The sequence below is a fragment of the Pelecanus crispus genome, chromosome 8 (genome assembly GCF_030463565.1).
Source record: "Pelecanus crispus isolate bPelCri1 chromosome 8, bPelCri1.pri, whole genome shotgun sequence".
Taxonomy (NCBI): Eukaryota; Metazoa; Chordata; class Aves; order Pelecaniformes; family Pelecanidae; genus Pelecanus; species Pelecanus crispus.
In genome coordinates, this window is record NC_134650.1 from 2,185,884 (window position 1) to 2,472,031 (window position 286,148).

General features: G+C 48.9%; 4 protein-coding genes and 1 long non-coding RNA gene across 9 annotated transcripts; 1 reads left to right on the forward strand and 4 right to left on the reverse strand.

Annotated features, from left to right (window-relative positions):
- Positions 1-14,181: 14,181 nt before the first annotated feature.
- On the reverse strand, positions 14,182-23,459 carry LOC142594150 (uncharacterized). Its single transcript, XR_012831257.1, has 4 exons — positions 23,141-23,459; positions 20,778-21,127; positions 17,381-17,743; positions 14,182-16,068 (listed from the first exon to the last, which is right to left on the reverse strand). It is a non-coding gene; the product is annotated as an uncharacterized LOC142594150 (long non-coding RNA).
- Positions 23,460-51,234: 27,775 nt separating this feature from the next.
- On the reverse strand, positions 51,235-79,071 carry LOC104025805 (organic cation/carnitine transporter 2). Its single transcript, XM_075715182.1, has 10 exons — positions 78,679-79,071; positions 68,547-68,650; positions 65,684-65,838; positions 64,187-64,358; positions 63,065-63,191; positions 58,553-58,653; positions 55,119-55,333; positions 53,462-53,644; positions 52,849-52,984; positions 51,235-52,230 (listed from the first exon to the last, which is right to left on the reverse strand). The coding sequence occupies exons 1-10, from the start codon at positions 79,069-79,071 to the stop codon at positions 52,143-52,145; spliced, it is 1,674 nt and encodes a 557-aa protein (XP_075571297.1). The 3' UTR covers positions 51,235-52,142.
- Positions 79,072-83,513: 4,442 nt separating this feature from the next.
- On the reverse strand, positions 83,514-113,009 carry LOC104029095 (solute carrier family 22 member 4). 2 transcript variants are annotated; one of them, XM_075714870.1, is made up of 10 exons: positions 112,617-113,009; positions 103,149-103,252; positions 101,302-101,456; positions 96,182-96,353; positions 92,650-92,776; positions 90,539-90,633; positions 89,315-89,529; positions 88,478-88,660; positions 85,370-85,505; positions 83,514-84,139 (listed from the first exon to the last, which is right to left on the reverse strand). In XM_075714870.1, exons 1-10 carry the CDS (start codon positions 113,007-113,009, stop codon positions 84,064-84,066), a joined length of 1,656 nt encoding a protein of 551 aa, XP_075570985.1. In that variant the 3' UTR covers positions 83,514-84,063. The 2 variants fall into 2 exon arrangements, with proteins under 2 accessions (XP_075570985.1, XP_075570984.1); XM_075714869.1 differs by having other exon boundaries at positions 90,539-90,639.
- Positions 113,010-126,107: 13,098 nt separating this feature from the next.
- PDLIM4 (PDZ and LIM domain 4) lies at positions 126,108-181,925 on the reverse strand. The gene is made up of 7 exons (XM_075715374.1): positions 181,833-181,925; positions 165,789-165,940; positions 153,729-153,813; positions 135,591-135,769; positions 132,508-132,665; positions 127,275-127,395; positions 126,108-126,312 (listed from the first exon to the last, which is right to left on the reverse strand). The coding sequence occupies exons 1-7, from the start codon at positions 181,923-181,925 to the stop codon at positions 126,108-126,110; spliced, it is 993 nt and encodes a 330-aa protein (XP_075571489.1).
- Positions 181,926-224,487: 42,562 nt separating this feature from the next.
- On the forward strand, positions 224,488-247,463 carry P4HA2 (prolyl 4-hydroxylase subunit alpha 2). Of its 4 annotated transcripts, none has more exons than XM_075715043.1 (14): positions 224,488-224,569; positions 226,319-226,415; positions 228,765-228,916; positions 230,484-230,621; positions 231,874-232,113; positions 234,287-234,498; positions 235,295-235,471; positions 239,369-239,439; positions 239,670-239,769; positions 240,954-241,007; positions 243,432-243,491; positions 245,721-245,789; positions 246,231-246,327; positions 247,074-247,463. In XM_075715043.1, the coding sequence occupies exons 1-14, from the start codon at positions 224,488-224,490 to the stop codon at positions 247,142-247,144; spliced, it is 1,620 nt and encodes a 539-aa protein (XP_075571158.1). In that variant the 3' UTR covers positions 247,145-247,463. The 4 variants fall into 4 exon arrangements, with proteins under 4 accessions (XP_075571158.1, XP_009486584.1, XP_075571159.1 ...); XM_009488309.2 differs by lacking the exon at positions 243,432-243,491 and adding an exon at positions 243,560-243,625; XM_075715044.1 differs by lacking the exons at positions 240,954-241,007; positions 243,432-243,491 and adding an exon at positions 243,560-243,625.
- Positions 247,464-286,148: the final 38,685 nt, after the last annotated feature.

Consider the following 286,148-nt stretch of genomic DNA (forward strand, 5'->3'; position numbering starts at 1 on the left):
CCTCCATCCCCCAGCCTGTGCTGATACCGGGGGTTGCCCCGTCCCAGGTGCAGGACCTTGCCCTTGGCCTTGTTGAACCTCGTGAGGGTCACACAAGCCCACCTCTCCAGCTTGGCCAGGTCCCTCTGGATGACATCTCATCCTCCTGGTGTGTCAACCGCACTGCTCAGCTTGGTGTCATCTGCAAACTTGCTGAGGGTGCACTCGATCCCACTGTCTATGTCGCTGATGAAGATGTTAAACGGCACCGGTCCCAGTACGGACCCCTGACTCCTCTTGTCACCAGTCTCCATGTGGACATCGAGCCATTGACCACGACCCTCTGGATGCGACCATCCAGCCAATTCCTTATCCACCAAACAGTCCACCCATCAAATCCATGTCTCCCCAATTTAGAGAGAAGGATGTTGTGGGGGACTGTGTTGAAGGCTTTACAGAAGTCCAGATAGATGACATCCATTGCTTTTCCCTTGTCCGCTGATGCAGTCACTCCTTCATAGAAAGCCACTGGGTTGGTCAGGCAGGACTTGCCCTTGGTGAATCCGTGCTGGCTGTCTCGAATCACCTCCCCGTCCTCGAGCATAGCTTCTAGGAGGATCTGCTCCATGATCTTCCCAAGCACAGAGGTGAGGCTGACAGGTCAGTAGTTCCCAGGGTCCTCCTTTCTTCCCTTTTTAAATAATGGGCACAACATTCCCCTTCTTCCAGTCACCAGGGACTTCACCTGACTGCCAGGACTTTTCAAGTACTATGGAAAGTGGCGTGGCAACTACATCAGCCAATTCCCTCAGGACTCTGGGATGCATCTCATCAGGTCCCATAGACTTATGTGTGCTCATGTTTCTCAGGTGGTCCTGAACCTGATCTTCCCTTTAGCCCCCTCATCCCCATCTTGCAGTCCATCGACTTGGGAGGGGTGAGGAGAGAGGTTGCCAGTGAAGACCGAGGCAAAAAAATTGTTGAGTACCTCAGCCTTCTCCTCATCTGTTGATAGAAACCAGAAAGTAGGCATCATGTAATCAGTGGTCATTTGGGAAATGAACGGAGATAATGCTGCAGGCTTGGCAGGCTGCTTGAGCAGAGGCTCTCCATCACTTACACCATACTTAAACCATCACCGGCTGCAGCTTACTTGCAAACCTTGAAACCTTTTAAAAAAAACCCAAAAAATCCCAAATTCTCCTTATCTAGTTTTAGAGCTTTAGGATGTCAACAGGACAAAACATCCTGAAAATAACACGACGGTCTCAGAAACAGTCCCACAGCCTGAACCTGGGAAAACCCTACGGCAGCTCAGGCACAGGTTTTGCTGCTGCAGCATCCTGCACCAAGGCAGCAGACCTCGGTTCATGCCAACAGAGATTTTCAGTGCTGCAGAGGCAAGGATATCACACATCTGTTAACTGCAGTTTTTCCTAGCGAAACCCCTTGACTATCAAATAACAAGCTGTTGCTTTTCCCCTGATCTTTGCCCAAACGGCTTGGTAAAAGGCTCTTCTAGAATTAGAGGGGAACATCACTTCCTCCCCTGGGGTTTGCTCAGCACATTGCTCATCATTTAATCGCTCTTTAGGAGCGACCTGTGAGCAGCTCGGCACCACGCTGTCTGAAGGAGCCTTTTGCTCTCAGCTGCCCAGAGCGGTGGCACCTTGCATGAGCTTTGCCCAACGTGCAGCAGAGCCCGCAATTATTGTTTCACCTTTATCTGCCGTGATGATTGAATCCTGATAATTGGACACATTTCCAGGCAGCCACATGATTTACGATATCACACCTATAAAGGATAGCAGTGCTTCAGACCAAAGGTATAAATTTATAACTGTAAAAAATAGTGGAGTATTTGTTTGTGGTGCCAAAGGCAAATTATTGCTTAGATAGCAGTTGAGTGTCTTGGCCTGCACACATCATTTCTCTGCTGTTGTGCTGGGTCATTCCTCCTCTCCGGTTCCCCAAGGGTCCATTTTTCCCCCCCCCATGTTTGTGCACACAACACAAGGAGGACAGAAACTTCTGCAGGACAGAAACCTCTCCCAGAGGCTCATGAGAGCCAACAGAAGAAGCATTGTCTGTAGAAAAGTCAGTTTTAGAGCTCAGGTGAGGAAAAAGCTTCCCTAGAAAGGGAGGAAAGGCACATTTTCACGGACAAATTGTGTCTAAGTTGTATTTTCTCCTACACCAAGTGCTTCAGTCCACTCAATACCCTCTTCCACCACAGCACTGCACTTCGGAGCTCCTTTTCCTCCCATGTTTTTCCATGCCCTTCAGTGTTTCTCTCCCTGTTAAACTCACTCCCGTCCCTCCCCAGCCTTCCCATGCGCAAAAGAAACAAGGCAATAATAAAACTGCACTCGTGCGTGGTGTGCGTAGCTCAAGCTATCTGCATGCTATGTATGTCCCTGCCCTCTAATCCTTGGTCTTATCTGTTCTGATAATGTCAGGATGCAAATTCAGCTGGCATGGTACCCTGCCACGCTGGGCTGTGGGCAGCCACCCCGGCCCCGCAGCTGGGAAGGGTCAGGGAAAGCTTCCCATGGCCCTTCTCTGAGCTCGAACAAGAGCATGGCATGCACTGCCACCCAGCTGAACACCAAAGGCCACATGAACCCAAGCCAGCAGAAGCCATGAAACACCTAAAACCCTAGAAAACCTGTCCGTCCCACTGGCAGACATATTTGGTCACCAGCTGGATGCAAGCAGAGCTGTCAAACCACAGCAGGAAGGATGCAGGGCTGCCAGGCATGCACAATCATATGCTCATTCCACTACCTGCCTTGCTGACCAAGGCGAAGAGCGGAGCCAAACCACAGACAGCACGACAGGAGGAACCAGGAGGATGGGGTAGCCAGGAGGATCTGTAGGCACAGGGCTAGGGGATGATGAGGGCCAGGGAGCGGGCAGATCGCATCACCCACCCATCCAAAACCACTGCGGGTTGGGACCCAGGTGCCAAAAGTTCCCAGGGTCTGCCTCTGCATGAGTACAAAGGCAGTTGATCATCCCTTCTGGTATATAAGGCTGGTAAAGGAAGTCAGGACCAATGCATGGATGGAATAGGCATTGCACACCGGTTATCAGGTTTCCAGGAATAAGGAATCCTATCTGCAGGGAGCAAACAGGACAGCAGACCCAGCCTCTCTCCCTGCCCTCTGACAGCTGACACAAGCGGTCAGGCTGTCTTCAGCCTCTTCATCTTCAGGATGATCCACCCCGTTTGTTTTGCTCACGATTCATACAGAAACTTCACCCTGAAACCTTTGAAGAGCCTGACAGTGGGTACGCAGCTTGCCCGGGCACAGCTGGGTGCAGCTGCGGTCACCTGCCAGCGGAGCTGCCGGCCAGGGACGTCAGGCGGGGTTGGGGTGAGATGCTCACAGCCCACACAGCACAGACCTGCCTCTCGCAGCTCACCGCTGGCTCCTCAGCTGCCAAAAGGCTGCAGGGAGGAGAAGGCTGAGCTGGTGGCATGCCAGGTCACTGGCAGCTCTTCCCGGGCCAGTGGCACCCAGCTCCTGGGCCAGGACAGCAGCAACACGCATGACTTACACAACCCGAGCATCCTGAACAACGGTGACTGCACAACGATGACTGCCGATGCCCGCGCAGAGGATGCTCAGCCATCGCAGACGAACTCGCGACCTATTTCGGTATAGGAAATTTCACACTTCAAACAAGCGCTCCTGCCTGTTGTGCATTGTTCCCCATTGCACGTCTGCGACACGCTACGCTGCAGGCACGTGGTCACAGCATCAAAGCACAGCAACGCCGGGGCAAGCCGAGATGTGTGCAGCAGCTTCTGGGTGCCTTCCAGGGGAATTCAACCTCACCAGCTTCACACGACCGCCTTAGCAGAAACAGCTGCCTCGCCAGCCACTGGCAAAGGGAAGGACTTTGTTTTCTCTGTTTGCATGGAGCAATGGTTAAAAATACAGAAGCAGGGGAGCGGTTGAAAGGCAGGTTTCACTGGGAGGAGGATGGGGTAATGGTCTGAGGAACTCTGGGTAGATGGAGCTCCTTTCAAAGCATGCGGTGGTTTAGCAGTGATAGCGCAGAGGATGAAGCACAGAAAACAGCATAAGGATGCTGGCCCGAGTTCAAAACGCATTCAGCAGAAGCATTACGCGTATTAGCTATTTGTAAGCCAGGCTATTAAATAACAAGACCCAGGCTAGCCACCAGCATAAACACTGACCATGCCCGGTTTTAATATCTGCGTTGTGAGAATACATTTCACTGAGTTTGTTCTGTCAGGAGCTAAATACTATAAAGTTTTCACCAGCAGACCTCATGCAGAAAAAATTAACTGAGAAGCCAAGTCCAGACAGGTACAACTTCGTTTTTACCAACTTTATTGCTGAAGAAAGCAGAGGGAGCAGAGTGCAGACTATGCTGGCCTGTTCCCAGCCTTGTGGCTGGCAAACTGGTTTTTAGGATACGTTTAAAAAATTCTGGAGGGAGATTGCATAGATTACCAGTGGCATTATTTAAAATCAGCAAGTGAACCATGTCAGCACATATACATTTGACACGGAAATAATAATTCAGCGCTATATCCAGCAGCTGCCGTTCCTGCCCAGAGCAATCCTTTGCCACCAGCTTTGGAAGAGCCTCACCGGGGTTTCTCCTGCTCCGCGTGCCGCACCCCACGCTTCTGGAAGCCCACAGACAGACTTTCCTGAGGGCATACCAGGGCGACCTGCCTCCCTGCGAGTGATTCGCGCTGCTGTTTGCTCTGCCCGGCAGCTCCTCACGCCTCCTGCCCTCACCCCACGGCGAGGTCCCAGCTCACCTGGTGCAGGCTGGGGCCGCGGCAAAGCTGTGCTCCATTTGCCTAATGTGCATGTGACGGCTGGTATCGTCTCAGGCTGCGTGCCAAAATCCCCACACAAGCTGCATCACATCAGGAAATCTCATGTAGTTTGTATCTGCTAATGCGTAACATCCATCAAGCTCACACCAACAATCAACTGCATCTGAGCCGTACCAAAAGCATCTTAGTTGTTGCCCACAAAATATTATCGGAACCATGAGGGTTGCAAACATTTTACAACAACCGGCTGCATCAGCAACGTGCTGCTTCCCAGCCGCGGTGCAAAATCCCACCAGGCTAGTCAAGAGGAATGGTAACCAGCACAGCTCACCGATGCTACACGCACTACTTCCACGCACAGGCGATCTGCCTGTCGCATTGACTGGCTTTTTCTCCATGAGGCAGGGAAAGGAAAGCAATCGTCAAGAAGAGGAAGAGGATTTTAAAAAACCCACAGCAATGAGTAGGTATGTACTTGGACCTGTTTTTAGTTTACATCTCATGACTGACCAGATTTCGGATTGGTGGTGTGTTTCATTAAGGCGCTGTTACTGAAACTGCGCTTTCTTAGCTGATTTAATGTTATCTTCCCTTAGAGCTAAAGGCAACAGAAGTTTTTTTTTCCCATTGATTTTAAAAGGCTTGGGCCCACCTAGATTATACCCTTGCCCAGCTGTACGCAGAGCTGACTAGTTTTGGGCCTTAATTCCCAGATCCTGTTTGCCGCCGGGTTCATCCCAACAATTCAGAACCCAACAGCCTCATCCCTGCAGCTGAACGCCTCCCACGCCTCCGCTCCGGGACAGGCAGCGGCACACGAAAGCCACGTGCATATGCTGGCAGCAAAGCCAAGGCAAAGCTTGAACATAATTCCTATCTTCAGGAAAATTCCTCTCCCTCAAAACAGCAATTCCTCATGGAGAGGTGTGGAGAGCTTTGCCGGAAGCACAAGCTGAGCCCCTCATCCCCAACCCTGATGGGCAGTTCAGCAGGAGGAAGACCCCAGCTCACCTTCCTCTGGTATTTTACTTGCGATAAAGAGGTAGCACATCTTCTACCTAATTAGCATCTTGAGAGAAGCAACTCCTTGAGGTGTTCCGATTAGTCTAGTCTACCCTTGATTGGTTTAGTGTGGACTTGGTAGTGGAGGTTAATGGTTGGACTGGATGATCTTAAAGGTCTTTCCAACCTAAATGATTCTATGATTCCAGCGCGTGCAGCTTTATGTAGCCTGAGTGTCCAGGGGTTCGGGAGTGTGCACAGCCCTCGAACTGTGCACGGGCACGAGGAATCCGTGCATAGGCACCAGGAAGCCTTCTTCTACGTTCCAGTCAGGGTGACACCTCCTGCTGCCACGGACGAGCCCAGCCAGGCCGAGCGGGTGGCCTTTCAAGGCAGCGTCCCCAGGATCCGGCGTGACTCTGCTTTTGCCCCTTTTGCAGGGACTACAGACCTCGCAGCAGGAACCCCGCAGCGGGACCCTGCCTGGGTCGGGGGAGCAGCACAAGGCACCCCACGGCTGATGCTCGACTGTTCCCAGTGCCGAGGCCGGAGCGTTGATGCTGTGCCACATAAACACGTTGCACAGTACCTTACAGTCACATCCAAGTAAAGGCAAAACTCCCATATTTCAGGGAAACTGCTAACTGCCCTGGGGAATGTTATTACTGTGAAGAAGAATAACTCACACCCCAAGCCACGTTTAAAGGCTGTGGGGATCATGCTGCAGCAGAGGTGTTTCCCTGCCAACCCCAGGAACTGCTGAGCACCATCCTGTACCCTGCGGCAGAGGCGTGGGTTGGCCATGCTCCACTTTCAGCAACCAGCTCCTTTTCACTGCTTGGCTGCTGCAGGGATTCTGCATCCCTGACCATCTCGAAGGGGCTGGCCAAAAGCTACCTGCGGAGAGCCCAGGCTCGCCTGCAGTGCCCCAGCTCCGCAACTCTCCCAGGGTTATCAGTGGTCGCCAAACCCACGACGACCGCTTTACGAATTAGAAGAAGTGGTGGGAGCAGCCGTGCGGGCAGGCAGCGGGGGGCTGCACTCCAGCCTCCCTGGGGCCCTTGGCTGGAAGGAGCTGCTCCATCATTTCCATGACCTTTTCACATGGCCCTTGTAAAGGTGAGGAGGAAGACGCCGGTCTTCCAGCTTGTTTCTTTTTGCTTTCAGTGCGGGACCTGGCGAGCTGCGAGACAGAAAACCCAAGTGTTGTCCTTACCACGGTTCTCTCCTCGAAGTCAAGAGGACGGTGCAGACAACCCACTGCTGCCCTCCCACCCGCAGGATGGCCACAGCGTCCGCCCAGCACAGCCCTGTGCTCACCTCCTGACTTCTCAGTAAGGGCCTGGAAGGGACCGACTTCACCCCGCTTTACAGAATAACCAAGAACCCTGGGGTGGCTGGAGCCGCTTCGGTGGCACAGTTTCACAATGAACTCGCTGCGGTTCGGCAAACCTCAGGCACCTTGCGTCTGAGGAACAGGAACCTCGGCGACCGAGGTCTGCAGGACGCGAGCCCAGCCCTGCAGGAAAACGAACTCGCTACGGTGTCAAAAACCCAACAAAACACTCGAGAGCTTGGCGCTGGGGACATGTGCCCCGCTGCGGGCACCCCGAGCCTGCGCGCGCTACCTGGGGTACACCTCTGCCCTCCGTGCAGAGCCCAGTACAGCTTTCTGCTCTGGAAAACAAACTCAGCAAATCAAGAAAAACTATGAGAAAGGCTAATGTTATACTCGATAACAACTTGCTGCCTTCTGTACCTCTGCTGAGCAAACCACTATTTCCTGAATTGAGGTGTCAGGCATGAAATATTTCACATGGTGGAGCAACCGTCACCATCTGCTAAGTGACAAACAGAACTTAAGCCTTTCCTGGTATTTGATGCATAAATCAGGGTGCGTCCTGTGTGGCTGTTTGCGATGCCGTAATTGAAAACTCCCTGTCTTGCTCGGGGAGGTGGCGGTAAAAATACTTTATAGCCAGCGTAGATTGAGTCTGAAGCACTTTCTATTGAAGTATTTCTATCGCACGCCTAAGGGAGCGTGCAGTCTAACACCACTGCAGCAGGAGCGTTGCCAGAAGTAAGTGCCTGTGGGCATCAGGTAAGGCCATACCTGAAGAACCAAGAACTTGCTGCCTTGGATATCCTCTTTTCCCCACAGATAATACGGTTTTATCCTTTCCTCCCACTTCACATCTCACCGACTCGGTGAGTAGTAACTCGACCATTACTCATGGCCCCACAGGTCTGGCAGGCTCATCATTGCATAATTATTTTTGCTCTTATCCCTCCAGGCACTCCAGGTTGATTATGCTACCAAGTCCATGCCCACAAGAGACAGCATTGCCTGAGGCCACCAAACCACATGCAGTGAAGATGAGAAGACACACCTCCGTGCTTGGGGAGCGTTGGCTTTGCATGATAACCCCCCTACCCACAGGAGCTCCTGGGAGGTCTCCTGTGCAAAAGCCACACATTATATATTGCCACTTAAAAATATGCTTTGCCAACGTTATTCACAACGCTTGCAAGAAGTGCAGAGGAAAGGGTGATTGCTGGTGTTGGTCATCAGCACAGGAGGGTTAGTGCCCTGGGGCAGCTCCGGCCCTATCTGCTGCAGTAATGGGAACGCTGAATTCAGCGTGTCTGTGATTCATGCCCCAATTCAGCACTTCCCCTGCTCTGCTTTCCATCCACCTCAGAGCACCAGGCCACCTCCTGCTCTTGTCTCCAGTTCACACAGGCTCGCCTATTCAGACCTCCACGTCAACAAACACAAACAGAAGCATACCCAGTAGATCGAAGGAAGGGGTTATCCCCTCCACCCAGCACTCAGTTGATCACACCTGGAACACTGTATCCAGTTTTGAGTCCCCCCAGTACAAGACAGACATGGACAAACTGGAGCAGTAAGCCCCAAAAAGCTTGAAGCTACCAGCACAGCCGGGGCACAGAGCCCTTGCTGTAAGGGGAGGGGGCAAAGGGGGCTTGTTCTGCTGGAGGAGAGGCTTTGGGGGGCTCCTAGCACCCTCCTGCTGGGGGCTTATTGAGAAAGTGGAGCCAGGCTCTTCCAAGGATGCATGGTAGGAGTATAAGAGACAAGGGGGAAATGCTGAAATGACAGCTTCAGCCTGGATATCGGGATGTTTTTTCCCTGCGAGGACAGTCCAGCAGCAGGACAGGTCACCCAGAGAGGTTTCCATCCTTGGAGCTTTCCAAGACCTGACTGGAAACAGCCCTGGGCAACTTGGTTTGACCTTGCAACTCACCCTGCTTGAGCAGGAGGTTGGACTCGAGTCCTCCTGAGGTCCCTTCCTACGTGAATTATGCTACAAGGCTGCTCTGTTCTTCCAACAGCGAGCAGATCATTGCAGGTGGTGCAGTCCAAAAGAACCTCTTTGCTTTCTCCTGCTTAGTGCACTGATTTACCATCTGTTTATCATCTTTCTTTAATCAGCAGCTGGCTTCCAGACAAGCTCTTTTCTTGTTAAGTTTTGATTATGTTTCAGTTAAGCTCTGGTAGTAAGCCTCCTGTTCTTCCACACCCCACAGCCATAGAGACACAGCTCTTGGTGGCCGTTCCCTCACTTGTTGTACCATGGCTCTCTGCTGCACAGAAGTGCAGCAGCATAAAACTCCTCGGTGAAGCCATCTATATCAGCTTGAACAGCAGAGGCGAGGCCCAGCCACACTCTCCATGGCAATTCTACCCGAGTCTTTCACACTAGCTAAGGCATTCCATGCACTGAGGAGCTGCCTCAATATTTGCTTTATCAAACTGCAAAAAAGGGACTCTAAACCTACTATCTGAGGAAAGCTGAATCATCAATATCAAGAAAGCCTCCACCCTGCAACCAAGAAATATCAGACCAAAATGCAGCTGTGCTCACAAGTGCTTTTAATTTCTCAGGAAGCCTCTCAAACAAAATAATCTAGATGCAAAAAAATAAAGCACAAGAGATCCCTTGCCCTCTGTACAATGCGAGAAGCTCCTCCAAAGGCACTTTTAATGCACATAATTACTAGAATAAGCCACAGCAGACTCATTTCTCACTGAAGTATGTAGGAGCGGAGGGCAACTGGCACAGACAGGTTAGGAAGAGGCATTGGGTGCCTTGGAAGTTCTTTCCTCGTTTATGTGATATTCCCACTCACACAGGGGCAGACGCTGCCTGCCCTCAGGCTTGGCCCCCATCCAGAGCATTACAACAGGAGAAACAGGCACAGAAATGTCCTGTAAAGTGGAAACAAAGAACAGGTACAGCAAAAGGAAGAGAGAAAAAAACAGAAGTCTTGAGAAAAAAAAAAACAAACAAAAAAAACAGAAAAGGAAAGCCTAGAGCTAGTAAGAGTTTGACTTCTGTCTATGAATGAAGCGGGGGGGGGGAGGAAGAGAGAGTTTCATTTTGTCTTAAAATGCAACACTCTAACATGCTAGAGACCCATCTGTGCAGGCAGCTCCACCAGCAACGTTTACTTCTTATTCTCAGAACACTCAGTAATGGTCTTCATTCACGTTGACTCATGCCAATAAACGATAGCCCACAGCACCCACTGCATGGAAGTGATTACGTCTATTTACTAATCTTCTGAGGGTAAAATGGAATTAAAGCCAAGAATGACTGCAGCAGTTTTAAGCCACATGTAGTTCAAACAACAAGATGCAAACTTCCTTAGATGTATTTCTACAACAGGCATTAGAAACCCCAGATCAAGAGTTATTAAAAGCCAGACCCTGTAGTTTACCTGCCCTTGTTTCTCAACCCAGTGTAAATTAGCCTGAGGCCTCCTCTCTAACCCCAGGACACCAGCAAACCAGCGCATCCCCACCATCGGGATTGCACTCCCAGTTTTTCTCAACCGCTTCTATCCTTAGGTAACAAGCAATAAAAATTTCAAACGATAGCAGAGTACCTGGTGCCAAAGAGGAGCTGATGTGATGCAGGCTCTCCAGCCTGGCTCCGCTGCACAACCCTGCTCTGCCCGCAGCTGGGGCTTCGTGGAGCTGGCCCCGCTGCCCCGGGAGCCCTGCTTTCAGCTAAATGGACCTACTGGCTCCTTTCCTTCCTCCCTGTGCTAAATAACATCACTGCAAAGCCCCTGCTGACAGCAGGCTGCAGCTACCAAGACATGCCCCTGGCTGAACTGCCCCACGGAAAACCCGAAGCGTGGTAGAGCACTGAGCTCAGATAAAGAGCTGCAGCTGCTGATCGCAACACTCAAATGCAAATGGAAACAAAAAACACTTGCAAGGTAAATGGCAACACACGGGAGCATACCAGAGCCCAGCAGCACGCAAAAATGCAATACAGCTGCTCTACTTCCTATTTCCTTTTCCTTACAGCTCTGCAAAGAATACCTGCGAAGGTCAGGGGCTTTGGGACAGTTGCTCCTCATCAGGCAGCTGAGCCCGTTGCTGCTGCGGGGCCAGCTGAGCACACTCAGGAGCCAGCTCCCAAACCCCCCCGCCCTGTTTCCAGCCTGATCTTTCCTACCGATTTCCTGCCTGCTTTCCCATCAGGGTGCAAAGCAGCGCAGTGCAGAAGCTGGTTTATGAGAGGAGCTGTGGTGACAGCAATACCTGACGGTGGGGCACAGCGATGCCCGGGGTGGGGAGGGACCGGCTTGGTGATGTGGCGTTGGGCTGTCAGAGCCCAAAGGCAGCCTGGGTCTGAATCTGCTCCTTTCTGGTAGTGCCTGATGAAGGGTCTTTTGGAAACAAGCAAATTCTTATTGAATTTTTATGTTGAAGCATATGTGGAAGCGTGTTGCACCCTGAGGAGAAACGCTTTCCTCCCCCTCCCCGCTGTTGTGCACTGTGATCCCCAAATGGCAACACCATCCCCGGTGGAAAATGAGGCCGCTGGGCTCTGTGGTGGAACCAGCACCAATTAAACACCCAAAGAGCTACAGACTTGCAGAGGCAGCAACATAGCCATGAGATGATGGTAGCAGGGCTGCAGGTATTGCTTGGCCAACTCCAGTCTGATTCACTGCAAGTATCCGAGCAATTTTCTAATGGTCTGAGACTCACCAATTTCACAGGGTATTTGAGAGACAAGTTGGTGTCCGTTTTACCTTAATGTTAAAGGACAGGGAAGTGGCACAAGGTTTGATAGAAGAGAAAGCTGGCAGAAAAGTCTAGCTAAAAGGAAGAGTGGGGAAAAGTTGGGTGCAGGCAAGAGGCGAGGAGGACAGAGATTATTTCTATGGCCAGAGCCCTGTGGATAGCATGGTGTAAATATCTTACTCTAGCTTGCATTGCCAGTTGTCATAGAAGAGGGAAAAAAATTATAGAAAGGACGATAAATGCCCATTTGAAGATGAAATGCAATAGCAATAGCAAAGATTTCATTTAAAATAGCTCACGGATGTCTTGGTCCAAGGCTCAGAAATCCTTGGCAAGCAACTGGTGAAAAGGGCCTGAAGCCACTGAAAGAGGCAGTATTAGGAAATGGGAACTGAAGCAGTATCTACTGATGGGAAAAGAGAAGTGGCCAGGATATTTCTCAGCTGGTTTCACGTCCAGGCACCTCCTTTCACACACAATCGCTCCTGCTTTATAACGAGTGGGAAGGCGAGAGGCCCGTGCCAGACCTCGGATTGCCAAGGGTGCCAGGGTGCCGATGGAAAAACACCATCGTGGGGGGACTGATTCACGGGGCACTTCTTATTTCAGATATCGTTCTCCTTCTTGTGCAAAAACTGCAACAGGGAAAGTAATCTCTCCGCTGCGAAGTCTGGTTTACGGATGCCAGACTCAATGCGTTTTCTACCCAGGAGAGAAAATACTAAAACCAAAAGAATCTGTTACTTGTGCTAGGTTTTAAGGACTATCTCGGTTCAGTAAACGACCGCATAACGATAGAAGCGGGATGCAGAGCAAAGAGCGCTGCAGGTCCAGGTGACGCGTTGCAGTTTGGTGCCCGAACGCAGATGGATGCCAGGAAGCGTTACAGAAGCGCCGGTGCGAATTGGCACCGAGCTCCTACCCAGCAGCGTAGCTCCCTGGCTGAAGTACCCAGCATACCCCTAAAGCACCAGGAGTTGCTCTGGGATATGGACGCACATCAGGTTTTGCCGCGGTCTAACCCCTGCTGGCAGCTAAGCACCACCCAGCCGCTCGCTCACAGAACTGGAAGAGGAAAAGTGAGGACACTTATGGGTTGAGATAAGAACAGTTTAATAACTGAAATATAATAATGATAACAACAACAACAATAATAATATTGTAATGAAAAGGAAAATAACAGAGAAATAAAACCCAAGAAAGACAAGTGATGCACAATGCAATTGCTCACCACCCGCCAACCGATGCCCAGCCCGTCCCCGAGCCGCGGCCCACCACTAGCTTTCCCCCAGTTTCTATCCCAAGCCTGTCGCCGTATGGTCTGGAATGTCCCTTGGGGCAGTTGGGGTTGGCCATGCCCCCTCCCAGCTCCTGGTGCACCTCCAGCCCTCTCAGTCGGTAGAGCATGAGAAGCTGAAAAGTCCTTGACCTAGTGTCAGCGCTACTTAGAACGACTAAAACATCAGCGCGTTATCAACATTATTCTCATACTAAACCCAAAACACAGCACTGTGCCAGCTACTAGGAAGGGAATTAACTCCAGCCCAGCCAAAACCAAGACGGGTTTGCACGTGGGGATCACAGGACACCCCCGGAATAACGTAACAGGCTCGCACCCATGGGGACAGCACAAGCCGGCGCAGCAGGGACTCTCCTACTTGTTATGGTCGTAGCATCTGCGTTACCTCCCTCAAAATATGTGGCTGTGTGGGTTTGTATTAGACTAGCCAAGTACACGGGAAGGTTTACGTTTCTGCTTTCTTCTATTTACATACAAATAAAACCCGTTAATACATCCCAGCACCACAACAACCAACCGCATGCAACGAGCCAGCAGACAACAGCCTTGGCTGTGCCCAGAGAGCCTGGGCTTGGCTTAATTTCTAACGTAACTCTGCCAAACCGGGGACTCCCCGCTTCTTCCCGTTGTTAACTCATGGCGATGTACGTTGTTTAAAGACATGTACGGAGACGCTGTTTTATTGCAAGCGTTTCTTCAGCACCAATTTGTAACTCGTATTCTCACCTATCAGCTGCTTCATCTCAATCTGCTTTGGATCTTGGCAATGAAGTTTAATGAGGTTAAAGTAAGATCTCTCAAAGACTGAGAAGGAAAAAGCTCTTTGTATTTTGTGAAGGAAGGGGTTTAAAGAGCGGTTGCACAGTTCAGGGCACAGGCAGTGAGAAAGTGAAGTGCTGTTCTAGGATTTCTTGGTTCGGATCAGTCTCACACCACATTGACACTTGTAGCTGATGGGGTCCTGGGCACTTCTACCTGGAGCAGCTTTTTATCTTCCATCTGGCGTCCCCATGACCACTAGCTAATGCAAACTTTCTAGCGCAAAGGAGGAAACCAGCATGGCTAGAGATGCACGGTTATGCCATTAATTCACAGCAGACTGCAGCAGGTTCGCACCCACCGTGGGCTGAACCGCACCGGCGGGGATGGAGGAGCGCCAGGGAAGGCTGAGCGTGACCTGGACACGCAGCTTGTGTTGCGTCCCCATCTTAAAATGCATAACAAGGATGACGCAATTTACCACAGGTCCATTTTTCATAATCTTTCTTCAGAATCATTTAGAAACACCAGCAGAGACTGGTGAAGCAGCAGTGCGATGACTGAACTTATGCTCACCTCTAAGCAGCCTGAGAAATATTAACCACAAACTTGAAGTGCATATATCCAAAGCCACAGGGTTTTTTCTTTTTTTTTGTTCTTTTCTATTTTTTTTTTAGCTCATCAGTCGTGATACTTTATAAAGGCATTTCTAATACTGCAGAGAAGAAGAACTGAAAATTCCGGAGGTGCATTTTATGCAGTATGAAATATGGTTTCCTCCAGTTTCATATCTTAAATTTGTCCTTTGCTATATTCCAGTACAATATGCAGCTTGAAAGGAGCTGTATAACGGCATATATGAACAAATATGTTACATGTTAATGGTTGGACTTGATGATCTTAAAGGTCTTTTCCAACCTAAATGATTCTATGATTCTATGTACAAAGGAGAAATGAATCCTGCCAACACCTTTGAGGAAATTTAGATTTGAATTCTGAACTAAAATAGGTATCCTCAAAGATTTTTTTCCCCCAAAACCTGTTTTCTTTAAACTCCTATTTAACACCCTTTATTTAATTTTCAGTGCAGCAGATGTTACTTACCAAATACTTTCTAAATAATAGCTGACTATTGCACAGTACTGTATCTTACATTGAGAAATCTATATGGAGTTGCACAGTTAGTTAAGTGAGGACCCAATGCCTGGTGGGAGATAAAACTGGTCCCTGTTTCAAACCTCCTTCAAGAAGTCTGACAACCCCAGAAGACCAGATTATTAAGATACAATATGCACATTTATTCTGCCACGTCCCCACGTGCCTGTGGGAATATGAGGTCTACATTTCTAATCCACTCAAACGCCCAATTCCTAACAAAGCAGGTGGTTCCAGGAAGGAAGAGACCTCCTGAAGAGCGGGATTAAAGTGGGATGAATTAGTTCAGCACAGGTTGGTCTTTATTTTGCATCAGACAGAGGAAGCCCTTGCTGGGGGCCCCTGCTTTTGAGCGTTTGGCCACTGAAATCCAGAGACTCAGAGTCTGAACATCAGTGAAGATAAATCAAGCAGTAACAGACGTGTGAGCAAGGTCAAAAGCTTCGACAGGGAGATGATGTAAGGTCGAAACCATCCTTCATCCACATTACAACACGGCTGAGTGCCAAGGCGGTCGGTTAGTTCCATTGAAATGAATCCAATTCTCTGGAAGTGACCTAAAAATATACACCTGTCACGCCAGAGTTCCCAGGGCTCTTACACAGAGCAGACCCAGGCCACTTTCTGGCTGCAGAATGCACAAGAAATGCCAAAATTAAGATCTTAATCGTCACCGGTTGCAAAGCACATGGCTGTGAACCCGAATTCAGATTCAGGACTAACTTGACCGCCTTTCTTCCACGTTCCCCTGCGGTGTCCCCTTGTCGCGTTAGGCACCCAGCAGCCGCCGGATGGCCAGAGCTTTCCCTTGGCCGTCGCCCAGCCGCCGGTCGGGAGCGCCAGAGCTGCTGGGTGTGCGGACCATCAACCGCTGCTCCACCAGAAACCTCCTCCGCATCCCCACTTCCACGGGGAAAGCTTTCCAGCCTGGGCTTCATCCCATGCCTCTTCTGGGTATAAGCCACGTATCAAGCGCTGTAAGGAAAGGGACAATGTTAATGTATTGAATATTGCTGTATTTCTAGATCAGCTGATGGAAAGTATCCCTTCTCTGCCAACGTGTATTCATTTCTTCACATGCTGATATCCATTCTTCCTGCAAGTGGTGTGTATATATATAAATATATACGTTTTTACAACACTGGCATCAAGACAGCTGACAGCGTGTTACCTTTGGTATATTTTATAAAGCTCTTCTACAAAAACCATCACTGAAGCAGCTGCTGGCAGGTCTGGCTACACCCCGCCAACCACCTCCCATCTCACAACCTTCTCCTGGCCATATTCCCTTCCAGTGGGAAAGCACCGTCACCTTCCTCACGCTAGAAACCATCCCATGCGAGGTGGGCAGCAGGGCCTGCCCCGCAGAACGCTTCAGCATGGCAAGACGTGAGGATGGAGAACTGCCTCTTTCTAACGCTCCTGCTCCGAAGTCATTTCCAAGACAAAAACGCTCTCCTTGCACTCAACTGGAAGATGAACACTTAGATCAGGGAGCCTAAAACTTTTGTAGCCCTCCACCCGCAGCTGCGGGAGCCCTTGGCACAGTCTCTGCTTTATCCATTCCAGCCTCCCCAGCTCACCACGAGAAATAATTTCCCATATTCCTTGCCTCCAGCACTGTCTTAAGGTGCTTTAACTGCCCAAGACCTGCTTTCCCCATGAGCCGGGATAAAGTTTAAAGGCCTGGAGAGGACACGGCTCGCACACCGGCCAGCTTGTAATAAGAACCAGCGGGAGGTGTCCGACCGCGCCGGCACTCGCAGGCTTCCCACCGCCTCGTCCTGTGCAATGGCTTGGAGCATCACGAAGCGACGAACGCAGGGCTTGCTGCTGCCCAGAAACAGAGCGGGGAGGCATCTGAAGCTCTGGAGTTTATGGCTACCTAAGCAATAAAACTCAAGCAAGTTGTGTACAATGAGAAATATGAACCAAGCCGGGGAGTTCTGTGCCGCTGAAGATCTGAAAGATGGCTCTGGCACGGGGATAAGCTCCAGCCTCTGCCTGATTACTTCCCAGATATACTGCTGGACAGGGTGCGGCACCCAGACGCGCTTTTAAATAAAAGTGAGGGCCAGGGTGTCAGGGATGACGGCACAGAGACGATGCCTCCCAAACCCCGGGGCCCCCCCCGGGAGCTGCATCTGCCAGCAGCAACGCGCCCCGGCCCCGTCTGCGCAGCGGCTCCTGCGGTTTCGCGCAGTTCCATCTCAGGAACTCCCCTCCTCAGCTTGCTCGGAGCCTGCGGCAGCTTTTTCGAGGCACCGCTTGTTTCTCCGGTTCGTACCTTTCCCACGAGCTTCTTCCCCTCGCGGGGCACAGCGCGGCACGCCGGGCTCCGCTTCGACGTGCGAATCCACCACCGGAGCTTGAAGTTCCCCTACCAGCACCCTACGAGCAAGGAAGCTGTAATTACCCCGGACGAGGATGGCGAGGTACGGCGATGCAAAGAGCCCGAGTGATTTGCTTGAAAGTCGCACAGGATGTCGGGCTGGGGCAGGAGCGGAGCAGAGGCAGCATCGCCCGACGCTCGGGCTGTGCACCGCGAGTTTCCGCGCTTCACACTTCATCCCCGAGCCGGTCAGGGTCCACGCAGCCAGGAGATGATAAAGGTCCATGGAGAAAACCCTCTGTGCCCAGGAATGCCGATCTACCATGGGAAAACACAAAAGAAGCGGTCCCTCTTGAGCAATCGTTCCCACTTTCTCCCAAAACAAACAGATCTAAGTTATCACTGGAACGATTCTGTCCCCGAACAAGGAGGCACCGTAAAAGGGCTCAGAAAAATGAGGGTGCTTGCGGAGGAAAAATAGCAGATGTGAGAGAAATTTTCACTTTGTCTCCAAAGAAATAAAAAAAAAACCAAACCCCAAACAAATGATACCTGGCTTTCTTCAGCAGAAAACAGAAAAACTTAGTCTGCAAAGTGTAGGAAAAGTTGTTCGGATGAGAAGAGGGAGGAAGCAGTGCAGAGGAGAAAGAAGAGAGCAAAGCAGTTTTCCATAAATCATTAAAAAATGGACAATTTCTGTGGACAGCAGATAATTTATGCAAATCTTTTTGTGTGCTTTCAACCCCCTCTAATCCCTTATATCTTTAAATCAAATGTAAGACAAAAAACTTCACAGGAAGTTTTCTCTGCTCCCGAAAAAAAATCACAAACTAATGATTTTCTCTTTGCTAACAAAGAAGGTTATGAAGTACACTGCATATGAAGATGAACTTTGGAACGATTACAGGGAAATATCAGCCCCTCCATCAGGGCCAGCAGGACAGGCAACACAGCAGCCAAATCGGATATTGTTTTTGGAAAGTTCCATATCACACACGCTATATTTGATTAGAAAAGGAAAGATGGATTAACCAAGAAATTAAATTAAAAAAAAATTAAAAATTAATTAAAATACAAGTAGGAAGTTCTTTGCTTCCAGAAGACAGAATACTTAAGGCTGGAGCATCTCATAATTTTTTTTCCCCCAAGGTGAGTGAAGTGTTTCAGATATCTATGTCTTACTCAGATCAAAAAGCAAATTTCCTTTTACTTGCTTACAGGCTTGAAAAAAAGAGACTTCAGCTCAGAACGGTTAGAAATGCTTCTCCACATTTCCTGGTCTGGGTCAGAATGAGAAATTAGAAATACTACCCCTTCACTTCCGATCTTAGCCAAACCAAACAGCAAGTACTAGAAATCAAGGTGAGATGGGGGAAGGGGATGGGACACAAGGTCCCTGTGTAAAATTTTCTACATTTTTGTAGTTTTTGACACAGCAGAAATGTTCAAAAGACTCAAGTACCTTTCAACCAAGTCAAATACAAAATTTATTACAAAATTACAAAAAGCTCTTCTTGGATGCCTGCTCAGTTCCAGTGGGTCCAAAGTGGCACTGAGGTTTGATTTCAGGCAGCCTCAGGTGTCAGCTAGGTTTGGACACATCTCCTTTGCAAGGAGATACCTCTTGCAGTAACCTCATTTCCCGTAACTCAGATGACACAAGGCCTTGCGCTGTGTAAGACACCTGAGCTCTGCTTTGTCCCTCTTGCTCGTTGCCACATTGAAGGCTTTGCTTAGCAGGTGAAAAGATGGGAAAAGTATTGGAGAAGTCCCCGGTGAAGCAGCATGCCTGCCAGGGTGTCTCCAGGCACCCAGGCTCCCACGCAACAAGACCATTTCGGACCCTTTGGGATATCCACCATTTCGGACACTTACAGAATACCGTCTTAGTGGCTTTGCCCCCCAGTGAATTCATGGCTCCAAACGCCATACTGCCCAGTTTGCAAAGGATGTCATAAAGCGTTTAGGTTGGAAAAGACCTCTAAGATCATCCGGTCCAACCATCAACTGAGTCCAACCATGTCACTGAGGTCTCTGCCACTTCGCCTCCCCTCACTGCTGCGGATGGCTGCGCTGGGCTCCCTTCCCGCAGGCAGGCGCAGACGGCCACGTAGGGCACTCCTGACCTAACTCTTAGTCAAGCTAATGGTGGACTCCAGGATCTTGTTGCCAACCAGCAGAAACCACACATGCCTTAATGCGAAATGAGCCAGAAGCACTTGTGCAGGAAGGGCAGACCTGATCTCTTGGTGGTTCTTCATCTACCACTGGCACTGTCCAAGCTCAGGACCAAATCTGAACTCTCCCCTTTGGGCTCTTGAAGCCTGCAACATCTCCGTGTGTGGAGGCAGGGTAAGGCTGGAGCCATGTCTAGTGTGGGAAGCAGAACTAGAGAAGAGCCTGACATTTAACAGCAGAAGTCACCACCGCCTGCACAGCATCTGCAGAGAGAGGCCTTGGCCTCAAAACAACCCCTCCTAGTGCAATCATCAAACAGCTCTGTGCCACATCAGATGGACTAATCTTCATAACCACAAGATCAGATTAATCAAGTTTATCATACTCTTGCGAAAGAATATAAATCCATATTATTCTGAGACTCCTTGCTGACTGAATAAACTGTTCTATCATTCTGGATAAAAATGAAATGGGCCCAACACTGTCCTATTTTTTCCCTCATGTAAGCGAGAATTAATTTAAGTGGTGTAATTAAGATTACATCAGCGCTGAGTAAAAACTAACATCAGAATCCAAAAGTCTGTCCTTATTTCATAACAAATACTGCAATGATGGATGCCCACATGAAAATAGCCCTTATTTGTGATAAACTTCTGTAGTACAGAGCCAGGAAGTTCAGCACTAGCATGATGGAAAACTCAGACTTTGAAGAACAGCTGTATGAAGTAGACGGAACATGCTATCGAGATACAAATATAAAACTGAACAAATAAATCAACAGACTTAAAATAGAAATCAGATATTACAGCCATAAGTCACCCCAAGTTTCTGTCCCGTTATCTCGCACGTTAAAAAAATGAATACCATTTTTTTTTCTTGCTTGGCAATGTCTGCTGATGCATGACTTTGGAGGGGCAGACTGGAAACGGTCCAAGAGCTGATGTATCTATAGCGTTTCCATGGGGGCCCAATCCAAAACGCAAGGAGACAAAACAGGGGTAACGATGCAGACACTCTCCCCACCACCTCAAAGACAGCTTAATGTTAGTCTCTGAGCATGTGCACGGCTCATCTCCAGTAATCAAGTATTTTTCTTTTTTTTTTTTTTTTAAGCACATGCACAGAACTTGATTGAAAGTGTTTTATTTGATGGAGGAAAAGCCCAGTTTCATACCTCTCCAGCACATGGGACCATCGACGTGATGGGGCAGACGGACCAGGTCCTTATCGACAGACAGACACTATTCAAGATGGTCCGTGAGGCTGTGCGTGCGTCTCCCAAAACTCATTGATTAGAGTCGGATGTCTCGAACCAAAGTCCTGGTGAGCCACCAGACCATGAATGCTTCGGGAATGGGTTCCAGCTTTGGCTGCTCCCTGCGACACCGGCTGAGCGGACGAGCCCCCGGCTTCACCAGTGGTCCCTTCTCACGGCAGATTTCTACAAATTTGAAATTCAATCTGTAAGATCACTGGAAATTGTGCAAAGTAGCTCCTCTCCTTTATTTCTGGCATTTTCACTCTCTGGAAAAGAGAATGTAAATAACACATAGTAAATCAGATTGTTCTGGTCCTCCAGAAACTTTGTATTTAGTATGTATTTCAGATTATTTTCTTTAGTTGATGCGAAGGCACTGCTTAATGGTACCCTGTCAACAGTCAGCTGGACATTCCCCCTCTAATGCAAAACACACCCTTTGAATGATGCAAAATTCCTTGAACAATACTAATAAGCAACAACCATCAGGCAGAATAATGCTGGAAAAATAAAAGAACAAACTCTTGCAAAGCCTCCAGTCAGTGATGATGGGATAATGATTTTGAGGAGTGGCATAAAAAGGCAACCCCTTTCCTAACATCTCTTTTCTTAACAGTATTTCCCACGCAGCTGCAACCAGGTGCATCCGTCACCCTTTTAAACATGGTCTTTAAATCCAAAGTGATGGTACCATTTTCAGGACACTTTCATACCCATCTTCCACGCATGAACACAGAGGTCTGACAGCACACGCATGTTCCTTGGTTTCCTCAGCCCAGCTCCTCTTCCTGTTGTCAGGATTACATCAGAATTACCCATATTCCTAAATTATTTACCTACACAAAATGTTTAGAGATGAAAGCTGGGATGCCTACCATTTAAAGGACAGCCTCCAAGACTTTGAGCTATATTACCCGTAAAGATGGCTCACAACAGCAGATGGACTTTCCTCAGTCACAGGGTAAACAGTTCCAAAGGGTTTTTTTTTTTTTTTTTTTGGCTAGTTGGACTAGTTACTCTGCCAATAACAAAAGGCACAGCCACTAAAGAGAAGGGTGGATATAGCTGATGTAAACTCCAGGACAAGCCCTTGGAGAAGCTTGATCACTCCTCAGCCACCTACGTTCGGTTGGGATTGATTCATGCATCGTCCTGGGAAGCAGCTGCATTTGAACCCTGGATTTACAGGGCTTCAGCCCATGTTTAGGCTGAATTTCCCTGTACAACAGTGGTGGCTGGTGGCAGTCCTACGTGTTCATGTAGCTAATGGAAAGTCATAAAAATGGACATTACTCTCATGGCATCAGTCACCCACACCTCGTACCCAGCCAACACCACTTACTGGCAATAACAAGGATATGGACATACAGGGATCACTCAGTTACAAGTGATCATGAAGTTACAAGTTACACGAAACAAGATGAAATCAAATACTTTAATGTGCAGAGCATCGTTTGTCTCAAATAACTAAAACAAATGTTGAAATCCGAGTTCTTTGGAACTTTCCCATCACAGCGCTTTTGACTCAGAAAACATGATTTAGATCAAAAGGGAATTTCCCACAAGTACATTTGAATTTTGTTTAAATCACCCCATATAAATATAAAATCAAAATAAAATGTTTCAGTTGTGTTTATTTAAAAAAACCCACAAAGAACAGCTGTCTTGTCGCAATGAGTGGAAATATTTAATTTTTGCTCAGTCTGTGACCTGTGTCCACCTGAGCTACCATCAAGCCATGAAGTTTCTAAGTAATTTTTGCACCTCCTGACCCCACTGCTGTGGTCAGAGTCCTTAGCCACACTACATTGCTCACAACAGAATCTATTTAACTTTTAATTACATCTTGGTGCTACCCCATGGACGTTCATGACCATTCCCAGGGGATGAAACCCTGCTTCCCGGTCCACCCTGCCCTGTTTTGGTATTAAGGAGGACCACGGTGGGTGACAGCCCCGGGAGCAGGGCTCAGTGGAGACCCTTCTTATGTTGTATTTGGAAAGGGTGACTGAAAAACCTAAAAATTTGGATTTTCAGCTTCACACCTGACAAATTCTTTCATCTCCATTAACGCCCGGTATCACACTCACAAAAGATAAGAAGAAAACACCGAGACCAACAGTTACATAATGCAGCTACTATTAATATGTTGAGTCACAGTAATTATGTCAAAATTTCCTGTGGAGACTGTGTTTCAATTTGCTTATGTTTTTTTTTCCAAAGTTCATGCAAATCCCCTTTAAGCTCATCAAGAAAGAAGCCAATAAATGCAAGCTGACCTTCAAACGTGCAAGAAGCTAAACCAGGTGAACTCCTCAAGACAGAGTGAGCCCTCGCCACGAGATGTGGCATCATCTTCCTCCTGTCACCCTCTGCTCCTCATGCTTCAGCAGAAGCTGCAGCTCTCTAGAGCGGTGCTCACCATGATGCAGCCCAGTTTTTGCAGCTATTTTTGGCACTCCCACTGTACAGTGGCCAAGTTCACAGACATATTTGTGTGATTTTTCGTAACTTCCTCCAAGTAGGTCTTTCTTTTTTTCTCATACTAAGCCCAATATTTTTACTCTTCCTAGTTCAACAAGAAGGCATCTTGCCTTGGCATCGTGCCTATCTGCCCGGCCCAGTTGCAGCATTTCTTATGAACAGTGCCAGCTCCCAGCATGGGTGGAGCAGGCTGGGTGGGGGGACGACTCGGCTTATTTACTAAGAGCCCATCAAAAACTCTCTCTGTAGAGCAGACTTGGTGCCTTCAGAGCTAAAAGCGCAAGGATTTGGGTGCTTCCCCATGGGAACGCAGTTCCCAGGCAGCTTCCCGCTGGGTACATGCTTTGGGGACTGAAGGCGATGCTGGTTTTCTTCCATTTTTATGACCGTTGTTGAGCCCGTGTTGGGTTCCCCGTGCTGCTGGGGACTTCACTGAGCGCCTGGTATGCGCCAAGGCTCTTGAGCTATTGCCCTACTTGAAAGCAGAGGGGAAGGCAGAGGAAATGACACCGGCGAGGTGTTAGTGCACAAGCACTGCGAGCAGACACACATCCCTGACATCGGACATCCTGCAAAGCGCAGAAAGCCCCAGGTGCCCTACAGATCTCCAGCTCGAACCCATGGTACACAAGGTCCATGCAGGAGCCTTGGATGTACAGGAAATGGCCTCAAGTTGTGCCAGGGGAGGTTTAGATTAGATATTAGGAAAAATTTCTTCACCAAAAGAGTTATCAAGCATTGGAACAGGCTGCCCAGGGAAGTGCTGGAGTCCCCAGCCCTGGGGGTATTTAAAAGACGTGTAGACATGGTGCGGAGGGACAGGGTTTAGTGGTGGACTTGGCAGTATTAGGTTTTATGGTTGGACTTGATGATCTCAAAGGTCTTTTCCAACCTAAATGATTCTATGATCAAGCAAATGCTGATATTACTCTTATACATGCCGGTTTACAACAGCAGAGGATTGACCTCTAATTCACTGCTCTCGTACATTAGTAAAAGGCTAAGCGTAGGTTCGGAGCAGGCTGGAGGTGCCCGGCGCTGCTGGGAGCCCTGTGGCTGAACTCAGGCTCCGAAACCAGCTCCGGGTCCCAATGGCTGTGGACAAGGAGCTGCTCCTGGGGGTTTTTCCCATGTACTAATTCACACCATGGGGTCCAGAGCTGCCCCGAGCTCTGGCCAGGGCTGCAGCTCCCCACCCTGGAGAGCTCACTGTGTAGTTCAAGTTCAGAGGTTATTAATAAAACACACAAGGGGAGAGTGGAGGGTGAGCGTATTTGTGCGATGGAAGCAACCAGGCTGAAGCACTCAAGAGCATCAAACAGGAGCTGACATTTGACATACTCCAGTGTTTTTCTTCCCTTTTTCAATTGCTGCTTTGGTTCTTTGACTTTTTCTTTTTTTGACATGCAAATGTTACTTCAAGCTCTTCCTGTTCTTGCATCAGGTGTATGCAGTGAGCTTTCTCTCAGCAAAATTGCCCCAAAGCTTTAAAACCTAAAAGATGGGGGGAATGGCCAAGGAGGAGAGACTTCAAATGCACCCTCAGCTCTCAGCTCTGGAAAAACCACGCCGGGAGGCTCCCGAACCAGCGTGGCCCAGCCTCCGGCACAGCCAGCAGCGAACAGCCCCGTTCCAGAGACGTGGAGGAGGCATTTGCTTTTGAAGATAGAACGTGAGAGCCTAATTCTCGGCTTCGCTTGCAACACTTGGTTCCTCATCTGTGCTAACCAGTTTGCCGGCTGCAAAAAAAAAAAATAATCTGCTCTTCTTGGACTTACACCACTTGGCCACCAAGCCCCCACAAAAACCAGACCTTTCCAGTTCAGTGACACTGAAACCAGTGCGTAACCCTGGTCTCAGCCCCAGCCCCTCCAGACCGCTGTAACCCCACGCACCCCCCCAGCATGTGCAATCCCACCCGTGCATCCTTCCCACGCAAACAAAACAGCCACGAAATGACGCGGGGACGAACACTACTGTCAGAAATTCACTGCGATGCTATTGGAAATGCAGGGGGGTTACCCTGCTACCAAAAATAAATGACCACAAAAAATCGAAATGCGGATATCGGTGTCAAGGCTTGTGCAGCCCACATTACCCGGGGTGGTTGGTAGATGGATCAAAAAGCTCGAGAATCGCCGGCCTGGTAACAGCGCCGCAGACCTGGATACCCACGCTTTACTTCCAGCTTCCTAAGAGATGCGCTGGGCAAAGCTTTGGCCGTCCCTGGCGATGCCCTTGCAGCTCTAGGTGGCTCAATCTCAATATGCAATTCTATTATGGAATTTTGGCCCCTCAAGCTCCTGGCCCAGGCTCAGCCCTGGGTGAACTCCTGCTGTCCCCAGGCAGCACCCACCAAGGGCAAAAGGCAGAGCAGGGAGGGACGGGGCACAACCAGCACAGCCCCGAGAAAGAGCTGAGTCAGCCTTATGCGTGACAAACCGTCGATTCCTATTTTTTTCAGTTTCTTTTGGTTTTAATCAAAACGCATCCGCTGCAAATTCAGGCGAAGCCACGCTCTCCCACAAAACCCCCCAGATGCATTTTGCATCATTCGGAGTAAACCCCACCCCACTCCCTTATTCCTTAAAATGTTCAGTGCGGCGTTTCCCAATAGCAAATGCAATTCCTAAGGTCGTGTTTTCTAAAAGAGCCCAGCTACCTAGCGAGGATACAGATGTGGATGAGGATGAGCTAAAGCCGCCGCTCCCAGCTCTGGCACACGGAGCGCCCCGCGAGCAGGGAGACCTCAGCCCTGTGGTTCTGCAGGCGCAGAAGCAAGCAAGAGGCAATTCAAAGGCAATTACATGAGAACAATTATTCAGAAATGGGAAGCGGCGCACGTCGAGGGAGTTAACCACAGGAAGATGCCTTCGGCGCTACCTGCCAGGATTGCAAATGCCAGCAGGTGGGTTGGAAAATCGGCGCGTTGCTGGAAGCCTCCACCAGCGTCATGGCATTTGCTCCTTGATCCGTAGTACTTTGCCATATGGACCTGATCCAACATGCACACACACACGTTTTTCCTGCTTCCCTAGCAGGTTCGTTTCTATTTTTCAAGGCTTGCAATCCCTGTGCGTTGCCAACATGGATGAAATGCCCGACTCTGAAGAAACCCCCACCCAGGCGCTCCCCATGCCTCCTCTGACGTGCTCAGCATCAGCTCCTGTCAGAAATTCCCAACAGCTCCCAGACGGGAGTTGCAGTTGCCGCTTCTGCAGGCTACGGGAGATGACGGGCACCAGCTCGTTCTGCGAGGCTGCTTGACGAGCTGTCGGTGCCTATTTGCAGGTGCACGTGTATGTCCGTATGCCCCAAAGCTTCCAACTCCCATTTTTCCCGTGCGACATACCATTTATTTTCAGCCATCTGAGAATTTCTGTAGGAATAATGCTTCATCCCAGGAGCACCTGAATATCTAATTAACACCTTAATCAAGCCTTGGTTCATTCTAGCAATTAAATTGAAACAACAAAGCAAAACCAAGAGTGTGGAAAAGCCTTGGCTGCCTGACTATCTAGCTAAGTAACTCAAATAATTTCATTCATGCGAATCAACAGTATAACGAGGGTCACTGGGAGAACTGCTCTGCATCAACAGGAAGCGCGATACAACGCTTAAAGCAGAAGATTAGGATCAGGAAACCTGCCACTATTTGCTCTTCCTCTCTATTCTGTACTTTCATCATCTATAAAACAGGAATATTGATATTTTTTTCCTAGCCTACAGTTGCACACTAAAACACTCCATTGATGTTTATGTGACAGTTGCAGAGGTTTGGATGAAAAGGGCCAAAGATAGAAAACCACAAAAGGTTGTGAGTGATTCAGAAGAGCCGGTGCCCTGGGAAGCGCCGAGGTGCAGCGCGAGCGTGGGTTGCAGGATTCCTCTGCAGGCAATGCAGGGGTCACGGCGGGTGCAAAGTAAGCCCCAAAGCAGGGGAGGGAAGTGCTCTGGAAACAGATGAGGCAAGGCAAAAAGCTACGGCTAAGTACCTTGGACGGTGTCCCGACCAAATACTCCTTTTCAAATGGATTACGTTGCAACGCTGTTAGAGATCCGTAACGGGAAGGCTTTATTCTCCCCCCTTGCTGCCTAGAAGTCAACTTAACTTGGGCCATTTCTTCCTATTGCTGGAGTCTGGGACAGGAAAAGATGCACCACGTGGAAGCTGGAGGGGTTGTTACAGGGTTAAAATAGCAAGACTAAAATAAAACGAAATTATATAAATAAGTCTAGGAAATATTGGCTGTAACACAACTCCAAAACCAAAGCGCTGGCCAGATTTGTTAAATAGTCATAACTAAATCAAACATATCTCCATTAGCAACTTATTACGCTGTAGAGCAGGATTAATTCAGCAAGATGGTTCAAATTTTTTATGAGCACGTTTTATAATACCTAGACATCGCAGCAGTTTTCTGTGCACACAGTCCAGCAGTCAAAATTACGACTGCTATTAGGCTGCGATTAATTGGGTACAAAGCCCTCTGCCCAATTCATTGCGTAAGCTGGAGGGCGAGCCAAAACTTTTCTGTCAATCTGCTTTTTTTTTTTTTTTTTTGCAGAAAACTGAGTTTTTGACAAAACCCTTTGCTTGCAGCCATTATTTGCTTTCCAAGGAAGTTCCCACAGCAATATTTTTAAGTTTCGGTGGGTTAAATGCTGTTGCAGCTTTCTGTAAGAGAATTAAAATAGTTCTGTTTTGCCCATTTTCTGGCAAAGGGGTACGCACTTGCACCCCACGTTGGGCTTAGTCGCCTTTTTTATCCAGACCAGGCTGGAACAGCCTCCATCAGCCTGTCTGCCGCTCAGCTCTGCGTGCCTCTGCCGCTTCACCCTGATTTACGGGAAGCAATATCTTACATCCTGATGACTCAAGGTTCACGCAGCACGTCAGAACTTATTTATGGCACGGTGACCCTTTACCTTTCTCCAGCGATACACGGCGCTACCCACCCCGGCAGGTTTACAGCGACCGTGGATGCTCCTTGCCACAGTAACCCTGACCATCGCGGCTGGGTCTGTTCCTTCAAACCACATGATTTACGCCCAGGGTGTCTAATTGCTGGTTAATTCAGCTGCTCCCATCCCCGCGGCCAGGCTTCCCCAGCAGAGCTGGTGCGACCGTGGCAGCGGGGGGTTCTGCCGACCCGCCGCGGCACACGCACGCACGAGTCCCTCCGGCCCACCCGCGCGCACCGAGCTATTTCTCATTCACTTATTGCCGCGTTTCTGCGCCTTCCAAGTTGTACTGAAGCTACGCAGGAGTTGATTACGTGCTTCACCAGCGGCAACAACCAGATCATGGGAGCAAGGACCAATGACCAGCGGTAACGCCAGGTCCATCACTTCGCCCGTCTCCTGCCAGCTCTCCTTGCCTTTACATCCAATTTGCTGATCAGCCTCAAACCAACGTTAAAGCCAACACAGAATACTGCTTCATCCTTCCTTTTTCTTTTTTCTTTTTTTTTCTTTCCTTAGCAGGGTGTTTTTTCCAAGATCAGAACAGCAGCAAAGGGGACTTTCTGATGCACTCGGTCATCAGGACTGCCTCTGCGTTGCAACGCGATCTGTTCTCAGAAAGGGCAGCACCAAGAGGAAACCAGACGTTCACAAATGCACGTCCAAATCAAACATGTCAGCATTACAAGCCCTACAAACAAACAGCTCACTTGAAAGCTACGATCCCTCCTATTCGAGGCCGTAACGCAGTCGTGTTCTTGGGCTCACCTTCACGGGGCTGAAAGCACCCCGGAGGTCCCCAGCTGACCGCAGCCACCGCCAGCGCCCAGCCCGCACCGCAGCACCGGCCCGGCTCCCGCCGTGGGGCTCATTGGGAAGGCAAAAACTCATCCCGGGGCGTGCCCAGGGTCAGAAACACGGCTGTAAGGTCTGCAGAGGCAGCCGGCCTCAGTATTTGAGCCAGCAGTGTGCCCAGGTGGCCAAGGAGGCCAACAGCATCCTGGCTTGTGTCAGGAATAGTGTGGCCAGCAGGAGCAGGGAGGTGATTGTGCCCCTGTGCTCGGCGCTGGTGAGGCCGCACCTCGAATACTGTGTCCAGTTTTGGGCCCCTCAGCACAAGAGGGACATTGGGGTGCTGGAGCGTGTCCAGAGACGGGCAACAAAGCTGGTGAAGGGTCTGGAGCACAGGGCTGGTGGGGAGCGGCTGAGGGAGTTGGGGGTGTTCAGCCTGGAGAAGAGGAGGCTGAGGGGAGACCTGATCGCTCTCTACAACTACCTGAAAGGAGGTAGTAGTGAGGTGGGTGTTGGGCTCTTCTCCCAAGTAGCTAGCGATAGGACGAGAGGAAATGGGCTCAAGCTGCGCCAGGGGAGGTTTAGGTTGGAAATTAGGAAAAATTTCTTCACGGAAAGGGTGGTCAAGAATTGGAACAGGCTGCCCAGAGAGGTGGTGGAGTCCCCATCCCTGGGGGTGTTCAAAAAACAGGTAGATGTGGCACTTTGGGACATGGTTTAGTCTAGTCTACCCTTGATTGGTTTAGGTGGGCTTGGTAGTGTAGGTTAATGGTTGGACTGGATGATCTTAAAGGTCTTTTCCAACCTAGATGATTCTATGATTCTATGATTCTATGATTTATAAGGTGGCCTGGCAAGCCTGGCTCTGCTTCTCCAGCTGCATCCCTTCGGATGGAGACCCGGATGCTCCAGTGCAGCCCCAATGCCCTCTAATGGAACGCAGGGCATGAGGAGAAGGGGGACAGGGCACCGTGCACGCCACTGCCTTGACGTGAAGGAGACCCAAGACCAGGATTCCAACAGCCCAGAGCATACAGCGAGCAGCAGCTACAGACACGCCTCCCAATCCGAAACTCCGAAAGCTTATCCATGTTCCAGCTGTACGACTTAAATTAAAAAAAAAAAAAAAAGTGTCAGCCACCAGGGCTATTTCTGTTTTCTTTTTCCCATCATATTTCCAAGGCAAAAGAACAGGCATTATCAAGCAGGTTTGCTGACTGTAATAGAGAAAAGTCGTATTATCGAACACTCACACAGGCTTTTTGTGTCCCTTGTTCTGTGCATGCTCTCGGTTCTAAACAAAGGAGAACAGGCAAGACAAATGAGGGGGAAGACGTACTTCAGCAAATAGATGTACGCTTTTTTTTTTTTTTTTTTTAAAAACTGTCTCGATTCTGTTTATACTGGCTAGGAGACAGCATCCTCCGTTCTTCTCAAACGCACCAAACAAAACCTGAGCTAATGACGCGATTCCCGTAATCAAGGTCACAGGCCTGGTTCTGAAGGAGCAGGCAGCTGAATGTCATACCCAGGGCAGAACTGAAAACTTCATTTAAAACGGGCTAAGTACCAACAACTGAAATAATTTGCTTAACAGGAGGAAAAGCACTTAGGGAATGCTTTTCTCTCAGAAGAACGGAGGAAAGTTGGAACACTCGCGGATCCTCTTGAGCGCTTCATCTAGAGGAAGCTGCAGGGCAAGCTGTGATGCTGCTCAAGTCGAGGGCAAAGCTCCTCTCCGCCTGGGTGAACCCGGCATTTTGCTGCATCTCCTTTGGGCTACGCCCAACTAGGAAGGAGGTTAGTTCAAAGAGAGAAAGGATGTCTCATTGCTCAAACCCATCTACAAAAAAAAAAAAAAAAAAAGAAAAAAAAAAACCAAAAAGTCATTTCTGAGCTGAGAAACTCACCTGGGGCATCAGTACCTTAAAATAGAAGCTGTGACTCTGCCATCGCAAACAGCGGCCGCTCCCTGCGCGCGCTGCACGAGAGGGATGCACGCCACGGCACATGGGCAGTTTCTCTCTAAGCAAGGAAACCAACGTAAGAGGACGACTCGCAGATTGCGTTGTTGACACAAGAAAACCTGCTTTACCTTGTAAGTCAACAATTTGCTTGTTACAGAAGAAAACAAACTGAATTTGAACCGGGCAGCCCTGGCGATAAGGTTCAGCAGCTCCGCCGGGACAGCTCGGGGCGTGGATGGGAGGGGAGCGCGGTGGCTGGGGGTTTGCACCATGGCTACGTGGAAAACATGCAAACACGTGGAAAACACGTAAACACGTGCAAAACACGCAAACATGTGGAAAACAGGCAAACACGCGTCCTGCCAGCCCCACTCCACCGCGCTGCCGGGCGCGGAGAGGGATGCCCGGGGCTGGCAGGAGCTCTCGGGGAGGAGAGAGGGGAACAGCTTTTCGTGGGTGATTCCAGCTGAAAGCGTTTGTGAAACACTCTATCTTGGCACCAGGCAGAGGTGGCTGGTTTTTGTCGAGGTGAGCTTGCATGAATCATACAAGGAAATACAACCGTATGCAAGTGACAAAGCTGAAACTCCTGCAGAGAGGGCAAATGCAAAGATGGGTATGTGTTCTGCTGCTGCCAGACCCACACTCGGGTGTGTGAGCAAGAGCGGCGGAATAGTCCCACGCCGAGCACTCTGCAGAAGACCACGGCAGCACCGGCGAGCTCACTGCCCCTGCCAAGCAAGGCTCAGTTTAGATGCTGAGCATGCCACTGCCGGCTCTCTGCAGAGCAAGAGGCAGAGGACACTCGGTCTGCTCTCCCCAACAGGCTTTGGTCACGAGGAATAACAAGGGAACACAAATGACTTGAGTCATCTCCACTCATCCATCATTCAGGGGAAAAGAAAAAAAAAACCAGCTTGCTTTTCATTGCTGTATGCAGCAGAAAAGATAAGCAGAAGAAAAAGAAAAGCCACAGGGAATCCCACAGAAGTTTCTTATAGTGCGCTGTACTTCATCTATCGGAGCGAACAGAACCAGCTACAGCTGCAGGGTACAGAATCACCCAGCTGGACAGAGCGTAGCACGGCGAGGAAACACCTCACCAGAATCACCCAGCTGGACAGAGCGTAACCCGGCGAGGAAACTCCTCACCAGAATCACCCAGCTGGACAGAGCGTAACCCGGCGAGGAAACTCCTCACCAGAATCACCTAGATGGACCGAGCGTAACCCGGCGAGGAAACACGTCACCAGCACTATTAGAAGCGGCTGGAGCAGCAGTTTGGGGACAGGAATAATTAGGGAGAAGAAAGTATGTGTCCTGCATCCTTTTTTTTTTTTTTTTTTTTAAATAGAATAGGCTGCACTTTACTTTCAGAGCAGCTTCCAGCCCTCCCTATCACCCAGACGGACGTGCAGGAGCATCCCCTAAAGCAGCCTCCGTGCCTGCAACGCTTTCTGCACAGCGCGAGCTAGTTTTCGATGCACTGTATATTTGATATAAATTAAAGCTCTTTTAGAGACAGATCTTCCAGAGCCCCTTCATGTGCTGAGGGACCTCCCATATATATGCTTGTTATCGCCAGCTTGTCACATGCTACTCTTTTATTAACCACAATACTTGTTAGAGGAAGATGATGCAACGGCTGCATGGGAAGTGTCAGCTATTTTGTACAATGCTGTTTATTGTTTCAGAAAAGAGACTTTCAAAATGGAACGGTGGCTGCCGTGTTTACCGACCGCCTGAAGAAGGCTTCTGGCTGCGCCTTTTCTTTCCCGAAAGGGAGGCAAAAATATCAGGATGCAAAAATTAGCGCACGCCGGCGAAGCAGCAAAATCAAGCAGCACGGTGATCAAGCACCCATGATCCTCCTCCTCCTCTGTACCCGCTCTGGCTTCTCCTGGGGGCTGAACTCCAAGGGTTGAGCAGACAAGACAATTCTTTATCTAATCTCTTCTCTGCTGCATTATCTCAGCATGAACACAGGTTGGTTTCTCCACAGCTCGACTAAACTCTCCCGGTAGGAGCAGCAGCCCTGGTGCTGCCCGGGGTGCAAACAGGGCTGGAGGAGCTGGTCCATCCTCCGTCCCACGCTGTTGCCAGGGAGCAGGGCTGCATCGCTCTCCCCAGGAAAGGGGCACGCGGGGGGACTCTGATCCATGCAAATTAACACATGTGGAATTAAAACGTCTGCCTCTTACGTAGCTTGCAGTCACCCTTCTCTCATAAGGGGCACACAATCAGTTCAGCTTCGTCACTTCTGGCCACCTCCATCGTCCCTAACCTCACAGCAGCTTGCTGCGTCCAGGCATATTACACCATACATCGACAAAGGAAGGATTTAAACCGCAACACAATATATTGATAAAAACAGATGGAGGTGATAAACAGTAACTTAGGAATGTGCATTAAAAGCAGGTGGGTAAGACAATAACTAATCAGTAGAAGCAAAATTATTATTATTAAACAAGAAGGCAGGGCTGGACCAGCTGGCTTGCGTAGGCGGTGAGTCGACCTGCTCTGCTCCGCAAAGCCATTTCCTCGGCGGCAGAAAGCGGTACGTTGAGGTGGGCACCGAGCAGAAAGCAGCGGCTGCAGCGGCACGCCGGGGAGAGCACCGCGATGCAAAGGAGCTGGCAGGCACGCTGCCGCTCCGGTGACATGAAATGCTCAGTAAGTTAACCTTTCCACTGTATAGCCTGTTGGGGAGCCATTACCTTTTATTGCCCTCTGGAAATGATTAACCCTACATCCAAAAGTCTATGCAGACAGAAACAGGACAAATAGAGACTGATAAAAATCAATTTTCTCCAGATTAAAACGAAATTCAGTTTTCAGACTTCTAGCATACTCTCACTCTCAAAAGTGAAATTGTGTGGTCGCCCTTCATCCAGCAGCTGCTTAATAATCATAAAATCATTTAGGTTGGAAAAGAGCTTTAAGATCACCCGGTCCAACCATTAACCTAACACTACCAAGTCCACCACTAAACCAGTTAAGGGGAGATTCATAATTAATTTTGTGTTTCCCGGCTTGCTGGCTGGATTATTTTTTAATGAAAGGAAAACCAGGAATCACTAAGGTTGGAAAGGCCCTCTAAGATCATCAGTCCAACCGTCAACCCAACACCCCCATGCCCACTAAACCGTGTCCCAGATAACTCCTACTATATGCAAAAATCACAATTAGCACCTGCAGCCACGGAGACCTGGGTGCAGGTGCAGGTGGCCCCCCACCCCATTTGCCTGCAGGACCTGCTGGCAGCCCCGGCAGGACGTGGCCTCCTGAGGACAAGCATTCCTGCAGCATCTCACGGGCTTTTGGTCCAGACGCGCAAGGATGGCTACAGCCAAATCCATTACGGCACCCGACATCACGTTAAAACCCGTTTCACGCTTCCAGAAAGTACGCCAGGTCAGTCCTTCAGTCAGTCGCTGACTCCACAAGGACGTGAGGGTCATTAGCAGGCTGTCCAAGCCCACGCACCGGTGGCTGGCAGGACCCCGCAGCCCACCTCCCACCCCAGCCTGGGCAGTCCCGCAGCACCGTGGAGGCTCAGCGGGATTCGGGCAGGGTGAAACCCAGGACCTGTGCATCCTTAATTCCCGCACCCACAAGGCTCATAGCCTGCGTTCCCCAGGAAGGAACAAGGCCATTTTTTAAGCTTGCAGAAACGCTGCACACTGCGGGACGTGGAGGATACCGTATTTCAGCAATCCTGCGGGTAAGGGCTTCAGGCGGGCACGCTACAACTACGCTTTTTAACAGGTATTATGGGAAACCCAGAGAAAAGAATCATAGAATCACAGAATCATAGAATTGTTTAGGTTGGAAAAGACCTTTAAGATCATCCAGTCCAACCATTAACCTACACTACCAAGTCTACTCTAAGCCAATCAAGGGCAGACTAGACTAAACCACGTCCCCAAGTGCCACATCTACCCGTTTTTTGAACACATGCAGAGGCTCAAAGTTTGTCACCGCTGGATTTCCCCATTCTGCACCTTCCACCATCAGATGGGGCAAAGGCAAAAGCTGTTTCATCTGTAGAGCCAAGAGCAGATGAAGCTGCCGAGCGGCATCCAGGCGACAGCAGACACCTCCGATTCACACAACACTGCCTTATGAGAATCTCGTACTTACGACCATCCCTTTCCAGTAACAGAGTGGCAGAACTGGTTTTGCAGCCCTTCGGGCACGCTAATTTGCCTGGTGGAAAACAAAGTGCTTGTGAGGGAGAGCAAGCAAGCACTGGCTTTATTCAGCTTAATCACTGGGTACACCAGAGGAACTCTAAGTTGTATAACTAGTGTAAAACCTTAAGTAGGCTTCACTTAAAACAAGAGCCTCTGGCCCGCGGTTGGGGAGAAGGCTATGGTTTCACGGAAGACTGTGGCTCCCAACAGCTAGTGGAGGTAGAGAAGTGTGCCCAGGTGGCCAAGGTGGCCAACAGCATCCTGGCTTGTGTCAGGAATAGTGTGGCCAGCAGGAGCAGGGAGGTGATTGTGCCCCTGTGCTCGGCGCTGGGGAGGCCGCACCTGGAATGCTGTGTCCAGTTTTGGGCCCCTCAGCACAAGAAGGACATTGGGGTGCTGGAGCGTGTCCAGGGAAGGGCAACGGAGCTGGGGAAGGGTCTGGAGCTCAGGGCTGGTGGGGAGCGGCTGGGGGAGCTGGGGGTGTTCAGCCTGGAGAAGAGGAGGCTGAGGGGAGACCTCATCGCTCTCTGCAACTCCCTGAAAGGAGGGTGTACTGAGGTGGGTGTTGGTCTCTTCTCCCAAGTAGCTAGCGATAGGATGAGAGGAAATGGGCTCAAGCTGCGCCAGGGGAGGTTTAGGTTGGAAATTAGGAAAAATTTCTTCACGGAAAGGGTGGTCAAGAATTGGAACAGGCTGCCCAGAGAGGTGGGGGAGTCCCCATCCCTGGAAGTGTTCAACAAACGGGCAGAGGTGGCACTTGGGGACATGGTTTAGTCTAGTCTACCCTTGATTGGCTTAGAGTAGACTTGGTAGTGTAGGTTAATGGTTGGACTGGATGATCTTAAAGGTCTTTTCCAACCTAAATGATTCTATGATTCTAAGAGAGGAGAAGCTTTTCACCAGGACCACTAAGGTCCACAAAGTCACACAAGGTGCTCCCCTTTCTCCAGCGACATAGTCTCAGCTGGGAGAGACTTATTTGGGCTCTTAAACGTAGCAGCGTAAGGATAAGTCGTGGACGTATTTTGCTAAAATAAATGCAAAGGCTCTATAGGGCAAAGGGGACTGACCCAAACCCCTCCGAAGTCACTGAGCACTTTTACCAGCAGCTGAATCACCCCTTGGGTGCGGAAACCGCACCTCTCCCCGCAGATTTGCCTTTCACGTAAAAAGAAAACAGCTACGAGCATTACGATGAACAAACGTACAGGCTCCCGACCGGGGAAAACTAAAACGCGATCCGTATTGGGGGCTTAACAGGGCATCGCATACAGAAAATATCGCATACAGAAAATAATCCTAAAGCAAACCGGCACAGACCGCGCTACGCTGAAGATTTCTCAGCTGTTTTCCCAGCGTACCGGCTCCTCCGTAGCTATGCAAGAATGGCTGTGCTGGAGGAGGAATAGATGATGTATTGATGAATTAGCGGGGATTGACAGGCTCATTAGCGGAGTAATTTAATGTGCTCATGAATGCAACTTCTATGCCGCACGACGTGAACCGGGCAGCGAAACGGCGGGTACAGGAGTTCTGTATCACGATGAATTCCTCTCGAAGGGGCGGCTGGATCGCGTCTGCGTTAATAGAGCTTCCTTTGTGCGGCCTCAGATCCGGACCCGGCGGGAAGCGATGGCAGCGGGCGATGCCCCAAAGGCAGGCGACGGGCTCCGCTCCGCTGCGCCCCTGCAAACCTCGCCTGCAGCGAGGGCCTGGCCTGGCCACTAATAGCACGGTACCAAACTGGGGGGATTTTTATTGATCCACCGAAGAGCGGCTGCATGGGGAGCATATCTGAGCCAGAGAGGGAAGAACCCGCGCTTGCCTTCCTCAACCACAGCGCGCCAGCGAGGGCGGACAGCGCTTGACATCTCCTTTGCCTCTTTCGTCAGTCAAATCCACCTGTATTTTCTCCACCAGACCCAGCCCGCTTCTGCAACCCTCTCCTCTGCAAATCCCTCTTCTGCATCTCTCTCCTACAAATAAACCCCCTCCCAGTTTCCTCCCGTCTCCCAGACGGCAGAGCTCTGCCTGCATTCGGCGTCCAGCGATTTCCCCGCAACGCTCCACAGCGCCTATACCGAAAAGCCTGGAGCATTTAAAAAAAAAATATGACCATATTTGCTTTTTTTAAAGCCGTTGTTAGCTGAGCCAGCTCCAGGATGGGGCTGTGCTTGGCTGCTGTGAAGCACGAAGCGTGGCTGCCACAGCAGCTTGCCTTCCTCCGCAGCAGCTCGAGATGAGACAGGAAAGGGTGGGATGGGTGTCAGCTCGAGAACAAGCTGTGACAAACACGAGGCAGGAGACTGAAACTCCTGACGTACCAGAGATGCTGAAAGGGCGACCGCAGACCTCCTGGGCCATGAAGGAACGAAGCCCCGCAGAGCTGCCCGGCACACGTTACGGGTCCCGGAGTGGCACAGATCCAAAACCAGTTGGGTTTTTTTTCATGCTGTTCCACATCTTTCTCGCCGGCCGTGCTGCAGCCTGTGTAAAAGCTCTTTGCTGGCACACCATAGACCTGAACTTGACCTCTAGCCCTGTGGATAAAGTGAGCATGGGGGTGAAGCCAATCATTTCTGTGCCAGCGTCCCAGGACAACTGGGCGACGTAGCTTCCACCCTACAGCTCAAAGCCACTGCTGGACGCTGACTTTGGCTTTCAGAGGGAAAAAAACCCAAAACGGAACCATGCGCAGGCTTTCTGACCTGGGGGGTGGCAGGTGGAGGTTTGGGCCCCAAAAGTAGGAAAGTCTTGGTGGGCAGAAGCTTAGCAGGGGCTTAGAGAAGGTGGCACGCTCTCCCTTGCGCCTGTCAGCGTGGCTATGGCACACAGCAATTATTGGGATTAAATAAGAACAGAGAAACGCTCTGTTGAGGAAGAGTGACAACCCTACGCTGCACTTCCAGCAGGCAAGAGAAAAGGAGATGAGTAAAACGAAGTGCAGAGAAGGGCAAAGAGCCTGGCACTAAACCACGTGCTCTTCCAACTGCTCCAGGCAAAGCCCCGGTACAGGATTTTGGTCACAGGTGGGTAAAACTGAACTCAGTGCATTCATTTCTTCCTGACAGCTCTGATAGGACCAGCAGCTCTCTACCCTCAACCTGAGATCTTCCTCCATGACCTCTCAGAGCTGCTGATCTTCTCCCAGCACTCCTCAGGATCTGGAAGCTCTTCAGAGCGTCCAAGTGCCCCCCACGCAGCAAGCGTTGCGGTCTCCTAACCGAGCTCCTCCTTCAAACCCTGCCTCCAGGCGCAGATGTGGAGGCTACCACGAAGCGTGAGACGGTGGTGGGCATCTCCAAGGTCTGAGTCCGCATGGACTGCATGAGCGCGGGGCCTCCCTGGATGCACTCTGAGCATCTTCCAGTCTCTCTGCCTCTGAACCTCACCCCAGAAAACTCCACACGCTCGTGCTCCACAGACTCCCCGTCCTCACCCTCACACCCTGCCCAGGCAGAAGGTCGCTGCTGCTCCCCTTGTTAGTTTTGCATGAGCAATCAGCGCCTGCAGAGAGCCTGACAGACTGCCAGGCCCCAGGAGGGCTCTCCGTGGGCTCTGCAACTTTTAACCCCCGCCTCGCCTCAGGCACTTGGAGACCCCTTCCCATCGGAGCCGGCTCCAGTAATCACACTGGGGGAAGAAACGAGAAGGCAGGATGGATGAGCGCACCGCCCTCGGTTCACATGGCCTCTTGAGCAACGCTGATCTTGACCGTGGCTGCTTCACGTTGCTGTGGACAGCTGACCGCGTTCGCCATCAGGGCAGCGTAAGGGAAACGTGATAGAGGTGGTCACTCGTGTCTTGCCTTGAGCGGACGCTCCCCGCTGCCTTGGCAGAGCGGGATGGCAGCCCGGAGGTGAGGACACCAGGACAGCCAGCAGCGAACCACCGGCACACGCAGTAACTAGGATGAGAGGAAATGGGCTTAAGCTGCGCCAGGGGAGGTTTAGGTTGGAAATTAGGAAAAATTTCTTTATGGAAAGGGTGGTCAAGAATTGGAACAGGCTGCCCAGAGAGGTGGTGGAGTCCCCATCCCTGGAAGTGTTCAAAAAACAGGTAGATGTGGCACTTCGGGACATGGTTCAGTCTAGTCTACCCTTGATTGGCTTAGAGTAGACTTGGTAGTGTAGGTTAATGGTTGGACTGGATGATCTTAAAGGTCTTTTCCAACCTAAACGATTCTATGATTCTATGAACTTGCAGAGACGCTCTGCAGAGCAAGACAACACTTGCAGAAAGACGGAGCCCAGCGAGGGATGCAGCGACCGGCACTGCCACCCAGGACCACCCCAGGGCTCCCACCCAGCCTGCCAGGAGCTGCTGTGGGGCAGCAACTCCAGCCAGCACCCAGGGCCACCCGCGCTTCTCATGGGTGCCACTGCCCTCTGCAGTCCCCAGAGGAACCAGCAGCTCGCCACCACGCAGCCAGGACGTCCCTCTGGCATCCTCTCCTTCCAGCCTCACCTCGCATGGGCTTCCCTGCAAAGTCCCAGCCCAGAAGATAATTCATCTGAAGAAACGCATTTACCCGCAGCGGGAGCGATGGAAATGGCGCTGGGGGCAAGCGGGTGCTCTGCCCGCCCCTCCCCGCGCATCGCACCAGCCGGGAACTCCCCAGCCAAGCTGCGGTTCTTGCAGAAGGTGCCGAGGAACGGCCGAAAGCCCGAGCAGAGAATGCTACCCAATGCTAATCCCTCCACACGCGTCCGTTCGCAGGAAACCTTCCCTCTTAAAGCCGGCCCTGAGAACGCAGCTAAATGTGCCCCGAGCATCCGAGAGCGGAGCCGTGGCCACACGCTGCACACAGTTTGGGACGCGAGTGACTCAGCACGGATGTTTCTGTCTAAACCGGCTACTTTAGGCTGCGTTTACAGTCAGCAAGGGCTCAGTCGTGGAGTGTAACGCACTCGGCTGGAGCTGAAAGTGGAAGTCGGAGCAGTCGAGGCGAGGAGGCCAAGAGCAGCGGCGGGGGGAACGCACCGCAGGGGACGACAGCTTTGGCAACTCGCGGAAAGCCCGCGCTGAAGCCTGCCAGACCGCGGAGACCTGGCTGGGTCAGGATCGGAGCAGAGGGCAGGGCAGTGACAGTGCAGAGGAGCCAGAGCTTCTTCAGCCGCCCCCGGAGGTGCATCGCTCCGGGGGCAGAGAGTGGGTGAGCCGCCGGGACCCCTCCAGAATCCCTCCGGCTTGGCTGCTGAGGGAGGGGGCAGCGGCTGGGAGCTCCCAGGGAGCCACAGCGGATGGCGATCCTTCACCAAGGGCCGCGTTTTCCCCTTTTCCAGGCACTGGGATCACGAGGTGCTAGCCAAAAGCACCTCTCGGGCCCTCCGAGGCTTTAGGGAGCGTGGCAGCAGGCAGACGCTGGACCCCCGCCTGCCTCGCCGGGTGCTGCCCACCAGCCTCGCCCCGTCCTGCCCCAGCTCCGTGACGGGAGATGCCGCTCCCGCACAAGCCCCGCTCCTTCTGCTCGGGGCTGCTGGACCCCCTGCAACCTAAACCCGACCCCTCCCACCGCCGCGCTGTATTCCCGCTCCACGGAGCAGAGCTCCACATGCCCAGCAAGCTTCCTTGGCTTTCTCCTCGTCCTGCGGCTGAGACACTCCCGCGCAGCTAAGAGCCAGGATCGGCCTCGGGAGCACTGCTCTCAACCCCTGCTCTTCCCCGGGCTGCACGGAGAGACCAGGAGAAATCCCCAGGGAGTCTGCTGGCAGCGGGCGACTGGTTTTGGAGGTGTCCCGGGAAGCACCCTCGCTCCAGCCCAGCCTGGCATTCCTCCCCAGCCGCCTCGCAGGCTGCCAGCTGGGACGGACCTTGGTCCGAGCACACTGGCCATGCTGATGAGCTAAAGCAGCTATGGTTATGAATAAACATTTCTGCTTTGAAGGCTTTTCTTAGTAAGCCAGTCAGATTATTACGGAGCAAATCTACGCCTTAATGCAAAAATTGGAAATAGAGCCTCTTGTTTCATGTATGAGCACAAGCGCTGAGCCGTATTTGCTTTGTAGCAGCAAGTTAATCATAAAAAGCAGTCTAGTATGCGGCTTGTTTGTAAAATGGAAAGCAGAAGATAAGAAAGGGCATCTGTGCTGCGGGCTCTGGCACCTGGGTGCTTTCGACATAACTCGAACAGAGACTAACACCACCCACGGCTCCCCCGCCACGTCCCCCCCGCGCCCGCCTCCAGCCCCGAGTCCAGAGTCCGCCTTTAAAAGCTCCGACAACATTGCTGTTATAAATACAGGAAGGGTACGAAAGACAGCAAGGCTGGGCCGATTCCTGGGGGAGAACCGGGAGACTGATGATCCCTGACAGAGCTGGAGCTGAAGATGCAGATATCCACCACCGCCCCCGCTCCCCGTGCAGCGCCGAGTGCTCAGCTCCCAGCTCCACAACCTGGTGCCAATTTGCAAGACCCAGCAAGCTGAACAAGAGCCTGCGGGCCAAATTCACCCAACGTTTATTTGTGTCTGAGCTCATACAGTTTTACCACTGATTAATCGGTATCTTTAGGTACAGAATCGCAACGGGCTCGAGCGCTTGGGGAGCAATATTTCGATAGAGAACACGACCGCGGTCACAAACTCAGACTCTGAACGCTGAAATCCCCCCAGCTCGCATCACTACAAGACACTCGGGCAACACAAACGCGCCTCCGTCGTCCCCTGCCTCGCTGCCGGCAGGAGATGAGCGGTGCTCACTCGCTGTACGCCGTTTCTCCGCATTGCTCAGGCCTGCATCCTCTCCGTGCTGGTGAAACCCTGCTCCGAGGACAAACCGCATCATCTCACCAGCCCTTGCGAGGGACACGTTGACAGAATATTTATTGTGCAATTCCAGTGCTTGGCCTCACGGTCTCATTTCTTGGGCTGAGACGCAGCGGTGACAGCAACGCTGCCGTTCGAGTGACCGACCTACACCACCTAATTTTCAAATGACAGCAACAAGCACTTTACACATCCAAAGCTCAGCTCGTGCTCAGCTCTGTGGCTGCTCCGAGCACTCTGCACTTCTGGAAGAGCATTTCCCTGGCTGCTGCTCCTGCCTGCACCATCACCACCAACCTGCCAGCAGCTTGGGCGCTGGAGACAGCCGGCTCCTCCGGCCGCCGCTCCCAGAGCTCCCTGCATCCCAACTTCTGTCCGCAACTCCCTCCATCCCGGCTCCTGGCCACGATGGCGAGCCTGGGACAGGGACGTCAGAGCAACCCTCACGCAGGCACTGCCCGGAGCGCGTACCCGACCCCGCAGCCGGGCTCCGGCCGTGTCAGTGCCCGCGGGGTACCTGGGGCCAGGCGCATACCTGGGGTCAGCACGTGCACTCAGTTTAAAAATAAGCAAAACTAAAGGAGAATAGATTTAGGCTGGATATAAGGAAGAAATGTTTCACACTGAGGGTGGTGAGGCACTGGCACAGGTTGCCCAGAGAGGCGGTGGAGGCCCCATCCCCAGAACCATCCCAGGCCAGGCTGGACGGGGCTCTGAGCACCCTGGGCTGGTTAAAGCTGTCCCTGGCACTGCAGGGGCTGGGCTGGGTGGGCTCTGAAGGGCCCTGCCCACCCAAACCATTCCATGGTTCCATGATTCTACGAAATGCGAGCACCCCTTGGCAGCCGAGCCAGCAGCATGAGCATGGCCTGAACGCAGCCTTTCCAAACACGCTGTTGGCTCTGTGGTGAACGGGATCTTCCCCCCAGCTGCAGCCCCCAATTTTGGTGGCTCCAAGCGCCCTTTGCAGAAGCAGCAGAAGGGTGTTACTGGCTCTTCACTGACCTACGGGAACGGCAAGCCGAGCGTGGCCGGAGCCGGCTGACTTGCTGAGGGCTCTGCTCTCAAAGGGAGAGCGGGCAGAGGTCATGGCTGTTGCTAGAGGAACAAACTGAATGTCGTCTGCCAAAGGCAAGGGCAAAGCCCCTCCAGGGGAGGTTTAGGTTGGAAATTAGGAAAAATTTCTTCACGGAAAGGGTGGTCAAGCATTGGAACAGGCTGCCCAGAGAGGTGGTGGAGTCCCCATCCCTGGAAGTGTTCAAAAAACGGGCAGAGGTGGCACTTGGGGACATGGTTTAGTCTAGTCTACCCTTAATTGGTTTAGTGTGGACTTGGTAGTGTAGGTTAATGGTTGGACTGGATGATCTTAAAGGTCTTTTCCAACCTAAACGATTCTCTGATTCTATGAAAGCCTGGGGCGCTGGGCTCTGGCAGCATCAACCGGCGAGGGGACCCTGTCCCCGCTGCTCTCTGTCCTCCGCCGCGCTTCGTCTAGTCTTAGTCCAGCCTCAGCCTCACCCCTTGTCCCAGCTCATGCGGTTTCACACCGCTCTTCCCTAATCCACGTTTATTTCTCCTCCTTTCCAGGTTCCCAACCTTGACCCCCTCCTCCTGCTGCGGCACCGCCAGCGGCGTTTACCAGAGCCTCAATTAATGCTTAACCTGATGTAAACCAGAAGGAAACTAAGCTTCTAGTTTATTATAATCGGTGTAAATCGGTTTACATTTGGGCAACAGCTCTTTCCAAAATCTGTTCTCCCTTCCAAATACAAATTCCTTGCTCGGGCAGAGAGGGAGGCGGGGCGGGCAGCGCTGCTCCAAGAAAAGATCACCAGAACTCCGGCCATGAGAGACAAGGGTCAATCCTTGCCTCCCTTCTGACTGGAACAGAATAAATAAATACAGAAACGAAAGCCAAGTTGAGGCGGACATCCAGGACGGAACGTTTTCGGCTCAAACAACTGAAGCTAGCAGAGCGATAAAGCAACTGGAAGCTTGAAAACAGGAACTTGCAGCGGGAAAAACTGAACAACGCGAGCGATGGGCGGCAGCGCCCAGCCCACCGACAGCCCGTGGAAACGCGTTACCTCTGGGCACAGCGCGCGCAAGAAAGAACGCCCCAAATTGTAATTTAAAGGTCAGACTTTCACAGGTGCCGGCTTCAACAGCAGTCGGAAAATCAGGCGCTCGGGGTGCGGGGAGCCTGCGGGACCCCCGGGAGCAGGCGGATGGATGGAGGCGATGGGGAGGGGGCACGGAGGAGGCTTTCTCACCTCTCCTCTGCCGAACGGGCGGGTTCTTCACCCAAACTCGCACCTGCCCAGGGCGGAGGAGAGCGCTGAGCAGCCAGGGAGGGGACCGGAGCCAGCAGCTCCCCCTCCACCCCCCGCAGCGAAACCCACCCGCCCTGCCCCGGCACCTATAGCTCCGTACGCGCTGCCTCCCGCCCGGCGCGGCCCCTTCCCGGGGCATCCCCGGCCTCCGCTCCCCTCCCCGGCCCCGGCTCCCCCGGCCCCCGAGCCCGCGGGGGATGCCCGGGGAGCGGCGAAAGGCACCGCTTACCTCCCGTGGCCACGGGGCTGGCAGGGACGATGCTCCGGTGGGGACGAGGATGCGCCGGTGGGGAAGATGGATGCTCCGGCAGGGATGATGGATGCTCCGGCCGGGACGAGGATGCTCCGGCGGGGTCCGTGGGTGCCCCGGCGGGGAGGATGGATGCCCCAGCAGGGACAATGGGTGCCCCGGTGGGGACGAGGATGCTCCGGCGGGGATGATGGATGCTCTGGCCGGGACGAGGATGCTCCGGCGGGGACAAGGATGCTCCAGCGGGGATGATGGATGCTCCAGCCGGACGAGGATGCCCCGGCGGGGTCCATGGGTGCTCCGGGGGGGGCCCGGTGCCGGCCCAGCGCCCGCTGCCCCCAGCCCCGCCGCGTCCCCGCTCCGCAGTGCCACCGCTGCGCTTTCGCTTTCCCTTTCCCTTTCCCGGCGGAGGAGGGGCGGCCCCGGCTGCCGGCCGCCCTCGGGGGAAGGGGCTGGGGGGGGCGGCTCGGCCTCCAGAGCCCGGCGGGGCTGGGGGAGCCCGGGGGGGGACCCGAGCAGGGGGTACCGGGGCTCGGTGGCCAAAGCCGCCCCCAACTCGCATGGTCACAAACTGAGCCGCTCTCTGCCCCGGCCGCCTGAACGCGCTGTTTGCCCCGGCTCCCAGCAAAGTGGTACCTTAGCTCTTGGCCAAAGAGCCCCAAATCCCCGCAGGTGTGGCAGAGCCGGCCCCTACGAGGTGATTTTGCCATTTGGGATTTGAAGTAGGGAGCGACGTTCCGCAAGGGAAAAGCGGCAGCCTCGTAAGGGAGGAGAGCTCCTTCTGCAGCTGTAAGCAGGAGCTATACAAACTCCGGTAGCTTGGAAGAAGCTATGGGACCCATAGGATTTGCGATGGCCCAAGATAATTAACGAATAAATCAAAAAGAAATTAACTTGGTTCACCCCAGGGTCAAAATACTCTCCAGATGGTCACAATTAAGACATCTCCAGAAGCCTCGCTTCCCACGGGGAGCCGACAAAGCTTCCCCACACCGACACGGCCACGGCCAAGGGGAGAAGAGCGGGGGCTTTGGCGAGCAATTAGGGGGAACAACGAAACTCCTCCGCTGTTCTGCTCCAGCCCTCCTGAGCCTCCTCCGCTGTTCTGCTCCAGCCCTCCTGCACGCTCCAGGACACAAGCTGCCGCTATGGGGAACCCTCACTGAATGACCGCACGCTTTAAAGCCATTTTCTTCAGGAATTTAATCCACTACCTGGTGTTCTTGGGCAATTCCTGCTTAGCGCTCTTATTATTTACCTTGCCTGGAGGTAAAGCTAACACAGGAGCTAGCAGCGGGTGTACTCGCAGTTTTTCAGAAGGCAGGCAAAGAGGAGACACGGTCTGCTGGCGTAAGAGCTCGAAGACATATGGTGTGAGCGAGGCAGAAAACCCGTGTCCCTGCAGTGACGGACACCCAGCCCCAGGAGCTGCGCTGGCTCAGCAGAGCGCAGTCTCTAATTTTGTGGTGGTTTTTTTTTTTCTTTTCCCCCTTCTTCTCAGAAGCACTCGTTTCCACGCAGGGATTTGCAGAATGCCGCTCGCAAACCCCACGCGGGAGAATGACTCCCGATCTATCAAACACCCCCGTGCGCAGGCTGCTAGAGGCACAGAGGATTTTTACATTCTTAAAAGGGTTTGTTTGGAGGATTTTACATGCTCGGCCCTGGATCCCGGGCGGCAAGCGGCCGTCGCAGGAGGGCTGCCGGGCTGGCCCGGCCGACGTGCACCCCGGGACCGTTGCTATTTGGATGCAGACGGTGAGCCCCAGCCTCGGTGGTCCTTTCAGAGGTGGGTTTCTTCAAAGCAAACTGGGAAGCGGCTCCTCCGACCGCCCTCCCGCTGGATAAGGGATTCTTCTCCCTTTCTGCCGGCCTTGTCTCCACCCCTCCCTGAAGGATTAAAATTAGCAATTCAGGCCAGGGACAGCAGGGGTCTATTTGTAGACAGTCAGCCAAGTATTTAGTTCGGTAAACATCTTAAGTGAATTCCTGCTGCCCCATTATCTCATCTTCTACTTCCTTACTGATTTACTGCATTTATTTAAAAGGAAGTAAGAAAATGTAATAGAAGAATAGAAGTGGCTCAGGTTTTAAAGCTGGTTTGTGGAGGCTGGTCCAGAGGAGCTGTTCGTTGACAAGACGGGCGAAGATTTTTACAGATAAACCAGACCTGCGTGTACCGTGTACCATGTACAAGATGGGCCAAATCCTAATTATTGAGCGAGAAAACCCAGGCAATGATAGGCAGAGTCACTGAATTGTTTCTTAAAACTTCCTTGTGTATCAAACTTGGCTGACCTTGCCGGTGGCACTTCTGCTCATGTAGAAGCGTACGGCTTAATGCAGCACACGTAGGGGAACCCCTCAAAACCCCAGAGACTGAATCTAGCGACGACATTTGCACGGCTTCGTCTGGGGCCACGTGCAGACTCCCGTACAGTTTTGCTACAAACATTTAAGTAGCCCCTTCGAGAAACTCCTTGCTATTTTTCCATAACCTGCCATTTCTAAAAACAAATTGAATTACCGTTTGTCCGCGTTGCTGGCATTTGGGAAACGCTCCCCGAGAACAGGACCCAGAAGACGACGTTCCGGCAGATCATCCCGCTGAACGGCAGCCTCTCCGCAGGGAGGAGGGGAAGCGAGCGCCCACGCTGCTGCTCCAGCACCCACCTCCCATCTGCCTCTCTCACGGACAGCAGCTGCAGACTATGCTCTCGTTAACTAAGACCACCTCTTTGCTTAGAACAGATGTTTTTTTAAAAAAGATTATGAAAAAAAAGTCATTATATGTAACACAAGATTAAGGGTAAAGTCTACAAGGAAAGAAAAATGAAGTAGCTGTTATGCAAATAACACATTAAAACACGAAGACATAAAAAAAATTAAGAGAATACTTCATTTTAAAGGTAATTCCAGATACGATTTTATTCTGAAGTTTACAAATAAAAAGCATTTTTCTATAAAAAACTAGGGTAAGAATCACTTTAGTTACAGCTAGGAATATTTACATTCTTAGAAGAAATGTAATGAATCTTTCTATATACAAAGCTGTGGCGATCACTAGCTTGAAGTGCCCCCAAAGGCGTTTTGCAAGCAGGGCATTACGGTGCCCAAGCCCATTCAGTTTTCTTAAAATGGTTCACAACTGCCGAGATGAAGGCTCTAATCTACAAACGCTGAAATACAAATCGACTCGCAGAGACAGCCCCATCAGTTCGCTCCTGTGCGTAACGCGCTCCTGAGCACTCAAAAGAAGAGCCCCTTGGGTGAGCCTGTAAAACGGAACCGGCTGTAGAGCAGAGATGGGTATAATGCACGTTAATCTCAAATTCCACCGGATCAGTGATATAATATTAGCATCATCGTATCGCAAAATGAAAGCCCTCTGAAAGAACACTATTTTTACAATGTACTTAGGTGCACACTGAAAATGTTCAATAATGCCCCTCCTCGCAGGCGGTTTCGTGTGGAACTATGAAGGGGTCGTGCAATTAAAAGAACAGGATAAAGCACTCAAAACCCAATCCTTGCTTGACTTACTGCAGTCCAATTCCCCGGGCAATGCACCACCTCCCTGTCCTTTCTTCTTCCAAATGGTAACTTGGAAACGGGGCAGGAGGTGTTCACACCACTTAACAAAAACAGTGTCAGAAGTCATCCGGCCTGCTTCTGAAAGATGAAATACTGAATGATGCTCACGTGAGCATGACATTCACCGTCAGGAGAGTCAGAGAATCCAGCGAATACAGACTGTGGAGCACGAACATCACAAGAAATGATGGTGCCTTTGGAGTTAATGCTATTTCCACCTGCAGACAAAGAAACTGAAGTCACAGGATCATGCGACATGCCCAAGATGATGAAAGAAGTCAGTCTAAGAGCTGGAAAGTTCCCAACCCGAGGCCAGATGCCGTCTTCCTTGGTGAAGATGCCGTAGTGCGCAGTGCTCTCCAGCAACAGAGCATTTTGCCTAACCGGATAATTTTGCATAACCTGTACTGCTGCTGTAATACAGGTTGTGGGCACCAAACCCCTTCGTTATTTCCCAGGTTAAGGTTAGCTTGAATGTCAAAGGCCATCTTATCTTACTCCGCAGTATAAGGAGCTCACAGGTTTATCGCAACTCCCCTTTCAAAGGCAAATTCTGTCCCTTCCCCCTTACAAAGTGTCACTCAGTACTTCTTTGAGGATAACAGGAGCAAAAGCACCGTCTCCCAGCTAGCCAGCGGCTAGGCAAGACCGGTGCTTTAGACGCATTCAAATACTGGTGCTAAACCCCATCAACTCCTTACAGAAGGGATGATCTGTGTGTGTCCTTGGCATTCAAGGCTGCCCCGTGCATCCCTCGTCCACCATAGGGGCGAGAGAAGCATCTCCCACGTGGACCCCGACTCATTTCGCGACGCTCACGCAACGGGGCGAGCGAAATGCACCTCAAAAATGGAAGCTAGGAAGCGGTCCGTTTACAGTCTCCGAAAATCAGTCCCAATCCTGCTTTGCATTAACGCGAAGGGACGTGCCCACGTGTCTGTGGACGACGCCACATGCTGCCTAGGAGCCACCCACGTCTGCAAACGCATCTGGCGCTCGGCAGGCGCCTTGCAGAGCCAAGGCACGGGGCAGCCACCGCTGCTTTATTCTGCAGGTATCCACCGCCACGCTCAGTGCTGCAAATCTTACCTGCTGCCAGCACTGATGCCGCGGAGATTTGCCAACTACTGGGTCAGTCCCTCTCGTCTACATCTTACTTGCACAGATCACCTACCTACGTTAAAATATTCCCTCAATTTCTTCTGGAAATACGTATTAGCTGGATTGTGCCTACCCGCTAGAACAAGCTCCTTGTTTTAGAGATGAATTTGAGAAGAGTAGGATAAAAAAAAGTAAACACAAAATAACCCAGGATGCTATATAAAATATAGTCTCTATTTCTGACTCATACTTTTTATTTTTAAAAACGATGAGCAAGGAAAAAAAATGTTGGTTTTTTTTTTTGACACAAAGAGATTGCTGTTGTGTTTTGTAGTATTAGTCATAACCAGGAAATTCCCCAATTTGGCTGGATTAAACAAAACAACAAACAAAACCCCCCAGAAAACCCCATAAAACCCCCTTTAGTAAATATCAGACTATTTAAACATTCAAAAACAAAAGCCTCACTGTCAAGGCACATACCTGGATAAAACAGCGGATAAGAAATTACAGCTAAATTAGACACTAAATGGACTCTGCACTTTAGGACAGGGATTTCATACTAGATCATGTATCAGGCAAGCACGTATCTTACATTTCAGGATATTTTCTGAGACGGTTTACAGGAAGAGACTTATGGGACGTGGTTGTTTACATTGGCAAATCCATTACAAGGAAGTTGCAGCTAAATGTGTTTTGCCTCAGATTTCTGCGGCTATCAGATAATTCTTCTGTAACACACAGAAAAGAAGCTGTTTCTAAGTGTTCCAGTTCCTAGAAATAAGCTTTAATTAATTCTTAAATTTAATTTAATTCTTAAGCTTGCAATGACTATTTCAAAAAAGGTGCTAAGCCTGGCAAATTGTATCATGTCTTCTGGGCAAGGGAGACTGGCTGTTACATGCTCTCTCCTGACATGTATTTGCTCACGCCAAGGCTATTATGTGATGTGCAGCGAGGCTTGCAAAATCCACATTCTTGATTTCTGCACTAGGTTCAAATCACACACTGCATTTTAAACCCACCTGCCAAGGGCTTGTCAACCTATTAAACAGGAGCGACGCCGAACCTGCTCAAAGGGTGGGATTTCTCTCCTCGGAAGAGCTGACGATACGACAAAACTACATTTCTCTCTATCATTCTCTGACCTGGTAACGCTGGTCAGCTTCCTGCTGCATCCAGAAATTAAAATACTAAACAAGTAGGTGAGAAAATGCAGGGAAAGCAGAGGAAACCGTAAAGCTCCAAGACACTGGTAGGAAGAGTTTAAAAATCAAACCAAGCCGCTATAGTCTATACAGTTTTTTCCTGCTTTCTTGTTTTTAAGACAAGCAGCCTGGAGGGCACACACCGGTGCATCAGTCTGACTACTAGAGCTGGTTATCACGGGGTATTGGTTAAGAAAAGACTGGAATCAGCCGATGCCACCTATGTATTTAAATAGAGTAGGAAAATGCAAAACTTCCACGACCAGCAGAGCGTAAAGCCCCTAACAGGCTTTGGCTACACAGGTTTAGGTTCTGTTAATATTAAGTCTCTACAAGACAGGACACACACAGACAAGTGCCACAAGAGAGAAATCTTTCACCACTCGCATCTGTCCAAGTCTAACGCAATGCCCGATCAGAATAGCACAGATGAGACCGAGCGTACACGTATGCTGCACATATTTAAAGAAACACAGGTAATGCCGAGGGTGCTTCTGCGACCCGAGGAACAACTACTTGGCAGACTGTCAACAAGGTTTGGGGTTTTTTTTTTTAGAACAATTTGAAAACAATTCACTGATTACATGAGTTAAGTGAAATAACAGACCTCACAGCAATCATACAGTTGGCACTTGAGAAATGCATTCTGAATTTTGTTCTCGGTACATTCCGCCATGAGGTCAACGCAGCAGCATAGATTAATGCAAAAATTTAGCTCTAAATATATTGATTGTGTGCGTATGTGCACGTGTGTGAAAAGCACAGAAGACAGCAGAATCGTTTCCATCATCCAAATTGCACAAAAAACGTTAAAACAATTCAGACATAAAACTTCCAACACACACTGAAATGGAAGAACCCCAAGTTAATGCCACTCCCTCTACACACAGATGAAACCTTTTGCATCATTTAAAATAAAATACGGCCTGGAAGCAGGCCACATCCAGGGCCAGATGTAAACAACTTCACTGTACAGGTACAGTTGAAAACCAGCACTGGAATCGAGTGAATTTTGTGAGCAAAACTTCAGTGCTATAAATATTTTGTGCAAGAGAATCCTTTCAATCTGTGTTGAGTTAAAACATATCAAGCTAGAATTAATTCTCAAAATCTTTCTTTGCATCCTTCAGAATTTGGTAGCAAATCCAGCATGTGCAAAGTCACTTGAGTAAGATTGCAGAGGCACGTTCTCATAACCTTCACTACAATAAATAAGTTTCCTGTCCAGAGACAGAAGTCAAGGAATCAAAACCAATTAGTGGTTTTTTTTCTGGCAATTTTTACTTCTTGATGTGCATTAGTTCTGGAGAAGGTTCACTGAGGAATCCAGGTACCCTGCCAGCCCTTGAACTCATTTTCAAGTATCCTTCAGCTGAACTATACACTTAAAGTTACAAAGGACTGATCAGATACTGTTCCATGGTACTATTGCATTGAAACAACCATGGCTGAAAAATCTCACTGAAGGCTATACAGTATTTATGTTCCTATAAAAAGAGAATGTACAGAACAGTGTGTTTAAATTAATAAATAAGGTTAAAATTACAGCAAACTAAGTGTTGCCACTAGCCCTTTCTAGAATGAATTTAACCTTCAGTCCACCAGGAAGTACACAGGAGTTCCATCAAAAAGCTGTGCTTTTAAGAATCTCTGGATTTTCTTCTTCCTCCTTGGAATCCCTTGTGCCACTAGATGCAGGCCTGTATTCTAATCTGGGGGAAAAAAAAATAAAAAAAGAAAAGAAAGAAAAAAGAAAATAACTTAAAAAAAAAAGATGAGAGAACAGGGGAAAAAAAATTCTTTGATATCTTGAGCGCTATTTGACATTACAGCCTCTTGATTTTAATATCCTGTTGCCTTCCGTTGGACAGGTCCCGTGCTTACCCCAGGTGTGTGCTTATGTGCCATCTCCAGTCAGAGCCGTGGCAAAAGGCCAACTGCTCTCAGTGCCTGTTTAGGTCAGCTGAACTACACTGGAAGAGCTCAGCCCTTCACCAGTCCTTATATCACTTTCAGAACCTAGAAAGATAGATCTAACCCACACCCCTTTAAAAGCAACTATATAAAGCAATACACTCTTACAAATGCATTCCTTATATGTACACTTCTATTCAGTCCTCAGAGTAAAATGATAAATTTGGAGCTGAGAGATGTACATATGAACATACACGCTTGGGAAGAGGGACCAGGATTCCAGCCAAGCTCTTGTATCTTCAGCAGAGCACGAACTACACGACCAAAACCAGCCCCTCCCTCTGACAATATCGGCAAGTCCACTCCTCTTCTCAGAAGAGAGAACAGATACCTTAAGATCAAAAGGCGACACTTACCCTTTCACCAACAGCATTTGCTCAATTGTGTCTGGAAGAGGCATACCGTAGCTTTCCGGCAGAAACAGAGTCAGAATTCCTGATAGCACAGTCAGGCTCCCCATCAGGATGTAAGGCAGGAATCGATCATAGGCACCTAGCAGAATACACGCACAAAAAGAAGCTAGCGTCAGCTCTAAGTCTCTGATAACGTCTGTACCTGGGTACGCAGCTTTATCCGTGCAAGATTTATGCTTTCAGTAAAAAGCAAACAAACCAAACCCCCTCGCAGTCTGGCATTCAAAGCATACGTTGTTTTAAATGTGGTTTTAGGAACTCAAGAGACCGGGAAACAATAGCTGTAAGACCTGTCCCTACTGAGTCAATAAGACAGTGAGTCTCCAGAGCATCTCTTCAGCAGGGCATAAACCACAATTTCTCTACGTTATGACCATTGCTCAGAGATGCCGAGACCCCGTTTTTACCTGCAGTTTCACAACACATCTGGACCTGGAAACAAAGAACAGTCGGAAAATCCCAAGGACCCACAGAGGCAGGACCCGGAGCTGGGTAAAAAGCATTGCTTTCCACCCGCCAGCACCTCCCCAGCGCAGGCGCGGAGGAGTTAACTTACCCAGGTAAACGAAGTAAGGCGAGAGGATGCTGCCCAGTCTAGAGGCCATGGAACTTGCTCCAACGCCCATGTTTCTCACTACGGTTGGGTAGAGCTCAGCCGTGTAGACATAAACCATTGAAAAGGCAGATGTGATCCCGAATTTCCCTAACATCACCAGCAGAATCGACAGCACACGAATATCTGAAATCAAAACGCAGTAAGGATTTCAATAAAGCTCTGACAATTCATGGTATCTCTCAATTCCATTGTGTTTGTATAACTCCCGTCTAATTAATTCCAGTATCTGGTGTCTCTTTTCCCGTGTACATGTCTCCAAGCATGGGCAACAAGTTTTATTTATTTTTTTATTTTAAATTACCAGGACTCAACATGTTCATTTCCTTGACAATGGGGCTTCCTGCCATGTAAAAAATGAGAGCAAGAACTGGAGAGGTCCTCTCAGGTTTCAGGGGCCAGATCTCTGCTATTGCAAATGATGCCATATATCTCTTTTTAATAAGGCGAACAAAGTTAAACATTCGAAACAAGTTATTTTGAGTTTCCTGCTCTGGTTTTTCATTAACATTCCTAGCTACAAGTCAGTAATTTAATTATAGGAAGCCAGGCTGACTTTAACTGAGACAGTTAGATCTGAAAATCAAAACAGATCTTATCAGTGTCCAATTGACTCAAAGGACTGGAGAAAGAGAATGCAACACGTGCATTACTTGTATAAAGTAAGCAAGACATTTCTTGTGCATTCTCTTTTGTTTATTCTTTTGACATGTAAACAAGTGCTAACCAACAACACTGCCCCATCATATTCAATATCATTACCAGTAAGAGTCCATAACGCTCTTAATCTAACTAAGAAATCTATCTATGAATAGATTTAGACTGGATATAAGGAAGAAATGTTTCACACTGAGGGTGGTGAGGCACTGGCACAGGTTGCCCAGAGAGGCGGTGGAGGCCCCATCCCCAGAACCATCCCAGGCCAGGCTGGACGGGGCTCTGAGCACCCTGGGCTGGTTAAAGCTGTCCCTGGCACTGCAGGGCTGGGCTGGGCGGGCTCTGAAGGGCCCTTCCCACCCAAAGAGTTCTGTGATTCTAACTGGCCTAAAGATACGTACAGTTTGATGTCCAACAGATGTTATTTTGTCCTCCTTTCCAGTTGCCAAACATTATTTTAATGAGTATCAACACTATTTGAGTACAAGCATTTCTGCTCATCAAAAATGCTTCCACAATGACTCCCTCAAACAGAACAGTTTGAACAAGCCATAAAGAGACAGTCATTTACAGTTGTTTGGGCAGTTGGTTCTGTAGCCTCTTGGTAACCTCCGCTTCCCAAATTCTGGTTGGTCTAGTCCTGGTTTTACACTTGGACCTTCCCAGGGCACCTTGCCAGGATGCACGTGAAGGTCAAACTGGACTGCAGAGCTGATCCCAACAGACCACAAAGCCAATGACCCACCTTTAAAAACGTATCTGAATTGACATGGTGTGTGAGCTCCCTGTGCAGCAGCACTGAGAAGCAAGGAAGAGGGGCAAAGATAGGGAATGAGTAGCTGTATTTAGTTCCCCACAGGACACTTTTCCTCCACATCTGCCCAGTGCGCGGTACTGCGCTTCACCTGTCATACATATTTGAGATCAACTAACGATTCCATACGTGAAGGCACCAGCTGAATGAAGAGAAGAACACAGCCTCCCAAGAATAACGCAGCAGCCATTGAATACCGTCGAGGGAAGCTTCGAAGCAGCAGCCAGGAGATAACGTAGGCTGGAACTTCAATCACTGCTGAGAGGAAGCAGTTCACATAGACGTCTCCATGCAAGTTAGGCGTGTCAAGAGAAAGTCCAAAATAACCAACAGAGATGATCATCCTGAAAGAAGCAGAATAACAGGATCAGACAATTTTCTCTTCTTCCTGAGGTTGCCATGAACCTCTGTTAAGCACAGAAATCACTATGTAAGGCAAATTCAGCATCTGCCAGATTCTTTCACCTTTGAAGCATCTTAAGTGCTGACTTCAGAAACAGCAAGGTAACAATTACACAGTGCTGATGCTTTTTACCTTTCAAGTTTCTCTTCAATTCAAGGAATAAAATAGATTTTTTTAAAAAAACTATATATCCTATTCAGCATTAACACAATTAGGTAACTCTAGAGCTGTTGCTAGCCTTGCTGAGGCACAGGCCTACGAGCCCACCGGTGACGAATGGTCCTGCAGCTACAGCGGTCACACTTCTTTTCTGATGCCATTGCATGACTTTGCAACTGTTCATCCCACTCGCACTCAGACTGTGCAAGGAAGCTCTGGTACTTGTCACTTTTAGATATTTCATTTGTCTCTGCTAGTCATGCTGATGGAGAGGGGCTGACTGCTTCTCACGTATACCCCCATATTTTGGGTCACCCCTGGAAGATAAGTGATAATCATTCACAATGCAGCGACACAGCAGTTCCTATTACTAGTAGTTATAACCTTGGCCTGAAAGTTTGGACTACTGAATTTTATTGCTGCTGAGGCCAACAGTAGCTTTTCATTATGTTTATCAGGGAGCTCTGGGCAGATAAGATTGTTTCTGGGTCATTACCCTCCATGCTTTGTGTATAAAGTCAGAGAGGAGGAATATGGCAACCTGGCAGACCCAAAAATTCCAGAATTTCCTCTGCCATGCCCCAAGCTGGCTGGGCAGCAGCCAAGCCACGTTCGCATGGCTCGGTGCCTGGGCTGGTCAGTGTAACAGGACAGAGCCCGGTGGCTGGGAATACTGCTATCTTAACCGTGCCACTGCCAGATAAGAACTGGCTTCCACGTGATCAAGGAAAACACACCACTGGCCTTGGAGATAAATACCGTCGTGTCTTGGGAGATGCTGGGAAGATAGGGTGATGCTTCACCAACAAGTAACACGTGGCAAACAAGGAAATAACAGGCCCTGGGTGAGGACGTGTCCGGGTGCAACGGCGAGGCACAGCGCACTCGGCACTTCGTCTCCTTCAGCATCTACGTTAGAACCCGGAGCAAAATCACTGCATAGCATGAAGTGGATCGCTGATCAAAGGTGAGCCCTTCCTCCTCCTCACTTCACATGGGAAGAGCCTTCACAGTCCAACTGCTTAAAATAAGTTGCCTGGTGTACCTGGGAAGGTACGAAGGGATACAGCTGAGGGTAACCCCCCTGCTGCTGCGTGCGCCCTGCCAGCTAAAGCTATTCTTCTCAAAAGTAGTTACGCGGTGTTTTCCACGATGCTGCGCAATACGCCCAGCCCCGTGCTCCGAGGAGTTACTTTTATATACGACAAAGCGTGCTTTCTGGAACTCACTTTCAGCAGCAGTTTGCCTTAGCTTATCACATTGGCAAACCTTGAGACAGTTACACATTTTCTAGGAAAACTTTAGGGGTATTTACACATCCCAGGGTGACGAGAAGCCAAACTTTCTCCTCCCTGATGCAAACCCAGCAAAGGGATGAGTTTAAAGGCCCGCTACTTAGTCAAAATTAACAAAACACTCAGCAATATGTAAAGGCGATATACGGCTATCTGCAACCGTCCTTTTACAGAGCTTCTTTTATGAGATCTTTCAATTCGTAATGCAGAAAATACCATCGGTACACTATGGGTTGGAAAACATTGCTGTGAGTCAGCACAAGATGCTTTATATTTTGGCAAATTAATTAAAAGGAGGTTAGGCAAATGACATGCACGGAAAAAACACTGGAAAAATTGCCCAAATCAACTGAATACTTTTCTGCAAGAGGAGGTAAGATTGTGTGAGTCAGTCGTACATGTTTGTCTCTGCCTATCATAAAACTTCATTTATCATCTGGTAAAAAGCCCTTCAAGCATATGGAATGGATTACGTACTGCCACATCACTGTTTCTTCTCAGATGCTTTGCCCTACCAGAAATGCTGTTCAAATAGGTTTTGCATTTGATTTCTACAGCCACACATGGAAAATTGGCTGTGCCTAGGAACTCACTACTTCCCTACTCCAAGCAGATTATAAGAAGTAGGGCAGTCTCAACTCTCTAGCTCACTTCCAGTTAAAGGTGAGAGTCAGCATTTGGACTTGGAGGAAAAACAACCGTATACAGAAACTGTACTGACATGTCTGCAAAGAACCAACGTTACATTTCTTTTTTGAGCTGTTTGCTGCTCAAGTTCTTTTCTCAGTGTGTTTGTAGCACTGTGCTTGGCGGTAGGCAAGGAAATCTGACTTAAATATTAGCCAAGTCATCCTTTGACCAAAAAAGCTACATCAGCTTGTCCGCGCTGGCAGCTCAGTGGACTGAACTCCAAGGCTTTGCCTCAATAAAGCACAGGAACATTGTTCAGTAAGGCAGCAAATAGATTTGGTTAGCTCCAAAGCACTTGAGGGACCTTCTTCGTTAGAACCCTGTAGGTACATGCACTAATTAAACTTCACTTTCATAGCATCTGGCAGGTTGTAAGTTACCCTCTCTGTCTCCTCTCTTCTGGGCAATTACAGCTTCATTGAGATTTCCAGTAAAATAAAATGACAACCATTTAATCAAATTGAGTATACAGTATGGCTTCAGCTAGTGCAAAACCAAGCTGAAGATGGCAGGTAGACAGAGTAGCTAGCAGGGAAGTCTAGAGAAACCTCAGATTAGAACTTCAAAGGCAGCTTTATCCCTTTAAGAGACAATACAAAAGGGATGGGAAGATTCTCCCCGCAAATCAGGCATTGCGGACCCCTGGGCAGAAGTCCTCTGACTGGGAGACAGGGCTTGACTCATTCCTCTTAAAAGACTTTATTACAGTCAGATAAGGATTCCCCAAGGCCTGGTATCAGGCAGGATTCCCATGCATCATTGCCAGCTGATCTGATTCTTGCTCAGTTCGGGATATGCCTGACTGCTTCAGAAAGAAATAACAATCCAGATGCGTTTCCAGACGGTTACTGAAATGAAGAACCTATTTAACCAGAATTTTGCCGCTGCAGCCAGCAGGTCATTGGGTTTTAGCTGGTTTTGTCTGTATCTCTTCAGAATACCTGAGTGTTCAAAGAGCAGTTTTTAATTGTTCTGCTGCTTTTGTGCTTACATACTCCTGAGCCATAGTCACTTACCAAAGAATCACTGACATAATTGTGATAGTTAGGATATTTCGGGTTTTCATTAGATCCAAAATGGTGTATGTCTGTTGCTTCTGGGAATTCAAATCTTGCAGCTGGAAAAAAACAAAACCCGCATGGGAACATTAACTTTCCTGCAAGCAGATTTATTGTGAAAGTAAGTCCCCCCAAACTTATATATCACTATTTTAATATGCTGCAGAGCTGAAACAGATGCCTCACTTTTAACCAAACACGTAAAAGCCATAAGCCAATTACCTGTGAAAGTAGTTGCTCCTCCCTAATTGAAAGTCACTTAAAATTTAGGCTGAAATTTGTAATCATCTTCTCTGCCTGAGGCTCCATAAAGCAACCGCTTATAGTTACTTTTATACTTGAATTATAAAGCAACAGCATTAATGTATGATTATTGGCAGGGTTCTTATGTCCAGTTCTGGGGACTGCACCTTGAGGATCGTGCAAATCAGCTGCACCCAGACAAGAAGAGAGCGACAAGGATGATGAGACATTTGAAAAATGTGATCTGTAAAAGTCTGAAAAGCAGAGGGTTTCTTTAACCTAAGGGCCAGAAGACCGAGGGAGTCTTAAAAGACCAAGAATGGTCTTCAAAGACCAGCAAAAAACCTGTCCTCTATGTCTACTGCAGACACGCAAGAAATAACAAGATTAAACAGCAGCAGGACAGGTTTAGTAAATGACTCCTCATGCTGGACCTATCAGTAATGTATTTAGACTGAGACAAACTGGCTAATGAACTGTAACAGTCCCCATCATTATCTAGCCTGGTTTTGAGATCTTCTTCTAAGAATATAAGCAAAAAGACAGCAAACTTCTCCTCTCCCCATGAACCTTTCCAGCTCCCCAAAATAAAACCACTTCCATGTAAACAAGGCAAAGATATTCATCCATGAAACACATGAACAAGTTTTGTGCTCGATAAGATTGTAAAAAAGGGAAGAATTTAAGGGGTTTTTTTAATTTAGGACTTTAATTCAGCCCCCTAACAAGGGGTAACAAGAGAGAGATTTTTCAAAATATGTAAAAGGCGATTTAAGAGGACAAGTTCCATTGATTAAAACTATCCACTCTGATAAAGCAACACTATATGGCTGAAGAACCACAGTTTTCTAGACATGTCATATTTTTGTTACTGCAAAAGACGGTATGTTTTCAGGATTTATCACAGGCTACTTACTCATCAATTTAATGGTATTTTTAACAGCCTTACAGTAAGAACATTAACAAGATTTTGATCTTACAATCTTCCACAGAGATTCTTTTTTCTGTTAGGACATTTTAGATCTATCTGAACCTGTGACTCTATCAACAGTTAGGAATCTAACCAAGAAAGAAGCAAGCATCCACCTTAGCAGCTCAAAAGTATCAAATGAAAAAAGGTAATACTGAAATATTTTTAATTCTGACGCTTTTTGAATTGTAAGCTGCCAAGACACCTCACAATATTTAGTGAAGTATTCTCTTTCCACAACTAGAAGAATCACTCTTGCTTGACTGACCTCTGTTATGGGCAAGCACAATAAACTGTATACAAAGATTACTTCCTCCCTTGATATTTTTAAGTCAGCGTGACCTCAGAATGTCAAATTAAATGTTAACATGTTTAAAGACCGCATGCCTTTTGTCAGCGCTGTATACTCCTTCGTGGTATGTGCAAGTGATTATCAATAAAACTAAACTATGATTGTAGCTTCAGAATAGTGCAATTACTCACTGCTTTAAACTTTTCTAAACTCCTTCCACCTGGTCTAATGTATCATCCTCTACTTGGTGTTAGTTCAACTTACAATACTTTTTTCCCTAAAACGTCAGGCTGGTCCAGCAGAAGTAGTTGCATGTATTGCAGGACACAACACACCAATAAAGAGATAAAAGCAACCATTAGTTTAACTTAAATCCTCATCAACCTCTCTTCCATATTCAGTTAGTGATGTTTCTTTTGGCAAGCTAGTTGCTGGACACTGATTTGGAGCCCTTAACTCTTGGCCCTCAACTCAAAACGCACGTTATCTCCTCAATGTCTCGTAAACTGTATCTGAGCTAATGGGAACACCAAGTTCATGTAACCCCTGCAGCCAGGTGACAATTCTTTCGGAGTGGTATTTTGTTCTGAAGACCTGAAGGATAAAATAGCGGTCTGATGCTCGTGCACGCCAAACTTCAGTGTATTTGCTTTCATAAATCTTCATTTTCTACAAAAGGCAAAGAGTTCTTTACATTTGATAGCTTTCATGCTGCCTGAAGCCAAACCTCCCACCACACAAACTGCAGTCAGCTTTACAGTTCGCAGCCCTTTCTCATAAATCACATGATCTTTCCTAAGCACTCTCCAGTTTTGCCACTACTCGTTGCCAAGAAACCAGCAAACAGGAAACAAAGAAAGGAGAAAAAACAAACAAACCACAAAACAAAGCCAGGAACAGTAACATTCAGAGAGTCACAGTTGATGAGAAAAAAGGACCCTGCCTTTTAGGAGCTGGATAAGCGGACAGCATAATCCTTAACAGGATGGGCTAGAAGCAGCAGCTATGAGAAGGGCAGGGAGGGTAAAATGATTATTTGAAGTTAAACCTATCATCCAAACATTTCCATCCCCCTCATATGGGATTAATTCAGCCAACCAGGCCCTATTTGTGCTCTGCAGCTTGTTTGTGACTAGTCACCTGTTGGATCCTAACTGGTTTTGAAATCTCTGGAGCCTAAATATTGCAGGTGCTGCTCTCCAGCTGCACGGGTTCCAGGAATACTCCAAACACGAGCTCAGGTTGCTTCTCCATCCCGAACTCACATTCCAGCTGCATGAGGGCTAAGGGCCAGCCGGACTTCTAAGAACCTCCCTGTAGCGTAAACATGCTTCCTAGAAACTCAAGACAGGCTGCGAGCCTTTTGCTTTACAGCTCTTCAGAAAGCAGACAAAAGAACAGCATAAACAGACCACTGACGAAGAAAAGTTTTGCACGGATTTTTCTGGTCACAGCGTTACTTTTACCTTAAAAAGTAAAAAGATGGACAGGAGTCCTGCATTGAAATAGCGCCTGTTCATCGAGCTCATCTGCTTTTCAGCGTCAGAATGTTAATCTGTGTTTCTGAAAGTTGATGTGCAATGATTTATCTGTAAATAAGCACCCTGCTTATTTACAGCCCACCCTGCTGCAGAAGTCAGCATTTCCCCTGGTCCAGCATTCCCTGGGGCACCATCCATGCTCTTGCCCCTGCCTTCTGCTGCTTCGTAATCCAGCCCCATTCAGAGATGGCAAACAGATCAGTATTTCTTGCTAAGAACGGGAGATGGAGGATTCCAGGGACAGTGACCTTAAGCAGATGTTGGAGCCAGAGTTTATTTTCAGTTCTCCTGCTGTAGTGATGGCAATGGGCGAGTTTTCATGCCTACAGCATAAGAAGGAAGGAGGAAAAAAAAGGAAAAAAAAAAAAAAAAAAAAAGCATGTTCTAATGAAAATCTGGGGAAAAAGCTATCATAAGAAGGTCTGGGTTTTCCTGGCGTTCTCACTCTGTTCCAGGAACACAGGATGTCTGTCCTACTACCTACAAATAAGTCTGGACAAACAGCTCTGTTTGCCCTTCAGCTAACTTCAACCCAAGTGAAGCTGTTTCAATCTCAATAGCGAGCACACCACAGTTTAATGACTAACCATTTTCCTTAGTCTGGTACAGAGGCCTTGCAAAACAAGTGAATATACAAGGTATTTGCACGTAAACAACAAGACAATGTCAATCGTCAAGCGGAACACAATTAGGCAACTGCCCAGACAGACTCTACAGATTCGCCTAGAGAGGTGCCCATTCTCCTGGATTATGCAAACCATTTGTCTGTCTGACTTTTGGAAACGATGTTTGAATGAGTGTGGAACTGCTTCTACATCTTAAGGTCACCAACAGCTCAGACAAATGGGGGATACCTAGAGGAAACAAGAACACGTTGGAAGAAACGGATGGAGAAGAAAAGACTGCTAGCTACTCCACCCAAAGAGACCTCAAGTTTTGCTCTCCTTAACATGGAGTAGAAATGAGAGTTGAATATGGAATTGAACTAGAATGACATTCTTTTCACTGCCACTGGCCAGGATTAGTCTTGTGTTAAACTTTTATAGAACTGTATTAGACTGCGCAAGCATAAAATCTGTACAGCGCAGGTATTTAGATCACAAAGCAAAAGGTACCTCAAATTCATGACCTTCCCCCAAAAACTAGAGTTTAAAAGGAAAAAGGTGGCTGTAAACTGGATCAAAAAGATGTTTGCATTAGAATGCAAGTTGGCATTCCCATGGAAATGGGACAGCAAGGGCTTTGCAAATCTTAATGAAGCGGGGAAAGGGTATTCTGCTTTTCAGGAAAAGGATGACCTTTTACCCATTGGAGAAGTACATAATACACTGCAGGCATAACTCAGTTCATGTATCTGGCAATTAATCACTTCACATGGTCATTAATAGGTCCAGCAAGCAACTGGACTGCTGAATAAATCTCACCTCACTAGGGTCAAGTATTACATCTGGGGCCGTAATGCCATTAGTTTTTGCAGCCTTTCGGATGATGTCTTCTGCCTCTTGAAATCTTCCCTGGGAGATCAGCCACCGTGGAGATTCAGGAATAACCCTGCAAAAAAGGTTCAGAATAACGAGCCTGCATTTCCACAGAAAGCACTGTTGCAGGTGCCAATACACATTGTTCCAGGCACAAAGAGCTCAAAACTTGCCTTATCTTGCAGACATTAAAGCAATGACAACAATCTGAAATCAGATTTACAAGAGCAGACTAGCATACTGAACAAGAAGACATGCAAAAATACATTTGTGAATTTTAAAAATACTAAAGAAATAAGCAATGACTCAGGAAAAAAAGCAACCAAAACCTTCCAAGTACGGGAAAACAGTTTAATTGAAGAAATTCAGAAATGTGAATACACAAGCAGCACACTGTACACTAAGGGGCATATCCTTAGAGAGTAACACATATAACATTAGTAACTGTAAGTAGTGTCATATAAAGGCGAGTCAGAAAGTAGAATTCGCCTGAGTCATTCAACTTTGTAAGAACCCAGATGGAATCACAAACATAAATGCGAGTGTAAGTGAAGAAACACCACCACCACGTGGACTAGTTAAGCTTTACATGCCACCCAGAAGTAGTATTTCATTAACTATGGAAGAAAACATGGGAGCCTCACAGCAGTGCAAGTACTGTTTTGTAGCCTGTCATATCCATGTCACCCTAGCATTGCCCAGCTTCCCAAACCAACTGGTTTCTCCTTCTGCCCTTAGTTCAGGCCCACTCTGAAAAGTTCATGGATTTCAGCTGGTGCAGAAGGATGAGTTTTATTTACTTTTTTTTTTTCTTTGCGTGTGCATCACTTAGTTTTATAGAAGCCTACAGAAAATGAAGAATAGGCTTTTCAGACATGAGTCCGATCACCCACAAAGCTATGGACTTGCAACTAAATGATCGGGAAGAGTAAAGGACACAACGTCCATTCCTTACCTGCCCATTCCCGAATTTCATTGCTAAAGGCTGGCTGGCTTGGCGTCCGGATCTTAAAAACCTGCAGATAGGACCTTTGAAAGACTGAAGTCTTTTAAATTAGTTATACTCACCACCAGAGCGGGATGCAGAGCAGCCCAGGTAAAGTAAGCGCCAGCAGCAGCATCCGCCAGTCTCTGATGAAGTAAGCAAACAGGGGCAGCAACATGTAGCCAAATGCATAAAATATGCAAACGCCTAGCGTGCAGAACAGCACACGAATTGATTTGCCAAGAATTTCTGTGCCTGTTCAAAACAACAGAGCGAACATTAGTATTTTAACTTAATAGCGGCCAAGTAACTTACCAAAAATACCTCTAATGACTGGCTTTGAAATACACTACACCCGGTAGCGACAGCATACAGCGCTCTGCCAGCCGATTTTAGAGGCACCACAGAGCTGCTTCATGCAGTGATCCTGCATCAACCCAGGTAAAGATAAAACGAAGAGAACCGGGCCATACTGTATTTCTGTAGCTCGAAGTAGCTAAAACTTCCATAATTCTACGTTCTTAGAACCTCCCATTTTACTTGAGGAGCTAAAACCACTTGACATACTACAAAACATTCACAGCACTTAGCCTCAGCTTGATCCCTATAGGGTCCTCTCCAGTGTATGGAGAGAGACCAGCTTCTCTAACAGATAATTCAGGGATGCCTAAATTAGGTTCCTGACCCGTATCGCCTTCTAAAGGGCTATTTTGCTATTAGCCAAAAATCTTGCAGTCTTTTGGCGTACACATGTGGAGGGTCACTAACAAAGGCCAGGCCAGTGGCAGTGGAATTAAATGCGCTAACATGGGCCAACGCTTCCCTCCGAAACACTTTGGGACCTGCAAATCAAGAGGCACTGTAAGAGATATAATCTTCCTCATTTCCACAGAAATGGAAGAAGATTACAGAAGTTGCAACAGGATGTCTGCAGTCAGGTTAGCTAAAGACTGTTTTCATAGCTGCACTGCTCTTCTTTGGCCCAAAAGGAATTTCTTGCCAACATTTGGTACTTTGGACGGTGAGGCTACTGTAAGTAATATTAATTAAAAAACCCCAAATTTTTTTTAAAAAATCTCAGATTCATAAGGTAATTCACATTCCCATCTGATCAAATATGTTCTTAGTTAAATTGAAAATATACCAAGCAGAGTCATTATGCCATTTAGGTTTCTACTACAGGCTGTTTTAAATAGACTTTGTAATGCTTACTTGATGTTTTCTTTTCTTTTACAAGTTTATACATCAATTACACATTTGGGCCCCAAAACAGACAACAAAAATCCCTGAAAAATCACATCTTACACATCTATCTTTCCAACTGGAAGACACATTTTGTTTCAAATAATCAATTTCTGCGTTTTTTTTCCTTTTTAGGATGGTAAGCCACAGATTTAATTCAGATTGCACTACGATCAACTGGAAACTTCCAAGGAGAGCCTGAGTTATCCATGCATGGTGAGGACACACTCTCAACAGTGTTGCTTGGCAAAACAAATCAACCGTAAGGCAGTACTGAAAAGGAGCAGGAAAAGCACAAGACTAAAGAACGCATACTGTGCCCAGCAGGACTTGCATACCGAGAACAAATGCTGCCACGTAGTTTGATATCTGTCCCATGCCGACCAGCACAAAGAACACCGAAAACATCTCCCAGCTGGTAGAGAAGACCTGTATGAAGCTGAAGCCAGTCTGCATTGCCAGAGTTGCAAACAGCACGTTCTTCCTGCCAAACCTTCCAGATTTAATGGAAAAAAAAAAAAAAAAAAAGAAGAGATGATTATACAACAGCATGAATGAAATCTTCAGAAATGGAAAAATAAGATCACTCATATGCATACTTAGGGAGATACAAAACATCTGCAAAAAGCAAAGGTTCAGGAAACGTGACACAGGCACAACTATTCTAAATACACTGAGAAATCCAGTGGCCAAGAGAAAATAATATTCCAAGGGCTGCTAGGTAAGTTGCCTTTAGGTATGCGCTAGAACGCTATTCTTTCCTTCCAAATAGGATAAGCAGGGAGACAAATCATCGGCAGCAAATTATTTAAAATCAAGAGTATTAGATGCTCCTTCTCCTCTAAGGAGCACACAGTTCATGACACAGATCAGCATGTCAAAAAAAAAAAAAATCCCCAAAACCACAAACAGAAAAAGAATGAAAGCTTCTGAAAGAGAGGTAAAACTCAGGTTTGTAAGATGCTATTATCAGTAAGCGATCCCACGCTGCAATCTTCGTTCCACTTGGTAAAAAAAAAAAAAGAACCCATTTAAGGGATTCTAGCAATTCTATTGATGAAGTATTAAAAAGAAAAGAAATTAAACTAAACCCAACCCATCACGCTGTTGTAAGAGTCAGTGACAATGTCCCAGCCTGGGCAGCTCCACACGGCAAGCAGACTTTGCAGCCTGCGACAGGACATCGGCTGAGTGCAGGTTCACCCAACTCCATTTTGAGTTAGACTCAACCAGGAGGTCTACAGTTGGGTGCCACAAGCCTCAGCTAGATCACAACGCATTAAGAACAGAGCGTTACTTGAACCTGCAAAATATTTTGTCAATCTCACTGTCACGCCTGGCCAGGCGCGCAGGGCTCGGGCTCGCCGCAGGACTTGCTGTACCAGACGGGCAGATGGTGGCAGCCAAACACCGCATGCGACCTTGACGAAGCAGTCTCCTCGTGGGGCGGCTGGATGCACTTGGTCTCTAGACCGTGAGCTAGCTGCCGTTCAGCGGCGATGAGAGTAACTGGATGAGCTGCGCTGATGGCCTCCTCGACGGCACTTGGTGAGGATCTGGGTGACCATGTGAAGGAACTGCAGGAGGAGACTCCCGTGATGGTGAAGGTGGGAAACTCGTGGCTTCTGGCACTGGGAGAACAGCTCCTGCTTCACCTGCTGGTTAGCCACCATGGAAGACACTTGGCACCCTCATAGCAGGTGAGGGGCTAGGAGCTCTGTTCAATGAAGCACGTGAGCCCTGCAGCAGCACCAGGACGAAGCGGTGGGAGACTCCCCACACTGAAAAGGGGAAATCACCCCTCACGCAGGAGAGCGGCTGGAAGGCACAGAGCTCTGCCTGGGGACGGATGATGAGCCAGCTGAGAGCTTATGGGTCGGGATTAGCAGGCAGACCAACGCTGGCACCGCTGCGGGTGACCACCCCATCAGAAAGAAGTTGTCGTCAGTCAAGCAGAGGAAGCCTTGTGTTCAAAGGCACTGGCCATCACAGGGGACTTCAACCACTCCAATACCTGCTGGAGGGACAAGACCCAGGAATTTTCTGAAGTGCATCACTGACAACTTCCTAACACAGATGTCCAAGGAGCCGACAAGGGGAGACACTGCTGGACCCCATGCTTGCAAACAAGGGAGGACTGTTTGAGGACGTAAAGGTCGGCAGCAACCATGGCTGCTGGCTGTGCGATGGTGAAGCGCAGGATCCTGGGATCCTGAGTGGGGGAACAAGGCAGACACCAGGATCACAGGGAAAGCAAACACTGGCCTGATCAAGAATCTGCTTGGAAAAATCCCATGGCATATGGCTCTGGAGAGAAGTCCAGGGGAGCTGGTTGATTTCCAAGGATCATTGTCTCCAAGCTCAAGATTGGTCCAACCTGATTAGCAAGAAACCACGCAAAGGCCCTGAACGGATGCCACAAGATTTGTGGCATAGGGATTATGTTTCAAAGAAATAGAAACTCTACAAGTAAATCAGCAAACTAGAGGACCACACATTGTTCTCTGGGAATCAGGAAGACAGCACAGCAAATCTCAGGGAGATAATCAGAAAAACTGAGCTTTAAAAGACGGGGAAAAAGAACTCATGGTGTCTTCCATTTTTTCATTTTTGTACTGATAAACAAGAAAGCCAGCGTACTCTTGGACTAGAAATACAGAAAAAAAAAAAATCCCCAAACAAGAGCGCCTTGCTTCTCTGAAGTACAGCTGAACAGCATTCATGCTTTGCAGCTTCCACAAACACAGGTCACTGGACTTAGATGTTGGATTTGATGATGAGAAGCTCTGGGTGTTTATAAAAAGAAGATTTTAAATTTGACCTCAAAAAACCCGAAAACAAGCCTCAGCGAACTCTCTGAACATAGTCCAAAGTAATTAGAAGAGAATGTCATTAATCTGATTTTTACAGATGAAACTTATCTCCTACACTTGTTTTCTGGCATAAAACCAGTTTGCTCCAGAAGTGATTTCGCTGAAAAAAATAAACAGATAAAGATAACACTCACTAACAATCTTTGTAACATTCTGTTCTACTTCAGGACATTTACTCTATACACTCTGCGTCATTCAGATTCGACAGTCACAGAACAAAGACACCTTAGTAGTTGCAGAAAGACACTTGTAGCAAACTTCACGTACAAGAATTGCTTACAAAACAGCATCGAGCAAAGAGCCAGCGGCTCTGGTGTATATACTTTACTTGTCTGAGAGCTGTCCTGATACGAAAGATCCAAGCAGGACGCCCACAAAGAACAGGGAGGTGCTCAGGGGTCCCTTCCAGTCGTTGTCACATACGAGATCCCACTGCGGGGAGAGAGAACATGGAAGTCTTCCAATAAACACGATTTCCCCTCCCTCCTTCTCAACGCCTTGGCTGAGCCCAGATGAAAGGGTACCCTTTGGACAGAAAACCTGCACAGCAGAAATGAATAACTGGCCTACGGCACAGATGCAGCTCCGTGAAAATAACGGGAAGGGATGCTGGCCACCCGCCCTGAGCCACCTCGGGAGCGATCCAGCCGAGGCCCCGACGCTGCCTTCAGGCGTGACCCAGGCGGCTTGCTTTGCACAGTCGATGGCTGTGGTATTGCCCCTACAAGTACATGAGTGACCGCAACTAATAATTCCACTGTGTGCATGGTTCAGCTCCCTCCCAAAGGCTCTGCAGCCCCTGAAACCGCTGCAATCCTGCTAGTTTTGGAAGGAGTGCGAACAGACCCCAAACATGGTTTTCCTGCATATGGTGATGTTTGCCATCAAAAATTCACACTTCTAATTTAAGAGAAATCGAACTACGCAAACAAGAATATAGAAAAAAAAACAACCCTCCTCCTTTATTACATTTTAATACGGTTTTGAGAGACTGGAGACTGTTCACTGGGAGCCTAACTAACATAAATTATAATCTTTGGAATACAAACTGAAACATACACCAAACCAACCAAGATTTCCAAAATGAAAACAAAAAAGAGGAAGAAAACAAAATACGTATTAAATGAAGACTGCGACAGTTTCCAATCTCCTACCCACTTCAGTCTGATGTTTCTGAAATAACGCTCGTGTTATTTTTGTATCTATACCAACAGCTATTACTGAAAGAATCTTGATTTTATTTTGGTTACCCGGGGGAGAAAAAGCGCCTAAATATTAGAAGAAAGGACAAAACGCAGCAGGGACGCCTCACCCCCTACCTCACTGCTATGCTGTGACTGGAGGAGTTCCCAGAGCTCTCCCCATCCTCCGATGTGAGGCCAAACCCTCCTGAGCTGAGTTATTCAAACATCTCCCACAGGGCCCCTTCCGATGTTTTCGGGATGGAAACTTTTACTTTTTAATCTGTACTAAAAAGGTTCAAATGAAAATATTTGCCCTGACCCCAATAATTAATCCCCTTTGCTCCCCAATTACAAACAATTAAGTACAGCATGTTTTCCTCTTTTTGTTTTTTTTTTTTTTTTTTTTTTTTAATTTGTGCTGGAACACCCTGTAAGATCTGCCCCTGCAGCTGCTGCGTGTCCCAGCTCCACCATCCACCTCGTCTGCCGTCCCGCACACGGGAACGCTGCAGTTTTGCTTTGTTTGCCAGCTCTGTCTCCTTAGCATTAACCCTTTGACTCCAGGAATCCCACAGCCCTCAGTCTATCAACAGTTTGTGCTACAACTACACCCTAAGGTGTAGGGGGGATCACTAAAAAGGGGGATCGCTAAAAAGGGGGATCGCTAAAAACCATGCCCCGAATGAACACCACCGGCAACTGCCTTCCACTCCCAGATCCCAGTGGCAAAACGCAGTTGAACCACCACTTGTTTCATGAAAGAGCATCCAGTTTTGAATTAGAACTGGAAGCTTTTCTGGTGACGAATGATGCTCATTCATACAGGCTGCCCTCTCATCAGTGTCTGTGTAACTTTAGCTGCCAACCCTTAGACTATCTCATATATTCATCTCATCTTTTTTTTTTTTTTTTTTAAGGTCATGGGAGCAAACAAAATACACCTTCTCCCAATTTGTAACTGCATTCAAGTCATTTCTTAACCTCTCCTTTGATAAATCTGATTGTGGGTTTGTGTCTGAAGAACCTCTCCTTAGATCAGATTTCATCGTCCTTAACATCATTCTTGCACTTGTTCCCCAACATTATTCTTGCACTTATTCCCCAAACCTTTCCAGCCTCACACCCCCTGCAGCACAGACACCAGCACTCAATGCAACGCTCCAACAAATCCGACCAACAGCATCAATTATGCATCACGACAGACGTTCCTTTCAGAATCGTACCTTTCTAACGTGCTAACAAATTTATACCGCTCATGTAAGGGATTTAACTTACTATCGTTGTCAATATCATTTGGATTAAAAACGGTAATTAACATTTATAATTAAATCGGTAGTTATTCAACAAAAGCTGTGCCTCATTATAGACTAAAGAAAGTTTGAGCAATTCTGTGACAACCACAGAGCCTGACCCAGCCAGGAAGCTTCAGCAAAATGTATCTGGCACCCTGGAAACGCACAGCAAATGATAGTTACCAAATTTATACAGACCAAAGCTTTCAGTGGTTATCACATGGTATATGATAACCACATGATAAATTCACATGATGACACTTACTGGGAAAACCACCACCACCCTCAGTACAAATCCTGCATTAATGAAGACTTGCCTACTCACAAAAAATCATCTTTGTATCAGCTACTGGAGCCAGACGTCTCCAATAACAGAACTAAAATCCAACTAGCCAAACATCTAGCTCAGTGATTTATAGTCTATCATTACTAAATAAGTCATTCCAGCTCATCACCCTGTGCTTGTGAGTTAGCTGCCTCCTTTCATCTATCTTACACTCTGTACTTTGGCACAAGGCTGCACAACGCTTGGCTTTCCAGACACTGGCATGCTTGTGCCCAGTAACAAACATTTTCTTCAGACCACTCAGGTAGAGACGTTGCTTGGATCAGTTCATGGTATTAAGATGTTTTGCACTGTTCTGTCAAAAGCTTCTTGCATCGGCAGGTGGAAACACATCGGTCCTTAGAAAGTGGCAATGATTAACAGCTTGTTTTTCTGTCTGCTCTATCAAAGCAACAGCGGGAGCTGTTGTGCTGAAGATCACTTGAACCAGGCACCACAGTGAACTTCAACATCCAATTTCCAAGGGAAAACTACCTTGGTTGTGCAATACCAATTATTTACAGACTCCACAGATGCACAACAATCAGAACAAAGGGATTTTAAGGTCTGTTACCCCTTGCCCCAGTAAATAAATGCTGAAGTCTTCAACTTCTTAACGACTCACCAACAAGGTCTACTGTACTGCCTGTTAATCAGGATGGCACGAGTCTTCCAGAACAATTCTGCAACCAGACCCTTCCCTCAACTGTACGTTGCCGAAGAAGTAGTCACCAAAGCATCGCTGTTAGAGGACCAGCACGGCAAAGAGCAAGTCTCCCAGGAATAGTTACTGATTGAATTCTGCTGCTGGCAGCGCTGTTTGGACACAGTATACCGTGACCCAGTGCTCTAAAAATCACATGCTATTTTCACTACTTAGTATCCTTTGAGTTAGCCTGCTAGCTGTAACAGTCTTTGCCCCAGTGAATGAGATAAGGTTAACCTCAGCAAGGTATCGGGGCTCCAAACAGGATAAAAACAACTGCAGCTTTGTTTCAAACAGCAGCTGCTGATGTTGCGAAGCATCGAGCTCCTAAACGCTGGTACCCAACGCTCAAGGCACGGCACAGAGCATTCTCACTCAATTTTACTGTAACTTTAGAAGAATCACAGAATCATAGAATCGTTTAGGCTGGAAAAGACCTTTAAGATCATCCAGTCCAACCATTAACCTAACATTACCAAGTCCAGCACTAAACCAATTAAGGGGAGAGTAGCAATTTCATGTTTCCTGGCTTGCTGGCTGGATTATTTTAATGAAAGTAAAAACTAGGAATCACTAAGGTTGGAAAGGATCTCCAAGATCATCAGTCCAACCATCAACCCAACACCACCATATCCACTAAACCATGTCCCAAAGTGCCACGTCTGCCCGTTTTTCTGAGCACTTCCAGGTATGGTGAAAAAGACATCCTTCTGTTGGAGTTGAAACCTATCTTCTTACTCAGACAGCTTGCAGATACTTTGGGCTATAGCTACTTCCCAACCAATTTATCAGGTTGGGTGATGTCCTCCTCAGCGGCCTCACACCTGATAGCAATAACGACTTACGCATCAGAGGCGAGTTGCACGGTGAGATACGCGTCTCCATAATGGACTCCCGGCTGATACCAGCTGCTGGTGAGGACGGGTGGAAAGTGGGAATGGGGAAAAGAGGACAGGCTATGGAGACAGCCAGAAAACATGGACAGCTTGGGGAAGAAGGTAGGGGGACACCACAAGGGAGAGGGACTGAAGCAGTTGCTTCTTGAGCACAGGTTTGGGGCCAGAGTATGAAACAGTCCTAGGTATTTACAGTCATCACTTAAGCATCTCTTTAGGAGAGCACTTTCCAAGTTCTGCTTCATCTCTCACACAGCAAGTCAGCTACCTGGAACCACATCTCCAAATCCCTTACAAATCCCTATTAGGCAAGCCCAGTTACAAAACTGAGAAGAAGAAAAAACCTGAGAAGAAAAAAAAATAAAAATAAAAAACCCCTACTCCCTCAGATCTCCTCCCTCTCCCAAACGCACGACACTCCCCAGCAACATTTTATTAGCTTCCAGCCTTTTATCACAACACAACCTGAACAAGAGGTATTATTACAGGTTTAGCTAGAATTACACTACGCAGTGTATGTAGAAGCGCGTCTGTCTTGCTAGACCGGTATTTCCTGTATCCCCTCTTACATCTTTCCAATATTAAACTGAACATTAACATAACACCTCTATCCAAAAAGAAAACTACCCTACAATTTTCGCACAAACCGCAATCACAATGATATTCAGACTGCAAGATGAAATACTTGAATTCTTTAAACTGCAAACCGTGGAACAACCTTCAAAGCATAAAGCAACGGCATCAAACTAAAACTGCAAGGCAAGTTTAGGCAGAGAGGATGCCACAAATCCAGCTGAAGATACTGCCATACCACAAGTAAAAAATTGTTCCTCTAAGTTCTCTAGGCACTTCAAAACCTTCAGGGGGTAAAGACTAATTCCCTGTGTACAGGCCCTGCATCCACTGCACTTGCAGAATACCACTTGTCTCAAAATGAGAGCTGGCACTTCATGAATTACTAACAGTAAATGCTGCAGTGGCTCTCATCCAGACACCGATGCAAACCCCTTATCCTGCTTCGCTTTCACTGCAATTATACCATCTTTAAGAGACGGCAAAGCAGGAAATAAGAAAATTCTAGCTGCTAACAAAATGCCTATCCTGTTTAAGCATAAAATTTGCCCAGTATTTTTAATGTATCGTAACATGGAAATTGCAAGTCTAAGTACAGGGGAGCTCTTCAACACATTGCAAGTTCTTGCAGTACAGCGTCACAGCAAACAAATACATACCACCACCAAATATACACCACTACCAAATATGTTTGGAAAGTTACAGAAGTATTTGCAAGGCCTCCAACAATATAATTTAGGACCTAACTTGAAAAAAGCATGTTTCTCATTATAGAGAACTGTTCCACCGCAGGAGCACCTGCACTTCCCTAATACCATTACTAGAACCCTAAAGAAAGATGAACTATGACAAATACAAAAACTCTGAGAGCCTTACTCGCTTACACACCTGTTATATAAGGAAAAGCCTTACAGGAAAAGGAATTTTTACAGCTACAATATATCATGTCCTCCCACTCCTTTATTTATTTTTTTAAACTGTTTTCCTCTCTTGCTGAGAATAACACACATGATTGAAAAATGAAGTGGGATAGTCCCATGTGCTAATATTTTCTTTTTGAAATCAACACGTTGGCAAGAATTTCTGAAGCTAATCCAATACCCTGTACTCTCTCCTACCACCTGCTTCTCTCTGCAAGTAGAGGCAGGTTCTCCAACAAAGTCTCATGGTCTCACAACTGAGTACTTATGCCCTTCGATTCAGAATCTGGTCTTGTTTATACCCGTATAAATATCCTCTGCTTACTTGAGAGCTATGAGTGTTATTAAACATCTATGAGTGTTATTAAACATCCTTTCCTCTGAAAATACATTTGTATATTCCAAATACTTACAAGTTCTAGATGTTACACTGAAGCTTATTATCTAAAGGTAAACACAAGTCTATATCTACAAAATACACACTCTGCTCAATTTCTCCCCTTGTAGCTGTTTTAAATTTTTACAGAGGTAAAACTTGCATAGAACAGGAAGGGAAGTGCCAAATATTTTATAATTCCAGTGCAGAAACTTAACTCTCCCCCATACCCCACATTTTTGAGAAGGCTGGAGAAAAAGGAAAGGGCACTGACATCAGAAACTGAGAAACACGAGCAGGGTTTTAATCTAAAAGTCAAGACAGCACAATGGGAGCATTACCCTATCATTAATTGTCCCCGGTACCTCTAAAGAGCGTTGGTTCCATCTTAGTGACGCCAACTGCAGGCCTATCATTCTTTAGTAATACTAAACCTGTTTTCTGTTGCAAGCTCAGAAATCTCTGTGCTTTGTACAATTCTGAAGTCCTGCCATTACATGCTTCTTAAATCACACCTTGAAACCCTCCGCATTTTAGAAGTACTTTCGTACATGTCAGATGTTCACATTCACTTATTAAGTGAAAACTAGACTTTTGTTCCTTCTTCTGACAAGACTATTAATACCAAGATTTTGTACCTGCAAATCACCTAAAGGCTTTTCCATAGCTTTATCAGCTCCTGGGGCTGAGAAGTTGTCCATATGACCTTCAGCCAGAAAAATGAGCAGGTATTAACCTACAGCAAAAAAAAGGATGCACCTGTTTTAAAAGATGAGAAAGAATGGAGGTGGCTAACATTAACGACGAGGTAGGTAAGAGCTGAACGTGGATGACAGGGGCTTGATTTACACTTCAGCTGCTGGCTCCACTCTTAGTAAAGCCTGTGGAAATTACAATGCCTAGCATGAGCCTGTGTTTTTATTTTGGCAAAGCAAAACCATACATCCCTCTGCCTTCCAACAGAGGGTGAGCATCGAAATCTCTAGTTCGACAGCTGTACCACAGTGCCCATTTGTGTCATTCCACTGCAGCCTCCCCTCGTTTCCTGAAGGTCCAGCATAACCCACTGATCTTCAGGGTTCCCGGTGTGCAGGGAATGGAAACCTGTGGGCCCTCGTATCTACCCCGAACTTTCTCTCCCTGCACGTCTGTACGGGACAGAACACCAGCCCTGCGCTGAGTTTCGGGACGCTTGGCAATTCCCATCGCGTGCATCCTTCCTCTGCAAAAGTCAAACAGCCCCTGAAGCTTGTTAAGAGCACAACAGGCATGAACCACGCAGCTCTGGAGTACAGCACCTGCGCTGAACCCATTTCAAACCAATGAACTTGGTCTCTTCTCCCAAGCAACTAGTGATAGGACGAGAGGAAATGGGCTCAAGTTGCGCCAGGGGAGGTTTAGATTGGGTATTAGGAAAAATTTCTTCACGGAAAGAGCGGTCAAGCATTGGAACAGGCTGCCCAGAGAGGTGGGGGAGTCCCCATCCCCGGAGGGGTTCAAAAACTGTGTAGAAGTGGCACTTTGGGACACGGTTTAGTGGGCATGGGGGTGCTGGGTTGACAGTTGGACTGATGATCTTAGAGGGCCTTAGTGATTCCTAGTTTTTACTCATTAAAAAATAATCCAGCCAGCGAGCCAGGAAACATGAAGTTAATTATGACTCTGCCCTTAACTGGTTTAGTGGTGGATGTGGTAGTGTCAGGTAAATGGTTGGACTGGATGATCTGAAAGGTCTTTTCCAACCTACACGATTCTATGAGTCTATGAACAATGCAAGGCATTTTCAGAAGTTCAGGATGAATATGTGTATGCAAAATCCAGTGTCTGTTTATGTTTCATTATGTAAGAATTACTCCCGTATGGACTAAAGTGTTTTGACTGCTGTATCATCTAACGTCTTCTCATTATATCATATTTCTAGTCCACTCATGCTCTTAATAACTCCACTGCTCAATTCTATTCCCAGTTACTCAGTATAGCCCCACAACAGATAGGACTAGCAGAAGACGTGAACCTTTTCCCTTAATTACCTCTGTTTTTATTCCCTTTACTACCACATACGAACTTCTGTTACTCCTACATTCTTTTTTTATGGGACTTACAGAGGAATAAGAATGACACGGTTGGCTTCTTGAGCTGAAGTAAAGCTTTTCTTATCCCCTGAGCTACAGCATTTCAAATAGTAAAAGACAGAAAGGGATTTTGTTACACTGGAGCTGGTTAAATACTACAGACTGGCTAATAACAACCTTCTGTTGTTAGTCTGTGTGAGAAAAGGAAGTCTCTCTTCAAATGAGAGGGAACTGAATGTTTTAAGTCTCCCCTGAAAAGCAGAACCATAAACAAGGTTTCTCCAGAGGCCTGAGAGATTCAGCAAAAAGCTTTCTTAAAAAAAATTCCCCCTTCCCCCTCCCGGTGTTGGCTACGGAAATCTGGGACAAAGGTCCTCATGATTATTCAACAAGTTAGAGATACGCAACCAAACACAAGATTAGTGAATCATAAAAGCAGCAGCGCCAAGCCAAGAAATTAAACAAGTTTAACACTGAAAACCTGCAAGTATGTGAAAGGCCACAGCTCTTGCAAAACTCCCTCAGGAGCATTAATATAAAAGGCAAAAAACCCCACAACTGCCTCAGTGCATGATGTCTGGGCAAATATTACCTCCCACAGACACAAAACATCAGCCAGACCATACAGACTACACGCCAGAGCTGCTGGGGAGTCTCAGCAAAATGTTAGCAGCTCCCGTTCCTTGCGGATTATAAGGCTTCGACAATACTCTGGTAGCTCGAGACATTTTAATTTGCACCAAGACAAAGCTCAGTGGAGAAGCTCCAGACACAAAGTACCGGCTGGAACCATGCCTAAGCCAGGTCAACCATTACAGTAAGGCACTCGGAACAAAACCCGCACGTTCACCCGTGAACGGGACTGCCCCGAGAAGGTGCCAGTTGCCTTACGCTGCCCTAAGAGCGGCTCGGCCTTTCACAGAAGTGCATTCCAGCAATGAGCAGGGTCTAGAAATTCAGAGCAGCTTTCCTCACCGGGAAGACAGCAGTTCTTTAGAAATAGGTGAGGCGATGCCTTGTGCCACTTGTCAGAATCACTCAAGCCCCTGCTGCCGTGCATGGTCAAGGGAAGTTTCCAACAACTCCAGTGTCACCATCGCCATGCCTCCCAGTGCTGGCACGGCTCCTCTCCCATGCTCCCTTCCTCACCCCAGTCCTCCTGAGGAAGATTTCTGTGCTCAGATCAGCTTATGGTCATTAAGTAGTCCCACCCACCACTACCCAAACACCCACCACAACCCATTTTGCAAAGAAAGGAATAAAGGCAAATACAGTCCCAGCTCTGTAGAACTGGTCCATGGGCACAAACGGGAAATGGGACCAGACACATGGTTTGTAAGCCTTCTGGAAAAAAACCTATACACATTTTGAAATTCAAGTATTCCTCAAAATCCATTTGCCTCGTATCTTAAGCCAAGCAGCGCCTGTGGGTCTGTACAGCTTCCACCTGAAACAAGAGGGACAATCAGCACAGCTTCACCTTTGGTCAGTTGTCCTGACCACAGATTTGACCCGAGGGGTGTATTTGAGCAGATGAGAACCTGACCTGTCCTGGCAGGCGAGCGGGGCGACCGAAGCAGCAGGCACGACCAAAGCAGAGGCATTGTGGGCACGCAGCAAAGTTCAGGGTCCTTTCGGACACAGCATTAAAGCAGGGCTCCCCGACTGCTGCGCCGTGCACAACGAGTTGTGCACCTTTGTTGGTTTTTTTAAAGACAGAAAACAAACCCTTTTGACCTCTCAAGTTCGAAAAGGCATCTCTGAAGCACCGAGCGAGCTGAACGCATTGTCCCTGCGCTACCCCTTGCTGCAAGCCCCTCCTGCAGGTACCAGATGAAACCCAGTAAGCAGCTGCACATCAGCAGCACACATGCGCTAGCGCAGGCAAGGCGCAGCGCTCGGAGACGGCTTTTGCGAGTGGAAGCTGCACGGAAGATGTCAAAATAAATTCAGCGGGGCAGATTTAACAGCAGGACAGTGGCCAGGCCGGGAGCCCGGCCCACGGCGCAGGGACCCACCAAGCCCGGGGGGTGCCCGGGGCTCCCGGTGCAGCCCGCCCGCTCCTCCCCGCTGCCGAGGGGCCCGCTCCCGCCGCTCCCCCCCGCCGCCCCCGCACCTCGGTAACGATGGTGGAGCGGTAGACGTCGCGGCTGTACTCCCAGCCGTCCAGGCAGGGCTCCTGCTCCAGCGAGCCCAGCTCCACGTCGGAGCCGGGCCGCAGCCCCAGCGCCGAGAAGTTGGCGAGGGCGGCCAGGCGGTAGCGGCGGCAGCGGCTCGGCGCCGCCCGCCCGCCCCGCAGCTCCAGCGGGATGCTGGCGTTCCGCCACTCGCCGCTCAGGTTGGCCCCGCGGGGCACGGCGCAGCGGTGCTCGGGGGTGCCGGCCAAAAAGACGATGGAGAGGCCGGTGAAGCCGTTGGGGACGATGCTGGCGCTGAGGAGGAAGAAGAGGAGGCGCTGGAAGCGGCCCCACTCGCCCAGGAAGGCGGTCACCTCCTCGTAGTCGCCCATGGCGGGGCCGAGCCGCCGCCGCCGCTACCTGCGGGCCCGTCTGGCGCGGGCAGGAAGCGGCCGCCCCGAGCCGCCGCGCAGCCCGCCGAGCGCCGAGCCATGGGCCGGGCCTCGCCGGCGGGGGAGCGGCCGGGGGTGGGGTTTGCAGGCGGCGGGCCCGCAGGTGGGGCCCGGCCGCTGCCGCGGGGGAGCCGCCGCCGCCGCCGCCTCCCGGCCCGGCCCGGCCCGGCCCGGCCGCCTGGGCCCGCCGCGCGCCGCTCCCGGCATGCCCTTCGCCCGGGCGGGGGGCGCGGCCGCGGCGGCGAGGCCGGGCCTGGCGGCGGCGCCCAGACCGAGGCGGCCCCGAGAGGCGGGCGGGAGGGCGCGGGCGCCGCTTCGGCTGCCCTGAGGGCGACGGCTGGAAGAGGCGACCCCGCCGCGGCGGGAGGTGCCGGGCAGGGCGGGGAGCCCCGCGGGCAGCAGCTCTGCTCCCTGCCCGCTCCCTGCCCGCTCCCCGCCCGCCGAAACGGGGCTCGGTGCGGGCTCCGGCCGGGCATCGCCATGGCCCGGGGCCGCTTCGCAGCTCCCCACGGGTTGCCCGGCCCCTGCCCCCCGGTGACTCCTCGTGGGGGGCAGCCCCTTAATAGAGGCGTCCGGTCCCTTACTCCTTATTATATATATTCCCTTATCCCTTATTATATGCCCAGAGGGCTCAAACCGGGCTTGAGATGAACCGTCATAGACTCATGGAATCGTTGGGGTTGGAAAAGAGCTTGAAGATCACCCAGTCCAACCATTAACCTGACACTACCGAGTCCACCGCTACACCAATTAAGGGCAGAGTCATAATTCATTTCATGTTTCCCGGATTGTTTTTTACTGACAGTAAAACTGGGAATCACTAAGGTTGGAAGGGACCTCTAAGACCATCAGTCCAACCATTAACCTAACACTACCAAGTCCACCACAAAACCCAGTTAAGGGGAGAGTCATAATTAATTTCATGTTTCCTGGCTTGGTGGATGGGTTATTTTTAATGAAAGTAAAAACCAGGAATCGCTAAGGTTGGAAAGGCCCTCTAGGATCATCAGCCCAACCATCAACCCAACACCCCCATGCCCACTAAACCATGGCCCCAAGTGCCACCTCTGCCCGTTTTTTGAACCCCTCCAGGGATGGGGACTCCCCCACCTCTCTGGGCAGCCTGTTCCAATGCTTGACCGCTCTTCCCGTGAAGAAATTTTTCCTAATACCCAATCTAAGCCTCCCCTGGCGCAACTTGAGCCCATTTTCTCTCATCCTACCGCTAGTTGTTCAGCTGCCTGCAACACCCAGGGCTCAGCTGCACGTTACCAGTGAGCCAGCGCGGGGTTCTTGGCTAAGGCCTTGGTTTGGGTTGTCAGCGCGTATGAGCCGAGAGCCTTCACCGGTGGCTTTGCTCTCCCCGTGATCAAAGGCAGGCAGCTTTCTGCAAGTCCAAGCGTTAACCGGTTCCTCGCCTTGTTTCTGTCTGCAGCAGCACCTTCCCCACGGCTTCCATCATCCCTTCAGCGGGGTTGTGGCTGTAAAAAGGTTTTGCTGACAATGATGCTATTTGCTGAGGGAATGTGTACTATGTGTGCCACAATAAATGTAATAAATATTCTATTCTTAGGCCAAAAATCCCAGCTCATTGCCTAGCGGCACTGTCAGGAAGATCGTGTCTCCCATTGAGCTCAGCTAAGAAGTTGCGTGATTATCACTGCAGAAATTGGCCTTGCCCGAATAAGGTTAATTCGCGTTTCCGACTGGCTTTTTGTGTCCGATATTTTCTCCACCTCTAATTGATAAAAGCCCAATGTATACCTTTTACAGCCGTTTTGAATGCTTATATTTCAAAAGAGCTTTCGTTGCATGTTGGAATCGCACAGCTGTGAAAAATCTCAAAGGTGGGAAATGAAATGGATAAAATAGAAGTTAAACCTCAAAATCATCCTTGAGCCTGGCCCCGGTCTGTGCCCAGGGCTTCGTAGGATCACAGAGTCAGGATTGAACCATCTGAAAGCCAGGAAAACTGTCCTACCCTAACAGTCTTCCCGCGTGGAAGAGCTTATTTGTGGAAGAGCTTATTTTAGGGTTTTCTGTGCGTACTTCATCCACGCGAAAGACATTTTAAATTACTTCTCTAAACTTCTTTGCCCAAGGTGTTAAACGTTAGGAGACTTTATTCTTCCGTTACAATCCACGTGGAAAGCAGGTTATACAAACGCCAGTGCACATTTTTATCACAACGAAGACAGAAGTTAAGGAGTGACAATTAGTACAGTTTCAGATATGCTTTCGCGGGTCCAGAAGGGCGGCTGAGGATCAAAGGTTGCACAAAAGACCCGAGCAACCGTGGCTGAGGCACGGCGCAGCGGCCCCGGGCTCAGTGGGAGCGATCCAGCGGATCCCTCCCACCCCAGGTCAGAGCATCACAGGCACCCCCAGCCCCGCGCCGAGCCCCGCCGCGTACCTGGCACGCAGAAAACCCACTGAGATTGCCGTGAGAGGCTGAAATAGCTCGCCAGGAATCAATGCGACTTCTGCCAATAGCTACTAAACCACTGCTGTCCTCTTCAGCTTTACAATTAAAAATATAGGAACGCCAGAAATGGGCACTCCTGCCCTCCAGATTCATCCCTGTTTGATTCTTCCGCAGACTATCGCTCTTTGGGGTTTGTCAGAAATCCCTATTCGAGCCTGGGAAAGATCCTGGCAGAGGACAGCAGTTCTTGCAAATGCTTCAGCAGCTGAAGCGATCTCCTTTTCTCATTTTTACTACGCCCAGACACTGTAAGGCCTTATAATAACATCACGTACTTTCCAGAAAGGCATTCCACTCTCATGAAAGATTTTTTTAAAAAAAAAAATTAATTTTTTTTTTTAAAAATCTGCCATTAAAAATACTAAAATGTGACACTAACTTGAGATCAATGGTATAAGCAAGAAAAATGGGACTGATTAAAACCCAAGGTATTTAAAAAAAACAAACCAACCCTTTTTCTTATTTAAAAAAGGAAAACTAGGTTTCAAGATACTACAAAGTTCAAGAGTACAAAAATATGTACCTTTTAGAAATACCCAAGCCTAGGAGCATATAAAATAAGTAGCAACTTAATATAAAAATCTTCATAAAAATATGGCCACCTGTATTTAACCAAGTCCTCAAACCTGTCCTACGCTGATATAAAGGCTTTCTTGAGAAATTTAGTTATGTCTAAACAGCTATTCTATAGATTAACTTTGTAATAAGTAAAACCAAGATTAAATACTGCTATTAGAGGAATTCCAGCCTGAGGAGGGATGAGAACATCAGGGATCACAGGGTAATGGTTGCCTCATGCCACATGACATTTATGGCAAAAGCGTAACTGCAGAAAATGAATATGGAAGTAAATAGTATTTCCACATCCCAAAGAGCAGCTTGAAATAATTGCCCAAGTTCCTTGCATTTAAATGCTATTTAAAAGCTTTACGTTTGTGCTTGAACTTACAGGGAGAGCCGCATTCTTGTGCCAAGTGCCAGCACAAGACACCTTGCCATGAGCTTCACATTAAAGAGGAGACAGCGTGCTTTTGTTGGCCCTTACAGAAGGTGACTCATGGCTAATTGTTATTTGTAGAGGATAAAAATCAGTCTGCCAGGTCTGATAGACTTTATGTGGCCAAGAAGTGCATGCACAGCCAATAAATAGAAAAATAAAAGGTATTATACTTTTTTCAAACTATGTAGTGTTCATAAAACAGTAGTAGCACAACTCTAAGCTCTACATTTGTGTCTCCATCCAATCTAGCTTTGCTGAACTTTTAAAAAATGCATACATAACCTGTAGGATTTGAAAAAGAACTTTGTTGGATTTTGTTTTGGTTTGTTTTGAAAAAGCTGTGGTCCCAAATTAGCCCTTTTGCATTTTTAACAGCTGCACGTGAACGTCTCCAGTACACAACATCGGCTTTTTGCAAGCATGAAACCCCCTTTAAATTTGTAAATGGTGCAAAGGTTTTGCAGAGGCTTTTGAAAGTGCAGTGAGCTTTCTCCGAAGGTACAGAATATGTGGTATATATTCAAAGGAGAAATGAAATGCTTGGGGGAAAAAAAAAACCCGAAAGAGCTAAAAAACTGTTTATGCCAATATACCATGAAAAACCTGAAAGCTAAAACTGCATGGCATGTTGGATAGGGTCATTGGCTTGCTAGAGCCCGTGTTTCTTTTGAAAGCGGGCATGGCCCATCAGGTCAGCAAGCTGTAGTTGTTGTGGTGTTGAAGGCTTCCCCCCGTCCTCAGACACTGAACATTCGTGAAGCCCAAGGATTTCAGCGGGCTCGGGCGTTACGAAAAAGCACCAGTTTTTACAGGGACAGGTGGGTCCTGGGAAAAGCAAGCGACATCAAAAGATAACTCCGATGTTTAAAACACACGTCCTTACAGTGAAGTCTACGTCTGCTTTGCCACGACTAAATTCTGGTCCCGCTTAGTCTATCGGGCTTTGGTCACAGATTCCAGCGGAGGCCGGGATCTTTCCTTTAGCAGCGCGAGCTGAGATTTTCAAAGACAACCACCCAGCTCCCCTCCAGTCAATACGCACGGGAAGAAAAAACACCAGCGTTACGTTTGCCATCTTTTTTTTTTCCTTTAAGCAGCTTTCATTCCGTACCTGACTGACTGGAGTTCGTGCTGTATTATTCCTAAGGCTCGTTTCTAGCTTACTCCTCCGATGGTGTTTAGCACCGGCAGGCCCCCATTTCTCAGCAGGGACTGCTGCCTGCTGACAAACCCCAGCTATCAGGACATGGAATTGCAGGCTAAGAGTCCTAGGGGAGTAGACAGCATCTGTTCAGTAAACTATGTATTTGGGTACAGCAGCACAGGGGATAATAACTATGGTGCAGCAGCGCTGACTGTTGGGTTTTGGTTGTTTTCCTCCGGCAGAAAATGCATTTTGAGACGATCTTGTTCTTCTTTCAGCCCCTCTGAGAGCGTGCGTCCTTCTTCACAAGGGCGTTACCAGAATTTTAGGACTCTCCTTTGAATTCCTAATGCCAGTGGTTTGTTGCCCGTTTCTGAAACTGAAAGCGAGTAAAAGACTTGAGACGTTAGAGAACATTTTACAGCGCGTCATCGGACGCTTCTCCCTCCTAATTAGCACTGCTAAAATAACCATGTTACACTACTAATACGAACACTAGAAAAATAACCCAAGCGCTCTGTAAAGCACGCCTTTCCGGGTGGCAGAGGCAGTGCAGCAAACAATGGAACATAATTCAGTGACTGTAATTCAGTTACTTCAGTCTGTTTATGCAAGAAGCCTGCGAGGGGAATCTGGTTTGACTGTAGGATTTCTAGCCACAGGTCGTCAACTGCAAAGCCAAAAAGCCATAGGTCAGCCATATGAGAAGTCCCTAATTGCGATAAAGAGCAGCATGCCCTTCTCAAGGAGCCTGGCCTGAGAATTCTTCTTATTCTGGAAGCATGATGACAGCTCCTTGTGCCCACCAGGAATTAGATACAGGCAATTCCAGCTTTTTCAAGCTATTACTGCTTATGAGGGCAAATTCTGTTCCAGTGCAAATTGTCACTAAGCTGGATGGTAGCTATGCAGCTGCACTTTGCCTAATTCAGTTTCCCTCTGCTGCTCCCCAGAGTTTTCCTCCCACGATAGGCACTCGCGAGCGCTGGCCATCTCCACTGCACCAGCACTACAAGGTACGCGCACGCATTTCAGCGGAGGTGTTCGCTCAGGGTACCCTGAATAGCAGTGCTGGTGGGGCAAGAGAACTGTCACTGCTTATAGCTAAACAAAATAAACCAGGAGAAAAGCCGTCCTGGCGTGTCTCTAGCCTCCCGAATTAAAGAGGCTAGAATATTGAAATCCTGCGTTTAATTTGGAGCAGTACCCAATGAACTTACACTGAAGAGTAAAGTGGTTCGTAATGTAGATCATCCTACTCAATTAATAGTTTGAATGAAGAGTTAAGGAGCGTGAATGATCTCAAAGGATGGAAAGCTGGGAGATAGGAAGCAACAGTCTCAAGGTGATGTGAAGGTCAGCCTTGATTTGCGAGTGCCCGCTTTCAAGCGCATCAGCTCTCGGGTTCAGAGATTCTGGAGAAACTGCATAATGTCCATGTCTGTCAAATTATCCACCAAAAAAAAAAAAAAAATGCTAAAGGGCTCTTTGAAAGCTTTGATGTTTTGCAGTGGATCTCATGACACACGTTTACTGATTGGGAAAAGGGACTATGTAGAAGGAATTCCCGAATTCTTGTGAAGCGTGGGATGAACGACAGCCGCCTTACCATTTCACCTTCAGCATTTCCTCAAAGCTCTCAGGCAGGGGATTGCCGTAGCTCTCCGGGAGAAACAGGGTAAGGATCCCGATCAGCACAGTCAGGCTTCCCATCAGGATATACGGTAGGAATCGGTCATAAGCACCTGACAGAACACACAACGCGACACCAGTACTTACATGCCCACAATCAATGAACTCGTGTAAAATTTATACTCCAGACCTCACTGTAACGTAGGATTAATTCGGAATAATTAGCTGAAATCTTCATCAATACCAAAGGTGAATCCAAAACTGAGCTACATCTGGTATCTGCTCGCAAACAAAGGGCTTTTTCACTTTTAAAACTACAACAGCTCTAGGCTGGTCACCACCTACCATCAGTTTCATGCCATCCCCTGTGTTTGTGTAGCTGCTAATGGGGTTTTTTTGTACATTTTCAACTGGGCTAGGCAACATCTTTGCAAGGTAACAGCTCTGCTGCAATCACTGCTGGAGTCTTTGGTACTACACTGTCATCTAGAACCAAATCCTCAGGTAAATAAGGCAATGTGAGGGAATAAAAATGCTCATAAGCAACGAAGCGCTCAGCAGCTGCCTGGGATTGTGCATCCTGCTGATCTTGTGCAAACAAAGGGAAGAGACTGATGGCAGCTGGACAGGCCAGTTTGAGACCAATGGACCATTAACGGGGGAATCCTTAAATACCTTCCTTACTGGAAGGGGAGAAAGCATCAGGCCTCCGGTGACAAGCAAGAGGCTCTGACCTTGGTCTACTCAGAATATTATTTTGGACTAGAAGGCAGCGGCCCCTGCCAGCAGCCTGAAGCTAGTGCACACGTGTTTGGGCAGGATGCAAGATCTTCAGGTCACAATAGCACAGCAATGAAACAGTCTTTCAGTAAAGGCATTAGCTAGGAATTGAAGTATTTAAGGTAGAGAAAGTACTAAACTGGATTTGACAGTTTTATTTTTTAGTTGGGATAGAGCAGTATGCTTTATAATGTATGGAATAAACTAGGATTAAAGTGAAGATCCCTGGGTATTTCACATAGAGCCAAAGTTTGTGATTTGATCTCTTCTGTGTTCATGAGCTGGGTGAACTGCAAGCTCCTAATTTAGCTGTAGCAAATATCAGCAGCTGACGAGTTTCTCTTAAAACCTTCTAAAATTAAAGAAACTATTCTGATGACTGGACCACAATTTTTTAAAGGCTGAGCCTACGGAAACCTGGGAGGAGGAAAAAAAAAAAGGTAAAAAAGCCCTTTATCCTGTCTACATCTGTCTATTACTGTTACCTGTGCTGCAAAGGAGACTGAAGACTCTAAGGAGCATCACAGTCATGCTGTCCCTTTTACTTTCCATTTGCACTGCACAAGTACGACATAAAGGCAATGTATTTTCATCGGTTTTGGTACAGTGTGTTACAGTCACACTGGAATGCAGAGGTGAGACAACACGGGTGAGCTGCAGCTAGTCGTCTCCTCTGCCCTTTCCTGGCATGGTGAACCAGCACTGACCCCGCAGCAGTGCACCAGCGATGCTCCCCCGAGTCAGCAGTCACTCTCATCTTGTATCAAAGGTCTTAGCAGAAAGCAAAACTCGTTAGCTGCAGGGGAGAGCTGCATCGGGTCCGGTGATGGCAGAAGGAAATAAATCATGTGCGAGTGGAAGAAATGAGATTGAGCACTGGACCGAGCAGCCAGCATTCACAGATAGCTCCACCCTTCATCCCCCAATCTCTGCCACCCTTTCCTGTCTGCAACATGAGGATCATTTCTGTGTACTTGGGGAAAAAAAAATTATCAATTAGTATTTGTGCAGCATTCAGAATGTGATGGTAATGAGGGTAAAAAAAAAAAGCCTGTGAGGAAATCAGTAATTCTTCTTACAGACCAAGACATGAACAATAAGAAAAAGCAAAATGAGTGCCAAGATGCCTGGCTTAGTAACTAAAAAAAAAAAATTACGAAACGAAGGTCACAATTAAGCACACTCTTGTGCTGGTTAATCTGCATGTTTTCCATATATTGCTTTAGAGAGCACAGATAAAGGGGATGTTTGGGTTCCTGCCTGGTTCATCTGCTCCTGATACAGCCACCTTGGGATGCGCACGGAGAGTAGAATCATAGAATCATTTAAGTTGGAAAAGACCTTTAAGATCATCCAGTCCAACCATTAACCAAACATTACCAAGTCCACCACTAAACCAGTTAAGGGGAGAGTAGCAACCCCATGCCTCCTGGCTTGGTGGCTGGATCATTTATAATGAAAGTAAAAACCAGGAATCATCAAGGTTGGAAAGGCCCTCTAAGATCATCATTCCAATCATCAACCCAACACCCCCATGCCCACTAAACCATGTCCCAAAGTGCCATGTCTACCTGTTTTTTTAACTCTTCCAGGGATGGGGACTCCACCACCTCTCTGGGCAGCCTGTTCCAATGCTTGACCACTCTTTCCGTGAAGAAATTTTTCCTAATATCCAACCTAAACCTCCCCTGGCGCAGCTTCAGCCCATTTCCTCTCGTCCTATCATTATCTACCTGGGAGAAGAGACCAACACCCACCTCACTACAACCTCCTTTCAGGGAGTTGTAGAGAGCGATGAGGTCTCCCCTCAGCCTCCTCTTCTCCAGACTAAACAACCCCAGCTCCCTCAGCCGCTCCTCGTAAGACCTGTGCTCCAGAGTACAATGCAGTGAACTTCCCAGCGGTGCTTACTTGCTAGATTGCATCTTGTCACACTCTCCTGGGGAACTAACTGGCATCCCAGGGATAATGCCCATTGCCCAGATGTGACCAATTATCGTCCCAACCACGCCGCTTGCACGGCTTATAAACACCGTCATTGTCTTGGACCAGCTCGGACCTGCTCTGGTGCTGTGTGAACGGTCCCTAGCCTCAATAAAGGAAAAAAGCGTCTGATTCTTTTGTGAAACCCAAGGAGCTCTGCTTCATTTCTACCGTATTCAACAGTAAACTCAGACCCAAGATGAGAGAAGGGACTTAAAAGACAACAAATGAAGGGACTTAAAGCTGAGCCTGCACTGCAGAAGCTCCGAAGACTTTTCTGGGCTGTCGTGTAGCACAAGGCAAGAAAAGCAAGATGTCTCACCCAGGTAAACAAAGTAAGGAGCAACGATGCTGCCCAGCCTGGATGCCGTGGAAGTAGCTCCGACTGCCATGTTTCGCACTAGTGTTGGGTATAGCTCCACGCTGTAGACGTAAAGCATTGAAAACGCAGCTGTGATGCCAAATTTCCCAAGCATCACCAGGCCAACGGACAGGACATTAAAATCTGGAGGAGAAAAAATAAAATCGAGGTGAATAAACAACACCCTGTGCTTATTACTTGTATTTCTTCTACACCCCAAAGATTGTATCGTTGTTTGTTTCCTAGCGGTTGTGAGTTTGGTTTTGTTTTTTTTAATTAGACAATGTATTAGCCCATCCCTAGATGACTTGGCTCCAAACTTCCCACTGAGCATAATGTAGATGCTCAGGTTATTTTGTACTTCTCAGATTTTGGTCCTCTCCCAGTAAAACAGCATTCTTGAAATGGAACAAAATTCCAGATTATACAACAAGAAAGCACAAGCTTAAATCCACCCCTTTTTCGCAAAAACCTGCGGAGATTTACACACAGTGAAATCTGGAAGACTTGCAGGTTTTTTTAGCCTCTATGCACAACCAGATAAATCACAGTACACTTTGGCTCTCATTTTACAAGCTGGACTATAAAAAGCTCGGTAATTTGACACAATAAATGAGAGCCGTGCATGACTCAGCATATACATATGCATATAAAAAAAAACCCCACAGCTGCAGGTGATCGGCATAAACTTGACCTCAAATTCTAAATTTGATTGTGGTTTCCAGTAATTTTACAGAGCTATTACCATGAAATATTTCTAACATTTTCTATACTTAAGTCATGTATTGAATCTTGTACCTGCAGGAACCAGCTGAATGAGGAGGACAACACCTCCCCCTAAAAACAAGGTGCTGGATAAGGAGTAGCGCCGAGGGAGGGAGCGGAGGAGAAGCCAGGCGATCACGTAAGCTGGAACTTCAATAACAGCCGAGAGGAAACAGTTGATGTAGGCATTTCCATGCCAGTTTGGAGTGCTGAGGGACAGGCCAAAGTAGCCAACTGATGTGAAAAACCTGAGAAAAGCAATAAAACCAAATGATTCCAGGCGGTCTATGAACGCCTCCAGCATTGCCTCGGGGGTTGTTACAAAAATAGGATGTCACAATGCATCGCCACAGGCATCGTGGCTTAAAAATAAAAATCTCAGTGGCAACCCCATCTTTCTAATTCTGTCATCCCTTCCAGTGATCATATCCACAGCGGCTTGAAGAGACCTCTGATTTCTCTGTCCTTCCTGCATACGCTACACCAAGTAAAAGGCTTTGTGGAAGTCGTTCACAAAAGCTTTTCACTGCAATGGACTCATTAACGGCACAATGAAATAACTCTTGAAAGCTTCCCATGCCAGCTACGTTCCTACTTGTAGCCAACTCCAGTGACAGGATCTCCCACCCTCAGCAGTTCCGTCACATCTTATTTAATCTTCAGGAGAGAGCTGGATGTTCGGGTTTCAAATCTCAGGAGTGCCTTACTATGGCATGCCAAATGTGCTAGCCAGTTCCTTTCTGCTGGGGGAAATAAGTACAGAAAAGGGTCCCGGTTTGTCTATACGGTATTATTAGGTCCTCATTCCTTGTGGCTGCCCAGGCAGGGACCGGGATCTCACTGAGATGGGCACTGCACAGAAACAGAACAAAAACGCTGGTCTGGTTCTTGTTATGTTACTGAGTTGCTGCCTTTGCTTCAAGAAGGACATTTCTCTTCAAATAGAGATTATAGAGATGGGAGCTTCTTAAAAAAAAGAAAAAAAAAAACCCAAACCAAAAAGCAATAGAATTTAAAATACACAAGTCGTTACATATAGTTTCCTAACTATTTTACATCTGAGTCGAGGCTACTGTCTCCATACTCTTGTGTATTAATGCAGTGCGGGTGCGAGGACATCGAGGGCCATGTACTGGCCATGGACCGTGTGTAGATGGGCTCCGAGGCTGAGACTTGTTATCTAAACCTGTGGCACGTGCCCTCAAATCAGAAATTGGTTCTATTGCCTGGGTACTTTAGGAATACACATTTCCTTACCACAAAAGTAATGACATAATAGTAATAGTTGCAATGTTTCGGGTTCGAAATAGGTCCAGAAGGATAGCCTTCTGCTGCTGCTGAGGCTTCGAATCCTGCATCTGAAGGAAAAAGGAAAACAAAACCAAAAAAATTCCCACACACCTAAGAGCAAAACAACCTCTGCATACCCACAGGTTTGGGCAGTTAGGAAGTTACGACTATCAGGGGATAACTAGCCAGCCCAAGGGCCACTTCTGCACCAGGGAGGGCGGTCCTTAGGTAGAGCTTGTCTCTGCACCCAGCTGTACTTGTGGTAGTTTCCAGTTTTTTGTTAAAAAAAGGTAGCACTGAGACCACCGCACCATGCTGACTAATGAAAAGAGTATCAGCTGACGAGAAAGACGCATTAACATTTCCATAAGGATCTAACACAGTGCTTCCAGGAGCAACCTCATCACCAAAGGCATTTTCCTGTGCACTGGCCACTCAACTCTCTTCTGTTCAACCTTCACAAACGATGTGAAATAAATGCAGAGAATCACCCAGTTTTGCTGCCTGCTTGCCGGCACCCAGAGCTCGGCGTGGTGGCCGAGGCGCAGCATGGGAGCATCCACCACCCCAGATCGGAGACAGAGGGTCCAGTTTGAGGCGTGAAGCAGGAACCTTCTGGATGGCGTGAGGGTGCCCCTCTGCCTGCACGGAGAGCCCTCACTGGGGCAAAGCCAGCGCTTGTGGCCAGACTTCCCCCCAAGCCCAAAGAGCAAACCACACTGGCCCTCCCTATGGGGCTACCCAGGAGATTTCCTTTCCTAGGAAGAGAGGATGGTTTCCGAGGAGCGTCTTTCTAGGAACGTCTGAAAAATACTTCCAACGGAGGACTTAACGTGCAAACATCATCCTCAGGCTTTTGTGGACAGATGCTTTGGCACACAAGATTCCCACGAAATAAAGGACAGCTGAGCTGCTGCTTGGTCTCAAAAATACGCAGGAGTGGTGTAAAGCAAACTCACGTGCTGGAGCCTGAAAAAGTCCCGTCCAGTAGGAAAGACATCTGAACTCTGGCTGTGAAGTAAGGAAAGTGCTTTTCCATGGTTTCTGTAGGATCAGCTTCCCATAACATGCACTTCAATTTACACTAGAACACAGGCTTGGCAAAGGGATCTTCAGCAGCTCAGCCAACACGTAAGCATGACATTCAACAGATGGATCCTGCCCGCAGGAGGTGCAGCGCGCAGCATCCCTCTCCTGCGGATACTGCAAAGGAGCACGCGGTGCTTTGCCTTCTGCGGTGTCAGGAGGCATAAAACGCAGGTGCTAGTACAACGCAGTAGAGTGAGATCTGACATACAGGCACGCGGTCGTTGCTGACGCAAGGCTGGAAGCGTCGATCGGTTCTTTGCACAAGAAAAATGTCTGTGTTGCTTCAGCGCGAGAGAAAAGCCACTAGAGGGGGAGATGAGCACAAGAACCAGCCGTCCCGCCGCGGCCGTGCTGCTTCCCAGCGTGCTGGGGGGCTAGGTTTGTGCTAGGCTTTCTCTTTTTAACCAATATGAAATGCAAGAGAAAAACAGGCCTGGAGAAGAGCTTAATGTTCTCCACCGCCTTTGCTACCGTTGTGGTTTTCAAGTGCCCTTGTAGCACTCGGGTGCTTTGGCTGGTTTGTGCAACCTGAGGACTCCCTTGGGGCTCCGTGCAGCCCCGGCACATGTGGGTGCCAATTTAGGGTCCCCTGCACAGCCTCCCCCCCGCAAAGGGCTGCTGTTAAACTGCAAATGCTGTTAAACTGCAAATCGCTAATGCTGCGCCAAGCTGAAACGGGGACAAACACGTCTTCCTTGGGTCTTCTCAGTGCCCAAAGGATGAAGCAATCTGGGTCACCCTTGCTCTGAAAACCACAACCAACCACTGCTGAGGAAGAGAATTTTACTGTAAAAAACAAACAAATAAAACCCCCCTCTGGCTTCTCATTTCGAGCTCACTAACCCAGCACTTACCTCACGCCAACAGCCCTTGCCAGCCGCTAAGAGCTGCTGGGGCAAACCAATTCTCTGCCGGCATCTCCCAACAAGTCAGCTGGCCAAAGAGGGAAACTGCCTGCGAGGTAAAGTACCAGGACGCATGAAACATACCTCCGCGGTGTCGAAAAGCACAGCTGGGGCTGGAACGCCATTTATTTTTGCAGCCTTTCGGATAATAACTTCTGCCTCCTTATATCTTCCCTGGGAGATCAGCCACCGAGGGGATTCAGGAATGATCCTGCAATAAGTTTCAGAATAAATGACTCAACGTTTTCACAAAAGTAAAACGTTATTAAAAACACATGTACTGTTTTTATGAGTTACGCTCTCATCTCACAGATTGCTTGCAGCAGAAGAGAGTCAGCACAGAAGCATGTGGGCAATGTAATTCATGGATTTGTCCCACTGGGATCAGTGGGAGAATTCAGATATATGGGACGTGTTTATTCTCGTGCTGAAGTAGATGCACGCTTAGGCCCTTGTCCTGGGTGGTTGTTTTTTAAGGAATAAATGATGTCCACCAGAAAAAACACAGATGTCACCAGACAGACAGCAAAGATGGGGGTAGCTTAACAAGTGTTGAGCAAAAATACTCTTAGGAAACTGCACACAATGTGGAAATGCTTTCAATATGCACAGGGTACATTTAAAGGCTCTGTGTCACAGGAATCCTATGTACAAACCTCACAATTTTACAGCTCTGAGGCAGGCTCTCCCAGGCAGAGGACAGTGGCAGCATCCCCTTGCAGAGCTGATGACATTTTCTGATCAATTCCGGGCACGTGTTGAGTGAGTTAACACCAAACACAGGACAGAAAATCTCACCTTTCCTGAACTAAATCCTTTGATCTTAACAGATGCTACCTTTCTCCCTTTAGCCAGCAGCATTTTTTTCCTCCCCTTGGAAAAAAGCAGGTCAGACACTCCTTTTCTGATGGCTTCCCTAAAGGACTGACCCAAAGCCATGTCATAGAATCATAGAATCATAGAATCATCTAGGTTGGAAAAGACCTTTAAGATCATCCAGTCCAACCATGTCAATGGTTTCAAGCGCCAGATGATGTAGATCAGATTGTTCAACCACTAATGTGACTTTCTGTGAGGTGAGCTGTCTCCACTGCTCTTCTTTGTGGGCAAGCTGAGGAACACAAGACTGCAGAAACGATGCTGGGAACCTTCTGGAGGATTTGGAAGAGGAATGAGTAAAAGAGCAACTATGGCACGGAGCAGTGGGATGAGCAAGTCACATCACCCGTGGAAGCAGTGGGTCCAGATGCCCAAATGCCAGCTAATACCAACCTGCCTCGGCAGAGTTTGGCCAGTGCACCTTGATCCCCATCTCCCACCACATCAGCCCCAGACTGGAAGTGCCATCCGTGGAAATTTTTGGCATGCTTTACGATGTATGCTCTTGAAAAGCATGGAAATTCCCACCAAATACATTTCAAAGCAGGACTCTGAAGCCATGCCTTGGGGACAAATTTCATGTGACTCACAGTGCCTGTTCTATAGCAGACATCTGAGAAGCTTCCACCCAAAACCAACCTCCCCAGAGAGCAGCTGCTTGGTGCAGAGGGAAATGCTGCTGTGTTGAAGGAGTGTGAAGCATTTCAAGTTAAATAAGCAAATTAACCCCTAAATAGAATCAGATTATCTTTAAAGTCAGATGATAACAGAGGTGGAGCTGAAAACCTTTTTAAAGGTTTGGTTTGATTTGAAGACTAAGATGAAAAAACAACCCAAGCCAAAATGATCAGCAGAGACTTCTGACAAGACTGAGATCTGCAGGAGGTCTTTTAGACTATCAAAGAGTGGGTCTAAATCACTTAATTGTGATAAAGACATTAATCTCGTAGGTATAACTGTTTCAAGATAATAGGAAAAAAGGAGTTCCCCCAGATAAGACTAATATGAAAGGAAGGAACTCTTTTTGTTGTAAATTATCCTTATTTTAAGAGTGTGAGTGATACCTCGCCTTTCCCTTCCTATTTTCTAAACACCTATCTCTTCAGAAAACAACAGATGACCAAGGCATCAACGGAACAAGGATATCTGCCCCTCTTCAATGCTTCTGTCCAGCTGAGAAGAGCAGGGAGTTTTCCTAAACTGTTTTCTCAGTCTCCCAGGGCAGGGCATCCATGGGCAAGTGAGGGTACACCTACACATCCACCAATGCATTAGAGCAGGGGTGGGTGAGCGCGGTGGAAAGATGAAAGAAAGCATGGGCTCAGCCACCAAGGCGACAGCGTGGGATGGCTCCGAGGAGCAGGGTACGGAAGATCTAACCTCTGGCTTAGCCGGATGGAGTTACTATGGGCTGAAGGAGCTCACAAATCAACGTCCTGCTCCAGCAGCCAAAGCAAAGCCCGGGAGGACACACGGCTCCTGGCACGCAGAGCCCGTGGGAGAGGGCTGGCCCGGCGAGCTCTGCCGGCAAGTGCCTCTGCTTAACGGCACCTAGTGCAATGAACTGCGTAAGGACGTCGAGTGCAATAAGCCGCCAGCTGCTGCGTGCTGGACGGGCTCAGCCTTTCACTGAGATTTTAGCACCAATCAGCAGGTGGATCTGCGTTTACAAATGGCTTAAAGAAAAAAGCAAGGAAGAAAAGTTAGAATGAATCGCCCAGTGGTACTAGGGGGGTAAACCTAGAGGTGGTTAACAGCGTCCAGAGATAGGAGTCAAACACAGAATTCCCAAGCTGCTCTGGAGAGCTGGTGAAAAGGTGGCTTCAAGCACATGGCCAGCACCGGTGAGGCTCTGCGGGTAGTTCACTTGACTTGTTGGCCAAGAAGGCCAACAGCGTCCTGGCTTGTGTCAGGAATAGTGTGGCCAGCAGGAGCAGGGAGGTGATTGTGCCCCTGTGCTCAGCGCTGGTGAGGCCGCACCTGGAATGCTGTGTCCAGTTTTGGGCCCCTCAGCACAAGAAGGACATTGGGGTGCTGGAGCGTGTCCAGAGAAGGGCAGCGGAGCTGGGGAAGGGTCTGGAGCTCAGGGCTGGTGGGGAGCGGCTGAGGGAGCTGGGGGTGTTCAGCCTGGAGAAGAGGAGGCTGAGGGGAGACCTTATCGCTCTCTACAACTCCCTGAAAGGAGGGTGTACTGAGGTGGGTGTTGGTCTCTTCTCCCATGTAGTTAGCGATAGGACAAGAGGAAATGGGCTCAAGCTGCGCCAGGGGAGGTTTAGGTTGGAAATTAGGAAAAATTTCTTCACAGAAAGGGTGGTCAAGAATTGGAACAGGCTGCCCAGAGAGGTGGTGGAGTCACCATCCCTGGAAGTGTTCAAAAAATGGGTAGATGTGGCACTTGGGGACATGGTTTAGTCTAGTCTACCCTTGATTGGTTTAGTGTGGGCTTGGTAGTGTAGGTTAATGGTTGGACTGGATGATCTTAAAGGTCTTTTCCAACCTAAACGATTCGATGATTCTATGACTTAAAACTGGCAAAAAAACCCCCCAAGGAAAACAACCCCCCAACTCCCGCCTCAAGGCAAAGCCGCTTCACATGGCAAATAGAAAAAAAAAAAAAACCCCAAAGAGGAGAAATGGGACCCCCCTGACACCCTGCCATTACCCAGCACCTGGAGCGGGAGAGCGTCTGGGCGGGGAGGGAGGGGGGAGCGTGGCCGCGCGGCGCGGGGGCACTCACCACCAGAGCGGGATGCAGAATAGCCCCGGGACAGTAAGCGCCAGCAGCAGCATCCGCCAGTCTCTGATGAAGTAAGCAAACACTGGCAGCAACATGTAGCCAATTGCAAAAAATATGCAAACTCCTAACGTAGAGAATATAATACGCACTGATTTGCCAAGAATTTCTGTTCCTGTTTAAAACAAGGGAGGTTGGATTAGCATTTTAACTCTTTCTTTTCAATCATGACTAAATACTCTACTGCATTTACAAAAAAAATAAGCTGAACAATCTTAGAAAAGAGCGGTTTCTCTTACAATACTTAAAGGGACACAGTCAAGGAATAACGGTCCAAGAGACGATCACCATCACAGCGCTATTAATCTGCTGGGAGGTTCCTCCAGATTTTTGTTGTGCATCTCCCCTGGAGCTGCCACTGAAGAACCCATGAGACCAGCACCGTTTGGGCTCTTCCCGTGCCCCACCAGCCCGGCAGAGTCTGATACAAAACCGTTTTCAATACTAAACATAGTTGTAATGGCAACATCTATGCAGTTTCTATGTTATTACCATCAGTATTTGCTCACAGATCTAGCAGAGGATCCAGAGACCCATGGTTCAGCGAGTTCTCTATTGCAAAGGCCGGCAAAGAGAAACAGCTGATGTCCTTTTAACAAAGTCTTATTCACATCTGCTGCGAGTTTACATGACTTGGGGATGGAAAATGAAGGCTACCACGTGGAAACACACAGTGGAACACGAACCCTCTGTGGTTTGCTCCAAGGACACTGAGATGAAGGAAACCCAGCACTGGCCGATGGAGCGCCCAGTCCAGCTCCCACCCATCGTGCGAAGGCGTGAAGCCGCTGCGGTACCGGCAGTACCGCAGGGACGGGACCGAGCCTGCTGGTCAGCTGGTGCGTACTTGCAGACAGGCTGAGCTTGGACTGAAAGAGTTTATGTCACGGGTGTTTTTTTTTTGTCCTCTGTGTCAGCCTAGGAACGTGCCCCCGGAGAGTTAAAGCAGCTCAGCTTGATGGGCAGTAACATGAATGTATGTTGAAAGCACAAATGTTGCTTGGCACTGCAGTACTTCTCCGCAGCAGCGAGTCCCATGCATTCCAGCTGCATTAAACAGCTCATAACGTCCTCTCCTCGTGGGAAGGACCGAGCAGAGAGGATTTCAGTTACCTCCATTAGCCTCATTCCAAAATACTGAGCTCCACGACTGTGCACTAACCCCAGCCAAACTATTGGGTGAACTGAAAGAGTTGTGAGGAACTGAAGGAGCCTCACTCCTCCCTGGTCCTTTTCCCTGCCTGGCAAATCTGCTTCTGTCCTACCCAGCAGTTTGTGGGATGGCAGAGGAGACCTGGGCTGCCGTGCTGCCCCGCGGTGCCGGCACCAGCGGTAGCGGCCGTCACCCGCAGCACAGCACGGACCCACCCAGTACAGCAAAGCTGCCGGGGTTATCGGGGACCTTCAGCTGAAGGAGCGACTTCTGTTTGCTTTGATTAATGCATTGTCCGAGACAGATAAGGGCAGGCACGGGGAATGGCTGGCAGACTTTCAGGAGCCTCCCTGACATGCTCGGCTAGGACATAGCCCGCTCCCCCTCTAAACCCCTTTGGGATTTAGGGTGCAGTTCATTGCTGAGCACTTCTGGAGGAGATGGTCTGTGGCCATCAGACTGACATGGGATGGAAGGACGTGAATTTACAGTGAGGTGGGAATAAATTTCACATTCAGTTTTTGGAACAGAAGGCTGCAATGTCAGACCTCACGGGCTGTAGGACACAACCAGGGAAGATGCCATCTTCTAATAAGGCTACTGCTCCCGTAGCCAGGCAGCAGTCAGGGAAAGCATCCTACAACCACTGCGTCACGCGCAGCCGAGCGGCAGCCTCATATCTAGTAATAAAAACTGAGACGGTTGTAAGCCTTCAAGAGCACCTAATTCCTTTTCCAATAAAATACCTAGCCACTGCTTAACAAAATCCATGGATGCCCTCAGGTCTACCTCACTTCTCGTTGAGCTCTCAGCCCTGGGTCTACAGAGCTCTCCTCTCCATCAGGAGCCCTGCAAGGGCCATAACTCCCACAGTTTGATCTGGAGTCAAAAAGCAAACAGCACTGAGCGAACAGGAGGGTCTCAGGAAGTCTGGAGAGTATATTTTGGTGAGTTAGTGTGGTAAGAACTCCAACATTTAATATTGCAGAGAAAGTGGAAAAAATACCCAAGACTAAAAAAAAATAAAATCCCTATTTGATAGCTACATGAATTTTCACTTTAGAAACTCGGAGTATCTGAATAAAGTCACAGTGAGAAAGCTGAAAATCAGAACTGCTAGGGATTGAAATGGCATGTGGGGAGAAATGATACCGTCTTTCTTGATTGCTGTTCTTTAGAGGGGCTCTCTTGGGAAAGGTCTGCTGCTTGAAACATTGGTTTATACCTATTAAATGTTATGTTATGATTTGTGGCAATCCAAAGCCAGCAGAGATGACATCTTCCAGCTACAATTCTCTTCTCTCCTGCCTCTCCTCCCTCAGTTCTGGGACGCTACCAACATGCCTTCATAAATCTACATAGTGCTTTACGGTCCCAGAAGTTGAACACAACAGTTTTGAGCACTGAAAACAACCGAGGCCTAAAGCTAAGGAAAAATGCTGCAGAGAGAAATTCCACAGGACGTGGTTGGAAAAAAAAAAGAAAAGTCTCTCTACAGAATTTCACCAACAGCTTCTCACGAAGGTGGGCAGCAATAGTGCAAAGGGCTGGAAGAGCCCAGACGGCCGAGGCTGCTGGAACAGGGTCTGAGCTACGCATGGGGAGGCAACACAGGTTTGGATGTTGAAAGCTGGAACGAGAGGAGAAACCTGTGCCGAGGTGGCCGCTTGAAAAAAAAAAACCCACCACACTTGGGGACGGAGGGTGGCAGGGCTGCAGCAGAGCCAGCGTCAACGGGGACTCTATACGTGCCGGTGTCACCGCTCCCCTCCCGAGCGCAGGTCACAGCCCTGACTGCCGCCGGATGGAAGACGGGAACCATCTCCAGCGCATCCCGTAATCAGGATGGGCTCTCTTAAGGAGTCACTTTTCTTTTCGTGGGTATATTCTCCTATCCAGCACCTCTGTCGTGTGCGCCTTCCTGGAAGCTCCTGGGTTTGCCTTGCCACGGGCAGGGGCCGGGGCACTCATCGGGGCACGCTGACCACGCAGCGTAGGGTGGGAAGGACCATCCTCCACTAGTGCCTCCCTCCTTACTGATGACAGGCGGCTGACGACTCACTTAAATGAGGAAGCTAATGCCTAAATTAGTTTAGATTAATCCTGCCCTTAGTAACAGCCTCAAGGGGAGCAGCCAGCACGGCGAGTGCCCAAGGCACCTGCCCCTCCGCTCCCAGGGAGTCATCGCTGCTGCAACAGCTCTACAGAAAACGGGACAGCAGAAGAGACAACGCAAGGGGTAAGGTACCCTCAAACTGCAGCCGTGCAATGAAGCAAACCTACCATTGCTTCGGGAAACGCAGTCCTCTCTCTCAGCAGCGGGGACATTTGGCCAGTGGGGTGCTCTGGGCCCCCCACCCCAGCTTTGCCTCTGCCGAGTGCGGAGGCAGCATCCCGATCTGCATCCAGCTCTGCCCCACGTTGCTGGGGGAGCTGCGGAGCTCAATTCCTGCCTGATCAGATCCCACACCCCCATTAACAGGACTCGTGCCGCACAAATCCCATGTGCTTGCAGAGGATTTTCAGCCAAGCCAGCGCTCCTGACCCAGCGCCGTACCTCCCAGCCTTCCCGCAGCAGGTGTTCGCTCCGGCTCCATCAGCTCCGCACGAGAGCTAACTCCCAAGACGGGGGGAGCAGTGGAGACGGCAGTGGCACGGGATCTCCCCGCTGACAGCCTGACCTACTTAATCCTCGCTCCGCCACTTGCAGCAGTGACTCACGGCTGCCCAGGGACACGATGCCGTATCCCCTCCATAGCACCGATTTCCTATCAATAGCACTGATTTCCTATCAATAGCATGGATCTCCTATCAATAGCACGGATTTCCTATCAATAGCACTGATTTCCTATCAATAGCGCTGATTTCCTATCAATAGCACGGATTTCCTATCATGCTCTTCTCTGGTTTTTCCCTGTTAAAGCCCCATGGGGTAGGAAAGAACAGCGTTAACTATTAGTATATGGTTTTAATTTAGACTAGCTCACGTTACGATCTACAAATTGTAATTTTGACACCCTTGGTTTCAAAGCTGACGTAAACATATACATGCGTATTGTAAAGGCAGCTCTCGCCAATCCCAGCTCCTCCCCGTGGCCTGCGTCAGGCATCCCAGTCATTCACCCCTGCAGTTGCCTTTCCCGAAAACCCCGTGACCAGCGAGAGACTCCATGGGGTCCCCTTCCCCATGGGGTCCCCTTCCCCACGGGATCCCCTTCCCCACGGGATCCCCCCTTCCCCACGGGATCCCCCCTTCCCCACGGGGTCCCCTTCCCCACGGGATCCCCTTCCCCACGGGATCCCCCCTTCCCGACAGGGTTCCTGGGCAGCGACTGCAGCTTTGCAGCCTCCCCACAGCTGCTGGCTCTTTCTTCCTATGCTCCCCATAGAAAACAAAACAAACCCGGGCCTCTAAAATTAGGGACTTTATCACTGACCTCGGCACCGAGACCGGTGACTTTATGGCTAACGGGGCTCCGACACCCACCCGGCTCCTTCGCTCCGGTCCCCCCATGTGTGTGCTGTGCCTGGAAGCGCTGGTTTGCTCCAAGGCTTTGCACCCAGCTATGCACCGACCCCGCTGCAAAGGGGTGGAGAGGCGGGGGGAACCCGAATGCCTTCTGTCTCAGACCTGCTGCTTCTGATAGCGCACCCTGAACATCTCCAAAGAGGAGGGAAATGGGTGTCTGTTTAGAGGTTTCCTGCTCTCATCTTTTTCTCTAAACCTGTAGAAAGTATAGGCTTGAAGTATCCAAGAGCAAAAAAAAATCATACTGGCCTAAATCAGGAGTCGTACCAGTGAGGATTTACCGCTGTCTAATAAAATGATGCAGGTTCAGAGGATAAAAAACCAACCCAAAACCCCCAGTACATTACGCAAGCATTTAATCTAACGCAGACGTATTCATACCTAGTATGAAGGCCACCACGTAGTTCGAGATCTGTCCCATCCCCACGATGAGGAAGAGCACTGTGAACATCTCCCAGCTGGTAGAGAAGATCTGCAGGAAGCTGAAGCCGGTCTGCACGGCCATCGTCGAAAAAAGGATACTCTTCCTGCCGAACCTTTTGCAAAAGATAAAGGAGATTATTGTTGAAACAGCGTTTGTTTATGGAGCAGGGCTATGTAAGAGAGCACGAGGGAGCACAGATATCCAAGAGATGCAGCTTAGAACAACCTGAAGTTTTGTTCATTTTAAAGAATTTTGTTTATCGTTTTCGTAAGCACTGAAAAAAAAAAAAAAAGTAAAATTTCCAAGACGCAGGAAATAAACCAAGCAGAAAAATTAAGAGCAGAAACTTCAGGGAGCAACCAGACAGGGACTAAAGAGGCTAGACAACATAGACAGCGGTACCTGCGTGGGAGACACCTGACCGCAAGCCACGAAAGTTAGGGAACGATGGCGTTTAGGCGACTGGCATCTATACGCTGCAACACCATTACACTTTGAATCTGTTAAACAGCTTTATCAGCTGCTTTCAGTCTCTCTGAGTTGCCATACGTGTTGCACCCCTCCTCTCAGCCGCCTGCCTGCAGTAGAGGTACGTAACATTTTCGTACGGAGAGGTAAGAGCAAGCTTACGGGCGGGTTTGCACGCTCGCGTGCTGGCCAGGGCACGCTGCCCTCTGCACGGATGCTGCACGGGCCGCATCGTTTCTGCAGCAGCACAGGGGAAACGGGTACGGGCTCAGAACGTACCCCTTTACTGACAAATCATTAAAAAAAAAAAAAAAAAAAATAATTTGATGGAATAGCTCATGCTAGAAGGTGAGCGGGCTGCCAGGCAGGCTGGCCGGCTGCGCTGCCGCCGGGGCACGCAGGCTTTCTCAGATGCTCCCAAGTGGGCACATGGCACCAGCGGGGATTTAGGTATTATCTCGTCTGCCTTTCAAACAGTAACACTGCCTGACTTCTGCGCTGGGGGCAGGGGTGGGGAGATTAAATTCAGATTGCATGGAATTTAATGCTGGAGGCTTTAGGATTAAGACTGCCAGCGAGTTTTGAAACCCCTCTGCTAAACACCCAGAGGAGTGCTGCAACTCTTACAAATTCCTCGCTAACAGGCAGCGATCAAAGCAGTATTTGAGACCCTGCCATATGGAAAAAAAGGCTAAGGGATGTATACAGAGGGAAGCAGAGACTCACAGAAGGAACATATATTCTGCATTTGCCACTCGTAAGGCCAGAACTTCAATACTGCCCAGATAATTGTCAAGTGCCTGCAATGTTTTCTTGATATTTTGCATCTGCTTAGTTAGACGGTGTGCCATGACTGCTATCCATTTACAGGTTATCTTTTTTCCTTCCTCTTGGATACGCTTACTTCATTTCCAGCAAACCATCTCTTCTATGCAGAGCTTCCATTCAAAGGACAAGTTTCTATCCTGCAGCTCTAAGAATGGACCGTCAGTTAATGCGTGACAAAGAATGTCCTTTAAACGACTAAGACGACCGGATGAAGAAACAAATGCGGTCGTGAAGTGAAAGCCACCACATCAACCTGCAAAGCAGCCACGTGGGCTCCTTGCAGAGATCAGCTCTTGGTCTCCTAAAGCGCCCACGAGGCTGTGATCCTGCGCCGGGGGTCGATCAAGGTGGGGGTTTTGAAGAAGCCAGGCCAGTTCCCTCCTTTTGAACAAAACTCAAGAGACCTGGACATTCCACTCCCTTAACACCTCTTACGAACAAACACGCCAGCCGTGGCACCTGGTCTGCCCTGCTCCGTCCGCGGGCGGAGCGGGAGCCACGGCGTTACCTGTCCGAGAGCTGCCCCGAGACGAAGGAGCCGATGAGGACCCCCACGAAGAAGAGGGAGGTGGTCAGCGGGGCTTTCCAGTCGTCCTCGCACACCAGGTTCCACTGCAAGAGAAGGGCCCGTGCTCAGACGCAGCCGCAACGCCGCGCCGATCCTCATCCAGGCACGGGGGTTATGGGCTGGAGACGCACGCGCGCATTTCCGCGTGATTTAATCGCGTTTCCCCGCAGCTGCGTTTCCACCCGTCGCTGGTACCAGCGCTGTTTTCACAGCGAAGGCTGCTGCCAGAACGCCCTGCTTAAAGCACAAAAAAAAAGGGAAAGTGGTTGCCTCCTTGTCGGGGTTCGGCCCCAGGCAGCAGCTCAGCACCACGCAGCCATCGCTGCCCCTGCCCCGTGGGATGGGGGAGAGAATCGGAGGAGTGAGAGTGAGAAACACTCCTGGGCTGAGATAAGAACAGTTTAATAATTGAAATAAAGAAAGATAGTAATGATAATAATAACAATAAAATAATAATAATAATGATATCCAAAGCAGGTGATGCCCAATGCAATTGCTCACCACCCGCCGACCGATGCCCAGCCAGTTCCCAGCAGCGATTGCTGCTCCCCGGCCAACCCCCCCAGTTTCCATACTGCCCATGACGCCGTATGGTATGGAATGGCCCTTGGGCCAGTTGGGATCAACTCTCCTGGCTGTGCCCCCTCCCAGCTCCTTGTGCCCCTGGCAGAGCAGGGGAAGCTGCAAAGTCCTTGCCTGGCATAAGCAGCGCTGAGCAACAACTAAACCATCAGCGTGTGATCAGCATTCTGCTCATCCTAAATCCAAACCACAGCACTGTGCCTGCTACTAGGGAGAAAATGAACTCCATCCCAGCCGAAACCAGGACACTCCCCAGGCAAACCCCATCAGGCCGACACACCGGCAGCCGTCTGACGGGACCCCGTCACCTCAGAAGTGGCCAGCAATGCCAAACCCGACGGGCAGTCGGTGCGTGCAGCCCGTGGGCTGCCCTGGCCCCGTGTCCAGCACAATCTCCCCGCCATGCGCCCGTCAGCCCCCCCGACCCCCAGGACCTGGCTCCCCATGGCCCGAGATGCTCCCCACCAGAAAGACAGAGTGATGGAGACGGGCGGGAGACCCCGGTCAGGTAAGCTGGAAACCATCCCTAGCCTTTGCCAGCACAAAAACTGCTGCACTTCTCTAATTTCTGAGTTCAGCAAGACATATGCAAGAAGACGCGCAGCAGAAAATCGTTTTTCCCATGCTGATGTGTTTCCAAATTCCCTCCCGTCCCCACAGCCTGCAGGGCTGACGCGCTGCCCATCGCTCGCCTCGCGACCGGACCCGGCTGGGGCTGGAGGCTTGGGACGGGAGCCAGCGTGGAAACTTCCACCTAAAGCCGCTCGTAACCCCAGACAAGGTTTAAAAAAATAAATAAATAAATAGAAACAGCATCACGAGTCTCAGTCCACCCAAGTTACAGCCGAGCATGTTTCTGCCACGGCTTGCTCCTGTCCTGGTGACGAATCTCCCGGCTAAGTGATGCCTGCCAGGAGCGCTTATGGACAGACTTCAAACGTGTCAGTCTCGGATTAGGTAATTCTACCACAAAGGTAAGCTAATTAGATCAGAGATCAAAGCAGAGCATAATTTTAACAATTAGCCGTGCTGTCGGAGAGCAGGGATGCTGCCCGCACCGGCGCTCAGCCTGCGCCCGGGGGACGGATGGGCTGAGCCGCCTTGGCAAGCGGTCGCCGAGCCCAGGCGAAGGCAGGGGCAGCGGAGCAGAAACCTCCCCTCCGGGCTGCTCAGGCTCCCCAGCTCAGCTGCGGGCAGCAAAACGCAGCAACTTTTGCATGACAGAGAGACCCGGATGCCATCTGACAGCGCTGCCCGTCCTGCCAAAAGCAAACCGAACGGCCGACGGCGCGGCGGCGGGGCTTCGCTTCTGCTGCTGCCGCAAAGGAACAAGCAGAAGTAAACCCCAAAGCAAGGCGGGGGGCACGCGGTGCAGCTCGATGCCGTTTGCTCTGGACCGTAATTTAGGAAAAGAGATGCGATCGATGCCTACTTTCAGGCAGAGTGAAGGCACGCTGCCAGCGGCGGGGAGCTGGGTACCTCTGCCCGTCCGCCCAGCTCCCGAAGTAACACCGGCTATGCGACAAAAAGAGTTGAACCGAGCTTCCGAACTCTTCCATGCCTCTTGCAGAGGAGCACACGGCGTTGTTAACACGGGAATACGGCGATGCGAAGTCTGGAACGTGCCTCCGGTACTTCAGCGCGATCGATGACAAAAAGAAACCTACTGCAACCGTTTCTGTAAAATATTTTCTCATCCCCGCTGGGAAGGGAGAGGTGGTGAGGCACGGGCCTGTCTGGGCATGCGCCCGCGTTCTTGCTGCGTTTGATGCGGTGGATGGGAGCGTCAGGGTCAGCAGGGCTATGATACGTTCAAGGATGAAAAATATATACAGGGATGTGTTTCACGTGTCAAAGGAAACGGAGATTTCTGTAAAGAAACCTGGTGCCAATCAAGCTCTGTATTTAAAACGAAGCCAAAACTCAGCATCAGGAAAGATGGCATTAAAAGCATGAGGTTTTGTCGGGGTTCAGCCCCAGGCAGCAGCTCAGCACCACGCAGCCGCTCGCTGCCCCTGCCCCGGTGGGATGGGGAGAGAATCGGAGGAGTGAGAGTGAGAAACACTCCTGGGCTGAGATAAGAACAGTTTAATAATTGAAATAAAGAACGATAGTAATGATAATAATAACAATATAATAATGATAATAACAATAATAATATCCAAAGCAAGTGCTGCCCAATGCAATTGCTCCCCACCCGCCGACCGATGCCCAGCCAGTTCCCAGCAGCGATCGCTGCTCCCCGGCCAACCCCCCCAGTTTCCATACTGCCCATGACGCCGGATGGTATGGAATGGCCCTTGGGGCAGTTGGGATCAACTCTCCTGGCTGTGCCCCCTCCCAGCTCCTTGTGCCCCTGGCAGAGCATGGGAAGCTGCAAAGTCCTTGCCTGGCATAAGCAGCACTGAGCAACAACTAAAAACATCAGTGTGTTATCAGCGTTCTTCTCATCCTAAATCCAAACCACAGCACTGTGCCTGCTACTAGGGAGAAAATGAACTCCATCCCAGCCGAATGCAGGACAGTTTTTTTACAAAGCACAAGGGGAGGCGGCAGAGGGGCTGCTTCTGCGAGCTGCGGGAGCTGTGGCCGCTCCACGCCAGCCGGGCTCACCCGGCCCCCATGCTGCGGAGGCGTTTTGCCACATCCCCCCGCACCTCCCTTTCCCCACTCTGGGAAAGCTGGTGGCTAACGAGCTGGCAGAATTTGCAGCCCACACAGACTATTATTAATTACCCGGGTGCTGAGCACCTTGCTCTGGGGCCACCAGCGCAGCGCCTGCTCCCGGACCTTCAGACTTCAGTCGCTCGAGGCTAAGGGTCAGCTTTTTTAAAATGCCTCCACCGTGCCAAAGGCACTTTGGCTGCAAAATAAACCCAGCTAAATAGTAACTTGCCCATGAAACTGAGTTGCTTCCTGCATTTCCTTGGTGCCAAATGCCTCCTGCCCAGCTGTTCACTCTACCTTTCCCCATGACGTACTGCACAGACAGCAAAAATTCACTATACAGGGTCGAGTCTTTAAGATTTGCGGGATATAAGTAACATGCAGCAGCCGGCTGGCCAGAGCGGGGTCACCGTCTTCAGGAACTCACTGTATTTGACCAGAAAACACAAAAACACGTCAAATCCATCCGACTCCCAGTATACCTGAAGCCGCTGAGTGAAAAAAAACAAAAAACCCCACACCGCCTATTTTAGATCCAATAGCACAGGCGGCACGCGGGACCTGGGCGCTGCTCTACACAGCCCTGCTCTGCAGGTACGCCTCGCCTTCCCCCAAAACGCCAGCCTCCCCTCCCCAAAGGCGCTGGCTCAAGCCCTCGTGCTGCACAGCAATCAAGCCGGCGTCGGCACGGTGAGATTTCACTCGTGCTTGAATGTAGAGGGCTTTAAGGTGTTCACTGCGTGCTGCCTCCTGGCAAGCGGTACTCGGGGAAAAAAAATGAAATTTAAGTTATTTGCCCTCTTCCTCAGAGGCTGCATCCATCACAGCCGGCGCTGAGCACACCGTGGGCACAGGAGCTACGGCCCGGCCACAGCTAAACTACCCACAGTGACAACTTCCAAACTGTCTCTGCTGGAATAATTATTCATTAACTAAAAAATAAGTAATTCTGTGATGTACCTGACTAAGCATACTGGAGAGCAAAGTTCATGTAAGCTTCCAAGCAATCGCTTTGAATGCTAGGAGTAAGAGCTGCTCAGGAAGAACGCTGTTAAATCACTTTATTGCCATCAAATCCCTCTGACCCTTTCCCACAAGCTCCCAGCTACCGGCTCCTGGAAGACCCAATTCTGCCACGTGCTGCCGGTGGGAATGCTATGGCTGCAAAAAGCTTTCCGAAAAACTGGAACTGCTGGAGAAGGTGCCCTGGCTGCCTGAAGGGACCGTGCCACCGGAGTTCTCAATCAGAAATCACTAATTAACCATCCTGAGTATCAGCCCATTCACATCAGCGAAGAAAACGCTAGCGGAGCCTCGTATAAATGGCTGAGGCTGTAAACCAGGGAAAATCTGACCTTGTTTCTAAGAGTAAATCTGAACAGCTCAAGAGATGTTAAAAAAAATCTTCACCGGCTGCCCTGGCTGCAGCAGAGGGTGAGCTGCACCCGCCGTGCTGCACCCTGGGGCACCGAGTCCAGCAATGAGACCGGCTCCGCTCAGTGCATGAGTGACGAGCAGACACCTCCGTGCCCAAGCACAGGGCAGGCTGCCAGGGTTGGGCAGGGCTGCTCACCGCTGCTGGAAAAAGCCGTAAGGGAACTGCAAGATCCTTCAGACGCCTTCGAACCGCAACAGTTCACATCCAGCTTCTCACCTCTGCCAGCCCCAAAAGCTCCTGGTTTCTGCCTTCACTGAAGGCAGCGGCAGGGCTGGGACGGGGGGGCCGAGCAGGGTAACATGGTGTCCTGGTTTCGGCTGGGATGGAGTTCATTTTCTCCCTAGTAGCAGGCACAGTGCTGTGGTTTGGATTTAGGATGAGCAGAATGCTGATCACACGCTGATGGTTTAGTTGTTGCTCAGCGCTGCTTATGCCAGGCAAGGACTTTGCAGCTTCCCATGCTCTGCCAGGGGCACAAGGAGCTGGGAGGGGGCACAGCCAGGAGAGTTGATCCCAACTGCCCCAAGGGCCATTCCATACCATACGGCGTCATGGGCAGTATGGAAACTGGGGGGGTTGGCCGGGGAGCAGCGATCGCTGCTGGGAACTGGCTGGGCATCGGTCGGCAGGTGGTGAGCAATTGCATTGGGCATCACTTGCTTTGTGTATTATTATGACTATTATTATTATATTGTTACTATTAGCATTACTACTTTACTTTATTTCAATTATTCTTATCTCAGCCCAGGAGTGTTTCTCACTCTCACTCCTCCAATTCTCTCCCCATCCCACCGGGGCAGGGGCAGCGATGGCTGCGTGGTGCTGAGCTGCCTGGGGCCGAACCGCGGCACACGGGCGAGGGGCGAGCAGCCCCAGCACGGCCTTGGCGCCGGCTCTGCCCTTCGCAGGGCTCTCACAACGGTGCCTGGGGTACGTGCCGTGCCCTGGCAGTGGCGAGCAGCCCGGTGAGCGTGTCCCCGGGCAGCGGTGCTGGAAGACAGCCTGGCTCAAGGGAATTAACTGGATGCTAACGCCTCGCTCCAGAGAGCAAAATCAGTGCTTGTGCTTGAGCCTCTAATTACGGTCAGATCTCGCCACCGTTATCTGGAATTAAGGCAGAAGCAGGTTAAGTGCCAGATAAAAAAAAAAATCCCAATGTAGCAAAAATACATGTTAACGTTTAAATTAATTTCAAAGCACAGACGGTAGAGAGCAGGATGGGGTGGCGAGAGGAAAGCAGCCCCGCTTTGGGGTCAGGACCTGCTAGATCGGCTCAAGCCCTCGTACGCAAGCGCAGGTGGCACCGAGCCAGTGCAGCGGCCACCCGGTTAGGTGGGAAACAGGGATTTTATGTTGGGACAACTCGAGGAGCTGCAGCAGATGGGGAGCTGATGGGAGGCGGGGGGAGGCGGCTGGGCCAAGGGCGCTGGCACCCTGGGTGCCTGCCGAGGGGCCCGGCTGAGCCCCGCGGAGCGAAAGGAAACCCTGCAGCCTCCTCGTCTCGGCCGCGGGATCACACCCAACCCCACGGAGACCCCACATCTCCACTTGCTCGTCATTGCACGTACAGACTCATTCTTATCACCCTGACGGTCGCCTTTTTCACCTGCGCTGCGGACACGTTCACTTTTCTGCCATCGCCTCCATTTTAAGACCAAGCAGACGACTGAGTTTGGGATCCTCTGTTCCCAGGATTTAGCACGTCCCCGCAGACCAAGTAACGCCGGTGCTGCGCTGGCATCTCCCCGCTCTTCCTTTCAACCAGCAACAGCAACAGGACTTGATGCAACTGCATGAATCAGATAAAACCGCCAGCACTTAATCCCGAGTTTTGCTCCTCAACTGAGTTATTGAACTGAAGACTTTTTTTTTTCACGGAGCTTTCCTGACGGCATGCCCTGGCTTGTCTTTCCTAATACGGGGAAAAATGTTGGGTACAAAAATAATCATCTCAAGTTTAACTGAGCTGCTTCTTTTCAGGGTTTCATCAGCGCCTGTTTTCCTTGTTCTAAAACCAAATTCTCTATTTTTTCCCAAACGTCCATGACAACTTTAAAACAAAACAAGTATCCTTCTGTTCCATCTGGCTTACAGATGGGAACCTGGCACTTGCTTTCCATCGCTGAATGTGCTGTTGCCTCTCTGGCGTGCCCCGGGCGCCGTGGCAAACCCCGCTGCCGCATCCTGTCCAAATCTGGCACAGAAGGCTCCTGTCTGGCATCTGCCAACGCAAGTTGTTTGCTGCTCATTAAGAGGGAATAGAGTTTCTCCCTCCATTTGCTGCCTCCCTCAGAGCAACTGCTAACTCCAAACCACAGATTACGAGTTCATGGCCACCCTGGGATAATTCGGCCTCCTGGCAGCGAGCGCCGCGGCACTGCCTGTGCCGGCGGTGGTTACCAGGCATCCACCACGCAGCCGTGCCAGCCCATGGGTTACAGCCGGGCACGGCTGCACGTGGGCTGCAGCCGGGCTGCCGCTACAGCTCGCCCACGGCCAGGAGCGGGACGAGCTTCCCAAGCACCCCCTGCCTTGATTTGGTGTCCCGAGGGATCCCCGGCGACCGAATGCGACTGCCAGCACAAACGGCAAGAGGCACGCACACGCGGACGTCACGCGTGCCGATGGCTTCGCTTTGGGCACACGAGAGGCGGCTGCTGTCCCCCGTCTGTGTCCTGCCCTGCCCTAGCCTGGAGCCCTTCTCCTCCCCGCATGCTTCAGTGCAGCCGAGCCCATGTCTGCGCGTCCCTGGCACAGACCCCGACCCTGGCACAGACCCTGACCATGTCCCTGCATCCCCAGAGCACAGACCCTGACCCCGGCACGGACCCTGACCGTGCCCCTGCATCCCCCTGGCACAGACCCCGACCCCGGCACAGACCCTGACCCTGGCACAGACCCTGACCCCGGCGCAGACCTTGACCATGCCCCTGCGTCCCCGGGGTGCAGACCCTGACCCCGGCGCAGACCCTGACCCCGGCACAGCCCCTGACCATGTCCCTGCATCCCCAGGGTGCAGACCTTGACCCTGGCGCAGACCCTGACCGTGCCCCTGTGTCCCTGGGGCACAGACCCTGACCAGGGCACAGACCCCGACCCTGGCACAGACCCCGACTGTGCCCCTGCATCCCCAGGGCACAGACGCTGGTGCAGACCCTGACCATGCCCCTGTGTCCCTGGAGCACGGACGCTGACCCCGGCGCAGACCCTGACCCTGGCACAGACCCTGACCATGCCCCTGCATCCCCAGGGCACAGACCCTGGTGCAGACCCTGACCATGACCCTGTGTCCCTGGAGCACGGACCCTGACCCCAGCGCAGACCCTGACCGTGCCCCTGCATCCCTGGGGCACAGACCTTGACCCTATGGCAGACCCTGACCGTGATTCTGCATCCCCTAGGCACAGACCCTGACCCCAGCACAGACCCTGCCCCTGCCCCTGTGTCCCCGGGGCACAGACCCTGACCCTGCGTCTCCGGGGCACAGACCCTGACCCCTGCACAGACGCTGACCATGCCCCTGCATCCCCGGGGCACAGACCCTGGCCACGCACCTCTCGGTCAGGACCTTTCCTGGCTGTGCCCCCGCGCAACATTCTTTGGTGGCAGATGTTGCTGCTGAGTCACGGGGACTCGAGAGCAGGGCCAGACACCCGCTCCCTGCCGCGCCGTGCACCCGGAGCGTGAGCCAGCGGGGCGTCCCCGGGGCGTTCCTCGGCTACCTGGGGCACGCTGCTCGGCCAAACGACTGCGGTGCCTGCCGGCTGCCAAACCCAGACGCTGGCTGGCGTGAGGATGAGCCTGTTACTCCTTTACCCCGCTAACGCAACACAAAAGAGCAGCAGCAACCCTGCAGCTTTAGGGGAATCGCGTTTTCCTTCTCTACCAGAGCTCCGTGCTCCCTGCCAGCGTGGGCAGACAGACAGCGTGTCCCTGCCGCGGCGTCGCAGCATGGCCAGAAAACCCAAAACAAGTGCTTACGGGACCTGTCACCATTGACGTTCCCACACGTCGCCTTGTACAAACGATGCCATTTGCACGGTCTTAAAAAACCGACCCGACAGCTTGGTGGCAACCTGGGGGCCAGGCTCATGCAGGAGCCTGGCGCAGCACGCCGGTGTGCCGAAAACCGCGGGCAGCTCCCACGGCACCTGCCTCGCAGCGACTCACCTAACCCAGCGCTGACGGCCACCGAGACACCGGTGTGGCTGGCAGGGCTGGGTGCTGGGGCCAGCGAGGGCCCCGCGCTGCCCTAGACCGAGCCAGGCTGTTTGTCTGTGTGTCTACCGGCGAGCGTCGATGTCTCCGTCCGCAGCGGGACTGGGGACAAGCGATTCCACGGATGGAAAGTTTACCGGGGCGGGCAGCGTGCTGGCAGAAGGAAACGATCGGGCTTCTATTTTCAGCCTTTACCTCCCCCTCCGCAGAAAAACCTTCCCCAAACAAACCAAGCTGCAGTTTCAATGGAAAACAGGGATGAGAGAACAAGGAGAGGCGGCTCCTCCGGGGGCCGTTCACCCCCCGTTTCCCTCCCTCTCCCCGTTGCATCGCGCCCACCCGCGCCCCTTCCCCACAGGCACTGGGTGCGCTGGTTGCTGCTCCCTCTTCGTGCCCCCCCACGGCAGAAGGACCCCCCCGAGCCCTGGCACTGCCCCTCCCGGGGGGGCACCGTGAAGCGGCGCGGGGGGGGGTGGGGGTGGGAAAGCTCCGCGTCTTCGCACCTCGGTAACGATGGTGGAGCGGTAGACGTCGCGGCTGTACTCCCAGCCGTCCAGGCAGGGCTCCTGCTCCAGCGAGCCCAGCTCCACGTCGGAGCCGGGCCGCAGCCCCAGCGCCGAGAAGTTGGCGAGGGCGGCCAGGCGGTAGCGGCGGCAGCGGCTCGGCGCCGCCCGCCCGCCCCGCAGCTCCAGCGGGATGCTGGCGTTCCGCCACTCGCCGCTCAGGTTGGCCCCGCGGGGCACGGCGCAGCGGTGCTCGGGGGTGCCGGCCAAAAAGACGGCCGACATCCCGTTGAAGCCGTTGGGGACGATGCTGGCGCTGAGGAGGAAGAAGAGGAGGCGCTGGAAGCGGCCCCACTCGCCCAGGAAGGCGGTGGCCGCGTCGTAGTCGCGCATGGCGGGGCTGGCGGTGGCGCGGCTTCTGCGCGGCTTTTGCGCGGCTCTGCGCGCCCCGCGGGGGCTCCGGCCGCTCGCCCCGCCCCGGCCCGGCCCCGGTCCTGCCCCCCGCGGAGGCGGCGCGACCCGGCGGGCACCCGCGGCCCCGCTCCGGGGGGGGGACGGGGACGGGGACGGGGACGGGGACGCTGCCTTGGCCCGGCCCCGCCGCATCCCCGGGGCCGCAGCTCCTCGGCGCCCGCGTTTGCCCCGCAGCCGGCTCCGGAGCTTTGCAAGGAGGCGTTTTCCCCTTTTTTTTTTTTTTTTTTTTTTTTTTGCACCGAGAATATTGCACGTATTTATTTCAGGTCGGTAGGCTGGGGGGGGGGGACCCGCGGCGGGCAGGGCTGTGCCGGTACCGGTAGCTCCGCATCCACGCCCGGCCGTGGGCCGGCTGCTCGTCCCGGGCTGGGCCGGCTGTCCCGGCAGCTGCTGCCGGGGAGGGAGGAATCGGCGCCCGGTGGGATGGCCTGGGAGCAAAGCCACGGCCCCGCCGCCCCGGAGCCCTCCCCGGAGCCCTGAGCCCCCTTCCAGGAGCGCTGAGCCCCCCCCCCGGAGCGCTAAGCCCCCCCCCCCCGGAGCCCTGAGCCCCCTCCCCGGAGCCCTGAGCCCCCCCTCGGAGCCCTGAGCCCCCCCCCGGAACCCTGAGCCGCCCCCCGGAGCCCTGAGCCCCTTCCCCGGAGCCCTGAGCCCCCTCCCCGGAGCCGCTCCCCGGAGCCCTGAGCCCCTCCCCGGAGCCCTGAGCCCCCTCCCCGGAGCCCTGAGCCCCCCCTCGGAGCCCTGAGCCCCCCCCCCCCCTCCCCGGAGCCCTGAGCCCCCTCCCCGGAGCCCTGAGCCCCTCCCCGGAGCCCTGAGCCCCTTCCCCGGAGCCCTGAGCCCCCCCCCCCCCCCCGGAGCCCTGAGCCCCCTCCCCGGAGCCCTGAGCCCCCCCCTCCGGAGCCCTGAGCGGCCCCCCCGGAGCCCTGAGCCCCCTCCCCGGAGCCCTGAGCCCCCCCCCCTCCAGAGCCCTGAGCCCCTTCCCTGGAGCCCTGAGCCCCCCCCCCCCCCCCGCCCCGGAGCCCTGAGCCCCCCCCCCGGAGCCCTGAGCCCCCTCCCCGGAGCCCTGAGCCCAGGTTTCCCCCGCAACGCTGCTGCGCCGCGCATGCACACCCTTGCACAACCCGCGCTGCGGGAGCCGGGCGAAGCCAACAGTCAGGATTAATAGTTAATAGATGGGAAACTGGAACAGTTCTCGGTCAAGCCATGAGCTGGGGGGGCTGCCGAGGGCGGTGGGAGCACGGCCGGGGGGCAGCGGCAGTGGGGTGTCTCCCCCCCCACCTTCAGCACCCCGTGCGAGTCCCTCCCAGCACGCTGGCACGGGGAAAAATAAGCATCCGACGCAGCCTCAGAAATCAAACGTGCTCACAGTCCCTGAAAAATCTGTCATTATCTGTGGTGCAGTATTTTTTTCCCGGTGGCGTTTACGCAGCAAAGGTCAGCAGTGTCTGCTCCGAAGGAGCCTGTAGCAGCTCTGGCCTTGGGAGAGGAGCTTTTTATATTCTGCTTTCCTATCTGTTAACTATTATTGCTTTACACGTGACTCCCGGCTTTGCCCGGAGCAAGGTATGTAGATAGCTGGTAAAGCCATTTCAGAAATCTGAGCGACGCCGTCATCTTCTGAAATAACTCAAGGAGCGCTCAGAAACACGGTGGTGCTTAAAATACGCACAACACCTAACTTGCTCGAGCGATACAGCTCCCTGGAGGCGTACAGCCCGGTGCCCGGTGGGAATGGGATGGTTTGGCCGGGCAGAGCTGAGGATGCCGGTGCCGGCGGCGGGCGAGGGCAGGCCGGGGAAGCAGAGATGATCAGAGAGTTACGTGGGCACACGGGGAGGTGGAGGCAGAGAGCGGGGAGCGATCGCTGCGGCAGTGCCTGGGGAGGAGAAGCAGATGGCAGCATTTATCCGGGCCAGGCAGAGATCCCCTGCTCCTCGGGGTATGGGATGGAGAGCCGATGTCACGCAGTAAATGGGGAAGATTCAGATCCCCCCTGCCTGGAGGGAGGCTGGAGGTGGCATCTCCATGCCAGGCCTGGGCCAAGCACGCAGCCAACGCTGACCCGGGTGATAAGAGCGGAGCGGGAGCCAGGGCGGGGGCCGATTCGGGCAGATCTGGGGCTCGCAGGCAGCAGCAGGCAGCAGCCGTCGGCTCGTCCTGCCCTGCCTTGGGGCTGTGCAAGAACCGCAGTAAAGACAGGCAACGCATGCCTGCTCCTGGGAGGAAAGAAGGAATTGGCAGTGTATTGTCTTAGGCGTTAATGTTAATGCAATCTTAATAATTATTCACTCAACGGTAATTGTTTACAGAGGAATAATTTGCAGCGCTCGTAAATAACTGTGTTTAGACTGCAAGCGGAGCGTATCGAAAGTCAGCGGCAGACACGTATGACATGCTCAGGTTTGTCTGGTTTGCATATGGATCCTTAACGTATTATAAATTCCACGTGTTCAACATGAAAACACCATGGGGTTTTCTCTTATATTGCGAATCTACATAAATTAGTAGTAGTTATAGAAATACCTTGTGTTCCAGCCAGCTCTGCCACAGCACTGCTGGCTACTGCATACAATTATTTTAGCCCAGAGCGATGCCGCTCTCCTGCCAGCCTTGGCCGGGCGCTCCCCAGATTGCAAACCCCACTTAGGAGCCAACGTCAGGGATGCTTCGACCCAAGGCACGGAGATTATGAAAACCCACACGGAATTAGCGGCCGGTAAATGGCTCGGGCAGTCGCAGAGCAAATTCACTGTAGAGGAAGGACCAGTCCTAGTTCTCCCAAATGACCCCTCTGAAAGTAGTCAGTGCGTTTCACTGCAGCCTTCTAAAACACACTTTCAGCTATTAGATGAAGAGCAGCGTGTGGGAAACGAGGCCGGAGAGATGCCTGTAGAGTGAAATCAGGTGCTGAGGAGCCTGCCGAGCAAGGGAGGAGTACCTCCATCGCAGGGGGAGAAGGGGCGAATCTTTGAAAAGCTGAGAAACCACCTCTTGTGCAAATATTTTGTTCTTGTGCAAACAGATTTTCTAACACGGCCTAAACCAGTCGGGTAGGTGCCGGGGGAGGAAGTGGCACCGACGATGCTGCGATGCTGCGGTCACATCACCCTCATCCCGTGTGACACTGCCGCCCGGCACGGCCGTCACCGCAGCTCCTGGTCTGCTCCGGGTTAGGGTGGTTACTGCTCTTTCTCTTCTGCGTGGGCAAGGTCCCTCTCAAGGGATCCTCTGCCTTGGTGGGACTACTGTGTCACCCCCCAGCAGCCATCTGGAGAGCTGGGAATTAAGAAAATGCGCGGTAATGTGGAGTTCTGTAATTCCGTGGTGTCTGCGCAGCACTCGGATCATGTGGAAGCTTGCTTATCGACAGGGAAAAGCAAAATCCGTCTCGTAAGCGCGTTTGCTGAGTCTGCAGCGCAGCCTCCGAAGGGCTCGGGGCCCGGGTGCTGGGGCACGCGTGCCAGCCGGCCAGAGCGTGCTACGGCCAGGCTCTGCCCAAAGCCCTGGGCTTACACCCCTTACACCCTGCTCTCTGCCCTGGAGCGGCTGGAGCCAGTGAGCGTGTCCATCAGGGCCACGTCCCACTGGACCGCCGGCATCTGGGAAAAAAAAATTATCTTTGGCAACTCTTGAAAAGGCGCTTGACTCACTTCAGCCTTGCTGCTCACGCAGCAGTGCGATGCATTTACCCACGGAATGGTGCCGAGGAGCGCACGGCGCAAGGCTGACTTGAAACCAGATTAATTTATGGGACTTTATGAGATTTTAGGAGCAGTCGTGGCCATCGCTTCCCCGTTCCTGGCAGGGGTGTGTAAACTTTTCCCCTCCGAAGCAGAGCTGGGCAGACAAGCACTCATCGTGATTATTTTTCAGGCGATCGTATTTGTGGTAGGAATCCTGTAAGAGCGATGGAGCCAGGGTGCATGCCGGTAGCAGATGCGTGAGGATCGGAATAAAAACCCCCAAACGCCGCTGCTCCAGTGGCGTCAGCTTTCCCAAGACCCCCCACTGCTCACCAAGGGCTTAAATAATTTTACCTGGTGCAATGTGACTGCGTGTCGTGGTTTAGCCCCAGCCAGCAACTAAGCACCACGCAGCGGCTCGCTCACTCCCCCTACCCCGATGGGATGGGGGAGAGAATCGGAGGAGTGAGAGTGAGAAACACTCCTGGGGTGAGATAAGAACAGTTTAATAATTGAAATAAAGTAAAATAGTAATGCTAATAGTAACAGTATAATAATGATAATAATAATAATGATACACGAAGCAAGTGATGCACAATGCAATTGCTCACCACCCGCCGACCGATACCCAGACAGTTCCCGAGCAGCGATCGCTGCTCCCCGGCCAACCCCCCCAGTTTCTATACTGCCCATGACGCCGTATGGTATGGAATGGCCCTTGGGGCAGTTTGGATCAACTATTCTGGCTGTGCCCCCTCCCAGTTTCTTGTGCGCCTGGCAGAGCATGGGAAGCTGAAAAAGTCTTTGATTAGCATAAGCAGTACTCAGCAACAACTAAAATCATCAGTGTGTTATCAACATTCTTCTCCCACTAAATCCAAAACACAGCACTATGCCTGCTGCTAGGAAGAAAATTAACTCTATCCCAGCCGAAACCAGGACACTGCGGTCGGGTAAGATGAGCTCCTCCGGCCCTGCGAGCCATCTGGGCACCAGCGTGCGCTTCCACCGCAGCGCTGCGGCGGATGCATTGAGGCGTCCCGCCGGGAAAAGCAGCACCCATGCCATAGGGCAGCACCACCCCGTCCCGCTCCCCGGCCCCCTCAGCCTTTGGGGCAGGGCACAGCGATGTGGGGCAGGGCTGCATCAGAGCACGGCAAGGCAAGGGCTCTGGCTAGAGAAGAGACGGGCCGTCTGACAGCGCGCAAGAGCCCAAGGGACGGGCTCAAACCCATCGGTGAGGCTTAAAACCGTCTCTCCTGGAGCAGCCTTTGCCGGAGGTTTCTCCGAAGCGCTGTCCCTCGGGTGGATTTGGCTGTTCCCACCCAGGAACCACCCCACAACGCGGGGAAGCCTCCCAGCGCAGGTTCTTCTCCCATCCTGCCGTAAACGGCTGGATATTTCGGTTTCCATCACTAGATGGTGCAGGAGACAGGCGCAGCGCCCGGCTGAGCTGGGCCCCTGCACCCCAGGCACCCCATCTGCCCCTATGCACCCCGTGTACCCCCCCCATGCACCCCCTGCACATCCTATATAGCCCCCTGCACCCCAGGCACCCCATCTGCCCCCATGCACCCCCCCATGCACCCCCTGCACATCCTATATAGCCTCATGTACCCCAGGCACCCCATCTGCCCCCCTGCACCCCGTGTACCCCCCCTGTGCACCCCCTGCACATCCTATATAGCCCCATGTACCCCAGGCACCCCATCTGCCCCATGCACCCCCCCGTGCACCCCCTGCACATCCTATATAGCCTCATGTACCCCAGGCACCCCATCTGCCCCCATGCACCCCGTGTACCCCCCCATGCACCCCCTGCACATCCTATATAGCCCCATTAACCCCAGGCACCCCATCTGCCCCCATGCACCCCCCTGTGCACCCCCTGCACATCCTATATAGCCTCATGTACCCCAGGCACCCCATCTGCCCCCATGCACCCCAGGCACCCCCCCATGCGCCCCCTGCACATCCTACATAGCCCCATGCACCCCATCTGCCCCTGTGCACCCCGTGTACCCCCCCATGCACCCCCTGCACATCCTATATAGCCCCATTAACCCCAGGCACCCCATCTGCCCCCATGCACCCCCCTGTGCACCCCCTGCACATCCTATATAGCCTCATGTACCCCAGGCATCCCATCTGCCCCCATGCACCCCCCCGTGCACCCCCTGCACATCCTATATAGCCTCATGTACCCCAGGCACCCCATCTGCCCCCATGCACCCCGTGTACCCACCCCAGGCACCCCTTGCACATCCTACATAGCCCCATGCATCCCAGGCACCTCATCTGCCCCCATGCACCCCAGGCACCCCCCCATGCACCCCCTGCACATCCTACATAGCCCCATGCACCCCATCTGCCCCTATGCACCCCGTGTACCCCCCCATGCACCCCCTGCACATCCTATATAGCCCCATGTACCCCAGGCACCCCATCTGCCCCCATGCACCCCCCCGTGCACCCCCTGCACATCCTATATAGCCTCATGTACCCCAGGCACCCCATCTGCCCCCATGCACCCCGTGTACCCACCCCAGGCACCCCTTGCACATCCTACATAGCCCCATGCATCCCAGGCACCTCATCTGCCCCCATGCACCCCAGGCACCCCCCCATGCACCCCCTGCACATCCTACATAGCCCCATGCACCCCAGGCACCCCATCTGCCCCCATGCACCCCCCCATGCGCCCCCTGCACATCCTATATAGCCCCATGCACCCCAGGCACCCCATCTGCCCCTATGCATCCCCCCATGCACCCCCTGCACATCCTATATAGCCCCATGCACCCCAGGCACCCCATCTGCCCCCATGCACCCCCCCATGCACCCCCTGCACATCCTATATAGCCCCATGTACCCCAGGCACCCCATCTGCCCCCATGCACCCCGTGTACCCACCCCAGGCACCCCTTGCACATCCTACATAGCCCCATGCATCCCAGGCACCTCATCTGCCCCCATGCACCCCAGGCACCCCCCCATGCACCCCCTGCACATCCTACATAGCCCCATGCACCCCAGGCACCCCATCTGCCCCCATTTCCCCCCCCCGATGCACCCCCTGCACATCCTATATAGCCCCATGCACCCCATCTGCCCCTATGCATCCCCCCATGCACCCCCTGCACATCCTATATAGCCCCAAGCACCCCAGGCACCCCCATTTACCACCCCCTACCCCATGCAGAGCATCTGCTGCGATGGGAGCATGCGCCGGTGCCCTGCTAGCTCGCGGGGCCAAAGGAGCGCGCCTAACCTGACCGGTAAAATTACACCAGGTAAAATTACACCAGTGTCCTGGTTTCAGCTGGGATGGAGTTCATTTTCTTCCCAGTAGCAGGCACAGTGCTGTGGTTTGGATTTAGGATGAGCAGAATGCTGATCACACGCTGATGGTTTAGTTGTTGCTCAGTGCTGCTTATGCCAGGCAAGGACTTTGCAGCTCCCCCTGCTCTGCCAGGGGCACAAGGAGCTGGGAGGGGGCACAGCCAGGAGAGTTGATCCCAACTGCCCCAAGGGCCATTCCATACCATACGGCGTCATGGGCAGTATGGAAACTGGGGGGGTTGGCCGGGGAGCAGCGATCGCTGCTGGGAACTGGCTGGGCATCGGTCGGCGGGTGGTGAGCAATTGCATTGGGCAGCACTTGCTTTGTATGTTATTATTACTATTATCATTATTATACTGTTACTATTATCATTACTATTTTACTTTATTTCAATTATTAAACTGTTCTTATCTCAGCCCAGGAGTGTTTCTCACTCTCACTCCTCCGATTCTCTCCCCCATCCCATCGGGGCAGGGGGAGTGAGCGAGCGGCTGCGTGGGGCTGAGCTGCTGCCTGGGGCTAAACCACGACAACCAGGTAAAATTACACCAGGTAAAATTACTAAAATCCTTGGTGAGTGGTGGAGGGGCTTGGGAAAGCTGACGCCGCTGGAGCAGCGGCATTTTGGGGGTTTTATCCTAATCCATGCGTTCCTCTGCGCATCGTGCACCGGAGGCACTCCTTGGCATCCCCTGCACCCCCGGGACCCGCTGCCTGGGGAGCGGGGATCCCCCGTCCCGAGGACAGATGAGGCACCTCCCGGGAGGGACGCAGTGGCCGGTGCTGCCTGGGGACAGGAGCAGGGACGGGGTGGCCTCCTGAGGTCCCCTCCAGCGGCTTTTCCGAGGACGGTGCTCAGCATCCCATAGGGCCAGCAGCTTGCATCTCCTCTACGTCAATCAGCTCAGGGAAGGACAGACGCTCGCCCCTGGCCTCCTGGCACCCCTCGGGTTTGCGAGTGAAGACCTACGGTGTTTCTTCTTCAAAAAAAAGTAGCCGTTTTCATTAATAAAGCTAAAAGTCTGAAGCGTGCTTGAGCAGCGGCTTCGCACAGCGGGAGAGCGACCCTGTGCCCCTCAGCTGCCCAAAGCAGCAGCGCTGGCCGCAGCCCAGGCCCTCCCCACCAGCTCTCCCTGCACGGAAGAACTGCTTCGCGTGTAAAAAATTCAAAATATTTAAATGTCCCCGTGTGAGAAGGTGCTCCCGGGTTGGGGGAGCTCTGGGGGTGTCTCCCAACAGCCCGTGCTTTCCCAGGGAGAAAGAGAGAGGCAAAATAACTTGCAGGTAAGTGCCCTTCCAGTCAGGAGCACTTTTGCCTGTTTTATTATACGTGCGGGGAAGATTTTTTTTTTTCCCCCTGAAGTAATTAAAATAGCCTCTTTCACACATGAGAAAGGGAGGAGAGGGAACTTTTCCAAAGGGCCTCTTTCTCTCTACCTCCCCTCCCATGGCACAAGGCCTTTTACCCGAATACAAATGGACCAGCTGAGATTTTTTTTAAGCTCCCTGGGGCAGCCATTCAATCACAAAAGCAAAGTTAAACAACTCCAAACAAAAAGAGCAGAGAAAAAGGGGGTGCGGTGGTGGAAATAATGCCCAGCTAAGTAGGAAACTTTGATGATGATACATGGAAAAAGTTAAACAATTAGAACTTGAATGGGTTTGGCCCCGGTCCCCGCCTCATCGAGTTAATAAACGCTGCCCTTCATCGCGTTTGATCCGACGCGTTGTTTTTTCCAAAGCAGCGAGGAGCCTGGAGGAGGCTCCCGGGGTTGGGCAGGTCGGATGGCGGCTGCTGTGTGGGCCGGGGCTGCCGGGGGTCTCGGAGGGGCCCCGGAGCTGCCCAGGCGCCCTGCGTCCCCCTCCCCAGTCCCACACTTGGGGGTCACCCCACGGAGCTCGGCCGTGGGGCTGAAGCTTCACTGTGCCCAGGGCAGAGGGGCCGGCGGTGGCTGTAATGTATAAACACATCTGACGTACGTACGCGTCCAAGGGTGGATGGAGAAACCAGTAACTGGGGAGAGAGTCGTGAGCATGCTAATTATTTGAGTATGTGCACTAATTAGACATGGAGCTCCACAGACCCAAACTGCATGAAAATCCTCCATGCCACATGCGGATCCTCGGAGGCTTTGACTTTTTAAATATTTTTAGGCACGTACAAGCAACGACTTCCATATATGAACGCTTTCCAAATAAAACCTTTTAGATTAAATATCTGTTGCAGGCACTTAACTCGCATTACTGCTGACTTTCCCACACACCAGCGAATCGAGCACCAGGCAGCTATGGAACCCAGACCCACTGAGATTGAGCTACGTAAGCAAACGTCCCCCTCCGACATAGCTGCTAACCCCCGGCGAGCCTGCCCTCGCCCCGTGGTCCCCCGTGCTCCTACCACCCAGCGGGTTTTTGTGGTTCGAGGGTCAGCCCTGACGGGGCAGGACAGGGCTTTCGGGCCGGGTTTTGCCCCCGCCATGCCGGTGCCGCAGCTCCGGGCTCCCTGCGGAGGCTGCAGCGCTCGGGGAACCGGCTTGAGCGGTGCTGCAGCTGGTGCCGCGTGAGGGGATTTTCGGGAGCACTCTTTGCTTACGGCTGTACTGCGGTTAACATCATCCTTGGGGAGAAGGGTGTTTTCCAGCCTGGGTGCTGCCCGGATCCCTCCCGCGGTGATGGGGCAGGTGACATCCAGGGCCATCAGGTGGGAGAAGGTGCCCTCGGAGCAGCACCGTGGCTGATTAAACGCTGCTAATCAACCCAATCCATCGGCCTTGCGCACAGGCAGATGCAGTAAAGCTCCGGGCCATCGCAGGATGAGCTGGGTCACAGCGGCGGAGAGGAGCCAGACACCCGCGGGCGCTCATGCAACACGATGGCCCTTCCCATCGCTGCGCCCCGAGGAAGGTGTCAGGAGTTAAAAAGAAACCCAACCGACACCACCTGAAAACACAGACCAAACCTCAAACAAGGCTCTCAATGCACAACGTGGTGGAATCATGGAATTGTTTAGGCTGGAAAAGAGCTTTAAGATCATCCAGTCCAACCATTAACCTACACTACCAAGTCCACCGCTAAACCAATTAAGGGGAGAGTCGTAATTTCATGTTTCCTGGCTTGAATCCTTTGCTGGTTTTTGCTAACAGTATATAAAACCTGGAATTGAGGAATACGGTTTGGATTGCCCCTTTTAAGGGAACCTTGCAGCTCTCCATCTCCGAGATGCTTTTCAAAGTTTATCCTTTGGGATTATCCTCCTTATCTGGACGCCGAGGGAGCCCTGCACGTACGGGTGTCGCCGCGGGAGACACGGCGGGGGGGGAGCAGGCAAAGCCAAGCTAAGTACCGCGAGACATAAAACTGACAATACCATTTTATTTTGTATTTCATATGAACGGCACCCTCCCCGCGTATTACAGAGTTAAACAGCGTTACCCAGTGACACGGGAGGCTCGCTGGCGGCAGCTCCTACAAACCCCGTAAGGAGAACGACGTGGCCTGAAGGCAGGAATCAACGTGCCCCGGGATGGGGTTGTGCAAGGTGGCTCCAGCTTTAGGCTCCTCGGGGGGGATCAAATGAGTTGGTTACTCCTAAGAAAGGGTATCACGAGACGACCGCATGGAAAAATTGATTTGTGGGAACTTGGGTTTTAAATTAAAAGCAAAGCCCCATGCCCAGTGCTCCCAGTGCCGTACTGGTGCAGCAGCCAGGGGAGAGCACTGAGGACGTCCTGCCAGCAGCCCGCTCACTTAGGTGTTCAAAAATGAGGGCAATGAAACAATTTATGAATTTCGAAGGTGCTCCCTGTGCCAGGGCTGTGAGATGCCTGGCATCCCCACGGGACACAACGGCTGCGCAGATGGAGTCGAACGTGGGACAAGAACTCCGGAGAGCGGAACGCAGCCCCGGCAGGCAGCTGCAACCGCCTGCCCTGGAAAATGGGAAAAACCCCCCAGGGCCATTTGTGTCGTGAGTTTTCCATCGCTCAGCTGAGCTGGATTCAGTTCTGGGTTTGGGTGAAGCCTGAAATTTCATGCTACGGGCACTGGAGCTTGGCCCAGCAATGCACAAGGCTAATGGAGTAATTCAGAACACATGTTTCTGACAACAGCAAACTAACAAGCTCCAAGCAGAGGCCTGCAAACAAGGGGCACTCACACTTCCCACCTGATTATTGTCAGTCTCCTCATTTGCAGTTGTCCCAAGTATTTCCCTTCAGATGGTCCAACTTACCAAGCGAGGTTATGCAAATACGAGAAAAACAAGGCTCAGTGCTGGGATAAAATTTTCCACGTGTTTCTTGCACTTTAATAATTAAAAATCCCGTTGGCAGAAGGAGGGGGAGGTGGACGTTCTGCTGCTAGCGGGAACGCGCACGGCAGCGTCCCTCCGGCTTGCAAGGCTGTACCCAGCCGGGACGCACGCTTGGGCAGCCCAGCCCTACCGGACACAGGGCAGGAGCTGCTTAGATCCCTGTGAGGCACCCCAAGAAAAGGTCTAAAATGCGGCCCTGCGAGACCCTCAAGTCCTTGCTCCCTCTGGGGTGCAGAACCTGTAGGAAGAAATTGCCCAGCCCCAGCCGGGATAATGCTCCCGACCTTCCTCCAGTCCCCGATTTCTCAGACCGCTGTTACGGAGAGCCAGAAGGGGAAGGAGGGCTTTGGCCATCGCCCCATCTCTTATTTTCCTTTTCCACGGAAGGGAAGTGAGCACAGACATTTCTTTTTCTCCCCGACATCCTCCCTCTCTCAGATGAGGAGGAGGAAGGAGGCTGTCGCAAAGCAGAAGTAACCTCGTGGTACCCAACGCACGGCTCCTACCACCACGCGTGGTGGCACCCAGCAGCTGGGTGACCAAACTCTCCTCCAAACACTAACATGAAAAAAACCATTTTTCCAACAAAGCAACATGCCAAGATCCTCAAAAATCGTTGCCCGGCAAATAAAGTGGATGATGGACCAGGCTGAAAGCGCAGCCTTGGGGTGTGGGTATAAATCTGAACCCGCTGCCTCTGGACGCGGGGCTCACAGCTGGGCTCGCCGCCGCTCCAGTTCCTTCCGAAGAGCCTGGAGGGATTTCATCACCACCTCCCCGCTGCGAGGCGGACCCAGATGGCAGCAGTCTGGGGATCTAGAAATAAAGGGCTGCAAAAACAGAGCAAAAGCTGGCAAGGAGTCAGAACGGCCGAAGCAAGGGCGGCCGTGGGGTGGGAGCGCGGGAGGTGGGAATAGCTGAGGTGGGCTCCGTGCCGTTTCAGTGTCCTTCGAAGGGGTGCTCGGGTGATTAGGTGGCAGGGAACAACTGAATTAGGAGTGAAAGGAGGAAGAAAAAAGCCTCGTCGCACGCTCAGTGTGGAGATCTCTCGGGGAACTCGGATCGGTCCCTGTCAGCCTCAAACTGCAGTGCCCCGACCCAGGGAATTCCACAGCAATTACTGTTTTAAGAGACCACCCGCCCTCCCTCGGCATATCTGCTGGGATGGGGCCGAGCCGGGGACACCGACCCACCGGTACCACGTCCCACACCCCTCACGGGGTTGGATTTTAATCACCGGGGGAGCCGGAGGGCAGGAGATGAAGGTCAGGATATAGGAGTCAGCTTCTTTTGTTAAAGTGCCTTATTTTCTTCGAGCTTTTAAAACATCTTACTTTTCCAGAAGGGGCGGGGGGGGAGGACCGACACGCAAAAAAAAGTTTTATATGAAACAGAGTAGAGAATTAATCAATATTTACACAGATCTTGGATAAGGTTATGGCACAGACTAATAACCCAACACAGCAACCCAAAAAGCGGAGTGTCAAAAAGAAGGGAAAAACCTGTTCGTATGCTTTCAACACCATCCCCTGGAGATCCCAAGTGTAAACGGTTTTATCTAGGAAAAGGCATTTTAACTTGGGCTTTGGTAATCGGGGTTGATTACAGCCACATTGCGCAGCCGGCGGGGAGGACGTGGGTGGGCGCATGGCCGCCCGACCTCTCCAGAGCACAGCCTGGGTTTAGACAAGTTCAACTTTAGCATTTGGATAAACAGCCACCACGTCATATCCCTCGGGGGGCTTAACCCTCTCCTTCGCGTGCGTCTCGCAGTACAGCTGCTCTTCGATGAAGAAATACCCTCTCTGCTTCAGGTTGAGGCCACAGTCATCGCACATGAAGCACTCGGGGTGGTAGAGCTTGTCCCGAGCTTTGACGATCGTGCCCCTGGGGAGAGATGGGGAGAGCTCGGGTGAGATGGAGAAGCCATGAGCATAAACAGCTTTTCCTGCTGCCGCCAGCAGAAAGGACTAAGTGAAGGAAAGCGGCGTGTAGGGGCACGCAAAGGCATTATCGTGGGTTCGCATCCCAACACCTCAGCCCACCCAAAGCTGCCACCCGGCTCCAGGCACAGCTCCACCGTATTTCTGTGGGAAGGGATCCTCCATCCCCGTTTGTCCGCACCCCCTGCAGCGGTTTGTCTGCACCGCTCCATGGCTCGGTGAGCCTTAAATATCTACGCTCAGGCTGGAGCTGAGGATCGGGAGCCAGCATCCTCCAAGTGCCGCTGGCAGGGCTGGGGCTGCGCACACGCGGGCACTACGACTTTTGGAGCAGAGACCCTCAGCGCACAGCACCAGCGAGAACGTGGTTACGGGCATTCGCAGAGCAGACTCTCAGGAGCAAATCTGGCTCGAGCAGAACGTGAATGACAACAGAACATAAATTGCAATATGATGAAGCAGAAAAATGCCTATATTCTCTGAAATCAGACCCGGCATCCATCCGTCAGAGAGTAACTCTTAAACAAACAAAAATAATCTGCAGACCTCTTCTACTTGACCCTCGAAGCGTTTCTCCTTCCATAAGGCAGCGAAAGAGTGCCAGCGCTGCCAGCGCTATTCATAGTCCCTGGGCAGTTGCTATGATAAGCAGGGCAGAAACCATCCCATGAATCATCCCTGCTTTGCTGCAAGATTCCCTTAAAAGGGGCAATCCAAACCGTATCCCTCAATTCCAGGTTTATATCCTGTTAGCAAAACCCAGCAAGGGATTCAAGGTATTCTGCTACAAACGCAAGGTATTCTGCTGTAAGTTCTAACCCCCGCGTCTGGTAGGACCTGACCCCGCCACGTCCCTGCGCTACCGTCCCCACCAAACCGGAGGCTCCGGCGAGACGCGACACTTACACGATCCCGTTCCCGCAGCGGGTGCACTCGGGGAGCATCGGCAGCCCGGACATGGCACCGCCAAGCTTTGACACTGGGGACTTGATGTTTCGGGGGTTGCTCAGTTTGTCGAGTTTTTCACCTGCCAAGAATTTTGAACACAGACACAGATTGAAAACTTGTCCTCTCAGAGCTTTTTCTTTTTTCTTTTCCTTTTCTTCCCCCTTTTGTCCCCCCCTTAAGGAGTCAGATGAGTCTCTGCCTGTCACAGCAGAACCTGCAACTTGCTTGTAAGGAAGTAAAAAGCAAATAACGAGACCAACTATCTCAAAAGTCACGCAGCATTCAGGTCTGCAGGACGCTGCGCTGACCTCTGCTCATCCTAACGAAGCACGGGTGGCTGCATCAGCAGACCATCTATCCACGTACTGCGACAGCACCAACTCAGCGCATACGCCTTGTCAAAAGGCGAAGCAGCCTTAATCTAGAGATGAGAGGTTAATTTGGCTGCAATACTATTTAGTGAGTTAAGAAAAATAAATAGCAAAAATCTCAGAAAAAGCTCCAGAAAGAAGAGATTCTATCACAACAAGATTTCAAGTGGACTTGGTAGATCCTCCATCAGGCAAGGAGACAAAGATGAAAGCCTTATGGAGATTAGGCAAATTAAAACAAACAGTAATAGAACTACATGCATTTTTCTTCCTAGAACACTCATTTAATCTCAAACAATCTAAATTAATCCAAAATAAAACACTCTGAGAGAAGATAAGGTCTTCTGGGGCACTAACCCTCCTTTCATAAAGGTCTGACGACGGGAAAGGAAGCAATGAAAATTTTGTGCATTGAACAACATCATGGCAAAGTTTTCAGTGTCGCAGCCCCCCTCCCTACAGATCATCTATCACCTGCCCCGCACTTCGGGCAATGCAAACACGCTCGTTGCCAACCACTGGGACACTTAAAAGCTTCCAAGTATTTGCTGCACGGTTTTTCATGGCTCACAACTGACCGGTCTTTTGGGTATTTATTGATCTGTGGCTCCTCTGTGATGGCCTAAGGTTATAGAAAGGAAAAGCTCGTGAAGAAGAAAAATGTATTTCATTCCAGCAGCTGACACAGTTTGGAAAAGAAGCAGAGGAGCTCTTGGGTGAAGAAGCCATGCTTCAGCGTTCGGGCTCCCTACGCTCCCTGGGCTTCCAGGGTATTTCAGCCCATGGTCAATCTTAAACATGGGCCCAGGAGCTCTAAGCAGGGGCCCCGGCATTTTCTGACCCAGGTGTCTGTATGCGCTGTGCCAGTTTTGGAAACTTCCACTTGGGTCTTGCTCTGAAGCACCCACTATGGCTCCAGGAACATCTCTGACATTTCCTAAAGTGAACTGTTAGTACCTAGAAGCGGTGCATCATCGCTGCTGGTCGCTCACTGATCACAGAATCCTGGAATGCTTTGGGTGGGCAGGGCCCTTCAGAGCCCACCCAGCCCAGCCCTGCAGTGCCAGGGACAGCTTTAACCAGCCCAGGGTGCTCAGAGCCCCGTCCAGCCTGGCCTGGGATGGTTCTGGGGATGGGGCCTCCACCGCCTCTCTGGGCAACCTGTGCCAGTGCCTCACCACCCTCGCTGTAAAACATTTCTTCCTTATATCCAGTCTAAATCTATTCTTCTTTAGTTTAAATCCATTATTCCTTGTCCTGTCACAACAGGCCTTGCTAAAGCTTGCCCCCCCCCCTTCCTGCAGCCCCTCTCAGCACTGCCAGGCCGCACTCAGGCCTCCCCGCAGCCCCCTCCTCTCCAGGCTGAGCACCCCCAGCCCCCCCAGCCTGGCCCCGCAGCAGAGGGGCTCCAGCCCTCGGGGCATTTCTGTGGGCTCCCCTGGCCCCGCTCCAGCAGCTCCGTGTCCTTGTGCTGAGGGCCCAGAGCTGGGCGCAGGGCTCCAGGTGAGGTCCCGTGCAGGTTCACGCGGTACGTTTTGAAGCACATTGCTCTGCAGAGCTTCCTTCCATGGAGAGACCCCCCGCTCGCCCGTCCCGTGTGCCTCAGGAGCGCCCGCTGTCCTGGGCTCGGCCGGGGAGGAGGGGGCACGCCAGGCCCTATCCCCCAGGGTCACTCTGGGGATGCGCAGGCATCCTCGCACACCAGACCCCGTCTCCAGCCGTGGCTCTGATCCAACGATGCCAACGGTCCCAAGCCAAGCGAATAAAACCAAAAAGAACTAATCTCCCACCAAATCCCGCTTTCCCAAGACAGACTGCAATATTCAGAGATGCTGAGAGCCTCGGTACATGTGAGACTGCCCGCCGAGGAGCGGAGCGGGGCTGCTGCACCCCGGGGACCCTCCGAGCGCTCAGCTGGCTCCAGCCAAGCTCGCCTGTCCAGCCCTTCCGCTGCCTTGCTGGGAATGAAGCGGCACAACCGCTCAAGCTGTTGGCTTCCCCCAGCGTGAGATACGGCGCGCTTGGTCCAGACACGCTCATTTGCCAACGTTTAACAGCTAAGCTGTCACTGTCTCTCAGACAGAGCGCTTGGATAAGCTGCTTAAAAGACGAGGGGGGGGGTAGGTAGGGGGAAAAAATTAAAAAAAAAATAAAAAAAAGAGATTTTACAGCAAAATGAGCCCTGCAGAGAGGGCTGCTTCCCATCTTCCCAAACAACGGATCATTTTCTTCTACAGCCCACAGTCTCAATCGGGACATGGTTTAGTCTAGTCTACCATTGATTGGCTTACAGTAGACTTGGTAGTGTAGGTTAATGGTTGGACTGGATGATCTTAAAGGTCTTTTCCAACCTAAACGATTCTATGATTCTATAATTTACGGTCCCCAGCGAGGCAGTGAGATGCTTTAACTCCACCATCTTAACCATCACCGTCCCCGTTTGCGGCTGCAGTGCTCATCCTTCCCGCGCCAAGGGAAGATGGCTGCTGGGATTCCTCCAGCCTCCACCGATCCCCAGTACGAAGCATTGCTCCTTACATGCGTGGGATGGAGCTGGCATTGCCGAGGAAAATACAGCTTCCAGTAGAAACACCTTCCATATAAAACAGGTCATTGCCCAAGACACCCAGCTCCTCAGGAGAGGAGATCTTGCCTTTAAAAGGACAACACACAGCAGGCTCAGGCAAAACCGTGTAATTTTAGGCTTAAGGAAAAAGGAGCCGGGGTGGAAGCTGTAAAACAACCTAGCAGGAACGCTCGCAGGGATTTCAACCGTGCCGAAACGTCGCAGAGCTTTATGCCAGGAGAGATGCTCTTCACTTAATTTCTCATCCCTTATGAAATAAACACTTACAGCATCGTAGCGACCAAGGCGAGGGTAAGACTGTGCCTGCAGCCAGTCGCACGTCCCCTCTGCCCAGCAGTGCCGAGAGGGAAAGGCTCGGTGGCAGAGCCCCGGGAGGTGACGTCTTGCCGTGGTTTAACCCCAGTCGGCAACTAAGCACCAGGCAGCCGCTCGCTCAGCCTCCCGCCTCCCCGGTGGGAAAAGAAAAGTAAAACCCGTGGGTTGAGATAAAGGCTGTTTAATAGGACAGCAGAGGAAGAGGAAATACTACTAATAATAATGATAAAAGAATATCCAAAGCAAGTGAGGCACAATGCAACTGCTCACCACCCGCTGACTGATGCCCAGCCCGTCCCCGAGCAGCGATCGCTGCTGCATCAGCAATGGGCTGCTGCTGAGACACTGCCAGGGCGAGCAGGGGTCCAGGACTGGCTGGGACAGTCCCAGTGGCCGGGGACTCTCCTGGCACCTCTTTGTCCTCCCCTTCCCCAGCCCACCCCCTTTTCTTTCTCCCTTCCTGGGCTTCTGCCACCCCAGGGCCGTGGGATGCAAGGGGAGGCAGCAGCAAACCAGAAAAGCTCCGGTTTTTTTCCCTTTCCCTGGCACGGAGAAGGGAGGAAGAGGGGCAGCAGCGTTATTAATTGGGATTAACGCAAACGCTTCCTATTTGCTTGTCCCTACCGAGGAGACCTGGGGGTGCAGCAGACGCCTCGCTGGGAAGCTGCTTGTGCTTGCTCTCGGTGAAGGACCTGAAGGTACAACCTAGAACTTGTAATTAACACCCATTTTCCTGCCAGCCTAGGAGGGGCTGTAATATTTACACCCTGTACTTCCAAGGCAGATCCTATCTCATGCTTTGTGGACATGCCTAAGTACTACTGAGAGAACTAAAATTGCTGGAAACTCTTGACGCTCAGAAGTTTCCTGCGATCGTGCTTCTTGTGAAGCAAGAAGCAATATCCTTCTAGTCAAAGATCGGTCTCCATCATTTTATACACACAGAAACTGAAATGCAACAGCCTGACTCGCTACCTCTCACAGCTTCGTAATGAGATTTGCAGTAGTTAGTATTTTCCCATAAAATCTAAGTTCCTGGATTCACATGATCGGAGTACGAGGCTCTTGGAAGGAAGCAGAAAGAAGAGTCTTGCCCTAATGACTGATTGTAAAGAGGAACCTGAAAGTTTGAACATAAAAGCCCCAACGGACTTAAGGTTAAAAGGCAAACAAAAAGAAGCTGAAATGTATAGTTTGGAGATCATCTTATTTAATGCTCGGGTTTGGCTCCTGCCCACGTTAACGACACAGGCAGGAAGCTGTGACAGACCTGAGAAGTGAGCCAAGAGCTCCTGATATCTATCCTGGCGTTGCTGAGCACCATCCCACGTCCTTATGCAAATGCCATTTACTCAAACAAGCCTACGGTTCTCCACCGGCGATCTTACACAACCGCTTTAGGCCACGACATTTCATAAATGATCCCAGAAAAACAGCCACCACACAGAAGCTGTCTGTCAAATCCAACTTTCACACGATGCTCAAGTCGGCCACAAAATCCGGTAAGCCTCCAAGATGCTGGCCTGAGCATCTGAAACCCTGATTTGAAACCTGCCCTCCGGGTGTTGCCCCTCACAGGGTGCTTGGACCCTCCCGCCTTGAGCTGAGCCGCCTCAGCACCGGAGCCACGTGCGGTGAAGTGACAGAGCAGAGGAGTTTGCAAACGCACCCCATCAGCTCTCGCAGATGGGTCCTTCAGAGGCTCCTCAAGCGTCTGGACCTCAGCAAGGGAAGGAAAAGGAGGTTCGGAAAAGGAGGTTCAGCCTGCAACAGCAACGTGGTGGGCGTGGGGCGGTGGATCGGGGTGCAGAGGCACCGAATGATGGTTCAAGCCCTGCAGCAGTGCGGTGCCGCAGCTCTGGTCGTGGGGAGGTGTAGGGGACTTGCTGGGACACGCTATGGGTGCCAACCTCCTTACCGTTCTCGCCAGCCTCCAACATGCCCTGCAAATATCGGAAGGACCCGGACTGCTTAGGCTCCGAAACGGGCTTTTCATAATCCTGAAGCATCTTGTAGACATCCGACTCCACATCAATCCCGTTTCTGTTCCGTGGGAGAGACTTCAAGGGGTCGAGGCTGTTTTAAAGAAAAGCAAGAAAGGCTCGAGTCAAATACAAACTGCAATTGCCAGCTTGTCAAGGAGGTACTGAAACCTCCGCGTTCCCACAGATTCAATTAAACACCTCTCTGTTCCCATGCGATTCCCTGCCTGGAGGTACGCCTGTCCCGGGAAGAGCCACTGAACCTGGGAAGTTAAACTCATTCCCTGTTCGGCTCCGATTGAGCAACACAGCTCGGGCTGGCCCAGTTACCACATGCCTTCAGGAAAGAAGGCAGCTGCTTACAAGTGCTGTAAATTGCTCTGCCACACATGGAATTTATTGGGGGAAAAAAAAAAAAAAAAGGGTAAAACAATACATTTCATTAATTACCTAGAGCCAGGAGATCCACCCAGCCCTTGTACTGCCGTTAGGGCATCCGGCATGGGGAGAGCGCGTGCTGCTGCCAGGCACAGGCAGGACAGCAAATCCCCTTAGCATCCCCAAGAGCCGCTTTGGAAGTCAGCGTTTCCGTAGGTGACTGCGTTAAAAGACTGTCCTGGTTTCGGCTGGGATAGAGTTAATTTTCTTCCCAGTAGCAGGCACAGTGCTGTGGTTTGGATTTAGGATGAGCAGAATGCTGATCACACGCTGATGGTTTAGTTGTTGCTCAGCGCTGCTTATGCCAGGCAAGGACTTTGCAGCTTCCCAGGCTCTGCCAGGGGCACAAGGAGCTGGGAGGGGGCACAGCCAGGAGAGTTGATCCCAACTGCCCCAAGGGCCATTCCATACCATACGGCGTCATGGGCAGTATAGAAACTGGGGGGGTTGGCCGGGGAGCAGCGATCGCTGCTGGGAACTGGCTGGGCATCGGTCGGCGGGTGGTGAGCAATTGCATTGGGCATCACCTGCTTTGGATATTGTTATTATTATTATCATTATTATACTGTTACTATTATCATTACTATTTTACTTTATTTCAATGATTAAACTGTTCTTATCTCAGCCCAGGAGTGTTTCTCACTCTCACTCCTCCGATTCTCTCCCCATCCCACTGGGGCAGGGGCAGCGATGGCTGCGTGGTGCTGAGCTGCTGCCTGGGGCTGAACCCCGACAAAGACCCATTTGCCAGACACAGCCCACAGCTTAAATGAGGAACCCACCCCACCGGGCTGCGCAGCACCGAGGACGGGACGCGAGTGCAGCCCCATAACTCCCCCCGCAACCACGCGCCCACCGTCAGCATCCAGACCTCAAGCTGCTCCCTGTCTGTATGCAGCGTGATGGGGGTACAACAGGCAAGAAATAGTGATTTAAACCATTATTCCGGTTCATTCGATACATCAAAACATGAAAAGCGTAGTTTGGAATCAAAACTATTTTGGGTACGTGTTTAAGTCCTGCTGAGTAGAGACAAATTCAAGTGCTGCTGTGCTTCGCTGAGGCCCCACAGCACAGCTTTGGGGGTAGGGGCTCCTTTTCCTTTTGAAGGAGAAGGTCATCGAGGTCATTCTAAACCCAATAAAAATAGCAAAAGCCCTGAACCCTGTCAGACAGCTTAATACATTTTAGCTGACTCGTTTTCTCCGCCGGCTTTATATCCACGCCCGCTTAAAAAAAAAAAAAAAAAAGAATATTCACTTTCAAACAAAGGAAAAAAACCCAAACAAAATTCACTTTCTAAGAAAAGCCAAAGCTCTGTTTTCTGGGAGGAGCCCACCAGCTTCTCCCACGGCTGCGACGTCTCGAGACGATGGCAGAAGTGCCGCTGCCAGGGACTGGGGCTGCCGAGGCAGCTGAGGACCCATCCCCACAACTCCCGGCCCCCCCAAGCCCCCCATATGTGCCCCGCCTGCCCTGCCACAGCCCCCTCGCACGTCAGTTCACACATTTTCAGTGCAAAAGGCCAGGTTTTGACCAGTCCGGCCTGACCAAGCACAAATTCAAAGAGAACGCACTTCTGACCCAATGCTACTCAAACACCCAAGCTAATCTCCGGGCTTTGCGCTCACACGCAGATAACATCAGATTTTGGTCTCCGTATTTTTCGTGCGGTTGTCCTCTTTCCAACTTCATTAACTTTCCTGGAGCAGCACAGGGAATAAGCTGGCTCGCAGCGTCACTGAAATATGAATTCGTGCAGGCACAGAGTTCCTGAGCTGAAAAGAAACTCTCTTTGCTCTTTGTATTTGATACAGAGATTACTTTCTTGCAGAATATTTTGCCAGTCTGGAGGAGCATAAATCAGCAGCAGCCTAAGCCATGCAAAAGCATCGCAGTCCACAACCTGGCCCGTCTCAAAGTCCGAGTTATCCACCCAAACTGTTCTTGGCTACACAAAAGCTTTTTCTTTCCTACGAGCATTATTTCCCAGCCTCCCAGACAGCTGCATCGAGCGGTTCTTACATTTATAAACATCCCAAGTTTCCTGGGGTCAACTTTCTCTGTGGATACCTCCAGCTCCCAGGCCAAGTGTTTGCTCCGGGGTCTGTGGAAGTGTGATCGCTGCTCCTAGGAGCGCAAAACCCCCTCCACCCCGCCTTGAATATATACTTCAAAAAACCAGGATACTAATGTCCGTGAGACTCCCTGGCATTAATCCCAGCCTGGGGACTGGATCTGGTGCCGCTAATCTACCCATGCCCATCAGCAATAGAAGGATCTTTCGTGGATCTGCAAAACCTTTACCCATCTCCAAGATAAATGGGTGAACGTTGCTTCAGCATCACAATCTCAAAGTCAGTGTTGCAGTGGCTACATACATACATGTGGCCCTTTTGTTCAGAACTTGGGACCTCCAAACTCCCTTTTTTTGTTTTTCCCCCTCCCACCTACCCTCGACTAATGGAGCAGGGGCTGAACCTGGCATCTCTGGAGCTCCACAGCCTCAACGCACGGCCCTGAAATAGAGTTTGCATGAAGAGCAGCGGGACCCAGAGCGCGAGCCATGCTCTGGTCCTACCTCTGGGCAGGAGCGATGTGGAGCCCGCTCAGCTGGCCTGGCAGAGCCGACTCGGAGCCGCTGTTAGCGTAGAGCCGGGTCGGGTGGTGATGCTGCACGTTCAGCGTCTGCTTGGTGTCCATGGGGCTGCCACCAGCCCCATGGGGCATCGGCCTCCTGCTTTGGGCAGGCCCGTTGTCCTGGAAGAGAAGAAAAAGGAGAAAAAAACCTGAGATTTATAGTTCTTCGACCTGAGATTTATAGTTCTTCATATAGTTCTTCATGGAAAGGCTGCGTTGGGACAGTTTGCAGTAATCATATTTTATAGGTACTATGGAAAACAGAGATATGCAGCAGGAAAAGGAAAATGCAGGCTTGACCTGCAGTTAAATCTTGCTGAATTTGTGCAGCGTTCCTCGGTCTCCGACCAAATGAACTTGCCCGTTTCTCCGCGGCGAGCCACTGCCAAGTATTCTGCATGTATTCTCCTGTAAAAGCATATTTGTTATTTCCGCAAAAGAAAGGCTGCGAGTCTGCTTCTCATTTCACGTTACATCACTCCAAGAGCACTTATTGCTCTCCTGACTTCGGGGCAATCATTCCTAATTTACATTAGGAAAACATGATAAAACCCAGGCTCTGCAGCTACGCGTACAGGTTGGGCAAGACCCGAAGCCAAGGGGCCAGTCCCGGTATCTTCACTTACTTGCGACTACCCTCATCCACAAAGATCCACGTTCGTTTCGGGAGGTTTTTTCCCAAAATAAGATCAGTCGTTAACAGTGCGAGAAACGCATCGGTCAAGGGTTTAGCTTGGTATTCATATTTTCGTTGGCTTTTTAATTCCCAAGGCAAAACTAGAGAAATCTTTTTGTCATATGACCTCAAGTCAGGAACTCGGATGCCATTAAAACGCAAGGTTTCCATATTATTTTACCTACATAAACCATTACCTATGTGTTTTTTCCAAAGCTTTGCTAGTCAGCCCCGTGCACACCCATAAATCCAACCGTACCCACTGCTGATCTTGCCGCAAGCCACCTGAGCCAGGCTTTGCCCGCTACCGCTCAGCCTGGGCAGCGCCCAGCAGCCCCTTCCCAGAGAGGAGCTAATTCCAGCTTTGGGGAAAAGCAGCAGAAAGCCAGACACAGCCTACGGACACGCGCCGGCTGCTGCTATTTCCAGCCATGCGAGGCAGAAACATGCCCGTACCGATGGAAGAGAGAGATGCTTGTATAAGAGGCTGTAATCTGTTTAATCTGGTTTAATCGGTTTAATCTGGTTCAGGGCAGATCCCCAGCGATGCTGCCTGGCACCAGCTCTTCAGCAGACCGACGCTGATGCAAAACCAAGCAGAAAAAGAAAACATCGTCCGGTGAACAAATAACAAGGTGCATGTTGCGGGGCTCTAATACAAAGCTTACTTTTGACTGAAATAATCCAATAAATACTAATTGGAAACAAATGTCTATCACTGGTGCATAGCAGAAAACACTTGGTGCTCCCAAGCCTTGTAAAAATGAACAGCTAAGAGAAATAAAAACCAGATCCTGCTAGAAAAAGACCTTGAAAGTCCAATCCTTCAGTTCTTCCTAAGGCAAAACTCCCATTGATAAAACCCGGGCTTAATTAAGAACTGCAAGATGGTGCCTTGGAGGGTTTTTTCTGCCACCAGCTGAAAAACTGCAGACTCCGGCAAGCTCCCGGCGCTTCCACCGCCTCGAAAACCCCAGCGGCCGCCCCGAGCCCTCTCGGCGCTGCTCCTTGCACACCGTGCATGCACACACACGTGGGGAAAACTGCTTCCAACATAAGAACTTCAAATTATCTATTAAAAAAGGAATTTTGCTGCCAGGAATAATATAATTTTAACTGTTCCCCAATCTATATTCTTCGACAAAAATTACAACCAGGCTATGGGCTTCCAATTCCCAGATTTACATTATGATTTCAAGGGAAATAAAGAAAACACTTTCAGCCGTGACACAGAGAAGAAAAGAAGGATCATAAACATTTCAGGGGGAAAAAAAAAGCAATGGCCCATGCTGCCTGGCAGGCCAGAGTTATGCTTTTAAGAAGCCATTATCGTTAATTATCTGTGCCTCAGGGCCCAGATGTGCACTCACTCCGAGGGAAGCGGTGGCCGGAGCCTCTGCCTGCACGAAGAGGGCAGGGTCCCCTGCTCTCCTCTCCTCCGGCCCCACGGGCCATTCCAGGGACACTCAGACCCTCCGCCGGGGAGCACGGGGCTGGCACCTATTGCTGGAATGAAAACCTCCTCCATCCAAGGGCCCAGAGACCATAACCTCCACGGACTTGCTTTGATCCGAGGTGGTTTGTAAAGCGTTGGCCATTCCTTCCTGCTGTAAAGGTAAAACTTATTGCTTGGGCATTCTCCAAAAGGTGTGAAAGGCCGGTGATGGGAGCGAGGCGTTTCAGAGCCCTCCTTGCACTGCCGAGCTGCTCGGCATCCCCGGTTGCCACCGGCTGCCCATCCCTGCGGGAGGAGGATGCTTGTGGTGGTGGCAGCTCACCCTTGTGCCTCCTCAGCCATGTTATAAAGCCACGGGTGACCCAGCAGCATCCATAGGGATCAACAGGCTCCGCCTGACGGACACCGGAATGCTCCTGCTACCCCAGCACCTACCAGACCAAGCCCACGGGGATGAAGCAATGGATGTCCCTCAGCCTTTTCCACCAAGTTCTTCGCAGGCTTTGGAGAGCTGTGCTTCATGTCAAGGGTGGCTACTGGCTTTGTGGGGAACACACAGAAAGTATTTACCCCTCTGAGAGCACACCAGTCTTTGCCTTCCTTGTTGCTCTCCGTTTCTCTGCTACGCAACTTTCCTGTTGCACAACAAGCTGCTCCTGGGACTGAGCTCGGTCTCCTTTCTGTCATCTTTTGAGATGGCTGTTTCAGCGTTCTCCCATGAGACCTCTGCAAAGCTTCGCATTGTGCAAAACACTCATGCATTTGTTCTCAGAAACCTAGAACCAGATGGATTTCTTTCCAGTTCTCAAATTCAAGATCAGAAAAAATTTCCCCCCTCCGGGACCCAATTTGCTTTTCTCTGCTGCCTTTTTTTTTTTTTTTTTCCCCCTGCTTTTTATGGCCTCTCTTAAATTAAGGGTTTACAAACCCTTCCTGAGAGCTGGCCTGGGAAGTTTCACCGAGGAGAACTCTTTTAGCATATGAAACAGAAACTTGCAATCTGTTTTCTCATGCTTGCCTTCTAGGACCATCAATTACAAAGCGTAACCAACCTCCTGACACGCAGCATTTGGAGCTCCTGGAGCCCAGGCCTCCCCACTCCTGGCAAACACGATTCACGCAGCCGTCCCACACCAGATAAACACAAGGCAGGGACAGAAAGCAGCTGTTTGAAGTCCCAGTCCCAGGGAGCAGGTGGGTTTTGGGGTGCTTTTGGGGGTGGCTGCAGTACCAACGCAGCACGATGTGCGGCGAGTGCCCTCGGCCAGTGCCCAGCCAGGCCGATCTTCTTTGGTCACCACCTTGCTGGAGACCCCCGGCCTGTCCCTTCCCACCGCGGGGAAGGAATGAGCAGAGCAAAAGGGATTATTTGGAGGAGAATGAGCCACCGCAAATGAAAAAAAGATGACTGCAGCAAGCACCTGCCTTGGCCACCCCTTGCATGGCCTCATCAAGCCACCTCCTCCTCCTCAAGATGCATTTATCGGTGTTGCACGAACGCAGCCCGTGCCTTATCACGTACGGGCAAGGGCTGCCCTTCCTGATACAGTATTTATATCCCGAGGAACTATCTCCAGTAGAAGGAAAACGCGACATGGCGTACGGGAGTGTTTCTCTTGGCTGGAGGCGCAGGGAGCTGGGGCAGGCGTGCACACATAGCTGTGGTAGGAGCAGCACCGGCAGCAAGCAGCGCCTCGCCCGGAGCTGCCGTAGGGATATAAAGTGCCCATCAGCAACTTTGCGTTGGCTATCGTGCCTGAGCAACTGCGTTTCTTTCCACTGACCCTTGGACACTAACAGCCAGATGCCATCAACTTTGCTTGCACTGAGCGGTACCTCGCTCTATACAGAGTCTCAAGCACGTTCCTGGTTGCCAACGTTTATTAAGACAGGAGAAAAGAGAAATTTAACTGGTTTTCAGATGCCTGGCCCTTGTCCTGACTACACAACGCAGCACAGAGAGCACGAAAGGAACAGTTTTCCTTTTGTATTTAAGGGAAAGATGCTGAATGACAGGTTGCTTGGATTTAATCCTGGGAATTCCTCAAAGAGCCGGAATAGGGAGAGCTTTTTACCTTCCTTCTTCTACAAGCACTTATTCAATTTCTAGCAAGTCCCTCTGTTCCATGCCTGCTTATTAGCAAATCTCTTTCCCCTATATCACCTGAAGGTATTTCATTTAGCTGCAGCGTGATGCCTGGACACAGCCAGTAAAGCAACGAGCACAATCAGCAAAGCAATGAAGCTCAAATGCTTTTCGCAGGACATGTAGTTTCCAATTTCAGGAAGCATACAGGGGACCATTAAAAGAAGAAAATTGAAGATTTCAACAGAAACACAAATATACTCTGTGGCTCCACCACACAGCTAACGCGTACTCTAGGTAATGGATAAGAAGACAGGCTTTGCCTGCTCGCTACAGCTGTGCCCCTGACTCCACTGGTGTAGCTGAATTGAGGCACTTACATCCCTCAGGATTTTTATCCTGTAATAGGACAGAGGGCTCAAAAATGTGTTCAAAAAACGGGCAGACGTGGCACTTTGGGACATGGTTTAGTGGGCATGGGGGTGTTGGGTTGATGGTTGGACTGATGATCTTAGAGATCCTTTCTAATCTTAATGATTCCCAGTTTTCCTTTCATTAAAAAATAATCCAGCCACCAAGCCAGGAAACATGAAATGAATTATGACTCTCCCCTTAATTTGTTTAGTGGTGGACTTGGTAGTGTTAGGTTAATGGTTGGACTGGATGATCTTCAAGCTCTTTTCCAACCTAAACGATTCTATGATTCTATGAAAATTAAAAACTTCTACCAAGCTAATCACTGCTGAAATAAGCGCTCCCATAAGTAGGAAAACATGTGGCCAACCAGGAATTTTTAAAAGGTTTGAAAAATCAGTCTCAGCCCCTGTGTCTTTTGGAGAGAGTTTATCATATTTTGCAACCACCTTTGTCAAGTCAACAAAAAGCATAAATCTCTTTAGATTTTTAAAATACATCAAGGCGAGCACTCAGTTTCAGCTGTCTGCTTAATAGGAATAACGTTGGGATCCAAAGCTGGGAAGAGTTCAACTCACAGATTAAACCTAAGCCCATCCCTTGGCAAGGAGAAGTCCCCCGTGCTCGCCGCCTCGGCCATGCTCTTCAGGGCTGCGTTCTGCAGAGCTGCAGGAGTGAACCGCCCTTCGTGCTCAGAGCATGCTATACCAGACGCGATTTCTTAAGAGTTTTGGGAACTTGTGTTTGTGTTCTGATACTCTTTGGTGAAATACATCCAACCTCGCTTCCCTAAAGTTTGACCATTTTGCTGCCTCAATTTCTTTTTCTTAAGAAAAAAAAAACATAGCTGGTTTTTTTTTTTTTTTTGATATTTTGCAAAATGCCCTCTTTGTCCTTTCAGACTTCTTAAAATACCACTCTTTAGCTCTAGAGACCACAGGTTTTAGACACAGCTTTAGAGAACATCAGACTTCATGTTCTGATCCAAAGCATTTAAAGTTCATCCACTTCAGAGTGTTTTAAATTAGACCCTTAAAAGGCCAGAAGTACGAACAAAAGAATTAATCTCATTTTCCAGACTATCAGACAGAGATTAAAGCTGAAGATTGCTAATTTGAGAGGTCAACATTAGCTCCTACAGCCTCCATGTATGCACCTGCACCCATGGCCTGATTTGGAAGAGCTTTGAGCAATGGCAGCATGGCATAACTGAGGAACCTTCCCTGGGAGCAGACCCACCAGCACAGAGCCAAACACACCTCCGAAACTACACCTCCAAGCTCCAAATCCACCCTGGAGCCCACTTGTGCAGTGGGAGAAGATCTGCAGGGAAAGGACCAGGAGCAGCTCCGGCTCCCACCGGCACAGGCACCCAGCCGCAGCGGGGATCGCCTGCACGGTGTTTATTTTCCTAAGCCCAGGGGATCCAGTCCCGCTCTCGGTTATAAACACGTGCTGCGTCAGACTTAAACAGAGCTGAAGGTCATAAATGGCTTGGCTCAGCCGAAAGCAGTTTTCTGTTTGATGTACTTCAGATCCACTCTCTTCCTAAAACGAGAACACAATCCATCAGCATCAGCTAGACGTTTGCTGCCAAAATGCCGAATTAGGGACGTGAGCGCTGCTATTTGTGCACCAGGAGGTCAAAGCATCCCTTAGGCACAGGGTCGCCTTGAAGGGGCACCTCCTGTGAACAAGCTTGGCTACTTGTGCCCGTCCTCCGGTGGCAGCAGGACAAGCTCGAGCGCTCCGGCTCCTCACCGACGCTTGACTTTTCTCTCCCTCGCTCCGAGCTTTGGTAATTGAGCCCAGCTGTGCTCTGCGGAGCGCCCGCCAGCGTTTCTCCAACCGCCTCTGCAATATATGGCTAAAAGATGTGTCCCTGGAATCGGTCCCTCAGCTGCCTACCATGGAAGAGAAGAGGGCAAGAGTACTTTTCTGCAGAGCCAGGATGGTGTTCGTACGTCACCGTTATCAGGACATCATCAGACCACCTGCCTCAAGAGCTTCCCGAAGGAAGGTTGGCTTAGAGCAAACCCATCGCGGAGCCTGCAAGGCTGAGCAGCACTTTGAGACCCGTTCCCACCGCACCTGCTGTCCAACGCGCCCAGACACCCTGGTGATGGACTCCCCGGCTTCTCCGACGGGCGCCTGGCTCTGCCGGCTGCCCAGGGCTCCTCGGGACTAGCTCAGACCTGGCAGCAAGAGAGAGGCTTAGGGTACAGGCAAGGATTTTTAAAGCAAAGGTGCAATTTCTGCCCATGGCTGCCTTTTCTTCTGACCCAAGGGGTACAGTTGGACTTCAAGCGCCCAAATCTGACCTCTCCTGGCAGAGGGCTTTTTGTGGGCAAAATTTTACCGCCTTCATTGCTGCAAGGCCTCTTTCATGCAAACGTGACAAGCAATTAAGCCTGAAGATATATTCTAGCACATCCTGACACCCAGACGTATTCTAGCATACCCCGACACCCTCAAGACTGAAATTCAACCTCTGCACAGAAGACAACTGCAATACAGCGATCCCTTCCCCTCCTCCCCCCAGCTTTTCAACAGCAAAGCCATTGCTAGGTCTCTGATCAACTGGTTCAAAAGTCCCAGAAATGGAAATCTTACTATTACCCCACAGAGGAGCTATATGGGACGGACGGCACCGTTTTCATCTGAATGCAAATAACAGATTTACACCGTGGCCAGTGTCCGCAGCAGCGGGATCGATTCTCCAGCTCACTGCCTCGAAGGAAGTCCCATGGCGAACTCTTATATCAAAGGCTGTCCCCAAAGCTGGGGGAAAAGGATAAATTTTAAAAGCTACACACACTTTAACACATATTTCCCTACGAGCACAGTTCAGAGGGCCTGTTGAGATGCTGGTTTTACAGAGTAAGCAGGCTTCAATCTAACTTTAAAAAGCTCTACTAAGTACAATCCCACTATTTAGCTCAGCTCAGAAGATTAACTGATAAGAAAAAAAGGTTGGGTCTAGTTTGCTGAAGCTGGATGAACGGAGCATTATTTTATGAGGCAGATTTCAAGCACTCTGCCAAGTTCCCCTTTCAGCATATACCACAGTCTGAAGAAAAACTTTATCCATCACGTCCTTCTTACTACACTACTTTCCCAGTCGTCAGCTAAACACCAAATTCGTTTCTCAGATCTCTCCAAGTAAGAGACCAAACCCTTAAAATCAGATGGTCTTGTAGTTAAAAGGCCGCAGACAACGTTCACGTGAAACATGACTCAACCTGGAGCCCGGCCGAGCCCCAGCCCGCCCGCGTCCCCGGGACGGTCCGTACCCTGAGAAGGCACGGCTGTTAGCGCACAGCGGGCGAGATCTCGCGACAGGCGCTCAAAATGAGCCCACGGCCTCGTGCCGGGTCTCGGACACGTGGAAAAACACCCGTGGGTCACGTCCAGGTGAGCAGCGATGCAGCCACTGTGAGCATTGCTAAGGTTTCCTCAGCTTCGTGGTCTCGGAGCAGTCAGGCTCATTTTAAAGCGCTTGTTTCTGTATTACATTCCGCAATTTCTGCCGAAACCCCTGCAGGCAAAGCGTTATATGAAAGCCTCCATTGCTTTCTGTTTAATTGTCGTTACGGCAGGGAGCAGGCTGAGGTCAGCCCCACCATCTCCCATCAGCGCAAACTCCTAACCACAAAACCCCATTTCCACAGCAAAACGCGCAGACCTTTACATACCGCAGCCTGGCTTTGCTTTTCAGGAGCGATTCCATAAACACATAACTCCAGGAGCTGGGAAGTGAGCCCTGCAGAGCTGATGGGAGAAGGTGGGGGCCGGTGCCAGGCTGCGGCTCAGCCGCTGAGAGCACCGGAGCAGGCGTGACAGCACCAGAGAGGTAAGAGCTGAACATTTCCGACTAGCTTTAAATGATGTGTTGCTTCTGACAGTCTTATGGCAGGCTTGACAAGAGTCATCCGAAACGTGTTTGCGTGGACGGGGAAGTTTCTAAACCATTCGTAAACAACGGTTGGGAATTTCTGAACTTCCAGGAGGAGGACACCCACCCCTTTCTGAAGGAGTGCTCTCACGAAAAAGCAGCTCTGTCATGTAAAATGAGGTGTTATTAAAAAGAAAAAGTGGTTTTAGGGTAAGCTAGGAAAATATTCCAGCTCTGTATTTGCACATGCGCGTGTTCTGCACTATATATTGTGCGATGCAAGGACAGCATACATCAAACCCAGGGAGAACCTCTCACAATCAGCAAGATGGAAGCTACACGGACCCTGCTTAAGGAGCAAACGCTTTTCCAGCTCAGCACAGTCACGCTGCTGGCCACCGGCAAGGGTCATAGAATCAGAGAATCGTTTAGGTTGGAAAAGCCCTTTAAGATCATCCAGTCCAACCATTAACCTACACTACCAAGTCCACACTAAGCCAATCAAGGGTAGACCAGACTGAACCATGTCCCCAAGTGCCACCTCTGCCCGTTTTTTGAACACTTCCAGGGATGGGGACTCCACCACCTCTCTGGGCAGCCTGTTCCAATGCTTGACTACCCTTTCTGTGAAGAAATTTTTCCTAATTTCCAACCTAAACCTCCCCTGGCGCAGCTTGAGCCCATTCCCTCTCGTCCTATCACTAACTACATGGTCTGATGGCTGCTGGCTCCCAGCGGCTCCGGCAAACAGCTTCGCCGCCGGGAGAAGCCACGGCCCCCACGGGACTTCCAGAGCTCAGGAGGGACCTGAGCTGCAATACCACGACTTTATCCCTTAAGCTATGCGGCTCCCCAGCACTCTCTTAAAAATCCACAGCAATGGAAAAAAGTTACCCAAGGCCGGCAAGAATGATTAAAATGTGTTTCCATTTATCTCACCTGCTCCAGTGTAGAGGGCATGTTCTTAATATCGAGGGTGCAAGGGGGGGGTTTAACAAGCAGACAGAAGGGGGCTTTGCACAAGTGTATTGGTTTTATTAACACTTTCATAAAAAAGCCAGATAGCCGGGGATCATACGCTCTGCTGAACTGGAGAGCGCAGGATATGCCGGCTGCGTTTTCAAAATGCATTCGGGCCAAGCTCTGCAGGCAAAGCCCTTCCACGCAGGCAACGCAAATTCATTTAGACAACTACTGCACCGCAGTACCACAATAAACTCGTGCTAAGGCGCAGGCTAGGCGTGAGCATCCCTGGCTCTCACAGTCCTACGACCGCCTCAGCCACACTTTCACAAGTGACCAGAACTAATATTCGCGATAATTAATTTTAGAAGAAATTAGACTAGGTGAAGAAGCCTAAGAATAAAGGAATTTCTATGTATCCTATATGTAGTATTTAACTTTCGTCCATGCAGGAAAACCTAATGGCCATTAATAGAAAATAAACATCAGTGAAACCTCAAGGTATTTTTGCAATACAATAATAGAATAAAAGAATTTCTACGTATGCTATACATAGTATTTAACTGTCATCCATACAGGAAAAGCTAATGACTATTAATAGAAAATAAACACTGGTGAACCTCAAGGTATTTTTGCAATACAATAATAGAATAAAAGAAAAAAAAAAGTGCCACCTGACTGAGCCGCTGTTTAATGCTGCCATTAAATCACTTTTCTCACCATCTGGCATTTGGCTTAAAGAGCAAACCCAGTGAGCCTGACACTAACAGGCAACGTCCCGATTTCATCCTTTTCAGCTTACTGTCGCTCTCCTCTACTCCCAGTTAGGGGAATTGTTGCATTTTCAGGTGTTATCATATCACATTTTCTGATTTTCTTTCCATAACCACTACCAGCAGGTAACAGAGAGAAAAAAGCATTGCTGGCAACAAGCTAAGCTTCAGATTACAGAAACATTATGTGTTTAAACCCAAAAGATGCCTACTTCATCAGTGTGGCTTATCTGTACAAGTCTTTTTCTGTAAAAGCCGGGGTAAGGTACACAAGAAAACACCACAAAGGCAATAGGATAATAATAATATTTTTGGTTTTCATTTTGGAATGCCCCAACCTTTTGCTCTCACTCATTAATAAAGAAGATAAACTCAGCTTGAGTCAAAAACATGTCTGGCTTTTCTGCTAACGAACAAGCCCTGCAGTGCCCGTGGGACATGCCAGCTCTCCACGGCCGGAGCGCAGCATTCCAGGGGAACAGCCCTGGCTGCCATTTACGGACCCCTCCTGCCAAAGAGAGTTTTGAGAGCTGCTCCCTGCCCTCACCCCATCCCCTTCAGCCGCTGTGCTGGCAGCTGGTGGGCCCTGGGCCACTTGGCTGGCTGCAAGGAGCCTGGGGGACCACAGCCGGCATCCCTCGGGGACCACAGCCAGCATCCCTCCTGCACCCCAGCATCATCCCCCTGCACCCCAGCATCCCCCCCCTGCACCCCAGCATCCCCTCCCCCTGCACCCCAGCATCCCCTCCCTGCAACCCAGCATCGCCTCCCCCTGCACCCCAGCATCCCCTCCCTGTACCCCAGCATCCCCTCCCCCTGCACCCCAGCATCCCCCCCTGCACCCCAGCATCCCCTCCCCCTGCACCCCAGCATCCTCCCCCTGCACCCCAGCATCCCCCCCGCACCCCAGCATCCCTCCTGCACCCCAGCATCACCTCCCCCTGCACCCCAGCATCCCCCCTGCACCCCAGCATCCCCTCCCCCTGCACCCCAGCATCGCCTCCCCCTGCACCCCAGCATCCCCCCCGCACCCCAGCATCCCTCCTGCACCCCAGCATCACCTCCCCCTGCACCCCAGCATCCCTCCTGCACCCCAGCATCCCCTCCCCCTGCACCCCAGCATCCCCCCCTGCACCCCAGCATCCCCCCCTGCACCCCAGCATCCCCTCCCCCTGCACCCCAGCACTCGGGGAGGGCTCCCTCCGCACGCTGTCACCCCAGCAGGTCAAACAAGCGACTGCAAAGAGCGATTCGTTCATCTTAAGTGAGCAACAAGGGAAAATGAAATGGGGAAAGTTATTTTTCCTCAGTGAATACACAGAAACGCCGAACTACACGTGCGCTTCCGAACAAACGCTCGGTATTTCTGAGTACGCAGGCAGGCGGTTTCCTCACCTGTGTGAACAGAGTCATCACTGAAACTGATGTTATCAAGTAAAATAACACGGTATATATCTGTGTGAGCTCCTTATCCAACAGCATTTTCTATTTTGCCCTAAATCAAACCACATTGTTACTGTTCCAGTGTAGCTCCTATTTATCTTCAATGAGAACAAACTATTCAAGTTACCTGGACAGAAGAAAACACTATTCTCAAGTTTCCATTCACATTTTTTTTTTCCTTTAACCTAAGATTGTTTTTTCTTCTTTCATATACCAGCATTATGGTCTACCCTTGATTAGTCTAGAGTGGGCTTGGTAGTGTAGGTTAATGATTGGACTGGATGATCTTAAAGGTCTTTTCCAACCTAGATGATTCTATGATTCTATGATTATTGAAGCTCACTTAACAAAGATGCTGATTTATAGAAGAGGTATATAGAGGATTTCACATAAAAGGTCATAGCTACAAGAGTTCGACACATCACAGTGGTACTGAGAAAATTCCTTTGCTTTCAAATGATTCCATATTATATCACGGAAAAAAATAAACACCAACTCGAGTGTAACCTCTTCACCCAGTAAATTAGATGAGCAGGTTTTGGTGGCGTACAAACCCCTGATATCTGAGCGTGAAACGCTGCCCGGGTATCCGCAGTTCAAAGCGGACGCCGCTTACAGCGGCCATCAGGATTCAGCATGTTTCTGCTATTAAATCAGCCCGCAAACAACGCGCTGGGAGTTCCCACGCGACGGGAACCCGGTCTCGTGCCAGGGCATTATCTCATCCTTTGTTTTCCCAAAAGTACGAGGCAGACATTTTCCCTCTCCTTCTACCCCGGGAGCACCAGTCGATGCCCGCACGAGGGCTGGTGCGATGGGGGAGCCGGGGGTCCCGGCGGGAGTCTTCCCTGGATCAGCCATGGCTCATTCCGCCGTGCCAACCAGGGGAGGGAGGAAGGAAGGTCAGTCACCTTGGGAAAGGAAATTCCACCTCTTCAGCGAGGAGGCTTTAACCCCTGGTTCACAGAAATAAGTATGGCCTATGCCGTGCTTTTGCAAATACGCACATCGAAAATTTCCTGCACGACACCAACCCGTTGAGAACTTAAAGCAATACTTGGAGCCAATGGATCAATGGGGAGTCATTCAGCCCTAATAAAAAAGAGTAACGATAATCGACTGGGAACAAAAAATAAATAGGAAAATATTTAAGACATTTTAAAAACTTTTAAAATTGGTGCTAAGGGACAAGTTAGCACCAAACCCCTCCCCGCTCCGCTGCAGGACACCACTGCTGTCCCCAGGTGCCCAGAGCTGGGACACCAGAGGCTCAGACTCACACCTGAAGCCCACATGAGATTTTTTTTTTTTTTTTTTTTTTTTTTTTTTTTTAAATTAGGAGCAAGTATGATCAGCAGTATAATAGACTGACACAATTACGAGGTGGCTATTTCTGAGGCCAGGGCAGGTAGGAAAAGCTCACGGGAACGATGCCACAGAGCCCACGTGCAATGGGAGGCAGCAGGTCTTCAGCCAGGCACCAGGAAGCCGGGTCAGCCAGCGCACCCAGTCCCGTGGCCATACAGACCTGAGCCCACCTGACAACGCTACTTCTAACAAAGCAAATCCAGGTATTTTTGCATTTCCATTGGCCTGGCTTACACGTAGCATTGGGTTTCTCGCACTGCCTGGTTCAGGCTGCTTGAACAGCTATGGTAGACGCAAGTGTGCCCCAGTTCCTTCTCTTCACCCCATCCTGGTTGGTATTTTCAGATGCAAGCTGCACACCTTGCATCTGACTGTAGTCAGAGCAAACTAACATGAATCTCTGTAGAGTGAGAATTTGGTGTCCAGCATGAAATAATGCATCATAGGAAAAAAAACAAAAAAAAGAACCCAAACCTTAAGTGATGAGCAGAAACAGCTTTCTCATCCTTTCTGGGCAACTCCCCTGCACTATGGAAAGACCAGCTCTTCTCCTCTGCTCGGAGCTCACCCCTCAGCCGGACAGTCGGGCTTGGACAGCCCCTGCTCATGGCGCAGGAGAGGACCGAGGTGAGCGGGACCAGGAGCACCGACCCGCCGTCCCCATCCCTCCCCCGAGAGCGACACGGGTGCCGCTCTGCCAGCTGGGTGGCACTGGGATGCCATTCCCACAGGGATGGGGCTGAGGACCGCCTGCGGGAAGTGCCTCTCCCTCTCCAGACAGCCGGAGGAAACCCAGCCTTCCAACCCACGTAACTTATTTTAGCCAAGCGTCCAGGTTTGGGAGGACTCGCATCCTATTCCAGCTTCAGCTACGTGCTGCCAATTTAATTTCTGCTGCAATCATTCTCACACCCAGACACTTGATCTACTGTCAATTAGCGCAGACGGGGCTCTGCCCCACAGCCTGAAGCCCACGTTTCCAGCCCCCCTGGGCCAGAAAGCTGCCAATTCTGGCAGTATGGGAACAGTCAGGAAAACAAACATCCTCTCCTTTTATTAGCACCACATGGCGGTATTTTGACTAGCGAGCTTATGCTACAAGAAGCTGAAGACAGTGGGACTTCCAGAAACTGATGGATTGGCGCTCCTGCTCTCCCCGTCTGCCGGGGAGGGACGGCCGGGGCCCACGGCAACGCCGGCACCGGGCAAACAGCCGGCGGCAAGGCGAGACTGGAGATCCCAACACGTCAGCCGTGACGTCATGTCTGTGCGATGGGAACCCTGACTTCACGCGAAGGCGCTGCTGGCTGGGGAGCACCGAGCCGCCCCGCAGCATCCCCCCGGCTCCCGCCGTCACCCACGACCGGGTCTGACACAGACACAGCCCTTCGTTATTTAAGATGCAAGTTTGAATGTGACCGAATTTGCATCCTCCTCTACAGACGCTTGCTGCTAAGGACGGACTTGTATAGTTTAACCAACCAAAACCTGCTTTTTTTCAAGTATTATTTCATGAAGGTGACTCGCTAGCATCTGGTTCAGTGTCATTTCTGCTAATTGTGAACAAGCAACTCTCTCTACTTCCAGCTTCTTCAGTTGTGAGGGCAGTTATTCCCTGCAGTCATGGCATTAATCAAAGTTTTAATAAGGAGGATTGATTACATTCTTGGTATCCAAGTAGGGGTTTTCCACAAAGCTCAACTGACAAACCACAAGAGATTTAGAAAGAGAGGAGAGGTCCATAGCTTCCAAGTTCTCTTGCACAAAAGACAACTGCAAGCCTCCCTGCCTTCAAGACAAAGACTGCACCTAAATAAACTAAAATTATAGTGTACACGCTTTCCTAGAAATGGCACGGATTTAGGCATTCTGCTTATGCTCACATGTTTCGGGGCCTCTAGCAAGAATTACTGTAGTCACAAGTCAAAAGACTTTCAAGACATCTTTACCCAATATGATGGAAAAGTTGATAGAGTAAAACCTGGAGGAAGGAAAGACATGTGCTCCACATTACTGGAAAGGCCACTTGGGGTAAAACTCTCAAAACCCTTTTCAAGGACAACCCCAAACCTATTTTTGTGATTCGAGGGCAGAATTCCAGCAGATTTTTTTTTTCCCTGTGTTTCAAAAGCAGATTGCTTTTTTCCAGATGTGAGGAAGTGCACCTAAAGGTTGCACGCTTTGAGCCAAGCTATTACTTTACAATGAGTCTTTTCTTTCTCACGACCTACGAAGTACCTTTGCTACAGGGGCTGAACGAATAGAGCACAGGACGGCGCCGGGTCACACGGCATCGCTCCGTAGGGGCCTTCAGCCATGACCAGGATCTCTGCTCCCAGGGGACAGGATGCCGGCTGCAAGGGTCCGCGCTCTTGGGTGCCGATGCTCACCCTTAGCACCGTGCAAGTCGGAGGGGTTAGGACAGCTACTGGCACGTGTCTCAAGCGGCCAGCATGAACCACGCTCAAGGCACAGGCGGTTTGGGGAGCGAGAGTCAACCAGCACGTCTAGGCTGCAACCCCAGCAAGGATACCCTAACGTGCGCATGGTACCTCCTCCACCTCCTCTCTTGGAGGCCAATGGAGCCATTAAGCAACACAACGTGGAGATACAGCCATGGAAAAAGAGAGCAAGAGCCGGAACCTGCTGTCTGTACCTGCGTATTCTTGCTCATACGCCTCTCTCGGTGCCTTGCCGCAAACACGTCTGCTTTACCCACCGAGTACTCCACGGATTTAGACATTTTCAGTGTAGGTCTGGATTCAGGAAAATCCATCTCTACCCCCCTCATTATATTCTATGTAACTGTCTAATTTTTAAAAAGATCCATATGTAACATATATTAATAGTCAGATTCAAATCCAATCGGCATTAAACCTCAGAAATGTTGTATCTGGCAGCGGAACCGCTGCACATTTGGTCCTTATTTAATATTATTCATAGGGTTTTGAGCACATCAAAGTCTATTAAGAAAAAATATCTGTCAGAAAAGATTGCTGTAATTGATTAATGAAGCAAACATGACCAGAACTCAAAGCGCAAGCACACAGCTCACCCTGCTCTGTCAATCAGCACAGGAAAAGACGAGCAGACCCGCGAGTTGCTCGTGTGCGATACCGGGGTGGGTTTGCCGGTGCTGCCATTCTGCAGCCGCTCTCCCTGGGTGGGAATACAAAATATTTGCAAATTCTGCTGATCTGTCACAGGGCTGCCACGGCCAACAGTCACAGGCGTGACTACGTGGGTCCGCTCTTTGTAGGGTTTGGAGAATCTCACCCCTGTCCTTGTCATTCGGTGATGTCTCTGCTGCCAGCACCATCTCCCTGCTCCTCAAAGAGAAATGAGGCCAACACCACTCCTTGCAGCGTCACCTGCCCTCTCCACCTTTGCCGGTCTTATATTCCTTCTGGACTGAGCCGACGCAGGGTTGTGGGGGGCCTCGGGACCCTTGTTGGGACACTCAAAGAGCCACCTCTAGGAACGAGCGGCAGAGCTAAGCCAGCAGCAGCTGCACACGGGCACTTTGCGAGCGCCAAAGAAAAGGCTCTCATGAAACAGCGCATAACGCAAACCGCCTTTGCGGAGAAGGGAACCGTATGAACAATATTTGAACGCTCAGCATCAGCACAAGAGCACTCCCACGTTGCTGTGGCAATTGCAAGATTTTTTTTGTCAGCCTGAACCAACGTACTTTTTTTTTCCGAAGCCTGCAGGCAGTGCCTCCAGCACTGCTCTGGGAGGGGCTGGCCAACCTGCCACAGTCAGAAGTCTCAGCAGGCTTCAGTCCTGCCATCCATTACCTCGTGTGCCCTGGGAAAGCTTGCAGCATGCATATCAGCTCAGCACCCATCCGAGGAGCAAGACAGCAGGAGCACCCCACTGCCCGATCTCCTCCTCATTCTGCAGATACCTCTACAGCAGGCGTCACGGGCCAGCACATCCAAAAACCCAAGTCAGGCAACTCGGAGGCAGAAGGGGAGGAGTGGACACCGTTCCTCTTCCCTTTGAGGACCCAAAGGAGAATGAGGGTCATCTTTGACCTCTCTAACAAGCTGTTAATCAAGAGATGGGTATGAAAGATGTTCAGCTCCATCCACCTCCCGGCAGCAGGCTGCTGCTGGAGACGGCACTGCCCTTGCCCCAGCTCTCGGAGCCCACGGGGCGGGAAGGCAGGGCAGGCTGCAGGCAGAGTGCTGGCAGGAGGGTCCAGGGAAAAGAGCTGAAGACAGAGGGAAGAGACAAGCTGCAAAACAGAGAGAAGGAAGAGAAAGGAGTGAGATGGCGTGGGGGGGTTGGAGAGGAGACCATTACCAAAAATGTTTTTTTGTGTTCAAAAAATGGGTAGATGTGGAACTTTGGGACATGGTTTAGTCTAGTCTACCCTTGATTGGCTTAGAGTAGACTTGGTAGTGTAGGTTAATGGTTGGACTGGATGATCTTAAAGGTCTTTTCCAACCTAAACGATTCTATGAAAAAAAAAAAAAAATCCACCACCACGTGAAGTGAATCACTGCCATGGGATTAGGAGGGTGCAGCGGATTTTGGAAGCAGCCAAGACAAAGGTACATTGGCTGAGGCAGGTGCAAACAGACCCCAGGCACTGCTGTGCTCCAGGAAGGGCAGGCATCGGGCAGCGCCCTTCGGAAGGCTCCCAATAGATCCATCAAAACAATGCTGACCGGTGCTGGGTGCTCCCCCCGCTCCACTGCCCAGCCTCCTCGCGCCACTGGTGGGCCCAGTCAACAAAGCCCACCTTGGTGGAGGGCAATTACGGAGCTGGGTTTAAGCCGGGTGCCCGGGCTTTACCAGCCCAAGGGAAGCACAGCAAGACCTGCACGGAAAAGTCCAACGAGGACGGTGCTTTAAAACCACGCACAGAAACTGCTTAACCCCTGGCAGGACTGCAGGCAGAGACGAGGGCTTTCCAGATTCCAGATATGGATCTCCTCTCCCCAGAAAAGCGAGCTGGAAGACCAGCCTGCGTGCACGGGTGCCGCTGCCATACCTGCGGTTCCGGCTCTATGTTGATCCGGTACGCTTGGGCCTTGCCATCTTCCAGAACAGGGGGTGACCAGGTCTTACCTTCAGCTCTGCAATGGGAAATTAAGTAAACTCAGCTTAAATTGCTTTAAAAACAAACAAACAAAACACTCCCAAACCCAACAACAACATCAAAAAAAGAGAAACCCAAACACCAAGCAACAAAACCCCAAACTTCTTAAAAAAAAAAAAAAAACAAACTAAAAAACCCCACCAAAACAAAATCAACCCAAACATATATATAGTATAGAGGCCTGCCAGAGAGTGAATATACATATGTGTTTGTCTAAAATTATCCTCAGAAATAGTACAGTGGTAAATAGAGAAGATTCCAGTTCCATGCTGTTAAAGCCACGAAGCTCAAAACAATTCTTGAACTACAGGCACCAACTTCGTGCAGCGTTTAAGATGCAGACTTAGTTCCGTCCAATCAAACCAGCAGACAGGCTTGTGGTGGCTCTTGCTTTGCACGCTCCTGGCTTTGCCCCTTTATTGTGGCCCTGAATCCTGAAATGTTATTTGATTATGTGCCTGTATATAGATACGCATTATAGAATCATAGAATCATAGAATCGTCTAGGTTGGAAAAGACCTTTAAGATCATCCAGTCCAACCATTAACCTACACTACCAAGCCCACCTAAACCAATCAAGGGTAGACTAGACTAAACCATATCCCGAAGTGCCACATCTACCTGTTTTTTGAACACTTCCAGGGATGGGGACTCCCCCACCTCTCTGGGCAGCCTGTTCCAATGCTTGACCACCCTTTCCGTGAAGAAATTTTTCCTAATTTCCAACCTAAACCTCCCCTGGCGCAGCTTAAGCCCATTTCCTCTCATCCTATCGCTAGCTACTTGGGAGAAGAGACCAACACCCACCTCACTACTACCTCCTTTCAGGTAGTTGTAGAGAGCGATAAGGTCTCCCCTCAGCCTCCTCTTCTCCAGGCTAAACACCCCCAGCTCCCTCAGCCGCTCCTCATAAGACTTGTTCTCCAGACCCTTCACCAGCCTTGTTGCCCATCTCTGAACACACACGTACATACACACATATATACACACATACTCTTGGTAGCATTAAGTTAATGGTTGGACTGGATGATCTTAAAGATCTTTTCCAACCTAAACGGTTCTATGGTTCTAGCTCTATATATCTGCATTCCCTGGCAGGCCTGTGTACTAGACCACAGCAGGAATTATACAAATGCCTTTCAGCGAGAAGGCTTACACAACCCTGTATGAATCATCTTGACCCTTTCAGCACAGGTGCCAGATGGAAACTCTTAAAATCCCCAGTTTCCATTCACAAAAACACCTTCCGTCCCACCGAGCCAGAGCAGGATGCTGCCACCATCCAAAGATTTTCCCCTGTGCCTGGTCACTTTTCCCCCCGAGGTGGCCGGGGGCACGGTGGGGCTGCCCCCTCCGACGCCCCGGGCTCAAGGGAGCTGCAGGTGCCCGGGCAAGGTCCAGCAGGAACACACGCAGGCTTTTCGGGATGCTAAGAAGTTGAGTTGGGAGATGGAAACTCCACAAAGTACAAGATAAAGTTCTCAAGTGCAAACTATTCTGTTTATCCATCTGCGTATGCACCACTAATGAAAATAGGTCTTGCTCCGATCGGCACAGATCGCTCGCCGGACTCCGGCCCCTGCCACATACCACGTTCAGCTTTGGTTTAATTCTCGGCAGAGTCCAACTGTGGAAAATAAGGAGCACGGTTTTAAGCCAGGAATTCTTGAGATGATTTTTTTTTTTTTTTTCCCACCTTTGGTATTTTACATCTAAACCAGTCAGCACACAAAGCTACCTTTCCAAATTCAGGGTCTGATCCAAAACCTATCAAAAGCAACAACTCCCACTGGCTTTAATGCACTTTGGATCCATCCCCTGAGGATTTAAGCTTTTCTTTTTTTGTTCCAAACCACCACTCAGTACTACTGTCACAGCTTTTTCAACTGGGAATAAGGTACTCTTTCTCATAGCTAGATGTCTTGTTCTGGCAAGTTATCTTTTCTGTAATTATTTGATTTTAGGCTGGGACAATTCACTTTACGTTGGTCTTTCCAACTGTTTTAGGTGGGACGAAGGAAACAGTTCCTCCCAGGAATGGCAGCATTCCTAGCAATCCCGACCCGCTTTTTGCCACGACCCAGCGCTGTGTATATTGCTTCCACATTGCAAATTTCATCTAGAGGCCCAGAACAATGGAAATGCCTAATTGCATTGGCAGAGACCACCATTATTATTTCCGTGGTTTCTTCCCCTGCATTGAATCAGCCCGACGCATGCTCACGCTGCCGCCGAGAAGGGGCAGTTACGACGTTCCCCTTCGCTCAGCTCTGGAGCCCAAGCGCCAAACGCAGCTTAAAGGATCCCTGAAGACTTCAATTCGCCAGTAAATCAGAACTGAGATTCAGAAAGCTCTTATCGGAAGATAAGAGCAGTAACGGTAAATTCACTCTGCATTAAGCTACGGCATTCAGTCACCCTACTGCTTTCTACTTGGAGCATCCCAGTTCCCCTAAATGAACAAAGATCACACTGGTGAACCACAAAGCAGCTAAACTTGTGTTTATAAACATCATCACAGGCATCTTCATGCTTAATCAAAGACACGGCCAGACTTAGGTTTGCACGTAGAAGCCCATTTGTAGTTAGTGCTTTTAACGATTAAACTCCAGGCTTCACCATCAGTTCTTTTGAGCGACCAAAAGGTTTCGGTATATAAGCAAGACAGCCTCGTACAGCTCCCAGCTACGGCCTGAGCAAAGCCAGGCTCGCCCCAGCTTCCACTTGAACTACTCCGAAATTAAGCTGATACGGCACAATTGAGGTTCTATTTGGCACTTTTAAAGGCAAAGCAAAGGGGACTGGGAGAATCATAGAATCACAGAATCATTTAGGTTGGAAAAGACCTTTAAGATCATCCAGTCCAACCATTCACCTACACTACCAAGTCCACACTAAACCAATCAAGGGTAGACTGGACTAAACCATGTCCCCAAGTGCCACCTCTGCCCGTTTGTTGAACACTTCCAGGGATGAGGACTCCACCACCTCTCTGAGCAGCCTGTTCCAATGCCTGACCACCCTTTCCGTGAAGAAATTTTTCCTAATATCCAACCTAAACCTCCCCTGGCGCAGCTTGAGCCCCTTTCCTCTCGTCCTGTCGCTAACTACATGGGAGAAACACCAGCCTCAAAGAGAAATGCAGGTTGCATGTTTGATGAGCGTTTATGCTTACACAAGGAGAGTCCTCTTCCACAGGAACGGCAGAATACGAGGTAATCCAAAATAATTAAGAGGTGACTGCCCAAGAGTGAAGCCACGGGCAGCTTCTGCGGAAGAGCTGATGCTCCGAGCTCACCCCCCAATCCCAGCTGCAGGGACACCCCCGTGCCCACGTCCCCGGCAGGCCCAGCAGCAGAGGGGGTCCCCTGCAGCCCCCCAGGCCAGGGGAGCCGAGCAAGCCCTGGGGAGCCGGGGGCCAGCACGGCCACCCCAAGCCACCCTGGCAGCACGTTCACACTACAGACAGTCAGAGCTTTGTGTTTAGGCAACAGTAAAAACTAATCACACTTCTCTAACATAACGGGTGAGAGATCAGACGTCGCACTCAAATGTTCCGAGTCATTTAATTTACGGCTCAAGGACAGGAAAAGTGTTTTCAGATGTGTTGTAGAGGATTAAAGTCAGCTATGTGGAAATCATTACCCTGCAGTAACAACGCTCGACTCTATTTTAACTGCTGCTCGGACAATCCTAAGAAAAATAACTTGACCCAGGTTAGAGCTAGGCCTTCAACACGGGACTTCATGGGAAACGGAGCCATTAACAAGACATAACAAAAAAAAAAAAAAGTTGCAGACACCTTTTATCCCACGATTTGTTTTCTAAAAGACTCAACGTCATTCTCAAAAGATTACTTGCATATGCCCACATATTTTACCAAAATGTTTTTTCACCTGGTAACGATCTGCAAGCCTTGCTCTCTACAGTTGTAGAGCTGCTTTTAAGTTTCAAGAATTCCTGGGTCTCACTGAATTTCTAATTTCTCCATCCCCTTATAAACTCACATTTAGCACTTGGGAAAGTGCCAGACCGGACCTGGGACGCTGCCGTCTGCTATTGTGCAGCTGCACAGGTCTGAGCGGGCGACAGCTCTGCAAACCTCCAGAACAACCCTGAGCCTGTATTTCACCCCATTTCGCCCCAATCTGTACAGTCCCTCCTGGGGTGGGGGGGGACTCCAGGTTCCTGCCCAGCTCCTCAATGCTATTCACCTCCCATGATGGCCCATCACTATGGTCACGACAGATTTTTATCACCAATATTAGGAAAAATTTCTTCATGGAAAGGGTGGTCAAGCATTGGAACAGGCTGCCCAGAGAGGTGGTGGAGTCCCCATCCCTGGAAGCGTTCAAAAAACGGGCAGAGGTGGCACTTTGGGACATGGTTTAGTCTGGTCTACCCTTGATTGGTTTAGTGTGGACTTGGTAGTGTAGGTGAATGGTTGGACTGGATGATCTTAAAGGTCTTTTCCAACCTAAACGATTCTATGATTCTATATAGCCATTAGCCTTCTAGGAGCTGGACTGAGCCTAGAAGCTGCTACAGCTGATGCTTCTAATTCCCCAGGACTGTGAACCTCGCCGCAATAACCATACGGTGTTGGATCCATCCCTGCAGCCCGATGGAGGCTTTCGCCTGCCGTGCAAAGTGCACGAGGCTTTGCACAGGCTGGTGAACAGGCACCGGAGCTGAGCTCGGCTGAGCACCCCGACGGACCCGGCTCGTCCGGGGTACGCGGAGGAGAAGCTGCGGGATTTCTCCTCCTTCATTCCTCTTGGCTGAAGCCATTGCTGTGTATCGAGGCTCTGGAAAGCTGCCGGTTTTTCTCTCTATTAGTCCTCGAGGAGTTCCAGAGGGGAAGCTGTGATTCACTTTTTCAGCTGTACTTTTACTGGAAACTTGAGAACATCATACATTGTCATCCTTCCCATCTTCCAGCTCACAGCAAACGGACCCCGACAAAACCTCCACGAGCTGGGGGAGGCGGGAAGGGGGACTCGGAAGAACATCAACTATGTGAGGTTCCAGGGACTTTTGGGGCCACACGTCCAGCAGGCTTATTACTGGGCTTTCTCTTTTAGGAACCTCCAGAGAAACTCCATCTCTGTGCAGAAAGCAGGAATAAATAGAGAATCTTCACACTCAAACTCTCCAAGCAGACTTAGCAGAACTGTAATGGTGCATCGGTGTTGGTTCTCTGGGCACTGCGTGCCCCCAGGGAAGCGGGGTTCGGTTTATCCATCTCGCCCAGATTGCGATTGCGAGCCTCACCGCAGTCCTGCGCTTAGGCTGCTGCTTTCCTCGGTCGCTCAATCTCAAGCAAATGAGAACAAACCTGAGCCGCATCGCGAGCGCAACGCTGCATGCCGCTGACATCTGTAAAAGAATTTGGGTTTTCCCGGCCCACGCACGCTGGCTTGCTTCCTTCTCAGCCCCTCGCCCTTGCTCTGCCAGGGTTGCACAGAGCAAAACAGCCCCCAGGCCCCCCGAGCTGGGCAGGGGTTTCCACAGCTGCTATTTAAAAAGAAGAGTTACCAGCTCTGAAATGCCTTCCCTCCACGGGCAAGGGCCCAGCAGTGCCACTCCTGCAGCACGCACACCAGACCGAGGGGGAAGAAACTCCTTCCAAGATTTACTGTAGACAGAAGGAACCAAACGTGAACCTTGGAGGATTTATGCTTTGCCACCACAGTCAGGAAACAAACACAACCCAACAACCCCGGGGTCCCTGGCTGTGCCTGGGCCCAGGCAGATGCTGCCAGTCCTCCAGCACCCACCCAGCTCCGCGCACAAACAGCCCCAGTGTTATTACCAAAAGAAAGGGCTGTAATTGGATTGCACTGGGAAGAAGAGCATCCTTTTTTTTTTTTTTTTAATTTTTTAAAAAAAAGTCTCATGACCCCCATGAATTCTTCCCTGCACATCACAAGGGTATGAACACGTTACTCCCGGTGCGGAGGAGCCAGAAAGCACACTTCTTGCCTGATAAGGAATTTCTTCATTTGTGTAACTTAGAGACAACGCCACAGTGAAAAAAAAAAAGAAAAGAAAAAAAAAAAAAAGAACAAGTTTTACCCTGTGATCGTCCTTATCCACACATTTACATTATTTAAAACTCTGAAATCCTTGGCCTCCAGTCAAATGCATACATTCTGTGGTTAAATACCAAGATCTCCATGCCACGTTTCTATGAGCAATAATTCACGGGGCTGCTTAATACCCAGGATCTTCTCCAAGCAGCTGCCACATACCTGCCCTTACCCTCCCCTGCAGATGCCGGCGAGGCAGGCGAAGCAGACCCTGTTCTACCTCGGCTCGGGATTCAACAGCTGGGAAGATGATGCCGGAGGACACTGATTTACCGTCAGGGCACCCTGAACCATCCCGCTAAATCCTCATCAGCACCATCACCACCTCCCCTGGCAGCCCAGGTGCCAGGCGCTGCTCCAGCCTTGCTAAGCCCAGCTGAACTCCTGGCCTCGCCATTTTGGAGCCATTAACCACGACCCGAACGCCCACCCCTTGTTCCAGGGCTGCCTAGGTAATTCCTCACACGTTACATCAATGCCCACATGAGCATCAGTTACATAAATCGACTCCTTTCATGAGCTGATGAAGATTTTCCTCCGCTCTGTTTTGGAACAGAAAGGCTACTGTGCTGCTTTGCTCTCCCTGGTAGCGCTGCCCAGAAACAGCCCTGCACATTTCGGAGCAAAATGTGACCCGACGAAGCCGGGGACAAAACACCCACTAACTTCAGCGGGGACGGGGGTCTAGCCAAGAAAGGTGATAGAGAATGGGGGTGTGGAGAAAGAGGGAGAACCACCCCAAGAGCACTTAAATTCCTCCATAAAGGACAGAGCAGAGATTTTAAAAAAAAAAAAATTTATATGTTAGTACAGCCTGAGAGCAGGGGCAGCCTTGCAGATACCAGCACTGACTCTGGGCTGCAGGGGACAAGGAGAGCCACAGCCCCCACCATGCCTGAAAAGCTGTAATGTCCCCTTCCCAGCAGTTTTCCCGATGTGGGCTTGGGGCCAGCTCCTCCAGGAAGGATGCAGTACAAGCCTTCATGTTCCCAGCTGGCAGATGACAAAAGCTTCAGAGAAAGCTTTCGGGCTCGCCTTCCCCCTCTGGCACAGACAGGCAGGTCTGGACAGTGCTGCCAAGGACTTTCCAGTCGTGTGCGTCACCAGGAACAGCATTGGCGATGCCACAAGGTCTCCTGTCCGGCGCCCGAGGTCCTTTGAGTGCTCAACCCTCTGTTCTCAAGCAGTTGTTTCAGCAAAGCACAGCTCCAACCCAATTTTATGGCTGCCTTTTTTTTTTTTTTTTTGAGGCATGACCCAATCCGAAGTAACAAGTCTTCCCTAATAACCAGGGCTGCAGCATAACGACAAGAGATGTTAACATTCAAAGGAGCTGGGAAGGCTTTCTTTAAGAGAGATAAGTAAATAGAGCAATACGTAAGCAAGAACAGAGCAAGCTGCACCGCCAAGCTGGTTATCTCTGGTCCGTAGATGTGTTGCGTGCACTTGCCTGGATGCCGACTGCCTTCCAGGATAAGAAAGGGTTGATTTTGAGAAATAATATTGACTTTAATATGCAAGTACTTGTTCACATGAGCATATGTCAACAATGTGCTTCTCTCTACAGAGAATCCAGACACCATTCATCAAGCCTGCAATTATTTTGGTTTGCATTGCTGGATCCTTTGTTACTGTTAGAAAACAAAATAGCTTTTCCCACCCAAGGCGACCACTCTTTGGAGACAGAAGGCCCAGGCTCTGCCGGCTTCTCACCATGCTGTGCGTTTTGCTGCCAATGCCCTCCAGACACTGCCTCCCTCAGCCTCCCCAAAATTACGTGAAAGATCAGATACAGAGCTGCCCTGAGCCCTGCTTCTCTTTGCAAACCAACAGCCCACATCTGCAGAGGTACCTCCTCAGCGCTGCACCCCCAGCCCTGTCTCCTGCAGGGTTCATAACCAGTCCGGGGAAACTAGAGTGTCCCATGGAGAGGAAAAAAAAATGTTCCTGCAATTACCCAGGAGCTGTCATGCAGCTGTGCCAGATACACTAGGAAACAACGCAGTTCCCTTCTGCCAACGCAGCCATGCTGTTTGCACCATGGATCTTTCCTGCCACCTCAAAACTTCATTTTGCCAGGGGTCCCGGTGCCACTGACCCCTGTGCCCCTCCAGCTCCCTCCGGAGCTCTGCGCAGCTCCCAGCAAGCGCAGCCAGAGCAGATGTGCTTCCCAACAGCTGGCACCATCCTTCGGCTGGCAGAGCCACGGGGAGGAGTGCTCTGGGTGCTGCTTTCCATTATGGGGTTTGGAAAGTACATGTTCGCATTTGATCAGAAACTCTCCGGTTTTCTCCTTCCAGACTGACTATGTGAACAGATTCTGCCATGCAGCCGCATAAGAGCAAAACCGTCAAACCCAGCGTGACGTTCCTAATAACGGACTGTGCTAACGATAGATGCGCCCATCTATTCGCAGTCCAGCCACACGGTCACGCCTGACTATGGCCAAAGTTTGCATCAAAGCAGAAATCCCTAACTTCAGTTGTTCCCTCTCAAGTACAGAGGAGAGAGATTGCCTGCACTGCACGGGAAAGTTTTCCACGCTAATGGTTTATTCCACCCACAAAGGGTCAGTCCTCCTGGCTCTTGTTTCCCCACCAGTGTATCCAAGTATCTTAATGAAGCAAGTTTGATAAACAGGATGAGTATCCATGCTGATTAGCATCTCCTCCCATCAAACTCAATGGGCTCTCCGCATCACCAACACCTCCGAAACCCAGACGGGCTACGTCGGTCTCAGGACATCCCGTCAGTCCGCACAGTAACTCCCCCTTCTTGTCTTCCCCCGCTCGTCTTCTCCCCATTCTGTCTTTCCTGCTGAACTTTCTAGTCAAAGGGCATTTACTGACCACAGCTTGAAAACAAAACCAACCTTGTTCTGTGCGTTGGTAACACATAATGTCAAGGGTTCGTGGAGAAAGGGCATGGGATGGAAGAAGCCCAAAGGGCACCAGAAGACGGGAAGCCCTTGGCTGCCGGGCTCGCTGCCCAGCTCCCTGCCCTCCCTCGGCACAACTGGAGGGAGCCTCCTTTGGTAGAGCAGAATTAACATCGAATGTCATATGTCTTCACTAAGACATACAACAAACAAGCTTGTTACTTCAAATATATTTCAGACAAACACGTTTCTTAAAAAAAAAAATCCAAACCCTCCTTGTGTTGATTTGCAAACTATGTTTTGTTAAAGGCAGCTCACAGAGAGGACACGGCTTGGAGAGCATCCTTCTGCCCGAGGGAGAAGATACCAATCCACACCTCTGCACACGGGGTTTTCCTGGAGCTCAGCTTCACAGCAGAGTCCAGGACGGTGATCCGCAGCTATTACAGACAGCAGACGTGCACACAAACCAACAAAACCCCCCCGTCGCTGCCCCAGGACACGGTTCCCTCGCTAGCACCAGGTCACCCTGCTCTCCAGGAGGCAAGTCCCGGAGCAGGGATCCGCTCACACCCAGGAGGTAGCACCGGACATGCTTCCAGCGATGACTAACGGCTGGGCAGAGTCGCCTGGATCCAGCAGGTCACTCGGGAAACAGGGGAGAGGGATCCAAGAGCAATGTCACCGAGCGCTCGCTTTGGGCCAAACTAAAAATAGAGCTAATAAAGCATTACTGGAGCTGCTTTCCTTACTGTAGAAAAAATAAACTATTCAGTTTTTCCTAGCAAGAGAGAGGCCACCCCACAGATTTCTCTGGGCATGGCCGAGGTGCGTTTGCTCTCGGAGGAGCCACCTAACCAACCAACAGCGGATCTCCTCCCTGAGAGAAGTCACCCTACGCTGAACAGTTCCTCACCATCACCAGCTCCTGCCTGTTCCCATCTTGCAGAAGCCTGAGCATTTATTTCTGCCTGACTCTAAGGTATGAGAGCCTTTAAAATCTGCATTTATGAAGACTTTAAGGCCTGACAAAACCATTGCAATCCTCTTACCCACCCTTCCTGCCTAGCAAAGCCCAGGCCACCTCAACCACAAACCCTGCACCACTGCCAGGCCACCGGCCGTCGCCAGCAACATCTGCTATAGAGAATCCACCGCTCCTCCGGGCACACCACAAGGTCTCGCAGTTAAAAATATCCGCCTTGGTAGGCGTAGTTGGGCAAACCCAACCTGAAGCCACAGACCCTCTGCTGCCAGAAGTCTTCTGCACAGCAGCTTCCAGACCACTGTGAGGTTGTTAATGAACATTTCTGCATCTCGGGCAAGCTAAACAGACAGATCACCCTTAACCCCACCAAGGCACGTACCCGCACTGCTGCAAAACCTCTATCCGCTCCTCTCACGATGGAGCGGAGCTGTACCAGCATGACACAACCCCTGCCCTGTGTCCGTGCAAGAAGTCGCCTCTTCGGAGAGGACATGCACTTTCATGGAGATACCGCTGACACCGCATGTATGCTGACATGGCAGCTACCACCACCGGTATGGCACACAGCTACTGCCAGCAAGATTCAAGCACCACGTCCTAACCATGAGGACTGGGTGGAGGCCAGCAGAAAGCTGGGCACATACCACGTGCCTCCCGCCAAGGAGTACTCGAGGGTCTGATCTCAGCCAACAAACAGATGCCAATTGATACCAGTGGCTAACATGAGGTGTGAAAGTGGGAATTCAACCCATAAATTCACACAGTAGAAACCCTCATACACAAGAATAAAATGCTGCCACGCTGCAGGTGAAAGTTGCTTTCGGCAAAACCTTAGTCTAACTCCTGGCGAAGTTGTTCTGCTGCCAAACCACCTCAGCAGCTGGTAGCTCACCAAAACCTTCCATCACTACACGAGGATTTCCACCTCTTCCAAGGAGAGCTCCACCAGCCTGCGGACAGCCAGGGAGGGAACCCTTGTCCTGCCCTGTGTACTGCCCACGTTCGGGGTAGAAGACCATCCAGTCTCCCTAACATTGCTCCTAATGGAAAGGAAAACAACCGTCCTCCTTGGCCATGGGAAATTCTACCTGCGTGAAGGGTTTCCTTGGTTTTCTTTTTTTCTTTCTTTCCTAATGCTGAAGCCACATCATCCCTATGGCATGGGCTGAGCTCAGGGGAATCTGCTTCGGCACCACCACCTGATGAACCAGGAGGAACCAACGAGGCTTTGCTCCATTTACGGCAACGCTCCTTCCCCACTGCCCAGGCTTCCAGTCAGAAACTACATGTTTTCCAAGAGAAGTATAAACAGTAAGTGATAGCTCTTTATAGCTGGAAATGCCTTTTTAATCTGAAATGGAAAATGGTATACACTTACTTAAATCTATTACAGATAACATTAGCCATTTGTGAGCCTTATAAGGAGCACTCATTCTGCCTGGATGATTTGTGATTTGTATTAGGAACCTTTAGCTGCAGAATTAATTCCAATGGAAAGCAAAAAAAAAAAAAACAAACCAAAAAACCAAGCCTTCACTTTGCTTTGAAATATTGTAAAAAAGTGAATTTGGCAGGACCTTCAAATGTCTATTCATTGAACAGATGTTTAGGAAAATGATAGGTGATGTTAACGAAGTGGGAGGCTTTGCCCAAAGGAGATTTTGATGCCAGTACTACTCTTGCTTGAGTCAATAAAACCTCCATTGGGTTGAAGGATCCGACCCAGCTCACAGCCCGGACAAGCCTTGCAAGGTATGAGAGATAATCCACGCATATAAACGAACTGAACCCTTTTTTTTTTTTTTTTTAATCAGTGATCTTTTAAAAATAATTTTGGTTTACTGTTTTTAAAAATGCAGAACAATTACACAGACCACAGGGATGCACCAAGAGCTGAGCCTAAAGGCACATCTGCTGCAGGGCCAGCCGCAAGCCTTCTGCAGAAGATCCAAGCAAAGCTGACACCGGAGCACACCAAACAGAAGAGGACCTACCTGTTCACGGAGAGCAGTAGCTGGTCCATGCATGCTTTGATCTTGTTCTGGGCTTCTAGGTGTGTCATGTTCTCCGTGCTCTCTCCATTAATTGCCAGAATAATATCTCCTGGGCACAGGTTTGCCATGGCTGCTTTGCTGCCAGGGTTAATCTAGGCAGGGAAAAAAAAAAACCGGTTACTTAAAAGAATGCTTGATTTTTGTTTTTTTTTTTATTTATTTTTTTTATTTTTCCAGTTTCTTGGAATAAGCAGCAGATAAAGGGAATAGTTATTTCTGGAGAAGACGTGTTTTGCCTACACCAACGGCATCTACCAGAGGTCGGATGTCAGAGCCAGGGCTCTCGGGTCAGCCCCAGTTCTCCGAGGGCCATCCCCTACAACAATCCTCTTTTAAGTGAGAGATTTCCATCAACCTCAGTCAGGGTGTGACCAGGTCCTCTCTTCAGATTTGTGTCTTGCTTGAAATAATGCAATACCCTCTTTCCAGAGAGACGCTTTAGAGCATCTTTGGCTTGCAGGCCTTAAATCACGCTGCGAGAGACAATCCCTAAAGAGCACATGGAACCCTGCTCTTTGGCTAACTACGTAATTAGCAGATGAGCGCGGTCATCCTAATTGCTTCCTGTGGAGAGGTTACATTTGACATCAGTTTTTCCTGACCGTCATTCGAATGACTTGTCCCTTTCTAGCCCTGCATGGAATATCACGCAGCTTGTTAAGTCTCCACAACTCTTTCCTCCTGGTTTTGTAGGAATGCCAGATTTATAAAACTCATAACGTCTTTCCTGAGGAACTAATGACACGTCCAGGTACTGTTCGTGGTCAGCCATAAGCGCACTCCTGCAGCCCATAAAAGGCTTTCTTGAGAAATTACCATTTCATTTACATCAGTCCAAATGTGGTTTTAATTTTTGCAATAATATAAAATGATGCAAGGCATAGGCAGGACAGGTAAATGTGTCTGTTTAAACTCTTAATAGCTACATGCTTACCCTCTAATTTCCTCTGCAGTCATTCAGAGCATCTGCTAATGCTCCGCTAACCAACCACATGGTTTATCAAGTGAGAAAGTACAGCAAGTCTGGCTTTTGGTTATTCATATCTTGATGCACGTAGAGTGCGATGGTGCTTTGATTCTGTTTAGTCTCAATTTACACGGGTATAATCCCCTGTCTCAGGTGATGGGTCTCTGCTCCATCACACCCTGCTCAGAAGATCCAGGCAACAGGATCCCTGCTCTATCCTCCACCTCCCCTTGGACGTAGCCTACCTCGGTGCACGGGGGCACCCAGACGATAATAAAACAGGTATGGTTTTTCAAACACTTTGAGACCAAGTGCTGGCCACCTCCATGGTGCCCACAAAGCCCGCTGGCCACGCAGGCCATCATTAAACAGGCAGTCTTTTAGAAAGGGAGACATGCACGCCTCCCTGTTTTTGTCTTGATCCCTTTTTTTTCCAGTTCTATTTCCATAGGGAAGTTGAAGAGGGCTTAGCTGTAACACCAAAGCCCTTTGTGGGACGTGCTGGGGCCGATCACAGGACCGAGGCCGGTAAAAAGAGCCAGCAAGAGGCAGGGTGCAACAGGCAGCACCCGGCGTCACACAGACCTGCTGCTCTGCTCCCTGCGTGACTGCAGCCGCCAACACCACCCAAACATGAACCCGAAGGTGCTTTAGGAGCTCCAAACCCCTTTTTGCATTTAAGTGGAACTGGCAGCCTGATTTAAGCCTTTTGTTGCCTTGTCAGAGTAAATCAGCATTTGCCATTTGCTCTCCAATAGTTTCAGCCCGGCTATTTTGCTCTAAAAAACCTGCTGGGCCAATTCCTTCCCTGCTCGCAGGCTCCCCTGTGACTCAGCTCAGGGCAGACAACAGGAGGTATTTCTGAACATAGCACCCATTAGCTGTAAAGCTCTGACACAGGCCACTTCAACCCAGGATAAATTTATTTTTTCCCTGGCATGCATTTGTCCTGTTGTTTTTTTCAACCCTCGTAAGAAGACGCAGCATTCACAGAGCATTAGGCTCCTTCTACAGCCACAGAAGCTGCCAGATCCACCAGAAAGTCAACCAGAAGCTCAACCAGCACCTCCAAGGAAGCATCTCCATGTGCTCGCCTGTTGTTATTCGCTTCCCTCGACGTGTGCCCTGCAGCCCTGGCTGCCAGCAGACTTTTGGATAAGAGACCTTCAGTTTGACCCAGGACAGCTGTATTTTGTTCCTGTCTATTCAATGCTGTCTAGATGTCTGATGGATTTCCCCCCCCACCCCCCTTGCACAGATCTTAACTGGATTGTAGCTTCCTTGGAGAATAAGCTGTTCATAAATGGGCCTCTTAGCTCTTTCCTATTTTTAGATTCTGGTTTATTTCAAATTATTTTGGCAGTATCTTCAAATTAACATTTGATGCTAGCTGTGGAGATGACTGAGGGCTTGAAATAGAGCTGCACTCCAAGAACTCAATAGTTTGAGATACAGCATCAGTGTCACAGCAGCTTGGGAATCAGTATTGTAATGCCTGGCAGGTCCAAAGTTCATATTTTAGTGAGTGATGTTTACAATACTTCAAACGAAGTTCTTCTAACTCACAGCTGTGCAAAGCCATGGACACCAAACATGCCACAGAAAGCCCTACGAGCCTGGTCAGGGCTGCGTTCGAATCCTCACGCAAGGGTCCTACCTGCTTCGCTCCGTGTAGATCCATGCAGACAGCCCGCTGCACAACCAGGATCTCCATAAGGACAAGGATGCAATTTTAAGGAGAGTAATTTTTGCAATAGAGTCTATGCTTGGAGTGAAACATCCAAGACAGACGAGCCTCTGTCATCATGTGGAAATGAACACAGGAAGGAGCAGGAGGGATCTGGGCGTCTCGTTCGGGCACCCATCGAGCTGCAAGCAGCCAGCACCCACACGCAGCAGCAATTGGCTCAACCCAGAACGCTCCTTAACCAGCCTCTTCCCTTACAAAGGCCAGCTACTGCCCAGCGAGTAAACAAATACACACAAAAACCAAGCGGTTTTTTGTTCAAGCGACAAACCTTGGTTTGCGTATTACTCCGTTCTCCAGGGCTACGGCCAAGCGATGCAACTACAGCGGCGTGCATTGCCCGCGGGTGTGGGGTCTCTCCAGGGCAGCGACATTAAAGCCCAGCAGCGCAGAGAGGTTTTGGGATGGAGATTTACCGGCGGCACTCGCTCATGCCTCCCTCCAGAGGGGCCTGGGGTTGCCCACGAGCAGCAACCGCAGCGCGTGCGAGGTGAACGAAGCGCGCACAAATTTGAGAGTAACGGGATACGTTACGACGTTAAAGACACCGCAGAGAAAATGCGCGCCAAGTCACCGAAGGTCCCAGTTCTCACAAGGGCCCTCCAAAGGAATTGAGGTTTGAGAGTAGGAGAGCCTTAAGAAAAACAGTGATAAGGGTTTTTTTTGTTTTGGTGGGTTTTTGTTTTTTGGTTGTTTTTTTTTTAAGTTCTTCATCAGTGCTAAGAACAAACTGCTTTAAAATCAAGGTAGAATGAACACAGACTAAGACAAGATCAATGGATACGTAACTCGGGGTGGTGTAAGCGGTCTCCCCGGGACCGGGACAGGTTGTGTCTCCCCACTGCACGCTGCCTTTCTACGGGCAACGCCGAGTACCCAAAAGCAGAGTCCCAGCTCACGCACTGGGGCCGAACGCGGGCTCCATCCCACGGCGCCTGCTGCGCCCTGCGTGTGCCATGCCTCGTCTTGCCCACACTGGGTGCCTGCCAGGATTCGGGCTGTTTGTCTGCTTTGTTTCTCCAGCGCAGAGCTCAAGCAGGGCAATTACAGGCTAGCAAGGAGCCAGCCCAGTCCCTCACACCCTGCTAAGCCCCGGGGGCTGCAGGGCCCCGCGCGGGTGCTGGTGTTTCAGGGCGGGAGCAAGGTGCTGGTGGAGAATTACATGGGTGGACGGGGTGGTCTGAGCCCTCGCGCTGCTGGCAGCTCACGGGGGTCTCGCTCCCTGCAAGGCCACGTGGCCCCCAAAGGGCTCTGCTTGTGCTGTGGGGTGCCAGCAACCTCCATACACGTTCGGAGCAGTCGAGTGTACGGCCCCGAGAGCTAAACCCACAGCAAACACCACAGGCTTAAAGAAACGCAAATATTATTATTAAAAGTTCCCCTAAAGGTTTTTCTTTTTCAACTAACACGAGAATCCAGCCTCATTTGGAAGCACCGAGCTCCCAAAGCCGCAACTTTATACAGCGGTGACCCAAGCGCTGATGTGAACTCCAGGCTGCCGGTTAAACTCATGCTGCTCGTTATTTCTGCCCCGCACTTACAGATATTTTCCCACCGACATGAATCTAAAGCCAGCTGATGGAGGCTTGGGGTGAAGTTGCACAAGACGACCCCACAGCTCGCCCACGGGAGGGGAGAGGACCTTCCCTCTGCATCTTCCCGCTCCCACGTGCCATCCAGCCTCTTCCCTGGCGCCAGCCCTGGGGCTCAGCAGGTTTTTAAGTGCAGCCTGGGATGCAATCTGGCAGAGCTGAACGGTTTTCTGAGAGTGGGTCAAAGTAACTCTGAGTAAAGGGTCCGGTGCTTTGGACTCATCATCTGGGACCAGGGGAGGGATGGAGTTAGACGGTCGTGAACTCTTCATGAGATGATTAAACAGATCCCACAGAGCGCGATACATGGGGTAAGTGTTCAAAAAACGGGCAGATGTGGCACTTGGGGACATGGTTCAGTCTAGTCTACCCTTGATTGGCTTAGTGTGGACTTGGTAGTGTAGGTTAATGGTTGGACTGGATGATCTTAAAGGGCTTTTCCAACCTAAATGATTCTATGATTCTATGAGTACCCACTACCCATCACCTAAGGACTGCTGCATCTTCAGGATTTCATCTTGAGGATGAAATACATGCAGGACCAGGCAGCGTGCTGGGGAGGTCACTGGCACTTGTGTTTTCACAGCTCCTTTTATGCCCACAGAAGCGCATTCGCGTGTACCCTGCCCGAGGCGACCGCGCACGCACAGCACGGCGTCTGCTCCAGGAATGCAGTGTAAACGCATGTCATTTTTAGTGCTCTCCCAAAATTATATAAAGCCAAGAGAGAACAATGTTCTGCATGTAACCCCTCCACAAAAATAAGCAGCTGCTTCTTCGTTTCTCTCCTCTCAAAAAAAAAAAAAAAAAGCAGATGTGTAAGAATATTTATAAACAGAAAATACTGAAGGAAATTAAAAACATGCCCAGCTAACCATACTGTAATGGTAGGGCACGTGAAGGTTTGCAGAGCGTGTGCCCTCGGTAAGTAGCTCCAGGCTCTCAAGAGCACAGGGAGCAGCCTCTCCCTGTGCAGCGTGCCTCCCACAGGGATTCACTCCAGCAGGAAGCCAGAATGTTGGTTGGGTTTTTTTTTTTTTCCCCCCTTTTCTAAAAAGCATATTATTCTCCCTAATCCCCTCAGAACAAGTCTCATTTGTGATGCGTTTGTATGTCCTCCACATAACACCGTGCTTCAAAAAAAAAATACTAGAGGTCCAACATTGGTGCCTGTCCCAGTCCTTTTACATTATTCCAGCAGGAAAAGGAGAATTTTAAAGAAAAGACCGCAGTAAACAGCCCTTTGCTCACTGCCCTCTGCCTCCACCGTCACCGCAGGGGGTTCGGTCACAGCGCTGTGAGCATCACCCCCACGCCAAGGATAGCGAGGGGAAATGCAACCCACGGGCCGTAGCACTGGACCAACACCCCGCCAGTCAGTGTCTCCTTTTGCCGTCAACCAGCAAACTATATCTGCACAATCACAAACAGATTTTTTTTAAGTAAGTTTTTCCAATTATTCTCCCCACCACCTTTCCCAAGATTACCACCCACCTCTCTTCTCCAAGGGGGCCAGCCTGAAGCAGCCCCTTCCCCAGCCAAGCGGATCCTCTGATGCTATGGACCAGAGTGGAAAATCCCTAAAGCCAGCAGCGGCTATCTTATCTGGGCGCTGGAGCCTCATTAGGATTTACTAAGTGCTAGCATCTGACATCAGGCCAATAAAATAAAGCACATTAAGCAACTGCTGCACTGAGCCAGTTGGTGTTGGAAGCTGTGCAATCTCATTTAGTAAGCAAGATTATTTGCACTGAGAAGCGTTTACTTTCCCCCCCGGAGATCAAGCGGAGAAGCGTGTCAGGGCTGTGAGAGCAGTCTGTGCAGAGCAGATCTTAGGGGACAAAGTCCCCCGTGCCTCATGGAATCGTTTAGGTTGAAAAACACCTTTAAGATCATTGAGTCCAACTGTTAACCAAGTCCACCACTAAACCATGTCCCGAAGTGCCACATCTACACATCTGTTGAACACCCCCAGGGATGGTGACTCCACCACCTCTCTGGGCAGCCTGTTCCAATGCTTGACCACCCTTTCCATGAAGAAATTTTTCCTAATTTCCAATCTAAACCTCCCCTGGCGCAGCTTGAGCCCATTTCCTCTCGTCCTATCACTAACTACTTGGGAGAAGAGACCAACGCCCACCTCACTACCCCCTCCTTTCAGGTAGTTGTAGAGAGCGATAAGGTCTCCCCTCAGCCTCCTCTTCTCCAGGCTGAACACCCCCAGCTCCCTCAGCCGCTCCCCACCAGCCCTGTGCTCCAGACCCTTCCCCAGCTCCGCTGCCCTTCTCTGGACACGCTCCAGCACCCCAATGTCCTTCTTGTGCTGAGGGGCCCAAAACTGGACACAGCATTCCAGGTGCAGCCTCCCCAGCGCCGAGCACAGGGGCACAATCACCTCCCTGCTCCTGCTGGCCACACTATTCCTGACACAAGCCAGGATGCTGTTGGCCTTCTTGGCCACCTGGGCACACTGCTGGCTCACGTTCAGCTGCTGTCGACCAACACCCCCAGGTCCTTTTCCACCCGGCAGCTTCCCAGCCACTCTTCCCCAAGCCTGGAGCGTTGCAGGGGGTTGGTGTGACCAGGTGCAGGACCCGGCGCTGAGCCTCGCTGAACCTCGCTACTGAACCTCCCTGCGTGCATCCCGCTGCCCGCGCGGGGATAAGCTGCCGCGGCAGCGGCTCAGCTCAGAAGCAGATTTGCTCAAGCCTTCTCTAGAACTGGGCCAACACCACAAGCTGAAACAATCAACGTTTTAGTGAAAGGTTAATTGTTATATTAACTTACACCCCCTCCCCCCCCCCCTTTTTTTTTTTTAAACTCTTTTCCCCAGAAACCTGCCTCTGTAACGTCACCTGTGTCAGGACCCAAGGACGAGGGACATGGTTCCTTCTAACTGCCTGCACAGGTCTTGGCACAGCCATTGGGAAGAAGAGCTTCGTATTTATCTTCCCTGTAGTTTTTACTCAAATTAATAAAAGCTTAATTAATTGAGGCCAATCACACTTACATTACAAAGGCAGCTTTCTCTCTCCCAGGTCTCCTCCACTTTTAAAAAACAAAATGTTGCTGTAATAAAATGCAAAGCATCCCATCAATTAACGAAACCGTCCTCCCAGAACTTAATGGGTTAAACCGTGCAATCCCATACAAGCCTACATAGACCACATCACTCTTTTCTTAAATCAAGGGTAGTTTGTTACAGGCAAGTGTGGGGAAATTTTCTGTTCTGCAAGCGTGATCAAAAGGGCCTGATTAAAGCCTTCAAGAGGCTTTCAAGATAGCGTGACAAAATTCTCAGCTTTTAAACAAAGCAAGCCTGTTCTATTATCAGGAAGCACGCTCGGAGGCAGCAGATGATCTTACAGTAGCAATATCTTTTAAAACAGGAAGAACCAAGAGTTAAGTGACTAACTAATGGAGATAAATTCCACATATCCTTCAAGCACTCTTTCCAGGGATCCTCTTCAGCTTTTCAAAACGTCGTGCCTTGAACTGACATACATTCTGCACCAATCCATTTGCATTTTTCTAATTGCTTATATAGAAGTCCAATGTATCAAGACGTCATTTTGGTATGCTGCACAGCACAGTAAATGAAGAACACTGTTTATGCAATGTGAATACATTTAACTACTGAAGAAAACAAGAAGCAGCTTAAGAGCATACAAGGGAAAGAACCAGGGTACGAGCAGTATAAGAGGCAAGACACTTGAAAATCCTTTCGAATCCAAGTACTGATGGATCCAAGTCCAAATTTAGAATCAGATTCTTAGCGCAGATCCTAGTCCAGCTTAAAGGCTGAGGTCTCTGTACAAAGAAAAGGCTGAAAACCCAATGAAATCGGATATGAATTTCAGAGCAACCAACCACATAACCTGAGCGCAAGCCTCAAAGAGCTGACCGAGAAAGGCACAGGTTGTTCAGACACTCGCACCTGGCTTATTTGGCCAAAAGCTTCCCTTGCTCAGCCCAAGGGCACCCAGAACTCCGGCAGCACTCGGAGCGGGAGCAGCAGCGAGTGCCGCACACCGCGCTGCCTGCGCGTTCATGGTCACCAGGAGCCCTCTTACCCCTTCCTCCGAGGACACGTTGCAGATCCACTGCTCTACCGCACAGAATGAGCCACCCTTAACTACTACGGCTGCTATTCCGCTTAAATCTGCTGTCTGCTCACTCCGCTCTGTTGGGGAGCAAGGCCAGGGCGGGCAGCCTGCCCCGGGCACACCGGCTCCGATGCGCTCGGAGCATCACTGCAACCCCCCGAGACGCTGCACCCTTGCACGCCACTCGGCAAACTGGATTCGGCAGCAGCAGAGATAAGCGTTTATGATCAGAATCGGTTCATCTCCTTTAGAGGTTCAGCTCCCAGCTCTCCTGTGAAGCCAGACACCTCCCAGCCAGCAGCAGGGCTTCCTAAACCCTGGGTTGGAGAAACCCCCGGCTGCTTTGCAGAAGCTGCTTGGAGGTCCGCCTTTCATATCACCCACCTTCTTGGCCAGGAAGGTGTTGATACTTTCTTTCCTATCAAAAGCAAAGTGGCCACAGAGGTATCTCCAAACAGGTGAAAACCCTCCAACAGAAAAGGTCTGAATTCAGCTGGTGAGTAAACCTGAAATTTTGTTCTTGTGAAGGAGGTTAATCCCACACAGCCCGCTGGGATTTGTGCCTTTGCAAGGCAGCTGCTTTCTCCCAGTTTAGTTGCGAACGCTCGGTATTTTGCAGGGTTTGGTGTTTTGTACCAGCAGTTTTACATGTGCTAAAGGCTTCTGGGAAGGGTTTTGTGGTTTACGGTGAATGACAGCACCCGGACTCAGCGTACTGTGAACCTCCCAGCTGAGCTTTACTCCACGGCACCCGTTACTGAACGGTCCTGGGTTTAACTGTTCCAAGACAGTTTCTCTTCTAGCTGTGCATTGCCCGGATCTGATAATTAAGAATAAATACTTTAAATAATCTTCTTTAAACTGGTATATTTTGCTTTCTGAAGCTTGTACTGTAAAATGTCATTCGCACGTAATTTGCTATCGGTCCACACAACATGTAAAACTACTTAAGGTTTAATGGGTGTGAATTTGAGTTGCACCGGTTGACAAGAAAGATTGAGTGTGGCATGGGCTTTGAGGCATCTTTATGATGTTTGGAAAATTCATTGGCTGAAATGCTCTTGCACAGCAATTTTTTTTTTATTTAAATAGAGCTCTGTCCTCTCTGGTGAGAAAGCAAGGCTTATTTCAGGTCTCTGCTGGCTGTAAAAAGCTACTTGAATGCCACACTGCAGCTCGACATTTTTGCAATTGCTCCAAGTAACCCAATGAATCCTGGGTTTGCTTGAAGTTTTTGCACAAGTCGTGAAGTAGAAATCAAACATAACCTTATCTTCCAGGGCTCAGGCTAAGCGGGGTGTTAACGGCCGTGTACAAATCCACTACATTAACAAGCTCTCGCCAGATAATGCCCTGGTTTGCTTTGGTACACATCTAGCAGTGCCGCGCTGACAACAAATCAAGCAGAGTATTTTCTGTGAACATGTTTGTTTTAGCTGTTTTATCAACGCTACCAGATCTGGAGAGATCTACTGTCTTCCTTCACTCTCTAGCACCTGTGGTCACAGATGACTTAAAAAAGAAAAACATTTTCACTAAGTGTTTGGGTATCTGACTACCATGAGTCAAGGCACTTTTAAGAGCTCAGAAATCAAACAAAACAAATTCAGTTACACAACAAATTCAGAAATACTCTATTTAAACAGACTTCTGCCTCCTAGGATTTGCTGTGTGACTCCTGCAGACTTGCGATATGCATTTCCCCCCCCAAGCTAAAAAAACCCCACCACATTAAACTGCAATAGCCTGCACTAATTCCACACAATCCATAATGGCATATTTGTATTAATATTAAGGCACTGATCTACCCCCAGCAGGACCAGGTTTATCACCATCTATTGTGCTATACAGCGACAAAAAGTTTAAGAAAAAAAGAATAATTCCACATATTTCCCTTGCACGCTTCCTACACTAACAGGGCCATTTTAGTAAGTCTGCTAAATAACTTTATTCTCTTTTATCCCTGTATTAAGCGGGATACAACCATGCACTTTTCCAAAGTAACTCTGAATACCTGTCCCAACAGGCAATCTTTCAATCTTCAAGAAGTTAGAAAATTGACATCACCAGCGTTTAAAAGAAAAACCAAACCAACCCCAAAGCCACAACCCCCCAGCCCCAACTCTAAATTCCCCACTTACACCGAGCCCATTCTGCTTTGTTCAACCTGGCAGAGGCCCCAAGCGTTTTCAAGGGTGTGCTTGGGTTTATTTTGCGGAGCTCGCCCCAAGGTCAGACCTTGCATGAATGGACCTACATGAATCATTCTTTCCGCCTGCTTTCCCACTCTGGATTATCAGTGTGCTTGATTACAGTAATTAGCACTAGGCTTTCATTCCAGCATATTCTACCATTACCGTCTCCTGCACCAGCACAAGCGTTTATTCTCTTTCAGTTATTAAATAAAGCCTCAGTGATAGAATAACTTCAGCAGCAAATATATTTGTTACATGCTTTCCTCAGTTCTTATCTGTGGTTCAGATTAACTGTTAAGTGCCACTACAGCTTCAAGTGTAGCCACCCCGAGCGCTCACTCCACAAGCAATCACTGGAAGAATGATGAGAACAAAAAAGAATGACAGGCAACACTATTTCCTTCCACTTAAAAAAATCATCCACTTGAACTATTACGTTCTAACAAACATTAATATGCAATCAAGCGAGAAACAGCCAGCATCACTTAGTTCTATACAGGCAATAAAACCACCAAAGGTCAGCAGAAATCAGCTGGTGTCCTGGTTTTAGGATTCAACACAGAGCAACTACTTCAGTCCATTTGGGAGCTCTAAACAGAAAGTGCATCATTTCCATTTAATAAACAATCAAATAGATAAAAGTTACACATAAACCCAGGAAAAAACCTTATGGAAAGCAGAGAAAAAAGGAGCCCCGTTGCCTTTGCCGGCATCTCCGGTTCTTGCCTTCTCTGCCAACACCTGGGGAGTTCCTTCGTGCTCTGCCACCCCCAGCCCAGAGCACACCAGAGCGAGCCTCGCAGGCCACCCCAGAAATTATTACTCCGAGCGGGTACTCTGCATTCAAGTGCGATCACAGCAACGTGCTTGGGCATTTGCCGGCTGCCCCAATGGAGTCAACAAGACAACTTTTACGGGAATTCCTCCCTCAGCAGAATTCCTTCTCGAGTATTCTAACCTTTAGCAGGACACGTATTTGCTCAAATACAAAAGCTACTTAAGTTTAAAAGTCAACCTTAACTCAAACAATACCTGGGTAATGGATTGCAGACCAATTATTTCTTGCCCTTCTTGTGTTACAGTTCCAAGCCAACACTGAAAAACGCACTTTTGCTGCACTGCTAGAGACTAGCGGGTAAACTGACGTTGAAGCCAGCAGATAAAGGAAAAACTGTATTAAAAACTTGTTTCTCAAGTACTGGAATCAGTCCATTTGTCAATTATCTGTTTAGCCAAGTAATTCATCTGTGCTTCTAAAAGCAGCAAGTGCTTGGATTAACGCTGGCAGAGTTGGGTAGATGACGATGCTGACTGCTTCTAGGAGCTGGACAAGCGAGTTCAAGTCATTAAACACATTCAGCTCCTCTAGTTACACTAATGACCGATTATCTTTTAATCCCCGGCAAGGGGTAGATCAACTGTGATCCCACACAGAACCGCAGCACTCACTGATGTGGTTACAAGCGCAACACTGCGAGCAGCTGAGTAAGTTATTCCATTTCTGTTCCTGAAGCGTGGTTGCTGGTCAAAGGCAACGTTGTCCCCGCAGGAAGCCCCCTTTTCCCACCAAGGGCAAGCAGTGCCCAGTGCCCTGCTCAACCAAGGAAAAGCAGCTGTCGGCTACAAGAAACTCAATTAAGTCTTAAAACCACTTTCTATCAAGTCAATAAGGCCAACTCTAAGCAGATGTTTGGGGTCATTCCCCTACCCCTCTAAGTATCACTAGGAGGAGGAACCATCAATTACGTGATGTACTACACCCAGCATTAGCTCTCTGCAACTGTGGGTATAAAACAAACTGGGTTTCTTCCCCAGAGTACAGCCTTGGGCTACAATTCCCCTCCCAGCACTTTGCTGACAAGGCACCACCATCACCCCTGCATGTAGGCTACTGCAGCACCCTTCGGGGCTGCGTGCCCCCAAACCAGCCCAGCAAGCTCCAGCCCTGCTCATCTGGGTCCCCCAGAAAATGCAAGAAGAAACAGGGGGGGGAAAAAAAAAAAAAAGGGTGGCTAGCACACCTAGCTTTTTATGTGACCACATGAGAAAGGTGCCCTCAGCACACCCTTCTGGATTTGCATTTATCTTTCCTTATCTTTAATACTCAAGAACTTAACACTCCAACCGGAGCCCTGGCCTCTCTAGGGCAGTGCTCAGCACCAGCTGTTCCCAGTCAGTTGAGCAATCAGATTTTTACCACTTGTCGTGTGAGACTGATCAAACCACAGAGGGAAGGGACCTGCTTTCAAGAAAAAGAGATCCTTCCTTGATTTCATGGGCGTATTTGAAACAGCTGCAAGGGATGGGCTCAACACCACCAGCTGCACCTGCACAAGTGCAGGGACCTGGCAGGGGGCTAAAGCAAGTCCTGGTGAGCCAGTCAAGCCCCATTCCAAAGCCGGATGGTGTGATTGTTATTTTCCTTGCCAAATCCATATTTTTTCAAGTGTATCCCTTGACAGTACTGCCACAAGACACTTTTGGGGACCACCTTCAGCTTTTCTTCCTGCCCCAGGCCAGCCGCCTCTCCCCACCCGGCGTTCAGCAGCACCATGGTGTCTGCTGCTCAGCTCAGCCCGGTCTGGCAGCACCGACGGCACTGACTGCTTCATTATTTCCCCTTTAGCAGCAATGCTTTGGCTTCAGGTCCCACAAATGTGACAGTAAGGAACTCTGCCTTCACTTAACCCAGAGCAACAATGCTCAGAGAGGCTTTGGAGGAGAAGCTACACCCTTCCAGGGTCCCAGCAGACGGCAAAGCATCGCTCGCTGGGGCTCCCAGGGCAGCGACACATCTCTGCACCGTTACAGGTAGTGAGAGGTCTGGGGAGAAATTGTTTCCTGCAGTAGCTTAGCAAAGAGTTGAGAAAACCAACATATTAATGCGGGAATAATTTTTTTTTCAACCCCTACACAGATGAATTTGTCTTTTGCAAGTAGGCAGCCAGCTTCTGGCACCCAGAACTGCACGTGGGTGGCTTATGGATGCTGCAAATCCCAAACCAGCAAGCTATAAATTCCCAACGTAACCAGTCCAGGTAGGATGCTTGCAGAGCTGCACAGCCCAAACACCTTGTGGCACGTCGGCTCTCAGCCCCCCTCGGGCACAGAAGTGGGGTGCAGCAAACCCGCGTCCCTCGGGCAGCCCATCGCACCCGGAGCACGTCAGCGTCTTGGGCTCGCAGCTGGATGCCGGAGTCCCAGAGTCTGGTCCCGCCTCCCAAGCAGAATTTCTGCTTTTCGAAAGATGTTTGTAATTTAATGGCATTTTAATATAAAACAAATAAAATAGAAAAAGCACTCCGAAGGAAGCAGAAGTCAGCCAAAAGCCTCAACAGTTAGGGTACAGCACGAGGCTCCCTCCCTCCTGCAATGATCCAGCCCCCAGCCCCCTTGCCCAGGTTTCAAGGTGGAAAGAACAGATTTACTGATTAGACTGAAACTGGCTACAGAATTCCAGAATAAACATGAATATGGCACTGCACCAGCCACGCTCGGTTCTCTGCAAACAGGCAGGGTTGCAGGGACCCATCACCAAGCAGAGCCCTGGCTCCCCAGGGAGCCCCTCCGGCAGCCCCTTCCTGCACCCCCATGGCCAGGAGCTGCAGCAGAAGCTAACTCTTCCCCAATTTTAACATTTTCAGGTCTTATTTGCAAAGCCATGGAGGTCTTTTCTTGCGTTAAGAGCCCGGAGCCCAGGCAGAGCACCCTACACCCACATTTACGCTCCCAGCGAGCCGTGAGCGTACAGCACACGGGAGCATCGCCCCCCTTGTCAGCAGGAGCAAAATTAAAAAAGGGTCCAATTTAAAAGGCTGCCACGCTCAGCAACATGAAACAACACCCTACAACCGCTACTTGTGTTACAGCTCCTTGTGATCTGGCTTGATGAGAATTATCCTCACACCTCCCAGGTTTGCCGAATCAAACAAGGAATTTGGCAAGCCACCTGCCTCGGCAAAAGCAGACTTTGTTTTCTCTTGTTTAATGTTAAACCAACCTTTTTTCTTTCAAAGTAACAGGAAAACAGGCTCCCTCCGCGAAATTAAAACGTCCGTCTTCACAACAGGAAGATTTTTACAGTCACCGAGAGGTGATTTTGGGTATTATTGCGATACATCCCACATCACCGCGGGAGAAAGAGGACCCCCCCGTGCCCAGGAGGTGTAGGCTGAGCCCCAAAAGCCGAGTGCCCCCCCTCGCAGCGCAGACACCCCGGCTGTGCGCGGACGCCTGCCCGACGCCGGCAGCACGGCCAGCCCCGCCGGCTGCTGCTCCCTGCACCGCCCGGGTCTTCCCTCCTCTCCGTCCATCTCCTCCTGCTACTCCTCCAAAAAAGCCCTGGCTGGAGCACTTGGTAAGGGACAGTCCAAAAGGAAAAACAAAGACATAAAGCTGTGTAATAGGCGCGTTTGAACTCAAATACAAACCGAGTCGCTTGAAAACACCCTCTGTTCCATAATAATTTCTTTAAAACTCAGGATATGTGTTTTCCCTTTTCTGTCACAGCTTTGGCAGATGAACGAAGAGACGGCAAACGGCTTGTACGCGTGACGACAACATTTTTAAGTTACAGCCCCGTTCAAAGCCTTTCAGTACGCTGGGTGCCCCGGAGAGCCGGGCAGTCGGGCAGAGCCCCAACGCGCCGTGGGAAGGCAGGGCAGCTTGGGGTGCCCAGCCCTTGCCCAGGGCAACCCCACGGCGATGGAAACACCACGGGGACCGTGCCCGGCGTGGGCGCAGCACCTCATCCCTCACGCAGCCCATCGCACCGCTCCTTCCTGTGCCGGGGAGGGTTTGTTTTCACATGGATCTACGCACAAAGCCTATTTTCAAGCTAGCCGCGGTGTCTTAGCAAAGAATTTTCCAGAATACATCTTTGCGGGGTTAAATACAAGTGTGAGCGCACTTACACGGTAATTACTACCAGCCCGCGGGGACCCCGGAACGCACCAGCCTGCGCGGAGAAACTTCTCACCGACTTTACTCGTGCCTTTCTAAAATAAACCCCGACAGCCTGTGAACTCGGTCCAGGGCATGAGTCCAAGCCCTCTGCAGTGCTGAGCACCACAAACTTTGAAAGCGGATCTTTATGAATTAATAGTAGGGGGGAAAAAAATAAAAAAAATAGTAAGGCACGGAGAACGCTAGCTGCTCTGCGGGAGCGCGGGGAAGAGCGGCTGAAGCAGCGCTGCGCTCGGAGGGGAGCGCTCGCTGGCCTGTATTTGGGGGTATATATGGAATCGTATAGGTTTAAAAGGACCCCGAAGGCTGCTGCCCCCCGGCCCCGGGTACCAGCGCCCGACCCCGGCTCCATCCCCGCCGGAGCGACCCCGTTCCCCGCCGCTCCCCGCTCCGCTCCCCCGCTCCGGCTCACCCTGGAGATGGTCAACGGGGCACTGAAGTCTTTCCCGCCCACCAAGCGAAAACCCCACGGCGAAGGACCACGCAGGACCACCGAGTGGGACATAGCGGCGGTGGGGGGGGGAAGTTTTCCCTGCCCGCGGGCGGCTGAGGCTCCCACTCGCGATCACGGAGCCACTTTGCGCGTCTCCTAATCTCCGGGATGGGTCGAGCCCGCCTCCCCGTCACGCCCCGCAACACGGGGCGTGACGGGGAGGCGGGCTCGACCCGTCCCCACCATCACAGGGGGGGAGTTTTTTTGGGATTCCCCCCCAAAAACATTTTTACGAGCATTCAGTGCAGTCAAAACCTCCGCTTCCTGCGCCTCCCGCCCTCCGGAGCGGCAAGCAAATGCTGTAGCGGGCGGATAAACCTCTGGTCACCACCGTTTTATTCGCCCCGAGCAGTATGTCGAAAGAGAAAAGAGCAAATGGCAAGAAAAAATGGCAAGCGAATCCTCCGGTTGGGTTTCAAGCGGTTTGGGAATTCAACGCTGGGGTAGCGCCAGGCAGCGCGGAGCATCCCTGCTTCCCGCTGGTGCGGCCGAATCGGCGCCCGTCAGAGCACCCAGAAGGTGCCCACGCTGTTTAATGCGGTGGCTCGTAGGCGCGCAGCGGTCGCGGGGAGGTGGGATGGGCGGGCAGCACAGCTGCTCTGCGTCTCCCCCCCGAAAGCAAAACTCAAAAATGCCTGGGCTTGGGAAAGCTCCCTCTCTTCCTGGAAAGGGTTGGGCCAGAATATCCCACTTCAAAACAGGACCTAACAAAGGATTCATTGTTTGAAAAGTCCAGTTTCATCAAGTTACCTTCTTATTGCTTACTTTTTGTGACTTTGATTTATGTCCTCTTTGCTGTGAAGTCTTTTTGCATGTGTTTGCTCGTGACACGGGAAGGTTCGTGTGACTGGCTCACCGCTGTGCCCGTGTTATCCGGGAGGCTTTGGTCCGGGACCAGGGGTGGGACCTGAGACTTTTAAACATGCTCCCGAGCCGTGCTGCAGCCTCGTGATTTAGCAACGTGAATACAGCGAGCGTGCAAGCCCAAAACACAATAACCTTTGTTTGCTTTGCTAGAAAGGTGCCCACAGAGTTGCAGCTCAGCCGCAGCTGGCACCAGCAGAACTTTCACCCCTACTCTTTGTTCCACGCCAGCGCGTGCCTCCACCGAGAGCGGCTTTTGTCTGTGCAACTGGTGATGAATCATTACCTCCTCATTCCTGTATGATATCACCGAGCCTGCAGAAGTCTGGGAGTGGGCTGGCCTGAGGTTTCTTTGCTTGCATTAAAAAAATCCACCCAGCCAAACACCAAAATTTGTCTCGCGGAGAGCTGGAGGACTAGTTTATGTCCCACCTCTCCCGCTCTCGCCAACGAGGAGCGCTTCCCCGAAGGACTGAGTTAAAGAGGTGCGCAAATGCGGCGTGTTGGCACTGGCGTCTCCTTCCTCTTAGGAGGGAGAAGAAAGCAATCTTTTCTGTAAAAGAAACTAAGTTTGCTGGAAAACAGCAACAATAAAAACAAAGAAAAGCAAAAGAGCAGAGAAAAAAATGGAGACTGCAGCTCTGTGGAGTCAAACATTTTCCACTGGCATCCGTCGGGGCTTCATTACCGGGTGGTTTCTCAATTGCATTCAGGCTGTGAGTGGCAGGCTGTGCCGCCCAGCAAGCCGTCAGGGTTTTCAAAGAAATTTGCTGGCACAGGAAATAGATGATCAAAACACAGAAAACCCCACTATTAAAGTATTCATTTCAAAAGCTGATGGGAAAGCTGCTGGCTCCGAGGCACTTTTCTCTTTGGGGCCTTTTGAATGCTCAGCCTAGGTTACCCCTCATGTAACTAAAGGCTTGGCGAAAACTTAACCCAAGTAAAAAACAATTAGAATCAGCCAAATTGGTATAAACTTGTGGGTGTGCTTGTTCCAAGTGAGACTGTATTCCAAAATACATTAAAGTGAGCTGAAGTAGAGGCAGTTTTACTCTGAATAAAAGTATCTGCAGTTGAGTTGCTCCTGAAGGAAAGTGTCCACATGCAGAGCAGCCCTCAGATTTCAGAACTGCATCAGGAATGAATCTGGCACCCTTCTATCAGCCATAGATCTTTTTTCCCAGGATTTGGGGAATAAGAACGTCAGATAAAGAACTCCACATTTCACAGGTGCCTCATTTTCCTTCAGTTGCTCACACACCTTTTCACATGTGCTTTCTTTGAGCAAAGCCAATACGATTTTGCAGCCTGCAGAGGACCCAGTCATACTCTCACTTCAACCAACCAAAGTGGGCTCATATATTTCTTTTTTTTTTGTTTTTGATAACTTGAGAATTTAAAAATTATATTGTAAGTCACTTCCAAAAACCAGTTGGAGTTCTACTTCTGGAACAGGAATCAACAAAACCCACAGAAGATGATAGGAACCCTGCTGTGGGAGCAAGCCGTAACACCCAGCTAAAATACAGTATCTCCAACACGCTCATTCTTCTGCTGAGAGCTGCAACCCTATAGCGGGCTCTAACAAAGACACACATTATTCAAAAGAGAGGTCAAACATGTTCAATCTCATCACTCCATTCGCTTTATCTCCCCCCTGGCCCCCACCAATATGTTCCTCGGTGTTTGTTTCCAGTATTTTTCCACCCCAGTGTCTTATCACCTCTTTGTTTCTTTTTTTGAATATTCCATTCTGGCTCCCCTTTGCCGCTGGTGACACTCTGGGTTTCCTTCCTTTGTTATCAGAGACTGACTGGGTAAACTACGGATATCCAGCTCCGTGTTCTATTTTGAATGAGCATTCAGGCTTTCCATCTGCCACCCTCCCAATGTCTAGCAGAGGTCCCGTGCTTATCTGGGAGGCCCGATAATGACCCCCCAAGGCTGTTTTTGAACATCTGCCCACGTGAGAGCGATTTCAAGCATCATTATGGCTTGATAGTTCTTCTCCAGGTCTCAGGAGATTTTCTTGCTCTGCAGATTGCCTTCTTCTGGACTATGGCTGTTTCTCCTTAGAGCGGTTTCAGGAGGCTGAAGTTAGCCATGAGTCCTCTACAGCAGCAGGCTGGGTCTAGTGGAAGTAGAAATGAAATCCTCTGATATTTTCACATCAGTTTGAGGGTGACAAGTTGACGTATGTCTTGTTATGAACATTTTCTTCAGTGTTTTCCTTCTTATTAGGATAGAACTTAGTCATTCATAAATTGCTTGATAGACACAATTTGATTATCAGTCAGTGTTGAATCACTGTCTTCTTTGCACTGCCCCCAGGACCTTGATGAAAGATTTTATTTTTAGACTGTGAAAAAAATACCTGAAAAAACTTGAAAGTTCAGTAAATGACTATGTTTGTCAGACAGGTCTGCAAAAGGCTTGCTAAGATAAAGTTTCTTTGTTTTTCAGAGTTTCAGGTAGAATTCAGCCGCTGTATAGATGGATGGGCTTTTTTATGAGAGCCTAAAAACCTCTACCGCTACAACTCTGCTTGCTAGAGCAGGGGCATCTCTCTTGGTTGCATACACCGCACCTTGACAGGTTGCTGAGCATATCATCATGCACTTTCTGCTTTATTCCTGGCGGGCACAGCTTGGGTTTTGAAGCGGCTTCATGACATTCACGTGGCACTTATGACTCCCCTAAACCAGCAGCATCTTCTTGTAGAACCACCCAAATGTTTGTGGAGACCCCAGCATGACTGCTGGCACCTCTATTATCTGGCAGTTACGCTGGCTACCTCTCCGTTTCTAGCCGGAATATGTTTCACTGCAGGATTAACTATTTGACAAGGATATGTGAGCTGTACCTGGGAACGTGCTGGGAATTACAGTTTTCACTCATCCATCAGTCATGCCTAATTTGCCATCTAGAAAGGGCACATTTGGAAACGCTAAATCCTGTACATTGATGGAACGGCATCTGAAGAAGATGAAGTTAACAGTCAGACATTTTGTGGCCAAAGTTATAGATAAAAAGGGCATCTGAAGTGTGGGAAAGTGGTTATTTGGTACTAGTACAAATGATTAAACTGCAAGAAGTTTTAATAAGAGCTCATTTGGCAGGTCCCTACTTCATCTAGAAAGCTCTTAAGAAAAGTATTAACTGAAATTCTGTTGCATTCACATGCCTTTGGGTGAAAGGAGGGTTGTCATACATTTATATTACAAAGACGCTTCTCGTCATATTCCTGCATAATGCAGAGATGACCTTTATCAATAGTCAGTTCTCAGGATGCCCGTTCCCCTCCCCTGGTCCTTCTTCTGCCACCTGAATCCTTGGACATCCCCCGGAGCCGGAGCTGGGCACGATGCAGCTAAAAGCAAGAGGGGACCCGGAGCAAGGCAGCCAAGTGGCAGAGGGGACTCGTGACTAACCAGCCCAGAGACACCCTTCCTTTACACCCCAGAAAGTGCAACTCCCTGTATTGCTCATGGAAGTAGCAAACTCCTATATGATGAAAAGTTCATTTTGAAGTAACATTCATCAAGTTCAGAAATACTTCTTGCAGCTTATTTACCCAGAGGTTCCAGATGGATGACCTCTCTGAAAGAGCTTTTATTGCACTGACGTCTAACGTAGCAAATGTAAAATTCTAAACTCCAGTTAATTTTGTCACCTGAGAATTTAAATATGTCTATCATTAAGGCAAGGAAAATATTTTTATAGCCCCTCTGTTTCAACTCACGGTGGTTACCCAAGTCACGAGATCTTAGCTGCTATTGGAAATATTTTAAACTAACGTACATGCATGTTTCATAGGATGCACTTTTTAACCCATAAAAGCATCCATATTTAATTTTTAAATGAAGGTGGGAATCTAAGGTAGTTCCTTGGCTGCAGAATGGAACAATCAGTAACTCCCCTTTAGCCCATTTGTGAAGTTTAATAGAGACATTTGACATTTAAAGGTAGCTTTAAGCACCCAACTAGATGTCACCTTGTGGGTTGGGTGTCAGATTCGGTGGCTCATGGTTTGTGTTTGAAACTCAGTTGTTGTGGATGCCCAGTTGTGTGTTCCAAGGCTGGTTGTGCCTCTTAGTATTTGTGGTTGGAAATGGGCCCTGGAAGTGATGCTGATCACATGAATTCAAAATTCTTGTGGAAGTAAAGACTCCAAGCAATGTTTCATGGCATTTGTGCCATTTGCCCTCCCAGTAGTCAGCGTTTCTCAGAGTGTAACCTCTTTTCCTTTCTTACATTAATCAGTAGTCCTTGGCAGTTTCATCTTAATTTCCATTCCCATTGCCTAAATGAGTCCTTTCTGGTGCCTTCCTAACCCGATGGGATTCAAGTCCAACAGATTCTTAATGGTTTCCGTTTATTTCTTTACTTAATAGTTAAAAAAATCCAAAATATCCAAAAAACCAACATCCTGTGAAAACAATTTTGAAACTCATTATTGGAATTAAGTCCAGGCAAATCTCAACCCTATGGCAGATTTAACTGCAGGTTTCCAAAGGATTACTTAATTTATAAGCTTTGCAGGATCTCTCAGATCTGAGTTATTATTTTGGCTTTTGAAAGTTCCTTGGCAGATACCCAAGTGTTGGGAGCTGCCATTCTGAATTCTATTGAATTCATTTGTTTGTCTAAATAATTTCTAAAAAGTTTATCCCATGGATGTAAGCATCCCACAGAGAAAAATCCAGCTGTGATAGAAATCATTTGGATAATGAAAGAAATCTTGTTGGCCCAGTAGAATTTCTTGTTCTGTAATCGCCTTCAGGTGGAGCAGACTGCTGCCTCCCAAGGCTTTCTAGCTTTGTAGGTTTGCTACGGAGAGAACTGTACGCAAGAAGCTGTGCTCTGCAAGGTCAGCTCTATCTTTGATTCTCCTGAACGCCGTGCAGCAGACGCAGATTCACAGTGAGAACCAAGGTAAATCCTTTGTCTTTGTAAAATATCTTCAGAGGGTAAAAAGCAGCAGGACCTGACCCAAACTGCAGTTTGTTCTTATGTTCTGGCAAATATTAACGAGACCATTTTTACACATTATTCTAGTCCTTGCTCATCAGCCATTTACCAGAACTCCATGCAGCTGGGGTTTTGCAACCCACTGAACAGCAAGGATAAATCCCCACATCACGAACATTGCAGACTAAACACAAGATAAGAGCCGGCGGATGGATTTCCCAAGGGGGAACACTGGGAAACAAAGGCACAACGTGGTCGGCTCATGTTGGAGCACAGCAGCAGCCTGTTCTTGGTAACGGGCAACTCCAAGGAAGGCTGCGGAGAAGGACAAGGCAGCTCATCAGGGTTCATGGAAAGCTCACAAAATGTTCTATCTTACTGTTTAAAAACAAAACGCAGTCTTTTTATATCCCTGCTTCCTATCAGTTTTGCTGAAAAATGAATTGGCTCCGTGTTCACCCCGTTCTCAGCCCGTCTGGGGCTGCAGAGCAAATAGATGAGCAAGTGCCTGTTAGCTCGGGTCTAATCTTACTCCTGGCCTCTAACCCCAGACTGAGACTAACCCGATGACGAGCCCGGACAGCATGAAATGGGCAGGTGGGGACCCTGCCACGGCCGGGGCCATCCCACCACCCTGCCACCGCCAGCTGCCGCACCGGAGGAGATGCTCGGTTCCTTTTCATCTCACCCGTGAGGTGGCAATCCTGGAATATATTGACCAGATGCAAGGAGCTGGTCTGTTTGCTTTGGGGGTGCATGACCTCCTCCCGGTGGCTTCAGCTGCTGCCCTGGCGCTGACAGCGAGCGCAGGATTAACCCTGGCTCTTCCTCTACATGAGCTGTAACCTCTTCGCAGGCACGGCAATGTGACCGATGAGCAGCAGTTGAGAAAATAAGAAGAAATATTGGCATAATATTGTAAGCAGACGATGAGATTACAAGTGATCTGCTTTTTCTGTAAGGCTAATTGTTCCCATTATGGGATTAAACTGATTGATTTCCTGTCAGAAACGGTGCCTGGAAGAACAAAGTCAAAACCTCTGGTATAATGTGAGTCACTTCACCAAGCAGCTAAACACTGAGCTTTTGTATTTTTTTCTTGTGAAATCATGACAGATGTCAGCTGTGGTATATTCTGCAAACAAATTTGGCACATTTTTAGTATCGTTATTTCATACAGTAGAAACCGAGCAATTGTACCTATTCAGCAGAGGAGGTGCCCAGCCTGCCTTTGGGATTTCAGCATCTGTATCACCCCAACTTTTGGCTCCGTTGATAGCAATGCTTCCTTTTTTGGGTGTCGTACAGCTCCAGAATGCAGACAACTGGAGAAAATTAAGCTGAATGTTCCCAATTTATGCTGGTCAAGGAAAGTTTGCCTTTTATCGTTCAGAGATAAGTACAGCAAACTAACTGTTTTTGAGAGGCTGAGTTCCACAGATGCCAGTATTAAGCCTCAGTAATCACAAAGGTTTCTGTAGGTGGGTTTCACCGAAACATCCCCATTAATTTCAGAATGTCCCACAGCCTTACACTGATAGGGCCAGAGGGACAAACAGTATGCTAAAAAATGGGGGGATAAGCTCTGTGATATCCCTGCCAGAATTCATTTAGCTGAATTGGGATTCATCAGCTGCTGTCTCACCCTGTGCTAAGGCATTCACGCTGTGCCGAGTGTATCCGAAACGCTGCCCCTGGGAGAATCCGGAGCGACCAGTCCTCATCCAGTGTAAAAGGCTGCACTCTGCAACGTGTAAACTGCACGGCAAGGGCAAAGCAATGCCGATAAAATTGCTTAAGGTGCGAGAACAGGGCGTAAGGCACAAGGTTCAGCTCAGTACTTAGCGTAGGTGCTTCCTCCCTCCACTCAGGCTGTTCTTCATCACTTACAGGACTTTTGCAGAAGTTATCTATAGAGGCAGAAGCATCTTCACACCACAGGTGAGAACCACTGGTACACAGCCACAACGTCGCTTCTTATTGCCTGGGGGAACTGAAGGAGACACCCCTAGAATTAAATGGAAAATGTAGAGCATATTTGGTGGTGTTTATCCTGGATGTGAGAGGCATGTTTAACAATTCAAACTCTCCCAATTTCCTGAGTTCATCGGATTGCTGGAGGAGGAGTTCCAAAAATCTTTTGAAAAATATTTTGCTTGAACTTCGAGGTGAAACGCTACGAGGTGCTCAAGCTAGACAGAAGAATAAGCATTCATCGTCCTTGATCATGAAATGAAGAAACTCAGTAACAGTAACACGAAATGAAGAAACTCCCTACTGATGTCATGGGCTTCAGCTCAGGCCTGATCTTTTCGTTATTATAAAGAGAAAAATGGACTAAGCCTTCCTCTCACTACCGGGGCCTGCAGGCCAGAATTAAGACACTTTGGTGTCCAAATCCTGCCATTTCTGGGAGTTAATCTCCTGGGCACCAAGTGAGACCAAAAGCAGTCAAATAACGTGCAAATATAATTTTCAAGATTGCCATTAAAATTCAAGATTGGTCTTTTGAATTACTACATCTCTTATCTTGTTTCTCTCTTAATATTCCCCAAATTCGGATTTGTGCACCTAGATTACACAAATGTAACAGCACAAATTCCAAAACCCTGAACACAGGCAGTAACTTTACCGAGTGGGCAAAAAATAAGAGTGATTGCCAATATTTGTATTCTAGCACATAAGCAGGAATTTATAAATGCTTGCAGGAATGTAGCACACCAACCTCCTTAAACAGCCATATCCTGTTTCTTTTGTTTCCTTCTCTGCTTTTGCAGTGACTGTTGCTACAATACCATCCATCACAGCTCCTTTCATCTGTCAGGGCCTCCAGCCACCCGCCTACAGCTCCGAACCTGCTCCCTCAGGTCTGAGCTCTCTGGATTTCCCCTGTGTTTGCTGTTTTAGGGTGTAGATGCCCATTCTTTTCAGCTGGATCTGTGTGGGCGATGAAGTTATCCCCTGCGGTTCCTCAGCACCCTTCCTGTGCCTGCTCGGCTGGTTGCATGAATAGGTTTCAGTCAAACAAGATTCATTTTAACAGGTTTCATCGTAGGGCATTCTTACTGGGGACTGAAATGGTGGTTAAGGTGGGCATGGTCTAGGCTGAGACCGAGAATGTGATGGCTGCAGTCAGAGGACAGCGCGCATCAACATCCCCGTTCGGAGAAGTTCAAGCACACCCTTGTCCATCCCTTTCCTCTGGTATCGTTAGGTTCTTGACACATAATTATGTGGCTAATAAGCTGCAGGCTCCTGCCGCTGAAGGTGCTCCTCCGATCTCTTCAGAGCATTGCGCTATGTTACCTTCTGGAGCATATTCCTCGAAGAAACTAATTCTGCACAAATCATAATTTTATTTTCTTTGTCCCCTCATTCCAAGCATGCAGTTATTCGGACATGGAAAAGCTGAACCCAAAACAAACATTTCAAGTATTTTGAAGGATTTGTCATTACTCCGGGAAATCGGTCTGACATCTACTGGAGCACAAGGAAGTGGAGAGAAAGAAATGTGTTACTCGGAAGCTGCATTGGCCAGGCCAAAGTTCTGCCTTTGGCTGCATCTGGGCAACTCGTTTAGGTTGAGAGAGCTGCGCTGCATGATTTGGAGTAGAATTTGCCCCTAGAGTTTAAAGAAAAGAAATGCTGTTTAGGAACCTGCAAGGCCATTAGGTGATATTGTACAAAACCGCGTCTAACAGCATTGAAAACTTTGATCCACATTCAGGGACGTCAATAGAAAAGCTCCCACCAACGATGGTGGGAATGTCGTTGCAATGAGCAGCTTGGCCATTACCCCGAGTGTTTAGTAGGCATTAGGATAATCAGCGATTCCACCTAATAGAGTCAGATGTCACTATTTCTTTTTTAACACATGCAGCCCCTTATGTTCTTCAGCCTTTTTCTGGCTTTCTTAGGAAAGGGCATGACCTGACTATGGAGTAAAGATGCCTTATGTTCTGAAAAAATAACAAAACCCACTTAAAATCCAAGGAGCATGGAAAGCAAATGTTACGAACATTTGAAGTATTTGTCTGCTTCAAGCACAGTATCACATTAGGGTAGTTAATCTATATCTGAACTTTATTATTAAGAAAATAACTCCCATCTGCTTCTCTGAGGCATTTAAAGGCCTTTTGCAAACATTATCTCCACATTTGTCCTTGCAGTCAGGATAAATTATGTTCCTAACAAATGAGTGAGACTGTGGCATCAAATGGTTAAATAACCAGTTCCAAGACAAACAGGCAGCTCGTGCTAGAAATCATACCCGATCTTCCAATTCACTCGCCTGTGGTTTAAGCAAAAGATGGATGTGTCTGAAAAACCCATGCGGGACTGAGGGTCCTCTTCTGTCCCACTGTTCACCCCGAGGTCCCATCGGGATACACCAACAGTTAGCAGGAGAAGCTAGCAGTATTCCACCAAAAGGAAACAATTGCATCTTTTAAAGATATCGTACAAAATAACACTTGGTTGCCAAAGAATGTGGTATTTTTATGGATGTTTAGGAATGCAAGGTGAGGTGTCACAAGATCAAACAAATCCTAACAATTCTGGGCGCTCATAAAATATGCAGGAAGGATGATTTGTTCAGCCTTTTTAATTCCTCTGTGCCTCTTTGAAGATTTAACATGGTTTTTTGGTTGGCTTTAAACCTTAATGGTGCTCTAAAGCTCGTTGTTTTTTCTCAGCAGCAGTAACGTTGATCCACTGATGGTTCTGCTGAGTGTGGCCAGCGGCTGCTCTTGGGCTGGCTGCCCCTGCCGCGCAGCCGCACAGCACCGTGGCATTGCCTCTGCTCGCCTGTTTGCAGGAAAAAACTCGTCAGGCCCAAGTTGCATCGTTTCTCTTTAGTTCACCCCAAGAACCGTTCACCGCTTCCTTCAATATCTTAATTTCAGCACTACTTTTGCAGCAATCGGTGTCACTGCCGGGGGAGAGAGAATACAAATACTTGGCGCAGGTCGATATTTACTTTTCTGTTTTCATGGATGCAGAGTCGACTGTGCCTGTTCGGAATGTCTCGGGAGAAGCATAAATAGTTTAAACATGTGTTCAAGGAAGCTTTTTAGTTTATGGATCCCCAGGTAATTTTCCAAGTTGTGCTTTTGTAGAATTTCTTAAATAGGTGTACTGTTGTTCTTCTAAAAGAGACTGAAAAAATAATTCTGGACAGAAGAATAGACCGTATTTTAGACCATACTTTGTGAAGGAAGTGAAATTGCTGAGTTAGTGCTAGGGGCAGCCCCGCACGGCTCCAGCCCCTCGCCCGCCTTCCGGGGGCTCCCACGCATGGCCCCTCCACCTGGCTCCCACGGGAGGCACAGCCCGGCCGTGCCGCGGCCACGGGGTGCATTGCTCCGGGACGGCACAGCCAACCTCTTCGCGCCTTTCAGGTATGTGTCAAGTGAATATTTCTCAAATCCTCTTCACCAGAGGTCAATGTAACCTTCTGGGGGGAAACAAAAGTTCATCGGATTTCTTGTGCAGCGTTAGCGCAATGCTTTTAATTTACAGCCAAATAAAGAGGCTAGTTTAGGGGTTGTGTTTTTCCCCGTTTCACTCGTATGCAGAAACACGTGTATGGATTTGGGTGGGTTTTGGCAGCAGATTGCTTTGGGGTGTCTCCAGTGGTTGGTGGCCCAAAGGTGGCGAAGCAGCGGAGTGAGGAACGAGGAGCGCTGCAGGACGGGTGCTGGGTGATGCACCCTGCCTGGGAACGGTGGCTCCTGGCCCTGCTCTGCTCATCCCCAATGGATGCTCATCGCGAAGGCTTGATAAGAGAAAGATTTTACAGTTACACAGTTATTTTGTGTTGGCTAACTCAGTCCGGGAGTGTAGTGCAGATGTAGGTGTGGGAGCCCAGGATGTGCTAAGAGCTTTACCCACACTTGCTTTTCAGAAACGCACTCGTTAGCATATGCTGGCCAACATGCACTAATGAAACACCTTGAAGAGTCACAGGGTACGTGAGGCTGGACTGGACCTCCGGAGGTCATCGGACCCAAGCTTCAGCTCAAAGCAGGGCCAGCTCTGCAGTTAGATCCCCTTTTCGAGTCAGATGGGGTCTGACGAGATGAAGAAGGGGAGATGTGTACTACTCTTGAAACGCCACAGAAACCTTGAGCATCTTGATGGTTCCTAAATGAAAGCTGGGATGGAGCAGGCACGTAGCTGAGTTCAACAGCAGAGAGGTTTTTCTGCATCTTGCAGTCACTGAGCATCAACTGCTGATGACTCATTTGGAAATGATTTGTTGGCAGCGCATCCCCATCCAGCACGCAGCCTCCATCCGACTGTTCCTGCAGACCCCCACACTGCACGCGCCGTTTCCATGCTGTCAGGGAGGGACGAAATCCAGCTGACAACAATAGACACCAGGGGAAAAAAATCCCTAAGAGTTTCTGATCCTGGAAGGGGTCTGACAGAGGAGATAGTGGAAGTCCCTTTGCTGAACTTGGCAAAAAATTTTGGACACTGCTGTCAGGAAAATATTCTTCACCAAATGAGTGAGGCAGCTTATTAGGTCTTCTCTCTATTTCTGTGACTATGAAGACAGAATTAATGAGTAAGAGGCCATTACGGCCAGTGTCCAAGTGAACAGTTACAGCATGCTTAGGGAAGCACACTTTTTCTTTCCTTCTGGACAACCAAACATGGTATTTTTAGTCCTGGACCGAGCTTTCTCCTCTGTAATGATGTAAGGTTCCTGTTAGCTCATCAGATTGGGTTGCCCACTGTAAAAAGCTAAAAAGAGACAAAATTGCACACTCCATTAGGTCTGAGCATCAGCTCAAGGCGGGACGATGGGGAAAGACTTTCCACTGCTGAATCGCACCCAAGCGGTGGAGCGGGCAGGATGCAGAAACCCAAACAAACCGCAAAGCCTGATTCTGGTTTGAACTGAACTCTTCTTAATTACTCTCCATTTATGGAATTATTTTATGTCAGACAGAATATGATGCTACTTTACAGCTGCTTCATTTGAGACAAAATATGTGATGACCTAAACAAATACCAAAATCCACAAATTATACCCAGGCGGCAAATTTATTGTTCGTGTTTTTAAAAGCCTTTTTTATATAATCCTTCTCGTGGGCGGCTAATCAGAGAGGCTGGATCTCTGGCCGGTGTCTGTCTGCGTAGCTGTGTCCAAGTGTATTCACCTCTGCTGCTTTATGCCAGCTAACAGTTTGCCTCATGTATTTTCACGTTTTTACACTGAGAAAACTCTTAACTTAGCTGTGATGCAGAAAAAAAGGGCTTAACAAAGCCAGAATGGTTGTTGTAAGTGGAAAAGAAATATCTTAATTTTGTTGGGGTGTTGGTTTGTGAGAGGGGCAAGGGGGCTGGAGCTGGCTGGGGGCACAGCAGCCCCCGCTGCCTTTTCGGTGGCCGAGACCTCTGAGGCTGCGGCGGCTCCGGTCCTGCAGCTGCTCAGCGGAGCCTCCTCCGCGGCTGGAGCGGGTCCAGCCCTTCGCGTCTCCCCCGTCTCCCGCATCCCAGCATCTTGCTGCTTTGGACAGGGCTTCTCTGTAGCTGGAGGTCTCTGCTTCTCCCAGCTCGCACCCCCAGGGTTGTGTAACTCTGCTATAAAGCGTGCTCAGGAGGCTTTTTTTCTGTCTCCTGTTTTTTCCTCTCATAGGCAATCAAATCACATTCATCTAAAGCTTTCCATGCAAGAAACTAAAGTAATTTCCTTTGAACATTCATTTGAGGCTTGTTAGTTTGTAAAGAAATCTGGTTTTCTTCCATCACCCTTCCCAGGCACTTCCTCCGCATTCCTGGCCTGCGTGTCAGTAGGAAAGGCAGGTGCCTTAACCTTCGGCTGCTGGCACCCGTCGCCATGGGAGAACAAAAGTGCAAAGCTGTGTGCCTTGAATCCTCAGCCTGATGACTTCCTAAATCCTTCCAGCATGGAAATTTTGCAGCTCCTAGTTATAGATCCTTAGCTCTTAAAAAAAAATGTTTTCCTAGAGATCTATAAAATACATAGGGTGAACTCCTCACGGGCTGTGAATCAGCGTATCCTTGCGGTCTTGAACGAACGGCTGCCGTGCCCTGTCACGCACGGGGACAATTCCACGGTGCTTTGTATAAAACTTGAGTTTTTCTTGGCGGACGCATGGTCCCTCCTTGGCTGATCCACTCACCGAAAGCAACAGGAGACTTCAGGCGGATGGATGCAGACAGGCACGAGTTCCAGGTGGTATGTCATGCATAGATGCTCAAAAATGATGTCTGGGTGTAGAAAAGGCCTTTCTGGTCCATCGGAGGTGCCTGAGAGGGAACTTTCTGAGTGAGGCTGGAGCCTAAAAGGGATTTACTTTTGCTGAATGCACTAAGGGGCCCCCAAACATTTTGTGTATTGGCTCCGATCCAACCCACGTGAGCCTTCCCGTCAATGCGGCTTTTCGGAGCTGGCCAGAAGAAGGAATGGGTTGCTTGTGATATTTCCCAGGCATTTGCTTTATAGTCACTGAAGACAAAGTGTATTTGGTTTCTAATGAAAGAGGGATGTTTCTAAACATAATGAAGTTCTAGCCTTTGTTTTGCTTTTTCCTAGCCTGGCATTATGTGACATATAAACCCGCCCCATTTGTTTTCCATTGCCTGTAAGTAAATTCCCCCAGAAGACCACCGCTGAGCAGATACTATGGAGGAGGCCAGCCCTGCTCCCACAGTCCCGTCTCCCGGGCTCAGCCGGACCCCTGGCCCCATCTCACCTCACCACAGAGCATTAACGCTGGGTGATGCTGGGCGCGTTCACGCAGCGTCCGCCCCGTGCAAACACAGTGCGCGCTTCCTAGCGTGGTGTAGCCCATACGGGCACAAGACCCATCTCTATTGCAAACACGTCACTGTTGAGCCACAGCACACGTTTAGTCCTAATTTCCACAGGCCTTTTTCAGCCAGATACGCCCCGTACTCCATCCTGCAGTACAGCTGGACCAGTAAATGCATTTAATATTCTTGAGTTGGTGCAAACGCGTGTGCTTTGTTGAGAACGGCGCTCTGTCTCTTCCAGAAGCAAAACACACCTGTGTCATAAAACATGATGGTAGTGAATAAAATCGTATGGTGGATGTGAGTAGAATGTTGTGGGTTTGGTCTTTTAGTGTAAGGAGACATTTCTGTGGCAACAGTTGCTGTTTCTATAGCATCGTCCCTCTGCGGGTCCGACAGCGGAGCCGTAGGGAGTGTTTTGGCACGAGGGCAGCTCTGTGGCTCCGGGCTGGCGGCTCCCCTGACCCCCCCGGTGAGTCCCTTTGAGCTGGCCTTGGCCCCGCTCTGTCCTCCTGCCCTCCTGCAACTGCAGGCGGGGGGAAATCCAGCCAGGGAGACCTGACACCGGCCAGGAGCTGGTATGTCCCCCTTCCCGGTATTGCCAGGGCTAACGGATGGAGGCTGGAAATCTTGCTGTGAGATGGAACAGGCTGCCCAGCGAGGTGGGGGAGTCCCCATCCCTGGAAGTGTTCAAAAAACGGGAGGACGTAGCACTTGGGGACATGGTTCAGTCTAGTCTACCCTTGATTGGTTTAGTGTGGACTTGGTAGTGTAGGTTAATGGTTGGACTGGATGATCTTAAAGGTCTTTTCCAACCTAAACAATTCTATGATTCTATGGAGAGAAGGAAGAGCTTTTTTTCAGGTTGCAAAGCTGAGACGTGCAGGAATGAAGTGACCTTACAGAGGCTTTTGGGAACAAAAGCACAGCCTGTGTCTTTCAAATCGCAGTCCCATGAATTCATGCAAACCCATCCTTTCTGCTCCCCTCTGGCTGGTTGTGGGTGAACCTCGGTCGCTCGGGGAGCAGCGGCATGGGAGCAGCGGGCAGCAGAAGCCAGCCCGGGGGTGTCGCGCCTGGAGGGGCCCGCGGCTCCTCTCCCCTGGCACTCGCTGCTCTCCCGGTTGGGTGTTTCGAAAGCACGTGGAGAATCGAGCACGCCGCGATGGATGTTTTCCGCGTGAAGTCTGCTTGCCAGAGCTTACAGGCTGTGCTGGGTCTTCATTTCCTTTGGTGTCTGGAGGTCACGTCAGGAGCACCTGCTTCTCTTCACGGACGATAACTAACACAGAGTCCTATATTTCTTCCGCATTTAATGAAGGATTTAGTCCCTAAAGGACTCCGTACAAAATTCCTGTGTTGTTAAAGATGTGCCAACATTTCCTTTGCAAAGCTTTGGTTCCCACCAAAGTTAGCGGAAAGACGTCTTTTAACTTGCTGTGGCTGGGCCGGGGCCCTAAATTGAGTTCACTTCAGGATAACCCCGAGGAAACCTGTTGTTTTCTAAATGTGGAAGAAATCATATATTCCACTTGCTGTGACTGCCGAGGAAAAAATTATAAGGATTTTTTATTTTTAGCTTTAGGTTTTTTGCTTTTATGCTCTAGGACCAGGTGCTCCCGAGTGCATGTATTATGATCTACACAGTTGGTGTAATGCTAGTATTAATAGCAACGTGACCAGAAAAATAATTTGATCCTGTTAAGAAAATATGTCCCCACAACTCTTAATGTATCTTGTGTATCTTTTGTATCTTGAGTGGAACTCAATTGATCTTGATTAATTTGAGTTTGACTACAGAATATACTGCTGTAATTGAATTCAGGGCAGCAGTAATGCTCTAAAGAACCTGGGTTTCTAATTAATTAAAACAAATGTTTCATTAAAGTGAATGGATCTTCTGCTTGGATGTATCAGCTCTTCCTTTTCACAGTGCTTAGTGAAGGAGAATATAAAGCTGCTGAAATCCAACACGCATTTGCAATTAGTGCCACAGATAATCTCTCATGAATGTGAGATTTTTCAGGACATTCTCTCTGCAATAAGTTTATAAACCAGCTAAATTATAAATCAGCTTATTAGTAATCAGAGGTCAAATCTCCGGATGAGGGACACCTAAGGAATGTCAGCTTTTCCTGCGCTGAGCGTCAGCCAATTCCACAAGTAAGAAAAACCAACCTCCCTTCAGACTTCCCCATTTCAGAACAACAAAAGTAATCCGCCTTCTTTGAATGATTGAAATGACAGAGGGGGACAGCCCCGAGCTGACCGTGGGGTATCTGTGGGGCCTGGGCTGGCAATCGGTGCAGCCCTGGCTATCGCAGGCTGGGACCCGCGAGCATCTGCTCCGGTGCTGGCTCTGCTGCACAAACCCTGCGCTCCTCCGGTCCTGCTGTAAAGCAGGGAAATGTCTCCGGCTTCTGCTGGAAAACACTTGGAGATCCGCAGAGAGGGAGCAGCAGCTTAGACTGTTGCTATTGCTCTGGGCATAAAACCCCTCTGAAATAGCCTCTTCCTTTTGGAGTCTGCCCTCCCCCGGAATATTCTGGATTATTAGTTCATTTAGAAACTCCAGAAGACGCTATGCTTCAGAGAAGTTTTAAAACAAATTGTATTTTAGTCTATTTTTAAAATAGGCTCTGAGGTTCATAAGGACTTGCTCTTTATTTATTCCTTCAGCCCAGCCTACAATTTTTTGCCCTTTTTCTACGTGACGGTAGCCAAAACAGCCGTTACAAATCTCGGACTGCAGCGTTTTGTGAGCCAGCGTCCGCTTTTACAGCAGAAGTCAAGCTAGGGTTACCATTGGGGTTGTTTATATGGAATTGCGTTAATTAATTGCTGAAGATATGCTTTGGGTTTACATCACTTCATCATTATTGGGCTGTGCTCATCCTGGCTAAACGCGGTTTATTTTCAGCTGCTGCCCTCTCCTTCCCTTCCAGCTGTTCGCGTTGCTGTGCCCCGGCGTGAAATACATGGAGGCGTTTTAGCCAGAACCCCCAAATTCCTGTCACCACCTTCATGGTGGTTGCAGCTGTGAGTCCTGGCTTGGGACAACAACTCCGAGAGGCTGGAGCCAGCAGTGCCAGCCACGGCTGCCCCAACCCCGGGGAGCAGCGCGGGGAGCAGCTCCTCTGCTGCCCTTCCCTGCGGCTGGGAAGTGCCGTTCGGATCAGCCGCTCGCACAACTACTGCGAGCAGCTCGCTTAGACTCCCGGTTTGCTTTAAAGGCTGGGGAGTGCCTCCGCAAATGACGCTTTGCCAATGTGTCTCAGCTACTAAGCTTCTGGCCCCAGGTGTTCATTGACTCATTGATAAATATTTATTGGGGGTAATCAGCGGTGGTTCTCAAATGTGGATTTTTACTGGCAAAGACAGCACAGGAGTTTGGATTCTTGAGTGTATCATAGAATCAGAGAATCATTTAGGTTGGAAAAGACCTTTAAGATCATCCAGTCCAACCATTCACCTACACTACCAAGTCCACACTAAACCAATCAAGGGTAGACTAGACTGAACCATGTCCCCAAGTGCCACCTCTGCCTGTTTTTTGAACACTTCCAGGGATGGGGACTCCCCCACCTCGCTGGGCAGCCTGTTCCAATGCTTGACTACCCTTTCCGTGAAGAAATTTTTCCTAATATCCAACCTAAACCTCCCCTGGCGCAGCTTGAGCCCATTTCCTCTCATCCTATCACTAACTACATGGGAGAAGAGACCAACACCCCCCTCACTACACCCTCCTCCACTCGGATGTGGCAGAGAGGACAGGCCTGGCCAAGCACCACGACCACCAAGGATCTCTGTTTGCACGGAAAACAAGCGGGCGTCTAAAAGGACACCGTTGGGTGCAGTGACGGGGACAGGACAGGCTGGGGAAGGCAGAGGTGCAGCCGGCCCCAGCCGCTTCCCATGAGAGAGCGGGGAAATACACCCTCCCTCGTTGCCGCTCCCTCCAGCGTTAGCATCTGTTGTCCGAGTGGTGTTGCCATTTGGACGTGGCTTCCAGGGAGGAGGAGGAGGCAGGGCAAAGGGCTGTGATAAAGGGCTGTGGTAAAGAAAACCAGATTTCTTTATAAACTAACAAGCCTCAAATGAATGTTCAAAGGAAATTACTTTAGTTTCTTGCATGGAAAGCTTTAGATGAATGTGATTTGATTGCCTATAAGAGGAAAAGCAGGAGACAGAAAAACCCCTCCTGAGCACGCTTTATAGCGGAGTTACACAACCCTGGGGGTGCGAGCTGGGAGAAGCAGAGACCTCCAGCTACAGAGAAACCCTGTCCAAATGGTTTCTCCAATGGTTTTTGTTTCTCCAAGTGGTTTTTCCAATGCAAACATCCCCTTCTACAAACAGCTCCGCATAGCCGGGCTGCTCTGTGTTGTGCCGAGTGTGGGGTAGTGGTGCAGGAGCTGGGCCAGATGCCAGCCCTTTGCCCTGCCTCCTCCTCCTCCCTGTCCCTGTGGGACACAGGGCTTCCTCCTCATCCTCATCCTCATTCTCATCCTCATCCTCATCCTCTGCAGGAGCAGGGCGAGGGCTCCCCTGCCTCAGCTCCGTACCCTGGTAATTCCCAGCGGCTCTCCTTGGGGCTGCTCCCTGCCTCGTTTTCCAAACTTCTCTTTAATCAAGTCAGGAGGATTTACAGCAGCAGAAACACGCACGGCTTTCCCTCCGGACTCAACACCACGCAGAATTAGGAGCTCTGGCTCCGTATTTCTGGTCTCTGAGGTGGACAGCAGATGTGAGCAGGGACTGCAAACTCTCCTGATAATTTAGCGTAATAATGGTGTTAGCAAGGGCCAAATTGCTAACTTGATTGTGAATGAAACTAATTGCCCTGCCAGAGCATTGCCACGGATACTTTAAGGCCAATGAAAACAGACTGGCCCAGAATGAAATCCACTCATTGTATCAAAATGACCATAACTTCTTGTGCATTTTTATTGCCAAGTACGTTGGCTTTTGGGTTATTTGACAAAATATGGCCTCAGCTGCTCTCTGCTGTTTGGCACGGTGTCAGGAGACCGTGGAAAACAGGGAATCCTATTCCACAGGCTTTTAGAAAGGAGGTGAAAAAAAGGAAAGAAAGTCAACATAGGATATTTTTTACAATAATGCCTTAATTACGCAAGCAAGCAATTTGATGGATTTTGTGTCATTTTTTATTTCCTGGCTACAAAGAGGGGATTTTTTTTTGTGGGGGAGGGTGTTCATAAAGCCTCTCTGCTATTTCTCCCTTTGACCTCTGCATTACCCCAGCTGTGGCTGGGATGACAGATGTACATCCATGCACTCGGAGTAGTGAGGTTAAAAGGAAAAGTGACTCATCCAGTATGAAACCCCTGGGAAAAAAAAAAAAAAAATCTCTTTGGATGGAGAGAAGTGTTAGACCAGCAGCTTAATTTTGGCCACTTGCTGCCTTCTCGCTGGACCGGCTTATGGGTTAGTACTGTACAAGCACGGCTGCTTTGGGGTAGGCTTTCTGGACTAACTCCTTAGAAGCACGGGTGCTCGGGAGGGGTGTTTTTCTGGCCGTAGCCTGTTTATCAGAGCTGGAGAAGACACAAAGCTGAAAGAGGCTGCAAACTCATTAGAAACGTCTGAAATAAGTAAGATCCAGCTCTGCGGGTTCACGTACCAAGTACAGAAACACGTAGCTGCAAAGCGAGGAACAACCAGTCACTTCTGCTGAGAATAGGTGGGGGGGCAAATAAATGACCGGCTCCAGGTGAGTTGCGCTGGGATGCACAGCACCATGCTGGAGCACAAGCAGGAGAGCTTTATGCGAGACGAAGGAAGGAACCCTTCCGCTGTGCCTGCTGCGGGACGGGCCCTCGCCGGTGTGGCTGTGCGTCGCTCACACCGGTCCTTTTCTGGGGCAGAGCCATGAAGTAAATGACCTTTCTTCGACAATTCCACTTTTTGGTGTGCTGAGTGTGGTCTCGCAGCGTTGGTGGGTTGTAACTGAGGTTGGAAGTCAGGCTTTTCCCCCTTGTGCGTTTGGTTTTAAAAAAAATCTGCCTTTATTGAAAGAGCAAAAGTGGCATTTACAGATCTCTGTGTAAATCAGAGTTTTACCATAACCACTCGGAGGGCAGCTTCATCCTGTGGGTCACAGCCCTGTGCTGGGGATGTGCCACGCAATAACCCATCCGCAAAGATTCCCGTGGTGCAGGGAGCAGCTTGAACCACGTAACTATCCCAAGGTAGGTTTTTGGAGAACTTTTGATGCTGTTAATGGACAGACTGGAAACGGAGCTGTAACGATAGGGCCGACCACCATCGCTCATAGGTGGTTTACACCCTTTAACTCCATCGATTTCAGTGCTCTTCCCCCTCTGAGCTGCGCTGATGTTTGGCAGGTCTCAGCTGCCTTAGCCGTCTGGGGTGACTTTGGGCTACAGTATCAACAAGAGAACCTGCACAGGCTCTGCCTTTCTGCCTCAGCTTGGTGTCTGGACGTTACCACCCTTACGTTGGACTTCTCTCAAGCTGAACCTCTAATGCGTTGCTCTGTTTGCTCCAACACTTCCAGAAGCACTTGCCTGCCCACGTGCTTGGATCCCCTTGGCGGTCACGGGGCCCTCCGTCCCCGGGCAGAGGGGAAATTGCATGATCGTATGGAAAATACTGATAATGTTGTGAGTTTTGTTGCCGTGGGAATGGGAGCTCAAACCAGAAATACGGCACATCAGATGGCGAAAGGCTGCCTGTTGTGGAGGATGCCTAGAGTTCTGTCTTTAAATAATGACAGCAAAAGAATGAGATGCAAAAGGCCAAGAGCTGCTCTGCGGGTTAGTCTCCCATTTCTTTTGACCTTTAACTGTAAATTGTCTCTCTTATGACTGTCTCATAATCTTACATTGTACATGATTTTTTTTTCATTAATAAATGGGACTATGTATTCCCCCCTTTCTTTCTTTGTGTGACTTTCTGTAAGTACAACACTTCATTGAGAAATGAAAGACTATTCACCTTCAGCCCTCATAAATAGCTTATGTTCACATACAAATGCATGAGATCTTCTGCAGTCTGTACCCAGATGTTAGATGCAATGGCTTTTCATCTTTCAGTCTTATCACTAGGTCGCTTTTATTTAGGAATGAATAGGATTCAAAGAGCTGAACGCTTCTGTGCTTAGCGAGCACATCTGCAGCTATAAAAAGGCCAGGCCGTGGAGGAGTAGGGAGGTCAAACTGCCCCACACGTGTCCTGCAAACAGCAGGACTCTGCCGAGCTCGCTGGTGCTGATGGAGGTACTTTAAATAGCCGGGGCTGGTTCCCATGATGCTGGCAGAATGGAGCTCAGCATCGCAGCCAGTTCCAGCCCCAACTTCCTCTGTCCCCAAAGTCCTTTCCCACCAGCATCTACTGGGATCCATCCTGTGCTAATATGTAGCTGGTCTGATGTGATTAGAACCAAACTAAGGACTTCTGCAGCTTTGCAGTGAGGCCACGGCAAGGAGCCGGCTCCCATCATTTCTTCGTTGGGGCATTTCCACCTGCACAGACACAAGGCAGGCGGGTGCGAGGCGGCGATGCTCCAGCCGCATCAAGGCACTGAAAACACCCAGTGAGGAGTGGGGTCCCAACAGCCCCCATGCTGGACACTCAAGAATTACCGTTTCTTCAAAGCTGGTGGGAATTCGGTCTTCTGCTGGCTTACGACATCCACATCTGTGATGCATCACCGAAACGCACAGCCAAACATCGTATCAACAGAGGAGGAGGAGTAGAGCTCGAGCTAGCACGGAGGAGCGATTTTCACATGGCAGGGCGGGGTGATCACGCCACGACGGGTGATCACACCACGACTCCCTCGGCTTTGAGCCGGAGGCCCATGACAGCGGCGCTGAGCAAGACCTCGGCTGGCTGAGTCAGCCTCATCGGCCAGGGCCGTGCAGGAGGGAGCGGGGTTATGGATGGGCTGTCAGGCCCTCCTGGCGGGGCCTGCCTTTATTAGGTAGCGTCACAGCTGCTGGCCACTTTCCACAGGAGTTTTAACAATGCTTTTAAAAAAATCTTGTAGGGAGGGTGTACTAAACACGCTGTATCGCAGTGAGAAACAGACCCAGCTGACAGGAGTGTTTGCTCAGGGCTGGCTAAATTCCTGCTGCATTTTTAACATATTAATTGCCCTTTGCACTACGTGCCGGTGTTAGCTTTCAGGAGCTGTGTTAAATTTCTTTTTTTATTTTCTGTCTCTCAGGAAGGATTTCAGCCCCGGTTCCTCTGCCCTATCCCAAGGGGCGGAGGTTACACGTGGAGTGTTTGTGTGCCGGGCTCTGCTTGTGCCGAGCAAGCGGCTGAGGGCGGCCACGCTCCGGGCAGCCACGGGGAGGGGAGGGCAGGTCTCACCCAGGGCGGTGGGTGGTGGGTGCTCCCGGCTCAGCCCTGATCTGGGATGCACGCATACGGGTTGCAGGTGACTCCATCCCTTCTCCCTCTGCATGATTCCTCTCTGCTTCCTTCACACCCTCCACCTGCAGCCACCCCAAAACCAAGGCCAGGAGGGTGTGGGATGCTGCTGCTGCAGCTCCGAGCCCTTTGCCAGGGTCCCCGGGTGTGCGCAGCCCACGCTGCGCAGCTGTACAGAGCTGGGACCAGCGGCGCCTGGCCACAGGGAGAGGAGCTGGTGCTCCTCTCACCATCAAAAGAGGGGTGGGGATGCAGCGTAAAGTCCAGGCAGTAATATGATGAACTTTGGTGTCAATTCACTTCGCCTTCCTTGAGAAAGTGTCTCTAAGGCCATGCAAAGAAATAGTCCTGCTGCGCCTCTATCGCTTTTTCAGCCAGAGGAGCCTGTGACGCTGCTCCTGGCTGGCCGGTGGGAGGTCAGATGCAGAGCAGCTAACCTTGGCTTCCCGCTCACCTGAATTCCCACCCAGAAAGTGACTGTGCCAATTTAAGTCAATTAATTTAGAAACAGGCCCTTTCAGGCCGTGCAGTTTCTGTAGGTCCCCAAAGGGGAGCTCATTCTTTCCTGCTCATTTGTTTCCTGGCCGCCCCGGCGAAGTGGTGACAAAGGCTGCATTCAGCAGGAGCCGCGGCAGCGGCTGACGCCGTCCGGACATTGCCCCGCTTGTGCCAGCGATCCACCGAGGCCGGCACAAACCGTCTTCCCTTCACAGCCAGCTTGGGCGCCTGCACTGACAGCCTGGCCAGAGCAGATTTCCCCTTCTGCTGAATCAGATTAATCCAAAATAATTTTGTCAAGATCAGGAGAGTAACTGTGGCATTACCCATCCTGCGGTGACTGGGCGGCTATCGATCCCGCTACTTCTGTGTCTGGCTATCAAGCTGCTGGGTCTGTATTTGGGTATGTTTAACGTTTTTAAGCACATGGTCAGCATCCTTGTGTTTTGCAGCACATGCTTCTATTCTTTTACTTTAAAAGAAGCATGGCAGACATCCTAAATACAGAAATACCCACCATTTCCCAGTTGGGTTAGAACAGAACGTGGGAGCCATTAAATCTACTTTCTGAATTTTGCACCAGTTTGTTAGTTCCCCAGCTATGTATGGTAGAAGCTGGTATCATGTTAAAAATTATTTGTGTGATGCATAGTGAAATACATTGCCTACATATGTAGCCACAACACGTTGGCAAAATGTGGATTTATATTTGTTTGATGGGAGGTAACAAGTACTTGTATATTATGCAGTTCTGCTTCCTTGACTAGCTGAGACTCTCCCCTTCGCGGGTAGTAACTGTTTTACCATGGGCATGCTGAGCCAGCACAACTATTGGGGGGGGAAATGGATTTGTCCTGAGCACGTACAGCAAGAAAAAACGTTCATCATTTCAGTGTTCAGTTTCAGCTGTGGAACTTTTTAGCTTGGAAATGGATGCACGGAGATGTAAAGCTAGACAAGGCATCCAGTCCCCCACCCAGCTCCAGAGGGTGAAAGATCTGGTTGATCGGGGACCTGGCTGATCCTGCTCTTTCCTGAAGACGCCAGCCCAAACTCCTCCGAAAGCTGGCTGGCAGATTACTTGTCCTGCCTGCAGAGCTGCTTGCAGGAGTTGCAGCCCCAGCAGCTTGATAATAAAATAATAACGTCAAGCTTAATCTCTCCTGCTGCAAATTAAACCCAATGCTATTTATCCCCCACCCCGGAGCGCAGCCAAAGCAGCGGGTTTCAGAACGGCCTTGGCCGAAGCATCCTCTCGCCCCTCTGCGGGGCATGGCTGCTCGCCGAGGGCGGATGCTCCCGGGGGTGGCTCTGTGCCTTGTCTGAGGTCATTAATTGTAACAGAGGACAAACCTTACTTGGAATTTAGTGAATTAGTCAGAGGACGTGGCCTGCCGGAGGGGAAAGGGAGGGCAACTGGGACCAGCAGGAGGTAGGGTGGTTCTCCGGCGCGTGTGGTGTCCTGTAGCAGCATGGATATGTTTTTCGGTAACCCTGGCTACGGTGAGAGCTAATGGGTCCCCAGAAGAACGTAAAGCTGAGCTGCCTGTGGCCCTGGGGCTGAAGATTAGTGCCAGCTTCTACTGAGATGCAGTTCAGTGAGGTACAACTAACGAGGAGCTCGTAAAGTATTAGGAACCACGTTTAATCCTGCACCATGAAAGAAGAGGTGTTTTGCCCTCGTAGGAGAGGGTTGGTAGGCTGCCTTGGCCAGAAGCCAGGGCCTGGGGGGAGAGCAGCTCCAACACCTTCCTTGACCAGAGGAAATGCAGCCGGAGCCCTTGGCGAGCAGCGATGTTTGAAGGATTTTTCCCGGGGGTCCTGCGGAGACCTGGGCGGCAGCGCGGGGCCAAGGCTATGCTGAGCTTAGAAACCACAGCATTGCCTTGAGACGGCTCTCGCGCAATAAACAGCTAATACTGCCACAGTGAGGCAGGAAAAGTCGCTTTGCCCAGCCAGATGGCTCTGTGGGAACGTTCCAACAGCCCAAGAGCGTCCTTTAATTTCCTGCAGCAAAATGATGCCTAAAAGCGATGTGGAAAGGGCAGACCCCGGCATGCGAGCCCTGCTCTGCGGGCTGCCCTTCGCTGCTGGCAGCCCATCTGGCGGCGTGTGCGTTGGCGTGCAACTCCACAGCTGCAGGGCTGTGCCACGGGCTGCATCCTTACGGAAAACCTAACACCCATCCTAGTTCTGCCAGGGGTGATTCCTTTAATTTTCAGCTCCTCAAAATCATTACAGGGACAGCATGTTAGGCCACAATACCAGGCTCTGATCCACGGCTGATTAAAAATAGCTTAATCTCTCAGGGCTTGAAATTTTGCTAATTAAAGAAGAGTCATTCTGCTGAAATTAGTAGGGTTTTACGATTTATACTAGCTGAAGATTTGTCTGGAGGGCCAAAATTGTTTTTCTCATGATAAATTTCCACTGTCACACCCATACATGCAATATAAACCAGATTCAGCAGACTGGAAAGGTGAATGAAGATTTATTTTATGGTATCTTAATGTGTTTCTTGAATTAGAAATGAGAAAATATAATTTCATTTTCTTTTGAATTTTCATCCAGCTCTAGAGAAAGTAAAAACGCCAAGGGACATTTTTTATGTTTACAGCAGATATTGTTACTTAGCCTCTTGATTGTATTAATACAGATTTTCCAAACATATTAGTTTTCTGCATTAACCATGGAGCTTTAAATCTTCATTAACTAGAACGCCTCAGCTCAGTAATTGCTAAATAGAGCTGAAGACATATATAACAACGAGCAGACTAGGAAATAAAAACACACAGTTATACCACAGCAGTTATATCAGGAGTTATGAAAATGCCTGTAAAGAACCCTTACATCTGCTCAAATGTCAGAAATTGTTAAATGTCTATACTCTTTACAGATCTGGAATTACATTTGTTGCAGTTTAATCCTTTGCCTGTCTACTTCTTTCTCTTTTTGTTGAGGATTTTATAATATAAGGGAAGAACACACCCCAGCCTGATTTAAGCTCTTTGGTTTACTCAAACGTGCCTGGAAAATGAGGAGCTGAATGGTGCGTCCACCACATACATTCTACCACCGAACCAGTCATTATGGGAGAAGTCTCCGACTCCTCCACTGCCCCTGGATCACGCCAGAAATGAGCTGCCCTGTGTATCCTATCACAGGCAGAGCAAGGAAAAGCATTTGCTCTGAAATAACCCGAGCAAGTGCACGGTGTGAATTTATGTGTGGAATTGGAGCGTGGGTATATGTAGAAGATGTGCTTTTCCCTTCCAGCAGCTGAAGTGAAGGGAATTCACTGCCTTATTTAATACCTCTACATGAATGCCCATGCTCAGGCATTCACTGTTTACTTACGCTGAGTATACAGTGCACAGACTGTACTTCTTCTGCCTGGGAAGGAATAAAGATCTACTGTTCAAGTCAGCCAAATATTTTTAAAATGGAATGATGTGCCAGAAGGGATTTCTGCAACTCCAGAAGTCAACAATTGCACCGCTGCATTTGGCCGTGCAGATGTTGCTGCTCAGAGGAAGGCTCAGGACTCACGACGTCAGCGTTGCCCTGCTTCAGCACCGACATGGGAGTTCAGAAAAGACCCCTTGCCGGAGCAGCTCCTGGCCGGACGGAAGAGGAGAGATCTCTGGGAATAAGGCTGACGGATGCCACGGATGATACAGAACACGGATGAAGGGATGTCATGCGTGAGAATGATGAGAAGCTGCAGGACTAAGTGCTCTGCAGACGGAGGAAAGACGCATTCCCTTCGCTTGCGTATTGCTGGCAGGCCTGGAGGTCGTGGGTGAACGTTGCTCTGTCAGAGTGGAACTCACCCCTGTGATTAACCAAATTTAGGAAGGATGCTGTCACCTCCCTAGGATTTTAATTCTGAGCTCTGAGATTTCACAGTCTCAGCTCAAAGCTAACGAGCCCTCTGCACGAGCATTTTTCACCAGCTGGGCTTCCGTTCTAAGGTGTCTGTAGAATATGTTGTGTGTGAAGAAGGGCTGTGGCCAGGCAGCACAGGCTGATGCAGACGTGGAGCTGATAGTCAGCACAGGATTTAGTCAGCAGCGAAACCCCAGAGCCTGCTAGCAGCGTTTGGCTGGGCTGCTCCCTCCAGTACAACAAAAGAGATGTGGTGACCCTTTCCTCATTTATGGAATCTCTTCTGGAGAAATATATCTCAGTTCTGTGTTGAAAACCCACACATATAGAAGGAGCTGTGCCCAGAAGATGATAGCCACCTAAAGCGCGGTGACTGCAAATCATCCTCTCTCTGGAGAGAAAGGTTTCATACTGATCTGACTTCAGCCTGGTTCAGTATGTGGGTTTTTTTTAAGGTCTGGCTTTTCATCCACTAATTAGTAGCCTAAATAAAATACAGGTTGAGATTTTTGGTTTGGTGTTTGGTTTTTTTTTTTTCCCCCCCATGATCCTGTAATGTCTTTTACCCACATTTCTTAACTACATCTTTCCCTAAACCTAAATGGAATAATGTGACCGGCTGGCCTTTCCTATTTCTGGATTTGATTTATGCTGGAGTCTACGAAAGAATGACTCATAGAGCCTGCTTTACATTGGCCACTCAGTCTTGTACAAAATCTGTGTTAAAATCCAGGGCATGCAGGGAGGAAGGTCTGCACAGCGCAGACCCGAGTCCTCTTCCATGCTCCCTCTTGGACTTTCTCCATTCCATCTCAAAATGTGCTTCTCCTCCACAAACCTCTATGTTAAAGGTGTTGCAAGGCTAAATCCCTTGCAGGTTGCTTTCTGAGCTTCAGCCAGGGTGGTCCGGCTGCCTTACTTCAAAGCCTTTGTTTCTTTTGGTTGTTAACAGTGAAAATTACTGCTGCGCGGTGAACATAGAGGTCAGGCGGGCAACGCTCGGCAGCTGCGTGCTTGCCAGCCGCCCAGGTACATTCCACATTGCTTACACCCCAGGGAGCAGTGACACGGGGAGATGGGAATGTGTCCCACAGCTGGGGCTGCTGCAGCTCTCGGCATCTTCCCTTGGGCTCCCAAGACTTGCAGTATCTCCCCCTTAGTTCAAAGAGGGAATGCAGGGTGATTCATCGTTCCTGCTAGCCAAGTTTACCAAAGAGCTTACACATTTGCTGAGGAGGGGGCCAAACTTTGATCAAAAAGCATAAAACATGCATATGATTTAAAAAAAAATGTTTCAGCCTCGACAGTGCCTCCTATGCATGTAAATGGTCGGGGCTGCAGGTGCTCAGTGCTTTCACAGAGCTGCCCGCCCGAAGTGCCCACGGACAGGTTTCGGAGCAGAATATCAGGACATCACTTATAAAAGCTGCCTCACTCCCTGCAAGCCCCTCCAATGCTTAGCAAGGGCTACGATTTGCATCCCTACATCCCCTGGTTCTTTTGAGCATCCCTGGACAATTTGGAAAATCTAATTAAAACATGGACAGTGGCATTTTGAATAAGGTAAGAAGGGGATAATAAGTGCCTTTTCCCTTCCCTGTAGTCAGACACCTCTAATTCTGTATGGGTGGGCTTAGACAGTTTTAAATAAGCTCGTCAGGCAATTACTAGTTATTTCTATGTTTGCAGAAGTTTAAATGGCCTTGTGAACGTGCAGCTGGGCACAGCTCAGAGCGCTGCCAGACCTCGACTGTACCATAATTACGTTAAACAGGAACACGAGCCGTCGGATTCCTCCCTGGGCTCGTCTTCCCAATACTCCCAGCGAATCCAGCTTTAGTTTTCCAAGCCTGGCAGAGAGACAGCTGGAGCTACCGCTCTGTATGACAGACCTTTTCCATCTGCACGCTCGGTGTTTATCTCACGTTAATTCTCATCTAGCTTATCTGCAGCAGAATTTAACAAATAAATCCCATCCTTTCCTTTCTCTTGGTTGCACTTTGGTGTCCTCAAGGGGTGCAATCTTGAATAACACCGACTGCTGCCTGCAGCCTCCCCGCTCCGCTCAGCTCAGCTCCGCACCAGCGTCAGCGTGGCTCTGGACCTCACAGGACTGAGCTCCCAAAGCGGGTTAGGTGCAAAGGGCCTTTTGCCGGTTCTGGGAGGACCCTGGCACAGGTCAGACTGCTCGGGAAACGTTCAGAGCAGGAGTTTGTTTGCAGCCAAGGTCTCTGAGTTTTGTTAGAGGACAAAACTTGCTATAGTTGACACCTCAGTGTTTCACAACTGGGTTTGTTTAGCCTGTGCAGGGCAGCCCTTACACACACACCTGAGCTCGGCCTGAGCTGGCTGCCGGACAAATTTAATTCATAGAATCATAGACTCATAGAATCATTCAGGCTGGAAAAGACCTTTAAGATCATCAAGCCCAACCATTAACCTAACACTGCCAGGGCCACCGCTACACCAGCTAAGGGCAGAGGAATAATTCATTTCATGTTGCCTGGCTTGCTGGATGGATTACTTTTAATGAAAGGAAAACCAGGAATCATCAAGGTTGGAAAGGCCCTCTAAGATCATCAGTCCAACCATCAACCCAACACCCCCATGCCCACTAAACCATGTCCCAAAGTGCCATGTCTGCCCGGTTTTTGAACCCCTCCAGGAATGGGACTCCACCACCTCTCTGGGCAGCCTTCCGATGCTTGACCACTCTTTCCCTGAAGAAATTTCTCCCCATATCCAATGTAAACCTCCCCTGATGCAGTTTGAACCCATTTCCTCCCATCCTACCGCTAGTTACTTGGGAGAAGAGCCCAACACCCACCTCACTACCCGCTTCTGTCAGGCAGTTGTAGAGAGCGATGAGGTCTCCCCTCAGCCTCCTCTTCTCCAGGCTGAACAACCCCAGCTCCCTCAGCCGCTCCCCATAAGACTTGATCTCCAGACCCTTCCCCAGCTCCGTTGCCCTTCTCTGGACATGCTCCAGCAACGGTTGCAATTGCAACGCAGAGAGAGATGCCGAGCGGAGGAGCAGCATGCGTGCGTGGAGCAGTGGGCTGTGGCACTGCGCTGCGGGTGTGCACTGCCCTGCGTAGCCCTCCCTTGCTGCTGTGCACAGTGTATCATTCAAAGAGGGAATTGTGGCCAAGCCTGTTCATAGCCAGGTGTCTATGTCCGGCCGCCTAGCCTTTTTGCCATGTTTGGCCAGCCTTGTGTCTTAGTCACAGCTTTTCCTGGTGATGGAGCATGTTTCTCTAATGCTCAGGGGTTCTGGTTCAGGATGGCTTTTCCTGACAAATGCTCAGGAACTTTGCTGTCGGCAAATGCTCTGTGATTTTGCTGGCAGCTGGGTAGCAGACAGTGACTGAGTAACACCAGCACTGAGCCCCCCGGTGCAGCCAGTGCAGGAGACTCGTCCAAGTCCTGTACCCACCCTCTCCCTCACTTCGGAAGTCCCCCTGCTTCTGCCCATCATCGACAATGGAGTTTGCGTTCCCTTTGGTGCACCAAATTCTGAGCTTCTGAGGACCATCTGCACACACACTAAAGGAAGACTAACAACTAGATGATACTTCAGCAGATGCCCCTTCCGTAGCGTAGCTTGATCTTCTAGCTGTGGCGGATGTAAAGACACCGGTCAGACTTTTGGCTGAATCTTTAACAGCACAGAGAGGATGTTGGCATGCCTTGGTTTTTGGCATTCTTGCTCTTCTAGGATGTGGTATGATTATTTTTTCATTCATAAAAAACAGGAGAAGAGCAACAGACACACAGCTAAATTTAGAATTATCCATGTACAAGGCCTTTTTGCACATGAACTTTTCAGCTACAGTTTCAGGGAGAAACCTGAGCTACACTGAGGTCAGAAAGAGTTCTGTTATCCAGACAGGTCCCTGCCTCCTCCGTTCTGACTCAATGCATTGGTTTATGGGAAATACTATACCGCACTACGTAAGCACTCTTAGCTAGTTTTAATATTTCCTCTGCTAAGGTCTTGGACAAAAGCTTCATAAGAGGAGAGACAAGGGGGCACACAAAAATACCTGTGTGTGCATCTGGCAGATGCATGTGTTCTTGTGTTCCCTCTACAAACACAGTTTTAGTCCTTCCCACTAAAATAGAGAAAAAAAATTTTCTGTAACATAAGAGCAAAAAGCCTATCATAGAAATAGGTTAAAAAAGAATCATAGAATCATAGAATCGTTTAGGTTGGAAAAGACCTTTAAGATCATCCAGTCCAACTATTAACCTACACTACCAAGTCCACACTACACCAATCAAGGGTAGACTAGACTAAACCACGTCCCACAGTGCCACGTCTGCCCGTTTTTTGAATGCTCAGAAGCATCAGAACTGAGTAAGAACTGGCTCTGAATCATGTAATTGAAGACTAATGCTGTTTTTACAGTCTCTAAACAGATTGCTGCTTTCATCGACAGCAATGCAATCTTTTCTAAAGAGATGATGGAAATTAGCTTCACCCAAATAAATGTTAATGTACAAAGTGTATGTATGTACAACATACGGAGCTCTGTTAGGATGTTCTGGTGACAGGACAGCTGGACCCTTTTATTATGGTTTACGATATTAACAGTTGCTAAAAGCTTCAGTGAAATTGCACCCTTATGTTAGATATTTACTTCCCTATTTTCCACTTTCTTTGTGGATTCTGATATGGTGAGTCATCTCCCAAAACCTTGCTTTTTCAGTCACATTTCGCTAGATCTCTGTTCAGCGAATGGACTTGTGATGGTGGAGTGAATCTGGAAAGCAAGAGGTAGCTTGCTCTTGGTGTCTTGTACGGTGTGATTCAGTTTGTGACTCTGCTGAGTATTGAAAAGATGTTATTTTTGGCTAAGGAAATCGTTACAATGACTGGTAATGATGATGGCCGTTCTGAATTGGTGTGAATACTGGTTTGTGTAGAGGAAAGAAAGAAAGAGAGATGTTCCCGGTGAGCTGGGGAAATGATCTTCTCCGGCTTTCTTTCAGCTCTGTCCGTGCCTCAGTTGTTGAGTCCGTCCTCACTCAAAACTTGGCGGAGCCCCGGCCGCCCGTGCCAAGCCGGAGACCGGCCATTCCTGCCGTAACCTGTCACACCCTGCTCGTACGTGCCCGTCGCGTTCCAGTACGGAGACCATCTTCTCGTTTCCCTTTTAAACGTTACTTCCCTTCTCCTTATGACACAACCGGCTGCCTAAGGCCTACAAGATGTCTGGCGATGGAGACACCCCGACTCTTGCTGGCTCAGCGCGGGCGGTGCCGGAGCCGCAGGAGCAGCGAGCCCTCAGGGGAGGCTTTCAGAGCCGGGCCGGCAGCTTTTAGAAAGCAAGCAGGATTTACAAGCGGCGTTTCATTTCTCTGTGGGATCTGCTTTTAAGCTGAGAACACCCCGCTTCCAGCCCAGGCCTGGCCTGAGGGACTGTTCAGCCTGGAGGAGGCTGAGGGGAGACCTCATGGCTCTCTATGGCTGCCTGAGGGGAGGGGGCAGGGAGGGGGGGTCGGGCTCTTCTCCCAAGTAACCAGCGATGGGACGAGAGGAAATGGGCTCAAGCTGCGTCAGGGGAGGTTTAGGTTGGATATTGTGAGAAATTTCTTCACAGAAATGGCCTCAGGCTGCGTCAGGGGAGGTTTAGGTTGGATATTAGGAGAAATTTCTTCACAGAAATGGCCTCAGGCTGCGTCAGGGGAGGTTTAGGTTGGATATTGTGAGAAATTTCTTCACAGAAATGGCCTCAAGCTGTGTCAGAGAAGGTTTAGATTGGATATTGTGAGAAATTTCTTCACAGAAATGGCCTCAAGCTGCGTCAGGGGAGGTTTAGGTTGGATATTAGGAGAAATTTCTTCACAGAAATGGCCTCAAGCTGCATCAGGGGAGGTTTAGGTTGGGTATTAGGAGAAATTTCTTCACGGAAAGAGTGGTCAAGCGTTGGAACAGGCTGCCCAGCGAGGTGGGGGAGTCCCCATCCCTGGAGGGGTTCCAAAACTGTGTAGAAGTGGCACTTGGGGACATGGTTTAGTGGGCATGGGGGTGTTGGGCTGATGTTGGACTGACGATCTTAGAGGGCCTTTCCAACCTTGGTGATTCCTGGTTTTCCTTTCATTAAAAATAATCCAGCCAGCGAGCCAGGAAACATGAAATGAATTACTCCTCTGCCCTTAGCTGGTGTAGCGGCGGCCCTGGCGGTGTCAGGCTAATGGTCGGACCGGACGATCCTAAAGGCCTTTTCCAGCCTAAACCATCCGCTGGTGCTGTGCGGGTCGCGCCTGGGCCCCCTGAGGCGCTCTGGGGGGAGGTTGCGGCGCTACTCGCGGCATTACGGCGCGAGGGGCGGGGACGGGGGCGGGGCCTCAGACGTGGCGGCGGCTCCAGAGGCGCGGGGCGGGGCGGGCGGGCGCGGCGCGGCTGGAAGGGCCGGGGCGGTTCTAGAAGCGCGGCGAGCGGGGCTGCGTGCGGCCGGGTGAGCCGGGCGGGGCCGGGGGGCGACGGGGTGAGGCGGGCGGGGGCGGCCGCAGGTGGAGCCGCTCCCCCCGCCTCGGCAGCGCTGAGGGCTCGCAGCCCCCTCAGGGCTCGCAGCCCCCCGGGGGTCCCTCCAGGGCGGCCCCGAGGGGCGCGGGGAGAGCGGCGGGGCCGGGGCCGGGGGTCCGGGCGGGTGGGAGCTGCCTGAAAACGGGGCGGCGGGTTTGAAGTGCCGCGGTTCCGTGGTGGAGCGGCCCGGCGGGGCGCGGTGGCCGCTGCTTGGTGTCTGCCGGTCCCCGGGCAGCTGCCCCGGAGCGGCCCCGTGGCCGGGTTGAACGGCGGGGCTGGAAATGGCAGCCTGGGGCCTGCCCTCCCCGCTGCCGCCTCCCTGGAGCCGCCGCTTAGCCGGGGCGAGGGGGGGGGGACACACACACCCAAAATTGACACTTCAAACAAATCACTGGGTTTTGGTGAACGTGTTAGAAGTGTCATTGCCGCCAACGAAACCCCCCAGCCAGCCAAGTGGGGGGGCTCAGTCCCCTTCTCCTTGCCCTTTGGGTCTGGGCAGCGCTGGTGCCACCACTCCGAAGCGCGGCCGCATGTCAGCGGCGTGAACGCGCTGCACGCGCTTCCAGCCTGCCGTAGGCTCCAGATACAGCGCACGACGCCTTCAGCTTCATAAAGATACTCAGGTCCCACTTGTTCACTCCTGTCTCGTTGTCTTTGAACCTGAGATGCGTCTTCCAAAAAACGCCTTATTTTTGCCCGAGCACACGGGTGTGGGTGAGCCGGGAGAGCGCAGGTGGCCATGTGTGGCTGGTTACCATGCGGTAAGCGAAGCCTCGGTGGCAAAGGGTTGTGCAGACGCGGCGGAGGGCAGGCTGGCGTGAGAGCCAAAGGCACTACCTAGGCTGTCGTCACAGCTCAGCTGCGGGACGATAACTTGCGATCTCCTAGTAATGCAAAACATGCTTTTGACCGGCCGGGCGTAAATCTATTTTGAGCAGCAAAGAATGTCCTTATAACCTGGAAGCAAGGAGGAAAGAGGATGTGTAAATAAAGACTGTGTGTGGAGCTGTCCGGCTTTGCAGTGTTTGGTATTCCTAGCCAGTAATCCCCCCTGTTCCTCAATAGTAAGTACTGAAGGTAGGATTTCCCAGGAAATGTTTTTGTAACAAAACCTTTTGCCCCTTAATTTTACAGGTGCTCTGTGAGGGTGAAGCTGAGCTGAAAGGCCACCACTGCCGTCTTCACCAGGGTGATACTTCAGTTTTCTGGCATTAAGGACCTAGGCAGTAATCTCACAGGTATGTTGTAAATATATATAGCAACCAGTAACTGCCACTCCTACTTTACAGGCAGAACGTTAGTTTAGAGTTGTAAATTAGCATTGCTGTGACACTAACAGACAAGAATTTTGCTTCTTGCTTACGCCATAATTTCTTGAGATTAATTTTTTTATTACGTAGCTCTTCCCAGTGCAGGAAGTATGAACCCAGGTAGTACTATGTATTTCGAAGACAGTGACAGCAGGGGGAGCATGATTTACCATTTAGTATAAGAAGTTTTTCATTCTAGGTTTAAGTCAGGAATCCAGTCTGTTGATAATTTCCATGCTGTGCATATTGGCAAACTTCCAAAGCAGCGAGCTGTAAACATAGATATTTTTCCTATGACTAGTTCTGATTTTTGCGTATGTTTTTCCATATGTCTGAGAGATGAGAATGGGGAGTATGGTAGGGGGCATGTTCCAGGGTGATCTTAGCATAGAGTCAACCCTGACACCTCTGAGATATGTCTGATTTTAATTGCATTGCTGATATTAATTGCAAGAAACCGTTCACTGATGGTAGATCATTTTTATGTTTAAAAAAACCCCAACCCTTCTTTCTGAACAGGAAGGTTTTTTAATGCTGTATGAGCATATGGAAGGTTATGTTAAATATCATGATACACTAAAGTTATGGGCTTTGCACAGTAAAATGCAGTCTAAATTTTAATGCTGAACAATAAGCTCTAGTGGAAAAAGAACATGCAGTCTTTGTCTTCACTAACAGTGTGGGGTTTGATTCTAGTCTGCTTCGTATGGGATGAGCTTGCAGGTGCTGCAGGGTAGGATGCAGGCAGATTTGCTGTGCCTTAGGCTAGCATGAATTTTCTTGCATGCTGGAGTATGGAAGAAATACTCTTTGTTATGGTTTAAAAAAAAAAGGCAACAAACCTGTTGGGAGCTAATCAAAATGCTTATAAGTTTCTAAGGTTATTATAACGAAGGATAAGACAAGCCATTCGGCATTAGCAGAAATGCATGCAGTTTTGTGTGCACTGTGTCCTTGTTAATGCGTGCATATGAACAGCTTTTCCTCCTTTTCTTTTGGCTTGCCTTGAAAAAGACAAGGCAATTATGTTGTATTACTTGCTAGGCGATTATAATTGTTTTCAGATGCACATTAAGCCCTTTGGCAAGAAAGGTAGGGGTGGTGGCATAAGCTGTTCTGAGCAGTAAATCCAGCGTGTGCTGGAGGAAGGAGCTGGGAAGCAGATGAAGAGAACTCGCTTGTGAGGAGGCACCCAGCGTTGAAGGGGAGCAGTGCCTTTCGGGTCTCCCTGGCTGGGACTGAGAACTTGCTGTTTGTAGCAAGGTAACTGCGTGCTGCGCTGGCGGTGTCGCGAGTTCTGACATGAGGTTCAAGGCATGACGGTGCGGTCTGGGTGGGGTGCTGACAGGTGCTTAAATCCAAAGTTCTTTGGGCCAGAGGAGTGGCTGAACACTGGAGTGTCTGAATTCATGTAGATAATGAATTTTGGCCCTGAATTACTTGTTTTGAAGTTTTCAGCCAATGGTGAAGGTTTGCTTTCTTAGGATAAAAATGTTTCCTTACTATTTCATCATTTTTAAATAGTTTTATAGCTGTTATAATGTGCCGGGCATCTCCTGGCTAATGTGTCAGGCTAATCTGCAAGACTTGAAATACTGCTACCAGCTGGATGGTTTTTATGGCTGCTTTTCTTACAGAGATGTTGAGAGAAGGTCTTCCTTGGCAACATCCTGAAAATCTGTTTACAATTCAGCCCATCTTTTGGCTCTAAGTATGTAGGCAATCTTGCAGTTTTTTGTTTGCACTATTCTTCCACTTAAATATAACTAGCCTTATCTACAGCCATCAACACTGGTAGCAAGTTGTTGCCTACCTTTGAAGCTCCGTTGTTTGCAGTGGGGAGAGGGGATGAAGCCAGCTGCGCGGTCAGTTCAGTACTCCTTGCTGTGTCCGCAAGCAATAAGGCAGCGGGTGGCAGGCCCTGGCATTTGGAGAAACCCCAGACGAACCTGTCTCATCCAAGAGTCCAACCTCAAGTTGCTGTTTGAGGATGAACCATTCTTCAGAGCCCGGCATGTGGGCCTCATCTGTATATGCGCCAAGAACCCATCTGTGGCCTGAGGTGACTTTGAAGTAGTGATTTGCTTGTTAGCTTTCACCATGATACTTTAAATTTAGATACAATGTGGAAGCAGCTATTTTAGCAGTGATTTTCCAGGTGTCTTTAATAGCATAGGCAAGCACAGAAGAGGAGACAGGCTGTAACCCTTGTGTCGTCAGCTTGTAAGTTGTTGCGTTGTGATGGTTCAGGAAAATGGTGTATTAATCAGATTTTGACAGTATCTAGTTATGATACTTTGTCTCACAGACTTTATTCCCCTGTAGCAAAGTGTGGGTATAGGTCTGTCAGAATGGAACCAAACCGGGGAATAGAAGTCTGTCCTAATTGCTTGGAAAAAAACATTGCTGCATCTTCTGGGGGGACAAAAAAAAAAAACCAAAAAACCAAAAAAACCAACCTCAAACCAAGCCAAAACCTGGAAGAAATAGAAAACTAGATCTGTTAGGAGTAATTAAAATTTGTCATGAAGGAAACATGTTGCAGAGAATGTCTGATGACTGAAGACACTGACAGAGCAGTGACTGTTGCTGCCATTCTGAAGCAGTGAGCTGCCAGTCTGCTGACCAGTGGTGGTACGCAGGTTTTTGACTGTAATTTCTTATGGATCAATGAAGCCTTGCACACTTAGTGCATTCTCCTCACTTTCGAGCTACCTGTTATACCTGTTTTAGCTGTTAACTGACTGCATCGCTACCTTGAATGTGAACTACCTTGGAAACGTCATCTGAGTTTTGTGCGTTGGAGACTGAAATAGAGACTTAGAAAGAAATGCATTCACAGGGGCTGAAATTAACCCTGTGAAACTTTTTCCCTGCACCTAGTCTCCTTGGAAAGAGAGGTGACTTTGCTGGTAGCAGTTCAGAGCAGCTAAATCACACCCCAGTTCTCTACCTCCCCTGGAGAAGGCTGATAGCAAAGGGAGTGCTATCATGTCTAAGCAGTGGAGTGGAAGAATACTGTGGTTTTTTTCTGGAGTTCATGTGATCAAAATGAGAGCTCACAATACAGCAAGAGTCACACTCTGGCCTGATTTGCCATAATAAGTGACAATAAGGGGTGTGACTTTTATCCTTTAAATTACATGGACTGGTCTTATGTCAGTTCCACTTAGTTTAATTCTTCTGCATAACGAGTCTGTACAAATTTGGAGCCTGGAACAAGGACTCACTTTTGTTAGTCCCTGGTTTTCGTTAGGCTGTCAGGCAATTGAAGGGTTTCTTCTGAGCAGGCCCTTATCTGGGAATGAAAACAGACATCAGGAGTGAATGATCAGCCATGAGACAGTGCAACTCGCATCCCCAATTATCTATCGTGTGTGCTACTACCATTATATTTAAAAAAAAGCTGTAGAATACAAATCAAGTCCCCTTATACACCATTGTGCCAACTGAATGGTACTTTCTGAGGCTCTTCTGTGGGGTGAAGGGGGAGAGAGGGGCTTGTGGGTTTTTTAGTTCCTCTAGCTTCAGCATATGTGGGCAGATGTGCTGCCTTCTGTCGAAAGGAAGGCTCTGTGAGGTTCGTGTTCTTGTTCTGTGGCGTACAAGGAGACTGCAGCCTATCAGTTTGATCAGAAGTGGGAGCCCCTAAAGGGACTGGATGAGTAATAGGTATTTGTTTCCTCTTCTGACCTGAGAAAACGTCCTCCCTTTGGCTTGTGTGGGAGCTGGCTTGAATCCCTCAGGACTGGATATGAAATTCAGAATGGGTGAGAAACTGATAACCCTGGCAGATGTGCAAGTAACTTTTATAGATCAGGTCCATGTTTTTGTATCTTCGTGATTAAGAATTTTTAGAAAGCTTATTTCATAAAGAATTCAGTTGAACTTGTGGAGAAAAATTCCATCCTGGACTATTTTGTCTAGAAGAACTTTTTATCCTTCTGCCAGTGCTCTCTGAAGTCTGACAGCACTCTTTCCAGTGGGAGCAATGATTCATTGAGGTCTTACACTCCTAAAGAAGTGTTTGTACAGTATCCATTTGGTTGTCGGGCTGGGCACATTTAAGGGAAGGAAAGGAGCAAAGCATTAAGTATATGTTACTGTATGCGGAGAAGTTTAGCTCTACTGGTGTTGCTGGAACAGCTTCTTGCTATAGTGAGAACAAGTCCCTTGGGTAAGGCAGTTGTGTAAGTGCTCATCTGTGAGGAACTTGTGGCTTTAGGATCCCTGTGCTGACAGCGCTGGAGGTATCCTGATGAGCTGGGGCAGTACGTTTGTCGTCCTGGGCCATCCTATAGCCCTAGCTCAGGGCAGCATGAACCGCCTGTGCTGTTCCTGCATGGGGGGCTTCTTGTCGCCCAAGGCTGAAGAGAGCTCAGTGGCTCTGCTCAAGCCTTCTCAGTCCGTTGCAGAGGAATGTTGTTATTCTCACTTAAATCAAAGGAGATCCTAAATTCACCTGTCCAGCCTGATGTCTTTGTCATTTGAAGATGCTGTTGAAAATGCCAGGGATGTAGGCAGTATTTGTCCTACGCAGACTTCTTATCTGGCATTTCTGTGCAACTAAGTTCTTCCATTCTCTGTTTGAATAAAGCTCATTACAAACATTTGTCACAATTTAGTTACTGAAGTAGGAGGTGCTAATGTCCCTTCTGCCTCTCTTACCCTCTCTGTTAGCAGATGGTTTAGCCGTGGTGGGGTGGGCACGCATACGTGTGTGCATGCACACATGCTGGTGCTGTCCAAGAATGTGGTTATAACATTATGCTCAGCCTCCTGTAATTCATTATCTGTGATGGTTTTCCAAGTAACAGCTGTGAAAAGAATGTGTACAAGCAATTTGAAAACCCTACAGCCAGGTGTCCCGCTTGTTCAAGCAGGAGCTGATTTCTCTGTTTACTGAGGTTTCTGTTTATTGACTCAAGTAAATCTGAGTAGGATGGCAAAGCTGTTAAAGATCTGCTATAAAGACAAGCTGCTAGCTGTAGTAAATGTTCTTCTTGGCAGATATCCTCAGCCATGGGAGAACATGGTGGGGAGGTGCAGGGTGGGGAATGTAGAGTTGTGTTGTTTTAACTGGAAAATTCCCTTGTAATTGTTTTGCCAGGCTTTGTGTAGTGCATCCAAAAAACCACTCCATGAAACGACAACAGACTGTGCAGATGGACAGTTGTGGCTTAATATATCCAAATTAATGTGCTTCCCAAGTGCTCTTGACTTGCTGTGCTTTCTGCTACATCACTTACTGTGGCTTTTAGTATTGGCAGACCTCTGCATGGTACTGCTCATTCAGCTTTGCTCAATTCTCAGATTACCCATGTACTAGTTCTGAACTAACTTAAACAAGCAGTTTGGGAATATGTGGTTTGCAGGGGGGGTGAGAAAAAGAAGAGGGAAAGGAGAAGACTTATTATGATGCTGTGAGACATTTTCCTGCTTACTCATGCTTGCAAACTGTTGTGGTAAATGTTTCTGATTCCTCACGTAGTCTTCTAAAGCAATCAAAACAATAACTTAAAACCAATCATCTTGCCATGTGATAATGCATAGCAGAGAACAGAGCTATTTCTAATGTTCTTAGTGGTGGTAGTGTGACTGATGGTGTGTCTGTGGTGTTTATGTCCACAGCACTGGTGAGCTCAGCTGAGGGTGAGGGCTTCTATCCTGTTGTGGGCTTGAAAAACCCAGAAGGAAAGGGCGATACCCACCTTTCACCTTCTGGCTCATGCTGTGCAGGCAGATATGCAGAGCCCAAGGGAACATGAGCTAGAATTGTTCCAGAATTATCTTATTTTAATACTTTCCCATTGCTTGAAATTTTAGGATATTCCATGTATTTTCCCTTCCCTTCTCTTCTCCATCCCCCTTTCTCATCAGATTTAAGTGATTCCATTTTGCCCCAAATAGCTGCATGTTGCTTACAGTATTTGGAGTAGGAGTGGGTTGCAAGTGGTCATTTCTAGCCACCAGTTTACCCAGTTACAATAGGTAGAAGAAAAGAGTAATTGCTTCTTGATTAAGGTGAACAGTTGTCATCTTCAAGCATTGGAACAGGCTGCCCAGAGAGGTGGTGGAGTCGCCATCCCTGGAAGCGTTCAAAAAACAGGCAGATGTGGCACTTGGGGACATGGTTTAGTCTGGTCTACCCTTGATTGGTTTAGTGTGGACTTGGTAATGTTAGGTTAATGGATGGACTGGATGATCTTAAAGGTCTTTTCCAACCTAAATGATTCTGTGATCTTCCTTTTGACACTGCGTGTACGGGTGTTACGAGAGCTCGGTGTTTGCCGAGCAGCAGTGCTCATACGGGAGGGCTGGCTGTGGTGGCTGTTCCTGCTCAGTGAGCAGGCAGCTCCGGGGTGAGCTGTGGGCTGAGCCAAGCGCAGTGCAGGCTCCTCATAAATCCCCTGGAATAGGCAGTCCTGGCCATCAGATCTACCAGGAGAATTACAGCTCCCAGGAGGGTCTTCTGTACAGACCTTGCATCCCTTATTTTGCTTGTCTACTACCTTGTCTGCCTGTCTGCTCAGACTGGCTTTCCCTTCCACACCCTTGGTGGGCTGTGCTCTTAGAAATGTTAACAGTCTGCTTTCGGTCTCCATCTCAAGGGGCTGCGTTTCTAAGCTGGCACAACCTTTGAAATACAGAAATCGTAAGGGCTGTGCCCAGAGGCCAATCTGCTGGGATGATGCATCTTAAATAAGCAAAGTTGGAAACTTCACTTTCAACTTTTCCAACCGTCACTGCCACTTCCACACTACAAAATGCTATATTTCTCTATTTGGCTTTCTCAGTATTTGTCTTTCTAGACAGTTTTTATATAACTGAGTTTCACAGCATACAAGTCTGCCCATTTAGTTTAGACTTCTATTATTATTGGAATATAATACAACTTTGTATACTCTCCTATTTTCCAACTATAATTATGCATGACATGGAAGGCATTGGACTGCCCTTGCAGAAGAGCTTGTTCTCTGTGGACAAATATATTGCTTCCATTATTTCTGTCATGTGGGCTTTCCATGGACTGCAGTGTTTTCCATGTAAATCCCAAAGAGTATATCAGATAGCATTTGAGACTGTTAAGTAACAGCTCCTGTGGTTAAAGATGACTTTTTACAAGCTTTGCTGATTGGGATTCAGTCTTTCAAGGACTTCAATTGTTTTCATGAGGGTGAAATGACTGAAGATGAAGATTAATGCCTTGGGGTTTTTTTTCCTCACAAATAAGTTAATCATTTTTACTTCTCCTTTTCCTTTTAATTTGTTACAGGTTTGAGCTATCTGGAAGATGAAGTCCTGGCTACGGTTGGTGTTCTTTACCTGTATTTTCCTGATCTGGCACACAGATGCGGAGTTTTTCACTTCCATAGGTATGGGAAGAACCAATGCATGATGCTGTGGTGTAGCTAATGTGATTGCCAAAACGGTTAAAATTTACCGTTGAAGCATATAGCTTTCCTCATGTGCCCCTATCAAACACTGTCTGCATTAGGAAAAGCTACTCTTCTGCATCCCTGATGCTATTCTGCATTGCAAGTCTTGCATCAGTGCAGTTTGTTTGCAGTTGGGTAACTCAGCACACTGTGACCAACGTGAGGCAAGTTTCTCTGGGGACTGTCAGTAAAATAAGACAGTGCCTGTGTTTTATTAAGAATTGGGCACCTGTTGTTGTCTTGAACATAGCAAAAACCTTATGCTAAAAGGCTTAGTCCTGAATTTGATTTATGCAAACAAAGTGAAATATTTTCTTTCGCAGACCCTGAAATCTCTGCCTTCTCAAAAAGCTGGAGTTAGGTGTTGGAAGGAAAAAATTAATATCCCCGTTACCTTATGTGTGTTTTGTAAGACCTGAATAAATCCTGAAGAATTCCCATTTGTTATAAATCCTGAAAATAGATTGATTTTTATGACAATTTAGTTCTTGTGTTCTAATAGCTGTGATACAACCATGTATGATTGTGGTAGAGCCTAAAAATAAGCACAAACTGAGTTTTCTGCTGCGACTTGGTCTAGTGTTTTCCAGTGGAATAGTGTGGGGAATTTACCCCTGTAAGGATAATCGAGATTGATTAACTACAACTGGCTGTTCTCCAGAACATGCTTTGAGCTCAGTGGAGCTGCGCTTCTGAATGGTAAAACTCAAAACTCCCGGTGGTTTATTTTGCACCGGTGTGGAACTGCTCAGCCAGAGCAAGGCAGGGTGCTGTTTCACTGCCAACCCCCAGCACGTGCTCCAGTGCTCTGGAGTTGGCTAAACAGAACCAAATAATACACATGTCGTTAAGTGCTCTTTTTTCCCCCTAAGTTAAGTAGTTTTTTGTACAAAAAGGTACTCTGAAGGATCACCTTTTCTTTACAGTTACCTGTTCCTGAGCCTTTCCTAACTCTGAAAATAGCACAGCCTGCTGACTTCCATCTACTAAATCATGCCTCATTAATAATTACTTTGGAATGCTGAAACTAAAGCTGTGTCTGCATTTATAAATCTCATCTGGTCTTTCAGTGTTTGGTATTTGAGAAGCAAAGTTTGTCATAGCAATTAGGATTAACGTGCTGGCAATTTCCACGAATGCTAATCAGGAGAGAGTGTGTGTGTCAGTCTATAAACATTAGTCTGAAATTCCTCTGTACTTAATGTTAGGTTGTGTTTCCACAGTTACCCATATTGAAAAACTGTAATTTTAAGTGATGCCAATGGTTAGACTAATAATTTATTAGTGTGACCTAACCTGTATCCATCTGCAGAGCAGATGCTTTGGCAAGTATTTGGATCTTCTGTTGCTTTGACTCAATAGCTGCATTAATGTCAAACCTTTCTTTTGATTGTCTTGCATACAATTGTAATACTAAAAGTAATTCAGAGGCGGTGGAAGGGTCACAGCAAAGCTGCTTCCATGCTTCAGAGGCATGGAAGTTGGGATTTTAAAAGCCCCTTGAAGTATTTGAATGCCAGACCTGTACGTAGAATAGCTTTTGTGGTCTACAGGCGTTTAACCTTAATTTGTCTGTTCTTTGTGGTGGCTTTGATAGCCCTAGAGCATCTAAGGTCTGTCTCCTGTGCTGTTGGAAATTGCTGCTTTTTTAGATCTGACTAACATTTGCTCATGCTCTGTTTTTAGGTCAAATGACAGACCTGATTTATGCAGAGAAAGACTTGGTACAATCTTTAAAGGAATATATCCGAGCAGAAGAGAACAAGCTCTCTCAGATTAAAAGGTAGGGGGAGAGGTTTGCATAATGAAGGGTGACAAAATGGCTCATCTGTGTTCAATCACACCACACCTTTGTCACCACTCTTTGCTGCTAGATCTTGTTAGTATTTCCTCAGTAGATAATCACAGTGAGACTGTAGGTACTAACTTGGTTGTAATTTATTCCCGTGAACCTGCAGAGAAGGGGCCCTGCTCCGGATATCATTTAGACTTTGTCTGCTTGCTTAGAAACTGTTGTCTGCTGGGCTCTTCCCACTTTTCCCTGTCCTTGTACCATCACAGTGCTCCTGCAGAGAAGACACTCCTCATGTCGGAGGAGCCTTGTCCGTGTGAGTTAAATGCCTCTGGGTGCCAGTGCTCCCTGTTGTTTCACAGCTTCAGCACTGCTTACAACAGCCAAGTGTGCCAGCCGCATTCTTTAGCGGAGCACGCACCAAATTCTCGGCTTCCTTTCCGTGTTGGCTTTGCTCTCAAGGGCAGCTCTCCTGCCTTGTTCTCTTCGGTTGCTGTCCTGGCTACAACCATATCTCGGACATTATCCTGTTCGCTTAGATCACTTGAAAGGCTCTTGCTGACAAACAATATTTCCTGTGTCCCTTAGGAAGACTGTTAATACTTATCTAGCTGAAAGTAATATCTAATAGGGCGTGACACTAGAATAGTCTAAATGGGGTCCAGGTTCAGAAGAGCTGAGTGCCTTTAAATGGAGCCATGCTTTCCAAAGTATTTCTAAACTCCAGGCTGTATGTGGCAGTTTGATCTCCCTTTGGGAGGTGTAGGGTAGGGATGGGGCTGTGGAGTAAGTGAAATGGTATGAATTCCTTGTCACTTATATACACAATGTTCACTTCTTGAAAAGGTCAGGTTGGACGGGGCTCTGAGCAACCCGATCTAATTAAAGCTGTCCCGGCTCACTGCAGGGGGGTTGGGCTAGATGACCTCTAAAGGTCCCTTCCAACCCGAAGCATTCTGTGATTCTATAAGCAGTCTCCTCTTTGATTATTGTTAAAGAGAATGTCAGTTGAATCTATGTATAAATACAATCTATGTATAAATACAATCTATGTATAAACTGGTCTTTTTTCAAAAAAAGAAGTCTTTTTTTTTTTTTGTGGACTGACATATGCATATGCTTTTTTAATGTGTTTTTTCAGTTGACTTGTATTTTGGTGTATTTGTAAGGAGGAGTATTCTACCACTGTGTCAATATTTGAGCCCTTGCACCTTGCTGGTGTATCAGGCATGTGCTTTGTAACAGAGGTGCTAAATTTTATCATTTGAATATGGTAACACTTGTCAGTGTTTTGTCTATTAGTTCCAGAGATATGTTTATGATTCAAAAGCACATTGTGGTGTGAATAGAGACTAGAACTTGACAGTATTTACTACTTTGCAAAATAAATATTAGAAGTAGTGAAAGTCTAAATTAAAAAGGGAGTGCAGGTGAGACTGGTCTTAATAGATGTTGTTAATCTGATATCCCTGCAAAGGATCTCTGGAAAAAACATCTTTCTTTTGTTCTGTTGCAACATCAGAGTATAGAGAAGCAGCCAGGTAGTCTGATGATCTTTACCTGTGTTCATGTACGAGTGTTTGTAACCATAGTTCATTCATGGCTTGCTGAGTTTGCGATTACGGGCTCAAAGGGGATTTCTTATGTTCAGTTGTTAGTTTATCTCAGCAGAGTGTTTTCTTTCTATTGAGTACTGAGAGGAACACACAGCTGGGCCAGATGTTCGTGTTAAGGGATAATACGAAGGGCAACAGAAGAAATTCTCACTGTAGCATCAGCAACGTAGCTGGCAGTTCAGATGTACTATAACGCAGGGGGTGAAGTTCCCCGCTACGGCTTTGAAGCTGGCCAACAGTGGGATCTAGGTGACTGACAGCACTGCCGCTGTGCTGTCTGAGGGTTTCCAGTCTGAAAATCGAAGCTTATGGTTTAATTTCCATAAAGCTAAAAAGCTCTTGGGGTTGTTTTATGCTTGTATTTTTACTAAGATAGATAAGTGACACTCACAGTGATTGTGTGCTGTATCTCATTATTTTCTGAAGTGCAGCATGCTGAAAATTGATGGCTAAGACTCATTGCAAGTGAGATGCATGCCCACTGTAGTAAGGTTTAAAATAGTAAGCAGGGAAAAAAATTCCTTTTAAAAGACTATTGTAATTAAAAAAAAAAAACAAAACAGTTGTACTTCATTTTATCCTTGTGAAGTTGAAAGCTTGAAAGCTGGTTATGATGGCGAAAGCAGCAATAAATTGATTCTAGCTGTGTAATTAGGATGACTTAAGAAGGAAGACATGCATTCATAAACTGTTCTCAGACTGAGGCCTACACTTCTCGTTCCAGCTGGGCTGAAAAAATGGATGTACTGACTAGCAAATCAGCCTCTGATCCAGAAGAGTATCTGGCACATCCTGTAAATGCATATAAGCTGGTGAAGCGTTTAAATACTGACTGGCTGGAATTGGAAAACCTGGTTCTTCAGGATACAACAAATGGTAAGGAGTTACAGGGGAGAAGATATCAGTAGGAGGTAGCCTTACACCACAGTTGCTTATCTTCCTCATATTCTGGAAAGCTGCAGACCCAGCTGTGGTTTAAATATTATCGTCAAGTTTGTTTGAAACTTAAACTAATGACTGGCCTCTTGTTTACTGGTTACCCAAGTGAGTGAAACTTGCCACTGAAACACATCTGTCAAGACTCAAAGAAAGTCTTAATCTGTCTTAAGCCTGTTACATTTTGTTTGGGTTGTGGTGTTTGGGGAAAAGGGGAGAATAGGATATACTGAAGTGGTCAGCTGTGGCAATGGTTCTTTTACACCTAGTCTTGAGCTTTGTGTTCCTTTTTATATAAAGGCTTACTCATCCGCTTTCCCAGTCTGCTGCTTCTCTTGGCGATCATTGTTTTTTGACCCTGTTCATCAGTAGATAAGATTGAAGAATCAAAATAGAGACCCATACTGAATTGGTAAAGGAATTCACATCAGCCTCAGCACTAACAGTTGGCAGATGTTGTAGACGGTCTGATGACAGCAGGGTAATATGCAATTACTATCTGTAAACCTATCCTTCTACAGCATATGTTTTCAGTACAAATCTTTGCTTTTGCATCATATTGTCAAAATGTCTGCCTGAATGTGCTTCCATAGCTTTTTTTTTTTAAATGCAGGTTTGTTTTTACTGGACTCCTCAAAAGTAAGGGAGAAAAGGCTATGTTTTTCAGGCAGAACGCTGCATGTTTTCCCTTTCTACTCTGCATATGCTAAAGTTTATGTACTTGGAAGCTTTTTCCAGCCAAGATTTTTATTGCCTTTTGGAATAGTCATCCTAGATGGAAATAAAATACTCAATTTTATTGAGTGCTTCTGTCATTAATTCTTTTTCTAAAGGCTTCCTTTTCCAATTCTGCTTGCTGTATGACTAGAAATGGCTGGGTTGTTTTCCCTCAGTTCATTGCCCCCACTTTTGCCCAGCCAACCTGCTGTACAGCCTTGATATATTTATGTAGTGCATTTAATTTTATTTCTAAATGTCACCTGTTTTGACTTGTCAGGTTTAAAAGCCTCTTACTGAGTAAGGTCCTACCCCTGCTTAGGGGATCCTGGATCAGGATCTCTCTGTCCCTTGAGCTGAGATCTGAAAAGCTCTCATGGCTTTACAGGTTGGAGTACGGAGTCTGAAATCATTGTCTGGTACCATGATCTGTAGTTGTCTCTGTGGGTATTGCAAGAGAACCGATGAAAGCTATTAAGTTGCCATGCTAGAAGGAGACATCACAGGAGAATGAAGGTCATTAGATTCATGTTGTACTTTAGTAATTGTGTGGCACAAGAAAACAGAGGGTTTTAGTTACATACCCCTTATCTCTTGCTGGTGAGCTGTATTTCTTAAAATGATACAGAAAACAATGCTTTTGTAACTTGGGAGCCAAATAAGAGCCTTTAAACCTGGATTACTTGAATCTCAATTCCCAAAACAAAGCAGATGTTTCCTCTTCTGTGTTAATCTAAATCTGATATTTATTCAAACTCTGGAAGTAACATCTTTCCCTTTTACTGCAAAGGCTTTATTGCAAATCTTACAATTCAGCGTCAGTTTTTTCCAACTGAAGAAGATGAGACTGGAGCTGCGAAGGCTCTGATGCGCCTGCAGGACACATACAAACTGGATCCTGAAACCCTATCTCGAGGAAACTTGCCAGGTAAGTGCACTAAGGTCTCCCCTGCTTGAGAAAGAAGGAAGTGGTAATATGCTTAAATTCTCTCCAAAAGTCACTTTTCAGCAGTGAGGAAGAACCACGGTGCTGAAAGTCCACGCGGCTTAGATGCTTGAGGACGTATCTACTTCAGCATTTTGAGAACAACATTGAGGTTGTTCCCACCTGAGCCAAAGCACCATGGTCTGCAGTGACCAGGTCAAGTAGCATTTTTTTTAATTAATATTACTTTAAAAGAAAATGCTAATTTTTATAATAGCTATACCAAAACAGCAAAGGATGACATACTTTCTTGTGCCGGTTACTGTGTAAGCAAATACCATGGGTGCTTCCTGTCCCAAATAGCTTACGAACCGAGGGAAGGAGCTGCTCCATAATTCACTGCTCCGATGGCTCTTGCAAAGCTTGGCTCTGTTCTTATTTGCTATGGTGAGGCTTGAGTGAGGCTTTGGTTGAATCACTTTGCTCTTGTTCTTTCTGTGAGATGGGGGCTAACAGTTTTTGCAACAGAGCGATGTTTTGGAAAGTACAAAGATGTATTGGGATGCTTCAGTGTTTTGGCAGCTGAGTCCTGATAAATGTTTGTTCCTGCTGCTTATGAGAGACTTACTGGAACAGGTTATGGTTGCTAGCAACAGTTTACAAACTCAACAGGCTTCATTAGAGTGTGGGTAGATGAGCTGACAAAACAGTTTTAGTTACTGTATGTAGGTTATTGACAATGAACTTCAAATTAAATCTTATCTGTGCATCTGCTGAGCTGGAGCAACTGGAAATCAGTGCACAGTTACAGTCAAATAGATACGCAGTTTGTCTAAATAACGATCAGCTTGCTTATGCGCAAATCACATCTCCAGTGAAGAGCAAACAAGCTAGCTCTGCACATAGTCAGGCTTCTCTGATCATCTAACTGTTAATTTGTAGGTTCAGTAAAATCTGTTAAGCTGTTAGTCTGCTCTGCCGTTATCTACAACAGAAAACACAACGGCTTAACACTGTAATTTCTCTGTTAAACTTTTCTTGGCTTCCAAAGGAATTAATGCCACAGAATTATGATAGAATGTAATCTTTAATTCTGAAGGTGATCAATTTGGTAGAGAACCTAAAATATTGTCAAAGCGTTGTCTTTTAGAAGATGATAAAGCATGTATTTACAGATATTCCTCAATGTGCCCCATGTATTTGAAGGCACAGATGCTTCTGTGCGGATTGCTTAAAGCTATCTTTTTGGTTTTAGGAACAAAATACAGATCCTCTTTGACAGTAGGTGACTGCTTTGCTATGGGGAAGACTGCTTACAATGATGGAGACTACTATCACACAGTACTCTGGATGGAACAAGCCTTAAAACAACACGATGAGGGGGAGGATACAACAGTCAGCAAAGTGGAGATCCTAGATTATCTCAGCTATGCTGTTTTCCAGTTTGGGGATTTACACAGAGCCATGGAGCTTACCAGACGTCTGATATCCCTTGGTAAGAACAAAAAACCCCCTATTCTAGCACTGGGGAGTGTTGCCAGCAACAGAGCCAAAAACAGTCATGGCCCATAACATATTGGTGAGCTGACTGGAAGGATATACTGCCAGATGACTTAGAATAAACACAGGTCCTGGAAAAAAGAAAAACAGTCTACTTATACGTGAAGGATCCTTAACAAGCTATCTTACAGTCCATGCTGTTATTACCCAAAGACCAAATGTGTGTGTGTGTCCGACTGCAGTACCTGTGTGCTTTGCTTCAGTGTACCGAGATATTGTGTTTGGTAATGGTTAAAGCCTGGCGTGTCCCAAGTGGAGATCAAGGCTACCAGGGGCTTAGAATACTGTATCTTCTGTAAAGTCCTACTGACTTCACATATTCCTCTTTATTCCTCAGTGCCGGTACTCTTTGATGCCAGAAGTGTACTTTGCCTGAGATCTTAAAGTATTTATTTCTGAATATTCAGAACAGTTAAGAGTTTCTGAGTTTCTTAAAACCTCCTTTTATCTCTGGTCTGTTTCTAGCTTTCTCTTGAGTAAGCAAATAAACATTGCTTCCTATACAGCTTTGCCCACTTCTTGCATTGGAAAGGTTTATCCTCTCCGATTAGAATTAACATCTACTGTGTTATGTATTTGTGTGTGTTTTTTTTAATCAGCTGTCGTTCTTAATTTAGATGTTGGCTGCATGCTGAGTGGGTGAAGCCTTTCTATTGAAAAATATCAGTAACTTCTGCAGACACTGGAATTCATAGATTAGATTCAATACATATTCCTATTCTTGTAAATTTTAGCTCCCTCCGCAGTAATAGCATGTAGCACTGATAGCAGAATGCAAATCCTTATCAGCACGGAACAGTGGAACAGACTTGGCAGTCCCCTCTGGGAGCAGCAGCTTCCTCTGCTCTGGGCTCAACTTCCTTATTTGGCCACTATTAGCCTTTGCTCTAATGAGTGGTTACTCCAGTGGCCTTCTGGGCTAGTTCCGTAAGATAAACACAATAAGCTTGGGAGGGTCAGAAGGGAAAGAAACTGTTCTAGGTGCTAGTGTCCAGAAACACTTCATGGTGAACAGGGAATTGTTCCATCTTAGTTACGCTGGGTCAAGATCTATTGATGATGTTTATTGATTCATACCAACGTCATTAATAAATCACTAATGATGGGTCCAGCGATGCTAGTGATCCAGGATACCTCCCATATAAACCTGTTACAAACATCTAGGGATGGATGCAGCAGATGGGCTGTTAAGTGGTACCGCATACCTCTGAGCTTCCTGACTTCGGAGAAAATCTTTGGGAGTGGGGTCTGTGGCTGGGACTCCACCACGGTCCTTGTGCAGTGCAGATGAGAAGCGTGGTGGAGAGGAGGGGTGTAACAAGTAGACTAGCTTGATCTCTGCTGATAAGCTCTATGACCTGCTTATCTTGGGTAGCACTGGGCAGAAAAGTTGAGAGAAAAGGAAGGATGTGAAGACCAAAAACTCCCTCCTACTCTTCCCCCCCCCCCCCCCCGAAATAGAATCATAGAGTGATGCTTTGGGTTGGAAGGGACCTTTAGAGGTCATCTAGCCCTAACCCCTCTGCAGTGCCAGGGACAGCTTTAACCAGAGCAGGGTGCTCAGAGCCCCATCCAACCTGACCTTGAATGTTGCCAGGGATGGGGCCTCCACCGCCTCTCTGGGCAACCTGTGCCAGTGCCTCACCACCCTCACTGTAAAAATTTCTTCCTTATATCCAGTCTAAATCTATTCTTCTTTAGTTTAAATCCATTACTTCCTGTCCTGTCACAACAGGCCTTGCTAAAAGCTTGCCCCCCCCTCTTCCTGCAGCCCCCTCTCAGCACTGCCAGGCCGCACTCAGGCCTCCCCGCAGCCCCCTCCTCTCCAGGCGGAACACCCCCAGCCTGGCCCCATAGGAGATGTATATACAAGCTTTGTGATGGGTGCTTCCAGAAATGATTCTGTGAAAGTCTATGCCTATCTTCCCTCTGCAAAGATGGAAACTTCCCAGTGCTGGTTTTCAGTGCAGACTGGAGCCAGTGCTTTTGGTTGCCTGCTAACGCTTTGAGGGGGGAATTATTGCTCTCTTGATGCAAAGACTTGTTTGTATTAGAAGTTCCTGAGATTGCATAAATCACTGGTTCTGTCTGGTTTTCTCCCAATGAAGACAGTACTCATGAGAGAGCAGGCAGTAATCTGCGGTACTTTGAGAAGTTGCTGGAGAAGGAGAGAGAGGAGAAGGAGAAAGAGAAGTCAGCAAACAAGACCATGACAACGACAGAACCAGTGGTGCAAAGCAATGCCTATGAGAGGCCTCTTGACTACTTGCCGGAGCGTGATATCTATGAGGCCCTTTGCAGAGGTGAAGGGGTAAAAATGGTAAGAGAAAGGCAAGAATTTCCTGACTATCCTGCCTTTGTATAATGATCCAGCTTGGTGGGACATGTTAAGTTTTTCCTTCTGTGAAGTTGTTGTTTTTTAAGAAAAAATTAATGTAGTTTTGTCCAGGCTGAGATTTGTACCTTATGTCTTGGCCTCTCTATCTTTAGCTGTTAATCCTAGACAGAAAAAGAGCTCTCGGCTGTGCCTCCTAAAGGTTGTTGAAAATTGATTCTCTTCAGTCTGTCTACTTGGCCATTTCAAATGCTGGCTGTACAGATATACCAGGAGGCTTTTTCCACTGAGAGCTGGTTATGCTTTGCCATGCTTAACAGAATCACGTTATTCCTTCCTGCATCTTAAAGACGTGGCCTTCTGGGGTGACTGTTTTGACCAGCCAGTCTGCAGTACCTCTCAATAAACATGGCTTTAATTCTCAGTGCAGGGAAAGGAATCCCATTTATTCCATCTGCATAGTCTTAATTACAAGAAGCAGGCTTTTTTTTTTTTACAGCTTGCTGTTTGTGTAGTTATGTGCTTAATCTGTAACCTATTATGATTTAATTCTCCTAAAGGTCAGTGTTTCAGATGTTGCTCAGTGGTATCTTGAGTGGCATATAATGTTTTATTTGCAGTAAATTGCAGAATCACTCATGCTTACCTCTTAAATTTGCTAGTCAGCTGATGGCCTTTACAGTGTTTGTGGAGTGAAGCTCACTTTCTTTTTTGTCTTTCCTGTTTTAAGTTCATGAAAAGTGGTTGAGCAAATGATATTTTGCTTGGCATTTTGTTTCAGACACCTCGAAGACAGAAAAGGCTATTTTGTAGGTACCATGATGGGAACAGAAACCCTCATCTGCTCATAGCACCCTTTAAGGAAGAAGATGAATGGGATAGCCCTCATATTGTACGATACTATGATGTCATGTCTGATGAAGAAATTGAGAAAATTAAACAACTAGCTAAGCCAAGGGTAAGTTTCCCCTCTTCCATCTCACTAATGACTGCTAATCCCGTGCTTTAATCTCTATTAGCAAAGACTAGGCAAAGAATTTGAAAGATCTGGTTTCATACTACAGATGATACACTGCAGCTGTGAGCCTAAGGGGAATGATTTCGAAACTGCCTGGTGATATATGACCATAAAGCCCAGGCTCCTGAAGGTATTTATGCATTGTTGCACTTAATTATGCAAAGTTCTCAGTAAAGGGCTTTAGAAACCTTTTGGGAAGCCAGGGACTAGACCTGAAAAGGTAGATGACTGACTGGCTTACAGTGATAGGAGTAGGTGACCAATATACCTTAAGTCTGCCTTTTGAAAGAGAGCTGAACTTCAAAACAAAATTAAAAAATCCCAAATCCCAACAGAAGTGGGAAGAAACAATGGGGTTTTTTAAAGCTGTGCTAGAAGAATGTCCAGAGGTTTGGTTTTTTGCTTTGGGTAATCTGGTGTCCACTGCTTCTATTTTAAACCCTAGTCTAGACCTGCACAGCGGCAGGCACTTTAGATGCCATGGTGCATCCACGAGTGGAACTGCTGTGTTCTCCTGCAGCCACACACAGCTCACTGGGAATAATGTGATACAGTTAACACGGAGTGGAGAAATCATTTGTGCTCCTAAGTAATTTCCAGTCTGGGACTTGGGAAGGACAGAGTACTTGTAAGGGTGAATGCCTGATGCAGTCATTCTCCCAGAGCACTTTAGATCTGCCTCTTCCACCTACATAACTGTCTGTTGGGCAGCAGAGAAACAGATACGACAGCTTCAGTATGCTAAGTCTAGATCCAACTCAAACGCAGCAGCTTTAAGTGGGAACCCTACTTTTGATGCAATAAAAGTTACCTATGGTGTGAATTCTACTGACTCCGCACACAATTAAAAAAAAAAAAGCAGCTATCTAATGCAAAGCCTAGTAATTATCTCACTGGTTTTTCTGGAGGTAGAATTTCCTGTCTGTTTCCTTTCTGGCAAACAAAGTATGGCAGTGTGAGATCGGTAGTCGATGCTACACCTTGCTTTTCTGTGAGGTCTGACAAGCGTGTAAAACTAAACACTTCTATTTTTATAGATGAATGGTTCATTTTAGCACTCTTCGAGCTACTGCTATGAAATGTGGTGCTAAAATTCCAGTCAGGAATTACCCTTCTGTATATATTTCTAAATGTAAACATAAATAGTTAGAAACAGACTGAGAAACTGATGCTTCCTAAGAACACTAATAATTTGGGATGTTTGTGAAGCTGGACTTCTGTGACTACCAGCCAGCTATGGGAGTATTGGCAGAACACTCCTGTCTCAGTGAGGACTCTCACCTCCATAAATGGAGACTTTTTTCCCATTACATCATACTGTAAAACTGCAAGAGCTTCAGATAAAATGGAAACACTCAAATAGAGCGTATCGCTTATCTATTTTATCAAATTAAGCACATTCTAAATAAGGCACCTTTAATTTTTTTTGTTTGGTTTACCTTTTTGTTCAAAGTTTTATGGAAAGTCTTAAGTCTTGCTCACTGAGTTTTGCTTAGATTACTAATGTCAGAGGAATTCTTCATATCATCTATGCAGTGTACAACTGGGATCAGTCCCTGTAAAAGTACGTAAATATTGTAGTATTAAGATTCAGATGAAAGTTTTAAATTTTAAAAAAAGCAATTGTTTTCTTATAACTTGTTTTTTCTAAATTTGTCTATAGCTCAGCTGCAGGAATAGCTTTAAATTCTGCAGTAGTACTGAAAGAATGGAAAATGCAAGTCCTGTGATGAGATGGTCCTTCATAAATATAGCTTAATTTCAGCCAGGAAATTTTAGTTAGTAGTCATGGAAGCTTTCAGACAGAACTCTGAAGTAGTATGTTAGTTTTGGGCTCACAGATGAGCACTTCCTTTGTTCTAAAATGCATTTGCAAGAAATCTCTACTTTTGGGTCCAGGCACTTTAACATTATTTGCAGTTTACAGTTGCCAGTATTTCTTGTTTTGCAGAGAAACAACATCTGTACATGATTGAGAGTAGCTGTATTCAAGTTGGTTTTCATGCTTGTTTTGCAAAATGCAATCAATTTTACTCCCAATTCCAAAAGGCAGTTCCAACTTTTCAGGCAATACATCAGAGCTGACTGGGAAGGGTCAAGAAAATTCTTAACTTTATTGGTGTGGATAACATTGGGGCAGGTCTGCCATGAAAGTATGAGAACCTTATTCCCAAAATTCTGGATGTTACCTGCGATACAGGCATGCCTGAACAAGCAAAAATATGGCATGGAGGGGGACATGTGGATATCTTTGAACTCGGTGCTCTATGATTTCAGCAGTATAGAATTTCAGAAGGAAGAGCCGACTGAGTGCGTGCTCAACTAAACGCAGGCCCAGCAAATGCCTATGATAAGGCTGCTTGCTCCACCCTGAGAGGAAGCCTCGCATCTCTTGGTTTGTTCATACCAAGTGAGGTACAGGTTGTATGTCTTAAATGAAGAAGCCTGCCTATCGGAAAGAGAAGCGCTCTGTTGTCATACAGAGGAGATATGGAATGTAGTCAGGCTTATTTTAGTTCTGATTTATTTAGATCAAATGCTAGGTGCAGAAATCAAGCAAGGATATACAAGCTTGAAAATGGCGGTGGAATAAAAAGTTTGGGAAGCTAAATTATATCCTAAAAGCTATGCTCCATTGTACAAGTGAAGAACAACATTCAGTCAGCCTGGCTCTTCTGTTATGATTTATGCAGGAGAAGTCTGGAACAAAATAACAGTGACTCAGAATTACAGGAATAGCTGTGCCAAGAACCTTTGTATAGGGACAAGACAGCTGACATGGATTGTAAAGCTGGCTGAAGACTTATTTGAGGAAAAATGAAGGAAATAATGACTGCATGCTCTGAAGAAAATGCAAATAAAAAGGCTTTCTGTGACCTGTAATTAAGTGGAAGGAAGCAAGCATGATTTAAAGTGTTTGTGGTTTGCAGGAGTTAAATTTAAATGTGGTCTGAGCTTACAGTCAAAGAAAGCAGTGTCCTAGTTCTTGTTCTCAGCTGCAAGTATAAAACCCAAGTGACCTGTTGTGTTAATACTTGCAGTACTTTATCGTTTTGACACCACAGCAAATCTGATCAGTTTAGCCAAGTTCCAGATTTTGTACAAACATGGTGATGTGGCCTAACGGTGATGATGCAAGTGCTGCTTAAAACTTGCAGATGAACTGGGCTTTTGCAGAGTTCCCTTCATAATGTAGTAACATTATCTCAAACTGTCTCTTGTGAATTAGATGTTTCAGGCATCTTCCAACTGGAAAATCTGAGCATGGTAACGCTGGGAGTTGCCCTCAGGAGTTTTCTACCACTATGAATTTGCCTGCCCCATAATTTGTAACTCATTCTGTAAAAGTTTTTGCTTGTTGCTTTTTATCTAAGAATGAGGCTGGCTTTTTTCAGTCCACATGAAGAGCAGGCTGACTAAATTTATGGAGTATCCAGTGATTTTTCTCTGCCAAGCACTTGGGCTTCAAACATATGAAGTTAACATAGTTAACTTTTGTTGATATTCCCTTCTGCTAGTATTGACTCCAGCTGTTTAAAAAAATACCTTCAAAACCTGTTCAGCAAGCAGTACTTGTGGATTTAATGAATATCATGGCTTTTGCAGTCAGTCATTCTTTTTCCAGGATCAAATGCAGGTGATGGATTGCACTTGTGTTTCTGCATGTACTGTTCTAGCATGAAATCGGAACAAACTCTAGGTTGGAGCTATAACTTGTATCCAGTGATATATTGAAGTTGGACAAATCAGATGTTGATTTTGGTTAAAATGAGAGAAAATTTTTTTTCTAACCTGTAGTTGATATGTTTCTTCCCCCTTGGGATTTTTTTGACACAGCTGGCACGAGCCACAGTACGTGATCCCAAAACCGGTGTCCTTACAGTGGCTAGCTACAGGGTTTCAAAAAGGTAAGCACAGAGAAAAGTTTAGCTTGAAGGTTTTTGTGCTTAACAGCTGTCATCTGCTACTTACAGCTGAAAACTTGAAGTGCTTTGCATGTAGCAAAAGCTTGCACAACAAATGCGTGGTAAACGGCTCTTTTAGCCATCTGAGGGCAGAAGGATTCTTCGGCCTTGGGAAATGGGTGGTTGTGGTTGGTATTCCAAAATAACATGTTTCAATCCTTCCCTTATCCTAGCTCATGGTTGGAGGAAGATGATGATCCTGTTGTGGCCAAGGTGAATCAACGAATGCAGCAGATCACAGGGTTAACAGTGAAAACAGCTGAACTATTGCAGGTTGGTACACTTGTCAGACTTCATCTGGGTAAAATTAGCTGTGGGTCAGGGTGGTCTGGTGCCTGTGCAGATGCAAACATAGGCTGGCTCCTACCCAGCCCTTCTTAGGGGTTCTGTTGTCTGCTGACTGAGCACAAGGAGTAGGTAGAGTGTTCATGGTGGGGGGGGTGTTCCCAGCTGCTGCTAGCTGTAAGGACCTGGCAAGTAGATGTTTTCCCTTTGTGTGCCAGGCAGAGAGGGGTGGAGATACCAAAGAAATAGGAGATAACTTTGTGCAGGAATCTGTGATTTACCAGTTTGTCTTGAGGGAAATGCTTGCCCCTTACTTTCAAGTCTGCAAAAGTTGAACCTCCTTCCTAGTGGAACCTTTCAAAGACCCAAATATTTTTCATAGCTCTGATGTATTCTCATATGAAGTCTGATCTTTGGCTCTCTGTTGGGGAGAGGAAGGGAGAGTAGGAGTGGTACAGCACTGCCAGAAAAGCTGTACCTTAGCCTGTTCACTGCTTCTCTTCCCCCATGCTCCTTGAATTCCTGTTTTAGAGCCTGATTGAAGTGCTGTTGATTCCTGGCTGTCCACAGAAACTAGGTAATTGTGTAGTCATCTGGGAGACATACTAAGTGCAGCCTCAGAGTAACTAAATAGTAAGTTATGTGATCTTCAGATAAAAAAGTAAGCGAAGTGGAGCTTCTCAGCTACTTTGAGCCTTTTTGTGTTCCTGGATGGGCATGTGTATGTAACGAATCATACACGTGTGACACAATCTAATTCTAGGCTGTGTGTCTCCTAGTTTGGACACACATACTAGAGAAGTACATGCACTCAGCTCCCTCCTCTTCAGAGGAGAGGAAGCAAGAGAGTGGTAAAACTATTGCTGCTCATTCATGTTAAACATGCTGTTTTAGTGATAAGTAAAGAGTGCTGCCATTGGAGAACATCTGGTACTGAGAAATATTCTCAGTGTAACCCTTGAACTATGAAGGGGAAAGAGCACTTAAGTTGTTTCTCATCCGTGTACCTCATTTCTGGCAATCTGAAGAGAAACTAAATGTGCTATAGATAACAATCTTGCCAAAGTGGTGTTTCTCAAAGCGTGTTTTGGATCTCTGAGAGCAAATGCTATCTTCTGCAGCAGTCACTTGTGGTTCAATGGATGTTTATGCTTCCTTCTTCCACGCTGTAGGTTGCCAACTATGGAATGGGAGGGCAGTATGAGCCACACTTTGATTTTTCTAGGGTAAGATCACACTTTCAATTCTTTGAATTATTTCTTAGTGGGGTGGGTAGCAGTGGGAACAGTTTGTTTTGAGAGAAAACTGTTGAAACTGTTTTCTGTTAAAACACTTAATGTATAGCCCTGTTGCATGGATGGATGATGACTCTTGAAAAGCCTTTGCACTGTGTTCTTTGCTGAAAGTTCAAGAGAACAATGAACAAATCTGCCTGCTTATCTTTGTCACCTTGGTTCCTTGCACAGTATGGAGACACTAAAAGATAGTCATGTGGAACTCGAATACACTCTTTCCATTACTTTATTTGGAAACGGAGGTCTGCAAGCCCTGGGTTGTGAGTCTGTGTTGTTCCATTAAGCTTCTGAGTTCTGATATTTTAAAGCACTGTGCAGGAGCTGGCTGAGGAGGAGACATCCTCCCACCTCCCTTCAGAGAAGCAGCCATTATGGAAACCTTCGTGTGCCATAGAGCCCTTCTGGAAAAACCCTTAGTGTGACTGCAGTGATAGGGTCTGAAGAGGGTTTGTAGGGTCGGTGTTCAGGAGGGCAGTGCTACAGTGAACAGAGCTTGCAGCTGGTGGGTGCTGGATCTGCAGTAGGCACTAGAGGGCTCTACCTGGCAGATAACAGCTCTGGTTTGCTGCAAGTGGGGAGAAAAGAGGAACAGAAATTTTTAATTGTCGCCCTAAACCAGTTTATGAACACGCTAATCATACTGAAGAGCTATGGTGACTGGTAATTTCAAATATAAAATCCATCTGACGCCTCAGTTTCCAGCAGAACCGTGGCATTTTGCTGGAATCTGGCTTAATTCAGGCTGTCCTAGTGGTTTTACCTGGTAGAAAGGATTGCTGCAGCCAAAGCACAACCCAATAATTGAGTGCAGAAATGAAGCCACCCAACTTAGCACTGTTTAAGAAAAAATAAAAATAAAAAATACCTCAACTTCAACACTGTGGAAGCTCATATTCGTTAGCTTTGGCCCGTTGAGAGAATTTTCCTGTTAAGACTGCTTCGTTTCCTGAGTCAAGCAAATGCTCTTAAATTCTCTTCAAAGCCTTTGAACTCAAGGACCTCAGCCATCAAATTGGCCAGTGTGGACTTTACTTTTGGATTAGGCAGCTGGGGCAGAGCTCTGCTTGGAACATAACTGAGGACTGCAGCCAAGGTTAAGGCAAGGCAATCACAGAATTTGCCATAGTTTTGGACTGGTCCTCCAGGCTCTCTGTGCATCACAGATTTCTGTATGGAAACACAGAGACACTGCTGTGTCTCCCTATCTCCTGATCAGCCTTGCAGCTTTTTGTTCCCTTACAGTTCTCAAATAGGGACACATTAATAGTTGCATATTACAATTTTGAGATTTTTATTGGTTGCTCAAAAGTTAAAGTAGTCTTTTGATACTGAAGTTCAGAAATGCATGGCTGGACCTGGGTTTGGCAGCGGTGGTGGAAACCAGGGAATCCCCTATATCTCAAAGCTCTTATGTTGGCTCTTAGATGGAATTTGCATATGTAGATGCAAAAGTCTTTTTTTTTTTTTTCTTTTTTGTAGAACCCATTTCAGGAAAGACCTTTTATTTCTTGAAATATGCTTCAAGTAGATTGAACTCCAACATCTTAGAGACAATGGCTGTGGTTTTCCTTGCTGTTTGTTTTTTTTCTAATGTAGATTTCTGCTTTTTTAAAATGTTGAAGATTATTGTTTCTGTGTAGAAGAGTGCATCTTAATGTTTCCTGGCTGAAATTACTTTCTGACTTATTAGCTATGTAAATAAACTTTTAATTGCATTTTTTTGAAGGGAGGAGAGACACATTGGTATTCTAGATGTTCTTTCTGCTGCTAAACTGGCACCAATGTGATCTCATACTTCAACAAATGAAACGATTTGATCTTTTTGATGTGGTCCTTAATCTTAGACAGGCAACCACCTAGTAGTTCGTGATGGCTATTCTGCAACTTTGCCTGCTGGCAAAAAACATGTTTTCTGTTCTCATGATGGTATTTCTTTGAGTCACTACTACATTTAGGAGAATCTAGTGTGTTACCTAAAGCCCACTGAAGATGACTTTTTTTTGTATTCACCTCAGTTGTTGACTTTGGATCAGTGTCCAGTAGAGTAACGGCCTGTTGTTAACTTTAACTTTACTTGGATAACATCTGTGCCACAGGCCCTGAAAACATTGCTTCTGCTCTGTCCTAAGAATTGCTTCAGTGCTACTTCTCCTTAGAGCATCTGAGTGCTACGTGCATGCATTTATGCACCCTGGCTGCAATTTGTAATGGCTTTAATGTTGTCCTGTATCAGTTGTCCTTTTTTTTTATTCCAACTCTTTAAATTGGGCTTAAGGATCTTTCTGCAGAGCTACACGTATGTAACGCTAGTGTGAGCCTATTTGGAACTTGGGTTAAAGTTATTGTCTGTTACAGCGACCCTTTGACAGCACACTCAAATCGGAAGGAAATAGGCTAGCGACGTTTCTTAACTATGTAAGTACCTCTGTTTGTCTGCTGTCTGTGAGCTTGAAGGTTGCAGTTATTCTCATTTAATTTTATAGAAAGATGAGCCAGATGCTTTCAAGCGGTTAGGGACTGGAAATCGTGTGGCCACTTTTTTAAACTATGTAAGTATGATGATCCTTTATGCATTGAGTGTAACTTTAGCAGCATCTTGTTTACAGCTTGTGTGGTTGGTTATTTGTAGAGGTTCCCGGGCATCTGGAAGTAAGGATTTCATTATTCTTGCAGCATCAGGTGCTGTCCCATCTGAGTTGATAGAATTCTGGTGGTATTTAACCTCAGAGCAGAAAATTTTGAATATAGGGCCCAGCTTCCTCTCTTGGCCACTGTACTATGAAATCTTTGACTTCATTGGATTCCTGTTGGTGAGAGAGGAGAATTTGGCTTATTTCTCAAGGCGGGTGCTTGGGGTACTCCTCATGCAGTACGCTGTTTGACAACTTGACTGGGCCATTTACTGTGAGACAGTCATGTTCTTCCACCACTGTTTGACAGCACTTGATGTTGTGGTCTGTCAGCCTCCATTTTTGGCTAGAGTTACTCTGGTGTAGCTGTCGCTTCAGCAAATGAAGGAGACACAGCTAATAAACTCGGTACAACAGGGTTACAAATGCAGAGTTTAAGATTCATTAGTTGCATGCATTATACAGCCTACAGACCATGTACACTGGGATCATGAACATAACTGCCACTGAGACTAGTGGCCTAATGTTTTCACAGTAGTCTTCTGACTATCTATCAACCTATACTTACTATATCAGTAATTAGGATCTACTATATCTAACTTTTGAGGGATACAACTTCAAATTTAAAATTCTGTGATGAAATATTTATGGCTGAGCTGGTATTTTGAGTGTGAAATGCAGCTCAAAACAGAACCAGAAATACTTGCAACTTGATATGGCAGGGGAGGAAATAATCTCCAAAACAGGATCGGAATAAGATAATTAGCTGTGAAATAGTCTGATGTGAAGAAGCTTTAATTTTAAATTGCCTCTATCTGCATTTTGTTTGCTTCTCAGACTTTTGGACAAGCCTTGATTTAGAGTGAATGATATGTACCTTATTCTCTGCCTGTTGTACATGGTCAAAGGTGATTTACCCTTGTATGTCCCATGTAGAATGTATCATACGTGTACCGACGCCCTTACTAAAAAGAGTCATTGTGTTGCTGAGATGTAGGTATTAACTTGCAAAGTTGCATGCACGTGCTTTCTAGTTGGAAGGGGCAAAAACCTGTGCACCTGTGGCATCTTACACCCTTTTATTGTAGGTACCAAGCAGGAGGACACCAGAGTGGTAATAACATCTGCTTTAAACAGAAATCCAAGTTACAATAGAGAATGTGGGCACTTGGGGAATGTATTAATAGTAGTTCTGCTGTTTAAATTTGGGAGCTGGATCTGGCTCATTTCTTTTAATTAGAATCTGATCAAAAGCTTGCTAAAATCAGTGGAAAGACTTTCTATTTTTAATGGGAGTGTTTCCAGGAACTTTGGGTTTTGGATCAAGTCTAGAATTTATAGTGAATCCATCATTACTGATGAATTCAATAGGGTTAAATTAATTCCGGTGTAGAAGGCCAAAGCATAAAAGATACACGCTTTTCTTTTGAGTTACGTAGCTGTATGCATGAAAGCTTGAGATGTGTAAAGCACTTCAAGTGGCGTAACGTCACTGGCGAGCAGTGTAGAAACAGCGCAGAAAGTGAGGGTTTCTAATAGTTTGTATAGTTTTTGAAGTGGTTGACCAAGATGCATAAACTAAATTAAAAAAACTGGTTCCAAAGACATGGTTTCAATTTATGAGGAAACATGTGGTTTAACAGACACTTACATAAACTGGAATGAAATTCTCGAAACTGATTTACTCTGAAGTCCTCTCCCTTGTTCTAGAGCACTAGCTTATTAACGCTGCAGGTACGCAACTTAGGGCTAATTGTTATATTGTATATAAGCTATTGCTTATATACATAATCTAGATGAAACAAAAGCCTTCAGCTGCAATAAAAGCCTTCAATAGCAGATACTGTTACTTTTGCAGTTCGTGCTGGTTGAAGTGCATCCTTTCCTCATCGCCGCCTCTCATAGCAGTGCAAGTAGAAATCTCTCTGTTAGGGCTTGGGGCACTTTAGTTTGTGGGACTGCATGTACAAAAAGCCTTGTAAGTGGACAGAGTTTGCGGACTTTGTTTTCTCAGATGAGTGATGTAGAAGCTGGAGGAGCTACAGTTTTCCCAGATTTTGGGGCAGCAATATGGCCCAAGAAGGTAAAGTCTGTGTTTTGCTTGATTTCTCCTCTCTCCTGTTACTGTCTCTTCCTTAGTGCAGTCCTGCATCCACTTAAAAGTCAGCTAATGTGACAAAGTGCTCTTCACTGAACTTGATCGATGGGCTGCTGTGTATCAAGGCAGCTGTAGCTGATCTTGTAAACTGCAGGGCTGCTTCCGTTGTTTTACAATGTATAATGTGAACAGTTTCTGTCTAGAGCTGTTATTAACAAAAAAACTTGTGTTCAGGTAGAGCTCTGAACATGGCTGAGTTAATAGAGTGGGACTAAGGGGTTTTTTTGTGCTGACAGTGGTGGCCTGTGTTAAAGTGCTTCATAAGAGCCTGCAGCTGAATTCATAGGCGTTTTCCCTCCCTTACTGTAACCTGAATAATTACGTTGACTAGGTTCTGACTAATCCAGATCTGATTTCACTTTTCAGGGAACAGCAGTGTTTTGGTACAATCTTTTCAGAAGTGGCGAGGGTGACTATAGAACAAGGCATGCAGCTTGTCCAGTACTAGTAGGGTGTAAATGGGGTAAGTAATACTCCTTTAGATACAAAACCTGAAGGAAGGCTCATGTGTTTGCAAAGCTGGTGATATACTGAACCCTTATAACAGCATTTAATAACCTGGGTGTTGCCATTTTAACTACTGGAGTCATTTGGCCATAATGAAAACTCCCACCATCAACGTTGTGTAGTATGAAGCGGCTGCGTTGTTCAGCTGTAGCTTTTCTAGTGAGGTTGTCTTGTGTCAATGACCGGACAAAATGTGTAAGAATGTCCCTGGGTTTGTGTAGTGTGTCAGCATCAGGAGGACTTGAATTAGCACTTGACTAGAACCAGGTCTGTTCCTAGAAAGATTTGTGCATAGTTTTAACTGCAAAAGGAGCAGAGCTCCTTGTTAAGGTAAATGTGAATGTCTGGATGCTGGGAATGACTGCTGACAGCTTCTCAAGCTTCATGTCATCCATTCCCATACCCACCTTCCCTAGCCTCCAAGGTATTCCCCTGGAGTACCAGGGCATACTGATCTAGAAATGATACCAGACCCAGCATACACTGCTCTTCCTGTTGGCCCCAGAATTGTGCAATTGGAAAGATCCTTTCTTTCCCAGCCCTTTGCATCTTCCTACGTCTTTCCATTGGATGGGTAGAGAAGTGTATAAGCAGGGATCCTCAGACTGAGAGATGAGATTTTACTTGAAGTAACCATCTGGGTTGTGGTGATACACACACTGGGTACGTGGTGGTAACTAATTTCACATCCTTGTTCCACAGTTTCAAACAAATGGTTTCACGAAAGAGGAAATGAATTCTTAAGACCTTGTGGGAGAACAGAGGTTGACTGAACCCAACCTGCTGCAGGCCTTTGTTTCTCTGTCTCCTTTTCTACTGTTGGTTGTTCCAGTTCATTTCTAAGAAATGATCCATCTTTTTCTCCAAGAGTCCTGGCACTTTATCAAAAAAGGACAACAAAATATGTAACACCTGGGAAAGCAAGTAAATGGCGTTGTACACATACTTGTGTGTTGGTTGCTGTTATTTCCATGTTCCCCCTGCCACCCTCCTCTGACCTGCCTTCCACCCTCCCAACTTTCTCTGTGCTAGTGGTGCAAACAGTGCTGTGGGCGATTCAGTATGTTTGGGTGCCTGGTCTTGTGCCTTTTGTACCTCAGAAGATTCAGATGTTAAATATTTCTTTGAACCAAAGGGGTTTTTTTAAAGTTTTGTGTACATGTTGATTTTATTGTATTTCTATGGATCATAAGTTTTGAAACAAAAAATAAATGTTCTTTCCATAAAGTGATTCTCTATTCTGTGTCCTTAATAGGTGTATCAGTGCTTGGGTTTAGGGAGTGGGGGGCCTTTACTTTTTCCTTTATTTATTGTTGCTTTGTCCTTTTTCTGTAGAAAATACATCATGGTTTTAGACAGTGTTTTACCTAAGTCTCTGGCACATGACACAGAACTGTTGCACTGAAGCTGGAAAGGTTTAATTTGTGTATACTATATCCTGGGAGCAGGCAGCCTGCACATTTTGGGCCAATGGCAACTGTGATCTTGGTATTATTACACTTACGAGACTTTCCCTGTGATGCTAACTTTTCTCTTGTGGGGTACTGTCTCTTTTTTGATGCAAGCAATTACAAAAACCTGAAGCCTTTCAAGACTTCCAACAGTCTTGACAATTCTTGATTCTAGAAGTAGGCATCTCTGCTGATGAAACGCTGCATTTTTGCCACAGGGACACCTGATCTGGCATTGCTCAGTGCCTGTTGAAGTCAGTAGGATGGCTTGCAAGCAAATCTTAATCTACTTTTGTAGACTGGTAGCATGGTTTTGTCTTGCCCCTCAGACAGGCTGGGAATAATCATGCCCTTTGAACACAAGGATTCAGATTCTCCTTTGCCTTTTTGCTTTGTTAGCATGCGTGTAACGGCCACAAGCCAACACATGGAGGACAGTTGTCCACAATAGAAAGGAAATCCCATTTCTGAATTGTAAGTCAGAAGAAATGACAGTTAATTGCTAAAAAATAAATGAGCAAAGTTATGGAGAAATAGGCAAATGTTTCAGAAATGTTGAAACTTGCTGTCAGTACCAGACTGCTGTATCGATATACCACTGTGCAGGGTGGATTGACTTCAGATCTCTCGCTGGCCATTTCTGGTACGGCCAGGACTTCATGGGAGTATGGATGACTGCAGGTGAACTTAAAGCCATAAATGGTAATGGTTTTACCACCATAACTTATTGCTTGAAGACTAGCTTGGGCAGTTGTTGATATGCCAGCATACGAAGCTGGCTTGATGAAGTGGAAAAAAAAAAAATAACAATTACACCGAAACATCCAGTTGCAGTCATGATTGTCATATGACAAACATTGGTTTCCTTTGTACTTCTCCATTGCTCTATGTTGGGCAAAGACTGAATGAGCTAAAAGGAGGTAATGCTTAAAATAATTGTTGGGCAAGATTAGAAGCAATGCACCTGCTGTCCTTTTAGGAAAGACGTGTGGAACAGAAGGGGTTTACATGTTAGGTATAACATGTCATCAATTTATTGTATTGGAAATAAAGCAATGTGACTTAGCAATATATGTTCGTGTGCCCCTGAATTTTACATGTGAGGAATTTATTAATTTAATGGCTACTGCTTTGTTCAGTCATTTAGATGCAGCATGTAAGTAATGTATTAACTAAACTTCTAATTTTTCTGTTAAACATACACAACTGGTTGAAGAGAGAGGTCTTGGGTTGCCCAGGCAGAGACTTGTTAAGCTCCAGTTGCTAATGACACCGAAATGAGAGGAGCATCTAGTCCTGTAGATAAGCTTTGTGTGAACAGTTATGGCAGGTAGCTATAGGAATTGCAAGATTTTTTTTTTTTTTTTTGCTAAAAGCTTTAATGACCTAGCACAACATAGCTTGATAGCTGCTCTCTAATATCTCACAGTGCTCCTTCGCTTGCCATGAATGTTGTGGTTGTTGGCTGGCTGTTCAGAATATTTCATTGTTGACCTCTAGTTTTCTTAGTATAATCTCTCAGCACAATATAAACTTAAGAAACATGGAGTTTTGCTTTATAACAAAGCATTCGACATATGACAGCCTCACAGATGTGAAGAACTGATGGTGAGCCAAACCCACAGTCTCTGGTTGGAACACTTTTGGATTTCAGGGGGAGGAAGAGGAATCTACTTAGACTTTCTGTCAACATGGTATGTTGACAGATAAAGTTCACGTCAGGACTCTGGCCAAAAATCTGCACATCCCACTTGTGAAATAATGTAGTTGGCTGGGAAATAATATTGTTAACTGTGTCATACAAAATTTTTAAGCTAATTTTACTTGCTTGTTTTCTCCGGGAATAACTATCCTATTCTCAGAGTTCTGTAGTCTGTCCCTGAAGTAGGATGTGATGAGTGTGGATGCAGAACTGCTCGAATGCTAAGCTTGCTTTAGTGCGGTGTGCAGGATTTGCTTGCTGCTAATCTGATCTGAAGAATAAGAGCTATTTTAGAGAAAGCGGCACGTGTGACTCAGGCCTGGGAGGTTACCAAATGCCCATGTTTCTGTAGTCTGGCAGATTATGTTCCCTATTCTGTCTTCTATCACTCTAGAAGATGAAGAGAATATGGCAGTTAGCCTAAAATTAAGCCTAAGGGATAGTTTTTAGACCTAAAAGAGAAGACTCATATGCTGGAACAAGTAAGCCTTCCTCGTCTAGGCACAGGGAGCTTCTGCCAGTGTATCACCAGTACGGTGAGTACTTAAGTCTTGTTTAGACTGAAACGGTTTCTCCCCTGACATACTGCTGACTCTCTGCTTCACAGGGTTTAACTACTTAGTACAGCCATTTGTACACACTGCAAAGGCTTGCTGTGGACAAGTGGCTGCCAGACACTTTGGAGTGCTTTGGGACCTTGCAGAGAGGCCTTCAGGTCACATCTGTTAGCATTCGCTTGCCGATGCGGTCTTAAGGCGCGGCTCTGCACAACAGGTACTGATGAAAGCAGATACCGCGTGGACTGTCATGGAAAGATGGTCTCTTATCGTGGCTTATGTAGTCATAAGAAGAACAACCACCCCCAGCCCATGCCAGTAATCCACATCCAGTTTGAGCACGTGGTTTCTTAACCCCTGGCCTGAATGCTACTGTGTGGACATACGCTGTGTCACTGAGCAGTTACGCAGCCTTCCAACTGGGTTAGGAAATCACCTAACGCGTTCATCTTCGGCTGCGTGGACCCAGTGAAGTACTTATCTTCTTTTCGGCATTAGAAGTTACTTCTCTTTCCTGTTTACAGTGGAAACACATGTGAGAATCATCTATCTAATCGCCTTCGAGGGGAAAACTGGCATCCAGACTAAAATGTGTAGTGTGAGTGAAGAAAAGGTTTGGCTCTGACGGAGAGGGGAAGCCACGTGCGCTACGGCAGAGAGCAGTGGGGGTGTTCTGCTGGGAGGGGGACCACGTTTGTTATCCAAGAGTTGTGTACCTCAGCTGAGCTATAAAATCCCTAACGTGAGAAGAGGAAGGGTCTTTTGTTCAATGATGCCAGGTTTTATTTGAGATGAGGATGGGGTGTGTGTGTAAGAGGCAGCCTAGGATATAGCTGTCACCTAAGCCTCTTCTGTTCTTCCTGTAGCCGGTGCTGATGCTGGGGTATGGTTCAGCACAGCATGTGCTCCTTTGGCCCAAATAAGAGGAATCCCTGTCAGGGACTCTGAAAAGAGCCAAAACCTGACAGCTGTGAGCTCTAGGTGATAGGAATTTGGAGACCAATTTCACATGTTTAGTCCTGAATCTGTCTCATCCTGCAGGGAAAAGACTGCACAGATGGTGTGAGGTGAGGATGTGTTTAAGCAGAGGTCAGCACTGGTCCTCTAGCAATTCAGATAATCCCTTCCTAAGTGCGCACGTGGTCGCTGCCTCTGTGCTGCCGTTTGGGGATGGTTGTGTCTGAGGTGGAGGTGAACCAGAGAACGAGGATGGATCCAGTTAAGTGCTTCCAGACCGCTGCAGCCCCAGGAACCCTTATGTTTGATCTGATTCCAGCTTCCCTGACTCCTGTCTTGGCCTCCCTTCTCCCTCTCATCTACAACATCGCCTTAACTCCGGACAGGCATCTGTGTGGCTCTGCCAGCAGCACGAGGGCAGAGGTGGATACCTAATTTTCCACGTACCTTGCAGTGGTACGCAGTGCACAGGTCAGGATCTTTCTGGGGACTGTCATGGGACACACTGCCCAGAAAGAAAGCATGTTCTGGTGCCTGGGACAAGAGTGTGAAGACCATACAAAATAGTAGTAATGCTAAGATAGGGTTGACCCATGTGTACCTTGCACCTCCGTGATGTACGCAGATAGCTGGCTGCTGGCTCTTGTGTCCCATAACCAACCACAGGTTTTCAATAATTGTAGGGTAACCCCAGCTTGGCTATGAGTTTTGATCATCCGTAGCTGGGAAGCATCCATGCATTTACCTGCTGTGCAAAGAGAGTGAGAAAGGCACATTAAGGAAGCATAATGAAAGTGAGAATTTTCCTAATGAGTGTGGGAGAGATGCTGGATATCTTGGATTACCTGAGGACACAAGGCTAACCCTGACGCTTTGCATGTACCCTCTGGGATGCTTGTGCAGGTGAGAGGAGAATTATTTTTCCTTGAAATCTGGTCTTCTCCTCTGCTCCAAGGGCTCACAACTGCATCAGCAACTTGTTTCCGATAACCGGGGTCCCGGTGACCTGAGCTCTCCTTGCAGCATGTGTGGGCAGGCATAACCAGAGCACGAACCAGCACCCAGCTCTGATGGGAGGAATGAACGCGGTTGCAGTTTTAGTTTCCAGCTGCCGGGGCAGGTGGGCAGTAGCAGCAGCAGAGATGTGACAACGGCTGCAGGACGGGGGTGGGCACAGCTCACATCTCTGATTAAACTCTTGCCCGTGGCGTGCTCTGCTGTGAATCTTCACGCAGCCCAGATACTGAAAACAAAGCCGCGTAGGGCTGTTTGCCAGCAATGAGAGCGTGGGTGAAGCTGTTTTGCAACATGTTGTTTTGGGCTAGAAAGACATGTTGCCAGGTGTTTTGGATCAAGATGTGGGTCAGAAATGGCAGACCTGAATGTGCCCTCGGTGTAACCCCAGCCATTTCTAACTCCCTTGTTTGTTCTGGGGCACCTCTGAGTAGTGTTTAGGAAATGACCTTGTTTTTCCCTCCTGTGACCTGAAAAGGGTAAAGCGCTGCTGTATGGGATGGGCTTCACGTGGAGCTCTGCTGCCAGCTTGGCTGAGCTCTTGCTCGGAACGTCCTCGTGCTTCTGCTTCCCGGTGCTTCTGCTCCCAGGAGATGAAGACAACCAGAAGAGTTTCACTGTGCTGATGTTCTGGTGCACTTTTATTGAAAAAAAAAAAAAAATAGAATAGCTAAATCTAGGGGGGCTCACCAGACCCCAGACCAGGAGGTGGTTTCTCCTTCAACACTCGCTGCATCAGGCCCCCACCTGCAAAACAGGGCCTGGCTTCAAAGATGCCCTCTTGGCCTTGTATTCCAGTGTGGAGGTGAGAGCCCTGCAACATCTGAAGCGTGATGGTGATGTAAAATTATACAGGAGCGAGCTGAGCAAATACAAGAAGGACATTGAGGTGCTAGAGCGTGTCCAGAGAAGGGCAACGGAGCTGGGGAAGGGTCTGGAGATCAAGTCTTATGGGGAGCGGCTGAGGGAGCTGGGGGTGTTCAGCCTGGAGAAGAGGAGGCTGAGGAGAGACCTTATTGCTCTCTACAACTCCCTGAAAGGAGGGTGTAGCGAGGGGGGTGTTGGGCTCTTCTCCCAAGTAGTTAGTGATAGGACGAGAGGAAATGGGCTCAAGCTGCGCCAGGGGAGGTTTAGGTTGGAAATTAGGAAAAATTTCTTTATGGAAAGGGTGGTCAAGCATTGGAACAGGCTGCCCAGGGAGGTGGTGGAGTCCCCATCCCTGGAAGTGTCCAAAAAATGGGCAGAGGTGGCACTTGGGGACATGGTTTAGTCTGGTCTACCCTTGATTGGTTTAGTGTGGGCTTGGTAGTGTAGGTTAATGGTTGGACTGGATGATCTTAAAGGTCTTTTCCAACCTAAACGATTCTCTGATTCTATAATACCAAGGCTCCTTGTGTGGCTGCTAATCTTTTAGGGCCTCAGAGCACTCTGTCATTCATTATAGCTGCAGAGGATATTGCTGTTGGTGTCCGTAGTCTGTATCTGCAAAGAGGATGGAAGATTGGATGCATCACGTGGCACATCCAGACTACCAGAGAGCAGACCCCATGGGACCTGCTGAATTTTCTGGATCTTCTCTGCTTGGCTGGAGTGACTCACGCAGCTGTGGTCTGCCGAGGTTCAGCAGTCCTCTGCCCACATCCAGTTGTAGACCAGGACGGTCTCCAAGTGACTCCTCGCCTGGAAGAGGAGCTGGAGTAGTGGCTGATGCTGACACTCCGTCTTGTGGAGAAGGTGAGTTGGGCCCGTGGGACTGCTTGTTCCTTTGGCTGTGGAGCACTTGGATGTGATTTCGTTTGAGCGTGGCAGCCCCGCTCACCTGGTGAACATCAAACACCCGCGGCCCAGGTGCTCGACTGCCCGCGTGCGTCGCTGAGCCCTCCGTAGAGCATGCGGCCACGGCTGCCGCACCTCGGGCGCGCTGGCAGCGCGATCGCTCCCAGGTCCTACCACAAGACAACATTTTCGCTTGGTTCTGCATTGATTTCCTCTGCTTTAATCTTCTTGAATGAGGGCAAACAAATGAAACATTTCTGACTCAGTGAGGTATATGAATTTGTAAGCCCTAATACCACATGTGGGCTTAGGCTGTCACTTCCTAAAAAGTGTTAATTTATTCACGCTCTCTGGTCTCGCTTCGCTTTGTGTATTTTGGTGGGAGAAATACTGCAAAATGTGCAACGTGCCCCTGTCTGCGGGAGCGAGGGGGTGATGGCCGCGGCCGGCGCCAGCCTGCTGCAGCTCCGCAGCCCTCGCCGCACGTGCCTGCGCGCTGCGACCCTGTCGATAGCGAGCCAAGCCTCGCTCTTGCAGGTGTCCTTCTTTACCCTGCAAAGGTTTCATCTGCTTCCAGCATGGCTTTTCCCAGTTCTTCCAGCAGCTGGGAACACGTGCTCTTTCTCCAGGCAAGCTGGTCGCGGTTGGATCCCCACTTCGCTGCCGCTCAGCCTCTCATGGCTCCGGCTCTGGGTTAGGAGGGAGGCAGGAAGGGAGCTGTTTTGAATTAGCAAAGTGGCTGAGGTCATGGAGCTCTTACTCATGTAGTTTTACCCTTGCCAAAGTGAATGATGGAAATCTCTTAGCAAGCCCATCGGGCCCAGCTGAGGCTCTGCTCGCTGACTGACCTCCCCCATGAACTCTGCTTGCAAAAATCCTACGCAGCTGGGTCCCGCTAAGGCTCCCGTCGTGGGGAGCACCCTGGCTTGTGCACGTGGCAGGGGGACGGGTGCCTGCTGGGGGCTCCTGGCTCAGAGCAGCCCCTGGGCGACAGCGCTGGCTTAGCAGGAGCCGGTGCGGGTCCGGGAGTGCCGGTGCTCAGCGCGGACAACGCAGACGTTAAAGGAACCGGTCCCGTATAGCGCAGGGCGCAGCTGAGCGGAGCAGCGACTCGGCAGGGGCAACGTCATGGCTCAAATCTCCCAAGGACCATCGCGCTTCGTGGTTTTGTCGAAGGTGCAGGTGCTGGGCTCGCTGTTGCTGGGGGACGCTGAATCCTGCAGGCAGCTGGGCAGGCTGCCCCGTGCCCCCGGCCACGCGCCTTCCCCACGCTCCCTCCCAAAGCTGCCGAAGACACGGGTGAGCTTTTTTTCCACGGCTTGAAAAGGCACCCTACGGAGGAAGGCCGCCAGAGGCGACGGGCTGCGGGCTCTCCTGCGTGTAAGTGCGTCGCCAGAGCGTTTTTGCCATTTGGGGCTGTGAGCAGAGGAGGGCAGAAGGCTGGGGGGGGGGGCTGCGCGGGTGGGTGCTGGCCCCGGGGTGGCCCTGTGCACGGGGGAGCTGCGAGGGCTCCTTCGCTCCCGGCGGGAAGGGGTCTCTCACTCCTGCTGCGGGTGAGACCTCCGTCAGCTCGTCACCTTCTGCATCCGAACAGAATGGTTGAAAATCGGCATTTTACTCTTGTTTTGGGCAACGTTAGGGACACCAAAGAAGTACTCGAGTGCATCAATGGGGTATAGGCACCTGTTGGATTTCTCTGAAAAAAATGAGTAAGAACACTAATGAGAATTGCTCCTGTGAATAAGGAGAGGAGGAGAAAACATTGGCACAAATGCTCGAAACCTTTTCTTATTTGACCAGTTTTTTTCACAACAGCGAGGAGTTTCTGTTTAACTGAGCCTGCTCAACTTGGAATGAAATACCTGTCTCTGTGGAAAACACTTCATGCTTGAAAGGCCAGATCTTGCTACCTACCTGCTTAATATCGTTTGAGTATAATTTGCATCCAGTAGAGTTTTGCTTCCGGTCCCTGGGGCCTGGGCAGATATGGGGGAGCGCAGGGGCACCACGTATGCAGGGAAAAACCACCCAGGCATGGCAGCATGGGCTGAAACGCTTTTGGGCACTGTCGCTGGGTGGAAATGTCCTGCAATGTCCCATTCAAGCAAGAAAGAGTTTGTGCATCATGTAGATCATTCAAAAGACCAATTTCTGCATTAACGTGTGGTATAGAAATGCAGATTTCTCAATGACTCAGAATCATAACTGAGTAAGACCTGAGCATCTCAATTGTTGCGTGCCCCCATCTTTGAATACTCTTTCCCAGAAGAGCTCGCTTGTGACTGTGTTGCCTGTGAGAGCAAACAGCCGGCCCCCTGGCACTTTTAGTCAGAAGCTTTGCACAGGCCGTATTGCTGTGGTTTTTCATCTGTGTGTTTTGCTCTGAGTAAATGATAACTTGGATTTTCTAGATAACTAGCATGGGTTTACTCACGGGAAAGAGGAAATGGCAAGCTGTAGCTGGTTTTGAAGTGGTACACAAGAAGCATTTGTACAGCTTTGGGTGCATTTAAAGGTGGAGGACAGGCAGCCGAAGGCTGTAGGCTGTGCTCGCTCCTCCTGCCTCCTCGGCGAGCAGAGCCGCGTCTCGTAGCACCGGGTAAGCGAACGGCAGCACGCAACGCGTGCGCAGCCCCGAGCTGCCGGGGGCTGACCGGGCACCCCTCGGCTGGCACTTCCCAGGGACAGAGCTGGTGCCAGCGGGCGCTTTTACATGAGTTCAGAGTCATATTTCCATCCTTACTAGTTTTGATTTGACCCCGATGGCCGCAGGCAGCAGAACCAAAGGCTGGGGCGATGAGCGATGGGGTGACGGCAGCAGCTGGCGGCAGGAGTGGTGCGGGCTGTGCAGCAGCACGGTTAGTCCATCAACAGCTGCTGTGTCGCTGCTCGCCGGGAGACTCCAGGAGTGCGAGAGCAGCGTTTACTGACAACGGTGGGATGGTCTGCTTCTGTGAGAGAGATTTCTGCTTCATGCTATGAGATCTCACTGTTAAATCTTTTTCTTTTTTTTGCCTTTTCCAAGTAAGATGACTAAAAATGTTTGTAGCTGAAAAGCTGTTACACCTTCCAAAAACAAGTGAAAGCGTCAGGGAGAATGGGCGAATCACCCCTGTGAGTACCAGACCTTTGGTTCTGTGATAATTCAGTTCAGAGAATAACTCAGCGCATCCTCGCCCGACTCTCCTCTCCCCATTGCCTGTGCCGGCCCCGCCGGCTGCTGCCAGTGCCGGTCATGCTTGTCTCCTCTTGGGCTCTGAGCTGCAACGGCCGATTTTGTTTGTAGCAATTTGTGAGCCTCTTGCAAAAGCAGGGCGAGAGAAAGCATTTAAATTACGACACTGATTCTGTGACTAAAAACAAGAAATCCAGGGCCTGTCAGCAGCGTTTCCCTGCTCGGTTGGAACACAGAAGGGGAGAGCTGCAAGGCGCAGCCTTGGCAAACAGAGGCGGTGTTTAGGGTACTTACACACCCAGCTTACCCAAAATATTCAGCCAGGCCCTTCAAGTGGAACGGTGCTGGCCTTTGGAGCGCACCAGCATCAGGAGTCAAACTTGGTTCTTACCAGATGCTCTCTGAAACACTGGGACACAAGCCAGTGCCTTCAGCAGCGGGGTTTCTCTCGCTGGGAATCTCCTGTCGTTTCTGTCCTAGTTAGTCCTTACCCTGCACTCCCTTGTCAACTTGCCAAACTGATGAGCAGGTCCAAGACTTGGGTATCTGCACGATGAAGTTGGTCATCTTCGGCTTTTGTTGGTCAATGAAAGAATCGGAGAGCAGTTAGGAGGAGGAAATGATTTAATGCCGAAAAGCCATTTTTAGCTTATACCTGGGAAACCACAAACTTGAAGCTTCACACAGATCAGAAGCTGTTTACTAACCATCTTGCAATCAGTGCTTCTTTTTTTACACTTGGCATTCCGCTCCTGCCAAGGCACTGCTCCGCCTGTGGTTGCACTTTCATGTCTTTCAGAAACAGCAGCTCCGAGTTCAGAAAGTCAGAAGCGTGTCTTGTACCCGGCCAGGAGGTTGGATTTTAAAATCCCAAGCCTGTCGAACCCCACTCCCGGCTGCCCGGAGCAGGGCTGGCGCTCCCAGGAGCGCTCCTCTCCCCCAGCATTCCTGGTTATTTTAGTACAAGGTACAGCTTCCCGTTCCAGCTCTGCCCGGCTTGTGCCTGCACAGATGGGCTGAATCCAACCCTTCCTTGCGGTAGAGAAGTGGTAAGGAACAGTGAATAACTTGTAAAAGACCCTTCCCTCTGTTAGATCAGAAATGACAGCATCAGGCTGGAGGGACGAGCGCGTAACGTTCCTACCTAACCTGTGAACGTGATTTCCTCCATTTCCATGCCTGTTCAGCGACAGCTGTCTGGTTTTTACTGAATCAGCACAAAAATTATCGCAAGAGCTGAAAAGGGATAAAACAGCCCAGGCAGCTTTTTGTCTCTAAGAAATACTGCCTAAGCAGCCCAGCGCGAGGTGGTGGTGTTGACGGCAGCCGCCCATAGGCACTAAATGTTCTCGAAGAACAGCACAGCCCTTGGGCTTGATGTACAGATATAGGCGACCCTATCTCCCACCCTTATCAGTGAAAGGGGGGAAAACTCAGCGCTTCTCAGTATCAGGATCCAGGTGCGCGGAGCCGAGCGTGCAAACGGAGCGATTCGGGGCGTAGATAACGCCTGTGACCCTGCACCGAGGGCAGAGGGGCTGAGCAGCTTCTCCGCACGCTTTGGAAGGAGTTAGAGGCTCGGTCCTGCAAATGCGCCCAGACTTACCCCAGCTGTGCTGTGCTGATTGCACTTTTCTTCTAAATAGTTGCCAGATCAAATCCCTCGTGTGTCTTAGGCCGCGTGGATGGCCAGGAAATCTCTTCGCTCAAAATGAGGATTTACCCAACCATGCTAGTGTCTTAAGAAAAGCTTCCTGGGCTGCTAGTAGGCAAGTCACATCCCCCGTTAGCTGGGCACTTGACCCACCTATTTTCTGTATGTGAAGTCACAACCAGTTTGCAATTCGCGTTTCATTCTTTGGGAAATCTTAATTTGGGGAATTCTTCAAAGCCAACGCTTCCTTTTGCCCAGGCTGGACCGCGGCCGGCTCAGGAGCGACCCTTGCATGCGGGCTGTCCCCTGCTCGGGCCCTCCGTAAGCGCCAGTGCCACCGACCCGTGCTGGGGGTGCCACGTAAACACGCGTGCCGCTCGACAGCCTTGTGGGGAGTGGCGAGGCTGATCGCATCCAGCTGGGTGAGCTGTCGGCCAGAGCATCGGCTGCGGATTGCAGCTCGCATAGTGTGAGAGAGCGCGTTCCGTGCTTGGGAGGGAGGAATTAATAGTTCAGTTGGAAGGGACCGGCAGCGATCATCTCGTCCAACAGCCTGACCACTTCAGGGCTGAACTGTTTCCTAGAAACCAGCTTTCCTTTATTTAAAGTACTTTTATTTAAAAAAAAAAAACACAAAAAACCAAAACAACTTTAATATACACCAGGTGTTATTAAAGATGAATTCCTTGTTAATAAAATCCTGACTTCTTACCTGGGACTGATGCTCATCCCATAACTGTCCCTGAGGAGCCCGTGCAGCGCAGGGGAGCGGGAGCAGCGGGTCAACGTACCGTGGTGCCCCGAGCCGCGGCCGGGGCGAAGGGACGCAGTGATGGTTGTGATGTGCGCAGCAGAAAAACTATTTTTCCATAGGACAAGGCAAAGCATCCAATAATCACACTTTGGCTACTCAGTAAGTTGATGCAAAATCCTTTTGGAGAGGGGGCGGGAATAGAAATTATCTTGTCTCCTTGGCACATCACCTGTAGTAAATCTAGGATGTTTTACCCACTCGTAGCAGCTTTTGTAACTCACCACCGTCGCTGATGGGCTCAGCGTTGGGTCCATGTTGGAGCCGGTGGCGTTGGCTCTATTGGACATGGGGGAAGCTTCCAGCAGCCTCTCGCAGAAGCCACCCCTGCAGCCCCCCCGGTCCCAAAACCTTGCCACGCAAACCCAGTGCAGCCCTGAGCTGAAAAGGCTGTGGGGTGCGATCCGAGTCATCCTGCAGTGGAAGCATGTCTGAAACCTGTGTCTCTCCGCACATCAAAGCAAGGCAGATCCCAGTCTGACTTTTAACGTTTTCCTCCCGAGACCATCGCCCACCTTCAGCCCTGCCCGGTTTTGGTGTTCCTGGAATGCAGGGGTAAGGAGGGCATCGCTGTCGTGTTGGCTCGTTACCAACAAAACGCTCTTTCACACTTCCGACAAAACTACACGGTCAAGAGGCGAGGTGGCCCAGCGCAGCCGGGGCAAAGGGCCGGTGGATGGCGCGGGAGCTTTCCGTGGGGCCGGCCAAGGCCGTGCCGGAGGAAACTCGCTGCTCTTCTCCAAGGGCTTAGCCCTGCCCTTCCCCAGCAGCTGCGCTCCTGCCACTTGCTGCAGGCCTGCCGCTGAATTTCTAAGCCTGGCTGAGGTTTGCGTGTGGAAATTGATACTAAGATTCCATTAAAATGGAGTGGAAATTGAAAACGGGTTTTTACGATCAAGAGCTATCGTTTTGTTAGTGGAAAAAGAGGTCTGTGCCAGCTGCGAAGCGGTGCTTGTAGAAACTACTTGGGACCAGCTACAACGCCTGCTAAAACTGTGTCTTGTAGTAGCGGCGTTTCACGGCAGAGCAGCCCTTGCTTCTGCAAGGTCAGCCGGGAGCAAAGCTTTTCACGTGACGCCCATCGCTTGTAGACAGTAACTACCCGGTATGCTACATTATTAAATTCATCACCTTAAACAGCTTTGCAAATGAATTTGACTATCGTGCAAATAGTAAGTAATGTTGCATTTTAATGCGTTTTAACTCGAAGAAAGAGGTGCTATTGTAACTGGCAAGCCACAGAGGTAGAAGAGCTGCGAGTAAGGATGTGTTCTGCAGAACCGAGAAGCTGGGTGAGTAACAACTGGATAAAGGATGTTTCTGATGATTGATTTGAATCCTGGTGAGATGGCAGAACTAAAAACTCATTTGAACTTCTGGAAATTGCATTGTACCTTCTGCCGGATTGCCAGTCTGCAGACCAGACCTGATGCTACCGGAGCGACCCCTCCCCTGCGTTAGGGTCCCGTTAGGACCGGGCGGGCGTGGCAGCCAGGCTCTCCGTTGTGGTTTGGGAAGGCAGGACGCATCCCTGGGATGCAGACTTCCTCATCCAGGGTCATCTGTCCCCAGCCTTTCAGCAGCACCGCATTCATCTCGGAAGCTGAAGTAAGCTTATTTTAATTTCATTTTATGATGCTTTTCCGGGACTGAAGACTGGACGGCACAGGAAGCTGAGGCACGGCAATGACCACTGCCTGCGCTCTCAGCTCCTGCTGCTCTTCAACCACAACCTTATCACATGCTTCTATCTCAGGGAGGTCTCTCTCAGTCTATCACACCTCTTTTTTTTTTTTTTTTTAATTTTCTAGCTAATAAGCCTTCCTTTATAACTTCTCAAAAGCTAAAATATTTTTTTTAAACTTCTCCCATCGTAGCCTGTGTTTTTCAGTAAATGATCCCAAGGGACTCTGTTCGGTGTAGCACCTTGTCAACAAAAACGAAGCAAAAAGGTAAGCTTATTTCCATGATGTAATTTGGAGCTTGCTCGATACATCCAGTAGCCTTCTGGCCACCGGGAAAACGATTTGCACCTGTGGCTCTAGCTGTTGAATTTCTTCCCAATTTATTTGAAATATGCAATTTTTGGAAGGTAATACTAAAGCTGAGGAGGAGCACCCATTTTTTGGATGTGATCGAAATTGCAAGCAGGCTCTGGAGGGACTGCGGCTTTTCAAGGATAACGCGTCTGGATTTATGGAGAGCGGAGGCAAGTTACCCGCGTCCAAAGGTGGGGGTTAGTGCTGACTCAGCAGCGAGTTCGGTAGGATGGGCCTCGTGCTTATCCGAGAGGGGGATTGCTGGCAGCCCAGGTCAGAGAGAGCGCGGCTGATGCTCTTACATAGCTCTTACATAGCTGAGGGGGAGGAAGGCAGGGACGGGACTTTCCCATTATTTCTGTTCTGTTTGTTTGCTCGCGGTAGCTGGTTAAAACTGCACTCGGTCAAGGAGGTCCCTACCGAGTTCTGCCCTGCACTGAAAGTTTAGACCCTGTCATGAGGACGGAGCGGGAACATTTAATTGCAAGTAATAAAAATTAAAAAAACCTTGCATGTGAAGTGTATAACAGACAAAACATGCTTCAAGACATGAAAGCCCAGTACTTATGGAAGTTGTTAAAGTGAAGATTGTGCTGCTGCCGAGAATATTAGATCCAGATTTCTTTTTTTTTTCCTCATCGCTTTTGAGAATGCTCAGAGCATTGTACTTAAAAAGCTTCAAAGTCTGGATGAAGATTCAAATAACTTAGGAAATTGGGTATAGAGAATTGGGGCTGGTTCAGGATTGTTTCTGACCAGTTTCTGTAGATCTCAAGTCTTTGGGAAATAAAGTCTTTTATACCTCTTACATAGGGTTACTGTCCATGGTAACTGTACTTCTAGTCTATGGATTACTGACGGGCCATTAGCTCAAACGAACAATTTAATACTTGCCATTTCTTCCATTGACTTTTTTTTATATGGTATTTTTAAATGATTTTTCCATTCTGTCCTGCAATTAGCGCTACTATTAGAGTGTCGCTTCTTTTAATAAGAGTATATTCTTTGCCCACTACAGCTTGTGGCGTTTGTGGCTCAAGGGTGTGGCTAGCAGCTCTGTATATCTTTAAAATAAAAAAAAAATCTTAAAATATTTCAGCTGTGATAAATAGGTACTGTAACCTCAGTGCCTGTTGTATTTCCTCGCTCTCTGATAAAGTCGTGGGAAGAAATAGTTTACATGCTAAAGTTATCTGACTGTGCTTCCTTTAGGTGAAATCCTGTGGGCTAGACTTGTGCAAGTCTTCTCTCTAATATAACTGAGAGCAGGAGGGCTTCGACAAGCAATTTCAGATTGCTGCATGGTGTCAGTAAGCAGCCTAAATTTTGCCTCTTCCTTTTTCCATAATTGACATTAAATATAACCTGCAGCAGAGTCATTATTTCTAAAAAACTTTGCCCAGCTTTCGTTGTTTTATCAAGACACATACTCTGATATCTTAAAAGATGCCGGGGCGATATTAATTTTTCTGCTTGTTTGTGAGGTTTTGCTTGGTTGTTTCACCCTGTAGAAATATGAGGAGGAGCCGAGTACGGCTTTGATCTTGAGGGGTTTGTGGATCGCTTGAGGCTTTGTAGGGAACGGCCATCTCGGCCCCACCATCGGGTGTGGTGAACGTGTTGCAAACCTTTCTGCCACCCAACGCGTGAGCCGTGCAGTTTAACTGGCACAAACTACGGGCAGGCTCAGTGAAAGTCGTACTTGGTTATCATTTACCTGATCTTTTGAGGTGGTGTGAGAAAGCTGAAAGCAAAGGAAGGCCCAGTGCTCCTGCTGATTGCCGCGTTCTGTGATGTTCATCCAGCAAGCATTGGAAGTGCAGGAACTGAAGACTGATCTATGATTTGCACCCAAACTCTGATTCATCTATCGGAACAGAAACTCGTGATGTCGCCTGTTTCCAGTTAAAGCCTCCTGCGATATTTTCTGAATACGATATTCCACTCTTGCTTCAGCTGCGGTTGCTCGTGCTTGTAAGGGTTGGTAACGCAAGGCAGGAGCTGGCTGTGTGCTGGGTCAGTGTCCTGCCGTCCGCAGGCACCCCGTGAGCACGTTGGAGCCGGCGGGTCATAGAATCACAGAATCGTTTAGGTTGGAAAAGACCTTTAAGATCATCCAGTCCAACCATTAACCTACACTACCAAGTCCACACTAAACCAATCAAGGGTAGACCGGACTAAACCATGTCCCCAAGTGCCACGTCTGCCCGTTTTTTGAACCCTTCCAGGGATGATGGCTCCAGGGATGATGACATAATGTCTGTGACATTATGTCCTGCTTCCCCCAGATCCCAAACCTCTGTATCCACAGCGTGTCAAATGGGGGGTAATAGGGGATATCGGTGGGGCTTCCATTTGAACACTGGAAACTTCTCGCACGTGGTCTGGAAGCCTCTGGAAAGAAGGTGGTGATGAAACAGAATATGAAACTGTTTGCAAGTGCGTGGTGAGATCACCTTACATTTCTCCTTTGCAATTCTGACAAGTATCTTATTAGTTTGCAAGCTGAGGTTGAATTATCGAGTGTTTTATCCATAAGCCTTGTGTAATGAGCTGGGATGTCACTGGTTTCCCTGCCCAGAGTTCTGGAGCTTTTCTGTGCATCGTAGCCGTGGTGGTCTAAGAGCAAAACCAAGGCCCAGTTTTCAGCAAGAAATAGTGGTTTTCGTTACACAGATAATTTGAGATCATGGGGGAAGAAGACTGGGTAAACAAACATTGACTATCACGATCTGGAATTATATTAAGTTGTGCCAGCTCTGGCAGAGGTGGCCTGGCCCTACTTGGTGCTGTGAAAGGGAAACGTGTGTACAGAAAAAGCATATGGGAAATGCCGTAAATTCAAAATAAATGTGTTCATAAAGCTGGTGAGGAAAACGCTGCTACCTACCTAATTTGAATGGTCAAGATTTAATTCCGAGCTGGTTTCCTTTTCTGCATTTGCCTGATGCAAGGGGTGCAAGTAGATGTATTGAAAAGTAAACATCTACACAGGGGTAATGACCTAGAGTTAAGAGTGGGTATAGTAGGAGTGAAAGTAAGCGGCTGGGTTTTTTCCACCTCTTCATGAGCTTAAAAAACCAAATATGAATCATGCTGGAGGTGCTACAGGACTTTCTGATCAAGTCAATGGGATACCACAGCTTCCAAGGCAAGCCCAAGTGTCAGGTTCAGAATTTTAAAAGTTAAATTGAATTACATTACAGTTAATACCTTGGAGGAGCTGCTGGTGCAGGCTGGCTGCTCAGCAGAAAAACCTAAACCTATCTCAGCAAACCTGACCACAGGAGGTAATAAAAAGACGTTCTCCACTAAGAACTCCTTAAAATCGTGGACCTCTGCAGACTAAATGTCTTTGTGATGACAACACTGCTCTTCTGTCCGCCATCCCAGTTCATGCCCTGCCTGGTGTAGCTGTCTCTGGTTTTGTGACATTCTGCGAATACGGATCGGCCCTTAAGGTGTGTGTTTGAACAGGCCAGCTCCAGAAAACTTCATGGTTTGATCTGTTCTTTGTCATAGGGTTAGACAGGGGCACTTTTGTTCGTCTCTAATGTTTGCGAAGCTAAACTAAGTGGTCTTCAATTGCTTTCTGTTTTTTAAACTGAATTGTTCTTTGAAACGGCTGGGCTGGGCAGGCGAGGGAGCTGCATCCCCTCAAGTAAAATGCTGGGACTAAGGTAAAATCATAGGTAAGTAACATTAAACAGTGGCTTCAGGAATGAAAAATATTGGAAGATATCCAGTTTAAAAGTGGTTTGTTTTAAGCCTGGTGCTTTTTAAAGTCTTCTGGAAGGTGAGGTGGGGCTGAGTGTGAGCAAATTCAGGTATTACTCAGCAGCTGCGCTGAGTGGAAGGTTAGTAGTTGGTTGCATTTACTGTATGCGCTGTGAATAATTGAAATGCAGTAATTCTGCACGTTTGTTTCTTTGTGTAGGTCCCACCCTTTCATGCACAACCACAAAAACTCATCCTTTGCCTGGATGGTGGAATATGGCCCTTCAGAACCCAGCTGCAATTCAAACCATGTTGGTACTTCAAATGTTGTCATAGGCTTTGGGCTTTGTCAATTTATCATTTTGTTTCAATTTTCAAAGATCACTGCGGTGTGGGTGTTTCCAAATGCTCATCTTGCATGGGATGCAGAAAGATGCAGACAGCTAAACCGAGACCCGTACTACCTCGCCCCTGCCGCCCTTTTAACCTGGAGATTCCTGATGGTTTGGGGTCTTCTGAGCATGCTAGAAAACTACTTATGTTTAGACTGAAGCATGAAAATAGGACAGGTTTTTTCTCCACGCACCTTATAAATGCTGTGTCTCTTTCTCCCTCTGACCGCCTTTTAGTGAGCTGCAAAAATCAGTTCTGACATCCCACTCTGGCCTGGGTATTGGTTAGTGATTAAGGCATTATGGGAAACGGTGCAAACCTGGTTTGTGTGTATATGAATTATATCTGGTTTTACACGTGTGATAAATCCTACTTTCATGAGAAGTCATTTCCATGATCGTTAGTGACTTCAACACAAATCCTCGTCCAAACCCCATAGGCGCTAAGTAGGCTGCAAGTACAAGAGGGGTGAAGCGTGTTCAGCGGCAGCAAAGGTCTAAGCACCAGGACAAGATTTATCTTGCAAACAGGTATCTGCGATATTTCTGAGCTAGAAGACCGTTTGATGACTCCATCATGTTTTATCACAGTAGATTCAAATTCCTGTCTTGGCCTTTTGCTGGGCTTAGAAGAACTCTGGATTTTTAACTGATACCAGCTAGATTCGTTATGGTACATGACAATTCCCTTTGGCTCACTTCTGTGGCAAACCATATTTCTATCTGTATTGAGAGAAGTCAGCAGTCTTGGTTCCCTCATCTTCTCTAAGTCTTGAGGAGAAAACCCTTGACATCTGTGGTGCCTGTGAATCCCACTACATCACTGCTGCCTGTACGCACAGGAACAGGCGTCAGGCAAGCAAACCTTGGGAGACCCATCATCCATGACCTCGGTATTGTTCTTGCAGGCTGGGAGTACTGGTATTGCAGTGACCGGAATTGCTCTTAACCGCTAGTTTGCACTTCTTAAAAACTTCTTCCCTTTTATGCCTCTGCCTAAGACTTGACTGTTTTGCAAAGATACAAATATGTATCAGAAAAGCAGCATCTGGCACCAGGTTTGTACTGATTTATGGAGAGGTGCACGAGGTCTCATGCAAGGATTATTATGCCCTGTATCTTTTTTTAAAGCATGTAGTTCAGCACCAGTTTGGATCTAGTCATGAACTGTATAAATGCTGCATACCGAAAAAAATCTGAAAAATTCAAAGCAAAAGCTATTCTTTATGCTGGGAGAAGATACTGTGACTGAAGTGGCAGGGACATGAAGCCTCAAGTTTTTTTTGGTCAGGTTTATGTCAAAGCTCACCGTAAACCAGTAGCAATTAAAAGCAATGATTTTAGTGCTGGGGGGTTAAAGCAGATGGTGAGAATGGTGGGTGTCCTATCTCTTCCCTCCCTGGGGGTTGCTCTGTGGGCTTGTGCTGGGTCCCGTAAATCCCTGCCGAACATCCCGACCCTCGAGCCACCCAGCAGCACCTGCCTGCACCCTTTCCTGGCCCCGGTCCCCAAAGCGTTGGAACGGTCTCACAGTCCATGAGTCAGGGTTGGGTTTTCTGTCTCTTTGTGCAAAGAACCCACAAACTTTCTTACTGCATATCTCTGGTGACATAACAGCAGTTCACATTCGATAACCGTGCATGATATAAATGATACTTGGCCGTGCTTGTTACATAATTTAATTGCGGTGTGCAGTTTTAATTCACCTACTTGCATTAACACTTAGCGAAGACTCTGATTTGTAACAGCCATTTCTTCCCCCCATTCCCACCCACCCTCCTTGCTGCCCAGGTGGCTCTTCCCTAGAGCAAGCTTTTGCCGTATTTCCACTAGTCAGGGCATTTGCAGTTGCCATCCAGATACAAACTCGACCCGCTTCTTGTGATGTTCTTGCAGTCCTCCTCCGCGTTGACCCATTTCAAGAATTCTTCCAGACTCTCTTTAAATTCTGAGAAATTTGTTTTCATCATCACTGGGCATTTTTTGTCACAGGATGATTTCTAAGGGAAAAGAGTAGATAGTGATGCATGAGTTATGGAGGAATTCCACCCAAATGCTGCACATTCTCTGTGACTTCCTCAGCTCACTGGGATGGAGGATGAAGCTGGCTAGCTGCCCTTCACCAGCCCCAAATCATTTCACACAATTCTTACAAATCATAAGTCAAATAAGACCTTGCTATTTGTCTGTGACTTTCACGGTACTGCAGATTTTTCTGGGTTGCTTTTTGGGGCAGGGGAGTTATCTGCCAAACTGGAAGAAGGGAAGTCAGGCCAAACCATTTCTCTCCTAATATCCAAATCCTGGGGACAGAGAGGGAGTGCGGGATACACAGTGGGATCCCGGCAACATCACACCACGCTCGTTCCTAGCGCTGAGCAGGAGAGGTTCCAGTTGCAGCAGCGTGGAGGCTCAGCATGCATTTGGTTAGGTGATAGATTTAGGCATGGTTTCTTCCGCAGCCTGCAGTAACTAGCAAATTGGTGCAAATCTGGTTTTCTTCCTAAAGCCTGCTTCTCTGTTCCAGGGAAATGTCTGAGCACGCTCATTGCTGCAAGTACAGTCACTGGCAGAACACATGCAAAGCCTATTTTCTATTCCCTTATTGTCTCTGTCTCTCCTCTCTTTTGTATTCAAAAGGCAGATTCCTTTCTCTGTAGAATTCCTGGTCTGTTTTCTGCTGTTAATTGCCCTGTTCTTCCTGAGGGACAAGCTGTACAGGTCGTTATTAATTACACCTACTAAATAATCTTCATTACTGCAGGTCTAAATGAACTATATAAATATAGTCTGTATAAGAATGAATTTGTGCATGATAGACAAACCTTGAGATCCTTCCTTGAGGCTGCAGCTGGTCCAAAATTAAAAAGGAGGAAAACTTCTTTGCTAACAAATCTCAAAACTTTGAATTAGAATTTACCAAAAAGTGACAAAGAAGTTAAGTGACAGGTGAAGTCTTACTGAACAGCTTCCACTGGTGTTTCTTTAATTCCTTTGGGGAAACTCACTTTCAGGGAAGCTTGGTGGTTTCTTTTAAATCATAAGGACAGCTCCTGATATTTTTTCAGCATATCTATAGTTTCAATTAAAGAATCATGCCTTATCCTCCATCCCATGCAAAAATGGATGTGAAGGCATTGGTGCGGTCCAGCAGCTGCAGCGGCATTGCCCAGCTGGAGAAGGAGCCATGGCTTCCCAGCTCCTGGATTGCTCGGCACGGGGCTGAGCGAGCTACCAGGCATTTCAGCAAAATCACCAGGTGTAAAAAACCTGGATAGATGGATAGCTACAGGAAAATATTTGAAACTCAAAATAAGTAGTAAAAGCTTACCCGCAAAATGGAACAGTTACGTTTTAGCTCTTGCATATCTACTTCAACTGTCTTCATACACTTTAATGAGGATAACTTTTCTAGTCCTTGAATAAACACTTCGGTATTACAACGTGCATAACTTTGGTTCTAGGAGAAAAAGGGAGAGTAAATAGTGTTCTAGTTGACAAGCAGAAAGCTTTTCTTTCTTGAAAGAACAGTTGATAAATCATATTGAATATGCCAACTGTTACTTCTTTCTCGAAATCTTAACTTCTTTTATCTCACTTCCTTTTTATACCTTCTTTTAAGAAGTCATAAGTACAGTCTTCATAAGTATTATAACTGGAAACTTTGCAATAAAAATTGCAAAGTGACAGTTTCTGTCACTGGTGAATGTGACAACATTGGGAATTTGATTCAATTCCATCTAAATTGGAGAGTGGTTTTTCTTTTTTGTCTTTGCCTTGGAAGTAGGACACTCACAGAGAGCTGCTTCAACCATTTGTCCTTATATTGGCAGTCATGTGGAGACCAGGCTTTACAATCACTAACAGAAATTTCTCCAGAAAAACATTAAAAAGAACCAATAAAAATGGAGGTAGGGCATACTATTTATCTTTGTTGGCAATTAGAATGGATTATTAGCCACATTCATGTAATCTTTTAAAAATACAACATTGCGTCGGTATTTCGGGACAGCAGGAGGGGCACAATTGCCTCTAAGTGGACAGGAATGAGGTCGAGCCCTGGAGCTCCCTCCCTGCCTGGCTGGGCACCCGCTGGCAAGCCCATCTCAGCTAGCATTTTAAATGCCTTTAAATGTCCTCAGACCTGCTGCACCAGGGGTTACCCTTTACTCTTCTTTTGGAGACTCTGATAAGAACAGAATAGGAAACAACAGCTTCTTACCTTTATGAGAATCGGGTTGCAGAAGTTCCCCTGAAAACGATAGAAATCCGTTAGTTACAAATCGGAATTAATCTCAAAAAGCAGATCTGGAGCAGGAGAAGTGGAAAGTGATTTACATTTACGGAGTGGTTTTCAGCTTCAAGTAAGCAAAGCATTTCATCGATTATTCTGTAGTTAGTCTGGTTCTGCAGATGCGATGTTTTCTTCAGAGGAAGAAAGCTACTGAACACCCCAGAGCTAAGTAGTAAGAAGAAAAAGGGAAGGTACATTTTAAAGGTGTTATATTTGGGAGCTCGACTCTTTTTATCAGAAATGGGCTTTGAATTCGAGCTCGTGTCTCTTGGCAGATACTAAGCTCTCTTATATAGAGAAGCTGAGTAGGTGCAGGATGTGATTACTATCTTATCGCATTCATAAATCATTAAAATAGGAAAGCAACAACTTGAGCAGCCGAATTAGCAGCGTATCTGATTTGAGAAACATTTATGATTAACGTTCTGGTAAACTCCCTAAAGCATCTAACTCCAGAGCAACGCTTCAATGCAAGCAAGAGCAACGTGCAAGGGCGCTAATGATGTACGCGATACCGTAAAAGAAGAACATATTAATATCTGAGGAATGTATTCTACTTGTAGTACACAGCCATGAAGCTGATTGTTTCCTGTCAGATGAGACTACATCCTATATTGTTGTAAATTATTGCAGTTTAAAGATATCAGCTTCTGGGGAGCTAATATCAGCCGAAGATGGAGCCCATACAATCGTCTACATCTACAGCGTGGCTTGGGCAGGCATGTGGGTGCAGAGGGGTGCACAGACATGTATAGCAGCCTTGCAAAACTGACTACGTAGCTATGGCAAATATCTTTTCTTTGACCTGAAAAGAAAAACGAAAGGTTACGTTCATTGTAATTAGTAAGCAGGAGGGCTGGATCTTGCGCCGACATTATTAATTTTTATGAGGGTGCTGTGAGAATCTTCAATCTCGGCTGTCAGCTGCAGCTTCTCATTCTCAGGGGAAATGTTGGTCACTTCGTTAATGATACTGGGCCCTTATGTAGCACAACACAAAGGTAATTAGGTGCTTTGTGTGCTGTGCATGTGAGAACATGTAAGCGAGGGGGGGAGAAGGGCTGCAACGACGGTGGGGCGTTGTACAGCGGCGCGGTCAGCGGGTGCTTTAGGGTGGGACCCTGGCATGCCCACAGGATGGGAGCCAGGTTTTCCCCAGCTTTTGGAGGGCTGCAGCTCTCCTCACCATAATCAGCTAAGAGCAGAGTCAACGCACGAGGGAGCTCACTTCTAGATAACTCTGGTTTTGAAGAGCGAAATCGCCTGAGCGATTGCAGAGTCAGGGCTTAGATAACTCCAAGATAAAGCAGCTCTAAAGAAAAAGAAGTCTGGCTTATTCCATGATGGTGGCAAATAATATTGCAGTTAGTAAAAGAAGTGTGATCAAGGGAGCTCTCGGTGAGGAGTTGTTTCTGGCCTCCAAGAAAAGGGAAATCACTAATCATCAGCATTAGTGCCAACCGTGCCTGGCAGCGTAGTAGGAGGTTTTGTAACCTGCGCCGGGAACGCCCGTGCAGCCTCACCTTGCTCTTTGCTCGATAACAGCTCTGACTCCAGCGGAGAGCTGTGAGGAAGGCATTTTATAGTGCCAGAAGAAATACACTTGGCAAGTGCTATTTGGAAAGGGTCAGGGAAGAGCCAGACTCTCAGCTGGAGCACATCAGCACAGAGCTTTGCAAATATCCCTATCGCCCTATGCCAGCTGAGGGTCTGGACTAAATATTTCCCATATGGCCCAGTTCCTATTCTAAATCTATATTTGATTTTTAGATAGGGTATTTCATAGAAAATGTCTGACGAAGTGCAGAAGTGGCAGGTGGGTTTTACCAGATTGGATTTGGGAAATCTTTGCTATTGAGTCAGGGTACATTTCACTTTGAATAGTCTTCTAAATGTAATATGAAAATTTGGGAGTGGATGATGTTTTAAGTTCTTTGTCTAGATATGTTTTGGGTTGTCCCTACTAGAAAATACAAGTCTGCATGTTAACCATGGCCATGTCATTCACTGCTCATTTAACTTCTCCAGTTTGCAGAGCAGGTATTTACCTTTTCCAGTGCTATGTGAAATGTTCTTGTAGCAACAACCACATGGGAAATTATTGTCATGGCTACACTTTCCAGCCCTGCTTTGATTCACCTCTCTGATGAAAGGCCTGAATCATTCTCTCAAAGGGCAAAATTTTGGTGTCAGACTGCTCTTGGTTCTCTGGTGTCCAGGCCCCCTCATTTCCCAAGCAAGGTGTTAGGAGACCAAGTAACATTTGACGTCTGCAAGCTCTTTTCGACCAACAACCTGAGGTAGAGTTGATTAAAACGAGTCACTAAAATGAATGTTTAAATGTGCTGAACTGGCACACTGAAAGGTGTAAAAAACCAACAAAGATATCTCTGTATTTTCTCCTATGTAAACTTCAATATCTCTTGGTAACGCTAGGGAGTCTGTTCTGCTCCTCACCTCCGGAGGTGGGAGAGGAGAGGGCAGGACAGCGTCTCCTTTACCTTCTCCCACTTCCATCCGGATCATTTGCCCCAGGGGAAGCTGCTGACAAGAGGTTTGACCACTGTCTTACTCTGTACGAGGATTTAATAACCAGATCCACCAGACCCAAGCCACCATGTAGGCTGTACATTCATCTAAGCCATAGGCAAATAGCCACACCTGCTAAATCCATTTATTGCATGATTTTCACCCCAGATGCCATTTGGAACGATACTTTTAATACTCACCTACTTGGAAAACATACCCTGGCTTAATGTCAAATAGCTTTGCAACTGTTGGAGGGAGGTAGCAACCTGTGATCGATAGGCTGGAGCTTCAAGAAAGCAGCTCCCGGTGCCGTGCACAGGATGCATCTTTCAGCGACGCTGCGTGGGCCGGATGTAGGGGCCGTGTCCTCGCGCCCGTGCACTGACTCCTGCTGCTGACAGCCAGCATCTTCTTAGGGGCTTTAGGCCTGATACCAGCTGCGCTGGTTTGCTTTTAAATTTTTCTGCAATGAGAGGCAAGAGTCTGCTGTGCTTTATTAAATGCTTTTGGCCTGGAGCCTTTTGGTAACAAAAAAGATGTTTTATAACAAAGATATTATAAACAGGACTGCTCATGTTTGTAACCAGCTGAAGACTTTCCAAGGGTGTTGGCAGAGGGAGTTCTGAGAAGCTGGGGAGAGCAAGCAAGCACACAGAATTCTCCAAAATAGTGAAAAATAACGAACGTTAAAGACTGGGAGTTTGTACAAAAAGGGGACCGCTTTGTCTGTTGGTCTAGCTGGGGTGCTGCAGGTGAACCTGAGGCACACAAACCCTTTTTCAGGCTCGTTTGGAAAACAGCTAGTCTGACATCTTTACCTTTCTATGACACTTCTGAGCCCTTTGGAGTAATACTGAGAAAAGCTGATTAGGAGCCTGAGTGAGTAACAAACTGGCAGCCCTCCTCGCCATCGGCCCGGAGGTGTTGGAGGACATGGAGCAAGCAAGGGCTGCCACCTAGAGAACGGCCACTGCTAGTTGCAGACAGATCTTTATTTTCTTGTCTTCGGAGCAGAAACGCTTGCCAAACCTCAGCACATCCTGAGTGTCTGCAGTGAGTGGAGCAAAATGAGCTGCCTGCTCTGTGATTTACCCCAGCCTAAGAGCCTGAAGAGTTGCCTGGATAAGACAACCTTGTTTATAGTGATAGCAATTTAATTTGTGTACAGAGAGCATTTTAACAAGCGATAGGGAAGGTAGTGTCTGGGGGTAAGCGTATCTGCTGTTCCCCAAGCACCCGGCAGCGATGCCGGCGGGTTCAGCCTGCTCTAAGGGAACCATTTTCCAGCCTTCCTTCCCCACCACGAGCAGCAGGCCACAGCATCTCCCGGTAGTCCTGGCCCACTGCTTTATCTTCCTCGCAGAAGATTTGTGCTAACTGTCCTGGTTTCAGCTGGGATGGAGTTAATTTTCTTCCCAGTAGCAGGCACAGTGCTGTGGTTTGGATTTAGGATGAGCAGAATGCTGATCACACGCTGATGGTTTAGTTGTTGCTCAGTGCTGCTCATGCCAGGCAAGGACTTTGCAGCTTCCCATGCTCTGCCAGGGGCACAAGGAGCTGGGAGGGGGCACAGCCAGGAGAGTTGATCCCAACTGCCCCAAGGGCCATTCCATCCCATCCGGCGTCATGGGCAGTATGGAAACTGGGGGGGTTGGCCGGGGAGCAGCGATCGCTGCTGGGAACTGGCTGGGCATCGGTCGGCGGGTGGGGAGCAATTGCATTGGGCATCACTTGCTTTGTGTATTGTTATTATCATTATTGTATTGTTATTATTATCATTACTATTTTACTTTATTTCAATTATTAAACTGTTCTTATCTCAGCCCAGGAGTGTTTCTCACTCTCACTCCTCCGATTCTCTCCCCCATCCCATCGGGGCAGGGGCAGCGATGGCTGCGTGGTGCTGAGCTGCTGCCTGGGGCTGAACCACAACACTAACAAATGTAAAACTTGCTTTGGAAGCAAACTGAGCCTTTTGCCATGCTTTCCCCTTGCATCCCACAGGGTGGTGGCCCTTTTGCTCTTTGGAAAGTTATAACTGTTCCTCTCCTTTGCACCCAATTCCGGAGAGCAGCTTTGGATGCAGTACGTTGGACTGCGATCCAGCTCTCCAGAGAGCTTTCAGCCTTTGAGCCGGAGGCCACTGACCACCCTTTAAAACCAGCTTTTCGGCAGGCTGCGTGCCAGTCTTGCGGAGATGGGGCTAGAACATCCCCTTGGGTCTCTCACGGGGCTGTCCTAATGGGCAACGCGGGCACCGTCCCAAAGCGCAGATAAATCCGGTGTCACCCTCCCGCGCGCTCACCCGCTCACAGGATGAGCTGCTGTGACCTACACCACTAAAAATGTTGAACCTCCGCTTCTATGCGCTCTGTATTTCTGTAGGTGCTGGTTAGCGCTTTATTCTTGACTATTTTGGGGAGGCAGGTGGTGATGACTGAACCTACCGTTGTTTTTCTTCTCCCTGTTCATACAATGACTACCGTGTCTGCCTTCCCCCGCCCTCAAGAAAATCCTCAGCCGTTGTGCTAGCTAATCCTTCAGACATGTTAGTTGCCTTAAGGAATCCCTGTTTACCCCAGCACAGATTTCCCTGCCTCTGCAACCTGCCCTTTCCTGCAGACGGTGTGGTGTTCGGGGGATCCCACAGGCACACCACGGCTTGCACAAGCACTGCTGTCTGCTAAATTCTCCTCGAATCGTGGTATTTAGAGAAATTTTCTCAGGTGCTCAGTGATGCCTGCGAAAGTAGAGAGAGACAGCGGGCTGGGCTAGGATTGCTTCCTGAAGGTGAAATTCTGGTGGGAAAATCCTCTTGCAGGGGAAGTTGTTTGCCCGACGACCCCGATGGTCCCGGGGGACGCAGACGCAGCTGCGGGCTGGCACTGCTCCCCCCATCCCAGCCCCAAATAGGATTTTTATGGCTGTTTGCTACATTTGCTGTCTTCTCTATGGGTGACTCTTCCTGAAATCAGAATATCCGACTAGGTGGAAAAGGAGAGATGCTGCAGTGAGGTGTTTGCCGTGAAGTGAGAGCAAAGAAAGAAACAAAATCCTGACTTGCTACTTAAGTGCGACTTTTACCCAAATTTGAAAACACAAGTGGTATTAGGTGGTGTCATGGTGATCCTCTACACAGGGGTATCAATCATCTATAGAGCATATAATCAACTTAGGTATTTCTGAATAGAAATCCCCCTGAAACTGTCAAAACCTCACCACTAAAAGACTGATTCAATCAATCTCACTTTTTTTCAGATGGAATGCTCCTTAAATCACCATAAAACATCATAAGATAAAAAATTGTGAGAGTTACGCCTTTGTGGAAGAGATTTATTTTGCATAGATTCAGTTAGAGTTTGGTTACATTTCACAGAGTTCTGCATACAAATTTCCAAAGTATTTAACTGTAAAAAATGTCTGTGTGATGTATTGGCAGCACACAGCTGCAAGAACAGCCATGTTTCCACCATTTGCACTTCACATTTTTTACATTTTAAAATGATTGTCACCGCGTTCGCAGCATAGTAAAGTTCTTCAGTTAATATAAGTACTTGAGTATAATTTGAAAAGTAACAGTTGCATCCTTTTGCAAACCTCTCCTCTGAAAATGCCGCTAACCTCCTAAAGAGATGTGAAACTGCTCTGAAGGCATCTGGAAACTTCAGCTGCAGCAACGAAATGCTGAAATTGCCAGAGTGCCACAGCATTAAAGCATACTGTATGAAGAATTCATTTGGTTCAAAATAAATGGAAGACGGTAGATATCAGGCTCTTAGTCAGCAGGTTTTATTTAGACAGTTTTATCCCTGTGGGACACTCGTAGGACTGAGTGCAAGTCATTTACACATTCATGCGCTGTAAGTGGGTATGAGCTATGCCTTAAGTTTGCGAGCACTCTTTCAAGGGTTCGCTAAGGTTTGACGTCTTTTGAGAGCCGCCTTCGGTCGTGCTTGGTGGCAGCTCGGGGGAGCCGAGACCAGCCGCCGTCCGGCCGTGCCGCAGGCTGCATCCCAGCCCCGGGGCTGGTCCTGGCGGCCAGGGGGGAGGGGAAGATGCTGGGCAGCATCTCCAGTCTGGCACCCATGGTCCCCGTCCCCATCTCACAGGCTGGTTCTCCCCTGGCTTTGAGAGCACTCGGGCGCTGCAGAGCCGAGCCCTGGGGCTGCAGCTTGGGCTAGCCCGCTAGAGAAATAGTGTGATGGCACATCCAAAGCTGGATCTACAGAGCTCCTCCTCACGCACTAGTAAATAGCAGTTTCCTAAAGTAAATAATTATTGCATTTCTTCAATGTAAAAATAAATAACTTGAAATTTCTATAAATAAATAGAATAAATAAATAGGAATAGATATATGAATAAATAATAGCTGCGAATAGCCTTGCTCATTGGAGTAAGGGTACGCAAACGAGGATATGCAAAGCTCAGGTGTCCTGGGCAGGCTGGACCAGGGGTGCTTCAAACTTCTTTGAAGACTACACTGTTTCCTCCTAAAAGGCATAGTGATTCAGGAACTTTAAGAAACGTCTCAAATTTTGGAAAAAATCCTCTTCTTTCACTGGCTCCCAGTTCTGTTTCTGGGGGGCAGACAGAAAAGAGAAGTGTTACAAGATCAGAATCTGGGCACACAAGTTGCATTCTGTTCCCTGACTGCATTTTTTTTTCTTAAGAATTAATTTAAGACCACAAAGGCTGAAGAGGATAATGGGGTGGCACAGCAAATTGCATCTAGCGCAGCCGTCCCGCAGTGAGAGCAGCCTCTGCCCCTGGGGCAGGGGCAGCAGCCGGGGGCTCCGGTCCCCATCTGCACTGGGGCACCTCCGCCAAATGATGGATTTTCTCTTAGCAAGGAGCCATCGGGAAGAGGTGAACGCAGCAGAGCAGAGCAGAGGAGGCACGAGGGCCACGGCCAAGTGACGGCTGCTGGCTGGAGAGCGCTCCCGTCAGCCACCCAACCGGGAGGCAGCCGCGTGCTTTAGTCAGGCACTTGTTCTCAGTGCAATCAGGACAAGCACCACGGTGTCTTTTATAGTCATCTAAACAACAGAAAATAGCAAGGAGAAAATCCAACCCAAACGTACCGTCCACCCGAGGCATGACTTTCCATCATCCCGGATTTTCTGCAGCTTCTGAACTATTTGTCTCTCCATCAAACTCGCTTCTCTCCTTTTTAGGGCTTCAATAAATCCTTCCAGATAGGTGGTTGCATTTGCTCCCTCCTCCATCATCTTGTTCTGGAACAACAAAATTTAGCCATTTGTACAGTCTATACTGTATTACTGGCACAGGCTGTATCACATTAATGCAATTAAAATGCCTACTACAAGAAATAATGTTGCACAATAATTTGAAGCCAACATTTTATAGTAACTTTGGACACCTTAGAGTAGGGAACCAACTCTGCGACCCAGTGCTTTCCTCCTGCTGAAGGCTGACGTCACCTTCAAAAGCTGCAGAGCAAGACTGTGGAGGTGAAACGGGGCAGGGCCAGGCACCTTTTCCTTTTTAATTCTTCCTTAGCAGCACGCAGGCACAGGAAGGCAGCGATGCTGAGGAGCTCCTCCAACCCTGCCGCTCTTTGCCTCTCCTGAGCTTCCCCCATGAAGCGCGCTGCCGATGCCATTGCTGGCGTTGGTCTCTAACGATGCGGGTGTTTCTTTTTGGAAAAGGCAGTGGGGACAGGCTGTCCCCCCCGCTTTCCAATGGCAGGAAGGCATCTGCCAACGCCTGACTTCAGAGGATGGTCAGTTCTGACTATCTGCCCCGTGAAAAGAAAGATAACCAGCGCTGGCTGGAAGCAAGCTGTTATGCCCCGCTGTACTGAAGGCGGTAGCCCTGCGCACTGGGTTTTCAGGGAGATAACTTGGCATTGCTAACTATGGATGGAGGAGGAGTCGTCTCGGGGGAGCCGGCCCCTGCACGTCACCTCGCAGCACACGCAAGCCCAGCTCCCTCCAGCACAGCGCTCCCGCAAAACCTGTGAATGACCTGGTGGCCAAGACCTAGCTTAAGAGCATAAGAGCTTGCAGACGACCCGAATGGGCTTTGAAAATAGCTGCTTTCCCCTTCCGTCTCAAAAAGCACACGAGCCACACCACAAGCACACAACATCGCGATGTGAGCCAGAAAGTGATCTTACCAGAAATGTGATTTCGCCGCTGCCCTGAAAGAGATTGATAAAAATCATGTTAGCAGGTTCTCCACTAGTGCAAAAAGTCAGACGTGGGGCACAAAGAAAATGGAACAACCTTAGGGTCTGGTATCTGAGTGTCGCTGAGGGTTTCCCGGATGAGAGCACTGACGTTGCAGCCTGTTTGCACGGTGGACGGCACAGGGGTCGCGATGCACAGCGCTCCACAGGACAGCAAAACCCCGATCAGGCGAAGCATCGTGGCGAAGGTGCTGCACTCCCCTCCTTGGGCTGGGTATGGCTGGCTACTGGCTTCCTTTTATATGTGCTCTGTTGTAAGGAAATGATTAATAACTCACCACAAATATGCCTAAACTGAAGGCGAGTAGTCACCTGCAGAATGGAAGTTGTTAGTTTCTTATCTGATTGAGGAAACTGCATGTTTCTAAAATAAGGGTTCCCCATAAGGTCAGTACGTAATTCAGATGCCCATTCTGGTTTTAGATGCTGAAGCATTTTTATGAGCTGATATTGTCTAAAGATTGGTACAAGATAAACCGGAGCTACCTAAATGTCTCTCAGATCTTTATATTCATGTTTACCCTACTCAGTATTACAATTACACTAAAGAATACTCTCGTCTTTACTAATTAATGCTCCTGCCTTGATCTGTGTGGTCGTCCTAAGGAATTCCATGAACAGCTCAGTGGTACCATGCTCACATACAAATGACAAATTCAAGAGCCCTCCTGAGACCTTGCGGTGCCCGTGTGAGCCCGGCGGCGTGCCGGGGAGCGGGACCAGCCCAGGGCTGCTGGGCAGCTCAGCACCTCGGTGGGGACAGAAAAGCTGCTCCTTCGCTGCTGGTTAAGGAGCATTTGCCCAGTGCCTGTGCTCTCCCGAGGAGGTTGAAACCATTTGGCCGGTATCTCCGTATGCTTCATCTGCAGGAAGTTTGGGTGATGGGGGTGCACCCAATTGGCGATGACTCTGGCAGAATTGCTCCTCAAGCTCAGGGTGGGCTCTGGGGTGGCCATGGGGGGTCCTGGGCGTGCAGAGCCCTCTCGGCCCCCCGGCCCCTCAGAGCCTGCTGGGGAGGAGAGCGGGGCTGCCCTCGGCCTCTGCCCCTGCTGCACAGCTCCTCTGCGCCTGCACCAGGAGGAATGACAACTGTGCCAGGATTATGCCCGCAGGACATTGCTTCTTCACGACCCCAAAATTCAGAATTTTTTGTTTATGTATTTTTGCTGTAATTTAAATTTTGCTATTTCAATACTGCAGGAGTTTTGCTATCTAATTAACATTCTTTAATGCGCGTTAGGTTTTCCTAGTCTTAAAAAAAAAAAAAATCAGGCAGTATGCAGCTATAGTGACTGTTTTGTGTGAGGTTCTCCTCCTCCCCTAAGGTGAAGGCAGGTGAGCCACACACACACGTGCCATCCAAGCTGCTGAAAGCCCAGATGCTGCTTTTCCTACACTCATGTGGCATTTTCCTACTGGTCCCTGAGCTGATGTTTCACAAAACACGTAACTCCAGCGGTTTCCCTGCATGATATTAATTATATCAGAAGCCACCGTCGTGTTAGCTACAAACCAGGTCTTGGAGAGGCTGCTGGGCACCTCCCTCCCCTGAGGAGCCGTCTTGTTCAGTTCTTTGCTTTCAGTCATTTTGCTAATTGTTTGGTGAGTAAGGCAGCCTCCCTGCCGTTCCCCGCAGCTCAGCGTTTAGGTCTTTGCTGGAAGCAGAAGCTAGCTGCCGAGCAGACCGTGCTCCCTTGCCTATGTGCCCCGACTCTGCTGGTGCAGGAACCGGGGTAGTTTTCCTGCCTTGCTGGAGTCACCCCGATATTCCCAATGTTTCCGTGCAATCAGCAGATTGGTTTTACTCGAGTTCAGGTTAAACCACTGTGTGTTACCTTGGTGGGGCAGCACGCAGAGGAATGCTGTCTTTGCCTTGTGCCATCAACTCGGCCGGATGGCACATGAGCGGTGGTGAATGCCAGTCACCATAGCGCACAGCTGGTCTCTTTTAAGAAAACCCTTTTCTTCTGATTTTAATGACTTCGGGAATAGCGGGGACCCTTCCAGTGACACCATGCATTACACGCCCCGGGAAGCAGAATTGCACCTGAGACTCAGATGCTTGCCCCATCTCTGCTGCCCTCATAGTGAGCCGGTGGTTCAGGACTTTGCACATCCCTGGCACCGCTGTGGCTGCGGGAGATAAAACAGAATACGGTATGATTTAAAGGGAAGGGATGGATCACATATATCGCGTGGATGAGTGTACCTTCTGGTACCATGTATTGTAGCCAGGTCCAAATCGCAGGGAAGAATTTCTTCCCTTGGAAGAGGCAGTAGGAATTAGGGCTGCAGCTAAACTTATCGGTGAGCATCAGGGATTTTTCTTTTATCTCAAAACTGGCTAAAGAAATGAGTGCCTGCAGGGAGGGCAGAAAGGAAAGGTGTGGGCAGGATGGGCTTTTACTGCTGGAAAAAACAGAACTGTGAAGCTGGGACTCCACCTTGTTCTCTTTATTCTTTTTATAGCCACTAATGACATGCAAATACATTCTTAGATTGCAGCCAGGGTGGAAAAAAACAACTGATAAAATCAGAAACGAAGATGGAACTTGCGGCATATTCGTGTACGTACAGTGAGCGGTTCATCTCTCACGCACTGACTCATTTGTAAATATTCACTCAGAAATGAAACCACCCTGACCACTCTGCTCCTCTCGCGGTAAGGTCAGCGTTGACCTTTCTTTCCTGCTCAGCACCTAGGGGATAGCTTCTGTGGGATGCTGAGATGGCAGGAGGGAGTTTCCAGTGAGGGCTCATGAAGCAGCACCTCCGTCCAACTCCACCTCCGCCAAGAAAATCCAAGGAGGATTTGCGCTAATGAGATGTAAATCGCTGATATGATTTCACTCCTCGGCAGAGCCATCTGAAATACCCATATCCTCGTCAGACACAGAATTAAATTAATGAGCAGAAAATGGCCCAGCCCATTAGGGATTAACTGAAAGCTTAACAGAAAATTAACTGAGGAACTGAAAAGATAACAGAAAATTAACTGAAAACTAACAGAAATTTTAACTTTTCTAAGCCTGGAGAGATGATGGGCTTCATTTTTATGAGCTGTGCTCTGTACAACTAGAGTAGAAATCCTGGTGAGAAGTGTCAGTACAGCGATGTGCAGAGAACATTCCTTCTGAGCGAAATTCACTCCCTATGAAGGATTTCCTGGAGAACTTCTGGACCATCACCACACATGTGATCAGTATATGCTCATCACCGCATGTAAACCACTTGAACGGCAGTTTAGCCAGCTGGAGCATCTCTGGTGAGGCTTCCTGTCATATTAGGAGGAAAGCAGACATTTTTGGAAGTAGTTTTCCTGATTAAAATGATCTTCTTGCTCTCATTCCTTTACGAAAAGGTTGGTCATCGCCCCCTTTCACTCTTCTGAATGTCCTCTTCACCCTTGTGCCAAGTTCATATCTACACATTCTCATACGACCTTGGAATGTTTTTATTTCTCCCTAAATATTTGCCCCCGCCACATTTCCAGCTGGCAGTTGCACTCGTACACCTCTGAGCAGACCAAACCATCAGGCTCCTCAGACACGATGGGCTCCCTCTTCCCCTCCTTGGCCCTTCTCTGCATCTCTTCCAGTTTGAAGTAATCTTGAACGTGGGAGGCTGAAATGCTTTACAACGTTCTTTGCACAGCGGCATGGATACCTTCTTATCTTGGTACTGGAAGGAGTTAAACAGTATTGTATCTCTGTGGTCTGCCTCTGCAGAAGGAAGGAAACCATACTTCTTATGGGGTGCAGGCTAATTTTAAATGCTGCTCAGAAACAGTAGAAACTGAAGTCATCGTTGCTGGTGACTGTGCTCAGTCAGAGCATCTGCAGCAGATGTGCAGCTCCAGTCCCCAGCCCAAGGACATTCCTTTCGCCTTTCGTGCTCTGGCTGTGGTTGCTGGTCCATGGCCAGCTGTCTGGACAGTGGGCTGTAATCTTTGGAAAGTGGCCCTTGGAGCATGGGTCCAAGTCAGGCTAATTAAAAAGCAGAGGCTGTGCGTTTTGAAATAGGCGCCGGGCACAGAAAGACACTTTATTTAATCAAAAGGTATTCCCCGTGGTTTGTATGATTTCCTCTGTAGCTACTCAAAAAAGTAGCTGTGAGTCACAGAGGCATTCCCTTCCTTGGCAGGACCAGGGGAGAATTGTACAGACTAATGAAATCAGAAATTAGTCCAAAGCCAACTCATTCTGCACATCTCAGCCTCCTGACCCCTGCCCTCCGTTGGTCTTTTGAGGGTCTGCCAGGGTCTCTCTGTCCGATGGGGGTTAGCAGGTCTGGATGCTTTAGGACTTACAGACGTTTTTGTAGCTACCCGACTTCGGGAAAGCATCAAAAATCTCCCTGCTCGCTCAGAGAGATGTTGTCCTGGAGATCCACGACAAATTCCTTACGTTTCAGGCAAAATTAGAGATGAGAGAAGTTCTGGATTTCGGTGTTAGATTCTAAGAAATGATGAAATGTCAGAAGAGCTTTCACAGGCAGCCTCCGCGCCTCTCCAGCCCCAGCGACGGCAGGTTGGTGCACATGGGCCAACACGCGTTATCGCATGCACGCTTCACCCTCCAGCCCTGACAGCTGAGAAAATAAAATAGTCCTCCCTGTTTTTTGAAAGAAATTATGTCTACAATTTCTTATATCTTCCCATCCTTGGAGAGCAATTGCAAGACATCTCTGGGGTTGAGTTTATGGTGTAAATCCCGTTCCAGTTCCCCAAGGTCCCTGTGTGCACCCTGGGAGCAGCCCCGGCCCCGCGTCTCTCGCATCTTTAGGCTGGTGCCTATCACGTGTGTGCAGTGGCTTTGGCAGTTCTGGTAAGCATCCAAAGAAGGCTGGCAGTACTGAACAGTGATTCATTGCCTTCTCAGTCACCCGTCTGAAACCGAGTATGAGCGAAACACAGATGATCAATCCAAACAATCTGTAATGGGACTTTTCAAGCCCCACCCACTGACCAGCTGAAATTTAGCTCTGGAGAGTGGGTGGCCAGAAAGGGACACTTAATTTTTCAGTTGCAAAGGCCCCGTGTACAAACGAGAGGAAAAAAAAATGTAATCCAAAGCCTGTAAAAGCTGGAGGGTGTTCTGCAGAAACTAGAAAGAGTCTGTGAATCCTGACAAGCAACTAATGAGAACTGAAGATGAAAAAGGAAGTAAAATAACAACAGAAAATGAGTAATCAAATATTTCAAAAAAGAAAACAGGGGAATTACCCTTGTAGAATATTAAACCAGATTTAGCTGCCGATTGCAACTTGATGGAGTTGAGGCTGACTTCACCTGGCCACGATGGCATCACCGTCCCCTGTACACGGCTGATTGGGAGGGTGATGCCACGGCTGACCTCCATCCCTCTCACCCTTAGGGCTAAGAAATGATGGCAACAGAAGCGACGCTCAAACAGGAGGGGAAGGATGGAGCATGGGAGCAGCATTTTTGTGTCCAAGCTGCTTTCTGTTGGCTCTGCCCTGGCATAAATGAAGGGGAGGCTCTGGCAGGGAGCTTGCCTGCGGGCTGGGGCAGCCCTCCTCCCGGTGATGCTGGGTGATCTGCCTCCCTCGTGGCTGCCCCACCATGTGCTCCCATGCAGGACGAGCTCTTCCAGAGCCATCCGCAGCCTAGAAAGTGGAGCTCTAGGAGGGGCACCCCCGGACCGAGCTGCAAAACATGGCCTGGAGATGCTGGTGTCTCTGCCAGAATGGGGTGTGTTATGTGCCCCACGTGCTCCTAAAGCCCCATGTGTCTTGGCAAACCTTCCCCCAGCCCTGCATGTGGTGCTGGCACAGGACAACTGTCACCATTAAGGGCAGCCAGAAGACTGTGGCTGGTCCTACACGGGGTGGATGGGCTTCTCCCACCTTTGGAGGGCTCATTGTGGAGCCCATGGGCATGGGCAGCTCTAGGCATGGGGTATGCACCTCGAAGAGTTGAGCAGGCTGGGGGAATCTGCTCTCCTGCCACCGCGGTGGGGAGATGGGTTTTACTGAGAATAATTTATTGCTTATCGAATGGGGAGTGCTAAATATAACTCACACCTACAACTTCTAAAAGTAGAATGTGCCTCTGTAAATCAGACCTTCCCCCGCTGTGCCTCCATCTCATGTCTCATCTCCAGCTGGGGCTCGCGGAGCTGCGTGGGGCTCTTGCTTTTCCTGCCGGTAATGTAAGAGACGCAACAATCATTTTTTAATTAAAAAAAAAAAAAAATCTACTTTCCGACAGACGAACAAGTCTGCAGCAGCCTTCAAGACTCAAAGTTGCGGCTTAGCTAAGATCTTAAGGCATGTGTGTTTTATTGTGTTATGATGATGCAAGATTCTTATCAGCGCTGCTAAAGCAGTGATGAAGCAGTCGTGGTTACCATGCTCAGGCAACCACGCTTGGCACGGCAGTGCAGTCATGCCAGTGATTGAGACTGCACTGCCTGCTTGAAACCCGGCATTCCCTTCGCTCTTATTTGCACTGCAGTTTTCCGGTCGGCTTAATGGTATTCAGATTATTTAGGAGCCTGCGTGGGATCAGAGATGATGATAGGGCTCTTGGAAACCCCAGTAAAATGGACTTTTCCCCTCGCCCGGGCAGAGCGGTGAGGAGGAAGGGCTGTGCCGTTGCCTGAGAGCGCTGCAGGGTGCTGCCGGCGCTGGGGCCGGGAGGCTCCATCCGGAGCTGGGACCCTGCTGCCTGCACCCCGCTGCCTGCACCCTGCAAGGCACCAGAGCTGCCGGCCCATGACTGTTTTGCTTCCCCAGTCTGCTGCCCTGGGCAACAGCTCTGGCTGCATTTGCCTACAGCCAGCCCAGTGCTGACTTTTGATTTATTAAAGCTTGACTTTTCCCTCTTGCCTGTTTGTCAGAGTTTCCTGTACTGCTCTGCTGAGAGTGCTGAGCCTGATTAATGTTTTCTACTTAAACCCCTGACATTCTTCTCTTTTTCATATATCTAAAATTCCATGACTTCCCATTTATCTGAAGGGTGAATTTAAAATTTAATGTAAAATATTTCAATGCAATTTAAAATAATGCATGTGAAAAATTAAATACCTCGTTGCTAATAAAACCTCTGAAATTCAGTGGCAGTAAGAGTCTCTTCAGGATGGTTCTTATTATTACTCGGACAATTGCAACACTGAATGAGGCTGTGCTCAGGGCCAGAGATTTTCTTCACTTGTTTAACGTGAGGAAGTCCATCTGGACATTCGCTCTCCATTTCTCTGATTTTCGTAAACAGATTCACAGTTCGGTTTTCCTTACAGGTTTCCTGCGAGAATTTGATATAAGACGATGCACTGATGACCTTGCCCGCAGAGCCTGGGTGGTTTGTGGTACCCAGGGCGGGTCGGGGCACTCGCCCCTTCCAGGGATGGCGGCCACGTCCCCGCTGCGGGGGCTTTTGGGGCCGCTCCTCCTGCGGCAGGGGATGAAGTCCGACCTGACCGGGCTCTGCCGCACGTACCGCTTGCACTGGGGAGATGCTGTCAAAGCGCGGCTG

Excerpts from the sequence above, each read along its gene's own strand:
- LOC104025805 (XM_075715182.1), bottom strand. The coding sequence starts at position 79,071 with ATGGGCGACTACGAGGAGGTGACCGCCTTCCTGGGCGAGTGGGGCCGC. Across the intron at positions 65,839-68,546 it reads TCAGGACAGCTCTCAGACAA|GTTTGGCAGGAAGAACGTGC; the intron begins GTAAAGTATATA and ends TAAATCTGGAAG. Across the intron at positions 63,192-64,186 it reads CTCTGCATCCCGCTCTGGTG|GGTTATTCCTGAATCTCCAC; the intron begins GTGAGTATAACT and ends CCTTTTTTGCAG.
- LOC104029095 (XM_075714869.1), bottom strand. The coding sequence starts at position 113,009 with ATGCGCGACTACGACGCGGCCACCGCCTTCCTGGGCGAGTGGGGCCGC. Across the intron at positions 96,354-101,301 it reads CGTGGTGGCCTTCATACTAG|GAACAGAAATTCTTGGCAAA; the intron begins GTATGAATACGT and ends TGTTTTAAACAG. Across the intron at positions 92,777-96,181 it reads TTCTGCATCCCGCTCTGGTG|GATCATTCCTGAATCCCCTC; the intron begins GTGAGTGCCCCC and ends AACTTATTGCAG.
- PDLIM4 (XM_075715374.1), bottom strand. The coding sequence starts at position 181,925 with ATGTCCCACTCGGTGGTCCTGCGTGGTCCTTCGCCGTGGGGTTTTCGC. Across the intron at positions 127,396-132,507 it reads GTTGGAGGCTGGCGAGAACG|GTGAAAAACTCGACAAACTG; the intron begins GTAAGGAGGTTG and ends AATTCTTGGCAG. Across the intron at positions 126,313-127,274 it reads CGCTGCGGGAACGGGATCGT|GGGCACGATCGTCAAAGCTC; the intron begins GTAAGTGTCGCG and ends ATCTCTCCCCAG.
- P4HA2 (XM_009488309.2), top strand. The coding sequence starts at position 224,488 with ATGAAGTCCTGGCTACGGTTGGTGTTCTTTACCTGTATTTTCCTGATC. Across the intron at positions 239,770-240,953 it reads AAACAGCTGAACTATTGCAG|GTTGCCAACTATGGAATGGG; the intron begins GTTGGTACACTT and ends TCCACGCTGTAG. Across the intron at positions 243,626-245,720 it reads TGGCCACTTTTTTAAACTAT|ATGAGTGATGTAGAAGCTGG; the intron begins GTAAGTATGATG and ends TTGTTTTCTCAG.